Source organism: Alligator mississippiensis, chromosome 11 (genome assembly GCF_030867095.1).
Source record: "Alligator mississippiensis isolate rAllMis1 chromosome 11, rAllMis1, whole genome shotgun sequence".
NCBI classification, from domain to species: domain Eukaryota; kingdom Metazoa; phylum Chordata; order Crocodylia; family Alligatoridae; genus Alligator; species Alligator mississippiensis.
Window position 1 is genome coordinate 21,938,989 of NC_081834.1, and position 243,587 is coordinate 22,182,575.

General features: G+C 41.7%; 2 protein-coding genes across 7 annotated transcripts; one reads left to right on the forward strand and one right to left on the reverse strand.

The window, feature by feature from the left end:
* The first annotated feature begins 48,391 nt into the window (after nucleotides 1-48,391).
* Nucleotides 48,392-154,512, forward strand: DMXL2 (Dmx like 2). 4 transcript variants are annotated; one of them, XM_006261069.3, is made up of 44 exons: nucleotides 48,392-48,560; nucleotides 62,211-62,336; nucleotides 65,117-65,188; nucleotides 65,728-65,806; nucleotides 71,168-71,330; nucleotides 74,870-74,936; nucleotides 75,444-75,622; nucleotides 76,793-76,979; nucleotides 78,247-78,421; nucleotides 82,135-82,362; nucleotides 90,268-90,545; nucleotides 90,745-91,441; nucleotides 95,987-96,108; nucleotides 99,765-99,854; nucleotides 101,845-101,962; nucleotides 103,771-103,890; nucleotides 104,535-104,762; nucleotides 105,423-107,105; nucleotides 108,534-108,644; nucleotides 109,985-110,154; nucleotides 113,765-113,862; nucleotides 114,860-115,025; nucleotides 116,561-116,825; nucleotides 119,393-120,477; nucleotides 121,647-121,838; nucleotides 123,539-123,615; nucleotides 124,380-124,510; nucleotides 127,485-127,733; nucleotides 133,843-134,024; nucleotides 134,722-134,852; nucleotides 135,853-135,938; nucleotides 136,338-136,539; nucleotides 138,374-138,491; nucleotides 139,278-139,340; nucleotides 139,730-139,816; nucleotides 139,911-140,032; nucleotides 140,447-140,585; nucleotides 141,329-141,389; nucleotides 141,531-141,658; nucleotides 147,028-147,105; nucleotides 147,322-147,413; nucleotides 150,123-150,175; nucleotides 150,571-150,788; nucleotides 153,002-154,512. In XM_006261069.3, the coding sequence occupies exons 1-44, from the start codon at nucleotides 48,474-48,476 to the stop codon at nucleotides 153,209-153,211; spliced, it is 9,213 nt and encodes a 3,070-aa protein (XP_006261131.1). In that variant the 5' UTR covers nucleotides 48,392-48,473; the 3' UTR covers nucleotides 153,212-154,512. The 4 variants fall into 4 exon arrangements, with proteins under 4 accessions (XP_006261131.1, XP_019333155.1, XP_019333156.1 ...); XM_019477610.2 differs by having other exon boundaries at nucleotides 124,383-124,510; XM_019477611.2 differs by lacking the exon at nucleotides 139,278-139,340.
* Nucleotides 154,513-157,420: 2,908 nt separating this feature from the next.
* GLDN (gliomedin) lies at nucleotides 157,421-199,663 on the reverse strand. 3 transcript variants are annotated; one of them, XM_006261068.4, is made up of 10 exons: nucleotides 199,385-199,662; nucleotides 190,819-190,870; nucleotides 188,400-188,417; nucleotides 183,208-183,315; nucleotides 180,822-180,977; nucleotides 179,513-179,650; nucleotides 163,562-163,645; nucleotides 163,350-163,475; nucleotides 162,226-162,376; nucleotides 157,421-158,861 (listed from the first exon to the last, which is right to left on the reverse strand). In XM_006261068.4, the coding sequence occupies exons 1-10, from the start codon at nucleotides 199,415-199,417 to the stop codon at nucleotides 158,402-158,404; spliced, it is 1,326 nt and encodes a 441-aa protein (XP_006261130.4). In that variant the 5' UTR covers nucleotides 199,418-199,662; the 3' UTR covers nucleotides 157,421-158,401. The 3 variants fall into 3 exon arrangements, with proteins under 3 accessions (XP_006261130.4, XP_019333158.2, XP_059570653.1); XM_019477613.2 differs by lacking the exon at nucleotides 199,385-199,662 and adding an exon at nucleotides 198,596-199,024; XM_059714670.1 differs by lacking the exon at nucleotides 179,513-179,650 and having other exon boundaries at nucleotides 199,385-199,663.
* Between the last annotated feature and the right edge of the window lie 43,924 nt (nucleotides 199,664-243,587).

Below are 243,587 nucleotides of genomic sequence, written 5' to 3' on the forward strand. Positions count from 1 at the left end.
GATGAAGTATGATTATAACACACTTCACTGATTCCTCCTGCTGTGTGAGGTCAGGACTTTTTAACCTAACCACAGCTGAATGCTTTTATAATGAACGTTGCATTGTCTCAACAGTTTATTAAATTTCTCTTTGGATTGGAGCTTCATTTTTGCAAGTGACTTACAAGTTGGAGTCAAGGGATTATAATGGTTACAAGTTAGACTCCCTGAACTGATGCCGACTTTAAGAAAAGGTCAATTCTAAATTTGCATGATTCACATACATTTTCTCCAGAGAACCACTTTTTTGCCTTATCATGGATGCAATTATAAAAGAGCTTCTTTTCCCAAAGTGGGGGAGGAATGAGAGAGAAGGTGAGGGGCTAGCCTGCAATTGTGTTGTGAGAACTTCCTAATTTAGATGGAAAACAGGTTAAATTCTACTTCAGGTTCTTCAGTAACCAAATGCAGCAAATGCCATCAATGATACTGAAATTGATGTTCAGGATTGAACTGATGGCTGGAACAGATATCAAATGCACTGAAAAGTGGAAATAATATTGAGGAAACACTGGTAAGATCAAGGGCAATAACTGATGGAGTTGGTTGCTTTCTAGCAGTATTACACAGGTTGAGAGAATGCTAACATAGCACAAATATGGTATACATCCATCAATACTATTGGAAAAAAATTATACTAAATGGCATTTGGGTATAGAAAGGATCAAAACTTGCTACAGATCAAATGAGAAAGAAGAGTTTTTAAAAGCAAAATACTGGTATGTTGCCAGACTTGTTCACTGACTAAATCCAACAGGCAGATGCTGATTAAGGCCCTAAATCTATGAAATGTTCCCATGAACCAATTAGCAGCATCCCACTCAAACTCTTTTTTAATTCTTCCTTACAATGCACACAATATGCATTCAGTTTATTCCAAAAGCATTCAGTAAGGAACACATCAAATTAGAAAGCAAACAATTTCTTAAACTTAGGGTTTATTTAGTTGTAATTGCCGCATTATGTATTTTGAGGGATAGTAATTTTTTTCCTTCACTCGTTTTAGTTTAATTGCATCATGATTGCTCCCTTCAGGAAGATGGGTTACAACTGGAACTGACTGTGGCAAAAATGATAACTTACTTAAAAATAATAAAGCAAATGTAGAATCTTATTAAATGGACCATAAGGGCTACAGCATCCCTCTAACCCACTACCCTACCTGGAATCCTAGATTAGCAGCACTTTAATCTCAGGGCTGAATTTTGTCTATAACGTAGGGGTGTGCAAAATGGGCTGTATTTGATTCGGATTCAGCCCAAATCAGGGACAGTGATTTGATTTGTTGATTCAGATCACTGTCCCTGATTCAATTTTGCTTAATCTGAATCTGAAGATTCGATGCCGATTCAGAGAATCAGCGATTCGGCCATAGACACAGCTTTAAATGTTTTTTCTATATACCTTGAGGTACCAGGTACGGCTTGTGAATGCTGCGATGCTGGGGCTGATGAAGCATCCCACAGGAGCGCAGGGGGTGTCCCCCGCATGCTCAGCGGCAAACCCAGATGTGGACTAGAAGTACTTCCAGTCAACTTCCAGGTTCACCAAGGAGCTTGGCCATGTTCCCCCCCCTTCAGCAATCAGCCATGTGGGGAGCCCTTGTGCCCCCCCAGACCCAGGAGGCACCAGTTGCTGAGCCAGTGGGGTGCAGGGGGGGCCCTGCGTGCTCCCCAACTGACCCAGAAGTGGACCAGAAGTGCTTCTGGTCCACTTCTGGGTCTGCTGCTGAGCATGCTGGCGAGCCCAATTTGGTGGCCGAATCTCTAAATCCAAATCAAATCAGGGACCAAAACTTCATACAGCCCTACTTTAATGCAGGTACGAAGTAGTATGGTGTGAGATGGTTTCTGAAATTCATTTGAGCATTCAGATCAATGCTTTCCCTTTCAAGACCCACTCCTCCCCGCAACTCACTGTGTTCTAATAAAAGCGTATCTGATCACCAGCATGTGGAGCCTGTGCTGGATTTGTCAGCAGGGCATTGCCTATCATGGTTCCTCTGCTTTATCTGTGGCAGGTTTGGATGTTAGGTCTGTGTTGTGTTAGGGTTGACAGCAGTCTTATGTAGAGTTTCATAGATTCATAGATGCTAGGGTCGGAAGGGACCTCAATAGATCATCGAGTCCGACCCCCTGCATAGGCAGGACAGAGTGCTGGGTCTAGATGACCCCATCTATATGCTTATCTAACCTCCTCTTGAAGACCCCTCTTGAAGTTTAGAATATGTTTTGTATGGTATGGACTCTATGACAAAGGCAGCACCAGTTAGAAACTAAGAGAATTGCCCTCTGAATTAGAGGGGCCCAATTTGAGTCTCTCCTGTGTTGTAAACCTCTGTGGAGAAATTATGCATTATCTTTCAACTCAAAGTACTGTAACTTGTGTGTTCTGCCTCATGGGCATCTTACAGTAACAGAAGTTGTAATTTGGAGATGCTCCCTTATTTAGGAGTCTTTGGAAGTTAGGAGTTGGGAGATGATCTCTCAGTTCAGTTAGAAAACCTAAAGGACTACAAAGGCTTGCCTACTGCTTCACAAATAAAACTTGTTTTTTAATCTCTTCTCATTCTCACATGCGTATGTGACTGAACCTGGAGATCACTACTCATCCACTACTCAGGCAATTCTGAAGAGAGGCACCAGTAGCCAAGCTTGTATGTAGGAAGGCAAAGAGGCAGGAACAACTTGCAGCAACTCTTACACTCCCATGGCCCTGAGAGGAGAACATTTTCAGTAGTGATGCAAAAGGCACGTATTCCACTAATATCAATATTTTCCTAAAACAGGATGCACACTGTTTTGGGAAGGGATAAGAAATTGAGGCAGGATCAAATATAAGTTTTCCTAAAGATGCAGACATTCCCTAGTTTGAAATGTTTACCTAGATCAAATGTATTTTGATGGCCAACTACACAGTTGGCATTAGCTGGCACAACACTATTGATCTTTCAACCAGTCAATCCATCAGTGTCAATGGCAGTTACACTGCTTATACAAGAGGTCAGTTTGATGCCAAGTGAGAGCAGCATCAATAACTTGTCTTGTTGCAGGTAAGCATTTACTACAGCTAACTTTCCCAATATAGTATGGTTTTGGTTTGTTTGGTTGTTTGTTTGTTTTTTTTGTGTGTGGTGATCACTTCAAATGTTGCACAGAATTTTTAAAACACATCAGCATCAGTCTGTAGTGGTTGAAAGTTGACTGCCTACAGAAGATGCAAAGCTTATCCACCATCTAAGCTCCATTTGTATTTCATTTTGAAGTCTCTAAAGGGACAGTGGAGATGAGTACAGCTGATGCAGGTCCTCTACCCAGTAACAAATTTCAGCTAGTATGATTTGGATAGGATGTATACTAGATAGAATATAAATTTCACTCAACCTTGAAAAAAATGATTTTGCTATTACTTCTTACAACTGAACAAGAGCTTAAGAGTGAAATTTAAAATTTAACAAAAGTGAGAGCAGACTTTGCTGCTTAATGATCACAAAAAATGGATTAACAGATTTACCTGATCCAGCAGAAAAACCTGTTCTGGTGTCATGCTAACTTATACGATACAAAAGATCTGAAAATTACATATATAACGGGATAATGTCAACAGAAATGGGCTAGAAGAAGAATATCAAAGAAGCGTGACAAATCCAAATCATACTGCTATCCAAATTCCATGGGCACTCAGTGACAGTGACTTGGTGTACTAGCTACAGGATACTGTCATGCAGCTGTACCTTAAAAGGCACATCAGTTCATCGACTTCAAGAGGGGCTGGCTTTAAATGTTTACATTTTTTTTAGTCTAAAAGAACTTGATGTTTTTCTACCACTTTATAATGTAATCACAAGAATTTGCTGTAGCTGCTTTATGATGCCATCACATTTTTCTAATGAAATTATTTCAGTTTTGTTCAAGTAGGATATTAAATTGAGAATCAGGATTCATTAAACATTTTCAAGTGCGTTGGTGCCATGCATCAGAGAACTACTGTACATCTCAGGCTGGAATGCAAATAAATCCAACATGAGAACAAAGGAGAATCTTAGTGCAGGAACTGTGACAAAGACTTTGATTTTAATTGTTTAAATTCCCCAGTCAATAAAATGTTACATAAAAAAGGTCTGCCAGCAATAGTGATCTAACAGTGTTCCAAGCAAAAGCCTTCAGACCATCATTACTGGGCACTCTGCCTTCACAGGTTAAGTCTAAAATTATTTCATTTTATTGTCATTTGTTAACAATGAGCTCTGACATCCAAATGAACAGAGGTCCAGTAAAACATTTGTGGGAGGGAGGGAAGCTGCGAAGTGTGGCCATTGCCTAGATCTCCAGAGCCCTGGTAACACATCTCATCCTGATTAGTTGGTATCACTTTTAGAGAGAGATGGAAAGAGGGTAGCTCAGTTGCCATGCTCATTATGTCCTCAGTCCCTCGTAAGGCTGCCAAAACTAACAATAGGTCCAAATGTGACAAAGCAGAACTGTGTAGAGACACTCTGAGCTGGCAAATGAAGAGCTAGTTCCCAAACCAGAAGCAGCAGAGTTCTAAAAGGCAAAGTTTACTGGCCCAGACACAGTGTCACAGTAACTTGTCTGGCACTTCCGCACAGCGCTGCCTTGGGCTGTATAGAGTTAGTCTTCATATTCAGTAAAATGCTAGTCTGTGTGTCTAGCCCAGAGAGATTAAACACCATATCCCAAATCTGTTCTTTGACCTAACATCTGATTTTATAAAGTGCCTACGTCAGAACAGAACTGACTGGACCTGGTCTGTGACGAAGACCCATTCTGAAAGACGGTAGGCCTGTGCGAAGAGGCAAGCATTCGCTTTGGATTCGGATTCAATTCAGAGATTCAAATCACTGTCCCGATTCAATTTTGCTGAATCGGATCTGAAGATTCCACACCGCTTTGGAGATGCAGCCATAGACTAAACAGGCAGCAGTCCTCACCACGCTGGACATAGCTACATCCAGCTGGTAAGTCTGTTGTGGTGGGCGGATGGGGGAGGGAAGGGGCATGGGGGGGTACAGATCAATGCCCCTACAGCGAGGGAGGGATTGGGCTGGGGGTGGGACAAGCTGCCCAGCTGGGATGGAGGGGTGTGGGACTTGGGATGGGGGGGTGGCAGGGTGTGGGATGTGGATGCAGCAGTGCTGGGAGTGGGGCCTATGCCCTACTGTTGCTTGCTGAGCTGGGTCGGGGAGGGTGCAGTGCAGGTGTGGCTCACTCTGGGAGGAAGGGGGCAAGGGCAGCAGGGCATAGCCCCTGTTCCCAGTGCTGCTGCACCCGCGTCCCATGGCCCCCCATCCCAGCTGGGCAAGCAGAAGCAGCGCCCACATCCCATGCCTCATTGCCCTGGCTGGGCAAGTGGAGACCTATGCCCTGCTGACACTTGCCCAGCCAGGGTTGGGGAGCATAGGGTGTGGGCACAGTAGTGCTGGAAGTGCCCACATCCCACGTTGCCCTGCCCCCCTTCCCAAGTCCCATGCCCCCCCACCCCGGCTGGGCAACTTGTCCCAGCCCCAATCCCTCCCTTGCTATGAGGGTGTTGATCTGCCCCCTGCCACGCCCCTTCCATCCCCCCTCCATCCAACACAACAGATTTACCAGCTGGAGGCAGCTGTGTCCAGCATGGTGAGGACTGCTGCCTGTTTAGTCTATGGTTGACTCTCTGAAGCGGTGCCAAATCTTTTCCAAATCAATTTGGAGGCTTCTGATTCAATTCGTACCTTTTAATTGGTCTCCTGATTCGATTCGGATTCAGAGATTCGGCCGCCAAATCAAGCCAAATCTCCTCCGAATTGAATCGGCTACCAAAGCTTTGCACAGCCCTAATGGAAAGCTACTCATTTACCCACTTTCTTTCTCAAAGGCTATGAAAGAGCCATTGGTTATTACCATCTGCATCTGTTTACTGATTATATTTCAATTGATATCTAAACTTTTTGTTCAGTGAGTGGGACTATTTCTGATGACAGGTCTCATGTGTAGCCAGTTCATTCAAAATAATTAGTATGTTACTAAAATACCTTATTTCAATTACAGTTTGCATTTAAACCATTACTAGAGTTTTTGATTATTTCAGGAAAAATGCCAGAAATCAAAGTATATAAAATGAGGCCTTACCAAATGACCCAATTAGTCAGTAGGAATACTTTCATTATTGGCTTTGGATCAGGCCCTTGTAAAAGAGAATTTTCCTCACTAATTTATTGTAAAATGTAAAGCATAAAATACGTCAAAGTAACTGATGCGGCACAATCTATTAATACTTTGCAACAGTTCATCTAGTAAATATTTTAACATCATTTGTATGTGTCTCATTTGTATTATGTTATAATAATTTGTAGAACAGACATTCTTCTTTCATTATTTAATATCAGAATACTTATAAATGTTATATTAATTCCAAGTGTCATCCTCCTCCTCTCTATTCTACAGATTTAAATAGAAATATTGTCCTACATGTAACTGCTTGAGAACTCAGCTCCTGCTCCCATGCTGGGTAAATCTCTAACTACACACCTGTCTAAGTCTTTTATAGTTTTTCATATCACGCACAGAACAAACTCAGAATCAGCAGGGCTCAATGGATAATTATTATTTCCAGTAGGAGATTTTGTAGGCACAGAATTTTTTTTATACCAATCACATTCAGTTTGGAATTGATGCTCTCCTCTGTAAATTCTAACATTCACCCACAGAAAAAGTCATTTTTTAATATTGTCACACTGTGATGATTTTGAGGCAAAGACACTGTGGAAAAGACTTACCTCCGTCAGATGAAGAGGCAAGCTGGAAGCGGCACGTAGTGAAAATGAAAGTGAAGCCACAGCACTCCCGCTCACCGTGGCAAAGGAAAAAAAGAAAAAAACCTGCCGAATCAGATAGACACGGGATCAGCTCCTATGTCAGCATGAGCACGCTTTGTAACAGTGTGCAGGAGCTGCTTGGTGGCCAGAAACACTGCTGCCATGATAAAAAGCCCAGCAGGGAAGCATCAGGGAGAACTGGAAGTGAGGTCCCCAACAGGCCCAGAGGGGCCAGAGATTGAAAGTAGTCCCAGCCCAGGGACATGGTTGCTACCCCAGGAAGGGGTTTTACTGGAGAGACTAGATGGCTCTATAATTTATTGGAAGAGACTCCATGGGAGGCAGAGACCCACAGCTCAGACTGGACCTCAACAGAACCAGACAGAGCAGGTACCAGCAGACAGCTGAGTCACGGGAAGTATAAGACGTCAGTACAGAGCGGGACACCGGGGAACCTGACAGCTGGTGACCAGCAAGATGCTTAAGTAAGTCAAAGTGCAGCCAGGATCAAACAAATCCAGTAATGTACCGATTCAGCCACGGTAAATCTCAAGGGAAAAGATACAAAGGAGTGCATCATAATCATCCTGGTGACACAAGCAACAACATCTTTGGTTGGTGTTAGGCGGGATGTAGGGGAGGCAAAGCCCTGAGCAGGATGGGCAAATGGAACAACCAGAAAAAGGTGCCAGGAAGGACGGGATAAAACATCTTCCTTCCCATAAATTGATTTTCCAGCAAAGATGTGGCAAGCGAGACTCCACTTGAGACACTGACCGAGGTCCTGCCCATTAATAAGCTTGTTCTTCTTTTAAAGCAGTGGTGAAGCCAGAAGGATTCGCCCAAAATTGATGCACTGGTGAAAGGCACAGAAAACTACAGACACTTTATACCAGTCTTTGGGTAGCTGCAGATCTTACATTTAGATCAACCTAACTAAGATTAGGTTGAACTAAATGCCTGTCTGTGCAGATGTTTGGGGGTTTAAATCAGGCCAAAAATGTCACGCCTGAGTAGTTCATTTGAGTAGACAAATTAACTTAAATTAGGAACCTGATTCAGCAGATGATTCAGCCACTCGACCCACCTCTGTGACAAATATCCCCCTTCCCCTGCAGATCCACCAGCCCCTCTCTCTACTGACCTGCCAGCCCTCCCACCCAGACCTGCCAACCACCCCCATGGATTCAGTAGCCACCACCACCCCCATCCTGTCCACCCCTCCTCCCACTCCAAGTTACTTACACAAAGTTATTGGCATGGCTCCCAGAACCAGTGCATGTTTGTACACATCGCTCCTGAACTACCATCGCACAGCTTAAAGTAAGCCGTGTGATCATAGAGTGGGTGCAGGAAACATTTGTACACATCCTCTAGTACTACCTGTTAGGTTTGGAAACAATTTCCCTTCATCTAAAGTTAGCACTGGTATTATTTGCAATAAACAAACATTTTCATAAATGGTACCATTTCTTCTGTCCATGAAAGATTCGTGTTGAATTTTATTAGATTTATTCACAATTCATAGTTGCTCAATGAACTGGTGATGCAAATATATTTGAGTGAGCGAGGTGCTCAAGAAGTATATACTTTGGGGGGGGGCAGGGGGTTATTCACCTTGGTATTCCATTGACATGATGGGTCACCAGAGTGACATAGTCTCAGTTCCCTGATTGGATTATTTACCTTTTTTAATAGGATATAAATGAAAAAGATGTAGCAAATAAAATAACAGCTGCCAGTCTTTTGTGGAAGTATCCTTTTTCATATAGGAATAGGGATTTTTGAGTGGCCATTCTCTAGTGGAACAGAACCCCATTTGTGTGAATGTTAGAAATAGTCAATTTAAAAAGGTCATGAACAAGATGAAGCTGAACAACTGGTCAGAATTCAAATGAACTTTCAAAAAATATTGTGCTCCTTTGGATCCAGTTCTTTAGACATTAGCTCTATTTGCAACCCTGTTTTCACATGTTTATAATTTTCTGAAAAATTCACTCTGCAACTGAGATTTTATGGACTTGATCTCTATCCAAAGGTGACTAGGATGGAAAGCAAGAGGGGAAAAAAATAAATTCAGCCATTTTTGGGGGGGTAAAAAAATTCTAACCCCACTTTCCTTTGCTTTTATTAGCCAGGCTTGCAACAAAAATAGGTATTTGGAAACTAGATCCCAGAAACCAGAACCAACATTAGGCCCCTGCCTAATGTACTGAAAAAAACAATACTGAAATGAATCAAAGTTAGGAAAAATAACATAAGTTCTGTGTATTCATTAGGCATCTGTTAATATTTTCAATAGAGTGTAATGAGTCCCTTTGTGACCCTTCTAGTGGGTGAAAGTAATTGCTGCCAGTAGAGTTACGCCACTTGGAAGGTAAAATAACTACTGGCAGAGTGGAAAGCTATGCTGCAAGAAAGGTCTGTAAGCATCCACAGAGAGTTTTGCTGTCAAAAATGAAGAACGTAGCCATGCCAAAATCCATCAAATATTGTATGCATGATTAATAGTACCACTGCTTTCACTGAAATTAGTCATGTGCTTGCAGGATTGGGGCCTTAGGTCTTGTTTATGAGAAGGAAATGTACACTGTGATGAACATGTTACTGTAGGGATACAATGGCAGACCCCTACTGCAGGGAGCAGCTCAGAGTGGGGATTCTACCTTTGAAGTCAATTGGGCAGCATAGCAAAGTGAACTGCACTGGTTTAAGCCCCATTATGTGATTATACCAAGGAGAATTTCCTCAAGGTAGAGCAGCTGTGACAGTAAACTTGTTGTTATCAGCAGTTGTGCATTTTTGCAGGGCCTAAGACACCACCCATTATCCAATTTAACTACTCCAACCAAATATAAAAGCTTGGTTCTCTCTGCACTTTAAATGAGACGGGTAATACAATTTACTCTCTCGGTAAGCAAAACTCCCTCCAAGGGAATTTACAACACCAATATTGATAAAATATGCTGACAGTTCACTGAGTATCACAAAGCTCTAGAAGTCATCACTTCATTTTTGAGTTACTGAGCTTAGTTAGTAAGAATGTATCCTGTGGCATTTCTCTGAACACGTTCCCCTTAATACAGTTTAAAAATGCAGACTATGTTTACTCCTCCATAACTAACTATCAGTCTGACACCTTGTTTCCCAGCATTATTTTTCTTATTCGATCTTGACTGGCACTGTCAGAGCATAGCAATCTGCAGTGCAATCTCCATGCTTATGATTAAATACCTCCTCGTGGTATTATTCATTTTTCGGGGAGATATGATAAATATATTCTGTAGTTAAAGGGATGCATCTCTGAAAAAAACAGGGCATCTGAATATTTCAGCTCATGCCTTCACAAAATAAGACAGATATAAGAATATCAATCCCACACCAGCCTCATTTCAATTTCATGGATTTTCCCCTGCATTCATAAATGAGAACACTGGCAATCTGAATGGAAATATTACCTGTCCTAAACTGATTAGTGCCACAGAGAAATGGACAGTGTGGACCATAATCACTATCTGCTGAAGCAACAAACTTTAAGGGTAGAGTGGCTATTTTCAAGTTTATGCACTGCCTGGCCATTTCATTTTGCTGTTCATGACAAGGCTCAAAATTCAAGCCCTTCACAAGATCGCCATCTCCTGTAAAAATTCTGCTGATAAAGGCAACCATATTCTGCACATCTGCTTAAATGAGACTAGTCTGCTTTGAGTCCAGACATGTGGAAAGTTTTCAATTCACAGGCTTGAGTTCTGTTGAGAAACTAAGGAAGTATTGCATAGACCAGGCTGGCCCAGGGGTAGGCAATAGGGCTGTGTGAAGCTGCAGTTCCTGATTCGATTCGGCAGAGGTTCAGCTGAAGCTGGAAGTCTGCTCCCCTGGGTCCTTAAGGATGTGTCCAGATGAACACAGTCATGTGGTATGTGGAACTGCAAACATGTTTGACCCCTGAATATCCAGGAGTAAAAAAAAAAATGTGGGGAAAAAAACCCAATGCAATGCATGCTTGGCTAGTATGCACTGCTGAAAAGCGGAGCCAAGCTACTTGGAGCCGTCCAGAGCCACACTCCACTGCCAGCCAGGCTTCACGTGGCAGAACTGCTCCAGCTGCAGCCCCAGGAGGCCCCCCGTCCCCAAGTAAGGCTTCTGGGGCCAGCACTGGGCTGGCCCCATCCTCTCCTACCCCACCTGAGGCAACTTGCTGCACACCAAGGCGTGCATGGCATGGGCGTTCCCCGGTGACAAGTAGCAGCAGCTGAGAGTCCTTTGTGTGAGTTCCTCCTTGATATGCAGATAAGGCTGTTCTCATCCCTGGAGGTGTCAGACCTCAGAAAAGCAGGGAGGCTCAAAAAATCTTTCCTTGTGTCTATGCTTACTTGCACTGCAGAGGGGATGGGGTTCAGCGGCAAGAGTAAGTGCAGGCAGCTGGCTGCTCGGGGGTGGGAGGGGTGGAGACCTATAGCTTGCAGGTGGGGGTCAGATTGCAATGGGTGACCAGGGCAAACTAAAGTTTTCTAACCCCTGGAATAGACTGTCAATTGTATGCACTATATGGCTTGCCTGATCACTGGATCTATGGGACAGTGAATCCAGTCTTTGGTCTTCATTTTCACTAATCATTTCACAGCTGGAACAGAACAAATCTCTATGGCGGACCAAGAGTAATTACAGCCTAGTTATGTATGCTCTGTACAAAGTGTGCTGCACAGTAAAGCATCAGCTTTCAAGTTGTACACAAAGCCTGGAGTGAGCTCTCTGCTGGGTGAATTTTATCAAATAACAAATAATCAAAGAACAATAATCAAGAATCAAATCCTAAAGACCTCTCTCAGACAAAACACCAAGTAACCAAATGAAGATGGACCAACACATTTATAATAATAAATAATGTTAAATGTTAAGTATTCTAAATTATCTTCAAAATGCTTTGCAAGGCACAAGAGTCAAATTTATAGCAAAATTAGAGAGGAGAATGTGTTCTGGAGAGAGTGTGGGAAGAAACTACAAAACTATAAAATAATTAGACCAGCCTTTTCCATAAAATTCTCTGAGTCAAAGCTAAGGAAAAAACTATACTATATGCCAATAATCAGCAGTATTTTACAGTGTGAAAGAAATGGGAAAAAACAAAGAAAGCAAAGAAAAAAAGATTGTGAGAGAGAGAGAGCGCTCAAAGCACTTTTCTCAATGATATTAAGTCTGAGATGAAGAGAGGAAGTGGGCATTCTTCCAAAACAGTAATTCTAAATTTCAGTAATTATTTTTTCCCTACTCACTTTAATTAAGCTTGTTTTAATTTGTGAATGTAAAGAATATGCAGAATATTTGCCTGAGCAAGTCAGACTGGCTTCATGCAGTGTTTTCTTGGGTTTTCTCAGCTCCAATTGTAATAAGGTAATGCCCTAAAATAAATTCCAGTAGAATATATATCTACAGTAAATTAACATGGCCACTGGATGTCACTGCTGTTCCATGCAAAAGACAACAAAACCCAAGCACCAGATTATTGAATTTTCTCTATATATTTTTAGATGAAAGTATTTCAGTATGTTTTGGCTGTCCCAAGCTTATGGTAGAAGTCCACATATTTTGGACCAGTATGAAATTTGAATAGTTTAATAAATGTAAGCCCTGAAACTCAAGAGCACACCATGTGTTTTCTCATGAATCAGTGCCATTTCTTCCCCAAATCTGACTTGAATGAGATTCAATTTAGCATTCAAAGAAATCCTGTCAAAGAGAAACAATACATGAAAGCAACTGTTTCCATGCAGTTGTTCTGAGAGCAGACTAACCTAATTAGCTGGTGTCAAATAGAACAAAAAAGCCAACGTGCTCTTGTGATAAAAATCAAGGGAACCTTTGTTATCATTTTTATCAATAGATACTAAAATCCAACACTTTGACAAGAACTTTTCAGTGTTCTTTGTATGTGTGTCTGGTTGATATGTAAGAGAAGTTTTGTGGTAGAAGTCCATAAACTAGTGCTTTCTTTCTCCAGTAAAATTAACTTCCCATGAGCAATAAGCTACTTCAGCTTGGATAAATCAAATGGCTAAAAGGATTTTTTTTTAATTAGGTTCTTAAGGATCAGTCTTCAAGTGACAGTTTAACAAGAGGTATGCAAAGCACACACTCTCCTAATAAAATAGGGTTACACGCGCACACGCACGCACGCACACATACATACACACACATTAGACTAATTATTGGGTAACCAACTCAAAACATTTCCAAAAGGTCTCATTTTCAGGAAATACAGGAAATGCACCCTTTGAAAACCTTCGACAGATGTCTTGAATATGGTTCCTAAAATGACTGAATAGAACTGAGCATTAAATATTGGAAGGACAATAAAGATGTAAGTTGCAAGTATGTGAGTACAATTCCATTGATTTAATGAAAATGCACACATTTACAATGGGTCTTAATTTAAACCAGGGAGTCACAGTTGCAAAGGCTAGTGTATTTTGTGCTAAAAATGTTGTATATATTCTGGTACACACTTTATTTGTGCATGCAAACATGTATTGGCATTGATATATTGTATAGCAATAAAATAATGTCTAGCTCTTCTATAGTGCTTTTCATTAATAGATCTGAAAGCTCTTCACAAAGGACTATTTACTTTATCTTATAGATAGGGAATCCAAGGCACAGTGAGGTGATTTGTCCAAGGTCCCCCAACAAACTAGGTGCCTCATTTGCATATGCATATAATAACAATTTGCATAGGCATTCTGAGGCACTGTCCTCTGCAAATATTACTGCACTGCTATCTGGGCAGTGCCCTACATTTTTCATACACTAGCTGATGACTGTGAAACTCAAGCTGAGCTGGGCCTATTCACAAAAGTTAAAATACAAAATATTGATGACAACTGCACACTGCAAAAGGACGGAAATTTGCAGCTGGACCTTCTGAAAAAAAATAATGAGGCATCACTAAGCAGGCTCCTATTTGTCCGGTATGTAACTGTGTGAAATGTCTAGCCCTGATTAATTAGTATAGTATATATTTCTTTGCAATTAACTCATATTTATGTGTAGGAAGAGACATTCTCCATATGGACTTTCATAGGTACCTCCTCCTGATTTACAGGTTTTCCTCGATTTATGCTTTACATGCATTCCTGAAGAACGGCACATAAATCGAATTTGCATAAAGCAAACCCACTTTACAATGTAAAAAATAGGGATATGTTCCCATGGTGGTGCGGAAGGGAGGGAGGGAGGGAGTGAGGCTGGGACTAGGGAAGGGGCAGGGGGAGGGGTGCCACTCCCGGCACTGCACAAGGCAGCAAAGCAGAGGGAAAAGAGTGGCACTCACCCCAGCCCCGGCTGCAGCGGCCCTGGGAGGAGCCAGTGCTAGCTGCCAGCAGCCACTGGACTGCACCGTGCTCCGCCTGTCCCCACTCACCTCTGCTCCTGGGCTGTGCTGTTGTGCAGGCAGCTGGTGTCGACTGTTCCCGGGGCTGCTACAGCCGGGGCTGGGGTGAGTGGGGCCACGGCCCTTTCCCCTCCCCTCTACAGACTTACCTGCTTGGGCAGGGGGGCATCTATGCTGATCGCATAAAAGTGAATTTACCTCACAGATAGTGAATTTGGGGTCTAAATATGCTCATCGCACAGGAGCAAATTCACACATAAATAACCCGCATAAAGTTGAGGGAAACCTGTATTCTTATTTTGATTCAGTGGTTCCCTTGATCTTTCAAGGACGTCTTAAAAACTTTGCATTTTTCCTGGTTGTTAATCAATTTCTTGATACATTCCAACTTAGTAGAAATTGATAACCTCTTGTTATTGAAGGTAATTCAATCAAAATTGGGACTTTCTGATAACCAATAATGAACAGTTTGATTAACAGGATTTTCCTGTTAATTACTGCTTGGGATTTACACAACCACAAGAATGATTTGAAGATGCTGAGCTAAAGGGTATAAAAGCGAAATGAAACAGCTAACAGGGTACACTTCAAGAATGAGAAATCATTCCTACAAGAACTGCTACTGTACCCAGATGATCTTCTGGTGAACGGATCCACACCTTGAGAAGATGATAAGACTAAGAGTACTTCTTTTACATGTTTTGGTGAGATACTATCACTTTTACAGCTAAATACTGGACTTTGCTTTGCTTTAGGCTCACTTAACAGTGAATTCTTGTAATAAATAAAGCCTTTCTGTCATTCAGCGAGTGAGTTGTCATGTCAATCCTTTATACACTAATCTTGAATCCCATTTCATGACTTACCACTACCCAGTTTTTAATCATTTCCTAATTGGTGAAGCTCAACTATTTGCTGTCTCTGCAAGCAACCTGGTACAGCATACATATAGTCATTTTATGGTGCATATTGAAACCACAAGCCATGCCAATGTAACAAATAAATCTCGTCTTTTTCCCATATCTTGAGGGTGCCCTCCACATGTCTGAATTGTGAGGATTTCTATGCTCTGCATACAAACTGTCACAAGGGGCTTACCAGACTGTCATGCAGAAGCTGTGAGTAGGATTAAAAACAGGAATTTTGATAGGATTTTGCTGTCCAAATCCACGTGCTGGCTAAATTACAGGCCTGGTTAGCGATGGTATAACCATTATGAGTCTCAATCACACCTCATCAAGGAAATCATCATACTAATTTCTAAGTCCAAGCAAAACTGATGCCTTTTTTCTGCTCTCTCGGCACTATCTAATAGTACAGCCCCAACTATGTGAAACAAAAACTATCATATTACCAATTATATGACTTGCATCTCCAGAGAGTATTAGTCATTGCTTAAGTGTACACAATAGGAAATGGTTCCCAATTGTCAAAAACTCCGAGCTCCGTTCTTTCTCTAACAGCTTATTTCTTATCTGTGGAAAAATGGTCAAGACAAATAATTGCCAATGCTTCAACATGACCTTTTTATGTTACTTAAAAAACTATGAATTTCATTTAGCAAGCTCAGCAGATTAAAAAATGAAGCTACTGACCTTTACCCTCATGACCCACAGAAGACACCCAAGATGTACACCAAAGAGCTTGCTAATACACATCCTGTAGCAGCTTGTTGCTTAACTGCCAACAAATTAAGATCCCTTCTGGCCATTCATAAAGCAGAAGTTGCCACCAGCATGATTCTTCAGAGTAGACCAGTTCTCCAGAGTATTATATTTGTGACTTAGGTGCCTAGATCCTGGGTTCCAAGTCAGGAATTCTGAAGGCAGCAAAAAAAATGACAGATGCCTATGCCCCATGCAACACTAGGGGGCTCAAAAGAACCTGACATTGTCCTCAAGACGGGCAAAACCAAATTAGAAGGGCTAAGATTAGTTATTCTGAGAGATGTGTTGACCTCAGGAAAAAAGGAGGAAGTGGTAGAGTTAACAGATCCAGAGACACCCAAGACTATAGATAAAAACACAGGAAGAGCTCTTGTCTCCACCCAATGCAGTGCTGTACAGTGTGTGGAGATTTGTGTAGTAGGTAGTTGCAGACCCCAGCAATGCTGGCGTATTGTGAACCACACGAGGTTAGTGGATTTCTGAGAGAATTTGTCTGAGGAACAGGATTCCTTGATTTACTGACTTCTTGTGAAAGCCTGCTTGAATCACTGTGCCAGTTGGCTAGAATAATTTCCTTCCTTGAAAATGACCCAGCTATTCAATGCACAATTCTGTGTCATGTCTCTTAGTGCAGAAAGTTTTGTTTTGCTCTTCACTTAGTAACATAACGCACTTGTGTTTCTTTTGTATCTAATCAGAATTACATGTGGACAAAAGGTCTTTATCTCTGCATTTGCACTGGCTGAAAATGGCTCAAATCCTGCTAAAAGACAAAGTTCCCCAGAAAGGGGATTTACAATGGTGAAAGACACAGCCTATCTTGCACCAAGAGCTCAACAGAGGTCAGGGAAGCTGTAAAATTAGAGAAAATAATGGTAATACCTAAGACTTTCAATAGCTCACAAATTTTGTGAGGTACTCTGCATTCTTTTACAGAATACGAGTGTGCTAGACTGTGGTACAATATTCTGTGAATACAATTATGTAGTATGGCAATACCAAAGCTGCAATCTGCAGGATCTGTTTTATATCATGGCTGAACCTTTATAGCTTTGTAAAAAAAAACACTTCTAATTGCACTTCCCTACAGCACCCCATATGCTTGCAAAAAGTTGACACAACTGCACTGGCTACTAAATTAATCCAAAATATGTTTTATTGCAGCATTCTCACTTTCTCAAGTAAAAAGCTGCAGGCAGCCTCTACAGTGTTCCTCTATGAAATAAAAGATAGGCTATCTGCTATGGTAGGGTGACGTGTGTGTGGGTAGGTGGCTTTTAAGCTGTAGTACTTAACTAATTCTCTTGATTCAGTGCTGGAAAAATCAAGTGCAAAAACATTATTTTAACTCTAAAGCGATGACTGAGATCAAACTTATCTTTGCAGTTTAAGGTCTCAACACTCTCTTTTCCCATAAGTAATGCTAAGTGCAGCCCTTTTTTCTTTGACAATTTAATTGGTTTAAAGTAGGAAAAAAATCCTTTGTTTCTTGGCAAACCAGTTATTTTTAAAAAATCTCCTTTTTCAAAATTTTGCTGGATGGAATTTTCAAGTGTAAAGTCTAACCAATATAAAGACATTATTTAAATTAGAGTAAAACCTCAGGGTAAAGGCCCTGTTTATACCATCATCACTGGTACAACATAAGTTGACACCTGGCCCCCAAATCGTTTAATCAACAGGGGATTTTTTTCATGCTGAACATTTCCCCATCAACATGTAATTGTCACTTTTTTTTTCCCTGCTACCCTAGGCACATCTACATATACACTTGACTGCAGAGTAGACTAATTAGTTTCACAGTAAAGTGTCATCATCTACACATGCATTGGTATTAGGGCACAGTAATTAACTCTGCCATAAGAAAGTACTGTTGGGGACAGTACAATCCTACAGCAGAGTACTTAACTGCACCAAAATGCACGTAGGTGGTGACAGGGGCTGGCTAGGGCATAAAGGTGCTAAAGTACAGGGGCTGCCTGCTGCATGGCTTTGCACTATTGCACTCTCATGCTCCAGCCAGCCCTTTTACTGCCCAACACCGCCACTTGGAGTCTAGGGCTGACCCCCCTCCCACTGCCCCCCACTCTACCACCCTCCCCCACCCCGAACCTGCTGCCAGCCTGGGGCTGCTTCATCCCTAATCAAACTGCTGCTGTCCTGGGCACATGTGCAGGTGCTGCACCTGGGAGCTGCTGACTCCAGCTGAAACCGCTCTGGAGTTTACTGAGTTGCATGAAGCGCATGTGTAGATGCACCATGACCCAATTCTGGCATCAGCTACCCTGTGGCCTGTGGCATGCATGTCTGTAGGAGCCCTCACATACACAGTACTGCTGCTTTCACTTCCCCTACTGTTCTGTAACTTTGCATCACCATTAAGCATCATTTGACATGAATCCAATGTAGCATTTACACTAAACGATTGGGTCAAAGTAGAACATAAAAATGCAAGCTAAATTACCAGAGAACTTGAATGTTATATCACATGGATCTAAGTTCTGAATGTGTCCTCCATTGATCGAAGCTGGAATCACTCTATGCCTCCTAAGCAACTGGTCAAAACATCTCCCTTTCTAAATATACTAATATTGACTATGTTATAAAAGAAAAAAGAGAGAGAGGGAGGGAGAGAGAGATCTTTCGGCATCGACTTCAATTTCACAGTTCCTGACAAACATTATTCTTAGGACATGACTAGCTATTTACTCATGTCTTAAGTAGTGATCCAGCCACATATTCATACAATTAATGGCCTGAAAAAATGAGGAATGAGCCACAAAGCATTTTCTTTTTGTAAAAATATATGTCTATATATATATATATATATATATATATATATATATATGATTATATATATCTACACTCCTAGTATCACACCATAAAAAGAAAAAATCTTCACCCATTACAAAAACCATACCCACACAAAGGCCCACTAGCCACTCGAACCCATTACAATATCTGCCTTGCATGCAACATACACAAAATGAATAAGCAAAACCTGGTCCCTCAGACCAGGCAACACTTCCTATCCATTCCCACTCCGTTTGTAGTGTCACATACTCAGTTCAAGTGTCCTCTCTGCTGTTGTCACTCCAACTCCCACTGGAGGACCTGCTGCTGCTGTCACTGTTGCTATCCTCTGTTCCACTTGTCCCTTCTTCTTCTTCACTGCCACCACCCACCTTTCTGCTCAGGGGATGTTGGATGATCCTGTACCACATGTTTCTGTGCCAGGTGATTATGGCTGCGTCCTCTCCATCCTCCACTACCGATTTCTGGTAGTAGGTCCGGAGTTCACTCAGAGCCATTTTCACACAGCCCACTACCTCTATATCTGTTTGCTGTACAACAGGAGGGTCTTGGGCTTCCACAGGGTACTCCTGATACAGAACGCAAACTGGTCAAAATGGGGCAATGGGCTCCCCTGGTGTTTGGCGAGGTGCCCGTACAGTGCCACTTCTCTGGTTAGCCGGCTGATGCTGGTCACCACCTCACAGAGCTGCTTCACCCTTTTCCATACCTCCTTGGCACAGGTGCAGAGCCAGAGGAGGTGGTCAATTGTCTTGGTGGCCCCATGCCAGTTGGGCCACGGGCAGCTGGGTCTCCCCAACTGCCCCTATGTCTGGGCCATCACTGGTAGAGCTTGGTGGCCTATGAGCCAGTTCAGGTCCTTGTGATCTTTGCACAGATCCTTGTGGTGGAATCGCTCCCACACGGCCTGGCACACATTGCTTGACAGCAGGTCCACGGGTGACATGATGTCCCTTTGTTTCACCATCTCCTGGATCTTCCTGTGGTTTCTCATGGTCACTGGGCCTGCGTTCTGCAGGCTGTACACATTGCAGCACTGGTTCAGGGTCTCGTACAACCATGATATGCCCACAATCCATGGTCTATGGCTGGTCGGGGTGAATACCCTCCAGGGTCTCAGGATTTGCCCTGCAAAGTACCTCACGAGGCAAGTGGTTTTGGATTTTGTGTTCATCACCAGCTTGCAGATCAGGCTCATATACTTGGCTCACAGGAACAGGAGGATGTCTGGCATGCCCCTGCCCCCGGCCCTCTTGTCCTTGTACAAGGTTTTCCAGGTGACCCTTTCCCATCTGGAGCTCTGGAAGAAGACACCCACAGCCCTCTGGATCCTGTGGGCGACACGCTTGGAAGGGGGGAAGACCAGTGCGGTGTACAGAAGCACCGGTAACAATGCTGCCTTCACGAGCTTAACACCCCCACTCCCCACGGAGAGGAAGCGCATGTTTCTGCTTTACCTTTGCCTGTCTTTTCCCATGCTGTCCTGCCGCTCAGCTCAAGGTCAAAATCTATTACACAGAATTGTGACATTAATTGGATATATGGCCAGTGCTCCCAGCCTCTGGAGTGCACTATAGCCCTTCAAGACTCCCCTTCACTCCAGAGACAGAGACCACTGGTCACCTAATTGGGTCTCCCAGCCAGGGGTGTACATGGGAGCCAAGGACTGTGAGCTCCCATGAGCTGTCAGGGTTCCCAGCCAAAGCAGCACATGAGACTCCCAGCTGTGGGGTCCAGGGGAGCCAAGATTGCTACGTGCTGCTGCAGGGGGAGGCCAAGTTTATGGTCAGCCAGGAGCTTGAAGTGCTCCACATAAAGGGTGGTAGAGCCACCGAGAACCTTACACTCCCAAGTCTCATTCAATTTACTATGAAAATAAAATGAAAGTTTACATTTAATATCCAATTTCCATGTTAAGGAAGCTTGAGTTTTTGCCCTCCTCTTGTGATCAGGGAGGCAATGAATACTCCTTTGAAATATTCTTCTACATAGAAGACCTATTCCTAAGAGAGGTGGGTTTTTTTTTAAATAGCCTTAAAATTTTTAAGATTTCCCAGAACACTTCGTATTGTGATCACTTCCCACAACCGCTCCATGGAGATATTTGCCTCTTTCTCCAGTAGTTTATTGGAAGCCTGAAGATCATTTGTTTTACCTCTTTGGACATCTACCCAGGCAATATGCCCTTGCAGGAACATAACTTATTTCAAAACATTGCCACTGAGGATGCTTTGTCACTTTTCTTCATAGCAACTAGAGGAATATTCCTTGAGGAAAGCTAGTGATATATGTGAGAATACAGCTCCTTACTACCTATGGGAAACAGGCCTGAACTTTGGTATACCAAATAGAAGTTGAAACTGAAATGTGAATTTCTGCTTGCTAGACAAGAATTGAGAATGTGTGCGCAAAGTAGCATAAAATAAATGTGATGTTGGGCATTAGAGAGAGGGTCCCCAAAACACAGCATTCCTTCTGCAGTTCCTAAACTAAAGCAAACATCCTCACAACAACAGCCAGGGCTTTTTTAGCTGCTTTTAATGTCCCTATCCCTTTTCTCTAAAGCGTTAAATCACAGGTGAAGCATTCAGCGCCACTCTTCACCATCTATAAAATGAGACATTTTTGTAAAAGAGAAAAATAAACTTGTTCTTCATCTAGCAAAGGGAAAGGATAAACTGAAAAGAAGCTTGCTAAGTGGTTTTTTGTCATATTTCTGTGGATGTTTTGAAGTTCTGAAAACAATGACTACTTCTAATAAAATGGGAACTCAGACTTTCAATATGAATTGGCAGACAAGAATTTTGAATATGGTTGGGCACCAATGCAGGTGGAAGGTTGAAACCCAGCAGAAAATGAGGCCCTAAGAGGCTTGTGGGCTCTTTTTAAACCAAATCTTACATTCAAAGCCAAAAGTGATTTCTGTCATTGACCACAATGATAAAACATTTGAAATGACAAGTGAAAAATGCTTCATCTCATGAGGCAGGAAACTTCCATATAGTTAAGGCCTTGTGGCAGGGATCTCAACCTTCACTGTAGTGCAGAGGCTATCTTAGTGATGATAATGTCCCAGGGGCACCATCCTTCTTCTGTGCAATCGCACAGACCATCTTCTCTCCTGTAGCATGTGACACCGCTATAGCAACCATAGCAATTGCTTACAAATGAACAAGTAACATGAGAAATGTATTTTATGCCTTTAATTTTCTTCTGAATTTCACTAATCATACTGTCCGCTTTGGACTGTCATGTTGTCTCCCACTCCCATCTGTTCTGTTTCTCTCAGCTGGAAACAAGATAGAGAACCAATGCCAAGCCATTTCTCCCCTTGCTCAGTTTGGAACCGATGGAGCCTGCTCTTTCCTGAATTTGCTGGAGCACTATGCTGGTACACAGTATGCAAGTAGGAGTTGTTTAGCCAGGTGAACATGTTCAGACTTTTCATCATTAAGAAAAAAATTAACTTATTGTGGTACAGACCACAAAGTATAATTCACCTACCAAGTTTTGTTCTCAACAAGTTGTTATCCTCTGAAAAAAAGCAGAATTAATAGCTGGCTGGAAATGTCCACACAGAAACGTTTTACCAAAAAACACTGAAACAAAATCAAGATGTCCTGCAGAAACACAGGGCTTCTGACAGAAATCAGGCACATTTCCACCAGAAGTCCTCCTTGTTTTTCTGTCAGCTTACTTGCCCACATGCTTTGCAGCCTGAGCTCCCAGGACTTATAGAGCCCCCATCTCCACTGCAGCCAAAGCCCCAAGAGCTGGGGCTTAGAGGGTTTTCAGTCACCTGGCTCTTTGGCAGTGTGGGTTTCCAGGCTTGGGTCTAAAGGCAGCTGGCAGGGCTTTTAGTGGCCCTAGGAGTCTCAGAAACTTCTCCAAAAGGTCCCCAAATTAAGCTGTTTCATTCCTATTCAGCAAGAATGTTAGTTTTTGTTCTGCTTCTGAAGAGTTTCTACTTTAAATGAGAAATTTCCTGTGGAATGTAAATTCTCATTTTCAGCCAGATCTAAAAATTAACTTAAGTGGCTCCCTTTGTCACAACAATTGCATAGATGGAGTCTTTCACTTGTGCTAGATTTTTAACTAATAAAGTATCAAATTGATCTATGTATACTGTATTCTATTATTACGGGACTGGATTGCAAATCAGCTGATTTACAGCTACAGAATTTCTTAGTCATGTCAGAACTAAAGAATGGAGCCATTTGTGATGGTGAACCACTTCTTTAAATATTTCTCCTTCTCATCTTTCATTGGCTTCCTTTATTTAGGGCTAAATTAGAATGGGAAGAATTAATCTCTGTGATGGCACTGAGCCCAGAGCAGGAATAAAAAATATGGCAATTTTGTGCCCTACTGATCTTGTGGCTGCTGAGGTTGGTTGGCCCCTGTTGCAAGGTAAGACTATTCTGAGGGCTGATCTAACTCATACAGGCTGCAATACCCTTTATTGCTCCATGGTTTGCCTGAGGAACAGTGGGAGAATAGAAACAATGCAACCATGACCCTCAGATCCCCTGGAAACCATTAACTGTCAGAGCTTAGGAGGCAGGACATAGTGACAGATATGACAACCATCAACAAACAGGTAACAATTTTTTACCTACCTTCTAAAAGAAAGGTGACAATATAAGAATTATTAGGTTCATAATCACAAGCCATTGTGTGAACAGATAAAATTGGAGGTCATTTGAGCACTTAAATCCCATGACTGACTGCAGATCCAATATAAATGTTATCTTTTAATGTGATTCAGTGATGAATCATGTCTAGAGTCCAGACATCTCTTAGCTATAGAGAGCATAAGGATCATGTTATAGAGGCTAAATGTGAGGTCCCTTGCACTGCCCACACATGCCATTCTTTTTGTAACAGTTCAAATGTAAGGTCAATCAGCCACAGCATCTCAGGTATGGATACTCAGTAGCCTGAGGCTGATGGACTCTGTGTAGCTAAATTAAATCCAATGTCATGTGACAATTCATTAGGACAGGCAGCTCTAGATTTAGCAACAGAATTTTTGTAATTGGTTATTTAGCTAGATAAAAATTATGGCAAAGACCCACCAATGACAAATGTGTTTTTTAATGATTATAGTAGTTAATCTGCTAATCACTTTTTGTTCCCATGGGAATCAAAGCATAGACTGTGTCAATTATGACTAAAAAGCTATGCTGAAATTGAGCCTTTTCTGATGCATTATCATTATGTTAAGGAAATGTTATATGGTCTGAGAGACAGATTGCTTGCTCTACTGCCTTAATTGCTGGTTTTATACTATATCATCTAGGAGAATATATCTTTTTAGTCCCGTTCTCTCTCCGTTAGCTAGAAACTGGTTGTTGACAAAAGGGATGGGGGGGTGTCAATATTCATGAGACTTCCAAGATATAAAGGATTCAGTTCAAGTTTTTGTTCCAAAGACATAGATATCTAGAAAAAAGCTGAAATCTTTGCAAGCTTTAATAGAAACACAATTCTGTGATATACTGGTGTTTTCAATGCACCAAATCTTTGTTAACAGATGGTGGCAGATTTATGTGATGAAGTGGGCAGGGTTTCCGTACCATGCTTCTGGCAAACATGATTAGCATTTAACTCACATTTATATCTGTGGACACATAAATTTAGGCATTGCTGGCCTGATTTTCAGAGGCGCTCTGTGCACTCACAGATATTAATTCAAGGAGAGCTGTGAGTGCTCCATACTTAAAAAAGACCACCCTGGCCAGGTATGTTCATAGGATGCCTTCCCTTGACCAGACAAGTGTACAACTGTCTTCCTAACCATTCATTTACCATAGACAAAATTTGAGTAATAAGTATTAACTCTTAGATGGTGTTTTTATCTATAGATATTAAAACACTTTACAAGGAACAGAAGCATCAATCCAATGAACAGATAAAAAACTAAAGTCCAAGGAGGTCAAGCAACCAAAAAAAGGCCATGCAGATAGCTGGTCACAGGCAGATGAGAACAGAGACACAGAGTCCCTGTTCCAACCTGGTACATAAGTAAACTACGTAGAGGAAATTCTGGCCCACTATATATCAACTAGATTAGGCCAGGATTTCACACTTAGTTTTGGTTTAAATTAAAAACTCTCCACATATTAGGCAATGTGCCTTTTTAATAAAGTGACTATATGCAGTGTGAATGCATAACATGAATGCCATCTCTCATATCCTGTTTGGGTTGGAGGAATTTCCAACTTTGTTAGGTATATCTTTATTACAGTCTGGGAGCTGTAAGCAAGATAAGAACAATTCACTTATACCCATACAACTAAAGGCAGTTTTCTCATTACTATTATACAGAGATGGACACACAAATTGTCTGGTTGCAGCATTTGGCAGTTAAGTTTTCAGAACATGGTACTTCTAACGCTTCTCACTGAAATGTTAGCCGTGAGAATTAGCAACCCAAAACAATCAGATATTGAGAGACTCCACAGGTCACAACATGTGGCAGACTTTTATGTTTTATATAAGCAATTTCCAGCCAGTGACACTCTCCTAAGTGTAGCGTTCCAAAACAGATAGATCAACAATGTAAAGAACGTATTTAATTGACTGTGTCAGAGTAACTCACAGGGCACAGAACTTTGATTACTTATTAGGTTAAAAATATTTTTCACAAATGACCAAACCACATGGGAGAGCACGTATTCCATTTTTTGATTTAGTAAAGCCCTGTCAGGCACCACAAATTAGATATGCTCAGATAGGAACCTTGACCTTAACTGAGAGGAACCTGTTTATTCTACCCAATGAACACATGGATGTTCTGTTTACGAAATACATCCCTGATACATAAGCTTCAGACTGAAGTATGAAAGTATCTGAAGTACATGCTTTACAATCTCCAGTTAAAGCCCTTCTTCATGCTCTGCTGGAGAAGGCTGAAAGGGCTCCCTCCCTTTGTTGGCTCATGGTGTTAGTAGCCATTAGAAACCTGCATGCTGTGGTCAAAGTTCTGCCGATCCATTGTGGCAGGCAGGGCTCATTAACTTCCCAGGTGCTTTGAAGAGGTGGAAGTTCATCTTTTGAAGATGAGATGGCTCTAGAGGGATTACACTAGGCAGCTCAGGGAGGAAGCATAAACCAAGGTTTATGTTGTGCTACTGTTTGAAATACTGATAAAGCCAGGAAGAATGTGACATTGGGTATTAACTCAGTTGCTGTGCTCAGTGTGGGATATATGTGGACTCAGCCCATTCGTAGTGTTGAAGGAATAAAGAAAGGCACATTCCCAGTTTCCATCATTTTCAGGTGACATTTAAGAAAGCAGGACACTCTCTTAACAACAAAGCTATTATTAATAATTATTTCTATAACAATAGCACCTAGGAATCACATTCACAGACTAGGTCGTACTGTACTAGACACCATAAAAGCAGTACAAAACGTCCCACCTACAATAAGCAATGTCTTCACTACTAAGATGTAAGGTTAAAGCCTGAAGTATTTGTAAAACAGAGGAAGTGTAAGCTGACAAATGTAGTTCTTTCATTATAGACAAAAATAAACTTGGGTTTCTAAAGGAAGGCTTACCCTTTGGTTTCTACATACAAGAAATGCATTATGGCGCATTTGATACTCATTTCAATATGGTAGTTATTACAGTTGGTCAAAACTTTCCCAGGGGAACTATTTTCTGAGGTGTTTATGCAATCAAAAATGTTGTCAGGCTTGTCTGATGTCTGTTAGCATACCTGCCTCTTGGGGCTGCAAGGGCACTTGGCTCACCAACAACCTGGTCCAATTAAATATACATATCCATTCACTTTTTCTGAAATAGAATGGAAAATTGAAAATTAAATTAAGCTAAAACTTGTTTTTCTGAATTTTGATTCTGAATGAAGATGCAAATGAGAGTTTCCGTGGAACAGAAACTCAGATCCCTGAACATCTCTAGCTTTTACTAGCTATATGCACGTTCTATTTCCAATTAATACTAGGTACGCCTTCACGTAAGAGCCTCATTCATACATTTAAGAATAAACCTGTTCCATCCTCATTGAGCGCTGTTAAGAAATTCCTATACCTTTCTCCCACAGAGAAAGGCACTATTAGAGAAAGAGTATACATTAACCATATTCTTCTATTTCAGATTATTCAGATTTATACTGATAGACCCACTGAGTCATCATAATCAAACGCTTGTTTAATTGGCCAGTTAATAACAGACAAGCTTCTACAACTACTGTCTCACATGGAAAGGCAATCTGTAGGCAGTCTTACAGAAGAGTCATATTGACAACTCGTATCCAGACAGTAGAGATGCACTGTACCCACTGGATCAATTGAGTTCAGTTCTCCATGACAGCGAGGGCAGGCAGTTTATGCTAACAACATGAAAGTAACATGTTGAAAAGTTAATGATCAGACTTTCAAAGGACTACTAAAATAAACTGACCCTTTGGCTGACCCAGTTGACCTATTTTACATTTAAAAAAATAACTGTCAGAAACAATTATAGTATTCCTACCATGGGGCAGGAAGATAGGCTAGATGACCTTTCAAGGTCCCTTCCCTACCTGTTTTCTACTGTATCCAGACCTCAGATCAGGAACTTTTACTGTCCTTCATAACATGAGAGCAAGGGAGTATAAAGCAGTAAATTTCAAGAATGATCAAGAGATCACCCTTCCTCACATGAATAAACTGCATGAGCAAATTGTGGAACTCATTGCAACAAGAGATCATTGAGGCCAAGAAGCCTTAGAGAGAAATTAGACATCTTAACGGACAACAATAATATCCTAAATCAGGAGTTGGCCTGCAGAGCTACTGGATCGGGCCCGCAGAACTGTGCTGTGGCCAGTGAGTGGGTGCCAGATGGTTTTCCTGTGCTGTGCTGCGAGAGCATCAAGGTCGTACCAGCCCACTAGGACCCAAGCTTAGGCCAAGTGGCCTAAGTTACAACAGTTAATACTTAAAATTGGATTGAAACCTCATGTTTCATGTATCAAAAATTATCCCTAACTCCTGGAGATTAATAGGAGATTCTCAGGGATAGGGCAAAGGGCAACCATTTCCCAATGAGGGGTCTTGCCCTGACCTTCACTGGAGAAGAAAACTGAACCTAAGGGGAAGCCTCAGATACAGGGAGAAAAAGTCTGTCTCAAGCCTTGAGACCCCTGTTTTCTCCCTCTTTTTCCCCCTTCTGTTTTGCTGGGTTTTGAGTGGGATGATGCCGTGGGGGTATCACTCCCTGCAGCAAACTAGCCAAAGTTGGAGCCTGACAGTTTCTCTGACATGCTCTGGGCCAGGGCTGAGAGCCTGCCATGTTTTAGTTGTTATTGCAACTTCTTTGGGGTTCAACATGGCTGCGTCGCTGAACCCCAGCTGGATGTTTTGCTTGCAGCTTTGGCCACGCAGGCCTTGAGTGAGGTGGTACCATGCGTGTATTAATCCCTAGTGCAGACTGACCAGGAACAGGGTCCTGCCAGTTACTGGCCCCCTATATTGGGAACTGTAGTGTCTCAGCATTGTGGTATAACTGAGACTGAATGTCCAGGCTGCAGCCATAGGCCTGGACCCTTTTTGCTGTTTCACAGCTATTCCGTTTCAGCCTAGCTGTGCAGCTGAACTTCAGCCATGTTTGGCTGGCAGATTTGGGCGAGGGTGAAGGCTGACGCAATTTAAGCCAGGTTGAGACCTAGCACTTCTTATTGTTTATGCAGGCCAGTTTTTTGCTGCCCAGTCCAGGCCTAGTGAAATAGGGTTAGGCCTCCTTTTGTCTGTTTTGCAGTTTACGCCCCAACCAAACAGTGTGGTTGGGCGCTAATTGTAGTTCAGACACAAGCCAAGGTAGGCCTGGCCCCTTTTTTGTAGTTTCATAGCTGTTCAGTCTCAGCATAACAGTGTAGCTGAGACCAAATGTCCAGGCTGCAGCCAAATAGGCCTGGCACTCTTTTGTTGTATGTCCAGGCCCTGGTGCAGGACAGGCCTGAGTCCCCCCTTTTATTGTTTTACAGCTGTTGTGCCCCTAGCTGTGTAGCTGAGCCCCATTGTACATCTGTTGCATGTTTGGGCCTGGCACATTTTGGATCTGGTGCATGTTATTGCTTTTCTCGCTCTTTGTCCTGACCAAGCAGTGTGGTTAGCGCTGGTTGCAGTTCAGGCTCTTGTGCTGTTTCGCTGGCTTTTCTTCTAAATTCTCAATCTCTTGCAGTTTCTTGCCAGGATTAGGACTAGAAACTCAAGGGTGTGATATACTGACAAAAGCTTCAGTTAACCCCTCAAAGCCAACATGTGGAAGTGGATGTCAGCACTACAGCTTCGCAGGGAGCAACAAGGGGCTCCTTGCAACGCAGAACGACCTACACTCTCTAGCAGCTCCCTGTGGTGCAGTGAACCCATGGAGCAGCTTATAGGACTCTCCAGTGTGGGTCTCCCTCTCCAGCCCACTGTTAAGTGGCAGGTATAGTGGTATGGGCCCCCAGAACTACCCATTGGGGAGCACCAAGTCCCAGACTGCCTGGGTATGGCTTACCCAAGAGGGTGCCACCTATAGACCTTGTTTTGTAGTCTATAGTGTTTTAAACTTAGGGTTTACTTTTGTTTTTTTCTTTATTCCTTGTAATAAAAATGGATTTTGTGTTTACACTGCTTGTGAGGGAAGGGTTGTCATTTCATTGGACACCCTAGTGATTCATTTAGTGTTTCCCAGGTAGTCTGTGTGGGGGCTCGAGCCAAGGTGAAATATATTTAGTACTGCAAAATTAACCCGGTCCGTGTTGCTACTGTCAGGTGTTCAGCAGAAGGGTTACATACAAAATATTCTCTAGTGCAAGACTGAGCACAGTCCTATTTTCTAACCTTTGATTTTTCCATCTTAAACAAGAGAGAAAAACCAAGGGTAGGGGGACTCCGAATGGTACAATGAAGAAAATAATAAATAACTGCATATTTGGTATATAATGGTGTTTGGGGTGTAACAGGAAAGCAGAGGGCTCCTGTTACTTGAAAATAATGCAGCAGACTAAATTGGCTGTGTGGGGCTGCAGCAGCAGGAGCATAGGCTGGCCCTTAATTAACATGGGAAACTCCTGTGTGTGGTGGGGAGCCACATGACAGGAAGGGGGCAGGGCATTAAGGCATATAAGCCCAGGGCCTGAGCTACAGCAAGCAGACAGACCCTGCGTGCTGTAAGGAGAGGAGCTGCCCAGGGAAGCTAACTGCAGGAAGCAGGCCCATGGACACCCAAGCTTCTCATTCATGAGATGAACCTGTCACTAGGAAGTAAAGCTTGTGGTGGGGTATTGACCCAGGGCAAGGAAAAACTTTGTGGAAGCAGTTTCCTTATATTTCTGTCATGCTAGTGTTTATGTTTGTTTAAGGCTGGATGACCAGATTGTGGCTACATGGGTGGTTTGGAGGCCACAGGCGTGCTAGAGAGAGCACAGTAGAGAGCTCCCTAGTAAGGGTCAGGAACCCCAAGGGACAGAACAGGGAACAAGCAGCCGTGCCAGGGTTGAGAACCCTAAGGGCTGTTACATGAGAGCCGGGCCGGAGGCGCAGAACACAAGTGTGAGATCTGGAGGGTCTGGGACAGTGGACCTTGGGCTAGGGGGCCCAACTAGAGTACTTTTACTGAAGCCAGGGAGGTTGAAGCCTCAACAAACGTTTGAAGCTTGAGGAGCTGAGGCTCCCCCTCTACATATTAACATCGGCAAGACATGGGCATAACTATTGGGGCAGCTGGAAGTCACTATTATTGCCCCTAAGACACAACTGGGGCTGCCTTAAAAGAGAAACCCACCCTGTGAAGTTTGGGGTAAAGAAGCCCCGAGGGCTGGACACAGGGGAGAGGCACTCAGGAAGAGGCTACCCCAGCCTCTGGAGGCAGCCTCCCCAGTTACAAAAACAAACAAACCCTAAAATAAAATTTTAGGCAAGACATAGGAGGTAAAGGGAGGCTGGAGAGCATAAGCAGGAAGATCTGATGACTAGGAGGGGTCAGATGCCGGACAGATCGCCTAAACCTGTCACAGGGGGAATGAGCGTAATGATTTTTTTTATTGTTAATTCCATAAACATTTTCCTACTGTGGCATACAGAACTCCAACTGTTATAGAAAAAGAAATGAAAAGCTGCCGTGTAAAGAGGTTTCCCAGATTTTAATCTCCATAGAATATCCTAACATTTTCAAGAGTGAATAAATTATTTTGACTCCCAAGTCCCATTTTCAAAGGTTAGAGACTTTGGGCGTTTGTACACACCTCGGGAGTTTACTTCAGTTTAATTCTCCCTAAATTGAAGCGGTGGGTCTTTAAAAACACCACTTCAATTTTGGACGAAGTAAACCCCCGTGGCGTGTATAAAGGGGTCAGTCCGGACCCTTACCTGCTTCTCTGGCTGTGGGGAGCAAAGGGCGAGCTGCCGGTGGGCCAAGCAGTCCCTGAACTGCTGGGGTGATGGGGTGGCACTTCCCTCCACAGTAGCAGCAGCATCCCCAGGCAGCACCCACTCACAAGCAACCGGCCTGAGCGGTCCTGGAGGGCACCACAGCTGAGGAGGGAAGCACCAGGCCCTCGTGCAGCTCAGGCAGGCAAGCAGACTCCAGAGAAAGAGAAAAAAAAATCAGGCTCGCTGGGGGTTTTTTTTCCTTCAGTGGAGCCTGCCTGCACAGGCTGCTGCCAGGCTGCCTGTGCAGCCTCTGAGATGCACGGGGCCCAGTGCTTCCCTCCGCAGGAAACTAAACCACGGAGATGTTTTATTTTGCTACGTCCCAAAGTTATTTAACACACATTACACCACCAACACGTGCAAACAGCCCACCTTTAAAGCGCATTACACCACCAACCCCTGCAAACAGCTGCCACCATTAAAGTGGTGCAAAAGGACATTAAGCCACTTTAAAGGCCAATTTTGTGGCATGTACAAATGGCCTTAAAGTTTTATTTGAAGTCAATGGGACTTTGACTCCAAGAAGCCTGATGTTTGAATGTACTTAGGTGCCTGTGGAAAAAGAAGGACTTATGTCAACTGACTCTGTTTCTCTGATATTATCCTGTCTGACTATAAGAAGTGAAATCCAAGGATGGGCTTAAAGCAGGGATGTCAAAGACACTGCCCATAGGCTGGATTTGGCCTGCAGCAGAGCTCTATCACCTGGCTCTCAATGCTGCCCATGGATCTCAGAGTTGACCCACATGCCACACATGTGGTGTACTAGATTGGCCCTGCATGCAACACATGCCACATTAGGAGGACATTCTGGGATGTGCTGCACGCAGCGCCTTTTCCAACCAGTCTAGGATATGCATTTCATGTGGTGCCTGCTCCAGCTGGTCCACACCAGACAGACCCTGGATCCAACATGTGGGGCCAGGCTGTGGGCCTGATCCAGGGCTGACCCTACAGCCATTCATCCACCCCGCAGACCAGCCCTGCACCACTTATCCAGCCTGTGGAGCCAGTTAAGTTTAACACCCCTGGCTTAGAGAAAAGTAAGCTGGAAATGAAACAATGGTAAAAATAAGACTCCTGAATGTAGGAGATGGAGTATGGGAGGGGTCATGCTTGGTTCCCACCAGGTTGACATGGCTTATTCATTCCTGTCTCTCTCACCAACATACTCTGAGCTTCAGAAGCAGAAGTATATAATTCTTTTCATTAGTTCTAAACCCAGTTGCTTTGTTGTATCAAAAGATATCTGTCTCTGAAAACCAAGGCCTGGGTTTTCACATGCGCCACTGCAAATCCACCAACTACATTGAGTGCAATACCAGCAGTTCACCAGTGTAAAATGATCTATTCTTTTCATGACAGATTTGAAGTCACTAAGATAAGTGGTGCAAAGATTATTTGAAAAGCAAAACTAAACTGGAATTCACACTGAATCAACTTTTTAGCTGAAAACAACGGCTAAACACAGTACAGTATGTCAAAATGCTGAGGTAATGGAAGTTCCTGAATGCAAGCATGTTATGCAATTGCTTCCTCAAGCATAACTGTGTTTTAGTTATTGTAGCTCTCAGAAAAGGACTGTTAATACTAAGGATGTGGCCTAAGCTAGAAAATGCTATCATCAGAAGCTGATGGCAGGGAGGCTCCTTCTGGTCCTGGACACAAGCCTGTGCTATAAATAAACCTCTGCAACAGCTTGATCTCCTTAGGGATAGAAAATGCCTGCCTTTCAGAAATGCAGAGTTTAAACCCTTGCTACAGCATGATGCAAATTGGTTTTGTTTTAGCCCTTTTCAAAGCATGCATACAATATCTTTTTAAAAGGAGCTGTTTTGGAACTGTTTCTGAAATATTTTTCCCCTTCCATGTCTGAGGTCTTCAAAACCTCAGTCCTGGATGTAATTAAATTATATTGAGAGGTTCATTTGTCAGTTAAATTATTTGTGTGCAAGCAGTAATAAAACTATTTCCCATTCCATTAAACTGTAATCTAGAATTCTTTATAATCTAAAGAGAATAACAAAAGAAATTATACTGCGTATCACTTCAGTTAGCACACATTAAAACATCACATGCATGTTTCTCCTTTCAAGGCACTTGATAGAAATAGATTTAACAATATCCACAAATGAAGAGAGCTGTAGAAGTATAACATATTAACCTTTTATGTGTGGTCAGACAAACGAAAGGACGCAACTGTTTCTGTTAAAACAGTGGTTCCTCCTATTGCACATGGAGCTTCTGGGCTTAACATTTGTAGTTGCATAAAAATATGCATCCTTTCAGTTTCATTACAACTATGTGCAGCCCAAACAAACTGGACACAAAAAAAGCACCTTGGATCAACTCAGGTGGGACCATCAGGTTAAAAGTTAACTAGTCCTATCAAGGTCCAAGGTCTTGCTGAGTAGCTTTGTTCACTTTGGCCCTTGTTCTGTTACAACCCAAGATTTAAATATGAACAATCACCGGTCACTGAGGTCATTCCTTGAAATCCCACTGCATCAAGGGATGGGCCAAGTGATTAGCTTGAACAGGCATTTGTGAGGCAGAAGGAAAAGTCTTCTGGTCAAGAAAATGAAAGTCTTATTTCCATATCTTTAATTTTTCTACATTTCAATTTCCACTTCGTTAACTGAGCTGTTTTCTTGAGTTTGAAGTAAATTTCAACTGTTCAGAATTTTGTATGTTATTGTTTCCCATTTCCTAGAGTTTAATATTTTAAATATGTTTTTGTTTATTCCATGGAGGACCAACTACTTTTTACAAAATGAGTTTGTGGAAATTATTCCACCTTTATGCAAGTTCTTGAATTTATTTGAAAATAATGGAGTGATAACAAGCCAAGTCCTGAAGCTTTCAATTACTCCTAACAGAAACAAAACTATTCATGATTTGGTATCCTAGGTTCCACTACAATAAATTATAATAATCTCCCAAGTTATTTTTTCTTCATTCCTGTACTTTTAGACCTATATAGTGCTAAAATAATTTCTCAACTGAAATCAGTGTGGTAATAGGAAGAATGAACTGGGCCCAAAGCAATTGTTTGGGATTTTTAATAACCATTAAGCTAACGTATACCAGTAATATGCAATAATACGTTTTGAACCATGATGAAGCAGAAAAATTCTGAGCAGCAAGAGGTATGTGCTCCTCCTGTCTTTGAAATGAAGGATCTACATATTACAGAATATAGTTAGGTATATTCTATTTCTGTATAAGGAAAACTATAGCATAATATATCAGCAAATTAAACGCTTATTTGCTGAAGTTCAATCTATGCTTGTCAACAGATTAGATATTGTTTAGAATACCTTTAGGATATATCATGTTGGAGTCTCGTGTTTGGTCTCTCTAGCCTTGTCTCTATATACAGTATAACCTCATGAATCCGGCATGCTCGGGACCAAGCACCTGCCGGAAATGTGAAAATTCCAGATTTTTGAAACTGGAGTGGCTGCCAGTCCCGGAGTGGCGGGGGTGGGTGCCTGAGCGCGGTTGGAAGGGGCCAGTCCCGGAGCAGCAGCTGCACGCAGAGTGGCGACACGGGGGGGTGGATGGCAGTGGCAGCTGCCGCGTGCAAGCTTCCCTCTTCGCTGCTTTGGGATCAGCTGCCACTACTCTCCAATGGACTGTAGTTTTAAAAAGTGCTGGATTTTTTATAATTCCAGATTTGGGATATCCAGATTTATGAGGTTATATTGTAGATACTACAGGGATGTAGTTTGCTTGTTCCAAGTAAAGCACTGTAACTGTATAAAACCAATTTTCATCCATACCACCTTATTATGCCACTTCAAGGTTCTTACTTTGTTCATTATTTCGGCCACACAACTCTCTGTTTGGATTAGTTATTTGGCAGTCTGAGCAGTTACCCAAAGTTTTGCCAGTATACTAAGATTTTTCTCATAAGGCATTCCAGGATGTGTTCTGACAACTACAGGAATTCTGGCCCCGAGTGTCAAACTAGCATCCATTGATTTTACCCACATCAGCTTTCCACTGGTCCTAGGTAGCAGGAGGATTCATTCTGAAGGCTATGTTCACAACAAACATTGACACAAAACACATGTTGTTGTCCTGTTAGGTGGACTTGGGTTTTGCAGTTTCATAAGTAGCAATACAGTTGATGAAGAGGGCAGAGGACAGAAGGATGAAATCAAGCAGTTACTTTTGCAGAGCATTTCCGTGAAGCACTGCTGCTGGTGGGAAGAAGGAAATGATGCAGATCTGTGACGACAAGCAATGGTGGAAAACTTTCAAGATGGGAACAAACCGCTTTTCTAGATAGTGGATCAGAACTCACTGTAGAGCTGCAATGAGAGAACACCAAGATGAGGAACTTTCACTGCATGCTGCCATCACCAGCTGGCAGCACACCACTCCCACCAGTCAGTAATTAAAATCTTCCAGCACCAAAATCAACTGTTTGGTCTGGTACCAATGCTATTAAGAGGGTGCTGATATGCCACATTATATAGCCTGGCAATGCACAATGCATTTTGATTGCTTTGAACAGAAAGGGCTCTCAAACTGTTTAGGGATGACTGATGAGATACATGTGCTTATTCTTAATTGCTTCTTTTCATGCCCTTGCCATAAACAGAAAGAAGTATTTCTTGGGGTTCTAAAATCACTGCAGATGATTTGTCAATATTGATGTGGAGTATTTAGGTAGGTCCATGAGGCCAGTACCTTTAGAAATTCAGTCCTGTTTGCTGGAATGAAAAGGGACTATGAGTTTTCCAAGTACACTAGGATTCCTCCTATCTTTTTGGACAACCCTTTTTTCAACTGTGTTCCCAAGTCTTAAAAAGCTTTTCATTAGATGCTTAGATAAGAGAAATGTGTAGCTGCAGAATGCAGGCTGGGTATGCTCATGGAGGACTGAAACAGAGAGGATGATGCTTTATGAAAAGGCTGAAGTTTCTCATTATTATGCACTTGCTGTATTTTGCAGAATCTCTGTGGTAGTAAAGGAAAACATCCTGGAGGAGAGCTGGCAGGAGGAAATGGAGACACTCTTTCAACAAAATGTTCAAATAATCAAGAAAACAAGGTCAGGGATTTTTGTTGTTGTTGTTCATTGTTTGAGTCCAGGAAGTAGTTGTAGGTAATTAATATGCTGATATGCTACAACAAAGGTGATATCAGTGGTGGCCTTAGGGTTGTTGGGGCCCTGGGCAAAACAGTCATTTGGGGCCCCTTAGAGGTATGTACTCAGGTAAATATTAACCCACCACAGTTGTATCATGGATCTTTTTAATATTCTTTGGGGGAATTAGATAAATATTGAAGTTTTAAAATGCCAATAGAGCCACTTCCTTGCAAAAACTTCACCCCCCTAAAAAATTGAGCCCCCTAAAGTGTAGGGTCCTGGGCTGCTGCCCCGGATTGCCCTCCCCTAAGGCCGCTACTGTTGATATATTTGATTTTCTTATAAATGAAAAGCTTGAGGTAGATATTTTGTACTTTATAGACTGAGCAGCACCTCTCTGAAATTTTTCAGACATATTATAACAAATGAACGCAATTTCACAAAAGCCACATGCAACAAGCTTCTTCAGTAAAAACAAAAACAATTATAAAAGAATGAAGTACAGCCTGAGTCCTATCGTTCTGAGGCGTACTCAAAATAAGGAACACTTACTAAAGCCAGGAAACAATGTGCTCAAGAAACCTCCATCTTCTTGTGGTGTTGGCTGTTGTAGAAGTTTTGCAATTAAGATGATTAAAATGAAAATCCAGTAAGATGTGTTCTGTGTTTTGCAAGACATAGCAAAATCTAGCATCTGACCTTTGTGTGGGGAGATGAGGGAGGTTTCATCACCACTGTTTGCTCTGATGCCTGTTTTCTTTATGTACTCTATTCTGCTCTAAAAAACTATCCCTGTATAACTCTATAATTCATGAGAGACACGGTCTCTACTTCCCTGAACCCTACCTGCAACCCTCTCTTTGTCAAGCTTTCTGTAGTTGATAGCTTCTTCCCTCTTTCTGCAAGCTGTAGCATTATAAGTGCTAAGCAGATAATGCATATTTGGTCCAATCCTTCTCTCCATGTGAATAGTGATCAAAATGTTTCTTCTCATCTTCTCTTGCCTGTGTGCTTTTTTTCATGATGGTGAGATGTTTTCACACTTACTTCCACACAGAATAGAACCCCTGTAACAATTGCACAAATCAGTCCTCTTTTTTTTCTTCCTGGAATAAAGCTACATGGGCATTTCCAAAGAGACTTCCTTTCCCTTCAATATGTACATCAAATCAGAACAATATCTCTGCCTTACGTTCCCTTTTAAGACATCTAAAATTGGTGCAAAACACACTGGAAAATTGAGTTCTGCACTAACTATTCCAAAATCAAATGCATCTTGGTGCCTTAAAAAAACGCTCTGAATTGAGGGTTGTTGGTTGTAGCCATTTCGGTCTAAGGACACCTGCACTTCTAGAAATGTAATATCATCCAGTGCATTAAATGCCCTGTTGGAAAATATGTAGGAGGAACCAAACAACTGCATACCAGAATGAACGCACACTGAAAATCTATCAAAGACAAAAATACCCAACTACTAGGACTGCGAAATTTCAACAGCCGTTTCATTTCAACACTGTTTTGACTTGTTTTGAGGTTGAAACAGCAAAATCAAAATGAAACAAAAGCCATTGAAATAGCCTCAAAACAAAACAGGGCTAGCTGAAACATTTCAAAAGTCAAAATGTTTCCACCATAGAACTGGGGATGGGAAGTCAGTCCGGCTGGGCTCTCTTCCCACCCCCAGAACGGTCTAGGGAGTCAGCCCATTTGGGCTGCCTTCCCGCCCCTGGCTGGGGTTGGGACCTGAGCCCAGCTGGGCTGAGTTCTTTTCCCCAGTCCCCTTGGTCCGGCAAAACTGTCAAAACACAGTCAAAACAGCCTCATTGTTCCGATGAAGTGAAACGGTGAGGCTGTTTCAACTCAAAATTATATTCGATACAAAACACTGTTCTGTCCAGACCTTGAAACTGAAGTCGGAACTGAACAGTGCCATTTTGCACAGCCTTACCAACTACCTGTGGGTGCACACTTCTCACAAGACAACAACTCTCTCTCCAATCTCTCAGTTCTAATCCTCAAAGGGAATTTACAAAACACCTTTTGTAGATAATTTTATGAACTTTACTTTATAAATCTACTGGATATAAAAAATCATGGACTAAATATAGACATTGCATTTATGTATAACCTGCCTAGCATCTGATAACCCCAGGTAACCTGTATGTATTTTACCAGCTACATTCATTCTATCATCAGTTCTACATTCCTGCTTTCCCCTTCCACTCCCCCTCGCCACACCTGTCTCTCGCCTACTGTCTCCCATTCCCGCAGATCCTCATTGCCAGGCATTTGCATTTTTACAGAACTGCATTTTCCATATTGGCTTCTATTCCACCCAGGAGAGCACACAAACACCAACAGACTCTCCCTATGCCTGAAGAAGGGTGTTTGTACCTGAAAGCTTGCAAAGAACAATTATTCCAACTATTTAGTTGGTATAATAAAAGATAGCACATTTACCCAAAGAACTTTGTCTGCCTCTGAATCGATGCAGTTGTAGCTTGATTCAGGTTATTTACCTCATGAAACCTCAACCTTGGTAAAAGCTAAGTGCACCAACTTTAATCATTTCTGTATCCACAATTGCAATATACATAGAATCCTAAAGCTAAATGAAACCTCATCAGGTTATCTAGTCCCTTCCCCTGTTCAAGGCAAGAGTACTTAAACCATTCATCAACAGATGTTTCTAACCTATTCTTAAAAACCCGCCCCTGAAGGCAATTCCACAACTTCCTAAGACAGCCTGTTGCTGTGTTTCATTCCCCTTATATATGTCTAAATCTTCTTTGCTCTACTGAGTCAGTTATTTCTTGTCCTACCTCAGTGCACATAAAGGAAAATTGATCACCATCCTCTTCACAAAAAAAATTCAAGTTAACAAACTGCTAGACATTTCCTTAGTTTTCTATTTTTATATACAAAACAAGCCCGATTCCTTTAGCCTTCCATCAGCAGTCATGTTTTCCAGGTATCATATTCCTGCTGCTCTCTTCTGGACTCTTACTAATTTGTTGACCCCTCTCTAACTGTGGTGCCTAATACTGGACACAGTCCTCCAGCTGAGACCTCACAGTCACATACTAGAATGGAATAATTACCTCCTATGTTTTAGATAAAGATGTGTCTTTTTGGCAATTATTGACTCAGTATGTGCTCTACTAAAATCACCAGATTCTTTTCTACAGTATTATGTCCAATTTTGTCTTTGTGCATTTGCTTTCCCCTTTACACACTTCAAGAAAATATTGACAGGACCCAACTCAAGCTGTCCTTCCGGTTTTAACTATTGACAGCTATTCTGAATGCAGTTTTTCAACCAGTTGTGTACCCATTTTATGGCGGTTTCATTTAAATCAAACAAGTTTATTTAAATCCAGTTTGCTTATGAGAATACCACATGGGACAGCATATCAAAGCTTTACTAAAGTCAAAAGATATCACATTAACTGATTACTTCTTATTCACTAGGTCAGGTAGCCTATCAGGGAAGGAAACTAGATAAGTCTGACAAGATTTCTTGACAAAACTATGCTGATTCTTTATTACCTTATTATCTTCTAGGAACTTGCAAACTGATTATTAAGCAATTTGTTTGAGTATTTTTCCTATAGCAAAGTAGGGTTTGCTGGTCTAAAATTCCTCAGTTCCTCTTATAAATACATGAATATACCATCCTCCATGAGATCTCTACAACAATTTCTTACAGCTCAGAGATTACAGGTCTAGAATACTGAATTGATTTATCCCACCAAGTCTCTAATGGGAAACCAATTAAGCTGTAGTTCTGATTGTACACTGAGGTTTAAAGTTCTTCCTGTTTATGCTCCATATTCCTGGCACTTCTAGACATCCCGTATCTTCAACAGATTGCCTTGTTCTTCTTCTTCTTGTCTCCCTATGATCCTATTGCAAATTTCCATTAGTTCTCTTAATTCCAACCCTGACTAGGTCACTGTTGTTTTCTTAAATTAGGTGTGGGTTTTGACATTTTCCTCCCTAGAAATGGTAGTTTAAAACCTTCCTTATTAGATCATCCAGTGTCCTAAGATATTCTTCCCTTTTTCTATCAGATGGGCCCCATCTCGATCAAGCAGTCCTGTTCCAAGACTGACCAATTATTCCAACCTAAGCCACCAGTTGAAGCAGTGCAAACACAATTTGCATGCGCAGACACAAGTCATTTTAAAGCAAACTAACTATAGCAACTGTCATGTAGCAGCCTTTTTTAGACAAGGCCTCAGCAAGAGCTTCCATGTAATCAGTGCTTTCCAGCAGGAGCTCAAGACTCATGATGGACTGATGATTAGATGCTCATTTGATTGCATGATGGTTCAGAATATTTTATGGGTAGTATAAGGTATTATCTTTAAAAGACATTTTTCAGGGGTAAGTGGCATCTGAGAGGAAAGCTTGCTGATACTCAATTACAAGGAGTGTTGATAGCATTCCTTCACTCCAGAGGAGTGAACCAGTGCTATCCTTTCAAGCCTTAATGAAAGATGAGCCACAATGGGAGAGCTCAAAGGGAAGAGCATAATTTGAACTCTGCTTTTGGGAACTGTTGCAAAATACTATCCTTAAAAGCTACTATTGAGAACTACAGCAATATCAACCATTTGCAAACTAACAGTGACAGTTTCCACTTTTTGGCCTCTGTTCTTATTGAAATCAATTGACGCACAGTTTTTCAGTAATTGCAAATTTCATTTCAAAGGGATCATAGTTGTGCCAACCTTAAGTACTTGTCAAATTCTTGCTATCCTTACTCAGATTATTAATTCTGACTCATTCAAATAGTTCTGATATTTCTGTTAAAATTATATCTATCCAAACTGGAAGATTAGGATATGATCCCCCAAATAGGACAGACATATAACAATGCTTAAGAACAATTTAAATCGTATGGGGGAGGAGAGGGAAATACATTTTGGGCATGAGCACATGAACGAATTACTGAGGTTAAAATGAGTGTAGGGATCTATAGCTTTCCAAATGTTCCTCGGTACCCCTTGTTGGCCAACTTTCACCCTAACCCAGAGTATATTATCCTTCTGAGACGGAATGAGTTAGCTGCCACTTGCCACAAGGTAAGAGCATGCCTACAGGCAGTTATCATTGAGCAGCTGATAAATATTCTAAATTCCCATTCTTGTTTTACTGGGCAGAAACTTGTTTGTGTACCAGAGCCCTTTGTTTACTGCACAAAGAACAGAATAGACAACAGCATAGATGGGAATACTAAAGAAAATAAATAATATTCAAGAGAGACAGTCTCAATATTTGTATCGTATTTCACGCAGTACAATACTGTATGTCATGCCAGGTTCTGTGCCAGCTTTTGAAGTATGATATAGTGTACTACAGGGCTGACAATACTTTGACGTATTTTTGTTTCTTCCAGAAACAGATTTCAACTCTACAGATTCCGGTGGCAAACTCTATTTTTTCATCTGTTATTTTGGTCCTGAACCTACAAAATGAAGATGAATCCCATAAAACAGACAGGCAGAATAGAAAACAAAAACATCTACTGAAGCTGACCAGAATTAACCACTTTCCTGGACTCTCACAAGTATTAAGCCTACTATCTTCAGAAGTGTTTTATTTATAAGAAAGCAAGACACAGCTCAAGGAAGATCAGTCTCCTAGAAACACACTCATCAATATCAGGTGAAGGAGTCAATGTGTTATTAAGGGCAGGAGGGACAAACTAACCTAAGCAAATGGACTCTAATTAGGATTTCAAAGGATGATGCCCTAAAGTAGCAGAGAAACTAAGCATGATTTTCACTTGGATTTCATCTGAAAAGATGTGCACTAGTACTTTATCTATCAGGACACACAGTTTGTGGATTATTTCACCCTTGTTATTATTCAACTAGATGGAGGATGGCTTTGAATCATCTATCAAAACTGTGTATACAACAGACATTACAAAATACAACTGGAATCCAAAGATTGGAAGCAAAATTTATTTGCCCTTGACTTTTAAAATAATAGAAACCTCTTCAGAAAGCTGAATGAGGGAAAGAAATAGAGAATTCATTAAAAAGAGAGAGAGGTGTACTTCAGCAAGTTATCACATACTTTCAAATGACAACTTTAAGAGTCTAAAGGTCAAATAGTCTGAAAAGTTTGTTTCAAACTTAAGTTGGCTATTAATGTGGTCGTGAAATGGTAAAACAAAAGGTGATGTCCACTGTCTCTCTCATACATGTCGTGGGACCAAGCATTAGTGGCAGCTTTGCCTCATTAAGTAATAGACGACTGGGCTCAAAATCAAACTTCTTGGTAATCATACCCCTTTGTATAGGAAGGCTGGACTAATCCTGAAGGTACTCCACTTAAATTGAAAGCTGTTTGCCATCAAAAGCTGTAATTTGTTGACAATATTAGAAATATTGGAAGTGGGATCTTTTTTTCTTCTGGTCACACTATTTTCAAAAGATATGACAGCTTCTATGGCAGCAGTCTGTAACCTTTTTGGGTAAGAGATCACTTTTTGAATTAAAAAGCAACCCAAGATCTACCCTGTGCTGTGACCCCCTCCCTCACAGGTCAGTCTGTGGGGAGGGAAGGAGGGGCAAATTGAGGCGGAGGGAGAAATAATTATTTGGATGCACACCCCCCACCAGGTAAGTCTGTGGGGGAAGGATCGGGGGAGAAAGGCCATGGGAGGTACAAATTGAGGCCCCAGTTGATGGAGGGAGCCGGGCACAGGCAGGAGCAGGGGTTGTGGGGAGTAGGCCTGGCTGGGCCAGGTAGTGGGACAACTGGAGGCCCAGGGGGCACATGGCCCCCAGGCCTCTGCTTGTCCCCCACTCCCCCCAGCCCATGCTCCTGCCTGTGCCCTGCTCCCTCCCTCACTGCTGGAGTCTTGATTTGCCCCCATCAGCAGTGAGTAAGGGAGCGGAACAGGGGCAGGTGCTGAACAGCCCGGGGCGGGCACAGGACAGAGCCGCAAGTGGCTCGTCCAGGGGCTGTGGGGGGCACACAGTCCAGAAGAACGCTTGCCCTTGGATCAGCATGAAGGGCAGGGTGGGATGGGGCAGGCTGAGGTGGCGCCATGGTTTTCCCAGCACAGCTCTGCAGGCACCCAAAAATTCACCATAGCCCCCCCACCCCGTGCATATCTGGGGGCATGTACCCTCCATGCCCTCCTGGGCTGCATGCCCCTTCTCCCTGCGGCTCCATTCCATGCCCGCTCCGGCTATGCAGGCCTGGCTCCTGCTCCACTCTCCCTTTCACCGCTGCACACACGCCCCTCCCCACCCCTGCTGCAGCCATCAGAAACCCGCAGTCAGGCTGCCTTGCAGCCGCCCTGCATATGGGGGGGCTAAACCCCATTAGCCCACCCCTTCTGCCATTTATTTCCCTGTGCCCCCTGCCACTGAGTGAGTGGGCACCCAGTCGGGCTGGACCGAGGGAAGGTCAGAGCCCTGGCAGCTCGTCCAGGCATGTGGGGGTGCTCCTGTACTGCACACACCCCAGCAGAGACCCAGGGGGTATGTGCCCCTCCAATCTATGCATGGGGCTGGAAGCACAAAGCCCAGCATGCAGCAGCAGCCACCTCTGCCCTGCACACAGATCCAGAGGGAACACGGCCTCTGGGCCTCCGCTAGGGTGCATGCAGTGCAGGAGATGCCCTGCGCCCATGGATTAACTACCAGGGCTCCAATGCTGCCCGGGCCCAGCCAGGGCCCCACTCACCCCTACTCCTGCCCCATTCCCTCTCTCACCACAGGGCAGCAGGGCGTGGTGGCAGGGGGCACGGCTCAGTCCAGCCACGCACATCCTGCTGCTCTCCATCACAGATCCTTTGACAGTCGAGCTCAGTCTGGGGCGGGGGGCGGGGCTGAGTGCATGCGCTTAGTGCCCCCAGACTGAGATCGACTGCCAGAGGCTCCATGATAAACTAGTCAATTGGGATCGAATGGCTGGTGACCACTGTTCTATGGTAATCGTAGTCAAATGCCAAATACTTAGTTGATGTCAGCTGGAATAGCTCTGTTAATTTTCCTTTTAATTAAATTAATAATAATAAATTATAAATTATTAAAATATTATAAATTCATAATAAATTATATATCATAGTATTGCAGAGTCCCTGCCCATCATCTTTGAAAACTCATGGCAATCAGGAGAGGTCCCAGACAATTGGAAAAGGACAAATATAGTACCCATCTTTAAGAAAAGGAAGGAGGAAGATATCCAGGGAACTACATGCCAGTCTGCCACACCTCAGTCCCTGGAAAAATCATGGAGCCGATCCTCAAGGAAACAGTCATCATGGATTCACCAAGGGCAAGTCATGCATGACCAACCTGACTGGCTGCTATGATGAGATGACTGGCTCTATGGATGTGGGGAAAGCAGTGGATGTGATATACCTTGACTTTAACAAGGCTTGTGTTATAGTCTCCCACAACATTCTCACAAGCAAGCTAAGGAAGTATGGGTTCGATAAATGGACTATAAGGTGGAGAGAAAACTGGCTGGAGCATCAGACTTTGAGGGTAGTAGTCAATAGCTCGATGTCTACTTGGCAGCTGGGTATCAAGTGGTGCCCCAAGGGTCAGTCCTGGGACCAGTTTTGTTCAGTGTCTTCATTAGTGACCTGGCAGATGGCATAGAGTGCACCCTCAGCAAGCCTGCAGATGGCATCAAGCTGGAGGGACTAGTACATACACTGGAGGGTAGGGCTAGGATTCAGAGAGACCTAGATAAATTGGAGAATTGGACCAAAAGAAATCTCATAAGGTTCAATAAGGACAAGTGCAAAATCCTACACTTAGGACAGAAGAATCCCATGCATGGTAACAGGCTGGCGACCAAATGGCTAAGCACCAGCTCTGCAGAAAAGGACCTGGAGGTTATAGTGGCCAATAAGCTGAATATGAGTCAGCAGCATGCCCTTGTTGCCAAGAAGACTAATGGCATACTGGGCAGCACTGGTAGAAGTGTTGCCAACAGATCAAGTGATTATTCCCCTTGATTCAGCACTACTAAGGTCACGTCTAGAGTACTGCGTCCAGTTTTAGGGCCCCCCACTACAGACAGGATGTGGACAAACTGGAGAGTCCAGCAAAGGGCAATGAAAATGGCTAGGGGGCTGAGGCACATGACTCAGGAGAGGCTGAGGAAACTGGGCTCATTTAGTCTAGAGAAGACCAAGAGGGATTCAGCCACCTGAAGGGTGGATCCAAAGAGGATGGAGCAGGACTGTTTTCCGTGCTGGCAGATGGAACAGAACAAGGAGCAATGGTTTCAAGGTGCAGCAAGGGAAGTTTAGGTTAGATAACAGGAAAAATTCTCTTATGAATAGGGTAGTAAAACACTGGAAGAAGTTACCCAGAAAGGTGGTGGAATCTCCATCGTTGGAGGTTTTTAAGACCTGGCTAGACAAAGCTTTGTCTGAGATGATATAGCTGGGGACAGTCCTGCTTTGAGCAGGGGCTTAGATTAGATGATCTCCTGAGGTCCCTTCCAACCCTAATTTTCTATGATTCTGTAATTACCTAAAATAAAATACACCAGTTTAATTGACATATGTGTAACATATGTGCACTTGATCGAAGAAGTGAAATCAATAAATATTACAATGGAAGTATGCGGGCTACTGGTTGTAAATGCATGTGACTATAGAGAAGATCCAACAGTTTCTTAGCACACCTAAAGCTCTAGTAATAATAAGTATATGGACTCTGTTCCCTTTCAGAACTATGAGAGAACTTTTGATGTGAATGACAATAGAACTTGGACTACTGGAAGTGCCAGCAATAGAGGACAATGTTTTTCCTTCCAAAACTGCTTTCCTTATTAGTTACTGGAAATATGAACTCCATTACTCTATTATGATGATGAAGATTATGCATTCAGTTATAGCAAAACAGTCATGTTCAAGAAAGCCATGAATACAAGGCTGCAATCCTGCAGACAAAGCTCCAACAAGGTGTGGAAAGATGTCATTCTGAGAAAATGCTAAATACACTCTAAACCCCAAGGGTCAACATAAAGGCCACTTTAGACTGGTTTAAACTGCTTGGGATGTTTCAAAAGCACGGGGGGGGGGGGGGGGGGACAAGTACTATATGAGCTGGTCCTCCTTGAAATGGTTCAAAGTTACATGCAGATACAGAGGACTCCATGCCTAGGGTCTAGTCCTTCAGGCATCCCAAACTGCACTGCTCCTCAACCCTGCTGCTCCCCAAACCCACGCAAGGCAATGAATGGGCTGCTCTCAGAAGCAACAAAGACTTGACTTAAAGATCTACTGCCTACAAAGACCACCATCTACAGGGATGGGGAAGCAGAAGTTAGGGGTAAAATAGTATAGGCAGTGTCCAAACAAGTGCAGATGTTTGGTTCCCCGGGCAGACCTTGTGCCACTGCTAGCTGTCCCTGGGGAATGCCTGTGCCACATGCCCTCTGGCACATGGCAGGTTACTCTGGGTGGGGCAGGGGAGGCTGGGGCCAGAACTGGGCTGGCCCCACCAGCCTTACCTGGGGTTCTGGGGGCCTCCCAGGACTACAGCAGTAGTGATCCTGGCACCAGCTGGGCAGGCTCTGGTTTTGATCAGCACATACTGCCCCTGCATGCACCCCTCTGCTTTTTTCTGGCACAGGTTTTTTTTGACCCCTGAGTATCCAGGGGTCAACCCCCCCCATGCTACTCCCTGGCAGTGCAGAGAACAGAAATGTGTCTGCAGTGCCACATACTGCACAGCTGTGCTCATCTGGACATGACCGTAGTGGTAAAAATATGGATTTGGACAGATTGGGAAAGTGGGCAGAACAGACTAGGATGCAATTTAACAAAGATAAGTGAAAAGTGCTGCATCTAGAGAGAAAGAATCAGCAACACACCTACAGGCTAGGAGGTGACTTTCTAAGCAGCACAGGAGCAGAGAGGGATCTCGGAGTCATAGCTGACTCCAAAGTGAACATGAATTGTCAAGTTGATGAAGTGATAACTAAAGCCAGCTGCACTCTGTCATACATTAGCAGGTGCATCACAAGCAGGTCCAGGGAGGTGATACTTCCCCTCTACACCGCACTGGTGAGGCTGCAGCTGGAGTACTGTGTCCAGTTTTGGGCACGGTACCTCAAGAAAGACGTGGATAACCTTGAGAGTGTCCACAGGAGGCCACTTGTATAGTTGGGGGCCTGCAGGTAAGGTCCTATGAGGAGAGACTGAGGGACCTGAATCTCTTCAGGCTCTGCAAGAGAGGGCTGGGAGGTAATCTTGTGGCCTTCTACACATTCATTTGGGTGGTGGGCGGAGGACAAGGAATAGGGAACACTATTTACCAGGGCACCCCTTGGGGTTATTAGGAACAACAGCCATACACTGATGGAGAGCAGATTTAGGTTAGACATTAGGAAAACATTCCTTACGGTGAGGGTTGCCAGAATCTGGAATGGGCTCCAAGGGAGGTGGTGCTCTCCCCTACCTTGGGGGTCTTTAAAAGGAGGCTGGACATGCACCTGGCTGGGGTCATCTGACCCCAGTGCTCTTTCCTGCCCAGGGCAGGGGGTCGGACTCAGTGATCTACTGAGGTCCTTTCTCACCCTAAATAAAAATCTGTGAAACGAGGCCTGACTCCAGGACAGCTCTTTCCATGACCACCGCGTGCCCCCCGCGCCTGGGGAGGGGAGGGCGGGCACGGGAGCTCCCGCAAACGGCGCTGACGCGACAGCGAGCAGGGCGCTCCCGCGGAGGGGGGGGGCGGCACACGAGCTCCCGCAGGGGCGGTGCGCGGGGGCCGGGGGGGTGCCGCAGTGTCCGCGGCGCCTTTTCGCCGGGGTGCCCGCCACGCTCAGGGGCGCCCGCGCACCCAGCGGCCCTTTCTACCCCTGCTAGGGGGGCAGGCGACACCAGCAGTGAACCGCACACCCCTCCCTACCCGGTGCGGGCACAACCCCGGGCTCGCAGAGGTGCGGGGCCGCGCTCACGCGAACGAGGGCGGTGCGGGGATGCCCCCAGCCCCGCCCCACGGACCCGCCCGGGCACACGCGCACTCGCAGGCGCACACACACACACACACACACACACGCACGCGCGCGCGGGGCGTGACCGCCTCTCCCCCCCGCCCGCCGCTCACCTGACCCAGCGCGGCCGCCCCGCCCCGCCCCCCCCTCCCCTGGCGAGCGGAGCCGGCGGCCGGGAGCGGAGCCATCCGGGTCCCGCCGCGCTCGGGCCTGGCGGGTGCCGCCATGCATCTGCACCAGGTGCTCACCGGCGCCGTCAACCCCGGCGACAACGGCTACGCGGTGGGCAGCGTCGGGGACGTCCCCTTCACGGTGAGGGCGCCCGGGCCGGGGCAGGGGCCGGGGCAGGTGCGGCCGGGGCGGGGGGCTGTGCCGCCTCCATCCCTCTCCCGGGCGCGGCGCGGCGGGGCCCTTCCCTGCCACGGCACCCCGGGGCCTGGACCCAGCCCCGACAGGGGCTTGGGCTAACCCCAGCGGAGTGACCCGCCGGCGGGCTCCGGGGCCCCTGGCAGCCCCCTGGGGCTCTGCCTGGCGCGGACACCGACACCGTCAGCCCCGCGGCTCGGCCCGGCCCGGCCCGGCCCGGCCCCGCCGGGGCTCCCGGCTCTGCCGCTATGCGGGTCTGACGTTGAAGGGCAGCGCGCGCCTGCTGGGACTTGAGCCGCTCGTGTAAAAACGGGGTAGGGGGAAGCCCTAAACCTGCACTGCCGCTTCGCTGCCCCTGGAAGGGCGAGGAGAGCCAGCAGGCTGCTTGCGTAATTTAAAAAATAAATTAAAGAAAAAAAAATTGGGATGCAAACGCCCGTTTCAGTTGGAGCTGCATCCTCTGAAAAATGGATGCTGTGCTGCCGTTTAGGCAGCAGTGGAGCAAACGCTAGGTGATTATGACAGTTTTCCAAGAAGATCAGAGTCACGGTTCGGGGGGGAAGACACTGCAAAGTTGTTGCTTCATTGATATTTTTCCCCTGGAGGAATGCGTGTAAGTGTATCCCACCTCCTCTAGCACCATCCCCAGCGTTGTTACAGCGTGAAAAGGAAGCTAGCAAGATACACAGGTAACAGGAAACCTGTTCCCTGACCTTTTGCTGTGGCAACCCTTGTCTTCTCATTGCCTTTTCTCTTGCTGGTGGTGTATTGTTACTTGCTCTTTTAGGCCTAGCTCTGCCCTAAAGTCTTTGCATGCAAAAAGGTCCGTCTGTGAGGAACTCGTTGCAGAAGTGGGGCCTGGGACCAGGAGTCACAGAAGTACTTTAGGTGCTGCCTCATTTTTATCATCACCTTTGTCCATGGTGTCAGCACTACTTCTGGTTTTACAACTGCAGTATTTAAAGGGGGTTAGTCTGCGCTTCTCAACCATGGTGCTTTGAAATCCTTTCACGGGTGCTGCGAGGCGCTATGCACCATTAGCTTTGTTGGGTGCAAACATGATTCACAGGATAAAACCAGTGGGCACCTGTACACATGCAACCAGGCTGTTCTTGTGTGCTGCAATTAATAGAGTCTGCTGGAATATGGTAATTGCAGTGCTCCAGCAGACTCCAGCGTCACATGTATCAGCATCCCTGTGCTGAAAAATGGCGGCAGGGGTGCTTGTACACTTGATCTTCCGGGCACTTTAATTAGAGCAGCTCTCAGAGCCAATCTAATTAAAAGTGCCCCCTCCCCCCCCCCCCCCCCCCCCGGGCAAAGGTTTTAAATGGGAATCTATAGCGTTAAAAGACATTTCGACTTGCTGTGGTCTTTCTGAATGCTTTGTAACAAAAAAAAAAAAAACCCCAAAAAACAAAAAAAGGTGCTTGGTGTCTAAAGAGGTTGGCCTAAATACTGAGGCACACCATCCTTTTTGCATCCCACACAGAACAACAAGCTGTTAAGGAGCAGGCTACCCAAGGCTCTGAATCTGGTTGCCAAGCTTCAGAGCCCAGTGGCAACTGATCCTTTAGGCATGGTACGAGTACACTCAAGACCCAGATACCTTCCAGATATCACTCGCAGCAAGACTAGAAGCAAGGCAGTGGCTTTATTATGAAGGCAGGAGACACAAAGGAAAAGAGCTTTTCCACCATAACCAGGATATACTCCTCCCTCATATAACCATTTGCCAAGTCTGCAGTTGAACATGCAGCTCTCAGATCAGCCTCCTCAGTTATCTATGGACTCACTGCTGACTTCTGCATTTACTGGAAAACTCACCTTCCTGGCATTGACGGGTAGAGGGGCAATACCACAACCTTAGAGAAGGCAGGGTGTTACTCAAGTGGCTAGAGCATTTATCAGAGATGAGCACTGAAGTGTATTGGAGGGTAGACTGCCTAGAGATTAGACACTGAAACACTGGACAGTGCTTAGTATCACGAGGATTTGGACCTTAATGTTTAAAAGGGTGTAAATCTAATCTGTTAATGCTGATGATGGTGTCAAGCACCATGCGCAGCTATGCTACTGTACTGTCAGAGTTGCCTGGATGTAGCCAAGTTTGCATACTAGTCTTCAATGGGAGCCAGCCATTGCAGCTTTTAGTGTCGTCAAACTAACAGTGTAGGTTAAAATATTCCATTGTTTTCTGGCTTGTTCTGATTTTTATTTATTTATTTAAATGTTTCAGCAAAAAATGCTCATAACTTCCTGAGAACAAGATTTAGGGCAGTGGTTCTCAAACATTTTGGTTTGGTTGCTTGTTTAAAATGTGTTAAGCTATTGCACATACCTGTAATTCCTTGTGGTGGATAATTGAGAAAGTAACTTTGGCTTTACTTAACTACACAATGGCAGACAATGCTGGGGAATGCAGCTTTGAAAACATGCCTCATCTAATCGCTCCTGCTCTGTGCGCCACATGCTGGGGGGGGGGCGTAAAATGGAACTTCTGTTTTATTCATATCTAGCAGCTGCATTACACTTTTTGGGGTTGTTAGGTGCATACAGAGTAGGAGCGAGTAGACATGACAGGGTTTCATGGGAGCACTCCTGAGCACTGTCCAATATGGCATAGACAAGAGGTGGCCAGCCTGTGGCACACACGGCACAGATAGCCACTGTGCTTGGCATGTGGCAGATTGGGGAAGGGGCAGGGCTTATCTTGTGGTAAGCCTGTCAAGTAGTTTGGCAATCACCACAGTACATATGCAATCACTATAGTACATATGCACTTTATATAGAGGTCACAGATACATCAGTCCATTATCAGATCAGTACTGATATAAAAAAAATTGGCTGCATCGGAAATCGGCCCAATGCGGCCGGCAATTTGGCTGATAAATGCCCTTGAGTGCACGCAGCTTCAGCACACCATGTAGGCAGCTAGGAGTAGAGCCCAGCAGCATGGAGAGCTGTGTGTAGCTGGCAAATCCCTTGTGGTGGAAGGGAAGAGGTATGGGGGCCCGTGAGGGAGGGAGGGGGTAGGCACTGCCCAGCCGGGGTGGGACGGGGTGTCTCTTGCCACTGTTTGTATACTGGGAGGGCACAGGTGGTGGGGGCGTGCCCCCAGATCTGTGCAGGGTGGGGCGGGGCAGGCAGGCGGGCTGGAGCCGGGGCTGTGCTGGCTCTACTTGGTGGGGGCTGGGCTCCAGGCGAGCGGCGGCGTTGCGGGGAGGGGGGCTACAGAAGGGGCTGCAGCCATCCCAAATGTTGCCGGAAGCTCCCCATAGCCACCCCTCCCACCGCCCATCGAGCGCAGTCCCAGCTCAATGCCCCATCCATGTGCTGGGAAGAGCCAGAGCTGTACCAAGCAGGTGGTGGCGGTACTGGAAGGGGGGCCTATGGGAGGCTATGGCAAAATTTGGGATAGCTGCAGCTCCCTCCATACCCCACCTCCCAGTGCCACCACCACTCGCCTCGAGCCCATACCCCACTGAGAAGAGACAGTGCAGCCCCAGCTTCAGCCCGCAGCTGCAGCCTGCCCATCTGCCCCACCCCGTGCAGATCCGGGGGCACGCCCCCACCACCTGCATCCTCCCAGAATGCAAGCAGCTGCGAGAGTCACCCCACTCCACCCTGGCTAGGCAGCATCTACCCCCTCCCTCCCACACAGTGGGGGGCTTTGATCTGGCCCCCATACCCCTTCCCTCCCCACTTCCCTTCCACCACAGTGGATTTACCAGCTGCATGCAGCTGTATTGGAAAACTTGATTGGTATTGGCTGATATGTCTCCTTTAAAAATGGCCGTCAATATCGGCCCCAAAATCTCTACTGGTGCACCCTGAACTTTATACAATTACCACTGCTTTGTAACGTCTCTCGTAGCCAATGAAATAATTAAGAATTATACCCTCCGACATGCACAGATGCATCCTTTCCTCCACTTATTTCCTCCTTTCCTGCCTCCTAGGCTGTACGCAAAAGGAAGAAATGAAAAAGCAGAAATTCACCTGCTGCCCCATTTCAAAATACTGGGTCATGTGAACCAGTTTTCCTTTTTTTTTTTTTTTTTTTTTTTTTTTTTAAGAAAAGATTTTCTACTCAAGACACCTGGGGCTAGAGAACAGCCACCATCTGTCTTTGGGAAAAATCTGGCCAGATCTGCATGGATTATGAACAGTTAAATTGCCATTTGTGCCTGCTACTTGAGAGTTGTAGGGGCCAGCCACTTAACTATCCATAGATTGTGGTATGAACTGATCATGCTCCCTGCCACACAACGATCTTCATCTACACTGAATCTTCCCCTTAGCCTCACTTACCTGCAGCTAGACAGGGTAAAGTAGCCCCTCCATGCACTATTAGCTCAGAGGGAGAACTGAACTGAGATGCAGCCTTTGTGGGCACCCCCTACCCTTGTCGATAATACTATGCACTTCATAGCCCATGTTACTGAGCAAGCCTTACATATGGAAGCTAGCAAATATCACCACATTTTACATATAAAGTTTTGGGGAAGTTGGAAGTAAAACCAGGAATGCACGTTTGTGCTGCACCTCTCAGAAGCATGAAGCAGCTTTGACTTCTGCCACATTAGCTTTTTCTAGCCTGCGTTCTCACCAGGCTACAATATGGGAAGTTAACATGATTTTAAAACTGGTAAGCCGAATACATATGTTTTAAACCCTTGATTTGATTTAGCTTATGTTGTTTAAGGAAACACTCTAGACAAGGTTTGAATTAGAATTCGGGAACTGCTTTGCTACCGACTCCTTCCTTGGGGTAGCCCTGTGTGATGTTGGGACAGGCTATGTTGTAATATAGTCCAGGCTGGGGGGGACATAAAACAAACCAAATGAACAGACAGATTACTTCAGTTCTGTATTTTTTGACTATTTGAAGCTGATCTGTGGTCAAAGACAACTTTTTGGGAAATTGAGTTGATTTCAGCCATTTTTAATTATGAAGAGTATCTGCATGTAAGGGGGCTGGGCTTCTTATGAAACAATTTTATTTTAATTAAACCATTTGAAGGAAAATTATAAAAATAATCAACTGAAAAATGGCAACATGTTCCACTTACACCACACATTCACAGACACTCTAAATAATAGAAAAAGATGGTCTCCTGCATCTGGGATTCCCACCCCTCCATGTATGTCAAGCAGCCAAATTGTGAACTTAATTATTTTCAAGTTTATGAAAGAAGACTCCTTCCCCTTCTGTCTCTTTGTCAACCCCAGCTGGATATGCCTGTACTTTACCTTCAGAAATAAATAACCTTCACTTTGCTTGAGATTGTTACAGAAGGGATGTTGGTTAATGAATTTATTTCACTTGTTCCCAAATCTCAGCTATGAAGGTGGCCCCCAGGGAGCTGAACTCTGTTTTTTGGATAGAGTTTTCATGGGCTTCTGAAATCCAGCTTTATTCACCGCATAATGAAACTGCATTAAAGTGCTCCTTCCAGAGAAAGAGAATCATTCATGTGAGAGTGCACTTCCCTAGTCTTCTCAAGAGATTGTGAACTCTCAAATCTCTTACCTTTCAAACCACTAAATGTCTGTGACTGTACTGACATTAGAAAGGGCGTGTGGGTAAAACTGTAGTGACAAATCCTCCTAGCAGACGCAGCCTGTACTGTATAGTCTGTTTTGTCAGTACAAAATAACCACTGCTGGCACTTTTGCTCTTATCCCCGTGTACATTTGGGTGTGTAGGAAGCACCATATTCATGAGTAGGGGGTGTCATTTTTTTCAGATCTTTGACCAACACAGCTATGACAGCTAGTAAAGCTTTAAGTGTAGACCAGGACTCTGAATGATGGGAGGGGTCAACTGTCCAGGTCATTTGCACCATGAATCTGATATAGACTTCAAAGGCTGTTGACAGGTAGATTAAATCAGCGATCTGGTATCTTACTGGATTTGTCAAAAATTGATGGCTGCAAGTTAATGTTTTATTTTCCCTGTAAAATAAGTCCTGCAGCTAGAGGACTTTAACATGACAGGCAACACCTGAAGTTTGGGCTGAAATTTTTAGTTTTGGCTCTGAGAAATGTTTCTGGAAAGATGAGGGAGGGGAAAAAATCAGAGTAAGATAGGCCTAGATTCCCTCTTAAATCCATAATATAGCAAATATTTCTTGGGAGTCTGCATTTTTCATTTGGAAAAATATGCCTTTCAGCTCCCTTTCCCCAAAATGTTCTGTTCCTTCTTGAGTTTCCTCTTCCTTTTCTCAATTGAGTCAAATTAGTTTGGCTAAAATTTACTTGTGGTTTAACCAGCACCAGAACCGCCTTGCTATTTTACCCCGTTACATATTTGCCTTTATTGCAACTCAGTTCTGTCATTCCCCCTTATCCTTTTTTCAAACAGTCCCTTTTGGCCTGGTCCGCAGCGTTAACCACATTTCTGAAGATGGTATGTCTAAGGGGCAGCTTGACATTTAAAAAGAAGTGGGTGAAATCCCAAGTGCAATACCTGGCTCCACCCATGCCAGCTTTTATGACTTCACACACACATTTTTCCTATACATTTTTTTTTCCTCCAGGTTGGTGGAGGGTCTCACACAAGATAGAGAAACAATGAAACTTGACTGAATACAAAATACTATCAAATACACAAGCTATACAAATTGGAAAACCAATACTCTGATTTGTTTCCTCATAACAAGTGCGGTATTTTAAGTAGCTGGTATCCCTTTTTAAAAACCACAAGCAAGACCTCTGCACCTCCTCTACCAGTGTAATTGCTCTAACTGAATCCATCTTTTTAGTTCTTAGAAACCATTTTGGAACATGGCTACTTTTTACATGGTGAAAAGGAACTTTGCTGTCTTTCTCTTCTTACAATCTCAAGGCAAACAGGTTGGAATAGCTTCTCTTTTTGGTGTGTGGAACTGCCTGCTTCTGCCTCCTTAAATATATGTAAATCTCTCCCTAAATCTCTTCCTTTTCTTAAAGAGAAATCATTTGAGAATCTCCCATTTTCTCTGCTTTTCTGTATGTTGCATTAGTGTGAATTACATTTTTTTAAATCTTCAAACCTAGCACCTTGGCTCTTAGGGGTCTCTAAAGCGGTGTCTAGGTATACCTTTGTAGTGTTCTAAAATTCAGCCTCTAGAACAAGTGTCAGTCTGGCGGGGAGCGGGGGTTAGGGGTGTTTTGCCAGGCTGTATTAAATATGTCACACCAACTTCTAGTTCTGTTGGTACTTAAGGACAGGATAATGCTGGTGGAAATTAGAAACGTTTCCCAATGGAGTTGTCTCCATTACTTCTAGGAATTACTGAGCTGTTTTGTTTGTTTGTTTGTTTGGAGGGGGGGGGGGACACACATTCCCCAGTCCTAGCTGTTTATTCTCCAACCCTGCCTGGTAGAACCAGAGCTGCGAGGAAGATCAGAGTTGTTCTAAGAGTATAGAGGCACTCTTACTTTGTATGGTCTTCAGAAAGAATGCAGATTATCTTCTGATCCCTGACACTGGCAAATCAGAGGACAGATTTACATTAAATTTGCCTAGCTCACTCATCTCAGGTGAATAGAAACTGCAAGGATGCTTATTTATAGACTACCTGAGAGGACAGCTTTTCATAATAAAAACTACAAGTGGAATAAACTTTTGGAAAAAAAAACTGTAAGAAATTTACTAATTCTTGACATTTAAATTGCAATGCTGAACCTAATGGGAACTCAGTAAATCAGCTGAAAAGAGGGCATTTTTATGAGAACATAGAAAACTTAAGAGATTTTTTTTTATTTAGGGTTCTCTTGTTTCTCACCAGAAGAGGTTTGTCAGAAGCGCTTCAGTAAGCTGCCAGTGAGAGACCTTGGCAAACAGCAGCTTGTTAGCTACTTGTGCATCTTGCAAGTCATCCTGCTTCTCCGGCAGTTTTGTAACACCATTTCATTTTCATTTTGAAGATGTCAGTGCAACTAAAAACAGGTCAACAGATTAAACAAAAAACCCCAAAACAAAACTAGGTCAACAGATACTCCATGTAGGTGGCTCTTATGTACGTTTCCTTTTCTGCATAGATAATCCTGTTTATCTAGGCTCTTGTATTGTTCTCACAATTGTAGTATCTTTTTTTCCTTTGGTTTTGTTTGGGTTTTTTTGCATCCTTTGCCTGTTCGGTACTTCATCTGACTCTTGATCATCCCTATGCGTTTTTACTCTATTGCTAATGGCACTGCCACTACATCCAAAAGTCTGCTCTGCTTCCAAAGAACTGTAACTTACCCACTAACTAGATCCTCACTGGTTTTCTTGTTAAAAATATAAAGAGAAAAAAAGTAAAAGGAATTTACAACACTCTATACATTCAGTAGATCAACAACTCTCAAAATCACTAACAGAGTCAAATGTAGAAAATATGGAAATTACTTTCAGTCCAGGGAAGTCTGTTGGCCAGCCTTTTCACTTTTTTTGTAAACTGTTTTAAATTTAACAATTTATTTAAATTGATTTTTGTTGTGTGTATTTAAAGCCCCAAACTTCTTCTCAAGCAAGTAAAAAAAACCACACCAAACCAAACACTCAGCACCCACCCCAAAGAACTTGAATACCCAGGCTTTGACTCTGCAGTTTAAATCTTAGCCTCAAAAAGGATCATGAACAGATTAAATCATCTTGTAGGCACTAGCATCCCTAGTCAGTTGCCAAAGAGAAACAGGGAAGAGAGAGGATGAGTATAATAAAATTATTTAAATTTAATCATCTGTTTTTGTATCTTGATGGGTTGTCAAGTGGCAGAAGTGTGTGCATGTCAGAAGGGAGGTGGAAACAGGGAGGTTGTGTTTTCTTTCCTCTTCTGTAAGTTATTTTTTTCATTCTGAATTTATGAAAATATTAAAATACTACATCTAACCAGAAATATGGTAGCTTGTTGGCAGAGGGAACAGAGAGTGAGAACCATACTAAACAGGAAGTACTTATATCTGTTAGAATTACAGAGCCAGTATCATTGTGCTAGTTACTTTTTTTCCTATATACAAACACATTTAAACATACAAAAACATACACCAATAAGTCACAAATGAGAAGCATCTCCTGTAAGATACTGAGATGTCTACCAATAGTATTCTTCACCTCGTTTGGGTTGCTGTTAGTGCTTAATAGATTGAAAAGCAGCTTAACTTCACCTCCCAAGGTAAAATAGCATGCTAGCAATTAGAAGCATATATTTTCCTTTGCATAGATGGTATCTTTGATTTGAAGGGCATCAGCTCCTATAATGAGCCATTTTGATGTGGTCTTTAGAGAATCAAACATCAGTTTAAATGCCTTTATTAATGATGAATTTGAAAGGTGGACCATTCAAATAGAAACAAATGGATTTTAAGAAAGTATGCGTTCCCTCTTCCCAATCCAACCAATATAATCATACTTTCAAGTGAATAAGAGATGTTGGAAAAGTTCATTGTTTGGAAAAACTGAAACTGTAGGGAGTATTCTGGTTAAGAACATAATCCAGAGACTGGATAAAGGGGCCACAGACTTTCCTGAATGGAATATAATCAATGCTTATTAACTACGGGAGTAGCCTGCACTAAGCTTTTTGCACATTGTTAAGGCTGGGTAATTGTTTTCCAAAGTGCCTTTTGCCTCAAATGCTAGCCCTCAAATTGACATGGCCTAGTTTCTTCAAGGTTATTTTAGAAGCCTTCTAATTTATGGCTCCTAATCATTTTCACCCCAGTTAAATGCAGTGCAATTACATTACAAAGTAGATGCTAGGTATGAAGTGATTTATGAACTTATCAGATAACCAGAATTAGATACTAGGAGTATCCTGTATTGGAAAAAGATACTAGTTATTTTCTCCTACTTACAAATAAGACTCATCTCTCTGCTGTCCTTCTTGCTGCCAGCAAGGAGAGGTGTAGGCTTGTGAGATGTTGCTGTCTTGTTTCCTCAATCCAGAAAGGATTCAGTACTATACCTAGAGGTTTAGAGTAAGTTTTATTTAGTTATGTAACATTTAGGAATATCAAAACTGAATAGTACTTTAAGCCAAGTATCAGGACTTACTAGAAGAGCCAAGTGCTTTCCTGTGGCCTTATTTTATCAGCTGAGCTATGTGCTGCCTTCACATAAATTTCTCTCTTCCCAGCTGGGTCTAATTGGAAAGGGCTGGTGCCATTAAAGAGGTAGCTCCCCTGTACATCTGATTGACCTCTGTACAGCCTCTCTGGTTACCTGCTGTTTTTCATAGCTTTCCAGAATAACAGTGGGGGGAAAACAAACTTTCTAGTCTCCGAAGTATAACTTTGTATAAGTTCATATTTAGAAGATTGTCTTAGTAAACTTGGGAGGGGATGGAAAACTACATTTTGTTTCCTAAAAGCAAAACTCCATGATGCAAAGGATTAGATGCACTTTTGCCACTTTCTTACGTCTCTTTCTTAAACCTGGGTCTTTAACCTTGTTAGGCCCAACTGATTTGAACACTGCAAGAATAGTCTTTCCAGAGCAGTAGCCAGTAGGTAAATGCAGTACAGTGGACCAGTTTCTTCCAGAGAAGAGCATTATTTATCTATCAGGGTCAGAAGAAGATTTTGAAGGGCTTTATGCCTGAATTTTCCCTTACATACCAATGGTTATCCAAAGCTATTGGCTACCTTTTTGAAGATAGGAGGTGAGCTCCATCAGGAGTTAGACCAAGGGACCTGTTGCAAATAGCATAACAACAGTCAAACAAATGGAGACACACTATTCAATGAATAAATAAAGCAGATATCTCCCACACAGTTCACACTCCTTTTCACTTCAAGGGATAGTTGGGGGGTAGTGTTGGGATGTCCCCCTCACTGTGCTCCATTTGAACTCACTTAAAATTCATCCAAGTTGTTGAAATGGACTATGAAAGAAGCAAGGGGAAAGTTATTCTGAAAGGTTAATTTTATGCTGTAAAGCAACCTTTGTTTATGAAGATCCAAGTTCAAAGGATGCTTGCATAAGCAATGGCAAACAGAAAATATTTAGGAGGATTACTTAGGAGTGTCTTACTTGGTAGTTTTAAACTAATTGGCTACTAGGACTCCTAGCATATTGTACTGGGGTCATTGTAGTAGCAGCAAACATATTTAAGGAAAAGCAGATCTTAGGTATAATTGTAGTTATTTTGTATTTAGAAACACTAATTAGTATAAGTGGATGTGACGAACACGCATTTCTATGAGAATTTTTTGATGTGGGAGTTTAATAGAACAGATCATTTAGAGAGATTAGGACCCCTAGAATATACTGGCACACCAGAACAGGGCAGAAGCTGGCAGATACTTATGTTCATTTCCTGCCAGTGAAAAATGTTACAAGCCATCATTGTTCTATATTGTATTCTTGAACATATTGTATAGAGTGTTGTAGTAACAGATCCTTATATATGATTATAAATGATCCTTATAGTAGATTGATCTTTGCTTATTGTTGTACCTGCTGCTAATAAAATGCACTTGCTAAAACCTAGAATATTCTAGAAGTTATATACTTGGGGAACGTAATAAATACAAACTTCTCTTTTAAAAACAGGAGAAGTGTATGGGGTAGAATACAAAGGGACACGATCCAAATACGTGATACAAACATTTGATAAGAAATCTGAATAAAAAATAATTGTTAGCCTTATTTAAAAAGCATTCCAGAATCCTATTATATTAAAATAGAAAGGCAAAAGTCAACTCAAAGCTTAATTTTGGCAGTAATTATTTTGCATTATTTGTCTCAAGCAAAATATATAAAAATAGCAGACTTCATTTGGCTCTTCTCTCTTTCTCTCAGAGAAAAAGCATGCAGAAAAAAGGTCATCGTTTTACTTCTCTCTCTTTCTAGCTATGACTTTGACATGACAGAGTGGAGTACAATTGTTCCTTTTATTAAGTGTGTGTCCTGTCTGCCATGGGTATGTGAATTAACAATGTGATCATAGTAGATAGAAAAGGAAGCATAACCTTTTTGCTGTGGTCTTGGGGAAAACTGCTAAAAATGAATAATATTTTAAAAACTGATGCAGGAAAAAATACCATTATTTTTTCTTGAAAGCAGAAGAGAAAATGTTGATGTAATAAGTTAAAATTTTACCCTACATGTATATTAGGTCTCATGTACTTGGGTACTTGTGTTTCATACCTTTTTGCCCATAATAAGCAGGGCTAGATGTTTCACAGATAAAATGGTAGTTCTGTCCCTTTCACTGAGGCACTCTGGTTATCTTGCCTTTTGAATGTTCAGATTCTTTAAAAGTCAAGGAGGGCATGCTGCATGCAAACAGAAGAGGAAAAAATGTAATTTATTTGTTTTGTTTAGTTTAACATTACCAGAATCCTTTTGGAGAGCTTCTATTAAATACTTCATTGTTGGGAGTTTACAATGCAGTTATGCCCAGCATATGCAAGTTTCATGTTAGATCGATTAAATGTCAAATCTCTTTTTTACAATTTTGTTCTTATAAAACTCTTATTATTGTGTACAGTGATAACAACAAGTTTTAGTTGGTTATTCTTGTATGTATGTCTACTTTTACACTGTTAGTGTAGGAAATGAAAATTCATTGGTCCAGTTGTAAAACGAGAAACATTTTATGTCCTATTTAGAAACCAACAAGGATATTAAGATTGCTAGCTACAACAGTTGCAATAAGCAAGGAATTATTCAAAGAGGATTTTATAGTGTGTTGAAAACTAATAACAATTTCTCTAGATAAAAATTAGTCATGTAGCAAGCAGGAAGAAAGTGGGCATTTCGTTTAATTTACATATGTCATGAAATACAACTTTATTGTTTATCCCTTAAACCTTTTTTCCCCCTGCTTTCTTCCCCTCCCCTCTCTGCTTTACATTTTGTCTTTCTAATTTCTGCCTATTTACATTCTCACTGACATCCTTCCACACATTTAGCTTCTCTCATTTCTTGGGGTTTCAGAACATCAGAAACTCCCTATGCTTGAAGAAGGGTGACTATGCCCAAAAGTTTGCCAAGAACTTCTTTCCAACTACTCAGTTGTTCTAATAAAAGATCTACTCAAAGAACCTTGCCTGACTTTAGTGTTTAGGTATATGAGAATCCTGTTTTGAAAGTAGAAGAATTTGATACTACAGCGATTGAAGTTGAGGGCAAAACTCTTTTGACTTTTGTGATGTTGGATTAGATCCTAAACCGTAGATCATGCAGTCCTAGAGATGTGCACTCAGTTGTAATCCTGGAGTCAGTGGCTTTTATTTGCACCTGCTTGCCTTTGTTTCCAACACGCCACTGTGGTGGCTGTGGTTTACTGGGGATAATCAAGATCCTTTCCCCTTCTTCCCTTGCCACAATGAGGGAAGTTGAATAAAACTATTACAATGCCTGGACACTACCTATGCTGGGGGAAAAGGTCAGTCTATGCTGCTCACATTGACTTAAAGCCGCATTGATAAGGATGAGAAACCAAGCCCTTTCTGTAGAAATCTACTGTACTTTATTAGTATAAACTCTGGTGGAAATGTAAATGTTTTCATGGATACCTTAATTCTCTTTGCAAAATAATGTGATGATTCTAAAATGAATTTGCTACATTCATTTCTATAAACATTAAATTATATATATTTTTACAATTACTGTAGGCGTATGGCTCCGGCTGTGATATTGTTATTCTGGCAAATGACTTTGAATGTGTGCAGATTATTCCTGGTGCTAAGCATGGAAACATCCAAGTCAGCTGTGTGGAGTGCTCCCAACAACAAGGCAGGGTAAGAATTTTAATAAATTAGAGTAAACTTAAAAAACCTGGAGTGTGTGGCTCTGAATCAATTAAACAGAAAATATTTGATGCATCTGCTATTGCTGAAGCAGTAATTTCATTTGAAGGCCTGTTCATACTTCTGGGTTACTTATAACCCTGAATAACCCTGCTTGGCTGATAATGAATTGTGATTTATTTTTTGAAAGTTTGGTAAAACTCAATTTTCCATTAACTGAAACATTGTTTTTGATGATTTTTTTTTTCATTCCCAGATAATTTATGCCACCTTTTTTAAGTGTTTAGCATTGCATGTTTCTTCCTCCTAACAAGGAATGCGTCAGTTGCTAATTCTGAAAGAGGGACATATGCTTCATTTGTGATTGAAAGTTTAGAAAAGGCTAAGATCCCCAAGCACTAATACATATGTCATAATGTACTAAGCAGCCTCACAGAATATAAAAAATTGTCAGGTTTTTAATTTCTTTGAAATCTGAGATGAAGACCAAATACCCTTCTGCAAGTCCTGCATCTTTGAGACATCTACTTTATATTTTCAGTACTAAAATATGCATTTATTTTAATAACAAATTGTTATGACAGAGAAGCAACTCTGTATTGGTTTTCTGTGGCAATTTACAAGCTATTGTTTTTCAGACAAGCATATAAAGGTATCCTCCTCTATTCCTTCACCACATCTTGCATTCCTTCTTTGAGCTTGCAATTTTTTTTTCTGTTGGATCACTTCTATGTGGTATATTGGACTGTTGGCATATTAGCATACTAAGTAAAAAATTTTGGCTTGTGTGTACAATTTATTGGTTTTGTTGGCTATATATTTTGTTGCTCATGATCTAAGCATATGGTGATGATAATTTAAAAACAAGTGAAAGTAGAATATTGTTCATGTAAGTAATTTTCCTGTAGCAATTTTTGTTTGCATTGAATGTGGCTATTAGTAGTATAAAAAATTAATGCAGTTTTCATTTGTTTTAATGGAACCTTTTACTTAATTTTGTAATTGTACCTATTTCTCTTAAACCACATTGAATTAAAGATGTTTATGAATAAAAAACATTAAAATAATTCAATAAGGGCAGTTGTGATTGGACAGATGGGAACAAGCTTCAACAAACTAGCACATCTCCTAATGTTTAAAAAATCTAATATACAAAATAGGAAGCACTAACTATGTAGGTTTCAGAAAACACTTAGGTGTTTTGAAGCATTAAAATGTCATCATTGGTTAGATTCCTGTAATAATGTAGTTTTAATAAAACAAAATTCTAATTCTGATCCTACTAAATGTGCTTCCAATATTGCCTCAATATTTCTAGCTAAGGAAAAACAGAGGAAATGAGGTAAGTGCTGAAAGACACTGAGAAGGGCTGAGAGAACAGTTAAGAGCATATTTTTCAAAAATACTATAGTATGTTAATACAGTAACCTGTACAGGTCTACTAAACCTGTAACTATGCAGGCCCTACGTGACTTGCAGGCCAACTTTATTGGTAACCAGAAATACTGGACAACCAGTTCAGATTGCTAAAAGATAGAAACACTTATAAGCCACAATTACCACAGACTATTGATCAAGTTTACACATTGACCAAGTGCAGATATAGGCATATAGATAAGTGTTCAGTTTCTAACAAGAGAATCACCATTCTCCCATATGAACAGAAGCATGCAGATGTTCAAGATTTTTCTTCTGGAGCAAAAATGGCTTGCCTGAAGTTCTCCAGCCATGAAACTGGAAGACTTTTTATATAATCCAGTGCCAGGGCTATTTTTCTATTAGAAGAAATTTCTTCTGGTAGAAATGAATGCCAGTAAGCAACCATAACCAACCATTGTTCAAACAAGTTACAAATTGATGTATTATAGACAATACTTGAAGAAGGACAACTATAGCTGGTGAGAATTCTAACTCTGACAGGAAGGAAGCATTCAGAATGCCTATGTAGACATGTATGACCTTGGCGTTGATTGTCCCCTTAGTTCTATGTAGAATTTGAGAGAACCTAGATCTGGGTTTTGGACTCCTGGTCTCTTCCTCTGGGTGTATTGTAGAAGCAAACCCTTCCTTTCCTTCTTTCTCATAGGAAAATGGCTTAAAACTTGCCCATTATTTCTGTGTAGGGAAGACAAGTATCTTTAAGTGGGAAGCATTTCAACAGCTTGTAACTTATCTTTTTAAATAAAAGTGAAAAGAGCCCTGCCATGGTCAAAGGAAAAAAAGCCCTTTTGTAGAAATAGTTGTGCTGTGCAAACAATTATGGAAGAAGCTGAAAAATCCAGTAGTATGTTAAGTATTCTGCATTTCCATATTCCAGGTTTTCTTTCAACTAGGATTAGAAGTGTATTTGCTCCTGCTTTTTAGTAATTAATATTCAGTGATAGGAAATGAAACTTAGAATTGAACTGCAGACTCAGACACTAATCATTAATTTTTTAGTTTTCTGTGAAGCAGACAGCAAGAGCAAGAAAAAAGGTATCAGCTTTCCCTTGCACACTAACAGTAGCCATTCTAGAAACTCGAACAGGTTGGCAGAGCATTAGTGCATATCCTGTTGTCTCTTTATCATTTGAATCTGAAAATGGGATTGTTCAAAATAAACTAATATATTTTTCATGTAGGTAAAACACACAAATGTTTGTATGAATTTTGCTTTTCCTTAGCATTTGCCTTTAAAAACGTACTGGAAAGTCATTGGGTATCTAGGAATATTAAAGAGGCCTGTTATACCTTTTTTGAATCTTTACATTCTGTTTGTTCAATTTTTCCAGATTGCAGCATCATATGGAAATGCTGTTTGTATTTTTGAGCCCCTTGGTATAAATTCTCACAAGAGAAATTGTGTAAGTATTGATGTACCAAAATAGCACCATTCAGTTCTCTAATGCTAAAAAAAAAATATTTCTTTAACTTCAGTGGGTATGTCTACACTGCAGTCTGGAGGTGTTATTCAAGCATATACACAAGCTAGCTTTAAACTACTTTGCTCAGGTACCAATAACTGTCTCCTTGCCAGCAGCACAGATACTTGCAGAGTCCCCTGCAGGTTTTGCCACATAGTCGCATACAGCCAACAGTTACACTATCGTCAGTTCCCGCGTTAGTTGTTTAAAGTTGTTTTGGGTACATGAACTGCAGTCCTTCCTCTTGATTGCAGTATATATATACCCAGACTTGCATTTAGTCTTTATAGAGCACTTGAAGAAATTAATTGTACTAGATTCAGTAATTCTTATGGGAGCCTAGAGTTTATTTGCAACAGAATTAATAATTTCAAGATCATGTTTATAGATCATACCAAAATAAAAGCAGCTCTTTATTGCATTTTTCTGGTTTTTTTTTTAAGAACTAACCCTTTATTCTTAATTTTTTTATACTACAGCAACTAAAGTGTCAGTGGCTTAAAACGGGGCAATTTTTTCTCAGTTCTATGACTTACAACTTAGCATGGGATCCTCAAGGTAACGTGAAACTGATGTTAAGTGTTCAAAACTTGTAACTGTGGAATGAACCTGTGTACAAGTAATTTCTACTGAAACAAAACTTGAATTTGACTATGTATATATGTTTATATATTAGATCCATAATTCTCATGTTGCATTAGGTGTGGTACAGTTTAGTTTCATCATAATAATCCATTACACCTAATGTTTATGACATTGCTATGCCATGAGCTTTTGCATTGTACATGTAGCATACAGTAACTTAATTAGGGAATGCTACTGAGATCATTAGTGTATTACCCTATTCACTTTGTATATTAAGAAAAATATGTTGTGCTTTAAAATTTTTGGTATTCTGTAGATAGTGGAATATGAATATTTCACACTGTTTAATAACTGGTTATTCTTAAACGCTCAATGTATGGTTTTTGGGGAAAAGGTTTTAAAAATGCACATCAAAATAGGGGGAGAAAATCATTCCTATTTGCTGGTTCCACTTCTCAAAGTAAGATATTATCACTTTTTTCTGAAGGATAGTCTGAATGCTGACTCTTTGGAGTGGGTAAGGTAAAAGCTGCTGATGAAAAATAATCAGGTAGAAAGAAACATTTTCCATAGTTAAAAAACATTTCCACTGTTTATAGTCTACAGCTGTAATCTGCATGTATACTACCTGACTTTGTGGTACATTAAATTCAGAACCTATAAATTAAAATTAAGGTGTTCAAAGGTAGTTGCTGCTTGAGTTGTTGAATTACTGGGATTCCCTAGTATTACTGGGAATCGCAGTTCCACTGGAAGAAATACTCAGTATAGAAGCATTCAAACCATTTCTACCAGACCAAAAATGGTGGGTCTCCACTACCAGACTGAAAACAGTTAGAAATTCTACCGCTTCCAGTGAGATAGAAATGGCGTCTAGTAGAGTTTCTTTCACAGAAACAAATGCTTGTACACTTACCTTACAGGTGCCACACTGCCCTCCAGCTGTCCCAGCCCCCTCCCATCCACAGAGACGGTCTGTGACTAAGCTGGACTCCACTGCTCTGGCCAAGCACAGAGCAAACCCCTCCTCTGACCAGCCTCAGGGCCAGGAAAGTTCAGCCTCTCTCCACAGCTCTTGGGCTATGCAGTTCTTAAACCCTTTACCCTGAGTAGGCAGGAGAAAGCAAACCTCCAGCAGCCCCCCAAGCCCTCTGGCTCCCTACCCCTACCCCAGGGACCCAGATCCTACAGACCCCAGACCCCATGCCATTCCCTGACTCACCCTCAACCCAGATCTGAACCCTGCAGACCCCAGTCCTGCTGTTCCCCAAGCCCCCAGACTAACCCCCAGCCCAGGCACTGACCCTGCCACTGCGTGAGCCCCTGACCCCCTCCCCACAGGGACCCAGACCCCAGCCACAGTTTCTCAAACCCACAGACCCAGACCTTACTTGAAAGGCTGCTTTCAGTCTTGTGGGAGTTGGTCTGACAGGTCTGGGTGAAGTGGGGAATGGGTCTATTTAGTGTGGGTCCAGGAAGGAGTGGGGTTCAGCTTGTTCAGGCCCGGTCACAGAGGAACTGAAGTGCCTAGGCCCTGGCCCCCTGTACTCAGACCTAGCAGCACCTGACCCACCAGCACCCAACCCCAACCAGACTTTCCTGACCTTTGGTGGAACTGGATCCGTTGGCTGGTGTCAGAGGGGTAGGGATCCATTGTGGGCTGCTGGAATAAAAATTGACAGGCTTGAAAAGACAGCAGAAATGCTCTGGGTTTCCTGTCTGAAAGCCTGGCAGCTGGGACAAAGGGGGGGAAAGAAAGGGCAATGTGGGGAGGGGGCATGGTCCCTTGGGGCAGCCAGCCAGCCAGCCACTCAGCTCGGACTTGGGTCCCCAGCTACAGTCAGCTGTCTCCAGGCAGACAGGGAAGCCTGCAAAGCATGATGGGATGCATGTACTGTGGCCCTGTGGCTGAGTGCCACAGCAGCACAGGCTGTCTGCAGAGCTCCCAGCTGCTTTTACAATGCTCTTCCAGTAGGTTTTTCTGGCAGAGGTCTCGCAGATTTTTGAAGACTTGTACACACCCATAAAGTTTTTCTGGGAATGGCTAAGAAAAATAGTGTGAGTTAAGGGTCAGTGGCATTAACATTGGAGAATAAAACACGGTTTAGAGCAAACTGACAAAAAACATTTGCGGTGAAGATGAGAATATCCTTCTAAACTAAATTCAGAAAAGTGTCATGTTTCTACCCTCCTCCCTCAAACATTAACAAGGAACCCCACAGTACTGCCTATATTGGGCAAGCCAAGAACTCCATGATTTATAAGTAAGTGAAATATCCCTCTACATGCCTATCAGTGTAAAAGGTGCATGCATCTCTTACTGAGGGGCACGAGGGGAGCCATGTTTCACATCTGGCAAGATATCCCTCAGTCTTTAATGGTCGGTTGATTTATATATTATGAGTGGGGAACGCTCTACTTACTTCTGCCATTCCAACTGCACCAGAGAGAGATGACATGCATGCTCTTCCACTTGTACTTTGATACCAGTTAGGGTTCCTTAAATACCAATGTGAGATGAAATTAAAACATTTTATTTAACACTCTTTTAAGAACTTAAGTGGTTCCAAATGGTGGGCCAAGCAATAAGAGCCAAGGTTGCGCATTCAGGAGACCATATCAGTAACCGAATTAGTCTTTCTTTTTGTATTGCTTACCTAGCTCCATATTCTAGTGTCTACTTGTTCATCCTCTTGTTCATAGTTAGTGCAATCTGGAAAGACTAGGCCTTATACAAGCAAAACCGACCATAAGTTTGAAAACAAAAACAAGGCAAAAGAAGTTTCTTACCCTCTCATCTACCTACACCATAGCCCTCCTGAGAGATCAGCCAGTATCACCAGAAATCAGCCTTCTGCTGACTCTGCCAGCCCTGGATGCTGAGACCTTGGGCCCTTCCCCAGCCCAGGGTTAAAAATCTAAAGACCCTGATTCTATCATAGATAAATCCTCCAAACCAGCCCTGCCCCCTGCACCCCCCCCCATCAGCATTATTCTAATTGCTCAGCTGTCACCACTACATTCCAGAAAATTCTGGTTTCTGTGAGACATCTTGAATTCCTCTGGCTGCTGGGCCATTTCTCTCAGATGTCTTTTCTATAGAGAAGTTGATTTCCCAATTGCAGGCAGACAGATTCTTGGGTGCCCAACCCAATGTTGTCTCCTGCCTGTGTCTTATCTTACTATTGCAGCTGAGAGCTTTAGCAGTTCCACCCACTCCCTTTGCTTGACTAAACCACAATCAAAACCATAAAAATATCTACAGACAGCATAGCATAAATGGATGCAACGTAACATGTACATTTTGACAAGACCATACATCAGTAGAGCAAAACACAGGAAAACATTCATGGCACCCCACAACCTCCCAGACCACTGTGGAGTTCATGACAGACACAAGGAAGTTAATCTTTCCTGACTCGGTGGGAAATAGGGGAAATGTGCAGCTGCAGTAGCAGACGATAAACATGTTAGTGGTACATCAGCCTCCAAAAGTCACTGCTGCCTCAGACACCTGGCCACTGCCTCTGGACAAATTTTACTAAATTCAAAATGGAGAAAGGAAATTGCCAAATGGACATCTGTAAGGCCCCCACTACATGTTACATTTATACTGCAATTAACGTGTTAATTGAGGCAGAAATAGCAAGGGTACTATATGTGCATTTAATTTAAGGCACCATAAAGTGGCAAACCAGCCATAAAAATGGCAAGTTTTTATAGCTCCTTAAATTGTGTGTGTAGCAGGTTGGAGCTGGGGCCAACCATCAGCTGATTTCTGGCTCCAGCCAGGAACCACACAGGAGTTTCAAACTCATCCTGGACTTGCAGGTACCCATCTTTTACCCTGCAGCAGCAAGTTAAAAGATCATTATCCCAGGCTCCTCCTGCACTGAGACACAGAAACAAATTATTTGGATCTGATCCCTGATCCCAAAATCATGTCTCACATGCATGGCAGGAACTGTGATTTTGTGACCAGAGATCAGTTCCCATTGCCCTTTAAATGAATGTGTACCAGGGGCCAAAGAATACCTAAAAAAAATTAGCAGATATTAGTCCCTTTGCTATTCCAACTTTCATCTGCCATTTTCTAAAGGCTTTAATTAAGTAATCTAATTTGTTTTAAAAATATCAAGAGGTCTGCTTTTCTCCTACACAGTTTGGCTTTCACTGCTGTATACAAGCTTTTGGAACAGAGTACAGGAATTAATCACTGCATAAAAAGAGTGCTTTCCCTACCTGTAAGAGAGTCTTCTGCAAGAGTATCTCCAGTAATCTTTATACCTAGTTGTTGCCTTAAATGGTTCGTTTTTTGATACCTGTTAATGTGTTCATTCCTGGGAAGTCACTCTGCTGGTGCAGTAGTAACTTGTGTTGTAATTTATTTTTTCCTTTCCTGAGAGAGAACCCTTTTCAAGCAATGGGAAAGTTCCTTTTTCTGTTATAAGTTCTAAAGAACAATATCAATTCTCTAACATCTTTCTGGAAAAATCCAAGATCTCTTTTCATTTGAGATGAAAAGAACACTAACAAAAAATACCTGTTGAATCCCCCTTTTTAATTTTACCATTTATACATCGAATCTTTTTAACGCAGAGAGATTTATATCACAGTTTTTGATTGAGTTGTAATAGTCTTGAAATTCCGTGCACTTTCATCCATACTTCTGGTGGAATCATTAGAGTTTTTGGCAGAAAAGATTCACCATAGCTTTCAAATATTTTTTTAATGATGCACTGAATATGAAAGGCTTACCACAGACATTTTAAAAGATGTACATTTTAAATTAGATAGTCTCAAGAAATACTTTGGCTTACTGAAAAAGCAGAGAAATAAATCCTGATTCTGAAAGGACAAACGGTCATAAACCCTATATACTGTGGAGCTTTATTTAATGGAAGAAACTGCTATTATTTGTTATAAAAATGTTTACTGAAGGCTTGCTTGCAAATTAAATTCAGTATTAATTGGTAACTGTGACTTTTGGACATGTACACCAAGAATTTCACGACCAACAAAGATTTATATTTTCAATTCAGATAGCCTGTCTTCACACAATATTAATTCTTTTCCTATTATTACAATCCCAGTAGCAAAAAAAAACAAACAAAAAAAAAACTTTTTTGAAAGTTTCATTTCATAATATATTTTGATAAAATCAGCTGGGTCATCGTGTCTGAATAGCCTACTGCAATCAAAATGAACTTTGTAAAATTGTATTCCCAGGCTTTACCAGCAGCCCTTATAAATATACCAAACAGAATCTTCCACTATAAATGCAACCTGGAATTCCTTGTTCTGTTCTACAGCTTTGATATTACTTACTTGCAGGCAACAGGCTCCTGACAGCAACTGAGTATTTGCAGTTGTGGGCCCCTCCATCCAGTGACATCCTAGAGGAGGAGGAGGAGGAAGATGATGTTCCTGACTATCAGATCAAAGAAGATAAAGTTCTCCCTGTCCTAAATGACTGGAAATGTATTTGGCAGTGCAAGTAAGCTAGTTTCTCATATAAGATTTGTTGAATAAGATGGAAAAGACTGCATATTTTATATGTATACCTTTAAAAGTACTTTAAAATGACAACTTCATAAAAAACCTCCTTTGAGTGAAATCTATTACAGATTTTAAAAAGCCTCCCATTCCCTCTGCTAATCTGCCATTACAGAATATATTAACAGATGTTTGCACGCAGTCCGATGCTAACAATGTGTCTCATGTAAATGAGGAGAGCTAAAGATGAAAGTACTGTATACCAGCAGGCAAAGAGATGGCCAGAGGTGTAGTGGTGTTTTGTTTTGCACTGCAAAAGCTGTTGTAAAGCAGAGAGCATCTTCTTGAAATCCTCCTCCTCCCCCTACTTCTATTTTGTTCCTTATTACAAATGGATATATTAATAGCTAATTTATGTACACTTAAGTACTAAGGAAGCAACCTGTAAGCATAAGTTTTGTTAGCTTGTGCAGCACAGATGAGATTTTAGAGCATGCCCCCCTACTCCATAGACCCACCAATGGTACAGAAGCCTATTCTCCCTTATATTCTTTGTACACACAGTGCTTAGCTGGCTCAGTGAAGCCCCGTGCTCAGCTGGTCTCTAGGTACTATTGTAATAAATAAGATAAAGAAGAAGAATGTTTTCCAAACGTAGCGGTAGAAGAAGAAAGGGGAAAAGGGCAAGATTTGAAACCAAAAGAAAATCTAAAAATAAAACAAGACTAAAGAATGGAGACAAAAGAAGAGAAGAGAGAAAATAATAAACCATGGCATTGTGTATTCCAGTATTCTGGTTTATTGTGAAGGGGCTTTGATTAAAAGGGAGCTCTTTATAATTCTTGTATAATGAAATTGATTTTGGATACCTAATTCTATGAAAATATCAGATATCAACAAGCTAAATTATTTAACACAATTAGGACAGACAGCTACCATTAATGTCTCACTATGCTGAAGAAATACAGAATTATAATCTGGTAATGTTTTCCTATTCTATATTTTATTTGCTGTAATCAGACAAGTAATGTTGCTGCATGGGCCCTAAGCTCTTCATAACTGAAAAGAGATGATGGTTTTTAAGAAAATGTTATCTGACAGAACTGCGTATTTGAATAAGGTTGAGACATTTTTCCTTTTTAAAACAAATAAATAGTGACACCTTCATATTTTCCCTTTGTATTCCTCTCCACACCATTGTTCCGGCATTGCTTACCATGGCCTTGAATGAAAACTCCCTTGGTCCTGGTTGAGTACATTGTATCACTCAAATTTGCATGTTCTTGGCTTACATTACCTGTCAAATAGTGTCATAGTTGGTGGGGTCAGAAGGGACCTGATCAGATCATTAAGTCCGACCTCCTGCCACAGGCAGGAAAGAATGCTGAGGTCAAACGACCCTGACTAGGTGATTATCCAGCCTCCTTTTAAAGACCCCCAGAGTAGGAGCGAGCACCACTTCCCCTGACTGTGAAGTAGTACCTCCTGATTCTAGCCTGAATCTACTCTCTGTCAACTTATGGCCGTTATTCCTTGTTACTCCTGGTAGTGCTCAGGGGAACAGGGACTCTCCCATTGCCTGCTGGTTTCCCTTGGCCAGTTTGTAGATGGCCACCAGATCCCCTCTCAGCCTTCTCTTGTGGAGGCTGAACAGGTTCAGCCTCTCCTTGTAGGGCCTGCCCTGCTGCCCCCTGATCATGCGGGTGGCCCTCCTCTGGACTCTCTCAATGTTGTCCACATCCCTCCTGAAGTGCGGTGCCCAGAACTGGATGCAGTACTCCAACTGCGGTCTGACCAGTGTCATGTAGAGGGGGAGGATCACCTCCTTGGACCTGCTCGTGATGCATCTGTGGATGCATGACAGGGTGCGGTTAGCCTTCCTGACTGCATCCCCACATTGGCGGCCCATGTTCATCTTGGAGTCTGTAATGACTCCAAGATCCTTTTCTGCCTCTGTGCTGATGAGAAGGGGGCATTCTCAAATGCTCACTGTTTAGTCAAGTACCTCTAACTTATAGACAAGGTTCTTTAGCTAAATCTGATATCTTTTATTAGGCCAACTCAAATTGTTCAGATTTACCCAAAGAATCTTGTTTACCTATGTTCTAGACCAACACGGCTACAACCTACATCCCTCTGACTTATGATAGAAGCTTTCAGTTTTAGATCAGAGTCACATCAGTATTGGATTCAAAGCTTAAGGAAGCCAGTCTATGCATCAGTTAACTTGTATTTTGGGTCCATAAAATTGTCATTTAAACTTTCCTGTCATCACAGCATTAGAAATGGTTCAGATTACCAGGAACTGTCTGGCGGCTTGTACTAGCTCAAATAAGAACAAAACCTTGTCCTTTCAGCAACTCAGCCCATAACAGCTTGAAACTGACAAAATCTTTTTCCTCGCAAACCTGAGATGGAAAATGTTCTGTCTGGAGAAGTATGCAAGCAAAGCAGTGCGTCTCTTGGTTCTTAGCTTGACAGAAAAGGATACTTTCTAAGTGAATACCTTAACCCAGGGGTTTTCAACCTTTTGAAATAAGTTTACCCCTGGCAGTCAGACATGGAGCGGCCTGGGGGTATAGGGGAATGGCATGTAGCCAGATGCACAACGGTGGCAGCGTGGGGTGGTGGGTGGCTGCAGCAGGCAAGCTTCCCCTCTTCCTCCCCCACTGCACCACGGCTGGCTGGCTGGGCAGCACCTATGCGGCCTGCAGAGGGGCACCGCTGCCCTCGCCCCCTCTCTCTCCCTCAGCCCTGCTTCTGGGAGGCGGCAGCACAGGGTGGTGGGTGGTAGCACTCTGTTCTTGCCCATCTGCGCATACCCCCTAGGGCCTTCCCAAGTACCCCTGAGGTTATGCGTACCCCCGGTTGACAACCCCTGCCTTAAACCACAAGTTTCAGAGCTAGCCCAGCTGGTCCTTCCAGAATGCTGAGTTGAGCTCTTTCATTATTAGATGTGTGACCCTTTGCTTTTCAAGCCATCTCAAGTGCTCCAAACTTTGTTCATGAACAGAGTACCAAATGAAGAACAAAATCTTTTCTTTTGTATTTAGGTTACTAGATTCTTATGTGTCTTCCCCTATTTCCATTCAGACATGTCTTATGAAAAAAAAATATGTGAGGGACAAGGATTACTCAGTTTGAATGTCTTGAATTTGAAAGCTGTACTAACTTTATCCCAACTATATAGTTGATTCAATAAAAGATATCAGCCTAAGAAATCCTTGCCCTTCACAATTTCTGGACCATCACAGCTACAATATCACTCTTGCAATACCAGGGGGAAAAATCATAAGAAGAAGGTATGGGCTTATGTGATGCCAGTAGCTCTGATCTGAGCTTGGTAGTTCTTGACAAGTATGTGAGAAAATCTTAAATGTACCATAGATGGTTTATCTCAGTACTTCTACTTACAGACTATAATATATCAGTATGTTGTATTTAAACATTATATGCATATTTGAAACATTGCAAAATACATACAACAGTATTCAAAGTATTCAAGACAGTATTCAAGACTTAAACAAGTCTGTTCTCTAGGACAGCAGTATCTGTACATCTCATGGCATGGTCCCCTGATGGAGAATACTTTGCAACAGCTGGAAAGGTAAGGAGAAAAAAGAATAATCAGATGAGCACTGAAGCCCCATGCAGTCATCACATGATTGATTTAAAAAAAAAATACAGAAATCCTGGACTGCATACAGAGCTGCATCTTTAATTAAGCAAGATTATTTAATTCCTAACTGTTGTAGCTTAATTATTTTTATAAGAGATTTTTTTACTTGACTTTAGGAAAAAGAGGTTCTTATTGATCATTTTAAAACTTACATAGCACTGTACTGTTTTATTATTTACTGTCCCTCATACAGTCCTATTATGTTGTATAATATTTGGTAGTTTGTATATTGAGTAGGTTACTAAAAATTATTTAATTTACCAAGCACGTTAGAATATAAATGGTATTAAATGACCTATCAGAAATGGTGGTGTTGCTACATTAACATTTCAGATAGGTTTTAATAAAATATGTCAGTGGATATACAGTCAAACTTATTTCATCAACATTTAAATTATACCTGTTAATCTTGCTTATACTTGTTTTTTTCCCCAGGATGATTGTCTTTTAAAGGTTTGGTATCCCATGACTGGTTGGAAGTCATCTCTTCTAGCACAAGAAAGAGAAGAAAAGAAAAAAAGTTCAGCACTTGTCCACTTTTCATTTGTTTATTTGGCACATCCTCGAGCTGTGACAGGATTTTCATGGCGTAATACTAGCAAGTATATGCCCAGGTTAGAAAGTTCCCATAAGACACTTTGGCTAAAATTTAAAAAAGAGGTATTCAGAGTTAGGGTCTTAATGAAACCATAGGATTCCTTCAGAAGGGAGGGTTTGCAGCACTGCCCCTAAACTTTTGGGGTTCTTTTCCTTTCAGGGCCCTAAATTTTAAGTTAGCATTGCAGCCACATACAATACATAGACCACACACACACACCCTACTCCACTAGTGTACTGTACTATACTATACTATACTATACTATACTATACTACAGACTGCAGTGGCTGGGTCACAGGCGAAAGAATAGAAGTGATCCAGACACCAAAGAAAGCGCTCTTCAGGGTACCAGAGGGGAGAAGGCTACCTGGACAACCAGGGAAAAGATGGCTACATGATGTAGTGTGCGACCTGCTGAAATTAATTGTGGATGACTGGAGCTTGAAGGCAAACAACATATGGGAATCAGTGAAGATAGTGGAGGCAGCCAAGGGCCTTTATGGTCTATAGTGCCAAATAATTAATTTTTATTATTACTATCGCACCCACATATGGTTCACTGGGGAATATAGGTGCTTAGTCTTACAGTGGCTACAATCTTCTGCTTTGTTTTTTATAGTGGCTATTGTTATTCTCATCAGCTGTTGCAAAAAGAGCGCACACAGTATCCTGAACTAATTTAAAAATATGGACGAGGTTATACACTATTCATTACTCATGCATATTTACTGTCAGACGGTCCAATTGAAACCTTTGTTTAAATTGTTACTAGTTTAAAAAGTAACATTTTAAATAGTTTTATAAATGGTTATAAAACTATTCTCTTTAAAATGTTACTTTTTAAGATGGGCATAAATCGTAGGATTAGTAGGTTAGAAATTTGTTTTCACTTCTTGAATAATGCAGTATACATGGTCATACTTGACCAAGTCAGAAAACCAGATAATTATAAATAGGTTATTTGCTACAATATGATAATTATTTAATTTATTCATATTTCTGTCAATGTGCTTTTGTCAGTAATCTATAGTTTAGCATTAGTTACCAAGTTAAAAATGTTTCTGCTGTTCCAAAACCCTGCATGAAGCAAACATAAATGACCTAATACTTGCACGTTTTCATAATTCTGTTGTGTAATTGCACTTCAGTTGGTTATGTGAGATAATCCTGCTGTGTGTGTCTTCAGGGGGTCTGTCTGTAATGTGTTACTTACTTCATGCCATGATGGCATATGTCGGCTCTGGGCAGAGACTTTGTTGCCAGAAGATAGTCTTCTGGGTGAACAGATCTGTGAAACTACCACTTCTAGCATCAGCAGCAGCAGCCTTTCTCAATCTGGAAGGCAAAAAGACAGGATTCAGCATGCTCTAGAGGTATCATTAAATACTTGCTTTAACAATTGTTTTAAATTGTAATAATTTTGAAGTTTACGGTGTGTAAAGTTTTATATGATTTAAAACCCAAAACCACATGCTGTTTACTTTATACAAGCTTAGTCAGGTCAGATTATAGCTGTCTAAATTATTTCATCCTCTTTCGATGTTTACAGTATATCCATCTCAGAAGTAAGAGAGAGATCTTAATTTTCCAACCTTGTGCACAGAACACCAGGACAGACAATATATAGAATAATCTACTTGTTGTTTAGCTAATTAGAGTCATAGGAGAAGGAGGCATTGTTAAATACTGATCAATAAGTGGTGGTTTCATTCTAGTTGGAGAATTAGAATCCATACTTCTAGAACTACCACAAGAACCAAGAAGTTAAACCTTTTTCTTGACTCAGTTAAGAAAACATGTTAGCGTATAGGTAAATTCTTTTTTAGAAATCCTGCTAGTTTTGTTTTAAGTTTTGTTTGTTTCTCCCAACTCCCTCCAAATAAAATGTCAATAAAAACTTTTTGCTCTTTTCTCTTAATGATCTGATATGAAAAATGCCTTTGCAAAGATGGCATTGTTGATTTTGTTAGTTTTAATGATAACTGCTTCAAATTAGGTTACAGAAAAGACTAGAGCAAACTTTAAAACTCATTCTAATCCATGAAAATCAGAACAGATCCTTTCTTCCATATCACACCAGCAACCTGCATGCACTGTGGCATACCAGGTCCTAGTACAGGAACCCGTGGTGTCATGGTTTACATTGTATAACTGTTCTGAAAGTTGAAGAATCAAGTTGTAACATTATATCCAGTAGTAAAAACAAAAATATAATCCCAAACTATATTTAAAAATCTTGCCTCTGGAAAGTCTTTGGCTCTGTATTGTATCAAACTAATAGCTGTGGTAAAAAACTGCTTTCAGACTAAGCTGTGTTTACTGTGCGAGTGGGCAAATGCTGTGCAGCTGTGCCTTTGTGCAAATGCTATTCCTTAAAACAATTGGTTTTGGTAAGAGCAGAAATTTGAAATCTTTGAACTTGGCTTTGATCAGGAAAAAAGATGTGTGCGAGTCTTAAGAAACTCAAACAACCTTCAGTCAAAGTCTTCATGCCTTTATGTTAAAGGATACTGTAAAAGCTTTAGGCTTTACAAAGATATATTCTCATGAATCCACTTAAAGATACATTATTTCATTTTTGGATTTCTCAGTTTTAGATTTTAAAAAAATTATATTTCCTCTGTCTCTTAACTACTTTAGACAATTCACCATTTGAAAAACATGAGAAAGGGACAAAGAAGGTCTTCAGTCCTTGTTACCCACACGGAATTATTACCTGATCAGCAAGGCACACATGAAGTTCAGCGTCACATTTCACATCATGCTAATGCACTCTGTCACTTTCATATAGCAGCAAGCATCAACCCTAACACAGGTGAAGTGCAACCTAGTTCTTTAAAATATTTGTGTATTGTCTAAAATAGAAATACCAGTGAAATGGGTTATGTGGAGTGCTCATTTCCTTTGTTTACTTGAATCTGTGCATTGATAAGCTGATGTTATTTCACAAGTCCTTAGTTACCATAGAGCAGCGGTTCCCAAACTTAGGATCAGAACCCTGATCTAAGGTTTTTAGTTCCACAGAAATTCAGTAAAAAAGTTGGGCTCATAACAGAAGTTGGGGTGCAAGCTGACTAGACGTGGAGTCTTGAGCCTGGAAATATTGGGAACTGTTTTCACAGAGCTGTGAAAAGCAGACTATGCTAAATTCCCCCAAATAAACAGATTTTGTCCCAACATCCCTTCTCAACAACACCACCTTTATTTTTTCAAAATGAAAAACAAACCTTCAGGTAATCTTTGTAGATAAAAAGGAAACAAAAAAGACTGCAAGCTAAAATTCAAATATGTTCTGTTTTTATATTCCTTTCTTTCTTTTCCTTTCTTTCTTTTCTGATTCCCTTTGATATTGTAAGGCGCATTTAATAGCCCCATTTAGATATCATGATGGTGGATACCTTTCAGGGAATCTGCACAAAGTTTAATCATTTGCTTGCATGGCATTGTGGTCTAGAGAGTTTTTGGCATTAGATAGGGAAAAGAGTTATACTATACTAGTTCTGGTCTTTAGGTTTGACATTTTTATTTGCTGTGAATTGTAGCACTTATTGTGCTGTGCTTGTAAGGTGCAAAGACTAAATTATCCTATGTATAGAATACCTGCATTTTGGGTGGCATAGATTGAAAAATATCTTAAAAGGTTAAAAAAACCCCAACACTCTGAATCTCTGAAAGCTTCCAGCTCCCTGCAAGCGCGAGTATACCTCCTCTGCTCGCGCTTGTAGGGAGGCAGTTAGGCCAAAGCTACCATGGAACTGAGGATGGCATCCCAAGTTAAGGATAACAAAAAATTGTTCTTTAGATATATAGGGAGTAAAAGGAAGGCCCAGGGTGGAATAGGACCTCTATTAAATGGGTGTAAGCAATTGGTGACGGACAGGGGGGACAAGGCTGAACTCCTCAATGAGTTCTTTGCCTCAGTGTTCCTAAGTGAGGGGCAAGACAGTGCTCTCACTGGGATTGTAGAGAGGCAGCAGCGAGACGCCAGACTACTAAACGTAGACCCTGAGATGGTGCAGAGGCACTTGGAGGAACTGGATGCGTTTAAGTCAGCAGGTCCGGATGAGCTCCATCCAAGGGTAGTGAAGGCACTGGCTGACGTCATTGAGCAGCCACTGGCGGGAATATTTGAATGCTCATGGCACACGGGCCAGGTCCCAGAGGACTGGAAAAGGACCAGTGTGGTCCCCATTTTCAAGAAGGGGAGAAAGGAGAACCCAGGCAACTACAGGCCAGTCAGTCTCACCTCCATCCTAGGCAAAGTCTTTGAAAAAATTATCAAGGCTCACATTTGCGAGAGCCCGGCAGGAAAAATTATGCTGAGGGGAAACCAGCACGGGTTCGTAGCAGGTAGATCATGCCTGACTAATCTAGTCTCTTTCTATGACCAGGTTACAAAACACCTGGTCGCAGGAGTAGGGGTTGGCGTCATTTACTTAGACTTCAGGAAGGCCTTCGATACGGTATCCCACCCCATACTGGTGAACAAGTTAAGAGGCTGTGACTTGGATGACTACACAGTCTGGTGGGTGGCGAATTGGCTAGAGGGTCACACCCAGAGAATCGTAGTGGATGGGTCGGTATCGACCTGGAAGGGTGTGGGCAGTGGGGTCCCGCAGGGCTCGGTCCTTGGACCGATACTCTTTAATGTCTTCATCAGTGACTTGGACGAGGGAGTGAAGTGTACTCTGTCCAAGTTTGCAGATGACACAAAACTGTGGGGAGAAGTGGACATGCCGGAAGGCAGGGAACAACTACAAGCAGACCTGGACAGGTTGGACATATGGGTGGAAAACAACAGAATGCATTTCAGCAAGGAGAAATGCAAAGTGCTGCACCTAGGGAGGAAAAATGTCCAGCATACCTACTGCCTAGGAAATGACCTGCTTGGGAAGACAGAAGCGGAAAGGGATCTTGGAGTCCTAGTGGACTCCAAGATGAACATGAGTCGTCAGTGTGACGAAGCCATCAGAAAAGCTAATGGCACTTTATCGTGCATCAGCAGATGCATGACGAATAGGTCCAAGGAGGTGATACTTCCCCTCTATCAGGCGCTGGTCAGACCGCAGTTGGAGTACTGCATGCAATTTTGGGCGCCACACTTCAAGAGGAATGTGGATAACCTGGAGAGGGTCCAGAGAAGGGCCACTCGTATGGTTAAGGGCTTGCAGGCCAAGCCCTATGAGGAGAGACTAGGGCACCTGGACCGCAAGAGAAGGCTGAGAGGCGACCTTGTGGCTGCCTATAAGTTCATCATGTGGGCACAGAAGGGAATTGGTGAGGCTTTATTAACCAAGGCGCCCCTGGGGGTTACAAGAAATAATGGCCATAAGCTAGCAGAGAGCAGATTTAGACTGGACATTAGGAAGAACTTCTTCACAGTTTGAGTGGCCAAGGTCTGGAATGGGCTCCCAAGGGAGGTGGTGCTCTCCCCTACCCTGGGGGTCTTCAAGAGGAGGTTAGATAGGCATCTAGCTGGGGTCATCTAAACCCAGCACTCTTTCCTGCTTATGCAGGGGGTCGGACTCAATGATCTATTGAGGTCCCTTCCGACCCTAACATCTTTGAATCTAAGATTTGTTAAGTAAGAGAATTGTAGGGTTATATCACTGTGTATCAGATTTACAAAACTCAAGTGCCTAAAGTAGTGACATAAATAGTTTATCAAATGTCCATGGTATTCTTGTCAAGAGTTAAAAAATGTATACTTAGTTATTTAAGACATCCTTAATTCTGACCCAAAAAACTTTCTGTTCCACACTAACAAAATAGAAGCCAGAACAAAATTATTTTGGGGTAAAATTATATATTATAAATTAAAGAAAAATACTGAATTTCAAGTGTAAGTTAATATATGTATATGTGTTTGTATATGTGCATATATATGTGTGTGTGTATATGTATATAAGTGTGTATATGTTTATTTACTGATGGTAAAATAAGCTTTTTTAAATTGAACTGCATCTATATCATTAATCTGAAAGCTTCAACAGCAACTGCATATACTTTATTGTAGAAGTCAGTTGATAAGTATACAAACTGAATATTTCTGTTTGACAGTGTCCCTTAAAATAAATATTTATATATGAACTTGAACAGAAATGCTCTGAAAAATAAAATAATTAAGAGTTATGTTGTGATTAATACCTGCTACTGTGAGAGACATGATAAGAATTTTTTTATGTGGGCAGCCTAAGATTTACTATGCATGTCTTTAATTATATAACTGATTACTACGTTATTGTCCTTTAAAAATGTAATCCTTATTGACTAAGGATTATTGTTTGTGAAATGAAGTTAAGTTTCCAGCTTCATAAAATAACCCATTTCCATTAGTATCTCATAAATTGTCACATTTTATATGTGTATAATAATATTTTGCATGTGCGCATATGTATGTGGTCTGTTCTTGGTCACAAGGATAAATAATTAAGGCCACGTGTTATGTGGCTAATTAAAATTTGGGTTTGGTGTGTTGTTTTGTGTGTTAGCTGGATTTAAATTAAATGTTAGATTTTATTTCTACAGATATTCCATCAGTCTTGGCTGGAACAGCTTTTAATTTAGATGAAGGAAATGGAGGCTTTGTGGTTCATTGGCTGAATAATAAAGAATTCCACTTCACATCCTCGATTGAAGTATTTATGCAACATCTAAGAAAACTTTCTGAACAACAACTAGAAGAAGATGTTGATGATGAAGAGGAAGAGGAAATGGAAGAAAAAGAGAGAGGTTTACATATGAAACTAGATCATGGTTGGTAATCAGGTTTTTCTTTCCATGTCTTCCTTTGACTTATGCAAATAATATATGTGGAATAGAGGTGCACTGATAAAAGGAAAATTGACATTATCGGCAATTGGCTATTTTTGGCCAATTTGGCTGATAATGTCGCCGATAAATGCCGCGTGAATGTGCACAGCCGCAGCATGCACGCAGCCAGGAATACAGCCCACCAGGTTGGAGAGTAGCATCCAGCCAGTAAGTCTGGGGAGGGGAACAGGGATGGGGGGGGATGAAAGAAGCATGAGGGGGGCGATTGGGGCCCCCATGGTGAAGGAGGGAGTGAGGCTGGGGTTGGGGCAGACACTATGTAGCCAGGTTGGAGCAGATCATAGGACAGAGCCATGGGCTGGTCGGCTGGGGGTGTTGGAGGGAGGGGTGGCAACTCCTGCTGCTGCGAATACCCCTGAGGGAGGTATTGAGGGCAGGTGACCCCTAGGATTTGTGTGCAGCGTAAGGGCAGGCTGCCTGCTGTGAGCTCAGGGCCATGGGCTCTGCCGACCTTTTTCCAGTGGGGGGGCCTGCGCTCAGGGCGGGGCAGGGGAGGTGGCAGTGACACTGGGAGGAAGGAGCCCCCTCCCAGCACCACCACCCACCCCACCACTGCCCCAGCCTGCCCCAAGTACAACCACAGCCCAGCTCCCTGCCTGGAAGAGGCCAACACAGTCTCTGGCCCCCAAGCTCATAGTGGGCAACCCGCCTTCTCCCCACATACAAATCTGGGGGACATGTGACCCCCTGTGACTCCTCCAGGGGTGCGCACAGCGACAGGATCTACCCCCTCCCTGCTCCCCCACACCCCCTGGATGAACTACCTGTGGCTCCATCCTGCACTTTGCCCCACCCCAGCTGTGCAGCCCCAGCCCCACCCCCTCCCTCACTGTGGGGGCCTTGATCTGGGGGCCACTCCCCTTCCCTCCATGCCCCCACAGACTTACCGGCAGGATGCTGCTTTCCGAGCTGCTGGGCTGCATATCGGCTGTCAGATTGGTATTGGCTGATATGGCTGGTTAATAATCAGCCATCAGTATCAGCCAAAAAATCTTTATCAGTGCACCCCTAATGTGTAATGTCATTTACATATAATATATACATTTATACTTGAGATTTTATATGCTGGAGGCTGCAACCACTAGTATGCACAACAGGCTAATACACTGAATGTATCTAATGCTCCCTCTGTAGAAGATGTGATATACAAGAGAATGGTGGTATACATAGTACATAGTCTGAGGGAAAGGTTGGTCTATAAAATGAAAACCTATATTTTACATTAGGGAAGACCGAAGACTGTTGCATGTCTGTTTACATGTTTGTAGTTGCTTATTCTGTCTTTTGCATTCTTTTTGGAGTCTCCTTGGGGAAATTATATACATTTTAAACTGTGCTTTTTGGAAGAATCTGCCTATCTAAATTAAATCATCTACCTAACATTATTAACAAAAGTTGTCTTTTTTTCCTTTAACAATGGAAAGTGGCATTTTCAGACAGTAAGAAAAGGTTAACCATTTTGGGTCAGTACCTCTGCTAGATTTAAGGGAGCCATAGTTCAAATATCAAGAAAATAAAATGAAAGAGGCTGAGGTGGCCATCAGTATCTGAACTGGTTTCCTTCAGATTGTGGTTACAACCTCCACCTGTTGTGATGGACCCATCTAGTTTTTCATCTTTCATTAAAAATATTAAGGCTTCACCCTCTTCCTCCTTCTCTTCTGCTTTTTTCTTTTCTGTGTCCATCAACCCATGACCTAATGGGAGCATGCCAGTAAACTTCTGCATTGCCATTCACCATCTTTCACACAATAAAAGCCACAAATGTCAGCCAGTTATTTACTGAAATGTCCATGGTGTTGAGTTGTTACAAAAATCTAACTACTCACTGTGGCTGAAAACAATCCTTGAAATTTCTGAACAAGTTAGTCTTTTAAGGTGCCATCCTGCCCAGCCTTCCATCTGACTGCAAACTAACTACCTCTCACTAATCTCTGAAATCTGAAGCCAGTGTTACTGATAAGTTGCCTCAGTGTGAAGACAGCCTGAAACAATATGCGGGGAAGGGCCGTGTGTCATACATGGCAAAGTGCCCAAGTATAGTTGGTCTAATAAAAGATATCAGATCTACCCAAAGAACCTTGTCTACCTATATTTCTAGACCAACACGGCTACAACCAACACCCAAGTACAGTTGAGATTCTGTGTGATTTTTGGAGAATGTGTTAAGCCAGGCATGGTTTCAGGCCAGGCATTATGTTTTAGGCAACATTGAACCAACAGACTTTTCAGTGCTGCTCAACAACAATAAATTCAGCACTGTAGTTCTTCTTCACTTACACTTAAGAAGTGTGAGTCAGAATGTACTGCAATATTAAGATATGCTGGCCTTTACAGATATTCCGAAAGGTTAGGAAGCACCATGATGTAGTACAGGGGGTCAGCCACCCTTTAGCAACAGCAGGCCAAATTAATGCAGCTTAGTTCAAAGGTTTGGTAGGCTGGAGTATGCTATTTATGTCTGTCTACTTTTTAAGATTTTTTTAATGCTATAGATGAAACTGATGGGGAAAAATGACAAATTCTAAAATAAGAAACTTTTGTTTCAGAGCCAGGTAAGTTTGTTTAGTGGCAACAAACTGCTGACAACAAGCAGATTTTTCTGAGCAAGGGCATCAGTGTAATACTTAAGGGCAATGCAATTCCTACACTGTACACACAGTAGTTTTTCTTATAACTTATAAAATACTGCACATTTTATCATGGTCACTTTGCGTTAAACAACTATAATAATTTTAGGACAAGGATCAAGCTTGTAGTGTTGGAATAAAAAAGAAATGTTAGTATAGTTGATCTGAGTAATCTCTCTATCTTGTAAGAGAGTATTTATTTACTTCCTTAAATGCATAGATTTTGTAGATTACAAATAATATTACATGTTGCTTTAGTGCCTAGTAGTCCCAGTCAAGAACCAGCACCTTACTGTGTGTGGTAAGCACTATAACAGGCACAGAACAAAGGATGGTTCCTGCTTTTAAGGCAGACATAGTTCTTTGGGTAGATCTTTTATCAGACCAACTAAATATTTGGAAAAAATTGTTATTTCCAAGCTTTCAAGCACAAACACCCTTCTTCAGGCATAGAGAGATTTTGTTTGTGTTTGTGTGCTCTCCCGGGTAGAATGGAAATGAATACGCAGAATGCAGGTCTGTGAAAATGCAAATGCCTGGCAGTGAGGATCTGAGGGAATGGGAGACAATAGGTGAGAGGCAGGGGGCAGGAGGAATGTAGAACTGGTGATAGAATATAGCTGGTAAAATGCAGACAGGTTACCTGGGGTTATCAGATGGCAAGCAGGCTATAATGTGCCATAAATTTAGTCCATGTTTTTTTGTATTCAGTAGATTTATGAAGTGAAGTTCGTAGGCTCATCTATGAAAGGTGTTTTGTAAATATCCTTTGAGGATTAGAACTGAGAGATTGGAGAGAGAGTGGTTGTCTTGGGAGAAGTGCGCACCCACAGGTAGTTGGGTATTTTTGTCTTTGATAGATTTTCAGTGTGCATTCATTCTGGTATGCAGTTGTTTCGTTTCTCCTACATATTTTCCATCAGGGCATTTAGTGCACTGGATGTGATTTCATAGATTTCATAGACATTAGGGCTGGAAGGGACCTCGGAAGATCAACGAGTCCAGCCCTCCGCCCAAAAGGCAGGAAGTCAGCTGGGATCATAGGATCCCAGCAAGATAAGCATCCAGTTTCATCTTGAAGGTGTTCAATGAAGGCGCTTGAACGACCTCCGGTGGCAGGCTGTTTCAGACCTTGGGGGCTCGGACAGTAAAGAAATTCTTCCTTATGTCCAGCCTGAAATGGTCTTGTAGTAGTTTATGACCGTTCAACCTAGTCATCATCCCTTGGGGCGCTCTGGTGAACAAACGTTCCCCCAGATACTGGTGGTCACCCCTGATAAACTTGTAGGTGGCCATCAGATCACCCCTGAGCCTGTGCTTTTCCAGGCTAAAGAGCCCCAGGGCTCTCAGCCTGTCATCGTAGGGTCTGCTTTCGTGACCTCTGATCATGCACGTGGCTCTTCTCTGGACTCTCTCAAGCTTCTCCACATCCTTTTTGAATTGTGGAGCCCAAAACTGGACGCAGTACTCCAGCTGCGGCCTCACTAAGGCCGAGTACAAGGGGAGAATGACGTCCCGGGATTTGTTTGAGAAGCATCTATGGATGCAAGCCAGCATTTTGGTCGCTTTACTAGCCACAGCATCACATTGCAGGCTCATGTTCATCTTGTGGTCAATGATGACCCCCAAGTCTCTTTCTTCCATAGTGCTAGCCAACATAGCACTGCCAAGCCTATAAGGATGCTGCAGGTTTTTTTTCCCAAGGTGGAGAGCCTTGCATTTATCGGCGTTGAACACCATCAGATTCTCATCCGCCCACTTGCTGAGCCTGTCCAGGTCAGCCTGGATCATCCGCCTGTCTTCTGGTGTGGATGCTTTGCCCCAAAGTTTGGTGTCATCTGCGAACTTGGCCAGTCCGCTTCTGACTCCAGTGTCCACATCATTAATGAAGATGTTGAACAGTATGGGTCCAAGGACAGAGCCCTGGGGGACCCCACTGGTCACAGGACACCACGATGAGTGACTTCCATCAATTACTACCCTCTGGGTCTGACCCCGGAGCCAATTTTCCAGCCAGTGGATCGTGGAGGACCCAAGGCGACAATTGGCCAGTTTCTCCAAGAGGCGATCATGGGACACCAGATTGAAGGCTTTTTTGAAGTCAAGATATATGACATCAATCTCGTCTCCCTTGTCCAGGTGATAGGTCACCTGGTCGTAGAAGGAAATGAGATTGGTCAAGCAAGACCTACCCGCAACAAACCCGTGCTGGCTATCCCTTAAGATGTTGGCGTCGGCCAGTCCATTAAGGATGGCCTCTTTAATAAACTTTTCTAAGAGCTTCCCCGGGATAGAAGTCAGGCTGATGGGCCTATAGTTAGCCAGATCCACTTTCCTCCCTTTCTTGAAGATAGGCACCACATTGGCCTTCTTCCAGTCTTCGGGCACTACACCAGAGCGCCAAGAGTTTTCAAAGATCCGCGCTAGAGGCTGGGCTATGATGCTCGCCAACTCCTTGAGTACCCTGGGGTGAAGATTGTCAGGGCCGGCTGACTTGAAGGTATCCAGCTTCTCAAGATGTTCCTTCAGAAAGTCAGCATTAATGGAGGGCAGGGGATCACCCTCACCTGGACTTCCTGGCCCTGTAGCGGGCATGGGCGTCCCATGGGGCTGATGAAAGACCGACGCAAAGTACCTATTTAATAGGTTGGCTTTTTCCTGGGCGTCAGTTGTCAGTTGTCCCATCTGGTTCAGCAGGGGTCCAACGTTGCCCCTGCTTTTCCTCCGGCTCCCCACGTATCTGAAAAAGGACTTTTTATTGTCCTTGATGCTCAAAGCTAGCTGGAGTTCAGTTGCAGCCTTGGCTTTCCTGGTCAGCTCCCTACAGGACCGGACCAGTGCAGAATAATCCTCCTTGGAGGTGACTCCCATCCTCCATCCTTTGTAGGCCTTTCTTTTTAGCCTCAGGAGGTCTGCTAGGTCCCTGGAGAGCCAGGGGGGCTGCTGTGCCCTCTTGCTGCCTTTCCTCCGAGATGGAATAGACTTAGTTTGTGCATTGAGGATCGCTCCCTTGAGGAGCAACCACTCTTCTTGAACTCCCCTCTCCCTGTGGTCACAGTCCCTTAGGGCCTCACTGACAAGCCTCCTGAGCTTGTCAAAGTCAGCTTTCCTGAAGTCAAGGACTTGCGTGTTGCTGACTGACTTGCCAGCTTTTCGGCGGATGGTGAAGGTGATCAGCTCGTGGTCGCTGTCACCCAGCTTCCCATCGATCACTAGGTCGCCAACTAGGTCATCCCCAGTAGCCAGTACCAGGTCGAGCAGCGCTTTGCCTCTCGTTGGCCCATAGACTTCTTGAGTCAGGTAGAGGTCATCCACGCACAAGAGGAAGCTCTGCGACCACTCAGATTTTGCTGAGCGATCCTCCCACGAGATGTCTGGGTAATTGAAGTCACCCATGACAACCATGGTCCTGGAGCAAGCTGCCTCAGCCAGTTCCTGGGCAAACTCCTGGTCAAGCTCAGGACTTTGGGTGGGAGGTCTGTAATAGACTCCCACCATTGTGTCCCCTGTGCCGTGTTCCCCATGGATTTTAACCCAGAGGGTCTCCAGCCATCCACCCTGGTTGCCAATATCGGCTTGCAGGGATGCGTAGCTTTCCTTAACATAGCGAGCTAAACCCCCGCCCATTTTCTCTACACGATCCCTCCTGTACAGGGTATAGCCATCTATACCCGTGGTCCAGTCATGGGTGGAGTCCCACCAGGTCTCCGTGATCCCTATGACATCGTAATTGTTTGCACTGAGCAGGACAATGAGTTCCTCCTGCTTATTCCCCAGGCTCCTGGCATTAGTGTACAGGCAGGCAAGTGTCCCCTGGGGGGCTCCTTCCTTGCCCACAGATTTTACCAGGGCTGGGGCTGGGGTGGGCTCCCTTGAGTGCCATGATCTGCTGGCTTTGCAAGGATTGCTCAGCGGGCCAGCAGTGGCGGTAGTCCCCCCGCCCCCCAACGGGCTTAGTTTAAAGTCTGTTGGAGCAGGTCAGCCAGTCTGGCTGAGAATAGCCTCCTCCCTAGGGGAGAGAGGTGGAGACCATCTCTTCCCAGCAGCTCGCTGCCTCTGTCGCCAAAGAGCGGGCTGTGGTCATGAAAGCCAAAGCCTTCCTGACGACACCAGCGCCGCAGTCTTTGGTTGACCACATAGATCCTCCTGTCCCTTCTCAGCCCATAGCCTGAGACTGGGAGGATCGATGAGAACACCACCTGTGCCCCCAGACCCTTAAGCCCCGCTCCCATATATTATATTACATTTCTGGAGGTGCAGATGTAAGATCCAGGAATGATGATGGATCTGTTGTTGAGTGTTATTGCTGTGGCAGTATTAGAGATATGTTGGCAGGTTTTACATTTTTTATCCCGGCATGGTATGGATCCATTCAGTGTGCTATGGGCCATAGGAAACATGCTTCTGGTTATGAGGTTGGCTAGGTGTGGTGCTTGTTTAAAGGCAAGAATGGTGGTTCCAGGAAGATCTCTTTGGGAATTGGGTCCTCTAGTTTGGGCTGCAATTGTTTGAGGATTTTCCTTATAGGTTCCAGGGAAGGATGGTTGGTATTGTCAGAACCAATCGTGTGCAATTCGTGGGGATTTTCTTTTTGTACCACAGCAATTCTTCACGTGGTATCCAGGTGGCTCTTTCAAAAGTACAGTCAATGTAAAACCTGCCAACACATCTCCAACATTCCCACAATAACTATGCTGTTGTTGTAACAGAACCATCGTCATTCTTGGATCATAGACCCACATTTTGCGTATTGGCTTCCATTCTACGCAGGAGAGCACACAAACACCAACAGGCTCTCCATATGCCTGGAGAAGGGTGTTTGTGGTAGGGTGGCCATCATAGAGGACATTCCGGTTTTCTGCTACTCTGTCCTCTTTTGACACGAAACCCAGGTTTTGTATGAATAGAGGACAGAGGACAACCAGACTGTCCTCTATGAAGGCCACCCTAGTTTGTGCCCAAAAGCTTGCAAAGAACAATTTTTCCAACTATTTAGGTGATCTAAAAAAAGATATCACATCTACCCAAAGAACCGTGTCTGCCTATGTCCTTAGACCACCATGGCTACAATCAACAGCCTTTCCTACTTTTAATGTATGTAAGGCCTTGTCATCTTCTGTTATTTTGAATACAAACTGTGACAGAAGTCATGTTTGCTGCAGTATAACATGGTTTATGTATTTCTTGTCTGTTTTAGAAATGTCTATAGATAGAGAATCGGAGACAGGTACTGGTACAGGCTCTTCAGAACATGAAGAAGGAGAAAGAGAGGGGAGCCCCAAAACCTCTTCTTTAACCGGCCCACGTATGCCACTTCCAACAGTTTTGTTAGATCGGAAAATTGAAATGCTTCTTACTGAGTGGAACAGGAATCCAGATATGCTTTTTACTATCCACCCTATTGATGGTACCTTTTTAGTGTGGCATGTAAAATATTTGGATGAATACAATCCAGGCATTTTCCGACAAGTTCAGGTACAGTGTTGTGGAAAGCTTCATATTTATTTGTCTCGTCTAAACAGATATTCATTGAATATTTGCTATTAAAACATATATTTATCCGAATTTAGTAATACTTTCTCTTAGCAAAAATATATTATGACTTATGAGAGGTTTGTGTTTCACATAAGCTAGATTTTAATTAATCTTTTCACTGTTTTATACCCTATTTTAGGTTTCATTTTCTTCTCGGATTCCTGTTGCATTTCCATCGGGAGATGCTAGTTCCCTCAGTAAAAACATCATGATGTATGCTTGTCCTACCACTGCAAAAGATATCAATAATACTGCGCATCAGAAAACAATAAGCATTCCAAATAAGACTCTAGAAGTTAATGAACCAAGTTCTGCTCAGGATCCCACAAATGTGAATATAATTTCTCCGATAGTGATGATGGTTTCCAAACATATAGATGGATCCCTAAACCAGTGGGCAGTTACTTTTGCCGACAAATCTGCTTTTACCACCGTGCTTACTGTATCTCATAAATTTAGATACTGTGGTCACCGATTTCATCTCAATGACCTGGCTTGCCATTCTGTTTTACCACTGCTGCTAACATCTTCTCATCACAATGCGCTTTTAACTCCTGAATTAGACCATTCGTGGGACTCGGATAAATTAAGCAAAATAATGGATCCTGTTAAGCATTTGAAAGGTTCTTCTAGGCAGCAACTTAGAAATGCAGCAACACGTACGTTCCATGATCCAAATGCAATATATAGTGAGCTGATTTTATGGCGTGTAGACCCCATAGGACCTTTGTCATACACTGGAGGAGTATCTGAATTGGCTCGAATTAATTCACTTCATACCTCAGCCTTCTCTAATGTGGCCTGGCTTCCAACTCTTATTCCTAGCTATTGTCTTGGTGAGTGTTTCTGTCTTTTTTTTGATGCAACACTTAATATTGGACTTACAAATATAACCTATTTAAATTAAATAATTGGGATATATCTATTACAGTTTGTCCTTACCATTAGACAAAACAAACTCCCTTGTATTTGACTAATACATTTTTTCTTCTTTTAACATAGCACTTAATTAAAACTATGTGTTTTGAATTTGAATTGCAACTATTGAAGATAACTTATCCATAAAAACATTTAAGTTTCCCATAATAATTGTAGGAGGGTTTCATTATTATTACAGCTGATACAATATCTCCCATTGTCCTTTGAAGAAAAGTTACTTTTACTGTGAAATAATTCTCACAAGCTCTTGCTTTAAGTAGGATAAATTCATGAAAGAATTAGAATCTGGTTTGTTCAACAATTAACCTTATTTTGTTTTTTACATAATAAGCAATGCAATAAGAACGTAGTTCCAAAATTGATTTAGTATATATACTAGAAATCCAGTATATCCTAATCATTTTCCTAATATATAAATAATATTTTAAACCTGAGGCTTAAATCTGCTGCACTCTTCCATTTCTATGTTGGTATCTTCCATTTGGAAACTCTCATACATTATGGAAGTCCTTCTGGTAGCCTATCCTTTATACAAGCCTGCTCGTAAAGCTGTGTGATTTTAATAAATAGACATAGTGTGCTTACAGGTGTTAAACAAAAAACAAAAATGCCAAGCCCAGCACATGCCCAGAAGAGGCATTGTGTTAGTTGGACCTGGCTAGCCCAACTTCTGTATAGATCGGGCACTTTAGTGGGGCACTTCTTGCACTTTTATCTAATAGCTGATTGAATCAGCTTTAGCTATACCCTCCAAAAAGCCCTACTGAAGTGCCCAATCTATACAGACTCTGCAGAACCAGGTCCAATTAATGTGCTGCTTCTTTTTGGGGGGGAGGAGGGTTTGTTTGTTTAACGTCTTTAAGCAGCCCATGGCTTTTTAACGCTGAAGCCACAAGATTTTTTGTGGGGGCAGAGAATAGGATAAACATTAGATCAATCAACTTTAGTAATATGCTGTGCTACCTTCTAAAAATAATGTTCAAAGTAAGCTTTTAACTGCTGAACTAAGGTGTTAATTAAAGATAAATTCAGCCACTGCATTGTAATACTGCCATCACTAAAATGTGAAGGAGTACTCTTGGTTAAGTGATATTTGGTCTTTTGGGGTCTAAGATTCTCTCTTCCTCTCTTTTCTCAGTTTTCAAGACTGTAAAAATGACTTGAAAATACCAGTAAAATCTTCACCATTTTGTAGTATTTTTATGTTGTAGGTTTCTGTCTTCCCCTCCAAAAAAAAAAGTTCAGTTTTCAACACATAGATCAGGTGTATCAAACTCATCTGATTCTGTAGGCTGGATGAGTGGCTTAGGGCTAGTCTTCAAGCCTACAGACTGACCCTGTATAACGCATGCAGCGCACATCCTGGGCTGGCCCTGCATTCCATGTGCAATGCACATCCTGAGATTGGACCTGTGTGCAGCATGCAGGGCCAGGACAGGGGCCAGTGGGCACTGCATGTGACATGTGGACCAGGGTTGACGACCATCCATAAATTTATGAAGAGTTTAAAAAAAAAAAAAAAAGAGGTTCAAAATGCTGGTCCATAAAGTCTGAAGTCTGTCTAAAAAAAAAGGTGTGGGGAGGAGGAGGGTTTATCCATAAAAAAAAAAAAAACAAAACCCTAAGGAAGCATAAGCTTGATTGAAGACCTATTTTGGAATGAGGCAAATGTTGATTGAGTGGCAAAGCAGAGCAATATCACCTTGGGTGCAGACAGGAACAACAATTTTCACCCAATCTGGCAACAGAAAGCAGTTATAGCTGTGACCAAACACTGCTGCACAGCTGCAGACATCTTAAAAAATGGCCAAACAAGTGAAAATCCAACCCCTCATTGCATGAGGTATCAGATGAAGATGTTTGAAGTGGAGGTGCACTGATACATCAGTCCGATATCAGATCGGTACCGATTATAAATTGGCTGTCTCAGAAATCAGCCCAATGTGGCCTATTATTTGGCCAATAAATGCCCATGCATGCACACAGCCACAGCGCAGCACATAGGCAGCGAGGAGCACAGCCTGGCAGCATGGTCTGTTGTGGTGAAAGAGGGGGGAGAAAATGGGCATGGGGGGGCAATCAATGCCCCCTGCCACGGTGAAGGAAGAAGGAACGAGGTAGGGGCAGATGCTGTCCAGCCAGGGTGGGGCAAGGCAAGGCGTGGGACAGAGCCACAGCTTGTCCACAACTGCGTGCACCCTGGGAGGGCATGGGGTGAGCGTGTACCCCCAGAAATGTGTGGAGCAAGGTGGGTGGACTGAAGCTGCAGGTTGGAGCCATGGCTGTCCCGGTCTCCTCTCAGTGGCAGCTGGGCTCGGGGTGGGAGGTGGTGGTGCTGAGAGGGGGGCTATGGAGGGAGCTGCAGCCACCCCAAATAGTGCCATATCCTCCCCATAGCCTCCTCCTAGTGCTGCCACTGCCCGCCCAGTGCAGCCCCAGCTCAATGCCTTGCTTCCATCCACATGCTAGGCAGGTGGCAGGAGCATTGGGGGGGGGCGCTATGGAGAGGCTATCGCAGAATTTGGGGTGGCTGCAACCCCCTCTGTAGCCCCCTGCCCAGCTGCCACCTGTCCTGAGTTCAGCTCCCACTGAGAAGAGTCCAGCACAGCCCCGACTCCAGCCAGCCCACTCACCAGGCACTGGGCATAACCAGGGGCACTTGCCCCCCTCCCTACCCCAGGCCACAAGTGGTTGCGGGAGCCATCCCCCCAGCAAGCCATGACTCAGTCCTGCGTCCTGCCTTTCCCCCATCCCATTCTGAAGAGAGTGAGCACTGGCAGAGAGCCATGGATATTGCTATGGGAACCTGGCTGCAGGCTTCCAGCCCACAGCTAGATTCTCCTCCCCCCTGGAACCAAGAGTGAACTTCTGTTTGGTCTGGGGTAACATAACTCAAGCTGCTTTGCAGAAAACGTTCTGAGTTACAGCTGGAAGCTGCACTTCTGTCTGCACCCCTTGTGTCTGATCTGTAGTGTAGCTTGATGCCCTGCAAGCCGCCACCTGCAGCAGCCACCTGCTGTTGTGTCCTGTCAGCCTCACCTCAAAGATAGGCAGGGCTGTGTGGCTCTGGGCTTTGAGGCACTGGGCATCACGGGAAAGGGGACAGTGGGGCAGGATGAAGCTGTGGGGCTAGGAGCTAGATTTTAAAAGTTGGTATTAAATCCCTAAATTTGAACCCAGCCCTTGTTACTGTCATCCAGGGCCTGGCAGAGGGGGTTATTATTATATTATGTACAACATATCAATAAAAACATGTTAGTAAAAAAAGAAAAGAGGATCCACTCAATAAAAAGCTTGCAGACTGGCATATGGGTCATGTGCCGAATGATAGGGCTGGTTCTGGCCTTTGGGCTGAATCTTTGACACTTCTGCCTTTTATATATTAATAGTGGGTCCTCATTTTTTCAGGAGGACTCAGTTTTTTCAAGAGTTTGAGATAAGTAGATTTTAAAAAAATCTCAGAATTTCAAAAACATACTAAAATCTCTCTCCAAATTCCAATTTCTATGCCACTATAATTAAGTCATGACTTAATGGGTGTCTTTATATGTGCAAGGAGGGGGCGGAGTTATTTAGAGCAGCTCTCTGGAGTTGCTGTAGTTAAAATGTCTGAAACATCTCGTATTCAGTGTCCTGCACTTCAAAATGGCAGCAGGGACACTTTAAAGCTCATTTGATGAGCTCTTGTTAAAAGTGCCCCTGCCACCATTCTGAAACATGGGGATACTGAATATACATGATGCCAGGGCTGCTGGAGCCTTCTAATTAGAATGCTGCAGCAGTCTCGATTAATCAAGTCTGCTGCTACCTGTTCTAATGAGAATGCATCAGAGCAGGCATCGGGCACATATATAGGTGCCAAATTAGGCCTAACATAAAAAGTAAAGCAGAATTTTTTTTTAATTTAATAAACCCCTGGCATCAGACCTATTCTATAGATTACATGAAGGCACAAAGTGTAAGCATTTATCTTGTTTTTCACTGATGGTCATTTGATAAGTTTGTATACCATGTATAATGTTGTCCTTTCTCCTTTATATCTTCTAACAATAGGAGGCCATATTTATTTGTTTTCTTGTTTCATTATATTGTTGAAGTTCCAAGTAATACCTATTCAGCTTTACACATGAGAAGGAACTGATCTAAAGCAATATGCTTATAATTACTAGTTCTGCTCATTTTGTTGAACTATACATATAAATAAATTAATCATCAAAATAAAATAGGAAATTAGGTTATTTCAGATTCAAAACTTTATCACGGTGTTTTAACTGTTTACTTCTTCCTGCTATTAAATAATTATTTTATTATTTTAAGTCTGTTACTTTAAAAATATTATTATTATGCAGTGAAATGGATTGTAATTGGTTATTTAATACTGTTTCAACAAATTGTCATAATCTGCTTTAATTCTAAAACTTGTGTTTGGTGTTTTGAATCAGGTACATACTGCAATTCTGCTAGTGCTTGTTTTGTAGCATCAGATGGCAAAAACCTGAGGCTCTATCAAGCTGTAGTGGATGCACGAAAACTTCTAGATGAACTATCTGACCCTGAATCCTCAGTAAGTTTATATAGATATTGACTGAGAGCCTTGAAATGAGAAAAGCAAATCTAGCTCTCATTCTGATATTTTCATTTCATTTTACACACAAGTTTTTTGTGCAGTTATATGTACGGTATTTTAAACACATTTAACTATTTGCATTAATTTTAATAAGCACACCCATACGCATCAATTCTGAAAAAATTCTGGCTTTAATACTAGTACGCGGGGATTCAATAGCAACTAGAGTTCCCCCAAGGATTCCCCAAGTGGTAATACCAGATGTGCTTGAAGAGGTAAACCCTCTTTTTTTTTTTACCCCAAGAAGAAGAGTAAAAGCATCTTAAAAAGCTAGTAGAATGGGGAGATTTTAAGAGTTAATCAAGGGAATCTCTGGGGGGAGTTGATGGAGCTGCTGGGTAAGGGATTGCTAAGGATTAAGATTATCTCATATTCCTTCTGTTAGCTCCTTACCTCATCCTGTCTTTCTATTGGCTCCAGTCATCCTGGTCTTTCCTTGGGTCCTGCTCCCCATTAGCACTTTTTATCTCTTTATTTTTTTTATTCTCTTTATTTGTTACAACTTCTGACAGAAAAGAATATGGACACATTCTTAGTATTTAATACTGGAGAAAAGACAGCATTATATTGAATCTCCTTCAAATAGAACTCCCATGCCAGAAGCAAAAGAGACTTACAAACAGCAGCTCCATTCTTTAAATAGATGTGCTAATATAGATTTAGGGCCTAAATATTAAAGATGAATTAGTCTTTTCCCAATATACATTCTTACCAGACACAGTATTCCCCCATTTTAAAGTGCAGTGACAAGAGTTGAAGCATTAAGGAAGAGTTGATCAGTAGATTGGAATTTCCCAATGTACAGAAAATCATGACTCATCATCAAGCAAGCATTATGAAAGGAGAGACCTTTAAATAACCAACATGCAGTGTCTATAAAAATCTATGTGCTATGAAGTGCTTTTGCTTGCAACTAGATGTAGACTCAAACCAACAAAAATGACAAATATTTCAGTATTCTTAAACTTCAGTATGAACAGAAAGAAAAATATAACTCTGTATGCCAACAAGGAACTTAGTGTCAAACTACAGTATGTAATCGTGTTACCCAGATTACAGGTAACCTTGTGGGTAAACTACTGATAAGAGAAAGAAACAGGTCAACAGCCCAACCTTTTATTTGCTTGCACTTTAAAACATAAAAACACACATTTATCCCAAAGTCTACTTGCCTACCCAAGACAGGACAACATAGATTCTCACTTACACCTGCTGAGGAGACATAGAAAGAAGGTAGCATGAAGATTGGCAGTAAATCTTCCTGAATTTGCTGAGTTCTCCAAATTTCCCTCCAGCTTATACCCAATATGTATAGATGGCTGGTTCCAATATTCTAATAAATGACTTTGTTTCACTGAAACTTTTGGAACTGTACTGAACCAGATCTCTTGAGGACTTCGAAGGTATAGATTAGTTGGGATTTATACCCAGTTAACTAGCATACTTGCAGAGCTAATGTTCCCACAGGGAGTCAAATTATTACCCCCTCTCCCCCCTCTTAAGGAAAGAAAATGCCCAAACCAGGTGTTTCTCTGAGAACAATCTCTGCTGTAACAATCTTTCAGTGAAAAATTATTTGGGATTTATATATTTGAGAAAGTAAAAGGGAGGGTTTCTTTTATCCTTTCTAAGCATCTTAACAAAAATATGTATTATACATGGGTGCATTAAAATAAAATAAAAATTTTCTTGGCCAATACTGATAGCCAATGATTAACCAACCATATCAGCCAATGCCGATCCAATAACCAATATTTAGTAATAGTGCAAGGCATTTTAAACTACTGACATAAAGCCTTTTTATGTTTGTTTTGCAATCATAACACATACATGCCTCCTGCCTGCTCTGGCCCTTGATGAGGAAGGTGGTGACCACCTTATTCCCATGCACATCACCCCCTTGCCCACAGCTCCTACCCACAGCCCTGCTCCTACGCAGCCCGTGCTGTCATCCTGAGCGGGCAGGTAGAACCTTGCACAGACAGGAGTGCTGGGTATGTTTGAAGCCCCAGAACGTGCCTCTGTCTCAGCACCAGCAGGCCCCATGCAGTCAAACTCGTGTGGCTGCTGGGAAGAAGCTGCTTTTGCAAAGGCACCTGGTGCGTGGTGGAGCAGATGTCCCTTGTGCAGTGTCTTACCCCGCCCATGCTCACCCCAATGCCTCCATGGCAGCCCCAGTGCTCAGGCCTCTGCTGTATGCATGGCATTGCCATGGCAGCAGTAGCAGGAGCCAATAATGAGCCTTTTGTTGCTGAGCTTGGTACCCTGTGACTGCTCCCTGGCTCCCCCTATTCCCTCCTGCTGCTTGCTGCGACCAATAGTGGGGGCTCAGAGACCAGATAGGGGTGCACTGATAGAGATTTTTGGAGACGATGCCAATAGCCAATATTTAAGTAAGCATATCAGCCAATACCGATCCGATTTCCAATACAGCTGCCTCCGGCTGGTAAGTCTGGTGTGGAAAGGGAGGGGGGGAGGGAAGGGGCATAGGGAGGGCAAATCAATGTCCCCCGCAGTGAGGGAGGGGGCTGGAGCCGTGGCTCTTTGGGGGGAGGCGGCTCCCACCACTGCTTGCACCCCGGGAGGGCATTGAGCTGGGGATGCGGTTGGCGGCAGCGGCACTAGGAGCGGAGCAGCAGATAAAATTTGGGGTGGATGCAGCATCCTTCAAGTGCCCGCTCCGTACCCAGCCCCTGCTGAAAAGAACTCCACACAGCCCTGGCTGCAACCCGTCCCACCCCACCCAGATCTGGGGGGAGGTACTCCTTCCCCCTGTGCCCTCCTGGGGTGCAAGCAACAGCAGTAGCTGTCCCCCATGAACCTTGGCCTGGGCAGTGCCTGCCCCTGCCCCCTCCCTCAACAACGGGGGGGTGCTAACCTGCCCCCCCATGCCCCTTATTTCCCCACTCATCTTCCACCACACCAGACTTGCCAGCTGGAGGCAGCTCTCCATGCTGCCAGTTATGCTGCTCAAACAGGCATTTATCAGCCAAATTATCAGCCCCAATATTGGACCGATGTATTGGTGTACCTCTAGACCAGATTTACGTTCACCAAGGTTCTCCAGGCACATGGCCCTAATTACCAGCTACAATAAGCTAAAAAAGCCAATAACCAATAACATCATTTCTCCTTTCATCGGTGCTGATCCAATAGCCAACATATATATTGGTGCTGCCCTAGTATTATAGCAAAATAATATCTAATACATCTGGTTACGTCGATTGTTACTACTATTTTAGGATAAAAGTTATGATATAGTGTATTTGGATTATTTAATATATGGTCTTCCCTTATGTCTCCTTTCAAGCCTTGTGCTTTGTTTAATTGTAGCTCATTACTGGTTTAGTTAGAAATATACATGGCTTCTTTTACTTTGCTGACTAAGCTACTTGTCACATCTGCAAAGGTTCATGCTGTGGTCACTCAGAAACAGGCTTTGGTGCCTTCTGCTTAGCCATACTTCTGCAGTTTGCTGTAGTCCCCTTGCAAATGGCCAAGGCTGGCAACAAAAGTATTTTCAGCTAGTTATAACTGCTGCTGTTTGAATAAATAATGTCCTGATCATTTAATTTATTTTTGCTATCTTTCAGAAACTGATTGGAGAAGTATTTAACATTGTGAGCCAACAGTCTACTGCTCGACCAGGATGCATTATTGAACTTGATGCAATAACTAACCAAGTAAATACCTCATTAACCATTAAGGGACATTAGATAAGTTTTTTATGGTTTTGTCTGATAATTAATCTACTGAAAAGAAATAGTAATTAATAGGTAAAGGAACGGACATTTCTGTTCAATCATAGTGAGCCCCTTGAGAACCACTTGGATTTCTGGTAACATATGATTACTTTTAACTTGCTAACATGAAGATGCTATATTTCCAAGGAAAGTTTATAATACATGGTGTTTCCATGCATATTGCCTATAGAGAACTAAGGCAGCTTAAACTTAAAATCAGAGAAATATCTCAACCTAACTTAATTTTTTAGAAATATTTGAACACTTGAAATTTCCTTAACTGCTATAAAAATTGAGACGTATTTTACTACACATCCAAAATCTTCTGAGAATTGCACCCAATGAACTACCATACTTGCAGAGCTGATGTTCCCATTGCAGGGGTCAAATTATTACCCTCTCCTCCCCACCCCCACCCCCAGTAATTAAGGAAATAAAATATTCAAATCAGCTGTTTCTCTGAGATGCTGTAAATCTTTCAGTGAATTAGTTCAGACTAATTGCTTTTCCCCATAAATGAATGCTTGTGAGTTTAGAAATAAAATATTTTGAACACTTTAGTTGTACAGCTATTTTTTGCTAATGGGAGATTTAAAGACCTAGGCCACACAGTCTTATGAAGTACTGTTCCCCAGGCATAATTTTCAGTTAAAAATAAATTAGGTAGAGAATAATTTACTAGATAATTGTAGCAGTCAAAAGAAAAAAGAAATGGAATTACTCAGAATAAACCCAAATATTCAAAAAGTGTAGAAATCAGAGTAGAAGGCTTTACCTTTAGTATGGCTTTACCTTTGCCTTGATAGCAAAGGCCCATGTCTTGAATCCAGTTGTGTAGTTTCACAGCTTCTACAGTTTCACAGGACCTGGGGCAGCTCAGTCAGGATAAGAAGACTTACAGGTCCAATATAGACCTCATTTTATCTACAGCAAAGGGGACTTGTATAGCGTTAAAAATATTTGCAGAAATTTAAATGTGGGAATATTTTAATATGTATGATATTGAAGAATATTACATATCAGAGTATTTGGAGAAACTGAAGGAATTGTAAGAGGCTGAGGAATAATGAGTCTTTGACTCACGCTCATGTTACATATTACAATGATTAAAGAACCTTCCAGTCTTCTATGAACAGTTATGTCTCTCTGTATTTGTAATGGTGCTCATGAAAATCATGCATCCCTTGCTGCTTATGCTTTTTCATGAGTCGCTTGGCATTGGCTGATTTCATCCTGGCTGAATTTAAGAAAATCTCCATAGCAGAAAATGCTACCGCACGTTCCTCCTGGAAGAACGGGGTGAGATAGGCAGGCATGTGAATATTTTGCCATCTTTCTCTGAGCCATGCGTTGCTTGTCTATGTAGAAGGATTTCATTGCCAATGACCACCACCACGCTGGGTGGGTGGGTCTTATTGCAGAAGAATCTGTTGCTATGTAGAGAATGCATCTGTTAAGGGTTTCTGAAAGTTGGGCATTTCAGCCTGTTTTTAGCAGGCCTCCCTAGCAGACATTCAGCAGATTTATGGAAAAGGGCTAGACATTCAACTTTTCATAAGGCAAGGCAAGCTGAGCTCATTTGGCACCTTTTAAATATTTGTGGCAGCCTGAAGGCGTATTCTGCTATTCCTAATTTGCCTGTTAATAGTTGCTATAAATATGCTTTGTTAGAGAACAGGGGTAGCATAGTAGAGAGCTCACCAAGGCCATTTGAAGATACCAACTTTAGAAACTTCTAGAATAGGCTAGCTTAAAGACAGAAAGGTAGCAGTCCATTTTTCTATGTCTATTAAATACAAAAAAAAAATTAAAAATGAACGGGGACAGTGAGCAATCCTTTCTTCCTATCCTAATAGAAATAATCAGACATGTATTTAATGTTGCTGTGCATGATGCTTCTAATATTGTAACTATTGTTCATTGTTTCCAGTGTGGCTCAAACACACAGTTACTTCATGTCTTTCAAGAAGATTTCATTTTGGGATACAAGCCACATAAGGAAGATGGGGAAGGAAAGGAAACAGAGATATTTTTCCAACCATCTCAAGGTATCACATAAAATTAGTAAATAATAAGATGCCTAAAATATTTATAAGGAATCTTGAGACCTGTCAAGCATCATTTGAATAGTATTATTTTTAACAAAGAAACGTTATAGTGCAAAGATTGCATATAGCTTACACAGATCTTATGAGCGATTACTTATGTCATTTTAATATTAAATAAATATTTTATAATTTGAACAACATAGAACATTTTCCAATTTGCATACTAAAATAGCTGTTCAATGTTTATTTTCACAGGGAAAACTGAACAGGTGCTGATGTAATATATTCATTTATATGTATGGAGTCATTGGTACTTTATAATTTAAGCACAGAAAGTAGACAGTAGAAAGCTAAGAGTTAGCAATAATGAGTTCTAGTCCATTGGATGAATGATCTTGATTTTTCAGATAGTCCAGTGGGATATAACTAAAGAGCTGGTTCATGGGGCTGTATAAAGCTTCAGTAGCCAATTTGATTCGGAGGAGATTAGGCTCTGAATTGAATTGGGAGACCTATTAAAAGGTCTGAATTGAATCGGAAGCTTCTGAATCAATTTGGAAGCCTCCAAATTGATTCAGAGATTCGGGCGGTCCCCGCTTGCCACCACAGGGAGTTGGACCTGAGCTCTGTGACGGCATATAGGGGATTGGGGGGGTGGGGGGGGGGCTAGAGGTGGGAGGAGGGGACGATGAGGAGCCCCCTGCTCGGCCCCACCCCCTGCCCACTCCCCCAGCTCCCTCCCATGGCTGCCCCACCTAGTCCCAGCATCCCGGCACTTAAAAAAAACGCCCTGCACTCACGGGCTGCAGCAGCAGCAATCATGGCCTCTGGGGGCTCACACACTGTCCCAGAGCTGGGGTGGCTCCAGCAGTCACCCAGAGGCCAGCAGTGCTCAGCCTAGGCGGCCCAAGCTCCAAGACAGCGCGCAGAGCGCCGCAGCGTCCTGCAGCTCCATACTGCACCCACGCGATGCAACAGCTGCTGTATGGGTGCCAGGCGGGGGGGTCAATCCCCACTCCCCCACACTGCATGGTGGGGGGTCTCTGCCACAAGCCCCCAGAGACCCTGATCACTGCTGCTGCAGCCAGTGAGCCCGGGGAGCCTTTTTTCCCCACTTTTTTCCTTTTTCGTTTTTTTGGGGTTTTTTTAGTGCTAGGATGTTGGGGCCAGGTGGTGTAGCCATGGCGGGGGCCCAGCTTGCTGCTGACACGCCCCCACCGCCACCGCCTGTTCAATTCAGAGAAGATTCAGCCTGATTCAGCAGCCAAATCTCCAAATCTGAATCTGCTGAATCAAATCAGGACAGCGATTCGAATCACCAAATTGAATCACTGTCCCTCCAAATCTGCCGAATCTGAAGCCGAATCAAATACTTGCTGCTTTGCACAGGCCTATTGGCTCGTACATTTAAGGGGTCAAAAGGGAAAGAGAACTATAAAGCCCAGAAAATGATTAACATGATATCCTGAAGACTGATAAGTCTAAAAATTAATTTGCCAGTTGTGTTTTGGGCTTCATGAGGGTCAAACTCTCCCATTGGAAGATTTATAAAATGATTGGTAAAGAGACTCCTAGTGGACACTTTCAAGATACCAACACCTGACTGTAGGAAGTCATTTTTAGGGTGCATATTTATTCAGATTTATATTTTTGTAAATGGTAAGCAAACAAATATATTTTTGGACAACTAAAAACAACCCCAAACCTTGTTTAGATGTCATCAGCTTTTACAAAGAGCATGATTATTATGAAATATAGTTATGTTTAACCATTCAACTTCATAATAATGTATTTGGTTTAAATAATAGGGTATCGTCCACCACCATTCTCAGAAAAGTTTTATCTAGTAGTAATTGAAAAAGACAGCAGTGGCTGCTCAGTTCTTCATATGTGGCATCTCCATCTTAAATCTGTGCAAGCTTGTATAGGTAAGTGATAGTATTTTCTCAGAAAGAGCAATAAATATTTGTTTTATTTCTTTAAATTAAATGCCTTCTCTAGTCAAGAAGATCACACCAAATTCCAAAGTTTTGCCAAGCAATCCAACTTCAAGTTTTTCCAAAATGTTCATGTTAAAGGCCAGAGGATAGTTTCTGTTACCCACTATATGAAAAGGTTGTTTTATATGTATATATAACTTTTTTATTTATAAATCATTGCGGACCATGCTGAAATGTAACTCAGTTTCAGTTGTACCATGCTGTTCAGATGAAGAAATTCTTGGCTAAAACATGAGAAACTTTAAAGTATCTAATAAGGTCAGTGAAAAATATTTGATGCAACTGATTGGCAGGAGCTCAGGAAAGTTTTAATTCACTTTGTGCCAATAATAATGTTTTGTTAAAGGAAAAAGTACAGTCTTTAAGCACAGGACATTTTATCTTAATGAGAATGCTCGAAAAGGTGAAAACAAACTATTTTCCAGGTGGAACAGGAGCAGCCTGGCTGCTTATCAGATACCTTTTATATGACTAATGTACTGCTAGGATAATGATCTTTGGGTATCGTATGTCTTACTTTAGTGTGCATATGAACAGTTACTCATCAAACTGATTATAATGTTTTTTTCAAGCAAAAACCACTGAAGTTACTTCATCAGAGAATCAACTTACTGTACCTGAACAAAAGACTGGGGACTCTTCTCCAGATACCTCACCTGGCACAAGTCCTATGACGCGATCCTCTTCGGTTGCTAACCTGCAGACTGCCAGTAAACTCATTCTGAGCTCTAAACTTGTCTACAGCCAACCACTAGATCTTCCATTTGGTGTAGAAGTAATAAGAGCAACCCCTTCAGCAGGTAAATTAACATTGCAGACTACAGAGAACAAAGTTTTGAGCAATTAAGTGGTTTCTACATAATACTGTATAGTACAACCTCAGGTTATGTCTAAGCTGGCCATAGTGATAAGTAGAAGCCTGCCATCAGTGTACCAAACATTTTGTAAATTTACATTTACCTTTTCCCAGCATGGGTAGTGTTTTTGAATTTGAGGAATTTCAGCTATTGTGTTGGTTTCCTAAATCCAGAAAATATTAAAGAAAACAGTTGACCATAAAAAAAGATTATGCTGACTTGTGTGACCCCTTTAATAAGACTATTTTATAAAGTTATCCATTATATGTAAGTTCTCTCTTTGTACAATCACTCCCCTCTCCCACACAGTTTCATATATTCTGTAAGGCATTCAGAAATAGCAATAATGCATCTTCTTGTGTGCATTTGTGAGAACACAAGCAGTGTTGTCTACATAGCATAATGTCCAATCCCAGAATGGGTTTGGCATACTTTTATCCTATATTTTAACCCATATTAAAAAAAAAAATACCTCCAAGAACTTGCAATTCTTTCTCTCCTCATATCTTCATTTAAGTTACAAGAGTAATGGCTTTATTTCTTTAATGTCTGCATGGTGTTTCATTTTATTAATCATGAATTGTGTTGATCTTACTACTTCAGGCCACCTGAGCTCTTCATCAATATATCCGGTCTGCCTTGCACCATATTTGGTAGTAACTTCGTGTTCAGACAACAAAGTGCGGTTCTGGAGATGCAATGTAGAGATCGATCTAAATAGTAAAGATGAAATGAGGGAGACGTATCATTGGAGAAAATGGCCTTTAATGAATGACGAAGGAGAAGACAACAGCAGTACAGTGTGCATAATAGGAAGGCCAGTTGCTGTTAGCTGTTCTTATACAGGACGCCTTGCTGTGGCATACAAACAGCCTATACAGCATAATGGTTTTGTTTCCAAAGAATTTTCTATGCATGTTTGTATACTTGAATGCGAGTCTACAGGAGGATCTGAATGGGTTTTGGAACAGACAATTCATCTGGATGATTTAGTTAAGGTTGGGAATGTACTTGATTCAAGAGTCAGTGTAGATAGTAATTTATTTGTATACAGTAAATCAGATGCCTTTTTGAACAAGGACAAATATCTTATGCCCAATATCAAGCATTTGGTACATTTGGACTGGGTATCAAAAGAAGATGGTTCCCATATACTTACAGTTGGGGTGGGTGCCAACATATTCATGTATGGGAGACTTTCAGGAATTGTAACAGAACAAATGAGCAGTAAAGAGGGAGTAGCCATTATTACTTTACCACTAGGTGGTAGCATAAAACTAGGTATAAAGTCCAAGTGGGTACTGCTGAGATCGATTGACTTGGTGTCCTCTGTAGATGGCACTCCTTCACTGCCAGTTTCCCTCTCTTGGGTAAGAGATGGTATACTGGTAGTGGGAATGGACTGTGAAATGCATGTATATGCACAGTGGAAACATGCTGTCAAATTTGGTGATGGTGAAGGTGATGCTTTTACCACTGAAGACTCAGCAATTCAAGATCCATTTAAAACGAGCTCAATAGTAAATAAGTCCCGTGTAATTGATGGGGCAGGTATTGTTGATGACGTTTTTGGCACTCCAACTGTAATTCAGGATGGTGGGCTTTTTGAAGCTGCGCATGTCCTTTCCCCTACTCTCCCACAGTATCACCCAACCCAGCTTTTAGAACTGATGGATTTGGGTAAAGTTCGACGAGCCAAAGCCATACTATCCCATTTAGTTAAATGTATTGCAGGAGAAGTTGCAGTAGTTAAAGATGCAGAAACTGGGGAAGGTGGTGGACCTAAACGTCATCTCTCCCGAACCATTAGTGTAAGTGGCAGTACTGCAAAAGACACAATTACAGCTGGAAAAGATGGTACCCGAGACTACACAGAGATAGATTCTATTCCCCCATTGCCGTTGTATGCACTGCTTGCTGCAGATCAAGATACCACGTACAAAATTTCTGAAGAAACGTCTAAAGTAACTCCAGGCTCTGAAGATCTCACTAAAAGAAAACCAGGGGATCAATACTCAGATCTGTTCCAGATGCAGTCTGTCACAACCGATGACTTTATTGATTTTGAGCCTGAAAAGAGAGAGAGTAAATCCAAAATAATTAATCTCTCTCAATATGGGCCAACTTACTTTGGCCGAGAACATGCTAGCGTCCTCTCAAGTCATCTAATGCACTCAAGCTTGCCAGGCCTCACCCGTCTGGAGCAGATGTTCCTTGTAGCTTTGGCAGACACCGTGGCTACAACAAGTACTGAGCTTGATGAGAACAGAGATAAGACTTACTCAGGTTAGTGATGACTGTTTTCTAATTACTGTTCATGTATTTCAGCTGACAAATACAAAATTGGTTATCATGACCATTCATAGTATTAGGCAAACTTAGGTACCCATAAAAATGTGTTGGGTTAATAAACCGAGAACCTAACACCACATATTCAGAGCAAATATAGCAGAAGCAGTGGTGGGCAAGCTTTTCCCACATGTTCTTCCTCAGCGGGTGCGTCTACACAAGATATTACTGTGCATTTATTACTAAACTAGAGTTACTGCACCAGTAAACGCCTTTTAAGTGACACTACTGTGCAGTAGCGTCTCGGCATGGTTTTTGCCATGCAGCGCTGCTGTGCAGTCAGCATCTCATGTAGACATGCCCAGTGTAACTGAATCTTGGTCTGGTAGTAAGCAGAAGGATCAATTCAGTTCCCCTGCCTATTTTATTTTTGTCCTTTATGAAAACACTAGTGACATGTTATAGAGCACAGTCATTAGGAACTGAACTAAAATTAATAATTCTCCTAAAATGCAAAAATAAAGGTATCTACAAGCTCTTTACAAGGTATAAATCATTTAATATTCTAATTTCAGCAAATTTGTTCATCTGTGAAGATTTTGCTGTATCCCTCAGATAAGTTCCAAAGTGAAGACAGCAGGTCCTTCTGAATGGAAGGCCCTGTGCTCTGAAATATACTTCTGTTTACAATCAAGAGTCCAACTATGGAAATTTTTAGAAAATTCTCCAAGATGTTTTTGTTTAAATAGGTTTAATTTTTCCCTCTCTATTGAGAATGTGTGTCAGTAGTAGGATTGTATCATTTATTTAGTTTGTGCCATTTGTAAGCAATTTTTGATTTTGTAAAATGGTCAGATACAGTAATGATAGTTGCAATAGAAGTAAGTAAAATTAATTGATACAGCTGTTGATTTGTGTACAGGGACACAGATGAAAGTAACCTCTCATTTAAAACTTTTGTTTATTTTTTTATAAAAAGTAGCATAACTTTTTATGCTGCGCTTAAAATGGCAGATATTAAGATAACATTTTAATGATGCTGTAGCAAGTAGCTACACTTGTGGAACTTGTGTCTAGATAACTTCCTGGTTCAAGATTGTGAAGACAAGCCACGTGTTATAGAGTGATTGTAATGCCTTGTTACCTAATGGTAATTGGATTTAAATATTTTAGTCTGTCAAAAAAAGAAATAAACACACTATTGAATAGGAAGATTGTAGAATTTTCAGAATTTTCTACATACTTTGCATTTGGGAGGAAAATACTATTGAATAATTTTCACTTTAAAACATAGAACTTACTCTTTCACCCTAAGCACCTCACAAACTATGGCAATTAGGTGTTTTCATTGAAAAGTATTTATCCAAAAATTTACAGGCACTTGTGTTCACCTGTGTTTAGAAGTCAATTTTTTGTATTTTGCAGGAAGAGACACATTAGATGAATGTGGCTTGCGTTATTTGTTGGCTATGCGTTTACATACGTGCCTTCTTACATCACTCCCACCTTTATATCGTGTTCAGCTGCTTCATCAAGGTAATCCCTGGAGCATTGCTTTATGTTCATGTGACCCAACTGAAAATATTTCAGCACTAACTTGATGATTCTAGTATTCATAGCTATAAATTTTGAATCAGATGTTCATTTAAACCTTGGTTCTTTAAAGACTACATATGCTTACCTGTTGTCACTCTGACATCACAACTTTATTAATATGGTGGCACACTACCCGGGCTGGCATTTAGATTGTCTGTTAGCTTAAAGTACTTTCCCAACTGCATAATTTTCAATCCCCTACATGGGGTAAAAAATTGTATTTTTAATAAATATCTCTGCTTTACTAAGGGATAATTTTCTAATTTTCATCCCAGTCACTTGCTTCTTGTTGAAGCAACAGCAGAGTGGATAGATAGTGTTCTGACATGAGACATAAAAAAGGAAGCAGAACCAAAGCAGCAGACAAGCATGTTTGTGGCCCCTGATTGGAGTCTGCTTAATATAGCAGTATACTATCACTCTTCCTCTGGGTAACCTTATAGCTCCAGCACATACAGAAATGGGACAGTGGAAAAGAATGGTGAGAGCAGTGTAGCTTCTGTGCTGAGCATCACCATTCTCACGTTACAGCTATAGTTAGGGCTGAAGCTGAAGGAAATGCTGTTGCTGTACAGGTTTCACTATCAGTCGTATCAAGAAGCTGCTGAAGTAGGTCAGGCATCCTTTTCTTCCCTATAGCCTCTAGCCTTATTGTGGCACAATATACTTCCTTCACCAGCCTCTCTGCCTTTTATTACTGGTACATTTAAGCACACTTAATAAAAGTCCCCAAAGGTTTGGTAGAAGAATGAAGAGAAATCAGACAGGTATAGCCAGTGACAGAGGGAGCTGCAACTGCAGAAGAGTAAGCAGAGGGAAGAGTTTTAGCACCCCCCAGCCACCCAGAATGAGATGCCACTCCCTCAGTCCTGGAAGCATCAATACAGTTTCCCCCTTGTTATTCCACATATAATTTGTGTGCATTGCAGGACTTCCCATTTAGAAGCGGATGCAGTAAATCAGTACTTTCACCTTGGTCAGCAGCATCTCCTCCTGCTGTGGGGAATAGTCCCTTGTGCTACACTCCAGGCCTGGGAGTCCACCACCATTTTGTTAATATGCCACCTTATTGAGAGAACTCCATGTAGTCATATTTTTCTCCCAAATCAGTGCCACATTTTTCTAAAATTCAGCAAATTCACAATTATAATCAAAATGGTGAAAAGGAAATGAATACCGTGGTTTATTTGTCATCCTTCATGTTATTCATTTGTAGTATTGATTCCATTGCTTAGGAATGTTTAATCCTTTGAAACTAATTGTTCTGTATCATTATTCAGGCTTATCCACTTGTCATTTTGCCTGGGCTTTTCATTCAGAGGCTGAGGAGGAGTTGATCAACATAATTCCTGCTATTCAGAGAGGAGACCCACAGTGGTCTGAACTAAGAGCTATGGGTATAGGATGGTGGGTCAGGAATATTAATACACTCAGAAGATGCATTGAGAAGGTAACTGGAACCATACCTAAAACAGTATACTATATTATGTATAGCCTGAGAAATATGTACAGTAAATTATATAACGTATACTCTTCATAACAAAAAAACCCCTATGAATTACAGAGCTAAAATTCCACAGTAGCCTAGAAGACTGAATTTCAGGTGTTTGCTTTTGGCACTGAAGCCCCTGGATACCTTTCTGTATAGATCTGGATCCTGTTTTTTAATTTGTGGTTTAGCTGATACCTTGGGAGTCTGTCCAAGTTTGAAGATTACCTAGCTTGTTTTTTCAGTTATTTTTGTTGCCAGGGAGTCTTATCAATGCCAAAATGCTAGCAGTGATTGATGGATGTCCTATCTAGCAATAACTACCTCATTCTCTTATCCAGCAGCAGAATATTGCAGGCCAGAATTGGAAGCAGCTGGGAACAAATAATTTCTGGACTACTCAGTGTTAACTCTTTACAACTTAATATATGAAACAGTTAGCTAACCATAAGCTTTAAATAATATCTTCCGCATTATACTCTTTTCATTTGTTAACTCTCCATTATATCTCCAACTTTTAAAAAGTTACAGGATAGTGATGTTTCTGTCAGGCTGTCCAAGTGTATAAGTAAATCTTTGCATACCTCGGCTAGGGGCGAAGTTACATGTAACCCAGTTTAAGTGATCGGAAACTGGTTTAAACCTGTAACAGAACATACGTTCAGGTTCAAGCATATAAACCACTTTCAAACTCGCCAAAACCAATTTAAGATAAACCTGGTTGGATGCAGTATTAGAATGAACTGATTTAGGTCAAACCAGTTTATGTCCTAGATACCTTCCTGGTTCAAGTTAACTCTTAGTCCGCCAGTATCCCAGGATGCTTTGCAGTCCTGGGCTATGCTATCTGCTCCACTGGAGCAAGGACTGCCTTGGCCCTCTGCTCCTTAGCCTGCTTCCTGCCTGTGTTCATCAGCCCATAGGGAAGGGGGGGCAGGGGAACAGGCCCCTAGACCCCCTAGCCAGGGTCTACATAGCATGTGGATGGGGGGAAAGCCCCTGTAGTGGGGGCTTTTCAACCCTTGCAGCCCTCCCTTTGTCCCCCTTCCAGCTGCTGATTGCTTCAGCAGCTGCCAGAGGAGCGAAGGAGAAGGAGGGTGCCTGGCTGGGTGCTTACTAGGGGTGTGCAAAACAGGCTGTATTTGATTTGGATTCAGCCCCAATTGGGGACAGTGATTCGATTCGTTGATTCGGATCATTGTCCCAATTCTATTCAGCCAAATCCGAATCTGAAGATTTTATGCTGATTCAGAGAATCAGCGATTTGGCCATTGACACAGCTTTAGATGTTTTTTCTACATACCTCCAGGTACCAGGAGTGGCTCGTGAATGCTGCGGTGGTGGGGCGGATAGGGCATCCCACAGGAGCGCAGGGGCACCGCATGCTTGGTGACTAACCCAGAAGTGGTCCAGAAGTACTTCCGGTCAACTTCCGGGTCTGTGGCCCCCCTGCATCCTCCCAGCTTGGCAGTTGTCTGCGTGGGGATCCTGGGTACTGCCCCCCCAGGCCCAGGAGGCACCAGTTCTGGCCCACTTCTGGGTCTTGTGCTGAGTGCACTGGGGAACCCTCTGTGCTCCTGTGAGACACTCCATCTGCCCCAGCATCTCAGCATTCATGAGTCACTTGGTACCTTGAGATACGTAGAAAAAACATTTAAAGCTATGTTTGTGTCCAAATTGTCGAATCTTTAGGAATCTCTCCAAATCAATTTGGAGGGTTACGATTCGATTCTGAGAGATTAAAGGGTCTCCTGATCTGATTCGGATTTGGAGATTTGGCCATCGAATCATGCCGAATCTCCGCCGAATTGAAACAGCAACCAAAGCTTCTCACAGCCCTAGTGACTACCCATGCAGCCCAACATTGGGACACTGGAGAGCCCCTGCCTTGGGGGGGGCTTCCCTTCAACTCAGCCCAGGGCAGCCCCAGGGAGCTGAGGGGAATTCTTCCCCTTCCAAACCCCAGAACTGCGTGCCTCAGCCCCTGGGAGTGTCAGGCAGCCTCAGAGAGCAGAGGGAAATTCTGCTTCTCTACAGCCGGGTTAGCCTCGGCTGCTATGAATCTGAGGCAAAACTAATTGCAGGGGAGTGGAAGAATTTCCCTCTGCTCTCTGAGGCTGCCCCAGGATATCTCGGAGACGTGCAGCAGCTCTGGGGTTTGGGAGGGGAAGAATTCCTCTCAGCTCCCTGGGGCTGCCCTGGGCTAGGGGACCCTGGGCTTGGGTGAGGAGAAGCCCTGCAAGGCGGGGGCTCCCTGGTGCCCCCATACTGGGCAGGCACCTGGCTGGGAGGACTTCTTCTCCCTCCATCCTGTGGCAGCTGCTGAAGCAATCAGCAGCTGGGAAGGGGGAGTGAGGGAATGCCCCTCAGCTCCCCAGGGCTACCTTGGCTGGGGATCCAGGCTGGGGGAGACCCCCCAAAGTGGGGCAGCACCCACAAAGGAGGCTCCTTCTTAACCCCTTGTGGGGGCAGCAGGGGGTTGTGGGTGTGTACTGGGGAACCAGTCAGAGGCACTTGGCTGGGCTGGCAATGGCCAACAGGCTGGGAGATGTGCTCTAGCACCCCCTGCCTACCGGCCTGGGTCAGTGCAGGCCTCCCCCTGCTTTTCCCAATTGAAAATGGAATGTCAGTTCAGTTAGTTATAGGTTTATCCTGTGCAGCTTAAAGGAAGCTGCCTAGATTGAATCAATTCCGCCTCTGGCTTTTTGATTGTTTGTACTTAGCCCTAAAGTCATTACAGGCAGTCCTCAGACTTACAATACAATTGGTTCCTGAAAACTGCGTCTTAAGTCAAAACGTTGCAACTCAGACCCCATTTTTTTTAAAGAAACAATGTTATAAATGGGGGACCTGAACCAAGGCTTCTCAGGAGTCTTGGCTGCAGATTGGACAGCCAACTTGTTCGTTGGCGTGGCGTCACATCAGATCAAGCATTGTAAAGTTGAAACTGACATCATAAAGTTGAAACAGGGTGTCAATTTATAAATGTTGTAAGTGTAAAACATTGTAACTCAGAACGTTGTAAGTCGAGGACTGCCTGTACGTGAAATGTTGTGCCAGTTTGAAATTAGTGCTAGTTTGTAACTTAAGTTGCCAGTTCCCTGCAGGGCATTTAGGAAGACACACAGACATTAACATTTAATTAAGCTAAAATAGATGTTCGTGATAGACAAAGCAACAACGAGTACATTTTCTAAATGGCAATGCTGGATTAAGTGCAAGATAACACTTACCTTGTATATACTGCTGGTGAAAATTCCCTTACCAGCTTTTCAGAGATGAAGCTTTTTTATTTGCTCAATTATAATATTCTCCTTTGTGTTTGCTAAGTCTGTGTAATAGTATTGTTTTTTCCAAAAATCTTAACAGGTGATTTGTAGCATGGGGAGGTCACACAAATTATATAAATCATGACTTCTGCAAAGCATTCAGAAAACAAGTTACATAGCTTTATAGAAACAATGCAAAAATGATCCACACTATCCTTTCTAGCAGGGAGTATATGTATTTATAGCTGAAGGCAACTTTTTGCTCACAACAGTATGCTTTACTTGTTGTCCATCTACTGTAGGTTGCAAAAGCTTCATTCCAGAGGAATAATGATGCCTTGGATGCTGCACTTTTTTACCTGGCCATGAAAAAAAAAGCAGTGGTATGGGGTCTGTTTAGGTGAGTTTCATTAACATTTGTAATAATACAAATGAAAGTAAAAATATAAAACAACTCTTTTGGATTAAATGTTAATCTAAAGCAATCTTGAATCAAAAAAAGAGTCCAGAGGAAAACCATGCACACGATCAGAAGGCAGGAAAACAGGCCTTATGATGAGAGGCTGAGAGCTATGGGACTCTTCAGCTTGGAAAAGTGCAGGCTCAGGGGGGACCTGGTTCATAGATTCATAGACGATTCATAGGTGTTAGGGTCGGAAGGGACCTCAATAGATCATCGAGTCCGACCCCCTGCATAGGCAGGAAAGAGTGCTGGGTCTAGATGACCCTAGCCAGATGCATATCCAACCTCCTCTTGAAGACCCCCGGGGTAGGGGAGAGCACCACCTCCCTTGGGAGCCCGTTCCAGACCTTGGCCACTCGAACTGTGAAGAAGTTCTTCCTAATGTCCAGTCTAAATCTGCTCTCTGCTAGCATGTGGCCATTACTTCTTGTAACCCCTGGGGGCGCCTTGGTGAATAAAACCTCACCAATTCCCTTCTGTGCCCTGTGATGAACTTATAGGCAGCCACAAGGTCGCCTCTCAACCTTTTCTTGCGGAGCCTATAAGTATATAAGGGGTGTTCATCAGGATCTAGGGGAACATCTGTTCACTAGAGCGCCACAAGGGATGACAAGGTCAAACGGTCACAAACTCCTCCAAGACCATTTCAGGCTGGACATAAGAAAGAACTTCTTTACTTTCCAAGCCCCCAAGGCTTGGAACAGACTGCCACCAGAGGTGGTGCAAGTACCTACTCTGGACTCGTTTAAGAGACATTTGGATGTTTATATTGCTGGGATTCTGTGAACCCAACTGACTTCCTGCCCCTGGTGCAGGGGGGCTGGACTCGATGATCTTCCAAGATCCCTACAGCCCTAATGTCTATGTCATCTATTAAAAGATTTTACTTCTAGTAATTTAATTGAAATCATGTGTGTTGGCTTTCTTTACACAGGTCTCAGCATGATGAAAAGATGACCGCATTTTTCAGCCACAATTTCAGTGAAGATAGATGGCGCAAAGCAGCTTTGAAAAATGCTTTTGCATTGTTGGGAAAACAACGCTTTGAACAGTCTGCTGCATTTTTCTTATTAGCAGGTTCACTGAAAGATGCCATTGAGGTACTTGTTTAAAAATATGAAGTACTATGGAATTTCAGAATTAATGTTAGATTTATGCTCTCAAAATATACTTATAAACAGGGATCCTGGTTTTCTCATTTAAAAATTGCAAATTCTCTGATAGAAGTGTTAAAATCTCTGATTAAAACCCCCAAATTCTCCATTTTTCCATGATTAAAATGAAATGCTACTAAATATATATAATGCAAAAAAAACCCCAGGTTTTCTTTGAAATGCCACATATATATAGTGCTGTTTCAAAGGAGAAAATCTGTGTATTGTTTTTTTTAATAATACAATTCTGCAAATGTTTCAGTGCAAAAAAAGCCTAGTGCTAACTAGAGGTGAACTGATACATCAGTCTATATCGTGTCGGCACCAGTACAAGGAAAACTGACATTATCAGCAATTGTCGTTTTTTGGCTGATGTGGTCAATAATGCCACTGATAAATGCCATGTGCATGCACATAGCCACAGCAATCATGAAGCCAGCCCAGCAGCTTGGAAAGCAGCATCCAGCTAGTAAGTCTGTTGGGGTGAAGGGGCAGAGGGGAGGGAACAGATGTGGGGGTGGAAGATCAAGGCTTCCATGGTGAGGGAGGGAGGGAGTGGAGTTGGGGGCAGGGGCAGACACTTCCCAGCCAGGGCAGGGTGTGGGACAGAGCTGCAGGTGGCTCATTCAGGGGGCACGGGGAGGGAGGGGAGGGCGGCTTCTGCAGCTGTGCGCACCCCCAGGTCAGGTATAGCTGGCATGTGGCCCCCAGATCTGCACATGGGGCAAGGGCAGGCTGCTGCTGTAGGCTGGGACTGGGGGCTGTGCCAGGCTCTTCCTAGCAGGGGGTGGGGGCTGGGCTGGGGCTGCGCTTGGGTTGGGTGGCAGCAGCTCTGGGACTGGGGCTACGGGAGCGCAGCCATGGCCCAGCTCCTTCCCACTGCCAGAAAGAAGCCGACACAGCCCCTGGCCCCAGCCTGCAATGGCAGCCCACCCTTGCCCCGTGCACAGATCTGGGGGGCACACACCCCTTATGCCTGCCCTAGGGGTGTGTGCACTGGTGGGAGCCGCTGCCCCCTTGGATGAGCCACTTACAGTTCCATCCTGCAACCCACCCTAGCTGGGCAGCACCTACCCCAGCCCCACTCCCTCCCTCCCTTGATCTGCCCCAAGCCCCTTCCCTCCCCTCTACCCCTTCACCCCAACAGACTTACCAGCCAGACTGCTTTCCAAGCTGGTGGGCTGCATATCATCAATCAGATCAGTATCGGCCAATATTGCTCACTAATAATTGGCCATCAGAATCGGCCCCAAAAATCTTTATATGTGCACTCCTAATGCTAACACTTAAAGCTTGTATGTATTCCTTTTAAAAGCCTTTATATATATTAGTCCATAGATACATGACTACACCAGACAGAATTTCTTTTATTTATACATTTCTTTTATAAAATATTTCTTTTATTTCATATATTCACTTGTATTTTAGGAGAGTTATGCTTCCCAAATTCAGCATCTTGCATTTCATACTTTGTATTGCAGGTGTGCCTTGAAAAAATGGAAGACATTCAGCTGGCAATGGTTATTGCTCGTTTATATGAATCAGAATTTGAGACCTCTTTCACTTACACATCCATTCTTTATGAAAAGATTTTGGGGTGTCAGAAAGATGGAACTGGATTCAGCTGTCCTAAATTGCATCCTGATCCCTTTCTGCGAAGTATCGCATATTGGATAATGAAAAATTACACTAGAGCACTGGATACTCTATTGGAACACACACCTAAGGAAGATGATGAAAATCCAGGTAGAAAAAATATCAATCTTTTTCTTTTTTTCAAAATATATTAGCATTACAGCATTAAGTATGTAAATGCAAATTTTATATATGATTGGCATTTTGACATTAAAAGCATACACCTAAATGTAAAATAATGAAATGTCAGCAAAATATTGTTACAGTAGCTGCTATTGTAGGTGTAATTCAGTTGCATAATAAATCTCAATTAGAAACCTCTATAAAGGATTTCAGCAAATGAAAGCTAGTATTTTTTATTATCCATTTAGTTCTGATCTGATTTTATCCATGGGTAAAATGGCTACAGCATACTGTTGCCATGGATTTGGTATTAAAAAACAGTTACCCCCTTTTTACAAGTACTTCTTGTTAAAACTCAGGGGAGAGCTGTCCCTTGGTTCTTTCTTTGTGGGCGATTACTTTTTTCACAGAAGTGGCCAACTACACTTCTCTCAGAGTGCACTCCCACAGTTCACTTGCCCTTTTGACTGCCAAATTGCAATCCTACTGTAGTATCTAATACATTACCTCCATCAGGTAGGGCTGGGTTATAGCCTCTACCACAGAGGCTTCTCAAATGCAGCAGAAAGAATAGAAAGAAAAGGGTTAAAAATAATAAAAGACTAAACAGAAGTTGCCTTATCTCATCTTAACTTTTCCCTAATCAGCATAAGAAGGTCCACTTGAGCTGGATACTCCCCTTCACATATTGTATTAAGTAACATTTGGAGTCAGGGTTGCCTCTTAAAATGTGCTCCCTGTCCATGGGACTGGTTAGCCTCCAGTAACTTAGGGTATGTCTGCACAGTACACTTGTTCTGTGTATGGATACCCAACCTCTATGGCTAGGGACAGGCATTCAAAAAGCCTGAGCCTGAATTGATTCAGTCTTTGCAGGTTAGTCTAACCTGGCTAGGCTGAACTAGTTTGAAACTGGACAGACGTTCTCTCTGGACTGACGAATTGCAGACACGTGCCTGCAGTGGCTCAGGCTAGAAGCCAGGGGGTGGTGGAGCAGCCCTCCCTCCCCTTCTGCCGGGAGCTGAGCTGAAGGGGGCGTGGTCAGGCCCTGGCAGGACCCTCTCAGACTCTCTCATTAGGCGTGTCTGCCTCCATAGTCGCCGGCTTTGCCCCATTGGCTGCTCAGGGGGCAGGAGTGTTGCTAACCCCATGCTAGCACTCTGACACAAGGGAAGGTGTGCAATGCATGTATCTGTTGATGATATGGAGCTTTTCAGTCGCCCTCCCTGCTTCATCATACTTTCTGCAGAAAACTGACAGGCGAGCAAGCCACCGGAGGTGGGGGTGTGGAGAAGGGGGGCTGATAACAATCTTTATCACCTGATTAGCAAAACAGTAGCCTCTCTCCACATTACTTCAAACTTCTTAAAAAGGCTTACTGGCTGCTCTGTTGATTAGCTCCAAAAGCCCTAAGCCGTCAATGTTCTGTCTGCCCCAGTGAAATTGGAGAGAGACCCACACACAGACACCTCTCAACATTAGCTAGCATACTATGTGCTGGCTACAGTCCTTGCCGTGGCAGAGGAGGAAGGGATCTATGCTTAAGCAGCAAATACTGAGAGGGGGGCACGGGGAAGCCAGTAGACCCTGCTGTGCCTGCAGATCTGTGCCAAGTTCCAGCCAGGGAGCAGAGAGCCCCGCCCAGCCCAGCCCAGCCCAGAGAGCATGCCGGGATGCTGGGGGACTCTGATTTAAATTAAATCAGCAAGGGTTCTGGGACAGACATGGCATAAACAAATTTGAGCCAAATCAGTTAAGTATGATACTACATTCAACCAGGTTTATCTCAAACCAGTTTCAGCCATTTTCAGACTAGTTTCTATGCATTGAACATCTATTGCGTTACAGGTTTAAACCAGTTTTTGATCACTTAAACCAGTTTATGTGTAATGTCTGTCCCTAGCCTATGTGAATGAGATGGCTCAGGTACCAGAGACAATTTAGCAGGATTAGCATGGCATCTGATTGACCCTGCTTCTCAGAAGAACCAGTTAGCCTATGCAGAATGCTGCAGAATGCATCTATACTTTTTCTAGTACCAAAGATGGGTTATTCAGAGCTAGCTCAGATATCTCTGAACAGCACTGCATTGTCACCTTTACACGAGCTTCAGAACATTAAATATATTACTTCTTGATGCATCTTTAAGGAGGGTGTTTCATCACCCAGATCTCAACAGTTATCCACACAGGATAACTCTCACCTGGCCTCTGCTAACTCCAGTGGTATGACAGAGCCAGCCTTCCCTGCCATGGGGGTAGTCTCCAATTCACTGGCCAAGACCAGCTTTCTTCTTGATTTAACTTATCGGAATTTCATAAAGTAGAAGCAACAGAGGCTGGTATCTCAAAGCATCTTTCTAATCAGTCATTTTGAATTATCACTTTTCTTCTGGCAAATGAGTGATTACGTATTGTTTTTGCAATTACATGCTGAACTGTTTCTAGACTTCCAGATTTCTGTGTAAGATGGTCAAAAAGTGTTGCAAAAAAGTTTTAAAAAACCGCAACTAAAGATATGTTTCAGCAGATACTGTATTTTTCTAATTCCTCCAGTTATTGTCAAGTCATGCAATCCTGTGGTGTTCAGTTTCTACAACTATCTTCGGACCCATCCTCTGCTCATCCGAAGATATTTTAGCTCACCCGAAGGAACTCTAGCTACATTAGGTCTAAAAACTGAGGAAAGTTTTGTTGATAAGATTAATCTTATAGAGAGAAAATTATTCTTCACTACTGCAAATGCACATTTTAAAGTTGGATGTCCTGTTTTAGCTCTTGAAGTTCTTTCCAAAATTCCAAAAGTAAGAATAAAGCTCATTATTTCTACAACAGAAGATAAATCCAGTCCAAGTCCTACCAGAAAAAATGGGGTGGCAGAGGCCATGAGTGATGTTGCTAAAACTAGTGATATAGCCTGGTCAGCATCATCTGCTTTGGAGAGTAGTACTGACCCTTCAGCACAATTTGACTGGAGTCAACCAGCATTAAAACTGGATGATGAGCCTCTTACTTTTGATTGGGGAGGAGACAAGGATGATTCAGAGGAAGAAGAATGTGATGATGGTTTACTAATGAAAGGTTCAAAATTGAAATCTGAAAATGGAAAAGATGAGAAAAGTTCAGATACTAATATACTACAGACACCTCAAGAGGAGGACTCTGATACAGGCAACACTGAGGTTGATGTCATTGCTGAACAGCTGAAGTTCAGAGCCTGTTTGAAGATCCTAATGACTGAACTTAGGACTTTGGCTACTGGCTATGAAGTAGATGGAGGGAAGCTCAGATTTCAACTGTACAATTGGCTTGAAAAAGAAATTGCTGCTATGCATGAAATATGTAACCATGACGCAGGTGGCAAAGACTACTGTAAAACATATACCAGAGTTGATAGCGACCTACTTGATCATGAAGATGTTGTAGATAAACCAGATATCGGTTCATATGAGCGGCACCAGATAGAAAGACGGAGGTTGCAGGCAAAAAGGGAGCATGCTGAAAGACGGAAGTGGTGGCTGCAAAAGAATCAAGCACTTCTCAGAGTTTTTCTAAGTTACTGTAGCCTTCATGGGGCACAAGGTGGTGGCCTTGCTTCTGTAAGAATGGAGCTAAAATTTTTGCTGCAAGAGTCCCAACAGGTAAGACAATCTGTTAAATGGATTTCCTTGCATTTTGTTAGTCTTTTGCTATGAATTAGAAATATTAGTAATCTCGCAGTTACATTACTTCAGGCTGTGGGTTTTGTCAGCTTGCTCTCACCTGATAAAATCGGGCCTAGATAGCATGTAGATTGCATAATATGTAGGTGCCACAGTCAGTCAGAGTGATTGGTGAATCAACATGGCACTTGTCCCTCATAGGCTGTACAGTTCTAACTCTTCACAAGGACTTGGGGCAGCCTGGTAGTCTTGAGATGCTAGTTTTGCCTAAAGCTTCAGTCTGGAACCTTGAATTGAAGCATGGAATTTAAGTTAGGTTCTAGTGTTCCAGCCAAACCCCCGTTTTAGTAATTCTGTTCTGTTTCCCTGTATTAATCAAACTAAACTTGGGCAAGATCCAATTTCCTAACTTTTGGAAATGGTGCCAGGAGACCTTACATGAGTGGGCTCTGATTTTAAGTGTTATTGTGAAGGCATCCATTCAAATAATATAGTACCCCATTATATCGTCACGGGGCATTGTCTATACTATTCTAGATAAAATATCCCACAAATAAAGCTTGGAACTATAAGACCTGGATTCTGTTTGCTGCTCTGGAAGACCCTATATGATGCTGGCAGGTCTTTTAACTTTTTTTGTCTCAAGTTTGCCATTATTAAAGCAAAAATAACACTTGGCAAATAAGTGCTGCAGAGGTCAGTATATTGGTTATAAGATATCCTGAGATCATCAAATGGCAGCTGTTATATATGTGCACATTTTAGTTACTACTCAGTGGCCTGAGCTTAATTATAAAAATAATATCTCAGCTCATTTTAGTGCTACTGTTTTTATTACTGGTGTTATTTTGTATGAAATAATTCCCACAGTCACGGTTTAGGACCAATGTTCTTATCTATCTGCTATGAGTCAAATACATTGCAGACAATTTGAGTGTATAATAAAATGATATATATGGAGCCAAATCCTGCATCCTGGATGGCAATCGGAGCCTTGGCCTCTGATTAAAATGACCATACAATCCTGTCTACATTATATAGAAAAGACATAGAGGAAAATTAACAGTTAAATTAAGGTTTAAAATGAGTGCTCTGTTCCCACTCTCAGCTAAGTGATCATCTTCCATACTGCATTTTCTTTTAAACAGGAAACAACAGTAAAGCAGCTCCAGTCGCCACTTCCATTACCAACAACGCTACCACTCCTTTCAGCAAGCATTGCTTCAACCAAAACTGTGATAGCAAATCCCGTGCTGTACTTAAATAATCACATCCATGACATTCTTTACACTATTGTGCAGATGAAATCTCCACCACATCCTAATGTTGAAGATGTGAAGGTAATGGCAAAAGAAATGATCTCTAAATACAAAATGTGATCTCATAGCTATTATTTATATATAAGGAGATGGGATGCAAAATAACATGGTGTATTGATTTATGCTTCTGGTAATGTTCCGCCTGTAGCCTCGGTAAATGGCTGCTATTTTTACCTTATCTGTCACTAGCCAACTGTTGCCACTTAGCTATTTCCCTCCCAATCCCATTCATCCATGAATGTCAAAGAATCTCAGCCCTTGAGGCAGTCAGCATGATTGACTAGAAATGTATGTGTAAGTCCTGAGCCAGATCCTCCACTGATGCAAATTGCTGTAAGTCTGTTGACTTTTAGAAAGTTATGTTGGCTTACACTGTCTGAAAACTTGGCCACGTGTTTTGGAATGAATAATTGCTGAAGCCAAAAGCAGGATATTCAGAGAACATGAAGATAGATCAGAAAATCTAAGGAGTTTATTAGTCCATGAAATGGTTTACTGCTAACTTAATAGAAAATCCTCAAATTATTACCCTACAGATTTTAATTTAGTATCCATAGTTAAAGAAGAAAAATCTGTAAAATGAAACTTATTCTCAAACTGCTGAAAGTCAAATTAAAAATATTCTTTCTGGCACTTCCAATGAGTGCCTTGTATTTAACTTTCCTCTCCATCCTATTCTTCTTTCTCTATATATTAGCATCTATTTCCATTTCTTCCTTTTAGCATTACACCTCAGCAAGGCACTCTTTTCTCCTTACAACTGTGATATACATATTTGGATATTTGGATTTGCATTTTATGTCAAAACTGTATTTGAACGATAACATTTTTTTCTAATACAAACCAACAACTCAAATAATACAGTACTTATTCTAAGTACTGAAAAAGAGAGAGAATGGGACAGGAGATAAAAATTGTTAAGTTTCAGGCAGCATGAAGCTGCCATTTCCTTGTCTTTTTAAACTTCATATTTTTCCTTAGTGTTTTGACTGAATATAATGAAAAGCTGAAGTATTGTCCTTGTTGCTGGCAGACCATTAGAAAATTATAAGCACAATAATGATTTATAGAGGGAAGATTATGGTTGTGAAAGAGATGTATATGTATGGATGGTTATTACGAAATACCCACGTGATGATTATGCAGATCTTTACGTTCTTGGCTAACCACCATTATTTGCCAGTGAGTGTATATTGAATTGCTCCACAGATACTGAGAAATAATGAATATTCTGTAGCTGAAATGCCAAGAACAAAATGAGAATATGCAGTCAATTTAATAATATGAACATTTCTAGTTATTCACTCCATTGGTGGTGACAGGGTGTTTTTTTGGGGTGGGGAGGGGAGTTAGTATAATTTATGTTATACTGATATCTTATATAATTGGAATATCTCTTTTAAGCACCTTCACCTTAGAGGAAGAATTTTGATTGTAGTATTACATCTAATAGAAATCCATGTGTAGCTCAACTGTAATATAGCTAAAACAACTGAGATAGGATTTTCAAAATGCGATATTTTAAAAATAAAATAAATACCTTGTTTAATGATTGCTTTTCACATGCAGTGCAAAACTACTTAAGGTACTGCATTTCTGCCTAATATGCCGACTTCCACATGAGTCAGTCCTCCTTAATATTTTCATTCTGATTTTGAGAGAAAAATGTCATTCTGTACAGTCCTTTGAATAAAACCTAATGGTCACTGGTTTTCTTTTAGGTGTATACACTTCATTCATTAGCAGCTTCACTTTCTGCCTCTATTTATCAAGCGCTGTGTGACAGTCATAGTTACAGGTAAAAACAGAACTTCTCTAACACTTCCATGTTAGAAATATATTGTGTTTGGGGGGGTTATATTTAAAACTAAGCTTTCAAAGTGTAAATTCTTTGGGCATATATTTAAAGAAAATAGATTAAGCATGTGTAGACTCTTACATATTGTTACTTCCATATGTAATCGAAGGTGTAGGACTTTAGTTTCTTTTTAGAACATTAATTGTATTACCTATACATAGGCACATAGAGTTGTGAATAAAGCTACTGTTACTGACAGCTTATGAAGGTGTACAGACAATTTATGAATTTTTGCTTCTGAGTTCACCTTTTAAAGGTGGCTGGACACTAAGAAACAAGGAGTCAACCCTGATATTGGTTTTATGGCATATTATAACCTCCCTGTTTTCTGAATTCTTCCCACACGTGAAAGTTGAAAACAACCCTCTCCTCCCTTCTGATAGACCTTGATCTAGCTTCTTTTTTCTGCAAAATGTTTGTCTGCTATCTATGGACATTTTTCCCCCCTTCATTTTCCAGTTGTTTTTTACTATGCTGAGCTAGCTTTTACTTCTCAGACCTGAAGAAAAATCTCTTAAATTTGAAAGCTTGTCTAACTCTAATCCCAATTATGCGTTTGTTCCAATAAAAAATATTACCCTAAGAAATCCTTTTCTTAAAATGAAAGATAAAAATGAAAAAGAAACTTACCATAATAAGTAGGTACTTTATTACAAGAATATTTGAAAATCCTTTTTAATGAGAAAAAATGGATTTATATTTAGCAGTCAAACAGAGACCAATCAGTTTACAGGAATGGTTTATCAAGGGCTGCTTTTGAGTGATCGACGCAGGCTGAGGACAGAAAGCATTGAAGAGCATGCAACTCCGAATTCATCTCCTGCTCAGTGGCCTGGTGAGAAAAGCTAAAGGTTATTTTACGCAACATCATTTCACTCCATTTTTCAAATGTCATCATTACTACTACGTACCTTATTTACCCAATTCCAAGATTACTTTAAATTTAATACCCCTTAATAATTACATTCTATACATAGAAAAATTTATATTTCTTTTTTTATAATTTTCCGTTGGATAGAATCTAATTATTGGAGGGCCATCTCAAATTCATTCCCTGCCCCCCTCCCCATCTTACCCCCACTGCAGCAGGGAAAGCAGTGGCAGAGGAGAAAGCAGCAGCAAGGAGGCAGGCAATTTTGGGGGAGTCAAGTCACCTGACCCCTTCCTCTTGCCCCCTGCACCTTGCTACCTGGTGCCCATCCACACCCCCTGCCCCCATGGTGATTGCACCCCCCCACCCCCGACTGCCTGCTACCCTGTCAACTCTCTCCCCCTCTTCCCTGTGCCTATGCCCTCGGCACCTGCCTCCCCACTTGCCCCCTCTTGCTTGCCTCCTCCCCACCTATGACATACTTATCTCCCCCTCCCAATGCTTTTTACCCTCAGTTGTGGCTTCACCCCTGCTCCAGCCTGAAGCATCGAGCACATGGTAGCTCCAGCCTCAACCCAGCAAGGCACCAGTCGTTGCAGCAGCAGCTTCAACTCAGCCCAACCTGAATCAAAGCCAAAGCTACTGCCACCACCATTGCATCTACCTGTCTGAGCAGGGGCTGGAGCCACCACATGTTCCATGCCCCTAGCCAAAGCAGGGCCAGAGCCACAGCTGAGGGTAAACAGGGGCAGAGAAGACAGTAGGGTGAGGTAGGCAGGAGGTGCAGAGGCAGTGGGGTGCAGACAGGGGGGGCAGGGGCTGGGGCTCCCACTGTGAGCCTGGGTCTGGCCTGGACCCAGAGCCAGAGCCACAGCTGCCACTTGCCCCACCACCTTGTACTCAAATCCAAGACAAGCTCCCCCCCATATTGAATGTGGAGAATAAACCTCATCCTGGATCCAAGTAAATATGGTAATCTGTTTCTCATTTCACATTTATTATTCTCCTATGACTTAACTTGCAGTGACATGGTGCATTCTATTAGTACACTAGGCCTATTGTTCCAGCCAAAGAATCTCAATAGCATACGGTAGTCAGCCAAAGAATTAGATATTGGGAGAAATGCTTTCCTTATAACAGACATTATTTGGCATTTAGGCCCTAAACACTTAAGTACATTTTTGTTCACATTTTGAAACAAAAAGGTGTTTCATGCACCTTAGATGTCAACTTTGAGGGGCTGCTCAAGATCCTCAACATAAATGTTGTAACCCTAGGGGTTATTGCCTGAAAATTACTTTTCCCTCAGATGTCATGTATTTCTACCATGGCCTCCTCCAGCTCCATGTGTATATTTTATAAAAGTTGCATAGGCATTTCCATTCAGCCAATTTTAATTTATGTACTAACATTAATATAGCATTTTCATACAACACTAGAACTAGTCATCCAATTCATGAGTTAAGAGGGCAAAGTAGGGGTGCACCAATAAAGATTTTCTTGGCCAATACCAACACTGATTATTAACCAGCCATATTGGCCGATACTGATCCCATAACCAATTTGGTTGCATATGACACCAGAGACTGCTGGAGCTCACCAAAAAAAAAAAAAAAGGTTTATTTAGGTCAGTACTTTAAAATGTACTGACCTAAATAAACCCTTTTTTCTTTTCATTTGTTTTTGGCGCCTTCCAGCTATCAGTGCCCCAGCACTTAAAAATGGCGGTGTGGGTGCTTAAACTAAAACTTGTTGAATGAGCTTTAGTCCAAGTGCTGCTGCCACCATTTTTAAGCTTGGGGACACTTAAGTGGGCAGAGCCGAGCGGGCTGAGGGTGGATGCAGGCTTCCCTCTGTGGGCTCAGGGCTCTCTGCTCTACTGCCTTTGCCCTGGGAGCCCCATGCCAGCTGCGCTTCTCCTGCCTGCCTGGCAGCGAGAGGCACAATTCGCCATGCCCATAGCTGCCAAGTGGGCAGGGGATGTGCAGCTGGTGCGGGGCTCCCAAGGGAAAGGCAGCAGAGCAGAGAGCCCTGACTCCACAGTAAGCAGCCCACATCTGCCCCATGCACAAATCTAGGGGGCACATGCCCCCCTCCATGATCTACCAGGGGGTGCATGCAGTGGCAGGGAGCTGCGCCTCACGGCCGGACAAGCTTGTGGCTCCATCCCACTCCCTGCCCTGGCCCTGGATCCCATGCACAGCCCTGGCTGGCCAGCGCCCCAGCTCCTGCCCCACTGACTCTTTCACTGTGGGGGCCTTAAAGTGCCCCCCCAACCTTTTCCCTCCCCCACACCCTTTCCTCTCCATAGACTTACGTGCAGGGAGCTGCTCTCCACACTGCTTGGCTGTTTTCTTGGCCATGTGAATGCATGTGGCCATGGACATGCACACAGCGCCCTCTGCGTCTTGCTCCTGGCAGCCCCAGGCAGGATCCTTGCAGGCTAGAATGCTGCCCACCTGCATGGGGAAACCCACCATGTCCTGAGGGAACCCAAGCATCTGGGGGCCCTAGCCAGATGGCATAATTAATTATATTTATTGGGGAACATTATTGGTTACAGTGGCCAAAAAAAGTCCATAGCTGATGTTGTAAATTGCCCTTTTATCAGTGGTGATCTGATATGCAACCGATATATCAGTGCACCTCTAAAACAAAAAGGGGAACTTTCTGGACAAGTCTGAACTGCCTTTACAGGATGAAAGACACGGGGCCAAAAGTAGCAGGTAGGTGGACAGCAGTTTCAAAAGGGAAACTATAAGAAAACACATTTTAAAATGTGTTAAGAATGGTATGATAATAGTTTGATCCAAACTATGTCCAAGTGGCTGGATAATGATTTTGTTAGCATGAAACACATATAAGAAAAATATTGACTTTCATTTTCCTTACTTCTGTAACCTTATTAAAATTAGAGCTTTTCTCCTCTTTCTTGCAGGTGTGAGCTCACTTATAAATCTCTTAAATTCAGCCCAGGATGAGGACCAACCAAAGCTAAACATCTTACTTTGTGAAGCTGTTGTAGCTGTCTATTTAAGTCTCCTGATACATGCCCTTGCTACTAATTCTTGCAATGAACTATTTCGACTAGCAGCCCATCCCCTAAACAGTCGAATGTGGGCTGCTGTCTTTGGAGGAGGAGTGAAACTTGTTGTGAAACCTCGAAGACAATCAGAAAATATTCCAGGTATGTTATTTGGGTTCCTTAAACTTTATAATGATCACATGCACTTTTGTAATTTTAGAAAAAGAGATGTTCAAATTCTCTTTTTATTTTATTTTTTTAAGAGTCCAAGTACATTGTTTAAAAATGAATTTTAAATTCAGGTTATATCCTAGCATGTATCCTATCATCAATAACTCCCTATAGAGTAAGGGGCTTTTTAGCACTTGTGCCATGCTGAAGGAGTAAACCAGATTATCAGAATTTTTGACATGTGGACTGGCAAGAATCAAACTTCTTCTTCTCAAGTGTATTTAAAATTAGAAGAGAGAAAAAGAAAAATACAATTAGTTCTTGAAGTTGAAATTTGACTCCATACTGCCCCTTACAAATTGTGAGTACTATTGCAATACAGATAATACACTTCTTGACTTAATAGAGGGCATTTGTACACTAATCTTTTCATCCTGCGATGCACCAGAGATACGCCGCTTCAGAGCAGACTCAACTGCAGTTGTATAAGCGGCAAAATGTGAATCAGCATGCAGAAAATGGCGGTGATGTGCTTTTCAACTAAAGCACCTCTGATGTGTTTTAGTTCAAAAGTGCACCACCACCATTTTCTCAGCGCTGACGTGCATTTCACCACTTATACAACTGTATGTGGTGCAGTGCCAGGTACTTCTCAAAACACACCCACCGCTGTGGCATGTGCACGTGTATAAATGCCCAAAATGTCTTTTACCTAATTTCATAGATATTCAGGGTGGAAGGGACCTTGAAGGATCATCGAGTCCAGCCCCCTGCCCTAGGGGCAGGAAGTCTGCTGGGGATTATAGGATCCCAGCAAAATAAACATCCAAATGTGTCTTGAAGGTGTTCAAAGTGGGTGCATGAACCACCTCTGGCGGCAGTCTATTCCAAACCTTGAGGACTTGGACAGCAAAGAAGTTCTTCCTTATGTCCAGCCTGAATCGGTTGCGGCGGACATTGTGGCCGTTCGATCTTGTCATCCCTTGGGGCGCTCTGGTGAACAGATGTTCCCCCTGGTCCTGGTGAGCACCCCTGATAAACTCATATGTGGCCACCAGATCACCCCTGAGCCTGCGCTTTTCCAGGCTGAAGAGTCCCATGGCTCTCAGCCTCTCATCATAAGGCCTGTTTTCCTGACCTCTGATCATGTGCATGGCTCTCCTCTGCACTCTCTCAAGCTTCTCCACATCCATTTTGAATTGTGGAGCCCAAAACTGGGCACAGTACTCCAGCTGCGGCCTCACCAAGGCTGAGTACAGTGGGAGAATGACGTCCCGGGATTTGCTTGAGAAGCATCTATGGATACAAGCTAGCGTTTTGCTCGCTTTACAAGCCGCAGCATCAAATTGAAGACTCGTGTTCATCTTGTGGTCAATCATGGCCCCCAAGTCCCTTTCATTTGTAGTGGTAACCAGCGTAGCACTGCTGAGCCTATAAGCATGCTGCAGGTTTTTCCTCCCAAGGTGGAGAACCTTGCATTTTTCGTTGTTAAACACCATCAGGTTCTCATCCGCCCATTTACTGAGCCTGTCATGATCTGCCTGGATCACCCTCCTGTCCTCAGGTGTGGATGCTTTACCCCAGAGTTTGGTGTCGTCGGCAAACTTGGCCAGCCCACTCCTGACACCAATGTTTACATCACTGATGATGTTAAAAAGTATAGGCCCTAGGACAGAGCCTTGAGGGACCCCACTGGTGACCGCGCACCACAATGATAGACTTCCATCAACCACCACGCTCTGGGTCCTACCACAGAGCCAATTCCCCAGCCAGCAGATCATAGTAAGGTCAAGGCTGCAGTTAGCCAGTTTTGCCAAGAGGTGATCATGGGATACTAAATCAAAGGCTTTTTTAAAGTCAAGATATACAACATCAATCTCTTCCCTCTTGTCCAGGTGATAGATCACCTAGTCATAAAAGGAAATGAGATTGGTCAAGCAAGACCTACCCGCAACAAACCCATGCTGGGTATCCCTCAGGATATTGCTGTCAGCTAGCCTGTTAAGGATGGCCTTTTTGATAATCTTTTCCAAGACCTTCCCCAGGATAGAGGTCAGGCGGATGGGCCTGTAGTTTGCTGGATCTACTTTCCTCCCTTTCTTGAAGATAGGCATGACTTTGGCCTTCTTCCAGTCTTCGGGCACTTCACCAGAGTGCCAAGAGTTCTCAAAGATCTGTGCCAGGGACTGAGCTATGATGCTTGCCAGCTCCTTGAGTACCCTTGGGTGTAAACTGTTTGGGCCGGCTGACTTGAAGGTGTCCAGCCTGTCAAGGTGTTCCTTCACGAGGTCAGCTTCAATGGAGGGTAAGGAATCTTTTTCACCCGGGCATCCCTGACCCACAGTGGGCAGGGGCATCCTATGGGACTGGTGAAAAACTGACGCAAAGTACCCATTTTGCAAGTTTGCTTTTTCATGGGCATCGGTTGTCAGTTGCCCCATGTGGTTTAGCAGGGGTCCAGTGTTGCCCTTGCTTTTCCTCCGGCTCCCCACATATCTAAAATAGGACTTTTTATTGTCCTTGATATTTGTAGCTAGCTGGAGTTCCATCGCAGCCTTGGCTTTCCTGGTTCGCTCCCTGCAGGTCCGGACCAGAGCAGGGAGAGTATTCCTTCTTGGTGGTGGTTCCAGTCCTCCATCCTTTGTAGGTCTTCTTTTTAAGACACAGGAGGTTCGCTAGTTCCCTGGAGAGCCAAGGGGGCTGCTGTGCCCTTTTGCTTCCTTTCCTTCCAGACAGGATAGACTTCGCTTGCGCATCCAGGATTGCTCCCTTGAGGAGCAACCACTCGTCCTGAACCCCCTTCCCCTAATACTGAAGAACAAATCCCTAATTCAGCAAAACCTGTTCCAGTGTATTTTTGGACGTATGGGGTCCTTGTATTTGACTAACTTTTACACTGTTTTAGTCCCTCAAAATCAGTTCTTGAGCTGTTCCTACAGTAAAGTCTAAACTTTTTCTGATAATTGTTTTTTTATCTGCATGAATATGGCAAATTTATTGAGGCAGGTTTTTGAAGCCCTAAAACTTAAATTGGCTATAAGAGGTAGATTTCCAGGATTCCTAATACAGCCATTCTAGAAAAATGTGGGTTTTGCACTAGCAGAATAATATTTAGCTAATCATATTCTGCTATGCATCACTGCTGGTCCAGTGTATATTTTTAGGGACTTAACAGCTGCATTTTGCAGCTAAACTTTAGAATTTTTTATGGTGTAAAAGTAAAGTTTTCTTAGTAAATTATGAAAACCAACAAAGTTACTGTTCATCTCCTGAGAACTGATGCAAATATTTTACTACTAGTAGAATACTTGAGTTGGAGCTAGCTATTGGACTCTAATCTTGATCTCTTTTAATGGTCAGGAAAGCTACTTTGGCCATTGTTTAAATATTTAAGTCTCGTCATCATGTAAGATACATGCATTTTTCCTTCAACATCATTCCCTCCTAACATTAACAGACCATGAATAACAAGTTTTCTAATATATCTAATTCAGGTAAAACAGAGTCCTTAGACAGCAAGGCAGAAAGTAAAATACAGTTAACAAGTCATCAGTCATCACACCAGGGTACTTTGTCAGGTAGCAAGGAAATTGCTGCTGCCTCTGACACAGAAAATTTCTCCCAGGAATGTGGTGAGCTACTTGTGTGCTGATTGCTGTGTCTATTTTCCATCAATGGTGCTCCAAAATCAGTGGCATGTGGCATGAACTTCTTTGTTTTATGAATAAGACCCATTTTACGTGGTATTATCCTCTCTTGAATAAAAAAATTTTGCATTTAAATTTACAAACTATAGAAAAAGTAAAACTGTGATAAATAATTTGTACTCAGATACTTTGAGGGAAAAGGTTTGTATTCATAATTCTTACTATGTATCAGTTTCTGAAGCAAGCTAATTATTCCCTTCATGTTTTTTAAATTAATATTAGATATTAAACATAGTCTGCTTCATAGGACAGGGAAATACTGCAGTTTTCTTGCCTTCTGTTCAGGCTACTAAGTAGATGAAAAATGTACAGTTTTGAAAAATATATGGCTCCACCTACCAGAAAACAAGACGGTAGAAGAACTGTCAGTTACTTGCATCTAAGCTCTAATTCGGACAGGAAACCTGTACAGAAGAAAGGTGGGGAGGGAGGATGAGAGAGAGAATGAAAATATGATTACATCAAAAAAAATATAAGACCACAAAGGTTACAAAACAAGTTCCCAAAAGTTAGGAAATCTGAAATTCAGGTTGCCTGTAAAGCAGTGATTCTCAACCAGTGTAACATGGCACCCTGGGGTGCCTTGAGCATCTTTCAGGGGTTTTGTGCATCCAGGTAGCACACAATGTCTGCATTATTAGATGTGCAAACTTGATTCACAAGATAAACCCAGAGATTTTCAATATTTTGAATAGAAATCCGTAGATGCAGTATTTCTGAGTTCTTGGCAACAGAGTGAAAACTAAGAGACCTGCATTTTCCAAGGGGTGCTGTGATGACTAAAAAAGAAGTTGGCAAGAGAATAGCAAAGTAACACAGTTCCACAATGGGCTCAATCAGGGTCCCCAACCAAGATCCAGGCATCTTTTTGCCAGCTATTGTGCCAAACGCACAGAAAAACATTGAAGTCTCATTCCTGCCTTGAGACTACTCAACAGAGCACCAATTGTGATAGTGAGCTTGAGTAATGCAGATGTGTATTAAACATGCAGTTAGCTGGATTAAAACCTGTTTGGCCAAGGGTCACAAATAATTGTTGGCCTCGAAACTTCTTTTATGCAAAGCTTAAACAGGCAATATGCTTTTCACATTTGTAGTATAAACAAATTAAAATCAAGCTGTACAGTTAAATATAATCAGTTTCTAAACCAAATGGTGCAGAAGTGTGCCATTGATCATGCTTGTCAAGTAAATGTTCTGAACTGCAAGATTAAAGTGAACATAATATCCAAAAAAATCATTCTCACAATAACTTTGATTTTGGCAAGTTGCTGAATATCACTAACATAAGTGAATAATCATAAAGGGCATTTATACATATGCTCCAAGAATTGGGGAGGGCACTTTAATTAGAGTAGCTCCAGGAGCCTCTCTAATTAAAGCACCCGGAGTGTATCAGTGTCCCTACACTGAAAAATGGTGGTGGGGGCGCTTTAACTAAAGCTTATTGAATGAGTTTTAAACTGCCCCTGCTGCCATTTTTCAGCATGGGGACACTGATGCACATGACGCTCAAGTCTGCTGAAGCGCGGTAATTACCACACTCCAGCAGACTCAATTAATCAAATCAAGTTTGCTCTGATTCACTGTAATTACACTGCATTGGAGCAGACTCAGTGCACGTGTATAGATGCCTAAAAGGTTTCATTTGAGAGAGGATTTGTTTTCCTGATGTTTCGACAGTAATGAAGGTGTGTAAACAGTAATGAAGGTGTGTAAAGATTTGCAGTGTAGATGAATGTTAGTTGTGCTTTAAAAGAAACCTTTATTTTTGAACCACTGGCTTCGTTAAAGTAAATGTATTCTTCATTGATGCCTGTCTGATATTACTTAAAAAGCCAAAATCCATTTTCATTGTGCATATGAGAAGACAAATGCCAGGTTAAAGACATTTTTAAATAAACACAGGATAGTTTAACAGTAACTATATTTTCTTAAATGCATTTTTATATAATTATATGACAATGTATACAAATTATTGAAATTATATACATTGTTTCTGTTTTTTGAAAAAATATTTTCCATAGAATTCCAGGTATCCTTAAAGAAAATAAAACTTTTCAGCTAAGGAATTGCTAGTTTAAATCCTGAGTTCTTGGAATCCTGCTCCAGATAATAAAAATATTTTTGCCTGCATATGTCTGTGGGCTTATTGTCACTCATTACATAATTGTATTTACTAAGGATAAGGATTACTATATGAAATGTAGTTTAACTTTGAATTTAAATGTATCACATTTTTACCCCCAATTTTTAACCAGAATTTGTGGTTTTGTTTACAAATTGTATATTAATAGTTTAATTTATTAATAATCCTTTAATTTAAATTCTAGAATTCTTCAGTTTCTGAAGATAAAATATTAAATTTATCTCCTTACATTTTTTCAATGTAGCACCCCCAGTTCCTTCAGAAGAAATGGATAAGCATCGTCGTCGATTTAATATGAGAATGCTAGTGCCAGGAAGGCCAGTAAAAGATAGCATTGTACCTCCACCTGTGCCTGTAGAAAGACCATCTTACAAAGAAAAATTCATTCCTCCAGAACTCAGTATGTGGGACTATTTTATGGCAAAGGTAAAGTGTTTTGTGTGTTGAACGTGATGCTATCAAAAGAATCTCTCATTTTAGCAGTATAAATACATATTTGATGTAGAAAGTTTTCCTTTTTTCCCTCTTTTTTAGGTTTTAAAGAAGAAAAATAACATTGAAGAAGTTGTCTTTCATTAAAGTTTCTTACAGCATCCTTTAATGAATACATAGGCAGGTTGCTGTCTCCACAGAAAGCTGAAAAGGCTACAAATGCACCATATAACTTCCAAAACATCTATCTTCATTCCTATCCTATCCTATTCCTATCTCACTTTAAAATAGTGGAGATGACCTTTTTTTTTCTTTCTAATGCTTGTTTTTCTGTGGAACTGTTCTATCAGATTAACATATCAAGCTGCTTAACCACTAAGGGCAGGTGTGCCTGGTAAAGTGTAGGGCTTGCACAGGTACCTGAGCTACTTCAGGGACTGAAAGAAGTACAGTTTTCATGGCACTTCACCTGGGCTAATTAACTCTCTTGAGATGAACCTCTTTGGAAATGCCCCTGGTACCTCTACACGGCACCACATTGTGCTTTCTAGACATACCACTCAGTATACATTCCCTGAGTAGTAAAAGCAGGTTGATATACATCTGTCAGTATCTAAATTGTAAGGCAGATATTAAAATACTGACAGCTATTGACAGCTATTTTTATAACAGATTTTATCTTAATTTGCAGCCATTTCTTCCTTTATCAGACAGTGGTTTTATATATGATTCAGATGAAAGCATTCATAGTGAGGAAGAAGATGAAGATGCTTTCCTTTCTGATGCACAGATCCAGGAACACAAAGATGCTAATGCTTACAGGTTAGTTGAAATGACACTTTAGTTAACAAAAAATCCATGTTACAGGTTTTTTGTCTTTTTAAAAGAAGACATAAGGCTTCTTTTCTGAAATTAGAAACTATTTATATCCAATATCTATATGGAAACAGTATTAAAAGGGGGTAGTTGTAAAGGCCTTAGATCAGCATTTGGCCTGAAGAGTTTTAACTACTGGATTAGAAGTTGTATTAACTTATACCTTAGTATTGAAATTTCAGGTAATGGAGTTGTGTCTTTTTTGCCATGCATTTTCACTTGTAACCTTGATCTGGCATGGAGACACAGTCATTATGGGTTCCCCTGATGCTAATGCTAGAGTCCTACTGGATTAGAGTCCTACTGGAAGTATGATTTTTATTTAATGTATTGAATTAATTTATGTATGGGATCAAGTAGGAAATTTAAAAAGGAAAAAGTTGCTAGAAAAAATGATACAAGAGCATAGGTTGTAAGCATTATGAAAATTAAAGAAAATAAAAAGTCCTTCTTTCTAAATTGTATAAATCTGTCTTTTTAAATCTAATAAGCTGTATGCATAGTTACTGTATTCTATTATATAGAGACATTTATATCAAGTCTTATTTTTTGAACACCATATCCACTACATGGCTTCTTCAAATTTATAGAAAGCTTTGTAAGTTGCATTGTAATTGGTAGTTTGGGAGCTCCCATTTAATTCCTGACCTTGCAGAGGTCCCATTCTTAAACACAATGAGAACTTTCTAGGTTTTCTCTTCTAGAGAGGTGGAGTACCATGATCTGGGGTTTGGAAAAGAGAGAGATCCTCTGGTTGCCAGTAAGGAACTCCCAAAGAGAGAGACTTAAAAACAAATATTTAGAGCTTTTACTCTCCATCGTTGTTAATTTTCAAAGCCCTCTAAGTACTCTTCATTGTGTTTGTAAATTCTTGCCTTATCTACATATGCAGTTTGGTGGCACAAGCTATGACTGAATTACCATTGAAACCATTCTTTTCACGCAGCTGGGCTCTCTTACATTTGGCAATGGTAAAACTAGCTCTGCACAACATTAAGTCCTTTTTTCCCGTTGTTGGTTTGGAATTCTCTGGTGAGTTAAATTTTGCCTTACATTTTATATTTCTCTATACTTTCTGTTAACAAAGATCATTGTCCTACACAATGTATAAATTTGTCCTTATGCGTAAGTTTTAATTTTGCAGTTGGTAACAAGTAGAAGTGTATATTTTATTTCAGGGGTTTTTAATGCATCTATTTAGTAAGAGATTGCATTTCTCTTTATGTTCTGCTAAAGTACATAAAACACATATACTTATGTTTGTTTAATTGTCAGCAATGGCATTCTAATTTTTTTTGTATCTGAACAAATTCTACTGTGGGTTGCTAAATACACGGAAGAAAATAATTCTTTTTAATATTATCTTTGTACTTCTCCATAACCTTCACTTACTTGCATTGGTATTAAAAGATGTTTTACACTGCTTTTCAGATCTGCCTGTTACATCGCCATTGGGTATTGCTGTGATTAAAAATTTGGAAAACTGGGAACAGTTCCTTCAGGAGAGAATGGACCAGTTTGAAGGCCCACCACCAAACTACATCAATACCTATCCCACTGACCTTGCGGTAGGAGCTGGACCAGCTATACTGCGCAACAAAGCAATGCTTGAGCCTGAAAACACACCTTTCAAGTAAGAGCTACTAGGGAAGACTTATTTTGCAGCCTTTAGTATAACATTAATGAAGAAACAGTTGTGGTTATGCAAGACATTTTTAATTCTATTAAAGGAAGTTGTCAACATGGCTAAGCCAAACAATCTTACTGCAAAAGTCTTCCAATTGCACCTTCATTCATTTAGCACTATATCAGACTTATTTTTAAGGATGATGTACGTTTAATTTTTACAGATGTTATCTTTAAAAAGACAAAGACAACTTTCATTTATTAGTGACAGACACTAATAAGTTAGGGAAGGGAAAGAAGAAGAAAAAGAAAAAACTGAAAGGTCAGAATTAAAAAAATTATAACGCCAATGAATTACAAGACAGAGAAGAATTAGAATTGAGGTCCATTGGAACTATATTAGCTTCATGTAATGCCTTGATCTTGCAAGCTCCTACTTCAGCGGAAGTCCATGGCAGATCTGAGCCGAAATGAATTTAAAAATAGTTTGAGAATTTTGCGGAGACTGCATGAGATCTATGCTGTCATACTACTTGGGATTTGTATGGCTGATGCTGCCAGAAGACTTCAGTTCAATGTCCTTTCTAATGCTATAAACATGCATTCCCGTTTGTATAGCATCTGTTTAAAATCTGTAGCATTCACTTCATTTGGAGTCGCATGTGAGCTAATTAAAATCCTGAAAAGGTATTTGTTCTGGGAGAAAAACATAAAACTATTCTATGGGTTTATTTGTGCGATCCTGATGTTATAACTAGGCCTGTGCAAAGCAGCTAGTATTCACTTCGGATTTGGCCAATTCAGGGGACAGTGATTCGAATCACTGTCCCAAATCAATTCAGCCGAATCTGATTTGGAGATTAGGCTGGTGCCAAATCGGCCAAATCTCTGAATCAAACGGGCCCCATCCCCCGCCTGCTCTCTCAGCCCTGTCAATGGCTGCCCCGCCCAGCCTCAGTATCCCAGCTCTCTTTTATTTTTTTTTTATTTTTTTTGAATCAGGGGGGTGCTCAAGGGGACTGGGTGCGCAGGCAGAGGATGGGGCCTGGCGAGGGTCCCCCCATGGCCCCCTCCTTTAGCCTTCCCCTCTGCCCCTACTTACTGGCATAGAGTCTGGGTCCAGCTCTCTACGGCAGCAAGTAGGGACTGCCCGAATCTCCAAATGAGCTCTCTGAATCTTTTCCGACTTGATTCATAGAGCTTCAAATCAATTTGGACCTTTTTATTGGTGTCCCAATTCAATTTGGATTCAGAGATTCAGCCGCCGAATCAGGCCAAATCTCCTCGAAATCGAATCAGCACCCAAAGCTTTGCATAGCTCTAGCTATTAGGTGAGTGCGCAGGGGGGCTGCAATCCTGTGGGATGCTCCATCCGCCCCATCTCAGTATTCACGAGCCTATAAAGCTGTGCCTATGTCTGAATCATGGAATCTTTCCAAATTGATTCGGAGGCTTCCAGTTCAATTCAGAGAGATTAAAGGGTCTCCTGATTCGATTTAGATTTGGAGGTTTAGGCCAACAAATCTCCATCAAATCGAATCAGCGACTGAAGCTTCGCACAGCACTACTATCTATAACTGCAATATGAGATTGATTCTTAGAACTCAAAACTTTGGTAAATGTGAATCAGGCAAATCAAGTTATTGCCTCAGTCCTTTAGAATTCACTAATGCTCTGTCATGTAATTTAAAAAAAAAACAAACAGATTTGTCTTGGATTGCATACAAAGCCTACAGATAATGACTTTGTTTCACTTTGAATTGTGTTTTAAATTGATTTGGATTCAATTTTCTTTTATCCAAGTTTTCTATGTGAAAATGCTTTTTTTTTTTTTCTTTCAGATCAAAAGATTATTCAGCACTTCCAGCTAAGAGATTATGGCATTTTCTTGTGAAACAAGAGCTTCTTCAAGAGACCTTCATTAGATATATATTCACTAAGAAAAGAAAGCAAAGTGAGGTAAAAAAAAGGAAATAATAATAGAGTTTGAAGTTTTTTAAAACCAACTTTCCTTGATCTTTTAAATATCTCTTATTTTTATTTCTCTTTTTTCATTTTGGTTGGCATTTCAACTTTCACTTCAGCAGTGTTTTTAAATCTGAATGATAGCATGCTATTTATTGAAGTATAACCCAAACTGAAATAAAGGTTTGTAACAAGGCATAACTCGGCTTACAAATAATCAATATATTTAAACACATTTTAACTTCCTAAATGACTAATGTATAGGTTAACAGGAAACACTCTCTGTGGCTTCATATAACACATACATTTAAATCAGAAACTGCTTTATTTAAATGTGCGCATATGTATATATGCATGTGTAATATATACATATACCAAATAATATTATATAATAATATATAATATGAGTTTTATGAGCAGTACAATAGTTACAACTGAAATGAGTTGTAATTAAAATTAAACTCTTGATATATAACTAAAAATCAAAACAAGTACACTATTTATCTTAAATTCCTGTAAGTCTGGAGTTTGTGTGTGTATTGCTCCTGTTTATTTGCTTATACCATACATTCTGTGTTCATCTAGGAGGCATTACATTTTAACTGAGTTCGTTTAGATTCCTGTCGTAGTTTCTGTGCCTTTTTATAAGAAGTTACAAATACATTTGTCATCACTTACTGACAGGGTGGCCTTTTTAAATCTAGTGTGGAATGTTTCATTCTTTTTTTTATATTTGTTTGTGCATGTGTGTTGTGTTGGTGACTGTGTGGTGTTATGTAGTCTGTAGAAGATCGTGCGGAGCAGGTCAAACAAAACTGCGTAGCAGAAGATGACAAAAGCAAGGTAGTACCGCTTCTCCCAAACCTTTAGCACATTCTTAAAAGTTGTGTGGGACTGGCTTTTCTTTCTCTAATATGACTAACAGAAGTTCTATGTTCTGTGTAGTCTCTGTGCAACAGGCTTAACCAGGGCATTAATTTTGGATGTTCCATAACTGGGATGTGAGCAAACACCTTGTAAATTCTGTTACACACGCATTTATGCTTTGATTTTCAAACACACAAACCTTCTGGCTTTTAGAACAAAGAAGACAAGATGTCTAAAGTTTAGCTTCCTAACCAGTACTGAGGCCACTGAACTTTTTTGCATGACTTACAGACTTTGCAGTCTGTACATAACACTACGTAAGCAATTTACCTATCAATTAAAACTCACTGATGAATATTTTGTAGGTTGAAGCAGATCTCGGCTACCCAGGGGGGAAAGCAAAAATCATTCACAAAGAGTCTGATATGATAATGGCATTTGCTGTAAATAAGGTAAAAGCCATAAACATTATTACTAATAGATATAATACATTGTTGTTTAATCTAAAATTTAAACTACAATGAACGTTCTATTTGTACTGCATAGGCAAACAACAATGAAATTGTTTTAGCGTCCACACATGATGTACAAGAGCTTGATATTTCAGCTCTACTGGCTGCTCAGTCATTTATATGGATTGGGGAGGAATACGACAGAGAATCCAAGAGGTGAGTTTTTTTTTCTTTGCAATTATATTAAAGTAATGTTTCACTTTGAAATTACACACTGGTACCCGTAGTCCAGAAGGTTCATGGTTTTTTTTATTATTGCTGCTATATATTCTTCATCCATGAATCTCACAGTACTTGACAAAGGTGTAAGAGTGTTTAGCATGTGTCCTATTACAGCCACATATTCCTGCAAAAACCCAACTGAACTAAGTTATGATAAATTTAACTTGGTAAGAATCAGGTATGGCCATTCATTTTTGCCTGGTCCTATAATAAAGTGCAGAAATTATTAATTGACACTCCTCCTGTTGCCGTTTTAACTCCCAGAATTTTAGCAAAGCATTAAGCAGGTACTATTGTAAACAGCACAGTATTTCAGCTCAAAAGAATAACACTGCTATCTTTTTACAGTTCAGATGACATTGACTTCCGTGGGTCTACCACAACACTCACTCAGTCTACTGCATCATCTTTTGGAGTGAGTCAGATTCAGCCATCTTCGTCTATGCCCTGGTTAGGCAGTGGACAAACAAGCACTGGAGCTGGTGTAGTATGTATTTCATTTTTTATGATATTGTTAATATTTAATACCAAGACCAACAATATTAGAAGCATCCTTTCAGTGTCTTTCATGAGAGGGCCATAAATACTATGAGCTGGCAAAAGATGCTCAACCAATTAAATATTTTCCCTTACATTAATAATTTTGGACAGGCACAAAAAACTTATTTTTTTTATTAAACATTGAATAAGAAAAAATATGGAATCCTTTCCAACCCCCTACTGAAAAAGAACCTGTGAAATTATTTTTAGAACAATTACCTGAATCTGCCATGTTCCTAAATTTTAAATTTTGAAGTCTAAAATAATATTAGAAGTATGTTGTTTTTCTCTGGGAGCTTTTGCTTTCTGTTCCTTAATGAGACCTCTAATTTTTTGGTGGTTTTTTTTTCCCTTCTTAAGGAAAATACCATTTTAAACTCTTGTTTTCAGGTACTAGATTAGAAGCATGTCCTTAAGTACTCTTTTAAGTCCCACTGACTTCACTGGGACATTAGTACATACTTTAATGCTGCTCTAAAAAAAGGAGTCCTTTTCTAAACTGAGGTGCTTAGTTACTGTGTTGCACCTGAAACTAATTAGAAAAGAACATGATGTTCAGTCTCTAAGGTTGGGGACCCAAAGGCAGTCCATTTGTCATACAGTAGCCTTTTATGTTTTCAAAACTAATCCAAACACTGTTTGATTTTAGAAGTTTAGAAATTGAATGTCCCATTTTTCTTTTCTATGAAGCTCATTAAAAGAAATCTGAATAATGTTAAGAGAATGGCTTCACATCCAGTCCATCAATATTGTAAGTAAATTGCTATTTATCATGTTAAATATTCTTCATCAAATGGACAAACAGTAAATCTTACAATGTGATAATCACCTACATATTTCTTCCTTTCTTTACTGCACTCCTCTCTTCCCTCCCCCCCCACCCCCACCCCAGATCTTACAGGAGCCCAAGATGGCAGTGTTCGAATGTTTGAGTGGATGAGACCACAGCAACTGGTATGCTTTCGGCAAGCTGGCAACGCAAGGGTTACTAGAATGTATTTCAATTCCCAAGGCAACAAGGTTGGTAACCTCAAAGTATTTTTTTAAATAAATATTTAATGATGCTGTAAACTAAGCCAGCACAAGAAGGACTAGAATACAGCAGAATATAAAACCAGGAATATAGTTTGGCAAACACAGGGTACAGGAATTCACCCCAGAGGAGGGTGGGGGGCAGGTTTTCATTCAGTACAACTGTTTTGTGCATCTGCTTCTATGCCACAATAAACTGCCCCAATTTAATTCCCATTATACATACATGCTATATCTGTCTGTCCATATCCAGCAGTCCGTAAAGCTACATATGAACAGTCAACCTAAAACACCAGTCAAATACATCCTTAATCTATATTGAATGAAATACTTTCAGTTTTCATAGTAATGACCATTGTGCAGACTCTAAGGCCAGATTCTAGTCCACTAGAATCCATTAGGCATGCAAGTGGGACTTCGGCTCCTATATGCACTTCTATTCCACCTGCTCAAGTCCTACAGAAGGTGGGTGGGTCCTTTTCCTTGTCATTACTTTTTGTGACTCATGTCTTAACGACAATATGATGTGTTACAAAAGTTAGATGTGTTAATAAATGTTTGGGGGAGAACAGAAGCACATTTCCAAGTCCACTTATATGTTTAATAGGTTGGATTGGATCTGGTCCTATAACCTTTATGACATGTCCTATAAACTTAATACCATGAATAATCTACATCCAGTAGTAATAGGAGGCAGACACAGGCTCTTATTTTGATAGCTAAAGCCTTGTTGTTTGTGGGATAGATTATGAACTACCTACTCTCAGTGGTGAGCACCCAAATATCAAAATGAATCAAAGGCTCACATTTTGCCCCAACCAGGAGTTTGAAGAAGATCAAAGCTGCAAACAGCCACAGCTTCCCTGGTTACATATATTATAGAACAAATGTACACTGTTACACAGCCTCTCTCTTCATTGTACTATACATATAACTGTCTGTTCAGGAATTTTAGCTGTTATTTATACCTCATAGTAGTTAGTCAGGCTCAACAGAGATGATATTCCATCCTGCAGTTTAAGCAGAAAGAGATGTTAACACTTGTATTGAACTATCCCACTAATAGATCCCATGAGGATATTTTTTAGGAGAATGGCATAAATACTGTACTGGATTTACATTTTTCTTGCTCTCTCATGTAATATTAGTAGTCAAGCGCACTTTGCAAAGTGTAGTCTCTCCACAGAAAAGCTGTAGTCCAATATATATATTCTTGCAAGGTATTGATTTGTAGAAACTTTGAGAAACATCTAGGTTTTGACTTATTTACAGTGCTTCACTTGAGAAAGGACACTGTTGTGCGGGCCAGGAGCGGTCCGAGGCTTTCGGGGGCGCGCAGCCGGCTGTGGCCGGGAGCCCGCAACGGTAGGGCGGGTACTTTTGCACGACGGACTAGAATTAGGCACGGACTTGTAGCGGTTAATTAAAGATTATTTTACTTACACCGTAGGTGGTCGCGGTGCAGGCAGGAAAACTTTCTTGAGTTGCAGTTACAGACAAACACAAGTGGAGTTTGCTAGACTCCACTGAAGACACACGAGCGGAGTTTGCTAGGCTCCGCAACAACAAACACGACAGAGCTCTGGATACCCTTGACGAGCGTGCAAAAAACCGTAGATACGTCTTAAGAATTTAACAAACGAGACGGGAAGAGGTTGGTGGTTGATCAGGCCGCCGAACTCCTCTGAGACGCACACAAAGTTTCTATTACTCTGCCGCGTGCTCAGAGTCCCCACGAGATGGTTGTGGAGTCCTCTACAACTTCGGCGGAAACTGCTCAAACTTCTTATAAGACTAGCAAGCCAATCGCTAGCCGCCACGTGGGAATAATTTAGAAACAGCCAATAGTGGGAAACAAATTTACATACGGGTGGCGGGAACTCCTTTGCACCGGGGTTTTCTCTCTACAGCTGAGAATTGCACCGTGCAAAGAAAGCTCCATGTGGCGGGAAATAATTCTGCAGTGCCAAAGCGCACACACATCATTGGGTCATGACAACTGTAAACCTGGTTTAACTGTCCCTTGGTCTCTGCTTCACTACATTTGTTCTACTGCCCAAGCCTATTGGATATATGACTGCGATTCCCAGCACCCACCTGAGTCCAGTTATTGAACAGCTACCTATATGGCTTCCTAGCCCCACAAGCTACCAGTCATTACTCAGAGTAGACTTCATGCTGTTTTGCCTTCTATTGATGAGTTGACTCCCTCTGTATTTTTTCCTCGTTTGTTATTAATAGATCTTTTTAGTGAATCTGACTAGGGGATAGATTCGGGCGTATGTTCTGATTGCTTTTTGGCATGTCAGTGATCTAAACAAATGTAAAATAGCTTTAATCAGGCATTTACATTGCAGTGTATAAGAGAGGTAAAATCCAGCAAAGCTGTGGTGTTCCCCTGAATCTGGCCCATGACTTACTTGTCCATTGTTCTGTTCTCGCTGCTGGTGTTTTTGACACAGCTATTAATGTACTGACTCTTTTTTGGCTTATGAAAGAGTTTGAAAAAACCCTGAGCATTATTCTCCACCCTGGCTTATGAGTTTTTGCCAGGGTAATACCACTGATTTCAGTAGAATTCTACTGACTTAAAGTAAAAGTTAAAGAATGGTGCCCAAAGTATACAGAAGCCATTCTGTTTCTCTCAAACTCTGTTCTCCTTGCCTGTCACATTAGACATATTAGCATAAAAACAAGATCTTTGCTGAAGAACTTTCTCCAGCGGATCCTCTCACAAAGAAATAATTCCCCCTTGTGATTAAGTATTGTGGAAAATATAATATTACAGAGGATTAGGACTCCACATCGGGAAAGACCGTAAGAGTTGGTAATCGTGTAGCCAGCCGAGATGTATACTCTTTTCCTGTGATTTGTCACACAAGCAGAAAAGGAGTAGAGAACTCAGAAAAACTACACTTGAATATTTCTTTGAAATTATCAAAACAGGTCTTGAAAGCTTTTCTACGGAGTGACAGCAAAATCATTTAAATATCAATGTCAAAGTGGTAGTAACTGGTATAATATCTCATCAGTGGTGGTGATAGGTGTGGGTCCCCTGCTTCCCATTTTCTGTCCTTCTAGAAATCACTGGGACTACCAATTCTTTTCTTATCACAAGGCAACTTCAAAAATTGTTGCTTTTTTTTATACCCCCAAATGAACTTTGCTTCCCTTCACCTCAAATGTGGTATCATTCTAGCCCTCTAACTTTTAATTGACTAATCTACAAAGAGGGGCAGTACTCAGTCATACACCAGGGACAGAGGGCAGGTTTAAAGATATAAACAGCTATATGAGCAAATGACCTGAGTCAGGACCAAGAGAGGGATTAGGCTCACAGAGATGGAGATGTATCTTGGGAGCTGGGTAAACAGAAGAGGTCAATGACAGCTGAAAAGAGAACAGGTTAGCAGTGGTGAAAATATAAAATTTCCCTTGAACCTGGCCAGAGAATTCCCTCATAACTTACCTGGAAAAGTAGCCCATGTGTCCCTCCAGCTCGTGCAATCTCCCCACAGGCTGAAGGCACCTAAGTCTTATGTATCCACAAAAATCTCTTGAGAGCAGCCACAACCCTTAACAATAATTGGACCCATTCGTTTTTACAAACGAATACCCGCAACCTTCAGATTTCTCAGCATTTTAACCCTTTGCCTTCCTGTCCTGGAATACAAGGGCTCATCCACCCCGCTTACCCTAATGTAAGGATAGCAAGAAAATGTGATTGTGTTAATTCCATCCACTATGCAGAAGTAGTCTTGGTTAAAACTAGAGAAGGCTGAGGCTGCCCTTCTTTGCTCTGCTTTGATTGACCTAACAAACACATTGGGCATCTATACACATGGGGGGGTACTTTAATTAGAGCCCATGGCATCACGTGCGCCCACAGCATCACATGTACTTAGCATCCCGTGCTTCAAAATGGTGGCAGGGGCACTTTAACTAAAGGCCATTCAACAAACTGTAGTTAAAGTGCCCCGCCACCATTTTGAAACACAGGGATGCTGAATACACGTGACGTGGAGACTGCTGGAGTGTGCTAATTAGCAGATTCAATTCATTGCAGCAGACTCCGTCAACTCTGCTCCAACCCATGCTAATTAGCATGGGTCAGAGCAGAGGTCCATCATGTGTATAGGTGCCCATTAAGCCCATCTGTGCAGAGAAGTGTAGTTCAGGCAATGACCTCTGCAGAGGCAATCTGGGACTGTTAGCCTACAATGGCCCCTCTGCACAGTGGAGGAAAAAGAAAAAGCTTCAAAGGGGAGAGCAAGATAAATGAAGCTTAGCCAGAATCAAGCCTATGAGGAGTCTAGAGCACTGGCTTGGAGCATAAGGTAATAAAAGTGACGTGTGACAAATCAAGGATATTTTGGTATCTCTCCAAGATTATCATAGGACAACAAATGTATTGGCCTGGAATTTAGGCAATCACTCAATTTAGGGACAATTGAAAACCTAAAACCACCCCTCTAGACCCCTTTTTTTTAGATTATATAAAGACCTTTTTTTCCTGGCCTGATAGATTACGTTATTACAGGCCATAAGATTGCAGTCCGTTTCAGGAAACTTTTATTGGTTGTTAAAATATAGCATCAAGTTTCCCCGTAGGCAGCTATATCTCAAGCAGGGCTTATGGAGTCAGATGGAAAGTGAAAGAGTTTTAAAATGTGTCACTTATGCTATTCCTCAATGCTTTCTAAGATTTTTTCCTCAGACAAAACTTTTAGAAATTAAACAACATCAAATGAAGAGTTTGTTCCTATTCGTTTGAGTCAGTCTGTATCAGCCGTAGTATTTGCAGTTATTCCATAATCATTCCTATAGCAGTCCATCATGTACCTTGTTTTATTAAATTTATTTTAGAAAAGTCTTGGAATGTTGTTTCCTGCTGGATGCTTTGACATTTTTTAAAATAACCCGTTTCAAGGTTACAGTGTGAAATTTTTCAAAAGCATGAAAGTATTGCAGGTACCTTAGTCACAGTAGCCAGGTGACCAGGCATTAGCACATGGCACTTATAGGGGGCACAAGAATGGCAGGTACTACTGCTGCACCCAGGGTACAGGGTGGGGTTGTTATGGTTGTTATGCCTCCGCATAATCCTAAATGACCACATCATTTTTAAAAAATAGGAATACTGATTTTGAAAGAGACTTAACTGTGTAGACTTAGCCAAGTCACTTGTGACAATAGGATTCAGGTGTCTTGGTTCCCTGCAGTAGTATTTCATATACTTGTAGACAAAATTGCTGGTTTCAAAATGTTGTTAAAAACAAGCGAAGACATAAAAATGCCCAGTTAAATGGGAACCATTCAAGAATCACTGTTAATAGAAAAAAATTTCTTTCTTGCAGTGCGGCGTTGCTGATGGAGAAGGGTTTTTAAGTGTGTGGCAAGTAAACCAAACTGCATCGAATCCTAAGCCCTATCTGGTAAGTAATATAACATTATTTTTTCTTTCTAGAGAGGAATTTTTCTGAATCCAAATTCGTTACTTAATATAGGTTTTAGAATCTTTTGTTTAATATTCAAGCTTGGAATATATTTATTTAACTTTCCTTTTTCATCTCTTTTCTTATTTTGTTGTTGGTAACAGATGTATTGTATAGATGATAAAACTGCACCTCATTGTGTTGTTTTTTTTATAGAGCTGGCAGTGCCACAGTAAAACCACCAGTGACTTTGCATTCATAACATCTTCAAGTCTAGTAGCTACATCTGGACAGTCCAATGATAACAGGTATATTTAAAGAGGAAAGAGAGAGAAACAGATAGGATTTTCTAAGCTAGGAAAGGAGAAACAATTTCAGTTTTAGAGCTACCCATCATAACGGGTCTCTACTATTTGGATCTTGTGCCTGTGGTTGATCATTAGCCAAAATTTTAAAGTTCAGTGTTGTGCGCTACTGCGTTTCCTTATAATCTTGCTGTCTGCTTGCATGTCACACCTTCAGTTATTTTCTTTCAGCAGGTTAGCACCCAGTAGCCTGTTGGCTTCTCAAACTCCTTACAACTAAGTGTTAAATTATTTCTTTTTTCCCCTTTATTTGATTGTCCAGGGTTAGCATTTTTGTATGTGTATGTACACAAGCGCACACGTGATATAATATGTGTATTTGTAATATATTGAAGATGTAACTGCCTGGAGCATTGAGGTCTTACTGCCTAAGCACCTCTGCTTTTTATTGCTTTTTTATGTCTGATAATTTGTACATAATTCAGCAGTCTCAGTCTCTAGCTTTGGATTAATAACAGCTTCTCCCAACTGCAGCCAGTTCTAATGGGTGCAGTTAGGAACCCAGGGCTGAAAGGGGCCTCCTGGGCCATTGAGTTATGTCCTCTGCATTTGTGCACTTAACCAAGGATTCTCCAAATATCACCATTTCAAACCCTCACACAGCTGCAGGAGTCAAAAACCAGAAATGCCCAGAACACCCTACAGCAGTGGCCAACACCATGTCAAGAGCAATGAGCTAAAAGAACCCAGCTCTGTCTGAGGCAGGCCAGCCACGTTTCCCTATCAGGTGCCAGATCCAGTCTGCCCACGAGCTGTAGGTTGCCAGTCCTTGCCCTACAATGTGCCATAGGTAAAAACAGGTAGACAAGCACTACAATGACAGAGAAATAATTGGTTAATATATCATAAGCTCAAAGGATCCTAGGGATAGGATAGTGACCCACAGAGGAAGGTAAAACCCACCAGTCTGCACCACTCAGACTTTAGGGACGGACATCTTCCCTCCTGACCCCAGATTTAGCAATTAGCATGAACCGGAACAGAAAAGCAAGGCCCACTTTCTAGAAACTTCTGAGCTTTTTGAACATCGGCAGAAACATCAACTAAGCCTACCTCAGTCAAAGCTCCCTCTCTTAACTCATGGAGTTTAGTCTTAAAGCAGTTCAAGTTCATCTCCCACACTACTTCATTTCCAAAACTTCACTTTTCTGATAGTCTGTAGCAGGGGTGCTCAACCTCCCGCCCTTGGAGCCTCAGCATCTGGCCCACATGACTCCCCATGGATCAGGAAATTTGGCAGCACAGCAGGTAACACTGCCAAACCACTCCCTGCCCCTGCTGCCAAAGTGCCAAGACCCACATGATGGGTCAGAGCAGGCCACAGCCCCTTCCCCCACACAGCAGATTGGAGCCAGTTCGCACCCCCTTCCTACGCATGGCCCAGTTGGGGCTGAGCCATACCCCCTTCTCTGCAGGGCCAGACCATGGCCCCTCCCTGTGTGGCTGGGTGGGGGGCTGGACCACGGTCCCTTCCTCCCACAGGGCTGGGCCACGTCATCTCCCCCTGTGCAGCTGGATGGGTGCAGACCTTTTTAGTGACTCCATGTCCCCTTCCCAGAGCTAACCCTAGGGGGGTGCGGGGCCCCTTTAACACTGCACAGGACCATGGAACCCCTGCAAAGGGTGGGCATGGCAGTGCCATAGCAATGAAATTTGGCACCCAGAGCCAAGCAGATCCTGTGTTCCCCTGACAAGCTGCTGTTCGGGGGGGGGGGGGCATGGCGCTGGGCTGAGCAGCCAACTCCAGGCAGGCCCTGCAGGATGGGCCATGGCCTCTCCTCCCAGCTTCACAGGCCCCCCAAAGCATGGGGTCCATGGCAGTTGCCCTAATTCTCCCTACCCAAGGGATGGCTCTTCCCTTTCCCACTACAGGGCTGGGTTGGGGCCAGGCCATGCCCCCTCCTCATGTGGTAGATCAGGGCTGGGTCATGTCCCCCACCCCACACAGGACTGGGGTTGTCTCCCATCCCATGCCCTGCCATGCATGCCCCAGGTGCCAGATTGGGACCATTGACTGGATCCAGCCCACAGACAAAGCAGGCAATGACCATGCAGCCTGCCAGATGAAAAAGTTGAGCACCACTGGTCTATATTTATTCATAGCCAACTTTTAGCCATTGGAAATTGTGCTGCTATTAATTTTCAGCCTAAAAACTTTCCTCTCCCCCTACTGTTCACCCCATAACCATTTTTTGTCAAGAGTAATCGTACCCCCTTGCAGTCTTCACTTTGTTGAGCTAAACAAATTTGTACAGCTTTGGCGAGGAGCATATTTAGTAAATACAGGTTCAATCCAAATTGTCTCCGCAGGCCGAGATTCTGAGATGAGTACTTTGTATATTGTCCATTTTCCCCAATACTTCTCTAGGATTGGCACTCAATCTTCAAGGGAGGTAATCAAACATAGCCCCCACTGGGGACCACGGGGAAGATTTTCAAGGGCACATATGTCTTAGCCCCAAAGGGAGTTTAGCATTTTGCTCTCACTTGTGCCTTTGCAAGTTGCCCCCATGACTGCATCAGCTCCACGGTTCCTGCTCAGCTTTACTTTGCAAGCCTCTGACAACTTTAGCAAATTCTGTGCAGCTTTCAACCCCTCCCCCTCTCGATTGTTTAGTAGAGGACCATTAATGATTTTTGTTTTTCCACCAGAAACGTGTGCTTATGGGACACTTTGGTATCATCTGGTAACAATCTCATACACGGTAAGTACTGCAGCGAAATGTGACTTTTTAAGAAATGTAAGAACCAAGGTAGGATTTTTGTGTGGATGTTGGGGGTGGGAAGAAGATCTGTAGAGAGATGCTAGACTCGCCTGACTGCAGTTTTAATATTTTTGGTAATACACTACACGTACGCTGCAGGGATACGTGCTAAAATTACCAACATTATTAAAAACATATTAGTGCGCTCTAAGACCCATTGGCTCTGCAGCTCTAAGAAAAGCAAAAAAAGTTTGTGATTAATGTCAGCGGCATGACTCAGTATACTTACCAGTTCGATGGAGCTAGAAAATGTCCAAGTCACCTTTCCTAGCTGAAATGTACTTTAAAATGGAAAGCTACTTACAGCCATGCTCATAATGTTTCTTCTCGCTCAGCCTTCACTTGTCATGATCATGGTGCAACAGTACTTCAGTATGCACCAAAACAGCAACTACTGATTTCTGGAGGTAGGAAGGGATATATCTGCATTTTTGACATCAGACAGAGACAAATCCTTCATACGTTCCAAGCCCATGAGTCAGCTGTTAAAGCCCTTGCGCTGGACCCTTCTGAAGAATACTTTGCTACAGGCTCAGCGGAAGGTAACATGAAGGTAAGGTTATCAGCACTGGAATCTGAGCTTTTTTGACTCCTTAATGGTACATTTTAATTATCCAGTAGAACAATGTACTTACTTGATACAAACAATACTGTGTTGACAAGCAAATATGAATAGGTAGATGACATAGAAAACAAACTTGGCTATATTATTTTTTTTGTATGTGAGATGTTTTCCCCAAATTTACAATGTAAATTTAAAAATAAAATTCATTTTCTTTCTAACTTCCGTCTTTTTTCTAGTAAAAAGCTACTCTCAGATGCCTTTTGAATTAATGTCTGCATTTGTATATGGATAAAGCACAACACATTAAGTTGAATTTACTATCTTATTATCCTTTATAAACATTCTGAGTAGAGGTGCACTGATGCATCGGATCGGTACTGATATGAAGACAATTGTCTATATTGGATATCAGCCCTACGGGTCTGATAATTTGGCTGATAAATGCCCATGCTGTGCACAGCTGCAGATGCAGCACAGCATGGAGCAGAGCCGGCAGCATGGAGAGCTGCCTTCAGCTGGTAAGTCGGAAGGGGGGGGGGCAGATCAACAACCCCCGCAGTGAGGGAGGGGGCAGGGGCAGGGACAGGCGCTGCCCTGCCAGTGCAGGGTGGGGGATGCAGAATAGTGGCGCAGCTTGTGGGGTTGAGGAGGCTTCCACCGCTGCTTGCAAGCTGGGGGTGGGCATGCCCCCACATGTGTGTGGCACGGGGAGGGCGGCACCCCTGGGCTGGAGCCAGAGCTGGCACTGAATGGGGCTTTTCTTGCCAGGGGCTGGGCTCAGAGTTGACTCTAGCAGCACTGGGAGGAGGCTGCAGCCACCCCAGATTTCGCCACAGCTCCACTGTCAGCCACGTGCCACCACCTGGCCCAGCCCCAGCTTTTCCCAGCGCTTGGATGGAGGCGGGGCATTCAGCTGGAGCTGTGGCAGGTGGCAGCACAGGGCTGGGAGCAGAACTGCAGTGAAATTTGGGGTGGCCAGAGCCCCCTCCCAGTGCCATTGGAGCCTGCTCTGAGCCCAGCTCCCAGAAAGAAAAGCCCCGCATAGCGCCGGCTCCAGCTCCACCCCGCAGCTGCTGCCCACCCCATGCCGCACAGATCTGGGGGCATGTGCCTCTCCCCTCCCCCCCAGATGCAAGCAGTGACAGGAGCTGCCCCTACCCCATGAGTCGCACCTCTGTCCCGCCCCTCAGCTGGGCAGCGGCTGCCCCTGCCCTCACTGCAGGGGGCACTGATCTGCCCCCCCATGCCCCTGCCTTCCCCCCCTCCCTTTCCATCACACTGGACCTACCAGGTGATGGCAGCTGTATCAGATATCAGATTGGTATCGGCCGATATGCCTCCTTAAACATCAGCTATTGGTATCAGCCTTCAAAATGTTTATTGGTGCACCTCTAATTCTGAGCTTTTTTTGCCCCCATGTATTTCTTTTTCACTGCAACAGTGCTTTTTCAAATGAACACACAGCTCATTGTACTGTATAGTAGCCACAGTAACATCAAATTCCCAGTAAGAATACTTGTTACTGGAATTATAGAAGCAGCTAATCATGGTCCCGGATGCAAGAGGAAAGGAAACAGAGAGCATGAGAGCAAGTTTTTTGCTTCTTAGCTGAGCTGTATGATATCCTGGCCTTCAGGCCTGATCCTGAATTCATCAGGATTTTCAGGCTCTCCACACTTTGGAGAATTGGTTTGAAGTCAGAAACTTGTATTATACATGTTAATTAGGCACCAGGTCCTCTGTTGCTGTTCTGGACTCCCATGGCAAAGGAAAAAGTCTCATCTGGTATAAAGTAAGACTGAAGATGAAAGCCATCTGCTGTACAGTAAAGCAGACCCTAGATTGCTGTAATTTGTGCCAGTGCAAGAGCATTTAGAGCAGAGGTTCCCACACTGGAACGCATACCCCTGGGGGGAATGCAAAACATGTGGCAGTTACATGGGAGAAACTGTAATGGCAGATTTAATTTTCACTATAATAATTGGCATTTAAGGGGTTAACATATGAAACACATGCTGGTAGAGGAATGCGGGAAGCTGGTAAATCAGAAGGGGGTACACAATAAGAAAGTTTGGGAACTTCTGATCTAGAGAATCCTGGAACTGCAGTCGCCTCTGGTAGCAAACACCAAACCAAAATGTAATGGGCTTATTTGAATGTTTTATTCCCTTTCCATTTTATATCTTATTCTTTTAATACAGGCATGGAGACTAACAGGCTATGGTTTAATTCATTCATTTAAAAACGAACATGCCAAACAGTCCATCTTCAGAAATATCGGTGCTGGAGTCATGCAGATCGAAACAGTGCAAGGCAATCGCATCTTCTCCTGTGGAGCGGATGGCACATTGAAAATGAGGGTTCTACCTAATGCTTTCAACATCCCCATAGGCATTTTTGACCTCCTGTAGATTTATGCGAGCTACTCCTATTTTTATATAAAGTTCTGTCAAATAGCTGAATGTGCATTAAGGAAATGCACACAACTAGCTATTTGTTCATTAAGGAATGAAATTACCATATGTTACTTTCAAAGCAATTATTGCAGCATTGAATACTATGTGAAACACAGACAATGACTTGTAAAACAGGTATATTATTTTGAGCATTGCCTACATGGATCAATGGGATGGAAATGCATGTACTGTATTGTACAAACAAAAAATAAAACCCATCATGGTCATAGGTGGGTTATTGCTCAGTAACCTACAGCAGGACTCATTTAGCAAACGTACTGTAAAGATGCTAAAAGTTGTCAGTCAGGTACAAGCACAGTGGCTCAAAGTCAGTAAATAGTTTTTAATGTGATTCAGGTTTTATTTTTCTTCCAGTTCTTGCCACTAATTGAAGCATGTCTACAACTTCTCATTCTAAACATAGTTTGGTTTTAATGAAGTATAATCTGAGTATAGATGACTGGAAGGAAAGTGTAATGGATGCAAAAGCTGTGGAACAGTGCAATGAAGAATGTACTATGAGACATGTATTATTTCATGTTGATGTTTTCCCAGTAAGTATTAATATGCAGTTGACACTGTAACTTGCACATAAACACATTTTTAAATTTAAGGTTTTTTATTTTGCACATTGCTTTTTCTTTCTTCTGACAGCTGTGTTTTATATTTTGAGGCCTGCCTTTACATTAGCCATGCGATGTGAACATTAAATGTTTGTAGTGAAGAGAAACACATTTGTAGTTGCTTTTAGTTTTGAAACTCTTGTCTGTTCAGAAAACATTTTTAAAAGACTTCTTTAAATGAAGCTATATAAGAGAAAACCAATAGAACATCCAGTGCCACAGTTCAGATGAATGTTAGGCTTCATGTGGCCAGCTAGTAAATAGTTGATAAAAAATGGTAATCAAAATTATTACCACAATGTATTGTATAAACTATGCAGAGTTCAATATTGTTTGCTTGTAATATACTAGCCACTGTTGTCATACTTAGATGTATTTTTCCCTGTTGTAAACAAAAACCGTGCTCTTAAGATACTAGAACAGATGTCTGTGTATTTAAATGTTACATCGTCTTACTATTTCAATGAGAAGTCTGGTGTCTGTGCTGTATTGTAAAATATAATGGGATAAAAAGCACCTTTCTCCAGAGGTGATTTTAATTGCAGGATGTGCAGTATGTATATGAAGGAAAAGTAAACGTCATTTGTTAGTTTTACCTTTGTAAGTTAAATAAATTTCTTTTATTTCATGGAATAGGTTAGTTTCTGTGTTCTCCCTTGTCTTGCAGTTAAACAGACTTGTTGAGCCTTCCATGGGTCAAGTAAAATGTGTACCTGGTCAAGCACTGGTAAAAGGGAGGCTTGCTAGTTCAGTTAGTTTCTCAAAGCTCTGGAAAAGTGCGAGGTTAACAGAACTGAAATTTGGTTCTATAGTGCACATATCCTATGCTATTCCAGCAACATAGTTCCTGGCACTAGGACGGTGTTCAGAATTCATTGTCCTGCTTGGTCAGTACTTGGTCTCTCTGCTGAAGCTACCCATAAAAGCATTGTCATTGATGAAAACAGGAGACACATTCCTTTGATATGCATCAGAAACCAAATGTTGCCATTATTGCCTTGCATTAAACTTGTCCTACAGGTGAGAAGTAAATTCCTACCTCTAATTTTCATACCCCATAAAAATCCATGGGTCCATGTTTTTAAAGGCTCTATCATGTGACATTTAGAGTTTTCATGAAGTCACAATGAGCAACACAAAAAGAAGTCTCTGTTATTTCTAGTGGAAGCTAAATTAAGCAGATTCAGTATATCTGATTTTTTTTAAATATAAAATAAACTTAAAATGGAAAAATCTGGTATAAATCAAAGCGAGTTGCGGTTGTGGGGAGGGAAAAGGAGGGGGTGTGTGTGTGTGCACATGCATGCGTGCGTGCACACTTAAGCAATTGTGACACTAGCTTAACACTCTTTGTCTGGATAGAGAAATTCATTGTGCTTAGGTGAAGGGAACTTTCAGCTAAAACTCAGAGAAGCAAAGGGACTCAAGAGTTCACAAGTATTAATAAAAAATCGTAAATTGTACAATACAGGTACCATCCTTCATCAAGAAAGAATTAAATGTGCTTTAAAATATAGAGATCACTCCCACCATTTGGAATGCAGCCATTTCTGCAGTTAAGAGGAGGTGAGCGGTGGCAATACTAACGTTCTACAATGAGAAAGGAAGAGGTTACTCATGTGATACATTTACCATTTTAAAGCAATTTGGAAGCTTACCAGTGCCTCAATCACAATAATAAAATAAATTTTAAATACTTATAAATTTTGGTATTTGATATTGGGTTTTTATAATGGAAAATCAGAGTTCCCCCTGCCCCTTAGCTCGAAGAATGCAGGTCCAGGCCCCTGACTCCCAAGCCATAGCCCTCCCAGGCCTAGCTTAACCAGGTATCTGGGTTTTCTGTTTCCCACAGGAAAACAGAGAAAAATGCAGATCTTCCCCTTCACCCAGGGGAAACACGGATTTTTCATTTTAATGGAAAAACGCATTTTGCGCTTTTGCAAAGAGCTCTCTTCAAGCTAGCACAGTTCCAGCCTACAAGTGGCTGAAGGGAAGCAGGGTGGTCAAGGCAAGGATACTATGTGCATGCAAGTGCACATGGCCACCAGGCAGCTTGGAAAGCAGCTCCTGCAGGTAAGTCTTTGGGTGGGGGGAGGGACTGAGCTGGGCAGGGCTGGGGCTGCTGCCCAGCTGGGGGGGGTCTGGGGCTTGGGGACTGGAATGTACAGCCACAGGACCCGGGCAGGAGTGGGACAGGGGATAGGGGTGTGTAGCAGCAGCACAGGATTGTGGCCTTCACTGCTGCCATCAGGGTAGCATGGAGTTTGCAGCAGCAAGGAGCTTTCCCGCGCAGCCCTGCTCTGCCAGGCCTCCCTAGCTGAGCTACAGAGGCCCCAGGGGAGGGCAACAGGGCAAGCAGCCCACCCCTGCTCTGCCCACAAATCTGGGGGGGCACAGGTCTCTCCTGCCACCCCTGGGAGTGTGTGCAGCAGCAAGAAGCCAGCTCCATCCCCTGCCCACGCCCTCAGCAGGCAAGCAGCAAGCGTGAGGGGGAGCCAGGCTCCATGGTCTGCTCCACTGCAACAGCCGCCATAGGTGGCAGCCAGGGCTTAGGGGCTGCTGTGGAGGGCAGCCTGCCCCTGCCCCACAAACAGGTCACCCCAGCCCCCCTGGAAACTTCACGGCAGTGGGGAGCCAGCCCAATGGACAAGCCCCTTCCCACTCCCCACCCGGGCCCTGCAGCCACACACTCCAGCCCTGTGTGCCAAGTTCCACACACTCCCCAGCCCCAGCCCTGCCCAACTCCCTCCCTCCCTCCCTATGGGGGCCTCAATCCACCAACCCTCTCAAGACTTTCCTGCAGGAGCTGCTCTCCAGGCTACCTGATGGCCATATGCATGAACATGCACATGGTGCCCCTGCCTAACCACCCTCTTCCCGCTCCCTCCAGCCCCTGGCAGGCTGGAACTCTGCCACCTGCAGAGAGCTCTTTGCAAAAGTGCACGATCCACAGATTTTTCCACTAAAATAAAAAAAATCTGTTTTCCTTGGGTAAAGGGGAAAATCCACACTTCTCTGTTTTACGTCTGGGAAACAAAACCTGGATCACTGCTAATAATTCATGACTATACAAGTGCTTTTAATAAAAACCCATCTATTTAATGTGTGAGCATAGGAGGTGAGAATGCTTACTGTTCTACCCAATTTGATTGAAAAATGAGGTTAGGTTTGTTTGGGTTTTTTTACATATTCACACTTGAGCAACTTTTTGTACTACCATAGTTGTAGAGCAATGTTAACAGGCTCCACTAGGGAATTCCACGCTGCCTTTAGCTGAAGGGAGATTGCAAAGTGGAGTGTTTGGAGCCTCACTTGCAGAAATTAAGGCACCTTCAGAGTAAGGCGCAGATTTTTCGGATTTAAATTTTGGATCTGGACGTTTGAAGTGGCAAATCAGCACCTAAGGCCCCTCCTCAATACAGCCTGAAAATGGCCAGCTTTTGAGGTCAGAAAGTTCCCACCTATAATTGCTCAGCTGCAGTTGTTATCAACTCCAATGTAATCCAACACAAAGTATATAAAGTGACAGGATGCAGTCTGTAAGCGCTGTGAGCAGGACATTTATTCCTATTCCAAAAACATTTTCACAACTGTATTTGTAGCAATACAAAATTATATTCTTTTTTCTAACTTGAAGTATGCCATAAATTGAGGCCAGATTCACTGAAGGTGCAATAAGGCAAACACATGACACTTCCACAAAGAAGTATAATTTACATGCAGTGAGTGGGAAGGATGAGTTTATGGCCAAACAAGAAACCAAAATGACTTCCACGTCCATTTCCCATTAAAGCAGACTCTCCCTCCCCCTGCACATAGATTCACACATTTCAGCAATGTATAGTAACGTTACCATCTACATAACTTGTGCTTGGGCTATTTATCTCTGTTATTGACTAGTTATCCAGATCTGCCAAATTTCAAAATTTCTTGCTGATTTTTGACCTATAACTATGGGACCATTTTAAATAAAGTATAACTTTGGTCATGGTGATATGTACATTAGTACAAAAATCAATGTCCAGGCATTTTAAAGAAAACTTTTACATAGAGTCAATGCATGGTATTAATGATAGAAAAACAAATGTGTGCACGAGCTCATTATTTAGGCATTTCTACTTGATTATAACTGTTGACTAGAAAATGATGTAGCTCTAGTAGCTGCAATTTAGGGTTAAAAGTAGGCACTGCTGGATACAGTAGTGTATAATTAATGTATATTAATCAATAATCACTGTATATTAGATGTAATTATAACCTGCATGGTAGGGAAAAAACACACAAAAAATTGTCCTAACACATAGTGTATCACTTTTAATATTTAAAACCCTTGTTCTATAAAGCCAAGAATGGCCTATATAATTTAAGTAACAAGAGGTCTGAATCTCCCTTTTAAGCACGCACAAACTGTCACTAACCAACGGGGGATTTGTGTATGCTAAGGAAAGAGACCCATGTATATAGCGCAGAGCTTTAAATAGCATTTTTCACTATGCATGATATATCATTTTTAACTTACTCAGCTGTCAAAATGCACAGGGTATGTCATTAAATAGCCATTCTCCCATGTATACAAGTCTTGGTTTCTGAGACTGTATGAAAGCATAGCAAGACCAGATTGTGAAGATCGTAATTCAAAGCTTGCATCAATCTGCTTCTCTTTCAACAAATCAAAAGCAAAAGTTACTCTCATATCCTTAGTATCAGTAACATACAGCACTCCACATGCTATGAACGCATTGCCAGCTTTGGACTTGGGGTACGTAGTGTTGACATGCCGAACGGCTGAGAACTTCTCTTCATCGATATGCGCAACATTGATATTTTCATCAATTCTTGAGGCGTAGATGATCCAAAGACCCTTTTCATCCACTGCTATATTGAAATATGTCTTGGAGTTAGAAAAGAGGTAGTTGCGACCATGATGCAAAGCATTTTCAATTTTCAGTGTTTTGAACAATCCTGTATCAAGCTCAAATCTGAAATGAAACGATAAATATTTAGCCTTCTATTTATACCTGGTGGCTGGTTATATTAGTTGCAAGTGGGCAGCTATTAGTGGGAATCTTGGTCAAGGGGAATGAATGAGTGACAGTCCCTGAGATATGCCCCAGGAGCAATTCCACACACTCACAACACCTTCCAAGCTAGAAGGAGCAAAGAAAATAGCCAGAAACACCATCATAACAGACAAAACCCACATTGTGTGACAACATGGAAGATTATGAAAGGATTTGTTCTAGCCTACAAAATCTTTTCCGATTATCTAAATGAAAGAAATCAGCTCGGGAGAGGAAGAAGTTTGCAGGAGAAATGTAATGGTCCCTCAAGTTAATTGCAAATGATGCTGGGAGAAGCCACAAACTGATAATAGGAAACCATATGCAGGAATCAGTTTTCTGCTGAGGAGGAACTGAAGCAAGAAAATGTTATAGAGTTAAGCAGACTATCTGGGCTGGCCACCAGGCTTGCAACTCCCCCCTACTTAAACAGAATGATTTTTGGAAAAGCTTTTGATCAACAAAGCACATCAAAGGAATAAAAGCTCTTCTTTTAAAGACCAGACTTGCAGCCAACATTCTGACCCAACTCCAGCCTCTGTCAAGGCAGCCTGACTGTCTCATTTCTGAAGTACTGAACTGTTTTTATTCCTTGAAATTCCTTGATGATAAAATGATAATCTGCAAACAGCGCTCAGCAACTTTCTTAGAGCTCCTCTAATCCAAAAGGGTAATGAACTTTTACTCAGACACATTTTCACCTTGTATTTAACCACTGAATGATAGCGTTTTTGGCAAGCACAATGTGTGTTTTATTCTTCTGATTAATAAGTTTGATACCAGGAACATGTTTGATAGTCTGACTTATACCTAACAATACTGCCCACATCATTTCTCCAAGTATGCAGGTAGCTGCAACGTCCAACACAAGAACCTAGAATGACTCCAAGTCCTACAACAAAGGAAGATGGGATGATTCCCCTTTGCTTCTAAGGGAGGCCATGCTGATCTGGGTGAGAGGTGCACTGCTCTCCCAGGGTGTCTTTACATAGGCTCTGGAGGTGGGGGATGGAGGGAGGGGGTTAATTAGTGCAGCTCTCAGGAGCCACTCTATTAAAGTTCCCGCAGCGTCTCTTGTATTCAGCTTCACATGCTTCAAAATGGTAGCAGGGGCACTTTAACTAAAACTCATAAAACGAGCTTTAGTTAAAGCACCCCCACTGCCGTTTTGAAGCATGGGACGCTGAATACATGAGACACTGAGGCTGCTGGAGCCAATTAGCATGAATTGGAGCAGGCATTGGGTATGTGTATAGGTGCCCCCAATGTGAGAGCTTCCTGTGAAACTGCTCCATGGGTGAAGGGCCTCTGGGAAATGCACACACTAATGATCATCCATCATCAACTTACTTCTCTCTGTTCCTAAAAACAGGCCATGCTGATCTCCTTGCCTAGGTGAACATGAAGTCCACTCCAGGGAAGCACAACTTCTGCAGGAGCTATACATCCATACAGAGCTGGAGTACACAAACTCTACAGAGTCAGACCTACAAAAGGCCTGCATATGGAGACTGCCTTTTTCTGCTTCTTTCCCGCCCGACAGACACAACACGATGATGTGGAAACTGAACAAAACTTAGGACATCCCTCTCCATTATGTGGAGTTTCCCCTTGTAGGGGATTATCTAATCTAGCTAAGCAATATCAAGTATAACTGGAATAGTTCCTAAAACCTTTCCACTTTGGGATCCATAGCATGATACACTGCAGCATTTCATCAGTCTGATATGAGAGCAATCTGCAAATATTCTCTTCAATTAAGCACAAAAGAGAAATAAAGCATTCCCAGTGTAGGCAGTGTGATCCTGGGAGAGAACTGCCAGAGGTAAACAGCCAAACTCAGATTTGTTGCAAAACCTTCATCCTTCACAAATGTGCATCACCAGAACAATATTCACATTATGAACAAAACATCTGAGCCTACTCCCCAGCTCTTTACTTGAAACAAGTGTAAAACCTCCCCTTAGGAGAGCTTATTCCAACTAAAATTGGAGAAAAGCATGAGAATTCATGAAATCTGCCACCACTGATCACACTCTCCTCTGCACTGAAGAAGGAAAATTTCTTAGAGAAATTAAATGATATCTGAAAAGGTAAGTTTAGAACAGAAAGCTTTAGCACTAGGCTCCATATCATATTACACTGCTTAGAGAAGTATGTTTGATTCTTGTAACAGGATCTGATGGAATTTAAGTGCAAGTATCTCTGGCAGAAGAAACAATGTGTGATCCCCATAACCTATTTTCATTCTTTGGCACCCAAGTAGATTTAGTAAGAAGAGACTATAATCTGCCTGGAAAGAAGTATCAAAGCCTGGTGATGTTTTTGGCTCTGACACCAGACTCAAATAAAAAGCAGGTGCAAACTAACCCTTCACCTGTGTGTTTGGTTCTTCCCACATACTTGGGTTATACTTTTGATTTGCACTGGCTGCCTGCTTGCCTCAATAAAAGCTGAAAAGATAAACATGATCTCCACAAGCCTCACCAGGTTCAGATGTGGTGGAAAAACCCCAGAACTTGCTAATGACATGCATTGAGACAATGAAGCCAGCACTCCTCAAGGACATCTGCCAGCTCATGCAGTCACTCTGCATTCATTTGATGCCTTACTTTCTCCATTGTAGTTCATGGACAGCAAGAGGAAAAACACCAAGAGGAAAGCCACCAAAATCCTCAAATGTACTGAAGTCCTTAGTTTCCACTTCTGACTTCACTGCAAGAGTCCAAACTGCAGGTTTGAGGACTATACTATTCAGAACAGTACAGGTCATAGGACAAAAGCCTGTTAACAACTGAGTTTCTAGTTACATATCACAAATTCCACCTCTGCACGTGACATCATCAGTCTTGCAGCCCAGGTGCTCTAAACATCACCATTATTAGATGAGAGAGGGACCCAAAAGGTCTGTAGCTTAAAACTTTGTTAAAAATTGTGCAATGCAACTTCACGCCAAGAAAAGAGGCGCCTAAAATAATTCCTTAAACCTCTCCCACCCCACAAGATCAGGAGGAACTAAACATCTGGACTACAGATTAAGATTTCAGCCCTGGGTTTTTGTGACCTATTTCTAGTACCAGATACCAAGTTAGATATCACTGACCATTCCTCTCATTTTTGCCCACAATAACCCCAAAGGAAACATAAAACATTACATAAACTATTGCTGCTTTGCCACCTGAAGTTAATCTCCACCATGCTAACCTATATACATGCTTTTCCTCTAATAATATCTTATGGCTATGGGGAATGCCACACCTCCACCAGGTTAAGATGGACTTACTTCACAATGAGATTGGTCCCTCCTCTTTGGTAGTACAGACAGTGGTTATATATCGCATGGCCACATCCATAAAAGATCCCTGTGAGGTTAATCATCTTGTAGCTGTCATTCAGCAGTGCATTTGAATTTTCATATTCTTTTATAAAGTTTCCTAAGGGAAGGGAAGAAAAGTCCTCTGGTTGGTTTATTTATCTGCCCCATCTACCCTGCTTCAACTAAAAGCGTGACAATCAAGTTCCCGACTCGCATTAAAAATTATAGCCATGCTTTCAACATGCCTCAGAGCTAGAACACGCATGAAACAAAATCCAAATCCTTAAAACTGATTTAGGTGCTTAAATTCCATTGTTCTCAGTGGGAGGTAGGTGCCTAAACACCGTTAAATCCAAATCAAGATTTGTTGTACAATGTGTATACTGCAGGAAGACTGATAGCATTCAACTGGAGATTGGAAATGGATTCTACATGAAATACACCTCACTCAGAACCTAGGCCATTTCCATGCTTTTTCCTTTCTCTCGTGCTGTTTTTCTTAACCACAGCAACCTCAGTTTAGGAAACGAAGTCAAGGGGGAAAATGATACCAAAAAAAAAAACCACCCCCAAACCTAAGCAAGTAACCAGAAATCCCACCAACTAGGACTAAGAAAAATTTTCCTACTTTTTTCCTGGGTTTTCAACTAAAATTGTTTTTTTCTTTCTGTAAAAATGTCTACTTTACACTTGTTTTTGTTTTTTAAAAGTGTTGTCCATGAATAAATGCACAATTAACAACTTTTTAGCTGATGGAACACGTAAAATTTCCTTGGAGAGAATTTTTCCAGCCAGCACCAGCTAAAACTCTCCTTAGGAAACCAAGATGCATGTCCAGCTATATTCTGAGAGCAAATGATTGTTTTTAAATATATGCTTGATATGTGGGTTTAAAAAGTGACCTCCACATTGCAATCATGTCTTTGGCATTTCTCCATGTGGGACAACAGCCTTTCCCACAAAAGTGCATCTTCAGTCAATTTTACATAGGATATTTCCAAAGTACATGGATGTGACTAAAAGAGTAAAAGGGAACAAACACAGGACAAAATTATTAATCCACTTGATCCCTGCAGTTGTATTTGCCATACCTGAAAAATGCATTGTGAGCCAAATTCTTTCATCACTTGTGTTTGCAGGCTCCTGCATCCAAGTTCCAAATGTTTGCTGTATCTTAGCCATCTGAACGGGGCTTCCTATTGACTTGATGATACATTCTAAAAGAGAAAGACAGATTGGCCTTATCCTTGACCTAAATTGGTTAATAATAGCTATTTAATGCATCATATTTAAGATGGGTTACCAGCTTTTCTGGGGTGGTGGTCACTGGCTTTCTCATCCACTTTTCCCACCAATGTATCATCATTTGGTACAGCACAAGTTTCACCTAAAATTGGGGGACAAAAAAATTAAGTACTGACCGTCTGGCCTTCTGGGGTACACTTGTGCTTCTTGTTATTTGACAAAAGCAAAAACTTTGCCTTTTCTTCCTGCCTTGCCTCTTTCATCCTAACATCTAAGGTAGGCAGTTAGGGACAGAAAGCTGTGACGCTGCTCTTGGTAGACTTCCTGTAGCACAAGGCCTGCAGCACAAAAGTAGGCTCTAAACCACGGGTGGGCAAAATATGGCCCATGGGCTGTTCAGCATGAGCAGCCGGGTCTGCAGCAGGCGCAGGGCAGGTCAGGGCTGCACATGGGTCCCCGCCAGAATTGCGGGGCTAGGGCCAGCAACTGCTGCCGCCTCAGCTGCCTAGAAAGGCAGTCCAGCGCAGAGCTGCTCCAGCCCCACTGTGTGCCCAGGGGCAGCAGGGTACACCACAGGTGGGCAGTGCAGAGCAGGGGTGGGAGCCAAGTCAGGGCTGCGCATACATCTGCCTGATCCACTCCTGCTGGGGTCAGTCCGGAGCAGGTGCGGGGCATGTTGGGGCTGTGCTGCTGGCGGTGGGCTGTTGTGGGGCGGGGCCAGGTGCTGACTCACTATGGGGTGCACAGGGGGGCTCTCATGCACACCCCACCATACCCACAAACCCTCCCCTGGAAACCCACAAACACACTCTCCCCCACATGCACACACCTCTCCCCCCACAAACACTGCACCCCTCAACACGCACCCCCCAGTCACACCCACAGGTCTTTGGGGGAGAACCCCACTCACTACTACCCACATACACCCCACCACACACATGCACTAGCCACCCTCCCCTAACCCCCATGTCCCCCAGCCACCCTCCCCCTCCATACACCCCACAAACCCCATACCAACCCACACATCCCCAAACACCCCCCCACAAACCCTCCATACCCACCCACATATACCGCCAAACCCTCCCCCACACCCAACATACACCCACAGCCCCACACAAACCCCATACTCACCAACCCACCCATACACATACCCCTCTCCCCCCGCAATGTACAAGAGTAAGACTTCATTTTGAGCTATTATGAAATCACCTCTATATACACAATGGAAACACACACAAACCAGGACAAAAAAAAGTTTTTTTTTAAATAAAATTAAAATATGTTATTGTGGATGTTAGGTTTTTAGGAGATAATTTTTTTTTTCTGGTTTCAAGATGGCAAACCCGCTTCTGAAAAAGAAGTACTTCTGGGCCAAGGGCAGGGACTTCCAATGACAAAGATTAGGGGGAGGGACTTCCAGTACCAAGATGGCTACCAGGGGGCGGGGCACCTGTCAAGAGGGAGGGCTACCCCTGTGGCCCGCAGTAGCTCACCAAAACTCATGAAGTGGCCCTCCAGCTGAAATAGTTGCCCGCCCCTGCTCTAAACATTCACAGAGTGGTAGGCTAGAAAGCACAGAGTCAATGGGGGTTTCAACTTCATACTATGCAGTTCAGCAGAGCTTCCACAGATGAAATGGATCACTGCTATGGGTTGAACTCAGGGGCTCTTTTTTTGGTGTAAGTAGTCAAAGGGCATGGGCTTGAGGACAGCCATATGTTCAGCTATCGGTGGACAGAGCTATAGCTTCTTTTTTCAGGTAGGTGACATTGCATGTGTGCTTGCAAAATACTTTGGATATATACACTTCTGAGCCACTATCTACTTATTTGTATTTAAACCTCTCTTCTAGTCTAACAGTCCCCATGTGGTGACAGAGTAGAGATTCTACAGACAGAAAGGGAACTGGAAATGGGAAAGATGTTTGCTCTCAACACCCTTCCCCCTCCACTGATGACACAAGGATTTCAGGATGTGGGGGTTTTTTTCTCCCCTTCTAACTGGCAACCTCCCACTCAGGTTTTTCAGTCCAGTTTGACAAATCATTTTGCTAAGCAGAGTCTAACTGCTCAAGAGTAGCATAGGGAGCCTGTGCATTACCTAATCGTAAAGGAAATAAGTAATGTGCAAGTACAAAAAATACATGAGTAAGACATCAGGAAACTGTCCAGCTTGCCATTTAGTGTCACCAAAAATGTTTGGTTTAGAATTTAATTACGGCTATTAAAGAGACTCCAAACCACATGTAAAACTTCTATGACCCCAAGACAGGGTATCCTTCATAGGCAAGAAGAAGAGTCTCATCCCTGCCTTTAGTGCCAAGCATGTATTCATGCATAATTTTCCTGTGGTTTAATGCTGTTGGAATCCATGTCTTTCTTATGTTGCTTTTTCCTTTCTAACCGTAAACAGGAGGAGAAAGGGTATTTATACATCATATCCTTCCAATAAACTCTGAAAAGCAGTTCACTGAAAGAAAACAAATACCATGAAAAAGGATGGGAATTATTTTTCCAAAGACTTGGAAGTATTTTGTGGAGGATTTTTCAAATTGTTTACATTCTTTTATAAGGGCTCCAGGACTCTTCAGATTCCTCCCCAAAGCCACAGAAACTTTTTCAGTATAACAGTTCTCAATAAACAGTTTCCAGTTCTGTTTTACTTCAGATTGCTGGAAGAAACCTGATTCCACTGCAGTGCTGTTCACTCACCCTCTCCACCCCATTTCACTGTTTCATCCACCTGCATCATCCTAGCTGACAGTCATGTACAAGCTCTTCTGAGTAGATATGTTTTTTTCTTTATCCCTATACCACCTAGTACAATGGAGACATGTTCCCTGATTAAAGGATCCAGGACACTACTGCAATACAAGCATAATTGACTGAGGTTCTTGAACTACAGCTGAAGGGGTACCTTAGCACTCAGGAAAGAAGGAATAGATTGTACAGTCTTTTGCTCCTGCTGTCCCTTTCCCTGCCTCCTCTGACATGCCTTCCTTATCTCTTAACTCATCCAACATTAACACAGACCAACTGTATTCCAAAATGAAGACAATGAAATGATATTTCACCTCATCCATTAAAACAGTGGGCACAAAAATTTTGTTCTAGGGGGATCTTATCTCAGTTGTGTACCCTTCAGCACTCATAAAAGTTACCTCCAACAGAAGCCCAACTGGACAATCCAAATGTGATTTGGCAGATAAGGGTGCCCAACCAGCTTCTAAGAATCTTTAAATGTCCCTTTAGTCTCAAAGGCTAGGGACAGACATTCAAAAAGCCTGAGCCTGAATTCTTTCAATCTTTGCAGGTTAGCCCAACCTGCACAGATTGAACCGATCTGCAAGTGGCTAGACATTCACTTTTGATTCAGGAAATGCAGGCACATCCCTGCAGTGGCTCAGGCCAGAAGCCAGGGGGCACTATAGTGAGGCCACCCTTCCACAGTACTAATCTGAGAGGAGGGTGTGGCCAGGTCCCAGCACAATGCTTTGCTTTGAAAAGGATTTAAAATCTCACCCTGGCCTGCACAGTCCTCAGCCAGGGTGTGCCTGGAGGGGGAGGGGGAAGGGGAAGCAAGCCCTCACCCGGCTTTTCCGCCACTTGCAGCTCAAGGGGCAAGGAGTGTTGCCAGACCCCAGCCGTGGTTAGGACTCTGAGGCAAAGGGTGGAGGAGGGAGGGGAAGGTGAAGCTGCTTGTGTGGACTGTATGCATTTGTATTACCCTGCTAGCTAGTGCTTCGTATTTGCCTAAATCTCAGACTGATAGCACTGACCGGTCCCATTCACTGCAAACTAGGTCATTTCTCACACCTCTCTCTGTCCCCTGTTGAACACTGACAGATTTTGGGATGGGGAAACTGCACTCTAACCAGGCTCAATAACTGATGCGTAGAGGCAATCACCAACATTATTAATCGCTGCACAGTGAAACTTCCTTTGATATAAGGGTTTCAGGGTGTGAGATGCCTCTGGCTTTGAAACAAGCCAGCAGCCAGCAGAGAGCTTATCATAACACAAAGCTTATTAGCCCATCAGGAAAACAAAAGCCTTTCCCTCATTAGTTCAAGTTCTTCTTACCGCAGGGTACAGACATTTTGCAAAGCATTTGCAAGCCACTGGCTTGCTCAGGAAAAAAAAAACTTTAAGCAGATACTGTTCTGTCTGCCTTTGTTCCAGTGAAATTGGAGACACACACACATAGACACCTGTCAGCTTTAGCCAACATGGGGGTAACCATGCCGCTGGGGTCCATGCGTGAGAGGCGAGGGTGGGAGTAGGATCCCTGCTTGAGCAGTGAGTGGTGAGGGGAGGGCAAGGCAGGGGCAAGCCTGGTAAATGCTGCTGTGTCCCTGCCAGGCAGACTTCGGCTGTTGTCCCCCACCCCCTTCTCAGCCAGCTGGAGCTCTGGCTAGGGATAAGAGAGGCAGGGCCAGCCCTGCTCTCTGAAGCAGACAGCCCAGCCTGGCCCAGGGATGAAAAGCATATTGGGATGCTGGGGGACTGTGATTTAACTAAAATCAGGAAGGGGTCTGGGACAGAAGTTCCATAAACTAGTTTAACCCAAATCAGTTAAGTCTGGGTATGTGTGCATGACACTTTAAAGTGGGTTAAATGCTTTTGCACCACTTTAATGAAGTAGGTGTTTGCACACACTGGTGGCGTATTGCACATTAATTCTAGCCACTGTACCACATTCAGCAGCACAATGCATCTTAAATGACTTTTGGGCACAGCAAACTAATACTCCAAGGAGTTTTAGTTTGCTGTCCTACAGCCACGGAGCAAAGCACCGGGCCCTGTGTGGCTTAGGGGCTGCACAGGCAGCCCATGCAGGCAGGCTCCACTGAAGGAAAAAAAAAAAAGCAGCAAGCCTGATCTTTTTTTATTTCCCCCCCTGGAGCCTGCCTGCCTGCAAGAGCTACATGGGGGCCCAGTCCTTCCCTCTGAGCTGGGTGCCTGCAGGTGGGTGCTGTCTGGGGGGTGGGGGACACACTGCCAGCCCCTCACATCTCCCCCCCCCAGCCCGGGGACTGGTCTGACCACTGGCAGCTCGCCCTCCCCGCCACCGGAGAGGGTAGGTTAAGACATAAGTGTACACAACAGGGGGGTTTACTTTGCCCTAAACTGAAGCGGTGTTTTTTGAATAACAAAAGCAGACACATTCAGGTACTTATCTAAAGTAATGCCGCAAGTCAGGAGGAAAACAAAAGCAGAACATATCCATCTCAAAGCCTATTGTTTTAACCACTAGACCTGAATCAATGCCTTGGTCTCCTCCAAGACTAGTTTATTTGGTCTAAATAGGCTAATAAATAATTTTAATTTCTCAACCCAAGAAGGGATGCAAACATTTATCTTGGCTGAATCCTTGACAAAAAAACAAAATGGTGTTTTTGATTGAAACTGTATTTTATATTCCCAATTCCTCAGAAGAACTATATAATACATAGTCATCCATTAGAGCTCTCCACTAAGATATTAGAAGAAAAAGCTAAGGTTAAGCTAAGACATTTGATTCCTGAAGCTCATGTTTCCCAGACTAATTCCAATTAACAAAGTTAAATGTACTAACAGCTCTCCCAGACAGCCTTTTATCTATGACTGCAGAACAGTCAAGGACCAGGTCAGTGTTTCTGATGAAGTTGAGTACAGTATTTGGGTTTGAGAGTATTTGCAGCATCCTCTGTGAACTTTTAGCTGCAAGAAACAGAAAGCAGCTATGGCTAAAAGATTTTTCTCAGTAGGCAATAAATCAAGGCCTGGGGATATACCACTTGAAAATTTCATAGCTTTTCTTGCCAAAAACATTAACATCCTGCATATTTTCGTTAAAAAATATTTTGGCTGGGAGCTGATGAGTTTATAGAATGCTAAACCTATGGGTTTGGTTGAGTTATGCTTGAAATCTCTATAATAGCAACACCAATAGTGGAAAACATACCTGAGTCCTAAACTTACTTACTTACTTCTTAAAAAATGCTCTTTTTAAATGCTCTGAAGTACTAGCTAAGGAGATTGATTTTTGTATCTGTATTAGCATCTGACATGATCATCTGAATTTCAAAACAGCCTTTAGTTTTCCCAAAGAGGAATCAAAAAACATAGGATTTTTGTTCACTAAGTGTAAACAGTATCTGAAAAAATACCATCAATTAATAATATGTTAAATATAATTTTCATTTGGAAGTTGGGTTTCAACTTCAACATTCAACATCCAGAAAGGATAGGAGCTAAACATTCAGAACTCCTAAGGTTCAAATTAAAACAAATGTTATTTCAGACCACCTACAGAACTACCCAAAATATCCAAATGATGTTGAATGCAGTCAAATGGGTGATAGAGTTTTGCATAGTAGAACAGATGGATCCTGTGACTTAAGTTTTTATGGTGTTACATGCACAGACACACTGGCTAGAGACAGAAGTTACACATAAACTGGTTTAAGTGATCAGAAACTGGTTTAAACTTGTTGCAGAACAGAAGCTCAGTGCACATAAACCAGTTTTAAAATGGCTGAAACTGGTTTAAGATAAGTTTGATACTACATTCAACCAGGTTTAAGTGATTTGGGTCAAACCAGGGTAACTGATTTGTGTCAGAATTCTGTCCCAGACCCCTTCCTAGTTCAAGTTAAATCACAGTCCCCCAGCATCCCAGCATGCTTTGCAGCCCAGGGCTGGGCTGTGCTGTGCTGTCTGCTCCAGAGAGCAGGGCTGGCCCTACATCTCTGGTCCCTAACTGGAGCAGTGAAGGCTGGCTGACTAATGGAGAGGGCAAGCCCGGCTGGGAATGCAGCCTAGTCTGCAGGCAGAAAAGGCAGGGGGGGAGAAATGGGACTGCCCCCACCAGGCAAACCCCAGCTGGGGTCTGAGGCCAGGGAGGTGGGTTAAACACCCCTTGCCCCACTCAAATTTACTGCTGGCTGTGACTGTGGACATATCCCAGAGGCACCTGGAAGTAGGAAAAGGAAGCGATAAGCAACCCTGCGGAATCCTGCTGCTGTGATTTTGGACTGCAAATCCCAGAGACCTCAGAGGCAGCAGGAAGAGGAAGCTAACACACAGCCCATGCTGGCTAAGTACCAGAGAGCCGTGCTCTAGCACCCCTCGGCAGCTGGCCTGAGCCACTGCAGGCGTGTGGCTGCATTTCTTGAATCAAAGGTAAATGTCTCTTCACTTCTGTTTCAATTTACTCTCTGCATCTTAAACTAACCTGCAAAGACTGAATCAATTCAGCCTCGGGCTTTTTTATTGTATGTACTTAGCACTGTGAAAACCTATAGCACTAAAAATAAAAACATGGAAAGCAGAAGTCAGCATGAAGTGGCAGGATCAGACATTTCAGTTTCAATGTACAATATGGTCAGATAACCAGTGCAGTGTGAACAGATATTTTATAAAATTAATCAAGAGGACTAATGTTATACTAGAAACACTATGTGGATTAAAATAAGGTAATTCTTCTGAATCCTAGTGCTAATATTTCATATTGCATTAATGAAAAGGGAAAAAAGCACTTTAGTGTTATGGTTTAAGAGTTCCAAATGAAGCCAAAGATTATATTTACATAATGCAAAATTGCTCTATGGAATTCTCTGCCACATGATATTAGAGAGGTTGAGAACAGTTAAGGATAAAAAAATGAATGAAAAGATATTACAAATATGATTTAGCCTGCCAATTTCTGGGTTTCTCTATTTCAAAAAAGGCCAGACTTCTGCTCTCCTGCTAAACTCTGTTCTTTTACTGTAACCTTGCTTTTACTGTAGCCTGGCATGACTTTGTCATGGGTAGGTCTTGTCTTACCAATCTCATCTTCTTCTAAGAACAGGTCTCTCGCCACCTGGACATGGGAGATGAGGTAGACGTTATATACCTAGACATCCAAAAGGCTTTTGATCTAGTAGCCAACAATATCCTTGTGGAAAAACTGGAAGACTGTGGACTCAGGTGCTCAATGGTTCAGTGGGTGAGAAACTGGCTACAGGCTAGGGCCCAGAGACTTCTCATGAATGGATCTGCATCATCCTGGCACGAAGTGGCCAGTGGTGTCCCTCAGGGGTCTCTGTTTGGGCCAGCGCTTTTCAACATCTTTATCAATGGTTTGGATGGGGGAGTGAAAAGCTCATTGGCCAAGTTCGCAGATGACACCAAGTTATGGGGCAGTGTGGTCACGTTAGAAGATAGGTTGCAGATATAGGCAGACCTGGGCAGGCTCGAGAGTTGGGCAGACTGGAACCAAATGAAGTTTAGTGCTTCCAAGGTGCTCCATCTGGGGGCAAACAACCCTCAACATACATACAGGCTCGGTGGTGACAGCTTGACTTGCACCATGGCAGAAAGGGGTACTGACTGACCATCACATGAATATGAGCTGTCAGTGCGAGGCGATGGTCAGAATGGCAAATAACATGCTGGCATGCATCAACCATAGCATCCCATGTAAAACTAAGGAAGTGATACTCCCGCTGTACTCAGCACTGGTGAGACCGCAGCTGGACTACTGCATCCAGTTCTGCGTGCTGCACTTCAGTAAGGACGTGGAAAAACTTGAGAGGGTCCAGAAAAGAGCCCCCCCATATGATCAGGGACTTGCAAGTCAAGCCATACAAGGAAAGGCAGAGGAACCTGGGCCTCTTTAGCCTAAAAGAAGAGAAGGTTGAGAGGAGACTTGATAGTGGCTTACCGCTATATCAGAGGAGTGCATCAGGACCTCAGTGAACAACTGTTCACTAGGGCACCCCTGGGGAAGACCAGGACCAAGGGATACAAATTCCTGGAAGGCCGCTTCAGGCTTAATACCAGGAAAAACTCCTCCAGAGCCCAGAGGTGGTGCAGTCACCTACCCTGGAGGTTTTCAAGAGGAGACTGGACAGTCACCTGACTGGGGTCACCTAACCCCAGTTGTCTTCCTGCCTAGAGCAGGGGGGGCTGGACCCAATGATCTGCAAGGTCCCTTCCAGCCCCTAACCATCTATGAATCTATGAACGTCACCCTCTCAACCCAGTTGACTGTCACCTCCTGTCTGACACCGAGTCAAAGCTCACAGAGGCAATGACTTTGCTTTATAGATCTTCTCTGTATAGTGTCTAACACAGTGGGGCCTGATCCATGATTAGTACTAAGTGGATTTGATAATGCTTGGCTTAGCACAAACTGCTATTAACAACCTACAATGGCAACTTATTTCCATATTCATTCCATTATAAGATACCCTTGAATTTAGAAGGGTACCCATATTTTCTCTCAATCTAGGAAATAAATAAAAGGTCTACTAGAGATGCAGCCACTATATCTTTTTATTCTTATTCTTACTCTTTTCTTACTTTTTAAATTCAAATGTAAGACAGGCTATTTTTTAATGCTTTAAAAAGTGATTCTCACATTCAAAGAAATACAGAATAAGAACTAGTTTTTCACTTTGCAAATTCTACAAACTCATTGTGAAAAATGAAATGCATGTGTTTCTAAAGTATGTCCTAGCCTTGGCTCACTAGAAGTGCCTATAACTTGAGGTTGACATCACTAATAGCTGGTTTTATCAGCTGCAACAGTTATCTTCCCTTTGTTAGATAAATTAGATGCTAGACACTGCAGACAAAGCACACAGTGTTAGCACTAGGCAAAGGGCTACAGCAGCTGAACTGATCCAGTAAGAATGGAGGTGTCCTCTCCAATCACCTCTGCTCTGAAAGCTGAAGAAAGTTCTGTGTTCTCACTTTGATGCCCACTAACAGAATATAAAATCTTGACACTTTCTTAATGATGAGATGTTTCTCATGAAGCTTATAGTGTTATCAATGTCTAGTTCTTGTGATGTTCAACTCTGATATACTGATTAATGAGCCTAATTTTCAAAAGAAAGCCCACTTTACTGAACCCTTTAGTTACTGTATCAGGCATTGCTAAATTGACTTTTTCAGCATTTCTAGATAATATGTACAGCATTTATCTTCTGCCAGACTTTGTGCTGGATCATTGTGATGTTGTCAGAAAGACGGACTTCATTGGGTAGGCAAATTATTCCCACATTCCCTAGGGAGATTGCAACTGTCACCACAAGCATGGATCATTCATTGGCTTCAATGGACACACTGCATATGTAGGGAAAAGAAGATAGTAGGGAAAATATGCTTGCAATCTCAGTTAATAATGGCTTTCCCAATAATCTGAGTTTAAGATTGACTGCAGTACAATGTCTTCTTAACTGTCTTCCTCATCACTCACTTCTGCTAACAAGGTGAAATAAGGATTTCCTCTTCCAGGCATGGACATTTCTATAACTTGTTCCTTAAAGTTCTCTTTGTTTTATGACAAAATTAAAACCATCTCATTTACAGGAGTATTCATTGTGAAAAAACACTAGTGATTTTGGACACCCAAATTGAGACATCCTAGAGGACACCAGGAGCTCAAACAACTCAACACTTTCTGAGCAGCATGTTCCTATACGGCATCTCATATTAGGTTCCCAAAAACTGAGGTACATAAAATCAAATTACCTTTTAAATGCATGGTTCCATAACACTTACAGAGGTACCATGTCAAAGGCCACTGTAATTGGTAAATGGTGAAGAGAAGAAGCAATAAGGACATTTGGTACATTGGATGGGTGTACCAAATTTTGGGCTAGACATGTATAGGATCCATGAATTCTGATGGTTTCATGGAGTGGGGTGCTGATTGTTGTATCAATAGAGATGAGTTGACAGGTTTTGTGTTTCTTGTTAAAGCACAGTTGTGTCCCATTTGGTGCCTGCTGATAAGCAGTGAGGTTGTTTCTGATGAGGAGTTGGGTGAAGTCGGGAGCTGTCTGAAAGCTGGGGGGAGGGGAGGGGAGAGGTGGGAAGGACAGATTGGAATACTTCTCTCAAGGTCTGGTCATTTCCAAGCACAGGCTGTAATTGTTTGATGATCCTGCTTATCAGTTCAAATGTGGAATGGGAGTTGACATCCAAGGGTGTGCAGTCAGTGGGAATTTTCTGCTTGTATTGTAGTAGGCTGTTCTGGGTATTTAGGTGGCTATTTCGAAGATACAGTCTCTTGCTCTGCTGGAGTGTCCTTGCAGGGTGAAGGGAGTTTTCAGTTTGGTAAGATAGGTGTTAAGAGTACCCTCCCCAGAACAGATGCAGTGCTGACTGTAGATAACAGTATATTTGGTGCACCAAATGCCCTCATTGAAACTATGTGGGTGAAACTAGACAAAAAACTATGCACCAGAGTGAACAGTCAGAAAAAAAAGATAAAGGGCAGAGACACCTGAACATAGGTGGTAGAATATTTCTCACAGAAAAACCACTCCCCCATCTGACCTCACAGCCCTTATGTTCAAGGGAAATTAGGAAAACACTTTTAAAAGACAGCCCAGAAACAAAAAATTCATTAACTTACTGAACACTAACAATCAGGGACCTAATGCAGATATTGACTTCATGAACCATTATAATCTATCTGATGCCCACCAATCTCTGCACTCCTCAGGTGATAACAGCCCTCCTGAATGGTCTTGCTCTTTCACTTATAGGTGATCCTTTCCACATCTCTTATATCCTGTGTTTATCTGCATATCGAGTTCTGTACAGGCTTTTGTTCTATCTCCTATATAACCTAGGCTGTATCTGCCTTTTTCCCAGAGACCTGAAGAAGGGAATTTGCTACCTTTAAGCTCATCTAAGTCTAACCATACAGTGACTCCAGTAAAGATAATCACCCACAGAAATACTTGCCTGTCACAAGAAGAAATTCAAATCTAACAAAAAAGTTGCAATGAAATGCATCTATAATAAAGGCAAAGATAGAAGGATTGATTCATGTTTAAAAGGCTACAATATTACTGCATGCATGAATACCAAGCACCAAATCTTTCTCCCACAGAAGTGCTTAGGTAAAACAAATTTCAATACTTAATTCTCGTGATAGGGTAGCAAAATGCTCAATGCATTATAATTCTAATGTTTTACAAAAGACTCCTGTGGTGTAGAAAATAAGTTTTGTATAGTTAATTGTCTGATAGAAAAGAGGATAAATGAATGCTAATTAATATGATACTGCTCCACATAGCAGAGAGGAGTTTTCCAGTGGTTTAAAAATACTTTGGCTTTGAGACATAATTTCAATCTATTTTTAACTGAGAAAAAAAAAAAAAGAGCATCTTGCATAACATGGCTAAAAGCTTTGTTTACTATGTGCTACCACAGCGAAGGGTTTCTCCCCTACAGAGCAGAGAAAACAATAGTTGGGAATGTAGAGCTTAAAATGATAAAATGAAATAACCTTGCTACAGATCTGTGATTTAAGCAGCACCTTCTGAAGGGATTGCAAATGGACGGTGAAATCCTTACCCCTTTCTCTGGCCCCTGAATTGCAGGGGAAAGGGCCAAAGAAGCATAAAGCAGCTCTAACAGTTCTGCCTGGGGCAGATTACCCTGGCACAGGCACTATGGCTGGCAGGTCTAAGCACAGTCACTATGGATAGACTCCTCAGAAGTCCCAGTGCCAGTCCTGTCAGCTATGGGCTGGCGTATGCATTTGTGTGGGGCTGGGCTCTTTCCCTGGGAGGCCAGTCTGAGGGGGACAGGAGACCAGGAAAGCTTTTAAAGAAACCTTCCTGAGGGCACAGGAACAAACCATCCCAATGTGCAAGAAGAATAGCAAATATGGCAGGCAACCAGCTTGGCTTAGCAGAGAACTCTTTGGTGAGCTTAAACACAAAAAGGAAGCTTACAAGAAGTGGAAGTTTGGACAAACAACTTGGGAGGAGTATGAGATTATTGCTTGGGAATGCAGGGATGAAGTCAGGAAGACCAAAGTGCAATTAATTGGAGTTGCAGCTAGCAAGGGATGTGAAGGGTAACAAGAAGGGTTTCTACAAGTATGGTAGCAACAAGAGGAAGGTCAGGGAAAGTATGGGTCCCTTTCTGAATGGGGGAGGCAACCTTGTGACAGATGTTGAGGAAAAAGCTGAAATACTCAAAGCCTTTTTTACTTTGGTCTTCACAGGCAAGGTCAGCTCCCAGACTACTACACTGGGCAGCACAGTTTGGGGAGGAGGTGAGCAGCCCTCAGTGCTAAAATAACAGGTTAGGGACTGTTTAGAAAATCTGGAAATGTACCAGTCCCTGGGGCTGCCTGCAATGCATCCGAGGGTGCTGAGGGAATTGGCAGATATGATTATTGTTTGAAAACTCATAACGATTGGCGGAGACAAGTGTAAAAGGGCAAATATAGTACCCATCTTTAAGAAAGGGAAGAAGGAGGATCCAGGGAACTACTGACCAGTCAGCCTCACCTCAGTCCCCAAAACAATCATGGAGCAGGTCCTCAGATTCCATTTCTAAGCACTTGCAGAAGAAGGTGATTAGGAACGGTCAACGTGGATTCAACAAGGGCAAGTCATACCTGAACAGCCTGATTGCCTTCTATGATGAGAAAAATGGCTCTGTAGACATGGGGAAACCAGTTGACACAATATGCCTTGACTTCAGCAAGTCTTTTGATACCATCTCCCACAGCATCCATGCAAGCAAGCTGAGGAAGTATGGTTGGGTGAATGGACTGTAAGATGGACAGAAAGCTGGCTGGACTGTCAGGCTCAACAGGTAGTAATCAATGGCTCCATGTCTAGATGGCAGCTGGTATCACATGGACTGTGTCAGGGGTCAGATCTAGGGCCAGTTTTGTTCAGTATATTCATTAACAATCTGGAAGATGGGATGGATTACACTCTCAGGAAGTTCACAGATGACACTAAGCTGGGGGGTGTAGTAGATACACTGGAGGGTGGGGCTAGGACTCATAGTGACCTATACAAATTGGAGAATTGGGCCAAAAGAAATCTCATGAGGTTCAACAAGGACAAGTGCAAAGTCCTGCATTGAGGACAGAAGAATCCCATGCACTGCTACAACCTGAGGACTGACTGGCTAAGCAGCAGCTCTGCAGAAAAGGTCCTGGGGGTTACAGTGGCCAATAAGATGGATATGAGCCAGCAGGGTGCCCTTATTGCCAAGAAGACTAACAGCATACCGGGCTGTATTAGTAGGAGAACTGCCAGCAGATCAAGAGAAGTAATGATTCCCCTCTCTTCTGCACTGGTGAGGCCACATCTGGAGTACTGTGTCCAGTTTTGGGCCCTCCACTATAGAAAGGATGTGGACAAGTTGGAGAGAGACCAGCGGAGGGCAACAAAAATGGTTTGAGGGCTGGGGCACATGATTTCTGAGGAGAGGCTGAGGGAACAGGGCTTATTTAGTCTTCAGGAGAGAAAACTGAGAGGAGATATAATAGCATCCTTCAACTACCTGAAAGGGGCTCCAAGGAGGATGGCACTAGACTGTTCTCAGTGATGACAGACGACAAAGAGCAATGCTCTCATGTTGCCACAAGGGAGGTTTAAGCTAGATATTTGGAAAGACTTTCTCACTAGAAGGATGGTAAGGCACTGGAGCAGGTTATCTAGAGGGGTGGTGGAACCTCCATCCTTGGAAGGTTTTAAGGCTCATTTCAACAAAGCCCTGGCTGGAACGATCTAGCTGGGTACAGTCCTGCTTTGGGCAGGAGGTTGAACTAGATGACCTCTTGAGGTCCCTTCCAATCCTTATTTTCTATGATTTTAGGATTCAAGGGATATTAGTCAGCTACACAGGTAAGAGTAGGGCTGTGTCAACTCTATGCACTGCTTCAGACCTGGGAGCACCCATACCGCCAATGAGATCTGGAAGCACTCATCACTCCTGGAATTGAACCAAAAACTATTTGACAGGACAACACTGTGATTTAGTGCACTTCTGGCTAATTACTCATCCCACCTGACCTCACTTTTCCTATTTGTAGAGCAAAGTAATGATATTTCCCACTACTGAACTAGAAAATGGAGTCAGCAATGTCTCCAAGTCTCTTGTGGTGACTAAATAAACATTCATAATGTATTTTTAATCACCAGCAACCAGAAAAGGTGGAAACAAAACTCAGGAGGCTCCTGGGTCCAAACTCGATGGCTCATTCATTTGAACATGCATTCTCTCCATGAGACACTAACCTCCTCTCCTTCCTCCAGTTCTTAAAGACATGGCAAATTCAGCTCAGCTCCACAGCTAACTGGGAGGTTTGCTACAAAGCAGACAAACACTGCAGTGATATTAAAGTCTAACAGTTAAAAACTAAAAGATTACCAGCAAAAGTAGTAAAGATTTCAAAAAGTATTTGCAAATATTTTCCGGTTTTCCTTTCATTCAAGTTTACTCCCAATCCCAGCCATTCTTTTCCCCAAATACTTCATGCAAACTACAATATCCCTTATATCACTGGTTCTCAATATTTTTAGATGCACAGCACCACTGGATCTATACTTGAGGCACCCCTGGGAAAATGCTAGCTCTTTGTTTTTATGCTAATTTTTGCCCACAGAAAAACAAAAGGGCAGTTTTTCTATTGCAAAGAATTCAGAAATATAACTATGGATTTCTACTTGAAATATCTGGTTTATCTTGTGAATCATGTTTATACCTCTAATAATGCTTACATTGTTGCACCCTGAGGCACCCCTGAAAGGATCTTGAGGCACCCCAGGATGCCATGGTACCCTGCTTGAATATCATTGTCTTTTAGGGTTTAAGGAGTTTTTATTCTCTTTGGCAATTATTTTTTACCCACTCCACAAAAGGACTTGTTTTTAATTCCCTCCTACATCCTCTGATAACTCAGAGAACCTATTTACTCCCCAGCCTCACCCCGTCCAGCACAGAACATCATATGGAAATGTTTAGCCACAAATGTAAAAGCAGGAGGTATTAACGGGGACTGCATGCCACCTCACTGGCCTAGGATAGAGCAAAATTCTTAAGCACAGGCTTGAGATCAAGCTTGTGAGTAGTCTCATTGAAGCCAATGTAGCTGAGTACATGCTTGAGTGCTTCAGGGGATCAGAGGCTCATAGCAAATGTAACCTAGTACCTGCCATAATGGCAAAAATGAAAATGCACAAATCCCAGACACCAGCACCGACCTGTGCACTTGCTGCTGTACATGTTCTCTTGAATCTGGGCTTTTGCTTTGCGTTTCCCTGGTGGACCGGGAGGACCTGGAGGACCTGGAGGACCTGGTGGACCAGGTGGCCCTGGGGCCCCTGGCTCACCTTTGGTACCTAGGCATAAAGCAGAGTAGAGATTAAGATAGTAGAGGTGAATGCGCCTTACATAGCTGGTTTCCTATATAAGTTGGATTTGATAGACAAAAAGAAGCTTGCGGGTACTTCTAATATAGCTTTTGCCTGGTGATCGCTCCCACACATGGGCCCTGTCTGAAGGCACAGAGTTGAACGAAGTGGTGCAATACAATGATATTTACTACAGGAATAAGCTACGCACATGTCTGTTCCAAACACATACCTCCCCACATCTGTGAGCAAGCAAACAAATGGAAATGTATAACAACAATAGAAATGATTTGATACATATTTCACTGCTTTCCCTGTGGTTCTCAGTAACAAAGTAGCAGGCTCCTGACCTATTTGTGACAACTATTGCTTTTAATTGTAGCCAGGTTTTAAAAAAAAAAAGTCTGATGTGTTTTTCAAACTATCACAACTAAATTGTTTTATCCTATCCTTTTGGCATTGTGGCTGTGTCGCAACCAAAGAGAACATAGGGCTGTAATTAAAAGCAGGACTACCTTTCCTGCTTTCTGAGACCTCAGAGTCTGAAGCTCCAGTGCTGTAATTTTAGGCAGCAATTATTTGTGGCTGGCAAGAGGCCTCCACCATGCATTCCTAGGTGGAAACCCGCCCATCGTTTTCTAATAGGAAAAACTGCAAGATGAAGGGGAAAGTTACTGAATGAAAATGGACTGGAAATGCGTACATCTCTCTGTCCAAAGTCTGAGTAAAAGAGTTTTTGTGGGGAGCTACACCAGGATGAGGAGCATAATCCCATGGGAGGGGGGCTCTACCAGCTGCTTCCAAACCCTCGAATATGCTCAGCTACCCACAACTGGGATTAAGCCCAGCCCAACTGTATAGTGTCAGACCCTACCTGTGCACCCTTGTATGATTTTCCAAGCAGAACTGCTGCAGTGCCTCTCTCTCGGGACTTTCTGTGGCCCCTGCACCTCTTTGGATATTTCACTGTAAGTGACTTTAAATGTTTAAGCCAAAGAAAGTACTAATGGCATTGCTTTAGCAGTAGCTTAAATTATTACAGTAAACTGAAGTGCTTGGGGCTACTTTTGCAGAATACCTTAGTGCTGTAGAGGGCAGGCAGCTTTATTGGATTGTGTATTTCTGTGTCACAGGACGTTGTAGAAATGTTTGTTCTTACCTTCCAATATCACGTTGTTGTTTGCATCCCCTTTATCACCCTTTGCTCCTCTTGAGCCTTTTGCTCCTGGCACCCCATCTTTGCCAGGTAAACCCAGCTCACCAGGGTCTCCTTTTTCTCCTCTCTCTCCTTGATCACCTTTCGGTCCTGGTAAACCTAGACAAGAACAACATGTTAGCCATGACTGTGAATAAATATATTTATAAGGAAATAATTTCTAAAGTAAATGTACCTTCCCTTCCTTTTTTGTCTTAATGGTAAATACCCAGCACATATTATTTATGCAGTATGAAACCAGTCATTTTATTTGACATGCTGTTTATCAGTGTTGTAGCTTCCAATTATTTTTTATGATCAAGAAGAAAAAACAAAAAGTTCTGTAGACGAATAGTAAGGTTTCAAAATACTTGTATAATGCATAGGTCACGGGGGGGGGGGAATCTTTAAAAAAATGCTCTGTAATTTTGGGTGCCTGGCATGGGATGCTTAGAAATGGAGTCTGAAGTGCTTGGCACCAACATGAGTGTTTCTGGGAGATGACCACTATGAGGAAAGAGGAAAAAAGTGAGAAAAAATGTGCCACTAGGGAATCAGCTCAGAACACAAGAATCCTGACTTCCATCTACCCACCGGCCACCAGAAAACACTTACTGCTTTATTACTTTTAGCACAAAACTTTTCATAGGCTGCTTTGCTGGCTTTCCTTTATTTTTCTTTGCTAGTCAATTAAACCTTCCTGAATGCTATTTAAAAACAAATTTTGAGGGAACTGTTATTCACAATCACTTGCTTTCAGATACTGTCCATGATTTTGTAGAACATGAAAAAAAAAAAACCAGCCATCAATACAACTCCACTTGGCTGTCTTTTAAGATAATACTGCACTCGTTGTTGGTAGCATGATAACTTGAGCCAAGAAAAACAAAAAATCTCCTCTTCTAGTAAAATTACCTTTATTGTGTTCTTAACATTTTATTTTTCTGACATCATGATAGCGTGCAGCCTTCATTTCCTAGTAATGTCCTCATGCTGCCTCTTCATCCTGCCTCCACACTAGCTATGAGAATGACCGGTCCAGATGCTTTATGCAGCTGACCACTTAGTAAAATGTTAAACACCACATTGTATTGTTGAGTCTTATGACTCCAAGCAACCTCCGTCAGCACATTATGCAGTAAGGGGACAGAAATGAAAAAGAACAAAATGTGTTTGTATAATTTGTGTGTCAAAACTTTGTTCTTTCTGCTTTTCTCTCTCTCCCAAAACACAAAGATGTTAGCAACTACAGAAAAGCAAACAATTGTGCTACCAGTAGACCTGCAAAGTTCTGATGCCAGTGTGAATCACTCAACCAGTTGGTAGATACTGGGTATAAAAATACCTTTTTTTTTTTTTTTACATGCAACTCAACTATTTAAAATGATTCATCAGTGAAACACAAAATATACTAGGAGTTCTGAGATGAAATCCTAAAGTCATTGGTAAACTGCCATTATATCTAAAAGAGGCAGGATTCACCCTGTTTTCTAAATTTAACCCCAAATGGTGTTTGAAAGAATTAAAATCACATTCCTGGAGATTCAAGCCAATTGCTTATCCTCCAAACTTGTGGTGACTTGGTTGTAGCAGACAACTTCCCCAATCCAACCCACTGTCAAGCCTCTACAGGGCACACAAAGGTGACAGTTCAGCCACCATAGCCACCGAATCATGAACGCTTTGCTGTGGTCAGCCAACAAAAAACTCCATTAGTATTGGTTCCTTTGGCTGTTTCTGGGAGCGAGGCACTTTGGCAGTGTGAAATGTACACCTCCCAACCAGCCCAGCTTTTAAGTCACATCTTTGGGCCCATGTCAGCTTTGGGCCCATGTCCATACTGGGACACTATTCCCTGCTTGGCCATGGTCATGTATACACTTAACAACATATAACCTCTCTACTACATGTTCATTCATGCTGCTGTTTTGGGAAGCTGAATGTTTCCAGTCACATTTGGGGTCCTCATAAATGGCATATAGTAGTGCAAAGTATTGTTAGAGTGCAGGTCAGCCCCACTAATTTACATTATGGTAGCGCCTGGAGCCCCAACCATGTTTTGGACCCTATTGTGCACCTCTAATTAGTGAGTATACTATACTATGCTTGCTATGGCCTCAGTGCAGCATAAATCTGGAGTGATGGCAACACAGAAGTCCATGAAGTCAAACTGGTTTAAAGCTGATAAAGTCAGTGGAAACTATGTCTATGTCAGCAAGGGCAGAACTCTCCCCTATTAGATGTCTATAAACAAAATTCCCCATATACTGAATTTCATTTAATCTGTCCAGCACCTACAATACAAATGTACAGTATTAAGAAGGCTTTATTACACTGTCTGTCAAAGTACCTATTTTTCCTCTTCTTCCATTTACTCCTGGCTCCCCCTTAGGCCCTGGGAGGCCTGGAATTCCATCAGTTCCATTGTAGCCAGGTAATCCGTCAAGTCCAGGAGGCCCTGAACAAACGAACAGGACAGGATCATGTACAGCAATTGAAAACCATTAACATTTTTCCATCCTTAAAGTTGCTGCACTTATTATATAGCAGATGTCTAGAACCTGCCATTATTGGGTTTCAAAGTATGGCATATCCTCCACTGCAAATTCTATTCATCCATTTTCTGACACCAATGTGTAAACCAAAATAAGTGAGGCACTTTGGCAGTGTGGAATGTACAATTAATCAAGTCTGCTGAAACATGGTAATTACTGCACTCCAGCAGACTCCAATGTCTCATGTATCAGCATCCCCTCACTTAAAAATGGCAGTGGGGATGCTCATCGAATGAGCTGTACTTAAAACAAGCCTCCATGAGCCACTGTAAAGCTCACTCCCAAAGCATGTGTATAAATGTCTTAAGATATCACAATCATTTCACAAAACTGTCACTGACAAATTGGTGCTATACATTTTGAAGAAAGCTCAATAGAAAGACAGTTTGATTCTGGTCCCTGGGCTTACAAAATGAGGGTCTAAAATACATGGGGGACAGGACCATCTTTGGCTGGATGGGAGAAGGATTCTAAAACTATGGAATAAGGTTGCCAGGCCTGTTTTTGTTTCTAACAAGCTGTCACTGAAAGATGGTTGAGAACCACCAAAAAAGAAGTAGGAGTTCTAATCTGTTCCTGACTCTGCCCCTAACTGTGTGGTCTTGGACTAATCTCCTGTAACTTCTCTGGCATCAACTAACCTCTCACTAAAGTGATGATAACAATTCCCTACCTGTTAGAACGATTAGGTACTGCCAAGCTGCAGCTGGCCAGATATAGGAGGAAAGGCGGCAAGAAAGAATTGCAATTAAAGCAGCAAGAGAAGACAGCAAGTAATTGCCCCTGTAGCTGGAAGTCAGTCAAGTGAGAAGGGAAATAGAGAATGAAATAAGGGGACATAAGAAAAAGAAGTCAAAAGTCCAAAGCCAAAAGTCTATTTTATCCATTTAATGCTTTGATTAAGGACAGTATTTGAGAGTGAAATCTGAAACTACAAGTCCCCAAAATACAATAAAACCAGCACAGTTCTGCTGAGCGTGGAATAGGAGGCGAAGTACAATACAACTGCACGAGCATTTGGTAACGTGCAGCAGTGCTCCTTATCCACGCTCTGCATGGGACAAGGGAATTGAGGAAAGAGGGGTGACCAGTGACATGGGGGACATGCCACAGCAGGGGCTACTATCACAGCCCATGGGACATAGCTGCATTTGTGCTGGTGTTCTTTGCTCTACCATGGGTCTGAAGAGAAACAACTGCCTAACCTAAACTGTGTGTTGCTCCCATGCTCAAGGCCCACTTACTCTACCTTGCTTCGATGATCAGCATTTTGGTTTTTACTAGGAAAATGAAAACACAACAATGTGAGAAACTATAACTGTTTCTTAAGTTATGGATTTTATAAATCTTTTGAAGTTAGAACAAACATTTGCTCCCTTCAATTTAAACCACTGTTTAAAGGAAAACGTGATTGAGCACCTTCTATTTTTCAGTAGATGGAAGCCTGCACTCTGCAAACAATAAATATTCCTGTTTGAACCTAATTCCTGCCCTACTTCTGAGACTACCAGGGGAATAAAACAGAACACACACAGCAGCCCACAAATTGCATTTGACTGGAATCAGAGGGAATTTGAACTTCAAAGATTCCACAGTTATTCTCAAAGCTGCTGTTTCTAAAGCCTCCCATCCCTCAGCTTTTGCACACATTACTTTACAGAGGATATTCATACATTTGGGGGAAGGAAGGTTCTGGTTTAAATTCAACGGCATGAATTTTGCCATCCCTAGCTTTATCATTAGATCTAGACTTCGTACCTCCTGTTTCTTATACCAGTGTTAGGACCTCTGCTGTAATAAACTAAAGCGACCAAAACGCTGGCTTGCATCCATAGATGCTTCTCAAGCAAATCCCGGGACGTCATTCTCCCCTTGTAGTCGGCCTTGGTGAGGCCGCAGCTGGAGTACTGCATCCAGTTTTGGGCTCCACAATTCAAAAAGGATGTGGAGAAGCTTGAGAGAGTCCAGAGAAGAGCCACGCGCATGATCAGAGATCAGGGAAGCAGACCCTATGATGACAGGCTGAGAGCCCTGGGGTGCGCAGGCTCAGGGGTGATCTGATGGCCACCTACAAGTTTATCAGGGGTGACCACGGGGAACGTTTGTTCACCAGAGCGCCCCAAGGGATGATGACTAGGTCGAACGGTCATAAACTACTACAAGACCGTTTCAGGCTGGACATAAGGAAGAATTTCTTTACTGTCTGAGCCCCCAAGGTCTGGAACAGCCTGCCACCGGAGGTGGTTCAAGCGCCTACATTGAACACCTTCAAGAGCAAACTGGATGCTTATCTTGCTGGGATCCTGTGACCCCAGCTGACTTCCTGCCCTTTGGGCAGGGGGCTGGACTCGATGATCTTCCGTGGTCCCTTCCAGCCCTAATGTCTATGAAATCTATGAAACTAAACTGAACATAATTTTAGGGACCTGATTCAGGGATGCATCCTTGTCTATAAAAAGTGCTTAATACATGCTTAACCTTAAGCACATCTTTACTCCTGTTGACCTAACAGGACTTAAATAAGTGCTTAACTGTTTCCCTGAATCAGAACCCAAATGTGAAAAAAACATGTACAGAACCAAAGGAACCATCCTTAAATAGCAATTACACATAAACAAATTGACCATCTTAGAACCATCCCTGTTTATTGTGAATGGTAGGTGCCGAAGGACATGAATGTCGAAGAATACATACTGGTACCTCAAAAAATCCCTCTAAATGAAAAAGTAGTGCATCATATTGTATGTCCATTTATTAGACCAGCTGAGCACAAAAGAAATTCTCCAGTAGAAAAAAAGCATTAGTCAAGATTTGATTATGAAATAAACAATGAACAAATGAAATTAATTAAAGTTTTAATTACTTGAAATGAATAACATAAATAATAGCTGCCATATGTGCAAACACATGCAGACATGTGTATAGCTTATATTATGCATTTCATAATATTTAGTAATTAATGCCTTATGGATCTAACATTCATTTTATTCAGAAAAAAATAATTTTATGATGGAAAACATAATATTGAAATAATCACCTTATTGTTTGGAGTGGGTGTATTTGCTAATAAATGGCTGAAGGATTCTACATGATTGTCAGAAATATTTGAATAACAATATGTTGAAGTTAAAACAGCCAGAATCACCAGAATATTCCAATTATTTTGTATCACTTTGGTAGTACTGCATTGCTACCAACTAAAAAATGTTACCTAGTTAAGTAGCACACAGGCATGCATAAAAATATATATGCATACAGGAAGCTAAAGTCTTCTAGGGAAACTCGACTAATAAGATTAGAATGAGCTCCCCTCTCTGCCCCCATCCCCCACACACTCAACAGAAAGGGAAGAGTAAGACTTCAGATCTATCAGAGCTTCAACAACCTTAAACAACCCCTAAATCCTAGGTGGCCCAACACCTAGTAGGATTTTCAGGCCCAAATATGGTAATACCAGAGGGTACTTGAGGTAATACTGAATTGCCTAGTAAAGAAATTCTCAGAAGTCCCCTAGCTGAGCAAAAAACTGCCCAAACAAACCAGGAAGAAAACGTGGCGAGAAGCCCATCTTACATGCCTAAGAGGATAGCATGGTACCTGGCTGATAGACCAGGGACAGGAACCTCTACTGGGCTCTCTCCCCTTAGAGGCAACCCTTCCCATACATTTAAGCAGGTATGGGGTCACACTTTTAAACCAGGTGTGGGCAGGTTGCGGCATGCACAGAGCACCTTTGCAGGACTGGGACGTGCTGGTGAGGCAGACATTCCCTTGCATAGTTTACGAGAACTGCTTCAGAGCCCATCTTCATCTTCCACTCCAAGCAGCTCACTGGCTGTGTGGTGGCAGCACGAATAAGGGTCAGACTGAAAATGCCAAAATTAGGCATCAAAGGGACTTAGGAGTTGCCTAAGCTCTGGTTTTGAAAATGTGAATAGAAGCTGGATGGTGAAGTTCAGTCCTTTTCTGCCTGTTTAGCAAGCCCTTTTAAAAATCTGGACCTTTAACCTCTTCAGATTCCCCCTCTATAAAATAGTTAAGTGTCCTGGTAATCAAATACAAAAATGGGACTGCTGTCCCTCTGCCCGCAGTGTGGAACATGCTTTCCACACACACCTTCACTTTCACCTTCTGAACTGGTGTCATTGCTGTCCTCACTCTGCTTCTATTGGACTGCTACTATTGCAGCCCAGACCAGGCAACAGTGATAGGCAAAGGTCTAGTGCAGCCCTCATACTGCCATTAGCCTCTGCATGGAAGAGCTAATCAGATTTCCTGTACAAGACAGAAAGCTACTTCCCAGAGCCCAGTGCTGCATGCCTTATTGGGAAGGAAGTAGTGAAGCAAACTGCTGAGCATAAAGTAACTTAGGCATTACATTTTAAAATTCAAAGCATTTAGACCAGAATGACTAACTGAAATATGGAACTGCCCTAAGAAAAAGAAAACAACCATTTATCCTGCACAAAGGTTACAAAGGTGAAGTTGTTAACATTTGCAAAGCACTTTTTGTACTTCTGTAGCATATATCTGAAGTTCTTAAGTTATTACAGTTAATTCATGGAAATAGCTAAAATACTGAAAGTAATGTGTTAGTGGATGGGCATGACACCCTAAGATCAGCTGGCAGTTAAAGCAAAATCACTAGAACAGGTTAGATGATGACAGGAGCCTCATAAGAATAGACAGAAAAAAGAGCAGAATTGATTTTCCTCTACACAAACATTACAACCTCTGGCCACATTGCAGTCAAGCTACAAGAACTTCCAAATATCCAGCATTCAAGTATTTTTTTCTCTCTCTTGAGAAATGTTAATTAAATCACAGTAAAGGGCTAGTCTTCAGGAAATGTATTAATTCATTCCTCCCTTATACTATTCAATAATGCAAAACTACTTCTGTCACAGATATTTTTTCTATATGCTTATTTTTAAACCAGTAACCGTCTCAATATGCCTATAGTATTACAGCTGAAAGAGTATCTTACCTGGAGGGCCGGGGGGGCCTAAAGCACGAACAAATAAAAGAACACAAGAGAGAGAAACAAAATGAGCATAACAACAGAAGTAAAACAAAAGCTAAACTCAACTGATTAACATTATATCTGGGACCTATGGGCCTAACTATTTTGTATTAAAATAACTACTGTGGCATTAGTGCAGACCCAGGTATACTCGCTGAAAGATTATGACTACAGCAATTATAAAATACCCATTTTTGCATCCCAAGACCAGTTATATCTCAAATTTCCATTGATAAAGATCTGACAAAGAACAGTCTCTGCAGTATAATCTCAGTGCAGTTGAATGAATTAATTAGAGAGGTTTCTATGCCTTTCCGGTAATGTGGACCAAAATAATCCAGGAATTGTTGTTCCATACTTGGGGCAGTGATAAAATGACTCTATACTTCAAGAGAAGTGTTGTGAATGTCATGAGGAAAAAAATCCCTTAGAAAACATTCAGTAAAAGGACACACTTGTGTGCATCTTCACAAGGAATTCAGATGTTTGAAACAGGCTTTTAAAACTACAGGCCAAAAAAATGGCTTATTTTACATTTAAATCACTTTCTCTTCTGGACTGGATTTACTTGCTCACAGAAATTCCCTACTGGATAACATTAGATACTGGATTTGCTTTTAGTTATTCAAGGAACATACGTAATAAAGGGAAACTAGGGAAAGCTTGCCAATTCTGCTCTATAACTTTGACTATGTCTAAGCCAGTTCTCCTCTGGGTAAATAAAAATTATCATCCATCTTCCATCCATATTTCTGCTATCTCCTTTAACACTGTAAATGATAATAGGTGGTACTCGGAAGTACTTTAAAGAGTCTTCAAACTGACAGAGCAATGTAAAAGGGCCTTAATGTAAATGAGATGCAAACCCATAATTCTTACCTGGCAGAAGTAAATTATTCACATAAAAACACTGGTATAAGAAGTGGCATGTTATTTATCCTTCAGGATTTCTAGTACATGTTATATGTAAAACTAAAACAAAAAACAAAGCAAACCAAAAACAAGGAAGTATGGAGAAATACAATAGATTACTGCTGTAATTAAAGAACCATATTCATTATACATTGTACCAGGCCTACAAAATTGTTAATAAAAGCCCCCTAAATAAGCATTATGAAAATAACTAATTCTCTCACTTTATACCTGACAACTTTAAGAAGTTCAGTATACCCACTGCTTAGCAGAGTGGAGCATGTTTCAGACTAACATTAACACTGTAGTTAATTAATGCTTGCAGTTTTTACCCATCTTGGTAGATAACAGTAAATCCCTTCAGACAATCTGCCAGAAGTGCCTGTTCCCTCTACCCCCCCGGCAATTTCTCTCTTGGTGCTCTAAATCACCTTGAATTCACTGAGAATCCCGAATGTCTGTTCATAGTAATATAAGTGGGAAAAGTATTTCAAAAGTAATAAACTTCATGTAACCAAAATCTATAGTGTAGGAAACTTAAAATTAATGAGGTTAGTAGAGTATGATTCAATCTATAATGAAGGAACAGGGCGTCCATGCAAAGGGACCTGTATTTGCACTGCTCTGTGCCTGCTAGAACTCTGAAACCCAAAGCAAGATGCTTTTAACATGTACTTGTCTGCAGCACAGTCTTTGTTAGAGTCAAATTCCACCTGCAAATTCCATCTTCAGTTGCAAGGTGTTTTTGTCTCTAGCATCTTCTCTATCCTGGGAATGGGTATTAAAGCAATGGAACTGCAGTTTAGACCAGACTGCAAATCACTTTAACCATTTTGCTGAATAAACCCCAAGGGTTCATATTCTCTTATTTTCAAACGTCAGTCAGCACAAGTGACTCTGCCAACTGTATATTTGGCTAGCAAAGCTGAGATACAGCTCTCAGCTCTTGGTTAGCCTCAGTTTCTGGTTTTCCCAGGGTACGTAAAAAGTTTTCATGTCTTCCAACTGCTGCATCAATGGGAGTTCTGGACCCCTGTTGCATTCCCAAGAAACCAATTTGCTCAAGAACTGAAAACATCGCCCTTCAGAGTCCACCAACTCCACCCTACCTGAACCATGGCAGTTGCAATAGTGACAGGAGACCCCCGTCCTTTTCCCTGTGCGTCTCATGATAATCTAGAGACCTGTCATCAGTGCTCATATAAAACATACCTCAAGTAACAATGTCTCTAGGGACTTTAAGTTCTTGCATCTACAACAGGTAGGTATTATTGCTATTACTACAGTATTTCTTATTCATCTCCTTAAAAAGTATAAAACCAAAGATACTGTATATTTGTAGCCATGCTGTCAGCATCATTCTTTGGCATTTCAAACTGTTTTTTTCCTCAAGCTTATTTCTCCCAAATACATTATTTCAACAGAAAAACAGGATTACGTGCAATGTTTACAGGAGTATTTGCTGACGTACCTGTTAAGCATATCCCTTTTGTGCTGTTACATAAATCCACCATCACCCGAACCTAATACAGCAAAGAAAGTAAAGTTTACAACAATACACACAATATCAGTTACCACAGGAAAACCAAACACCACATCTCTGGTCTGCTTCATTCCTGTATGTGACCACAATGCAAAAAGTAATTATCTGCTTTAGAACTACGTTTTAACACTTTACAACCCTTCTAAAATAAGAACGAAATATTTAGGCATTAATTACGTTCTTCACTAGATGCATCTCTTGTAACAATTCTACTTTTCAGAACCTGTGCATTGTACCATTTTAACAGATATGAAAATATTTTTAAAAGATACTGCAACTCTTGATGTAATCAGAGTATTAAGTCTGACACCTTATTATACCAACACGCAACAGCTCATCTTGTTTACCAGCTATATAAAGTGATCCTTAATAATTGCTTTATTTAATATGAGAGGGGGCAGCAATATAAATCAGGATTGAAAGCACTAGAATTTCATCCGTTCCTGGCACTAAGAAGCTATGATAATGGGGAGGTACATACATCCCAAAACAGAGCAAATAAATTTGTTCTGATGGTTGTACTCTAGACAGGAGTAACATTTACTACCTTAAGAAAAACATATCTAGTAAAATGTTAAGTTGTAGGTATGCCCACTGGTGCATATTGGTCTCTTCTACATTTCCTTTATTTACTTCAAAACAGATGAGTATCATCCTAGTAACATATTCAGTCCTGTGACGTGCTGAACTCTTTCAAAACCCATACATTTTAATGGTAGCATGTAGCATTCAGCATCTTGCATGATCATAGACAGCTACCAAACATTCCCACTGTATGTCTCATCCACTGCATGCAGATTTTTTTTAGAAATCCCAAAGGAGACACAGAGTCTGACCTCCATCCTTCATTGATCCTGGTGAAAAACAGTGCCTCCATTCAACATGCATGAATATACATACATATGGAACCACAAAATCATAGAAAATTAGAGTTGGAAGGGACCTCAGGAAGTCACATGGTCCAGCCACTTGCTCAAAGCAGGACCAGCCCCAGCTAGATCATCCCAGCCAACACTTGGTCTAGCCAGGTCTTAAAAACCTCCAATGATGGAGATTCCACAAGCTGTTCCAATGCCTTACTACCCTCCTTGTGAGAGTTTTTCCTAATATCAAACCTAAACTTCCCTTGCTGCAACTTAAGACCATTGCTCCTTGTTCTGTCATCTGCCACCACTGAGAACAGTCCAGCTCCATCCTCTGTGGAACCAACCTTCAGGTAGTTGAAGGCTGCTATTAAATCCCCTCTCAGCCTTCCCTTCCCCAAACTAAATAAGTGCAGTTCCCTCAGCCTCTCCTCAGAAGTCATGTGCCCCAGGCCCAAACGATTTTTGTTGCCCTCCGCTGGTTTCTCTCCAACTCCTCTACATCCTTTCTGAAATGTGGGGGGATGTGAGAGACAAAACTGGACACAGTACTCCAGATGTGGCTTTACCAGTGCCAAATACAGGGGAAGAATCACTTCCCTCAATCTGCTGGCAACACACCTACCACTGCAGCCCAGGATGCCGTTAGCCTTCTTCACAACACAGGCACACTGGTGACTTATGTCCATCTTTTTGTCCACTGTAACCCCCAGGTCCTTTTCTGCAGAGCTGCTGCCCAGACAGTCAGTCCCCAACCTGTACTGGTACATAGGACTGTTCTGTCCCAAGTGCAGGACTTTGCACTAGTCTTTATTGAACCACGTGAGATTTCTTTTGGTCCCATCCTCCAATTTGTCTAGGTCTCTCTAAATCCTAGCTGCCCTCCAGTGTATCTACTATTCCCCCCAGCTTAGTGTCATCTGCAAGGTTGCTGAAGTTGCACTCCATTTCATCTTCCAGATCGTTGATGAAGAAAATGCTATAACTACATGCTATCTTTTCAAAGGCCTCTATGATTGGGGTCTGTATGCAATTCATACTAGACATGTTAAAAACTACCACTAAATTTGGCTGTAGTGAGCCCTCTTTTAGGCAGACTCGTTCAGGGAAACAGAGGATTTACAACTATCCGATCCCTCATAACTCAAGAGGTGAGATTCTGTAGCTGAAGAGCACAAGAAAGCTTATTCATCCATTTTCTCTGCTCCACCTCTTGTGTAAATGGGGAATTTCAGTCTGTAAGCCTGTCTATACAGCATCTTTCATCACCTCCTAAGTCTTCTTGTACAGTTCTCCCATCCTTCTTTCAGACAACCAGAGACAAGCACACAGTCAGCTAAAACTTTGTAGTACCATGAACAGCAACCATCAGCCATAAAATTCCTAAGCCAAGTCTTTGTTACAATCTTCTGCCAACAGCAACACTTGAAGACAGGCTGACACCAAACTATGGGGGAGCGTGGTCATACTTGAAGACAGACTGACAATACAGGTTGACCTGGACAGGCTCGCAAGATGGGAAGACAACAACCTGGTGTCATTTAATATGGAGAAATGTAAAGTATTCCATCAGGGGAGAAATAATACACAACACATTTACAGGCTCAGCAGTACTACACTTGCTAGCACCACATCTGAACAAGACCTGGGTGTTGTGATAGACAACAAAATGAACATGAGCCACCAATGCAATGCTGTAGCTGGCAGAGCAAATCAAACATTGGTATGCATCTACCGAGGCCTCTCGAGCAAGGCTAAGGATGTCATCTTCCCTCTTTACTTGGTCCTCTTTACTTGACCCCCTCTTATTTCACTAGTAAAGATTGGAAGGGGGGGAGAGGATGTGATGGGAAAAGAATTACATCAACACTTCAAGCAGTTAGCAACATGAGAGACACTTGAACAGCTCTAACAAGTAGAAGTCAATCTAAAAGGTGAAGGAAGGTTGTGACTCAGTCTTACCAACTAAGGTAAATTGATTACAATCTTTACCTTCTAATTCATTCATCATTAACACTATGAATGATTACTGTAGTTGTTTTAGGTAAATTAATTATTTTGGCAACATGACATCACAGAATGTAGCATAAACATTCAAAGACATTAATTCTATTAAATACATTTCGATTACTGAATTTCAACCAACTGTATTAATACATCTTTTATATTTAAGAGGTTTAGACATTAATTCAGCTTAGCTAAGAATAGCTAATATTTTTTCCACGTTAGAATTTTCTTGAACTTTCCTAAAACTCAATTTCCATACTGTAATTTACAGCATGCCAAGTATTCCAAATATTTTTCAGTTCAAATGGCATTTTAATCTGAATGGTTTTGCTGAGATTGCTAAAGTCACTGCATATAATTACCTCAACAGAGTATTTTTGGCAAATCAATGTAATCTTGGTTACTGTGTAACCACATATGGCACAAGAAGCAAGTATGCCACAGGAAATAGCATCTACAGAGGAACTGCCGGATATAGCATGATGAAGTTAGAAGCCTATTGCTCTTCACAGTTTATGAACTGCTGCCTCATTCAAGGTAAATTAGAAGATGAGAGGTACAGATATAAGTGAACACCTGGTTTCAACATTAAAAAGTTGCCTGAGAGCAGCATTTTTTCTTTAAAAGACAAAACTGATAACAATAGAAAATGCCAAGAATCTATTCAGATAAGCTAGTTAGATGCCACACACCAGCAGGTCTCACAGTTTTTCAGATTCAGTGGAATTACTTCCCATGTGCCTCCAAGTATTTCCAGTCAAAGCTGTTCTCCCTCTACACTGGCAGACTTGCCAGATTCCAAATCCTATTTCCATTCTCTTAAAATCAAATACACTTTTTAGAAAAAATAGCACTGAAAGTAAATGCAACCTGTTACCTGAAACTAAAGCATTCCTCCTGAAGATCAACAATTAGAGAAATAAGCCCTGTTTACTCAGTAACACAAAGCATTATATCAAATGGAACCATTAACTCTGCCTACCAGACCCAATCAGAAAATGAGAGAGAGAAAAGCAAGCCAGTTTTCATGGCTCTGGTATTAATGGCTGCTAAGGACTGGGTCTAATAAAGTCTATTTTGCAAGAATCAAAATTAATGTTAACTTTTCGTATAGTTGGTCAAAACACCTTCTCATCTTGCCTCCCCAAACTTTGAATTACTATAGTATATGCAAAACTACTCATTTCTCTATACTTAATGGCTGAAAAAAATGCAGAGCACTTTCACAATTTTGATTTTCAAAAAAGATTACCCAAAAGAACACCATTTCCTGCTTTCCTACAGAATCTTACATCTATATCGTAGTGATCACATGTTGTAGCAATCTCCTTAATATAAGGGTAATACAGAGCCTCTTCTTCAACAGCTTCAAAATCACTCACATTTTTCAGCAGTAGTTCCACTGAAATCCAGCAAAATAAAATCAATAGGATGACTAATGAAAATGAAGTTGTTCCTATACTTGAATGTTCACAGGACTGTCTCCTAAGGATGGAAATGTGCGAACAGTTTAGGAAGCAGTGATTTGTTTTATGCATAGGGAAGCAGGAAAGAAAGAGTCAAAATATTTTCAATTGCAAGGAATTTTGTTGAGTTGAGGCCTGGGAAGCCAGAAATCCAGGTTCAAGTTCCTGCTTTGCTTTATTTAAAGCAAAAATTTTCAACAGAGATCATTGTTTCAGACAGAGAGGGGATTTACACCTGGACTTTCCATGCTCCTAAGCCATAAGGCATGTTTCAATGCCACTTTTACAAAAACATTCAAACATTTTGTTTTTTTTCTAGTACAGAATGACAACAAATTCTGCAACCTCAAAAGATGCCACCAAACTCAATTGTTGATATCTTCCAAGCAGCTCTAATGTAGAACAGTGTGATATTGCAATTCTTCAAAAGTCTATGATCCTTGAGAGCTTTAACATAGTGGGAGTCTTTACACGTGCTCCGGGGTGGGGGATGGAGAGGAAAGAGACTCTCAGGAGCTGCTCTGATTAAAGCATCAGCAGCATCTTCAGTATTTGGCATCCCATGCTTCAAAATGGTGGGAGGGGAGTTTTAACTAAAGCTCATTTAATGGGCTTTAGTTAAAGCGCCCCTGCTGCCATTCTGAAATACAAGATTGCTGAATACACATGACGCCAAGGCTGCTGGAACATGCCAATTAGTAAGCATCAGCACAGGTATCAGGCACGTGTATAGGTGCCCATTCAGTCTACTTACCCTGCTGTAGTTAAGGATGAATAGCAAAGTATTTTTCTCCTCCTGTCTTTTACTAACCCATTATCATGCATATATAACCAACACAGACTTTATTTTTGGTGGGGAGGGAACACATCAGGAATTGCAAGTTTTGATCAGACAGTTTAGCTAGAGAATTCTTTGACGAGTAGGAGGAGGACAGGGAGACAGAGCATGAGACTCAGTTTCGCCTCCTCCCTATTTGATGGATACTAAAGCTGTAGCTCACAAAAGCAAGGAAATCAAAACCTGATATTTCTGATTTAGAAAATAAGCTAAACAATTTTGATATGAACAAGGGCATTCTTATGCAGTCATTTAACACTGCACAATTCAGGACACACTTTTGGGCTTTGTTGTTTTGCTTACAAGACCAAGGTTACCCAACATTTTTTAAAATCTTGATCTCTAGGATCAGATATGGGGGTTCTGCTGCCTTATACAAACTGGCAAAAACCAACAATCTCTCTCTCACAGATGCACACAAAATGTTTAGTATCCTAATGCTTTGCTGCTCAAACTGATCGATTGTTATGCCTATTTGGTATTATTGGTCCAAGCATAGGTCAGGATCACTAGAAATTCGAATATGCACAAGGTATCCTATGCATGTCCTATGTCAGGTACTACTCGCAAAACTTCTACTCCTGATTCAACAAAGCATGAAAAGCTTGATCCAAAGTCTACTGAGATCAACAAGGATCATCTCATTGACCCAAAGAAGTTTGGATCATGTTGTGAAGCATATCAAGTAGTCAAAACACAAAATATATTAAAAACATGACCATCAGATCTTGACTTCCAGGAACTTTCACTGGAGAAACAGAAGGACTTTATCCCCCGAGTACAGAAATAATTATGTACTTTGTGTGTTGGGATCAGAGTAAGGCAAATTTTATGTACATTATTGTATCAATAAGAATTTCAGGAATGGGTGCCAAAAGAGGAAATCGAGAGATGCTTTGGAGGATACACCCAAATGAAGCACATATTAATAAACATGAGGGTTTTATGAATAAAAATGGGGCTTCTAACCTTAGGTAACTAATGGTTCAATCTTGCAAAATGCTACAGTGCCTCTAAGACTCAGAAGACTCTAAGATCCAGATTGTTCATTTTGGTATCTAAATCCCACTGAAATCAACAGGAATTTGATGCTTTAAAAATCTGAGCCGCTGCCTCTTCAAATTCTCTGATATCAGGTGGTCCAATATACTCAACATATACTAGGATCAAGCCCTATTCTTCTGTAAAACTGTTCTGACAGTCAGCATGCGCTATTTTTACCCATGAATCCTTCTGAGGCAAAGCTGCAATTGACACCAAGCAGAAAAAGATACCCATAGTTGGCAAATGCAGAGTGGATTTATTAATAAAATTGGGCAATGTCTTTGGCCATTTTTTGTGAAAAATGTAAATTCAGAAACATTGTAATATGTTATGAATTTATTTCAATTTTACAAAATGGCTATTTTCTATTTAAAAAAAAAAGGGAGAAAGAAATGGAAGAAAGTTGAAGGAAAACATTTCAGTTTTCCAAATCTGATACAAATGGTTACTTCAGGTCAAACAAAGATTTGGTGTGATCTAAAACAAGCTTTTAAACTTTAATTTTACCAGAGTAATGACAATAATTGGAGACCATCCATTCCAGTAAGACATGAGAGAGTACAAAAAGTATCTATTATCAGTATAATTCCATTTATTAGCATCATATTTGTTTAATTTGTTTATCACTAATTTACAATAAAATTTAGAACATGGCTTTATGATATCAAAAGGCAAAATGCTCTGGCAAAAACTTGGGATATTAAACAAAAAAAGTCTAGCTCAGAAAAAGAATTTTAAAATGAACCAGGATTGAAAACATGGGCTTTTTAATGTGATCTGTACTATGGTGAAATAGCAGGTTGTTGTAACTACATACTTTTTTTGCTTGTGTATTTAAATCAAGAACTTCAAACACAATATTCAAGTGCAAAAAGTGAAAAACATGGTTCTATTCTAAAGAAGTCGATGTATCATAGGTCCAGAGTGTAAACACACACAAGTAACTTTATGCACAACATCTTCTGTCCATGTCAGCACTTAACAGTGCTCAAACTTAAGTACAAGCTTATTATGCAAAATAATAGTCTCAGTGAGTAGAGCAACACAGAAAAGTGTTACTCCAGTGAGTAAGCCTTAAACATCAATAGGATTATTTATATCAGCAAAAAGAGCAGGAATTGCCTTGTATTATTATTATTATTTTGGGGCCTTCAGTCTTTACTTGGGCCAAAGTCTTACTAAGTTTCCTCACGTTTTGATGCGATGCTTTGCTTAGCAGGCAGAAGAATCAGGCCCTAAGGTCTCAGCGCTGGAAATAGTTATGCACTTTAGTAGAACTTCTACCAAGAAAACAAAATCCATTCAAGAGTGAGAAATGTAGTGCAGTTTTGCCACAGGATCTGGCACTACAGTATCAGGGTACAGCAGCAGGTACACTACCTTTTGCTTGCACTGGCACTACTTATAGACGTTAAACCCTTCCAAATTATAATTTTTTTGGATACATTTGAAAAGCTCTGTCTTATACTACTGTACATGTAACTAACCTCAAAGTCTTCGGCAGTGGCTTAATTAAACCAAGGACTGCAAAAGGGATCATTTCAACCGATAGCCTCCTCTTTTGGAACAAGTTTGGAATCCTTCCAAATCCTTGCTCAGAGCTGTGTTGTTATTTAGTCTGCACCCAAGTCGCTTAAGCAAGTTGAACTGCACCCTGTCAGAACACCGCCTGGTTTTCGAGGGGCTCTCTGCCTCCGTCTTTGGAAATACCCTGCTTTGTAACAACACAATCGCTGCGCTGGCAGGGCTGGCCCAAACAGGTCTTTGCACTGGTTTAACTTCTGCACGTCCGGGACAGAGATGAGATTTGTTTCATGACCGAGTGAATTACTTTCCCCCTCGAGGAAAAGTGAATCGAAGTGAGACACACCTTACAAAACACATCCCCGCCGTCCACCAAAGCAGACAGGCGAAGCCGGCTGCCTGAGAACGTGGTGGCCCCTTGGGTCGGCCTCTACTTGGTGGGAGAGAGGCGAGGGTTTGGGGGGAACCGGGCAATACCTTTTCCTGGCCCAACCACACAGCTGGGGCAAAGACCAGGCTTGTCGGCATGAGCGAGTATCGTAGCTCACCGCGATCGCTCATCACCTTTATACATACAGGTGTGAGAAGAAAACCAAGACGACATGGAGGCCCGCCAGCAGAAAGCGCCCTGCAGGTAACCTTGAGCTCCTGGCACAGCCTGGCGGGCCCTGGGCGGCGCCTGCCCGCGGGAGACCTTGGCCCCGCTGCTCCGCACCGCCCCCCGCCCGCCGCCGCCGCCGCCCGGCTCCTACCGGCACCATGGAGTAGGTCAGCATCATGAGCATCTCGTCGCTCTCGGCCCGCACGTGGCCCCCGCGCTGGCTCCGCTTGCTCCTGCCGGCGGCCGGCGGGGCTGCGCCCAGGGCGGCGGGGCCGTCGTCGCGGAGCTGCGCCGCTTCCAGGTCCCGCAGCGCCGCGCTCAGGTCCCGCCACTGGCCCAGCAGGAAGAGCGTCCCCGCCGCGCTGAGCGCCCACAGCAGCCCCAGCGCGCCCAGCGCCCAGCGCAGCGCCCGCCCGCCCGGCCCCGCCAGCGCCATGGCTATGGCTCTGGCTCTGCCGCCGCCGCCGCCGCCCAGCCACCGGGGCGGGGACAGGCAGGGCCGGCGGCGCCCCGGGCCCCCGCCCTTGCCCCGGCAGCCGCCTGGCCCCTGCCCACGCCCTCCGCGCGCTGCCGGCGACGGAGCGGGGAAGCCGCTGTCCACGGGCTGGCGAACTCCAGGCCTGGTGCTGAGAGGCAGAGACAGGGCTTTCCCTCCTGCCTTTCTTTCTCCCTTGCAGCCCCCAAGTTAGCTGGGAAGCGAGGGGTGCAGACACCGCCGCGCCGACCCTGCCGCAACTCCACACGGGGGTGACGGCGGAGATGCTCGGACCTGTCCGCGCCGCTACGGTGACCAGCGCCCGCTGCCAAGAGATGGGCCCTCCGACTCCAGGGATCCTGCAGGGCCCGTCTCAACGTGCGAGAGGCCTGAACAAACGCACTCAATGCCCGCATGGTCCTTGGGCCGGTGACACCGGGCGGCAGCTAGGCGCCAGAACGAACCCTCGCAAAACAGACACACAAACGTCAACCAAATCGCATTTTTCACAGAGCAGCCATGAGCTTTCTGACCTCACAATCCTTATGTTCAAGGGAAGTCTGCCGAACACTTGTAAAAGGCAAGTTTCATAGTTTCATAGTAGGTAGGGTTGGAAGGGATCTGAGCAGATCATCAAGTCTGACCCCCTTCCATGGGCAGGAAAGGGTACTGGGGTCAAACGACCCCGGCTAGGTGTCTATCTAGCCTCCTTTTGAAACCCCCAGGGTAGGAGCCAGCACCACTTCCCTTGGAAGTTGGTTCCAGATCCTAGCCGCCCAGACTGTGAAGTAGCGCCTCCTGATGTCTAGCCTGAATCTACCCTCTGTCAACTTATGGCCGTTATTCCTCATTACTCCCAGTAGTGCTCAGGGGAACAGGGACTCTCCCATTGCTTGCTGGTCCCCCTTGGCCAATTTATAGATGGCCGCCAGATCCCCTCTCAGCCTTCTCTTGCGGAGGCTGAACAGGTTCAGGTCCCATGGCTTCCCCTCATAGGGTCTGCCCTGCTGCCCCCTGATCATGCGGGTGGCCCTCCTCTGGACCCTCTCAATGTTAGCCACATCCCTCCTGAAGTGCTGCGCCCAGAACTGGACACAGTACTCCAACTGTGGCCTGACCAAGTTTGGAAATAAAAATTCATAGCTTGGCTGGAGAATAAGAACCAAGGACTGAGCATTGATACTGACTTTATGGCACTCTGTAATCTACCTGATTCCTGAAATTCTTCTTTCACACTACAGGTGACAATGACCCTCCTCTCTTTCGATGGGTCTTGATCTCCCATTAATCAAACATCTTTTCCTCTGCTAATTGTATGTCTGCTATCCGTGTGAATTTCTCCCTCCTCAAATTTCATAGCCCTACCCCCTTTTTATTCATTGCTATGCCTGCTTCTTTCTTTAGACCTGATGAAGAGCATCTTGCATTCAAAAGTTTGTGTAACATTAATCTCAACTGTGCAGTTGGTCCAATAAAAGATATCACCAAAACAAATCCTGGCCCCTCACATAATTCCCAGACCATCAGGGCTACATCATCACTCCAACATAACCAGAAAAATTCACAGACATTCTTCAGTCCAGAGGCCATTCACTTAAAGGCAGTATACTCTATAACTAAATTATACTTCTAAATTCACCAGTGTAAATCTTACAAATGTTATAAAAGAAATCATGAGAGGCAAAGGATTTTTTGTTGGCTTGCTTGCTTGCTTGCTTCTTTTTTATGATATATTTTATTGGACCAACAGTACAGTTGGGAGAGATGTTGGACAAGCAAGCCTTCGTTCTAACACAGCACACCTTTCTTCAGGTCTGAGCAATTTGTTCTGGAAGGCTTGTCCGACATCAAGTCCGCCCAGGGCAGGGGGTCAGACTTAATGATCTACTTAGGTCCCTTCTAACCCTACATCTATGAATCTATGAACATCTCTCAACTACCCAGTTGCCACATCTCTCTCAACTACATAGACAACTACAACATGTCTGTACATTTCCCAGACTGTCACAATTACAACATCACTCCAACTTCTGTGACAAATTAGTCATTCAGAACTTTACTTGTTTAAATGAAAACAGAATTTGACCCATAAAATAATAATTTTTATTCAATCTCCAAAAGTCAGAGAATTTAAAGTTAAAATGCATGCACACACTTCCTTGACATTTTAGTTCCTTGACTTTTAAGGTCACTGTCAAAACTACTGTTTTTCCCTTCCTCTCCTCTTTTAATAAACAGGTGCATTAAGAATTTTTTTTTTTAATTGGTAAGACAACTAATTTTGTAGACCAAATTCTGCTTTCATCTACATCAGTTGCAAATCTTTCATTGATTTCAATGGAGTTACTCCAAACTTCTGTCTGAGAGCAGAATTCAGCTAAACCATACAGGCAGTGCACACAGTTGTAATAATTCATGGATGGTTATAAAATGTTTATAGTACTATTTTATGGGCTGGAAAGATTCCTCTCCACAGTTCTGATCAAGAATTTAGAACAATCATAGCAGAAACAAAATGGAATTACTGATCTCAAGTTTTATCCCGAGTCTCAGCTTACTTGCAGACGACTTCAGTTACAATTCTGTAGCTTGCACGGCAGGTTTATAGCTGGAAGTTACCAACCTCAGTGCTATGCATCAGTGCTCTGACTTATCAAATTGTTCAAATGAGCTATTGGGGACTTCTTTTCTTAATTTTATATTAAGTAAAATACTGCTTTGCCTGCTTATTTGCAATGTTTGAATCTAGGGCTCAAATTTTTGGTTCAAAGCCAAAGCAGGACTGGTCCTTCAAGACCAACTGTTGTTGCAAAATTATTGCCCAGATGGTGGAAGTTTCTACAGATCAATTGTTATTGAGACATTTCTACCATTTCAAATGTGAGAAATCTCACAAAAAAGGTTTCTCATTATTGAATAAAAATCTTATCAGAACAGTTGTTCCCAAAAGCTTAAGCTACTTCTCAAACAGGCATAGCATCTTTGCTACTTTCAAATTTGACCTTGACCTGTTATATCCACTCCCAAATACCCATCAGAAAGTTGAGCTGCTTAGTTTTGATGCCTCTAGCAAAGGCCATTCAATTTTTTAACATGGGGAAAGAAGTCAGGTAGAGACAAACCATAACCTCCAACACATTCAAGCACTGTTATCTATTTTCTAAAAATTATTGTAGCAAACAGCTGGCCACTTCAAAAGTAGTATTAGCGAATATATAAAAAAATACCTAATTTCAACTCCCTAAAGCCTTGGACCAAGGAAACTTTAACTTTCATCATGATCTTGCTCCAAATGACAACATTCTCATTGACTTCACTTGGAGTTGGGGTCTTGTTTAGTTGGTTAAGATTACGTTGATAGGATTTTTAGATAAGCTTTCTTGTTCTAATCTGCTATAGTTAAATTAGCCTAGATTTTATGCAAGTATGTGATTCATTGTGATATATACCATATTTATCTCCCTTGTATCTGGACATTTTACAGATTTTTAAAAGGTACTAAAAGAAGGTTGTCCTTCTCTCTCCCCTCTCCCTGTTCATAGTAACAACCAGAACAAAGGATGCATCTTATATATAATTCTGAAAGCATTGTATTCTACTGATCTCTATCAGTAGAGAGCAAGCTCCTTACATTCATACTTATAGGTCCACTCTTGTTCTTGACAGCTCCATAGCAGGGGTAGGCTACTGGGTTTGCACAAAGTGAGACAGTCTCAGCCAGTACTGCTGGTAACTTGGGAAGTGCTTATTCATGCCTGTTCAGAAAGTGGATTTGGAAGACTTATTCAGTACATAATATAATTCTTCCTACTTAAGGGAACAAGTTACAACATCACAAATCCTTTTATTGAGTTTATTCTTTTCCAGAAAGTCCTATTCATGCTTTTTTGAGCTTTGATCATTTTCCAGAACAAATGTCAGGATGGCACATGCCTCTTTTTTTTTTAAGCGATTGGATCATAGTTAAACTGTGCAAAATGGTACATGAAAAGCAGCCAAAGCCAACTCTTTTCACACTATTGTTGGAGAGTGGCAGGGGAAATACGAACAAGAGACAAAACAAGAGACAAGCAAAGACGTTTAGATCCAGCTACGATAACTCATTGCCCGAGCTCCTGCAAGGCTGATGCAGAAAAGCCATTATGTGCAAGCTCGTTAGTGGCATCATACAGATAAGGTCATGCGCAGATATCATTTTGTAGAATGAATGAATGGAATCCTGGGGTCTTCCAATAACAGAATATAATACAGTGACATTCCCAGCAATCATGACTAACAAGATACCTTAAATGAAGTTTCTCACTTGCATTAGCCACTCTGAAGCTATCATAAGATTTGCATTTGAATAGTTTTTCATGATAATCAGGACAGCAAATAGACTTGTTTACTCTGCAAACTGATAGCTGACCCTATTATCATAGTATGTAGTTGAGTTTTTATTGTGCTTATGGCATTAGCCTTGTGAAAAAAAGACAATACAACCATGAAAAACTCTATATCCTAAACAAAAATAATTTATAATTACATAGATATAAGAAAATCAGTAAATGTACAGCATAACCACAAACTAAAGCCTATCTTCATTTCAGGGCATAAGTGAAACCTGAACTAAACTGCACTCCTGAGACTGTGTAACATAACATGCAGCAGTTCTTCATCTTTTTATTGTCTATGTTAGAGTGTATAATGGCTTACTAAAGAGAACATAATCATCATGAGCCACCATTTGGAGAATACTGCCCTGTTTCTCCATCTGTCCAATCTTGCATGTCATGTTAAAGAAACAGAATATAATTTATTCTAAAAACCAAGGCAAAATCCTGGTCTCCATGAACACCCCACATAAGTTTGTGGACAAACCACAAATCTTGAGGGGTGGAATCATCCTCTCCCTTCACGTCCAAGCCATAAAGCTGCCTTGGAATTGCTCTGCAGCTGCTACTGCTACCACAGACTCTGCAAAAAATCACTCTGGCTGCAATGCTCATTTCATAGAGGACATGCAAAAGTCAGAGATTTATTTGCCTCACTCCTGCCTTGAAAACTTCTCCTTTTTGAAGTGCAGAGCCAGCACTGAGTGCATGGAAAAGTATAGAACTCCCACAAACTCAGGTAGCTTTTGTACCAATAGTAGAAATAGCTATAGCTGATAATACTTGCTCCTAAATCAGATTTGGGGCCTCCTTTTACTTGGTGCTGCACAAAAAATTCTAACTTGAATTTCTAACTTTATTGTTTAAATGATTGAGCAGCATAGCCAGAATTTAGCCTGGAATCTTACATTTTGATGTCTATCCTCTTTTTTGAAGTTTGCAAATATAAACTTCATATAAATGTCCTCCCTATGGCAGTGACGTTTTGCTGTATGATGTCCAGAAGTGTAAAAAAAAGCGTCCAGAAGTGTAAAATAATCCTTAGAGTCCTGATATCATCGGTAATTGGATTCTTGCCTGCAGTAGGTGATACACAGAAGATCCAATGGGTATGCATTCAATGTGGAAAGAATCCAAGGCAAGGGCCACAAAAATGGTGAGGAGGCTGGGGCACATGACTTCTGAGGAGAAGCTGAGCAAACTGGGCTTATTTACTCTGCAGAAGAGAAGACTGAGTAGGGATTTGATAGCAGCCTTCAACTACCTGACGAGTGGTTACAAAGAGGATGGACCTAAACTGTTCTCAGTCGTGAGAGATGACAGAACAAGGAGCAATGGTCTCAGGTTGCAGCAAGGGGAAGTTTAGGTTGGATACAAAGAAAAACTTTCACTGGGAAGGTGGTGAAGCGCTGGAACTGGTTACCTAGGGAGGTGGTGGAATTTCCATCCTTGGAGGGTTTTAAGGCTCGTTTCAACAAAGCTCTGGCTAGAATGATCTAGTTGGGGCTGGTCCTGCTTTGAGCAGGGGTTGGACTAAATGACTTCATGAGGTCTCTTTCAACCCTAATTTTCTATGAGTCTATGATTCTAAATTAATTGCAATAGGAACAGAATTCCTCTTTAGTCATCAGAAGTGCACACAGTGGCAATTCCCACATCCATGCAACCCCATACCAAGGTGTTGCAAACCATAATCTTGATTTTTCAGAATGTCTCTCTCTAAGGCAGAGATATTTATTAATCCCTGTGTTCAGTCAGTCTTTGTCATGTTTGCTGAGACAGCCAACAAGCAGAGCATCAATTTATGTGGAGAGCTTTCTGTGTGGACATTTGAGATTGGTTTTTTACAAGTGTGCACAGAATCATAGGCATGCATTAGAACTGGCATTCACAAAAAGAAGGTACATGAAAGAGCCTTTAAATCTGACCAATGTTCTATAGGGCCTAGATTGAAACTAACCATTTATTATTTGCAAGCCACAGGAAAATCATCACATTTGGTCACAGTTTTAAATCACTACCAGCTCAGTCATAGTTCAAACTAACAGCCAAGAGAAGAAACATGATTGTTCTGTTCTTCTACTTCCCTCAAGAGTGCCCAAATATTACGTTGTTGCTTGTAAAGCATGTACTAGTACTCCTCTGGGGGGGGGTGTTGTTGTTGTTGTTGTTTTGCTTTGTTTTTTAATACACTTGGTTCCAAAAAAGAAGTTATACAATTAGTCTGTGACAGAAAATATGTGCAGAGAAAGACAACAATATTTGCTTAACTAGCTCTGTCATGCAGGATTTTTTATTATTATTATTTTGAGGGGAAAAACCCAAATAAATATATGGGAGTCAAATGAATAGTTTACTCCATTCTAATCTATCAGTGATGGACTGGAAATTGAAGCAATGCTTGTTTCACATGAACAATGCTGGAAATGGAATCAAATTGCTTAGACAATTGAGGATGAGCTGTATGCAAGATAAAGGACCAGTCTGCCTCTCATAATATTATTAAAGGGAAAATGAGCCTTGTTTGTCAACTAACTAGATCTTGGGCTCTTTTTATGTGAATCTTGAGAAATGAGGAAATAAGCCCTTTCACTAAACTCATTAAAGGAATAAAAAAGCAAGATAGGGAGTCAACATGTGGCTGAAATATATTTGGGGTTCTAATGCTAGTTAAAAGGTATTTGATTGGAATGGGAAAAAATATTCTTTGGAATCTGAAAGACTGTGAAGAATATTTGAGCTTTAAATTAGCTTGGAGTGGGACTGCTCACTGTCATGCTTTTTACACTCCCCTCTAAAACTTCTAGTATCAACAACTGTTGATGACACTGAACAGGATGGACTAAGATCAATGTTATCTTGCTGTGACTGTGCATTTGTTTGAAAAGCCTCCTCTCCGCATGAAAAAAGATGATATTTCAATTTTGAAATTCAAATCAGGTCCTGTTCTATTCATCTTAGAATACATAGATTTAAAATATCTTTGCAGTAATTATAGGTCAGCTCCAATAATAGTCACACATTCAGCCAGATTTTGCACTAAGCTCCAGGTGGAATTTGCCCAGTTATGCCCATACAAAACTGACATCATAATATGGCCCTTGTTTCTGTACAAGGCAAAGGAGCTGTTTGGGTATCAAGCCTATTGTTTCCTCAGACAGGTCTGCATCTTATAAATTTAAGGATAATAAGATACGTAAAAAGAAACAGCATGATTTTGATTTGGTTGGAGATTTGGTTTACATTCAGAAGAGATCAATCTTTTTATGGGAAGTAACCATAAATACCATTTTAAAAAAGAATTTGGAAGAATTATAAGCTTAATTTTTATAATGCATTCCATGTAACAGTTTGGGTTGAAAGACATTAATGGGAAGAAACTTACTAGGGATAGCAGTGAAATAAGGTTGTAGAACTTCCTGTTGGAAAAAGCACTCCACAAGAGAAAATTCAATTCAACTGAATGGATGGACCCTGAAAGAATGTCAAAGGAAAATATAAGCAATGCTTTTTTTTTTTTTTTTTTTAACCAGCAACCAAAAGAAACAAGCATCAGATTCTACATCATGTATTACTGGAATAAATACAAAAATAAGCAGAGCAGGAATGAATGACACTTTTCAAAGGAAATAATGCTCACAAGCCTATCAAAACTGTGTAGAGATAAATTTTCTGCTAGAGAAAAACTAGATTGTTTGAGATTACTAAGTAATTCAATAGTCAAAAACAAGGGGCCAGGTCCTTGGCCTCTCCAGTCTTCCATATTCCACTCCAGGAGTAGCAGTAAGGCATTCTCATAGTATAGTTCCATTGATTTCAAGTGATTATGGCTTCATACAGGCTTCTAAAAGTAAATGAATGCATTCAAAGTAATGGCTCAAACAGCTAGACTATCTAGTCTTTGTTATAAGACTCAAAGAGCCAGAATATACGTTTCTTTCTGTATATAGTCAGCACATGCTAAAAAGCTCAATACATTTCATAAGAAATTATTAAGTATTATAAGGACCAGAAGATCACCCCACTATATCAAGCAAAACATTAACTGATCTTTGATGAAAAACATAGTTAAGGGTCACTATAAATACACTGGCAGTTAAAGGATACTTCAGGAAATTACATAGAATTTCCCAAGACATACGCGCGCACGCACACACACACACACACACACACACAGAAAACAAAGATGAATTGGGAAGAAAAGCTGGCCCAAAGGACAATCTACTAAAAACCCACTCAAACATCCTGACTATAACAGCCCACGTAAATCAGGAGAATAAAGACAGCTGATCAAAGCCTATGACACAGAGCTCTTAGCAGATTTATCACGTCTTGGTAACAGCACTGGAATCTGAAAACAGGACACAACAATCAGAGACTCATGGTCTACAGCAATCATCAAGAAAAGGAACTTGCTTCTTGCCTAGTTAGAAGTTCAAAAGGATTACCAGTAGATTTTAAAAGAAATCCCAAACACAACCAGATTGGAATAAAAGTATCTTATTTTTCTTGAAATCAGCTCTAGATTTCTCATGTGCTGAGGGTGGTACAAAGCAGGCTTAGAACTAACTTTAATGTAGAAGACTTTCACAATGTAGAAAGATTCTCCAGTGGTACAAAACTGCCATGGAAACTGTTACTCTCATGGTTCCCAGGGCAGGGATGTAGCCAGGGCACTTTCATACCCCAGAGACCAGGCCGGCAGAAAAAGTAGCAGGGTCAATAAGAACCTGAATATCAAATAGTCTAAGGTTTTCTGTGCTTCCTTCTGAGCTGACAATGATTAACTCTAGAAAGTGTTATAAAACCAAGGAATACCTGATTATAACCAGCTCTAGTTCCTCAGATACAGCTTGGCATCAAAAAATATTCACCAAGGTCATTTGCTCAACCAGAAAAAGAGGTCTTTGTTCAACTTTCTTTAAACATTAGAAGTATTACTAGCACCAGGCCCAAAAGGAAAGAATTTTAAGTTGGCATTTTTGAGCCCTCTAGGAAAGCAATATTTGAAACGTGTATACATTCAACATTCATACTAGAAATATGGTAATATTTCTATTTATCATATCAGGGGACACAAATTATACCACATAATTGTGTGTCCAATCCTCTATATAGCTCAAATTTCAAGTGCAGAGTATTAATTACTTGCAGCAACCTGTTCACAATAAATACAGACAGAAAGAGATATGCAAAAAATTAGAATAATGTATGTGACAGAATTGTAATTTGGTCATAGAATGTCCACCTTGAGAAGAAAAACTTTAGCTTCATTAGATAAAATGTTAAAATATATGCTATACAATCCACTGTTCAAATCCAACCCTAAAAGCAAGCATCTCCTTTGAAGTTCTTTCATAATGAAGAACAATGTACAAATAGAATGGAGGATAGAGGGACAATTGGAAAAGAGAGATACTTAATTGCACATGATGATAACATTATTAAAGACAACAGTAGTATCCCAAATTGACATGAAATTAAGAAGAACCATCTTAAAACAATGTTAAAAACTGCCCTGTTTTTTAGTTCAATATCTGGTATTAATATCCAGGAAACTGATCTTTTTCACAAATCAGAAAAGTTATAGTTTCCTTTAAAAAACCAAATAACACCTGAGCTAATTTGGGCAGGTCATAATCAAGATAAAGTCATACTGGACCTGTAAAAAATGCTACTAAATAAGAAACTCAATATGCTATATACTGTATTTTCTCACATGTACTACACCCCTGAATATAATGGCTTTTAAAGGCAACTTGAAGGGAAAAAAAAAATCTTTCCCTGCCAGTTAAGTAACTCATCCAGCATGCTGAATCTGGGTCCAAATGCTGCACCAGGCTGGGGCAGGCTCAAACTGGTGTACAGGGCTAGGTCATCTGGCTAGGGGCTTCCCAGGAGTTCAGAAATTTGGCAGCAGGTGTGCGAGGGCAGTGTTAATTTCCAGGGCTCAAGAGCCATGACAGTTAACCGTGCCACTGCTCCCCCACCACCAAAATTTAGGGCCTGTGAGGGTCCAGATTTCTTGCATATTTGTGCACCCCTATTTCCCCCCAGCTGGTTTGGGAGGAAAGGATGCATGCTTTATGTGAGAAAACATGTATACTACAGTGCTTGTTGGCAAACCACTATTCATTATGCTTCTTGGAAATGAGATCTGAAAATGAAACCACTAGGCTGCTAGTAGCAGTTATTATTAATATATAGCACCCAAACTTCCCTTCCTGAGATGGACATTGTCCAGACATAAATAAAGCGGGCAGTGTTTGCTCCATATGGCTTACAATTAGTTAAAGATAAGGTGCAATAAATGGATGAAGCAAATAAGTAGAGGTGAAGAGTCAGAAGGATTAATATATTGAATACATTGGTCCGCAAACCAACTGAGTTCAGAATTTATATTCCTATATTGTCCTAACTTAACTCTTGGATTGACTTACTGAAGATGGCACATTTCTAAGCTGGTGATTTTAGAAAATGTAGGACTCTTTAGTGTGCGGCCTTAGACACAATTACCAGAGGAAATGATTAAGGGGATTCTTTCTAAAAAGCATTTGTTTCATGGTCACGTATGCCTTCCCTTTCAGATCAGGAAATATGCAAATCTGTGCAGATTTCAAAATGGCACATAGCTATGACACATTCAAATTATTCTGGAAATAAGGATGGAGGGGGCTTTCTTGGCAAACTAATCAATTCCTTTCCAAGAACTGGGTATACTGCCCACATCAACAGTGAGTAATTTGGCATATTCCAAATCAGAGCTTTATTGCCTGCATTTTTTTTCCTTGTCAACATTTAAAAAGATCTGAAGGTGTCACAAGAGGAGGGGAGGGGGGGAGAGAGATGGTTTGAACCATGACTTGAACAACACTGATTTTGTAAACAAATTGATTTACTTTCAGCACAAATTCAGAAACACTAACAATGAGTTAGTGTCTGACTTGGGAGACATTCAGAAGAAAACAGGCATGCCAAAGACCAAATACTGGAAGACCCTTTTATTAAAGGGAGCGGAGCACCCAACTGAATTTATTTGAAGATGCAGGTGCTCAGCCATCCTGAAAAAGACCGGGTCTACCAATTTCTTTCACAGCAGCAAAAGGTCAGGACATTTAGTGATCTTGGCATTTAGATATACAATACTCCATGCAATAATAACGTGACTAGCTGTACAGTTGAGATGAGACACATAATTTCTGCTGTACCACTTGTATAAGCAAAGAATTTCTTAAAATGCCTGATAATCCAATCTTTTGTCTGCGTAACAAAGAAAGCATTTGTTTTCAGTAATCACAAAATGTTACTTTGTAGGAACAATATTTAGAAGAAGTTTAAGACCAAATTAAACATTAATGTATTGGTACACATTCCTGAGGGACACCAAATTTATATCTCAATATTTCCCTGTTTTGAGGGATGTTATAATAGTAAATTCATTTTTGCCTGGACATGCTCTGATACTTCAGGGCGGAGAAAGACTATAGAATGACCTATAAATTATGTGACATGTTGTATAAGAATATTTCACTACTCATACTAGTTTCAGTCTTTAAGTTTGCATGATATCACAAATATTGACAATATTCTTCAGTACCATAACTGGGGGGAGGCACCAGGGTACCAGTCCAGGGTATCAACTCAGGTATGTGTAAAAATATAGCAGCCACCACCACTAGCAACACAACTGCAGCTGCTGCCCCATTTGCCACTGCCACCCAGGACATAAAACTGCCCAGCTATGCCCAACACGCATGTAGTGTTGCAGTTTGGTTGTAGTTAGTGTTTGCAACAGGAATTGTTTTTAGGAGACAAATAGAATTAGCTAACACTATTGAGAACCAGCTTGCAGTCCTGTAACTTAATTCTCCTGTTCTTGCCAGGTATCAAGGAACTGCTACTCTGCTAAATCTGGGAGGTTGTTTGTTTTTTTTAATTGTATTCCTCTTTCATTGTCGTCATTTCCCAGCCAGTTCTTTTCTTCTGCTTGGCCAAATCAGTTATTCCTAGCTCACTCCCTGTCATACAGGGAAAATATGTCTGACTTCCTGACTTGTGACTGCCTCAGATTTCACTTTTTAGTCCCTTACACCAAGTTCTTGACCAAAAAGGCCCACACTGCACCTTTTACTCTGGCAAAAAGTTCACATTTTTCTCCTTCCCTCTTTTTCTTCGGATAGGTGGGATTTCAAACCTTGCAAGAGGTGTAGAAAGGAGGGAGAAGGAGGTTATGTTCTGGAACCACCAACTCTGCAGAAATATGTGGGCAAACACACACTGATCCCCCAGTTTTACTGGAGGTTCTCACCTCTCCCTGGCACCATGTCACCCTCAGGCATCCTGTATAGCAATGACAATCCCTTCCCCTTGCACATGTGCCCTGTGGCATGGGGAGCTGGCCTTAGAGGAAAGGCAGGTCATACATAACAGTAGCTCAACCTTTCCTTACATCTACATAACACAACACAGTGCCCTCCAGAACATCCAGGCTATTTCAGGTATGAGCTGTCCCGCAAGCTAATACACCTGATTTTCAGCAGGAGTAACCAGTCTGGGCAAAGCAATTCACTTTAGCAGCTAAGCTGTTCTGCTCTGGATAAGATACTCCAAATCCTTCTGCATGGCACTATATTGGACAGGTCTCTCTTGACCCACAAAGACCCATCTATTTTGTATATGTGCTAAGGGTGGAGAAGAAACATTCCTAGGAGTAATGGCTCCCTACTTTCACATCTTCCTGCTTAGCTCTGCTGGCTTCAGCTCTCTTCCACCTGTGCATGTGGAAGGGAAGCATCCAGCCATAAAACACTGATGCTTCACCCAGTTATTTTGGCATAATTGTAATAATTTTTTATTGTTCCCTTAATTCTGCATTTGTATAACTATATAGTTAGATTTCATAGAATCATAGGTTTCTTCTAGGCCTATTCAATTTGCAACCAGTTTGCAGAAAACAAGAACTATTGAACTAAGTATAGTTGTCAACCTCAGCCTGGTATCCCAGCAACCTAAATAGAGTTTTAAGTTTCATAAAGGTATAATCAAGAGTAATATCACAGGACAAATATTGTAGACATGCAGCTGGCACAGCAACAAGATGAATTAGGTTGATTTCTCCCCACACTCTACTCTTGTGAGATATTTCCTAAATGTTATATTAAATTCATCCAAATATTAAGATATTTATATAACACTTTTCAGCAGATATCACTGTTAGATGCAAATTACTTCCTCTAATTCTCAGAATCATATGGTAGCATGCTTTTTTATTTTAAGGATTTCTGCCTCTAATTATATATGATTGCACACCATTGACACTAATATCTGATTCTTGATTGGTTTTATTTTTCATTATTTCCTCCTTTGTTCTCACTTTGAAAGATACATTATTTTGCCTTGACAGCAGATGTCATAATTTCCTGTTTTGTCAATTAAATGAACTGGATGCTTTAGAAGAATAGCCACTGTAAAATTGTATGCCTGTATGGCATCAAGATAAGGCAGAAGGGAGTTTTTCAGTAAGAACTGCTTATTGTACTTTCTCTACTTCTGATAGCCTGCAAGATGTGCCAAGAATGTAAGGAAGCTTTATATGAAATTCCTTGCTTATGTTTGTGTCTCTGTTCTTATTACTCTGAGTTTTATTACTTTTACATGGTTTCCTCCACTCAAATTTTGATAAACTCTTACTTTTTGTGAACCTTTTTGCCCAAGAACACCACATGTTTAGACATCAGCTATAACACAGTCTTTCCTACAAGGTCAAGTTCTTCCTGGGCAGAACAGCTTTAATAAGAACACAGGAACTGCGGTACTAACTCAGTTCTGGGAGTCATTTTGTTCAGTATCCAATCTCTGATACTAGCCTGTGTCAGATACTTCAAAAGAAGGCATAAGAAACACCACAGCAAACAACTGTGAAATAATAGTTTGCAGGGAAACATTTCTTCTGGCTCCTTACAGTTATATGTGCATTTCTAGATGGTTTAGGGCTTAATCCAAAAGTAATTTCAGTTGATGGGAATGTTTCAATTGACTTAATTTGATTTTAAAACAAACCTTCCCTCTCTGCCTACTTTTTAAAAATCCTATCTGATGCAACAGTGGATTGCTCTTACTATCCATACAAGTGCCCAATCCTTTGGAAATTCCACCAGGCTCTTAGCCTTCATAATATTTTATGGCAAGCCTTCATAATATTTTGTGGCAACACATTCTTCAAACTAAGGATGCATTGTGCAAATAGCATTTCTTCTTGTCAGTTTTAAATTTGCTGTTTTTTAGCTCCGGTAGGTAGCTCCTTGTTCTTTTTGGTGAGAAAAAAAGAGAATAGAAATGTCTTATTTAACTTCTCTACACTGTTATTGGGCGTACCTCTTGTGCCCTCTCCAAAAAAAAATTCCTGGTCTTTTGAGTCTCTCTTCCTATCAAGATTGTTCCATGCCTCTAATTATCTCTGAGCCCCTCAATTTTGGCTTGGTACCATGGTGACAGAGTGACCAGAAGAGAACACACTGACTATTCCATGTGATTAGGGTACACTTTGGATGCATCATTATAAAGTTTGATATTCTTCTCAAGCAACTTGACATTTTTCCAGGGCGGTAAATGTACTCACTTATCTCTCTCATGAATTTGTCTTTGCCAGTTAACTACACTGGAACTTTTTGTCAGTAAAAGTGATCATCAATGGGTTTTTCCATTCCAGAGCATGATAGTTCGCAGTGTTAGTCTGAAATTAGGCAGAAGGCAGGGTAGAATTGCACTTTAAAGACTAACTAAATCAGAATTGCATCAACTTGCATAAGCAGAATCTTATTTAATTAGGTGCTATGAAGGGAGCAAAGGAAGCCTAGCTTCTAAATAGAAAGCAGCAATTAGAATACAAAGGGTAGGGAAGGCAGAGGAAGAAAAAGAAGGGGCACTGCTGGAAGAGGTAAGGTGGGTTAGAGAGAGAAAAAAACAAAACAGTTAACCCATTGAGGGACACAGTGGTTATAAAAGTTGGTCCAGGTAATGAGATAAGAATCAGTTGTCTTTTTTAGACTGTATTTAACATAATCCAGTCTGAGGATAACTTCTTGTTTCACAGTTTCTTAGTCAAGTTCATTTTGAAAGTTTCATCGTCTGAGAACAGCCGCTCTGAGGTCAGCTATGGAACATCCAGGGATGTTAAAGTGGCCGGAGATTTACCTCCGTCATATTCTGATTCACCCTTTCTACTTACAAGTTCTACTTTTGCAGTCCCTTCCTGGCATCTGATAAAGTAAGCTGCTACTTATGAAAGCTTATGCCTCTCTAATTTATTTAGTCTACAAGGTGCAAATCTACCCCGCCTCCTTCCATTCCACCAGATATAAGAATTTCCAAAACTGTTATGTTGACTTGGTTGTAAGTTTTTTGTCAATATAATTAACTGGCTTTATAAAATGATTAAGAATTTGCTTCTTATCTCTTCTCTATCCTTCCCTACTCCCCATCAGAGGAACTGTAGTGTTTAATCAGGAAAAAAACCAACAGGGATTACTAATGAGGAAAAAAAAATGCCAGGGGTAGCCCCAAGCAAATGGGCTATTTGTAAAACCTTGTTCTTCCTAACCCTGCCAGGCTAATTAGCCATAATAGGTCACTGTCTCAGCAGAGGTCTGGTACAGTGCCTGGCCCTTGGGACATCTTTATATTCCTTTTAAATGACGCAATTTGGGAGTTGCTGAATTTTTAAAATAGCAAATTGGCTATGAAGAGCTGTGTGTTTTATCTATTTAGATATTAATTTTAAATTGAATGTTCTTATGCATGGCTGACTTTGTCTTTGATGCTTTAGAGAATTAGATCAGGGCCTATTATTGTTAAGCAGGGAGCCTGCTGGCGAGCCAAAAAGAAGATTACCAGACTTAATTTTATATAAAGCAAACCTACAACGACTGGATTTAACTTGTTCGCTTAAATAATTCAGACGCTATAACTACTCATAGCCCCAATTTCATTATGTAGCGCTCAAACCTCTAATCAGCAAGTTGCTTCCTGTACATTCTAGTTAAGACTCCAGTGAAATCTCTCACTTTGCTACAATTCAATGTACAATCTACATTTTAAGGTTAATATGCAGCCCTAGCTATTTTATTCACATCTTCATGCTCACATAAGATTTTTAAGTGTTATACATGTTGAAAGGTTCAAGTTCATGACAGCATGATTCTTCAACTTAGGCACTTGTGGCATTACTCAGCAAATTCTACTGAAGTAACATGAATTATGCCAGTTCATACCAGCTGAGAATGTGGCTTTTAATGATAAAGCCTTGAAGATGTAGTATTTGACACATTGGGGGCTACATTTAGGGTATTCAGTACAATGTGAGAGCATAGTGCTCAACACTTGCAAAACTGGACCTTTTCTGCATATTTCTTAATAAGCTTAGCCAGCGCAGTACAGATCCATGCTACGGTTAACTCTAAGGTTATGTCTACAGTATGTCTACCAATGCTGCAGCTAGCATGGGTATCTCTAAGCTGGCTAGCTCTAGCACCAAATACAGCCTATCCATGTTAGTACTGTGCTCCATGTGAAACAAGATACATATTAGGGTGCAACCCCAGCTATATGCAATTAGCTCAAAATGGGATGATGCATAGAAATACCAAGAGACAAAAAGGAGTACCTGAAGACAGGAGTTTCCATTACAGTCAACTAAAATATTTTCACAGCCTGAGTTTCCTAAAGAGCAATGCAGTAAGATGCGTATTATTGGGCCTGTTTTTCTGGCCTTATGAACTGTAGGAAATATGGCAGTTTAGAATAAGATAACATACTGCAGTGCAAATGGAAGTGATTGTATTCTCATTCTGGAGTTCTACACAGCTTTAATTTACTTTAATGATGATTTAGAAGATTATTTACTTAGGAGCTGCTGTATAGAATCCTCGCGTAGGGAATTTGCCTAAAACACAGGAACTCGGCAAAGGTCAAATAAATATTTTGCCATTAGAAATAGGTAAAAAATTGAAGGCCCCTTTGTTTTTAGGTTCTAGCCATTATTACAACAGTAAGTTGATCCAACAGGAACAAAACCAATATCAGGATCAAAGCATCTGTAGAACAGTTTTTATTTTTATTCCCCTCCCTTTTAAAAGGACAAAACACTGTAGTTTCACTGAAAGGTAAACCAACCAAGGTCAAACCCCCATGGGTACATATTGCTGACCTTGACTAGAATACCTCAAGGTAAAACCATGTGCATTAAATACCTGTCAGGTAAAAAAAATATAAAGCTCTTTTAGCAAGCAAAAATCTAGAAGCAGTATTAACCACTTCCCTATAATGATCAAGGCAAGTAATAATTAAGCACAGATCTCCACCTTTTCCGACATTTTAAATTAACTTACTGAGAGTCATTCAATGCTGCTAAATATTGTTGAGCATGTTAGCTTCTGTGCTGCCAGTGGAGAGGGGTTACAGGTACCTGCCACCCAATACCTCTAAGTAATGAGTCACTTGTAGGTGACTCATTTACTTTACCAGCTGCAGTTCTGGAAGTATTCCTGGTAGGCCTGTGCAAATAGGGAACTATTCGATTCGGGTTTGGATTTGGCCTATTGAGATGCCTGTGACTCGATTCAGAGCTTCGAATTGGTTTTCTGCTTCAATTTGGCCGAATCAGCTCCGAAGCTTCGGAGCCGATTCAGAGATTCAGCCATAGGGTATAATAGGGAATCAATGAAATATCTACAACTCTGTTGTTTTCTGTCTGATTCAGATGAAACTTGCAGGGGTGGTAGCCTCTGCAGAGAGCATAAATCCTACCATGTTTCAAGGAGATAGGTGCAGGAGTTTGGGGGAAACTGCACCCCAAATTCTTGAAAGCAAAACTCATGTCATGTGTATGTGTTACACTACAGGGGGGTGAAGACTGCAGGGGTGGTGGCCCCTGCTCAGGCCACAAAGCCTGCTAAGTTTCAAAGAGATAGGTGCAGGGGTTTGGGGGAAACTGCACCACAAGCTGTGGACAAGCAAAACTGGTGACATGGGTGACACTGAGTGTTAAGGCGCAGCAGAGTGAAAGCTGCAGGGATGCTAGCCCCTGCTACAGCCACAAAGCCTGCCAGCTGTCGGGGAGATAAGTGCAGGGCTTCTGGGGCCCTGCACCCCTAACTGCTGACAGGCAAAATTCATGACATGGGTGCTTGTGCAACTGACTGTCTCTGTCTTGGGGCAGTTGATTGTCTGTATTGATTATTTCCTCTCCTTAGTCTATGGTTTTGTAGGTATTAATCCTTGCTAATTAACTCGTTATCTAGTAGCTACCAGTAGCTAGCTACTGTGTATTGAGCTGGTTCTTGAGTGAATCATGATTGATTGGTAATACAGTACCTTAGCAGCCAGGCCAGCAGTAGTTCCCCCTCCCTCCTCCAACCCCCCCCCAGTGACCCAAGACAGACACAGTTGCACAAACACCCATGACACGAGTTTTGCCCGTCAGCAGCTAGAGGTGCAGGGCCCCAGAACCCAGACTCCCCCTGCACCGATCTCCTTGACAGATGGCAGGCTTTGTGGCCACAGCAGGGGCTAGCAGGCCTGCAGCTTTCACCCTGCTGCGCTTTAACACACACAGTGTCACCCAAGTCACAAGTTTTGCTTGTCCGCAGCTTGAGGTACAATTTTCCAGAAATCACTACACCTATCTCCTTGAAACTTGGCAGGCTTTGTGACCTCACTAAGGGCTACCACTCCTGTAGTTTTGATCCCACTGTGGCTTAACACACACACGTGACATGAGTTTTGCTTTCAAGAATTTGGGCTGCAGTTTCCCCCAAAACCCTGCTCCCATCTCCTTGAAACTTGTCAGGCTTTGTGGCCTCAGTAAGAGCTATTAAATCTGCAGTTTTTACCCTGCTGTGGCTTAACATACACAAGTGACGTGAGTTTTGCTTTCAGAATTTGGGGTGCAGTTTCCCAGAAATCCATCCATCTATCACCTTAAAACTTGGCATGTGTCATGCTCTCAACAGGGGCTACCGTCCCTGCAAGTTTCATCTGAATCAACCAAAAGACAACAAAGTTATAGATATTTCATTGATTCCCCATTATACCCTACAGCCGAATCTTTTCTGAATTGATTCAGAAAGCCTTAAGCTTCCCGCGATTTGATTCGGATTCATAGATTCTGCCTCCAAATCATCTCCAAATCTGAATCATGGTCCAAAGCTTTGTGCCGCCCTAATTCCTGGCACTGCATAGATACAGCCCACTTTTGGTTAATAGAGCTTTGCGGCTGTTTAGGTGGGTTAAATACAATATGGCCCATATTTTTCTATACAAGTGTACCCCAAAATATCACTGCATGTGTGCACCTAATTAGCATGCAGTTGCTTCAGGCAAGCAAATGTTTGCCTATTCACATTTTGCTTCCAAAACTTACCCCAATTTAATGCAAAAATTGGGTGACTAAATACAGAATAACTAGGACTTTATAAAATAATAGTCTACTACCTTTAATCATACAAATTATAATCATCTTGATACAAATCAACTCTGTTTTAGGCCATTTTACTGCTACTGCTCAGGTCAGGTTCATCTGCTATTGTAATTTACCTGTGACTGTTAACATCAAGTGCTGGGCAGCCGTTAATGTCAATGGCTTCAAGCAGAAGAGCACCTTAGTGGGCAGTACTAGTTCTTCCCCTGGCAGAGGAAATACCTCCTAAAGGTTGCAGAACTGAAATATATTGTATGATACAGTACATTGTGCTTCTTAACACTGGTCAGCAGCCAGTCTAGGAGCAAAAGGCCCAGCAGACAGGCAAACGGATGATCCTTTTTGTTCTGGCAACTCCTGCAGCCAAGCTGGTTTGCACAATACTATTGTTTTTCCAGATGGACAAATGCCTATTACCAGTTGCCTACTGCTACTGCATACTGAACTAGGAAATTAACATTGGCTTTTACTAATATTAGTTTTCTCCTGTGCTTTTCCTAAACCATGTACTTACTCAGGTGTGTCTGTCCATAATCTGGGCATAATACACTCAGATTGTATGTCTTCTCTACATTAAACACAGCAGAGGTGCTTAGCCTGGCCTTATTTTAATTACTCTGAATTATATTTCATCTATCAAGATTATCCTGTAAAAAAAGCAGCTACGTCCCACCTTGTTGAAAGCATTAGCCCCACTTTGATATTGTAGAGTGAGAAATCTCCTGTTTGGAAGGCTATATGGAAGGCTACCTGACTGAGTCAAGGTATGGACCCCTGGACTAGTGTCTCAGTGGCAATTACAACCAGTAGCATCATTGAGCAGAGGCAATTGAGGCAGCAGCTCCATTTAATGGGGTTCAGGGTGCACAGAAATAGCTGCCAACACCACCATCATCATAGCAGTTGGCACTGTGCCATGTACCAAAGCTGCCCAAGGCACGGTGCCTCTCTGTCACACATCTGATTATAATAAGTTACCAATGATAGCAGTGGGTGCTGCCATACTCAGAGAGAGTTTAAGGCTAGCAGATCTGAAGTTTGTGGACTCACTGATTATGAGCCTGCCTCTATCAACCTACCTGCAATTCCCTCTATAGATTCAGAGTGCTCCATCTGGGACCTCCCCAGAGGGACCTCCCTATTGCACGGGGGGCCTTCCATGACCCAACCACAATTAAAAGCTCTTTCTCAGGATGTACATGTCTAAATGTCCACTATGTGTCTTGGACCCAGTAGAGACCTGTGACATTCTGTACTAGAAACAGACACCTCCATTTTTGTCAAGAAATATGGAATTAAAGAACTCACAACAGGGACATTTTGTATTGCAATTACAATTCAAGTGCCCAAAGAAGACCAAACTAGTAATGAGAGGTAGGCATATTTGTTCCTGCTAGAGTCACCACATGATATGCACCTCTGGGCATGCCATCCTTCTCAGATGAAACCAGATTAAGTCAATTGCCACCAGAGACGTGAGCCCTGCAACCCAAAGTACTTATGCAGTGAATGAATCAGGGGATGACTGGATAGAGATGGGGTGGGATGGACTTCTCTGGTGATCTTTTGAAGAGCAATTAGGGGCAGAATGCTCTCTCAAAACCAGAACTCCAGCCTAAGAAACTAAGTCCGTGTGAGGGGGTGAGGAGGTAGGGAAAGGATGAGAAGGCCTGCATAGTTTCTATGCAGGGGACAGCCATTTCTTCATAATTCTTACCCTTTGAGACCTGTTGCAATACACTGCTTTTGTTTTGTGTGTTAGCAGCTCTGCTTGTTTACCATTCAGCCTAAGAAAGAAAGCTCACTTTGGATAGCCAGGCATTTTATTTGGAGTTTGTTTTTTTGATACATGTCTTGCCCCTCTTGTGCATTGCACATGTGATTCAGCTAACCGCAAGAACACATTGTCCCCATCTCTAAAATAAACATTGCCTCTTGAGTTAATAAGTGTAGTCAATTGAAAGCTGTCTGAAACTTTAAACTCATACACACAGCCCAGGAGGAAAAAATATCCAAACTGCCAGCTCCAGATACTGCTTTTGCATTATTGATTGCCTGTTTCGAAGTATCCTGTGATCTGATGTATGCCAAGTGAACAGAGGTTGAATGTTTCTTCAACAAAATGTTTTACCTTCAGAAATTATCAAAAAGCAGTGCTATATATTACAAATCCTCAAGTTCTGAAATACTTTTGCTGGCACTTTTGCAACCTAATGCTAGTTATCTTTTGTCATATTCCCACACATTAATAATATTTTTTTGCAGTATTTGGGTTTTGCTTCAAAGATCTCAATGCCTCACCCTCACACCACCCCCCTTCACCCTTTTATGAGGTAAAGAAATATTAGAATCATTACATATATTTGGTAAAGAAGCGGCATAGAGGTGAGCGGCTTTTCCCCTGATTGTGTAAAAATCAGTGGAAGGTAAAACTCATTCACACAAAATAGACTTCTCTAACCACTAGAAAATACATTCCATGTTAGGAGAGAAATAGCTTGGGGGAAAATGGTGGCAGATCCTATCTCTGGACAATCCCAAAATGCTTATCCACTTCCCAGGCATATATCACTAAGCTTTCAAATGTACTTCAAATGAAGCGAAGAAAAAACATTCCCATTGACTTCGATAAGAATATAATGACTGCTTGCAGACATTAAAAAACAAACAAACAACAACAAAAAAGCACTTTAGCAGAAGCAGCAATTGAACCCAGCTCTGCAGCATCTGTAAAAATTGGGTGCTTTCACAGAGCTTTTTGGTTCTTTTAGTTAAACTGACTCAATCATCCATTAGATAAAAGTTCCAAAAAACCCTCACTAAAGTGCCCAATCTTTACAGATGTTGCAGAGCTCGGTTGAAGTAATGTACTGCCTCTTCCGGGCATGAATGGAGTTCAGTGTGGGAACGTGCCGAGTTTAAAATAAAGTGCCGTTTGGGGTGGGTTTACATTTGCAAGCATCCAATGTGCCTTTATAGTGTTATTTAATAGTGCTATTAAAGTAAAAAGAAATAAATAGATTTGGGAATTAATAATAACACAATGTTTATCACCTCTACTTCAGTGTCTGTCACCCCATTAAGAAAACGAGGGTCATTACCAGCTACCTGTTGATTCTGCCTTTATCCCGGCTGTCACAACATGGATTGTAGCCAGCATGCGGTCTGCTAGCTAATACACAGACACCCCTCAGCAGGGCTTAGCAGGGAGCAGTGAGGGTGGGGAGAACAGCCTGCAGTCTCTGCCAGAGCTGCAACCAGGGAGTAGAGGGGAGGGGCCAGCCCTGCTATGGAGCAGAGAGCCCCACCTAGCTCATACAGCATGCTGGGATGCTGGGGGAGTCTGGTTTAACTTAAACTAGCAAGGGGTCTGGGACAGACATTACATAACCAGTTTGAGCCAAATCAGTTAAGTCTGATACTACATTCAACCAGGTTCATCTCAAACCAGTTTCAGCCATTTTCCAACTGGTTTATGTGCACTGAACATCTGTTCTGTTACAGGTTTAAACCAGTTTCTGATCACTTAAACCAGTTTATGTGTAATGTCTTTCCCTAGCCTAAGACTCCTTGGTAATTTAAGAATGGGAACAAGTGAGGGCCCAATGTCCACAAACACTACAAGGCAAAGGACAAAATTGTGAATGCCTGTAACTATTAGTCTAATAACAAAGAGCAGAGCTACTTATGGTACTAAATATTTTGCCAAATAAATTTTACGTTCTCAACTGGCAAATCATCCAATTCCCTACATAAGCTCTCAGCAAAGAAAAAAATGCCAGACATCTGAATGGCTTGACCTGAGACCGCTCCATAACATTCCTTTTTGATTTTGCTGAATCAAGCTTCTATGTTATTCTTCTTGGACCTGACTAAGCAAGGTGGATATTTCTTTTTGTACTTATCTCTGCTGATGCTAATTAACACCATGGTGAACCTTCCCGCCTGCATGGAAACTAATTGCTATTTTGAACTGCTTCACTTACTGTGCATAGCTAGGTATAAAACCTATGGGAAAAAACAGGAATCTCAACTCCTGTTCTTAAGAATAGTAGCACTTACACTTCTAATATAATTTTACCATTTTCCACAGATAGCTAATACCCTAATGAAGAGTAATTTGAAACTACCAATTTTTTATTAATCTATTTAGCCACGTGGACTGAAAGTTTCAATCAGCAACTTTTATCCATCCAACTGTGACATTTGCTAATTAAGTATAAACAAAAGAGAACCTTGTCCAGACAGCATCATACATTTGTTTAAAAAACGAGAGCATGAAAGGTGCCTATACATGAGTGCAGAGGCTCCTCCGACACACTGTAATTACAGCGCATCAGAGCAGACTCGATTAATCAACTCTGTTGGAGTGTGGTAACTATCAAGCTCCAGCCAGCCTCCGCATGTTGTGCATCTGTGTCCCCGCACTTCAAAATGGTAGCAGTGACACTTTAACTAAAGCTTGTTCAATAAGCTTTAGATAAAGCACCACGTCACCATTTTGAAACACAGGGACACCAATACATGAGATGCTCCAAGCACTTTAATTAAAACAACTCTCAGAGCTGTTCTACTAGAAGTACCCTTGCCCCCACAATCCCCAGAATATGTGTATAGATGTCCCACATGTCCTAAAACTGATAAGTAATTTTAATCCACACATACAAGTCTTAAAATAAGTGCTTATTTTCTATAAAAGAAATAGATTATTCTTATGATCAATTTTGAGACTTCTCTGATACCCAGTAAGAGCTTGAACTCATTCTTACTGACCAGAGGAAGAGCAGTTATGTGTGGCACAAGAGCTGCATTTCATTTTAAACATCAATACTTTAATTAGATGTAGCTATAAAACTAATATAGTGGGCATTTGAATGTATTAGAGTCTTCTCTGGGAATATAATTGGGCTATGTTGTACTTCATATTTTTATATATGAGAATATGATGTACAATTAGAAACCATTAAGTTAAATCTAAGGCTACTCCAAAACTATGATGTATATTAACCTAGGAATTGTATTATGAGAGAGACAAGGATTTTTTGGGCCAATATTTTTTTATTGGACCAAGAGCATAACTGGGATAAAGTTAGTCAAGCTTTTGAATGCAAAGCATTCTTCTTCAGGTGTTATGTAATGGAGTATCAACAGGGTATTCTTACGCATCAAAATATGGGGATCAAATGTTATCCAACTTCTGAGAACTAAAATTCTGAGAGGCCAGATTGTCACTGTTGCTATCCACTATTTTTAGTGCACTCATGCAGTAGAGCTCCCTCTCCTGAGTGACCACGTTAAGTCACCTCTAACATATAAACCCTATTTCCTTCTTTGCAGATACTGAGAATAGCCCTATCATCCCATCTGCACCAGCCTTGGAAGCAAATTTGTTCCTTTTCCAGGGATGCCGTTACTTCTCCCCTACCCCTAGGTCAAAAAAAGAGCAGCTGAGGAGTTGACTTTGAATCATAATCGTTTCTAAAATGGTGCAGTTGTGTACCAGTTCATTCTCAGAAGTGAGCCTAAAGGCTCATATTCGCCCTTAATAGCAAGATCTTTTTCCATCTGCTACATTTATATAACTGCAGTAAATACTAAACAAGCTCTGCAATGAAAAGGTGGACCTTTTTTTTTTTTTTTTTTTTTTTTTTTTTTTTTTTACAAGGATTTAACTCATTTATGCTCCTACCCTTTTTATCTTCATTCCCAGCAATTTTTAAGGTAGTTACAGATTAAAAGTTTCAGAGGTGTTGTCATTTGAGTTATGCAATTGTCCGATAAATAGCTATTGGATTGTTAAATATTAACTGGGATTTTTTCTACACTGTAGTGCTATTTATTTCCTATCATACACAAAAAATGTCTCACTTGAGTTAAATGGTTCTTTAAAACACCAGCTGACCTTGACCTACTGAGGCATAGATTGAAACTCAAGTGTTGTCAATGCTTGAATTAGTAATACTGTGAGGATGCAGCTACAGGCTACAACTCAGGTTAGCATAATTTAGCAACTGTTAATCTAATCACTCTGTAGTTTGAATGGTGCTTCACAACATGGCCACTCACATGGAACAACTCAAGTACTAACTCAAATTAACTGTTGCAATGAAGACAATCCCCTCTATATTCCAAATAGGTGTTATAGGCTGAGCTATGCATCAGTTTAGCTGGGGAAAAAAAGTCTGTGGGGTGTGTAAAGAGGCATTTTCAAATATGATCACTAACTATATAGCCCTCAGTTAAAAAGTTAATACAAATCTAAATAAGTGATCAAGTCAGCATTTCTGCAGAAGTTAATTTCTGAACTACTCAACTAATTTAAAAGGGCACCATTCTTATTGCATCAATATAATTTGCTTGCATTCAGTTTCTTTTTGTTTAGGGAAGAAGCTACCAAGGAATAACTAGTTAAAGTCCCATCTGGAACACTGAAGTGAATGAGGCATTCAGTGAAATAAGTTTATACTTTTTCTACTCTTGTTTTATTGGTGACTGTCATGCAAAATTAGATAAGTAAGATCTGCTGTCACCTTATTCTTACTTTCCAAAGGTTAGGTCTTCATTACTCCCAGGAGAGAGAAATACATTTCAGAAACAAACAAATAAATAAAATATCTAGTTGTCAGTGGCAGTTCCTCATATGAGGATGACTGTCTTTGAATAAACAGGGAAGTAATTGGGGAGTCCATAGGCAATCTGATATTGTTCAACTACAGGTGTGTCAAATAGTTCCAAAAGGAAAGAGTCAGTCCTGATAATGTTGGGTCACAGCTCTTTCCTTTTGTCTCTCATCTATCTCTATCCACAGTGAGGTGGGTTTGCTCAAAATGATTGAGCCTAGTCATACATCACAGTGCGCTGAGGACAGTTCACTGCTTGAGTCTCCCAGGTATTGATGTTAATACTTCATTTCTTCAGATTTGCCTGCCAGGTGTTCTTAAATCTTTTCTTTTGTGTGGTGACCAGTAAGTTGGGAGTATAGGACCCATTTTAGGAGCAGTTTGTCCTGTTGAATTAAGCTCATACCATATAAGCATGGCTTCAATGCTGATGGTGTTTGCTTGGTCAGGAATACTGGCATTTGTTCTTCTGTCCTTCCAGTTGATACAGAGGATTCTCCAAAGACATTGCTGACAATAACATTCCAAAGCTTTAAGGTGTTTCCCAGACATCATCCGTGTTTCACACCCATACAACAGAGTAGGGATGACAACAGCCTGAAAGACAAGACATTTCATTTGGGTCCTAATGTCATGATCATCAGAGGGCAGCACTGGCAGATTTTATCTGGTGTTGAATATCGTTGTCTACATTTATATTTTGGGAAATCTGGCTACAGGCAGGGGAAATGCTCAATATTCTCCAAGGATTTCCCTCTAATTGTAATATGCAGAGAAATAGCTAGGTTTGGGGAGTGTTAGGAAAGGATCTTTGTTTTCATGAAGTTGACAGGGAGTCCAAACATTTCATATGCTGCACAATAGCAATCAGGTGCCCTGGAGCTCTTCATTTGAACATGCACACATAACATAGTCATCAGCATATTGATGCTCAGTAATGGAGATTTTGATTATCCTGGATTTCAAATGCAACTGACTGATATTAAAAAAAAAAATTCCTGTCCATGCAAAACTGGATGTTGACTTCAGATGGAAGTTAGTCTATGCGGAATAGCTGTGATGCAAATGGAAAAGAGTGTTGGTGCGATCTTTGCTTGACTCCAGTTCTAATATTTAAGGGGTCCATTTCCCAGCCATTGCTAGGGACAGTTGTTATTTTGTGAAGAAGTCTAAAAATGATAACAAATTTTAGCAGGCATACAAGTCTCATCAGGATTTTCCATAGGGCCTCTCTCTTGATTGAATCAAAGTCCTTAGTCAGGTGAATGAAAAATACATAAAGATCTCAGTGTTGCTCCTGGCACTTTTTACAACAAAGATCATATCTATTGAACCTCTGAGTGGTCTGAAACCACATTGGGAGTCGGATAGAATCTGCTCAGTGAGGAACCTGAGTCTCTTGAGGAGAATCCCTGCAAGGATCTTCTCAGCAGGAGTGAAATACCATAACTGCCACAAACCAATCTATCTCTCTTCTTAAATATGGTAATGATTAGGGGTGCACTGATACAGATTTTGGGGCCAATACAAATAGCCAGTTTTTAAGGAGACATATCAGCCGATATCGATCCTGTTTCTGATACACAGCAGCTTGAAAAGCAGTGTCCAGCTGGTAAGTCTGTTGTGGTGGAAGGGGAGGGGGAAGGGAAGGGTCATGGTGGGGACAGATCAAGGCCCCTGTGGTGGGGGAGGGAGTGGGGCTGGGGCAGGGCAGGTGCGGGAAGAGCTGCAGCTCATCTGCAGGGTGTGTGGGGGGAGTGGCTCCTGCCACTGCACACACCCTGGGAGTTGCAATATGTGCCCCCAGACTGCATGCAGGGTGGGGTGGGCTGCCACTGTGGGCTGGGCTGGGGCTGTACTGGGCTCCTCCTGGTGGGGGGCTGTGCCAGGCTGCACTTGGGGAGGGCAGCAGTAGTGCTAGGAGGGGAAGTATGCGGGGGGCTGCAGTCACCCCAAAATTCACCAAAACCCTCCAACCCTCCCTCCCAGCATTACCACCACCCCCCCACCCTGAGCCCAGCCCATCCCAGCCCCTGCTAGGAAGAGCCCCGTGCAGTCCCAGCCCTAGCCCACAGCAACAGGACCCTTCCCCCTTGCACAAATCTGGGGGCACACACCCCCTATACCCTTCTGGGGTGGGCAGCAGGAGCCACCCTCCCTCCCATGCTCCCAAGATGAGCTGCAGCTCTGTCCCATGCCCCACCCTGCCCCAGCTAGGAAGCACCTGCCCCAGCCCAGCTCCCTCCCTGCCTCACCGTGGGGGCTTTGATCTACCCCCTCTGTGCCCCTTCTCCCCTCCCCACCACAACAGATTTCCCAGCTAGACACAGTTGTCCAAGTTGCCGGGCTGTGTTCCTTGCTGTCTATGTGCTGCGCTGCAGCTGCGAGCATGGACGGGGCATTTATTGGCCACATCAAGTAAAAAAAAAAAAAAGCCAATTGCCAATGCAGTTTATTTTCTTTATATCGGTGCCGAGTCAATATCGGACCGATATATTGGTGCAACTCTAGTAATGATTCTGGCATCTCTCAGGTCATTATGAATCTGTTCATATTTCTAGATTTTTACAATAAAAGTGTGTAGTTGGTGAATGATTTTTTTTTTCCACCTTGCTTATCAGTTTCAGCTGCTATTCTATCAGGACCACATGATTTGTTGTTCTTCATCTGCTTAATGGCTTTCAAAGGCTCTTAATAAGTTCGTGTATCTGCAAGGTAGTCCTTAATGGGACATTGTGGAATTGCTTTGATGGTGTTATCCTCAACATTAGAATCTTGATTTAGGAGCTTTTGAAAGTGCTTCTTCCACAGTGAGCTGATGGTGGAGCTGTCTTTAAAGAGTGTTGTTCCATCCTTGGACCTCAGAGGGATGGATGGCTCCTTGTATGTTTGACCCATAGATAGCTTTGGTTGTGCTGAAGAAACTACATGTCATGCTTATTGACAAACTTTGAATAAATAAATTACATATACACACATACCCTAAGCACATTTTGATAATGACTTGAGTATGAAAAGCCCCTATGTCAACATACGGCATTTCATGAATACTTGGCACATCTGGGTTGGTGATGCCTGTGTAGCCATCACAACACTCGTCCTCCATCTGCATTTGCAGTTATCAATGTTTAGTATTTTTCTGTCTTGCTGTTCCTATTGGGAAACAATGTGCCTTAATTTCCTATGGTCTTCTAGGGTGTACAGAGCTTTCTACCAATTTTCTAGCTTCAATAGAAACTAAATACACTACTGCCCTTCTCAAAAACCACTAAATTGTTGTGGGATTAGAAAAAAGGGTTGCACCTCACACAGGCAATAAAGGAAAGGAAATATTTCCCTGGTAACTAGCCCCTTCATTAATGGCTGGGGCAGCTGACCCCTATGAAACAGCACTCAGCTGCTGAGCTGACTATTATTTCTGTGCTAGAACTTTAGAATCTTTAAGATTGGCTTCTCAATACAACCTGCGTCTGGTTTGTGCAGCTCACATATCAGTTCCTGCCCCAAGCTCAAGAATACAGTCTTGGGGCAGAGAGGGTCTCAAGGGGAAACACAGAGACTCCTCCAGGTATACTTTTACTTTTAGGAGGCAGAGTAGGGATGCAGCTTATAGATTAAAAATCAGAGATACATAAGCTTTTCTGAGCTTGACCTTACTTTATCTGATGCAGCGAGTGTCATCAGCTGCTGAAGAAATGAGCATGGGCTTGCAAAAGCTTATGCATCTCCAATTTACTTAGTCTATAATAATGCATCTCTACCATGCCTTCTGACTGACTGCAAAATGACATGGCTAACTACTACTCTGGCCTGTAGTACAGTCTTATGCTATCTGCAGGGAGCAAAAGACTTTGCTGAAATACGAGTACACAACACCAAGCAGCAAAAGCTTTGTGCTGCTTTTTCTTAAAATGAGTGAAGATAACCAATACTGAAAGTGTTCCTGAAGAAAATGTCACATCTGAAGATTCTTCACATAGTCACACACTAGCTCTTGCCAGAGATTTTCTTCCTGTTCCATTTAGGTCAAACATATTTTTGAGAATTTAAGCACTTTCTAGCAGAGCTTTTCTATAAATATGAAGCAATAGCTTTGATAACAATGGTTGAGGGACTGTACCAGTTTCTCTCTCATGTTAACTCGGTATAGAATAAAAGGACTCCAAAGAACATGTTAGCACCTGAAGATGCTGTGAATTGCTCCCAGTACATTCCTTATAAGAAAGAAGTTCCTATGAAATCACTGAAAGATGCTCAAAGACATTTTCAACAATTGAGAATTCTGGAGACACAGCTTATAAATACTGAAAGCATTTGAAAGGGCTCCTTTTGAGCACTGCAGATAGACACACAGATGTTTGGCTTAAGTGTCAACAGCTGCAAAGTACCAGCCGCCGTGTCTATTTAGCGCTGAAGTGGGAAATGATAAAGGAAGTTTGTGCAGAAATTCTATCTACAAGGCAGTTAAGCACTGAGGAGGCAGTAGTAGGAGATGAATATCAAAATGTCAAAATTCTTGGATGCGAGAACTGGATGATGGTTCAAAGGATGACAATGGGATAGCGAACATTTCACTTCTTGGTCACAGCTTGAATTGGAAACAAAAGTCTTTAGAGCCCAACATTTGCTTGGCAGTCTCTGAAGTGAGTTGGTAGCTCCATTTGGTTCCTAAAAGGCAGATGTCTATATCACAAAACCCACCACTGCATGTTGCCAACAAAAATAAGCATTGATATCTCATAGACCAGAAAGTAGAGAGACACAAAGTCTACATTGTCATCTCACTCAGAGTGATCTTTCTACATTAAAACTGAAGCAGATTGGTATAGCACTTAGGGATATCTGTACAGCTGTTTCATAAATGATTCCTGTTCCATGGGAAACACAGAAGGCACCAGAGTGTGTACTCAGGATATCAGTTCTGTTCTTCCAGACTGCTGTGTGGAGAGTAAGAGTCAGTGGTGGTTAGGCCTTGCTTCTCAGTTGCACTCTTGGGATCAACAGGGAGACTATATAGACATGCACTAAAGGAATCCTAAGGATATCTCGATTGTCTGTTCAGGAGCAAAGAAAAAGGTCCTGCTTTTACTCTCATTTATGAGAATGTCAATTAAAAATTAACTCCACTGAATTCAGCAGTTGTAATGGTTGAGTAACTGGACTCCTTTGATATATGAGGTAGTACTTTGCAAATGATGAGAGAGACGTGGTTCTTCTCTCAAGACACAGCCTGGCAGAAGCTTCTAAAAGGACATAGCTGGGACCTCAGTATGGACAGACAGAAAGAGAGAGAGATTTTCTGACACTGCAGAATTAGCAAGTGAAATCCAGACCCCACTGAAGTTAGCAGGAATGTTGTTACATAGACTTGAACAGAGCCAAGGTTTCACCAATACTTCCATATAAAACAATTTAACTTTACTACCTACCTGCCAGGTTTAGTCTTTCTTTTAACACCCTCCCATTTCCTCTCTCTATGGGCTGAGGTAAATCTCTTAAGCCACCCTACAAGGCTTGTAACCAGACACCTGAAGCAGCAGTAGCCACCATCCCAAATATGGTCACCACATCTAGGTACTGTTTTGGGCAGGTTTGGTTTTCTGTTACATCAGTCACTTTTAAACAGTGGTCTCTGCAATCCTGGAGTTGTGCAACAGGTCATCAGCAGTTCTGCAGAGAGACTAGGAGCAATGGCAGAGCAGGGTGGGAGGCTGAGCGCTGCCATTGCTGGGCCAGGCAGCCTGACTGAACCAGTCCGGCCAGGGTAGGGGTTGGGGCTCCACAGCGGAAGTGACATGAAAGGGTTCTGTGACTTCAGGAAATTTGAAGAGAAACAGCTGAAAGACAAGAGAAGCTGATACAGAAGGGAGCTAGGAAGCACCAGGTATGGTGAGCGTGGCTTCTTTCTCCCAAGTAAAGGATTGGGTGTCAAAGAAAAAAAAACTCTCACTAACTTCAGGAACTTTGGATCAGGCCCAGTAGCACAGCCCCGTTCTCAGGCTAATTCCACCCTGGTGATTCTAATTGCAGTGTTTTTAAGTCCACTTCATTGGAGTGACTTCTGATCGACACGGCTACAAGTTTAGAATGAGGTTCCTCCTTTTAAAATAAGTCCTGTATACAAAGCAGGTTGCTATGGTATGGTCATTTTTAGAGCCCTGTGACATTTTAAGGGAGCAAAAGTGCCCCCCTAATGCAATTAGAGAAGTCAGTTTTCATCATTTTTATATTTTACAATCAACTTTTGTGAAAAGGAGTGACCTGCCTCATTTTTACTGGTATAAAAAAGAACTCTGTTAATTTGCTGAATGCCTACTCAGGCTCTAAGGAATTTTTACTATTCAACTAGATGGCATTGTAGTGAACAACAAGTCCAGTTATTCTGGTTGCATTATACAAAGTTCCAAGAATTCTTTGGCATGAAAGAACTAAAATAAATTCTCTGTGGCATATGGTAACAATATTTGATTTCAAGATATATCCCACACAAGTCAGTCTTAACTAAATGTAGTTTCATTAAAAAACAAGAATTTTCACATTGTTTAACCTCTTCAGTGCTGACTTTATGACCAATACAAGGGAGTTCTTGTCCCTGTATAATCACAAATAATCTATAGTATACTTCATATCAATGTGTAAATACACAGCATGGACAAGAACAATAATAAAATTAAATGAAATGCTAACATTAGGTATGTCACCAAAAGGTTTCATGCCCTGTTTAGGAGAATTACTGTCAGATTCGTTAAAAGGAAAAGAACATCTGTGACAGTGACTTTTCACTTACGTAAACCTCAGTGAGCTTTTATTAAATTTCCCCTAGATGACAGTAATGGGGATGTAGCAGAGCGGTGTTCATGGATTCTGCCACAACTTGAAACGTTCTTATTTTCAGCATCCTGTTTAGGAAAATATATTGGCAGACAAATCCTTCAATCCACCTGAGGACACATAAGGTCAGCAAGATAAGGTGTCGGTGACCAGGGCACTAGGTCCAGGTGCCCACTTAGAGGAGGTGCAAGAATGGAAGCTGCTGCAGGTGTCAGCCCAGGTGCTGCACTCGGCTCAGCCTCTGCCACCTGGGCCACAGACCCTAATTCTTACGTCTCGGTATAGTGAACTGGGATAGTTCATATGACTGATATATAGTCATGGATGGGTATAACTCATCCCGGAAGGATAGGCAGAAGGAAAAAAGTGGTGTTGGGCTATATATAAAAGAAATGTATACATGTTTAGAGTTGCAGTATGAAGTTGAAAGCCTCTGGGTACAAGTCAGAAGGGAAAGCAGCAGAGGGGATTGTCCAGGTGGGCATCTGCTACAGAACACTGAACCACGAAGAGGTAGACAAGTTCTTCTCTAAAAAACTGATGGAAGATTCAAAATCACAGGGACTGGCTTTCACTGGGGACTTTAATTATTAGGATATCTGCTGGGAGGGAAACACATCAGTGCACAAGCAGTCCAGTTAATTCTTGTGCGTGTTGAGGATAAGTTTTGATACACATGGTAGAGAGCCGACTAGGAGAGAAGCTCTTCTCAACTTGCTGCTCACAAACAGGAAAGAACTGATTGAGAACATGATAGTGGAAGATACTTGAGTGACAGTGACCATGAAGTGAGAGAGTTCAAGATCCTAAGGGGAAGGAGGAAGGAGAGCCTCAGAATAAGGGCACTGGACTTCAGAAAAGCAGGCTTTAACAGTTAACTAGTGGGTGGGATCTGGGACGCAAGTCTGAGGGAAAAAGAAGTCCAGGAAAGCTATACTTTAAGTATGCCCGTTTAAGGGCACAGGAGCAAACTATCCTGGTGATGTGATAAAAGAATGGCAAGTGTAGCAGAAGGCCAGCCTAGCTGTACAATAATCTCTTCAATGTGCTGAAGCTCAAAAAGGAATCCTGTAAAAAAGTGTGAACTTGTTCATAGTACTAGAGAAGAATACAAGAGTATTGCACTGGCATACAGGAAAAAAATTAGGAAGGTCAAGGCACAATTTGAGATGCCTCTGGCAAGCAGTATAAAAGATAGGGTTACCATATGGAACAATGTGAAATCTGGAACACTGCACCCCTCCCCCCATCTCAGAATCCTCTAATCCCAAGTCAATCACATGTAGTTCAGTGCCTTAAATACCTGATTTTGTCCCTGTTCTTTGAAATGTAGCACATCAAATGGAAATCCATTTGATTCTTTAGGAGAAAACTGAAAGGCAAAAGGTTTCTGTGTCAAGTGGATTTAAGTGGAACTGAATCAAAGGAAGTCTGAAAAAGTCAATGCTGGTATAACATGTATGGGTAGGGGGTTCCAACAGAGAACAACATTTTACCAGTTTAGCTTTCATTGATGGATCCATCTTCACAATTTGAAGCTTGGAAATAATTCCATCATTCAGTGTGCTTGAATGTTAAGATAACCATGGTGTCCAATATCAAAGACAATGATACTTCTCAGAATTTTTCTTTCAAATAAATATAGTTATACCAATTAAATATTTGAGGCTGTTATAGGATATATAAAAGTCACTACTAATAACCAGTAAGTGTCAATGTACAATGACACCTGAAGTAACATAATTTCCCTCTAAACTCAAAATAGAAAACCATCATACACTTATATAACTATTCTCTATATTGTACTATCTGTCAGAAAATGCTGATAGAAAACTGGCAGTTGGCAAAGTCCAATATGAAACACCAAAACTGCATTCAAAGTCTTTTTTTTTTTACTTTTAGTAATTACCAAAACCAAAGTAACATTGAACACAATGAACCAGTACAGTATCATGACATAAAGCAGAGTCACTTTACGCAGAAGTTTGTTTTAATTCCAGTCACTATCAGATATTGTAAATCTCTGTTATTTTTGAATATGTGGAATGATATTGGTGTCAGCCTATTAATTAGGATCATGAGAACTTGTGTAGCAGGTGCAAAAAATTACTGAAAACAATGATAAAGATAGATATAGGCTAGGGACAGACTTTACCTATAAACCAGTTTAAGTGATTAAAAACCGGTTTAAACCTGTAACAGAACAGATGTTCAGTGCACATAAACCAGTATGAAAATGGCTGACACCAGTTTGAGATAAACCTGGTTGAATGTAGTATCGGAGTTAATTGATTTGGCTCAAACTGGTTTATGTAATGTCTGTCCCAGACCCCTTGCTGGTATAGGATAAACTAGACACCCCCAGCATCCCAGCATGCTCTCTAGGCTGGGCAGGGCGCTCTGCTCCACATCAGGGCTGGCCCCTCCCCTTTGTGTCTGCCTGGCTTCTCCATGCTAAACAGGGATTATTCTCCTCCCTCTCCACCTTAGCAGACACCTCCAGATTAGCTAGCAGACCAGATGCTACCTACAGTCCATGCTGTAGGAGAGACAAAGGCAGACAGGTTTTTTGGAGCTAATCAACAGGTAGCTTAATGTCCTTCCTTGGAAACTGTTGAGAAGAGCTGTTTGCTTCCCTCCCTCTCCCTCACCACTCTCTGCTAAGCACAAATTCCCTTCTGCCTTTGCTGCGGTGTCCATGCATTAGCCAGCAGGCCACATGCTGTGTCTGTACTAAATCAACAGATAGCTGGTAACTCTTTCTGTTTTCTTAATTGGGCAATAAACACTGAGATAAGGGTGATAAACCCTGTTATCAGCTCCCCCATCCAGCTTGCTTGCTTGTCAGTTTGCTGCAGACAGTATACAGAAGCAGGGAGGGAGAATGAAAAACTTCTATCAACAACAGATGCATGGACTGCACACCCCCCTTGCCTCAGAGGTCTAGCCCAGGGCTGCAGGCTGGCAACACCCTCACCCCTTGAGCAGCCAGTGGGAAAAGGCTGGGACTGCAGTCAGGGTGGGGGCTCACACCCCTCCCTAATCAAAGCCCTGCTGGGACCTGACCACGCCTCCCTCAGCTCAGTACTGTACAAGGGAAGGGAAGGCTGCTCTAGCACCCCCTGGAATCCAGCCTGAGCCACTGCAGGCATGTGCCTGAATTTCCTCAGTCCAGAGGGATTGTCTGTATGGCTGGAAACCATACAGCCTAGCCAGGTTAGACTAACTGCAAAGATTGAATCAATTCAGGCTTAGGCTTTTTGAATGTCTGTTCCTAGCCATAGTCAAAGAGGTTTAAATAGGACTAGCTTTACAAGTTAGAGAAGGGGGGCAGGTGGGAAGAAGAGCTGAAATTGTCCTTTACACGCCTAGGTCTTCCCAATTGGATGGCAACATGGTATTCCTACAAAAGTCAGTAGGGCCTGAGTATAAGTAACTCAGAAAAGCTTATTAGTGACAAAATACAGCATGCTTTCAGCTTGTTAAATCAAAAAGTTCACAGCTAATTTTTCAGAGAAAGTTAAGAATTAATGCAATGGTTTTAGCTAATATGTTCATAATTCCAGGAAGTAATAAAGCAGAGTAACTGGCAGCAGCTGGACTTGGATGTCTAAACTGAAGATGGGGCAGTTCTGCTGATCATTCTCTTTCTGCTGGTATTTCAGGCAATCAAGCTTCCACAAACAGAATGAATACATTAATAATTTTAACTAACTAATATGAAGCCTAAAATAACTGTGTGGTTGTTATACTATATCAATTGCTTTGTGGAGAACACAGGGTATGGAGAGAAGGATAAAATATCAGTTTAATTAGCATTTTAGTTCCTTGTTGTTTAAGCTTTGTATCATCTTCTATGATGTCATAACCTTTCTGGAATAGTCTGTCCCATGAATTCTACCCTTATTCTTCCTAAACAGTTTGAAGTTTCTTTTTTTAGAAAGGCTTCTCAAAGAGAATGTTTCACATTCACTAAAATTCAAGGCCCTCTCCAAACCTTTTGTTTTTCCCTTCTTCCTGCCATAGTTAAAAATATTCCATCACTAGAACCATTGTACATAAATCTTAAATACCTTTGATCCAAATGAGATCACAGTACTTCAATTATAAAACATTCTTTCCTATGAGCTGAGTTTTCTTATGAAGAACACTAACTTATTTTAGGATTTTTTAAATCAGTTAAAGCAAGGCAGTGGTTTCAGATAAAGAATGAAAACATTTTTCCTGTTAAAAAAGTTTTAGATGTTATTAAATACAGCTGCAGAACCAGATCCTAATGTCTTTACTCAGGACTGGGTCCATGCTTTGATTCAGTGCCTACAGCATAAAGTGCTTCATAGATTTTGCTGGCAAAACAAATCTTGCCTGAAACGTCCACAAGCCTTGTATTTGTAGAATTAAATCTAACAATCCAGTATCACAGTTACGATATAAAGAACACGCTTCCACCTTTTATTCAGAAGCAGGTTTATTGCAGTAATAATACTTTGCACTAATATGCTCACTCCCTTCCAAAGATCTCCAAATGCTTCATGAAAAGGAAGCAATTGTCAGCGCTTAGTAGATGGAACACATGAAGAAAAATTTTAGACTGTATTTTCAAAACTAGGCTATAACTTTGGATGGCACCATTTTAAAGCAGACAGTTGTAGCTATTTTTGGTCCCATTCTCCACATATCAAAATAAACTTTCCCCTCATTTCAAGCTGAGATTTACATTCAGGGGTGTTGACCACAGGAAGGGTCCATCCAAGAGCATATGATACTGTAACACATCTATGAGGAAAGAAGGGGAAACCATTTGCTGGAACAGGCAACTGATGAAGGGTTTGCTGTGAGAAAAACAAACTCTAGCATATACCTCAGAAGAGTCTTATGCTAGAAATAAATGTTCCCATATGAGCAGCCACACGCACTGCAACTTGTCATGCAGGATAGATATTAAAAAGAGTTATTTGATATCCTATTATCATTGTAGCATTACTCCATGCAATTTACTTTCCAGTACTTTGTCCATAGTGTAAATATCCAAAAGTACTGCTGTTTATATTTCTTTATATTTATGGTACAGATTATTCTTCTGCTTAATGCACCCCATGCCATCCCATTACTCCTAGCTGTACTTCTTAACACTCTAAGAAATCGTTTTCTTTCATGGGATATAAGATAGTAAAGTTGATTTTTTTTTTTTTACTTCTCTAGTTGTGGTTCTAACTGTAATTAACATTTTTCATTTCTACCACTGAATATTGAAAGCAAGTACATTGGAGCTGTAGATGTAAAAATTACAAAAAATCTCCTTTCAGATGCAATAGCCTCTGATCCACTACAAAAAATCCTAAACTTCATCATCTCTAAGCAACTGATCTCTTAGCAACAGGAAGCACCTGCATAAAAAGATGCCACACGGAGAATGATAACCAGAAAACCTATTCTGATCTCAAAAAGCAGCACATCATTAACAAAGGTAGCTCTCTTCAAGAGTAGAGACAAGTAACAAAAGGACACAGGTAATTTCTTTAACATTCCTATGGTAGTTAAAACAGTGGAGTTAAGAACAATTACAAAAGAAAGAGTATTTTTAAGTTGTCGTGATCTTAGTTTATTCTATTTAAGTTTATGAATTATATATTATCACTATCTAATGATCAAAATAACTCTTTACATGCTTTCTAACTTGCAGCATGCCTATTCAGAAACATCTTCTTGCAGTTCAAAACAGAAAAAGTGTATTTTTTTTGCAGCTATATATTATGTGATGTTTCAACTTTAAGACCTGGAAAAATGATTGTTGTGTAAAAGAGTTCACTTCATTCAACTTTTCAAACTGGTTAGACTGTACCAAAAATATTAAATTCCAACTTCTTGCATTTTGCTGATGCAAACCTCACTGGTAAGATTAATGGTCTCTGACATCAAAGAAGAACCCTATATAATGTGTCAGTATATTCTGGGTTCCTTTTAGCTACAATTAAATAAGCTTTAGTCTGCCTGTTTGGTAAAGCAATTTGTTCCATAAATAGAAATAGGCTATAACTGATATTGTCAACTACACATTGGGTGCTCAAAAGTAATTCAGACATTGCCTGGAGTTGGCCAAACTTCTGTTTCCACAAAAAATTTCCATACCAAGGAAAAATAAGCTCAAAGAATTATGAAGGATGAACTTAAAAGGAAAGCATCAAAGAATCGTATCTGGAATGGACTTGGGGAGTTGGTTAATTGTGTCTTGGCTTGATATCTTTCTGTTGGTAATTTATATGGTAACAGTCTTTATGTAACCTACTATACCTTATCCTGGAAGCCAGTTCTGATGAACATAGATGTTTCAGGTGTTATGTTTGAAACATAACTGTGCATTCTAAATTAGTCTTGCTATTTCTGTTTCCAAATTAAGTCGTTTCTTACTTCTCTGGATTTTATTAACCATGGGATAGATGCAGTAGTTTTGACCTGCTAACCAAGGCTTAAAGAAAACCAGAAAAAGTCACTATCTGAAAAATACTCTACCAAGGAGTATAATGGCTCCTTGTGTGTCTACAAGTCTCCTATTTATTAGCAACAGTCTTATACTTCTCTTGGCATTGCTGTGGCAGATACAACCACAGAAACAGAGCTATTTTATAGTTTTCTTCATACACTACAAACTGGTTTGTCCATTCAAGTACAATTGCAGAACTGTAACTGCTAGTAATGTAAAGGCAAGAAGAACACAATTTGAGTTGCTTTTGGCAGATTGTCAACAAAACAGTTTGAGAAAGAGCTACTGGACATTCATCTATTACTCATTTTTGTGTTACTTTTGAGGGTATCATTCCAGGTAAAAAGGTAGGATTAACATAATTTACATAAGACTCAAACAAAGGATAAAAAAGTCACCAAAGCAGTAAAGGTGTCTGTGCAGAAAAACTTGGTCATTGTTAGTGTCTCTGATTCTCTTTCTGATAGATAGTGTGAATTGATATACTCTCATTTTGCATTAGTGGGTGTTTTGGATGAAAAGTTTCTGTGGAAAATCATCTGTCTTCTATTGTGGATGCTACTTTTCACAAATACCACTTTGGTTTCTAAGCAACAATATGACCTTTTGGGGAAAAAAAGATAAAATCGGCACATATTTTTCCAAGTCACACATCAGAGTGTAATTAAACTCTCAGAAAATGATATGGGACAAATTCTAATTTCAGAACATTCTTCTTTTTGAAGGGAATCATAATTCAAGTAATTGCAGATCATTCAAGAAATGAAGAACCCATTGTACAGTCACTTGGCAGCATATAGTATACCTGGCCTCACATCTTTTGACTGCTACTTACATTACATGAAAATACCATAGTGACTGGCAAGAAGATAGACAGATATAATTCTGGACTTTATGTTAAATGTCTAGTTTTCCACAGGCAACTTATATCACTGTATGCCCAACTTGAGACACTAATGGATACTGATTTTCAGAAAGAAGTGAGAAATCAGCATGTGAATATAAGACCACTCAAAATTCAAGGCACACAGAACCATTGGTCATTTCTGAAGGTCTTGGCCTAAGCCCCAACCCTTCATTGGCCCATAAGTAACTATAATGAACAATTAACATACTATGGGCAGCATCATGCTTTGCATTCCCTCTCAACCTGAGTTGTAATATTTTATTTTCTAGCGTTCATGTTCAAGTCCTGCTCTGTCCTAGACATCCTGTGTGAAATTCAAGAAGACATATAACTTTAGTGAGTCATTTCCATCTGTAGGGAGATACCAACACCTACCTCTCCCACAGAGATGTTGTATAGTAAACATTTCAGGGCATGCTTATACTGTAGAAAATCCAGAAAAGTACTTCAGACTATCAATTCCTTAGGTCACGATTCAAGACATATGGGGGAAGGAAGGAGCATTGTTAAGGTTTAGGATGCTATTTTTAGAAGATAATAATCTGTTGTGACCAAATATATATATACTGGTGGCATACACTTAATGGATCATACTCCCCTTAGCCCTTTTATTGCTCCAAAATCTAGTTTGCTGACTTCCAGGCCATTCTGCAATGCTGATCCAACTTCTCAAGATTTCACTAGAGAAGTAGGGAAGCTACTGCAAGATTTGGGTGTGCCAAGGGGAGGATTTTATTTTGCTACAAATTAGGTATTTCTTCTGTGTAGACTGACTCAATGACTATAGTGGTGTCTGGAGATTTAAACAGGTGCTATTTAGCAATCTAAATAATGCAAATTTGTTGCATAGCTATACTCAAGATGGAAAGTCCCCATAACCATAGCCTTTAATGTGCTGTACATGCCCCTTGAAACTCTCTCTCAAGACCAGGTTGAGATATAATATTGGATCTCATTCTAAGGCTGTAGTAAAGTTTATATAATTTCCCCATACACTCATTAGTTACAGTATACCAGAGTTCTGCTATTTCAAATATGCATGCAAGACAAATGGGTACTGGAGACAGAGTTTTGTAATTTTTTATGTGGTTATCTTCTGTACATAAACTGTCACCTTCATTCTATGGACAAAGAATAACCATAACCATTACCTTGGTGTGCAATGTCATCCTCTTTCTTTCTGTTCTAGATTCCCATCAACACCAATACTGCAAAGATAGAAGAAAAGGCTGAGGTAACATGTAAGTTTAAATGCTGATAAGGAGATTAACTCAACACTTGCAAGCATAGAAGTGGTTATTGCTTCCTGGTCCAAAAGGCCTGTATTTGGAGCCTTGTTGAGATCAAACTAGGTCCATTTTAGAACAGTTGTCAAAGGATTGACAAAAAATAGCTCACCTAGTTAAGACAAATTCATATAGTTTAAAAGGTACTTTCAAGCTGAGGTTTAAAACTTGTACAGGGCCATGGCCATCTTGTTTCCTGCAGTCAATCTGGTACAAACAGCATTATGTTACATACAGAGATTTGGAAAGGGTGAAGCTTCAGAGTATGGTTGAGGACAACTTTAGAGTTTGCAAAATGACTGAGAGAATGCAGGAAGAGAGAGACATTCTCTACTGGTATTGCAAAGAAGAGAGTTTGCTTTGTATCTACAGTTGAAATAATGATATTCCTGTGCTATGTAATATGTATTTCCCATTGTTCCTTATCCTTCCCTCTTGTTTAATGATTTTGCTGCAACTTGAATTGCAAGATATATTTATGCTTGCTAGTAACTGCTTTCATAACCAAATTCCTTTTTTCCATACATTTCAAAGTGCATGTATTAAAAGAAAAGGTTTTGGACCACCTATTAATATTATATTTTGAGTCCATATAATTTATTTTAACCAAGTATTTCTAAGTATTCATACAAATACATTTTTAAGACTTTTGATTTGTCCTTTTTTCCCCCCCTCGCTGGTTGTTTATACCAATTTTTCTATAGTATATAGCAATGTATTTATAATAAATTTAGTAAGGCTATGAAACTGAGCTATAATGTCTTATTTTCATTTCTCTAGATATTATTTGAAATAGATTTTTCTACTATTTATGATGCTGTGTCTGATGAGTATTTATAAGGACTTGGCTTGTGGCTTTTGATAGTGAAATATGTACTACATTTCTGAGTTCTATTGGTTACCGATCAGCCTAAGCACATAAGCAGCAACACATAAACAGTACAACATTTAAAAATATTGAACACTAGTAAAGTGAACATAGCACTGCTGCAGGGGGAGACAGAGGCAAAGGGAAGGTATTTCTGAGTTCCCAATCCACTGCTCAGAACTTGACCAAGTTATACAAAAAGCTACACGGTCAATAACCATGAGCTCCAAAGGTGGCAGAGGCTGTCCCCTGGAAGCATCCAGCCACCACTCCTTGACATGGAAAGGTGTGGATTATTTATTCTAGTGCCTCAGAAAATCTCTGCTAAAATAAATCATGAAGGGAAAGGCAAAAGATACCAATTACAACTAAAGTGTGCAATCTCCTACAGCTCCAAATTAGCACCAAGGATTTATTTCAGAACCATAGTGTAACGCATTCACTCCATAAATGGCTGCTGCATTACAAGTCATCTGATATAACCAAACATTTCAGTAATCAAGTGGATGATGACAAAAGCATAAGTGTAAAGTTGCTAATTCTTCAAATAAAAAGGCCACAATCACTTTGCTAAGGAAAACTAGAAAATGGATTCCTAGCTATTGCTGTAACCTGAACATTTAAAAATAGTCAAAGATCCAATAAGACTCCTCCATTGCAAATCTGTCACAAAAGAAAGGTTTATTCTCATCCCTATGTAATAGCACAGAAAATACTTAGATTTAACTTTGTTTCCCCAGTCTTACCAGATCAACCAGCCAGTATTCAACCAAACACCAGCTTCAAAGGCAATTAAATCAAAGGAACATCAGCATGAATAACAGAACTACAAACCGAGCTGCCTCTCCTTCTCCAGCATCAGCTTTTGGTAGACTCTTTAGTCAGAGCCCAGGGGACAGAATGACATAAGGCACCCAGTACTACTCTCCAGGTCCTCCCAAAGAATTAGTCTATTTGCAGGTACAGTTATATCTGTGCTTTTATCAAGGCTGACAAACATGTCTATCTAGTGTGAAACAATGCCTTGTTGAGAGGCAT

Coding starts and splice junctions, on each gene's coding strand:
- GLDN (XM_006261068.4), bottom strand. CDS start 199,417: ATGCTCATGATGCTGACCTACTCCATGGTGCCG. Junction 190,871..199,384: donor TGACCTACTCCATGGTGCCG/GTAGGAGCCGGG, acceptor TTGCTGTATTAG/GTTCGGGTGATGGTGGATTT. Junction 163,646..179,512: donor GTACAGCAGCAAGTGCACAG/GTCGGTGCTGGT, acceptor CCCCAATTTTAG/GTGAAACTTGTGCTGTACCA.
- DMXL2 (XM_006261069.3), top strand. CDS start 48,474: ATGCATCTGCACCAGGTGCTCACCGGCGCCGTCAACCCCGGCGACAAC. Junction 134,853..135,852: donor AAAGATGCTAATGCTTACAG/GTTAGTTGAAAT, acceptor CTTTTCACGCAG/CTGGGCTCTCTTACATTTGG. Junction 141,390..141,530: donor ACATCCAGTCCATCAATATT/GTAAGTAAATTG, acceptor CCCCCACCCCAG/ATCTTACAGGAGCCCAAGAT.